The 225305-nt window shown below is 41.0% G+C and overlaps 5 protein-coding genes and 2 long non-coding RNA genes across 16 annotated transcripts in view; 5 read left to right on the top strand and 2 right to left on the bottom strand.

The window, feature by feature from the left end:
- Window positions 1–56: 56 nt before the first annotated feature.
- Window positions 57–11824, top strand: LOC116653753. The gene is made up of 2 exons (XR_004308151.1): window positions 57–2390; window positions 3434–11824. It is a non-coding gene; the product is annotated as an uncharacterized LOC116653753 (long non-coding RNA).
- A 3245-nt stretch (window positions 11825–15069) lies between these two features.
- On the top strand, window positions 15070–54972 carry EPS15 (epidermal growth factor receptor pathway substrate 15). 6 transcript variants are annotated; one of them, XM_015870459.2, is made up of 26 exons: window positions 15070–15208; window positions 20155–20196; window positions 21244–21333; window positions 21680–21727; window positions 22697–22792; window positions 23183–23248; window positions 23787–23912; window positions 24359–24418; window positions 24700–24900; window positions 26094–26239; window positions 27133–27292; window positions 30431–30516; window positions 35360–35432; window positions 39561–39722; window positions 40348–40545; window positions 40857–41054; window positions 41587–41664; window positions 41918–42008; window positions 43270–43305; window positions 44188–44324; window positions 45692–45761; window positions 46918–46994; window positions 47396–47558; window positions 50211–50311; window positions 50876–50926; window positions 52188–54972. In XM_015870459.2, the coding sequence occupies exons 1-26, from the start codon at window positions 15182–15184 to the stop codon at window positions 52332–52334; spliced, it is 2730 nt and encodes a 909-aa protein (XP_015725945.1). In that variant the 5' UTR covers window positions 15070–15181; the 3' UTR covers window positions 52335–54972. The 6 variants fall into 6 exon arrangements, with proteins under 6 accessions (XP_015725945.1, XP_015725943.1, XP_032302046.1 ...); XM_015870457.2 differs by having other exon boundaries at window positions 15071–15208; window positions 50133–50311; XM_032446155.1 differs by having other exon boundaries at window positions 15071–15208; window positions 50133–50311; window positions 50893–50926; window positions 52188–52306.
- Window positions 54973–55726: 754 nt separating this feature from the next.
- TTC39A (tetratricopeptide repeat domain 39A) lies at window positions 55727–93307 on the top strand. Of its 3 annotated transcripts, none has more exons than XM_015870462.2 (18): window positions 55727–55917; window positions 64326–64430; window positions 69712–69843; window positions 70412–70488; window positions 71014–71081; window positions 72698–72762; window positions 74616–74715; window positions 75376–75441; window positions 79256–79364; window positions 80010–80077; window positions 80208–80267; window positions 81006–81167; window positions 82660–82751; window positions 83693–83813; window positions 85371–85482; window positions 87250–87364; window positions 88045–88161; window positions 91406–93307. In XM_015870462.2, the coding sequence occupies exons 1-18, from the start codon at window positions 55877–55879 to the stop codon at window positions 91524–91526; spliced, it is 1731 nt and encodes a 576-aa protein (XP_015725948.1). In that variant the 5' UTR covers window positions 55727–55876; the 3' UTR covers window positions 91527–93307. The 3 variants fall into 3 exon arrangements, with proteins under 3 accessions (XP_015725948.1, XP_015725950.1, XP_015725949.1); XM_015870464.2 differs by lacking the exon at window positions 55727–55917 and adding an exon at window positions 61345–61465 and having other exon boundaries at window positions 91406–91735; XM_015870463.2 differs by lacking the exon at window positions 55727–55917 and adding an exon at window positions 62129–62342 and having other exon boundaries at window positions 91406–91735.
- Window positions 93308–98628: 5321 nt separating this feature from the next.
- On the bottom strand, window positions 98629–123829 carry RNF11 (ring finger protein 11). The gene is made up of 3 exons (XM_015870470.2): window positions 123241–123829; window positions 101193–101362; window positions 98629–100672 (listed from the first exon to the last, which is right to left on the bottom strand). The coding sequence occupies exons 1-3, from the start codon at window positions 123361–123363 to the stop codon at window positions 100501–100503; spliced, it is 465 nt and encodes a 154-aa protein (XP_015725956.1). The 5' UTR covers window positions 123364–123829; the 3' UTR covers window positions 98629–100500.
- Window positions 114532–116403, top strand: LOC107317591. The gene is made up of 2 exons (XR_001556940.2): window positions 114532–114607; window positions 114693–116403. It is a non-coding gene; the product is annotated as an uncharacterized LOC107317591 (long non-coding RNA).
- Window positions 123830–151512: 27683 nt separating the features above from the next.
- On the bottom strand, window positions 151513–157362 carry CDKN2C (cyclin dependent kinase inhibitor 2C). Its single transcript, XM_015870469.2, has 3 exons — window positions 157245–157362; window positions 156740–156880; window positions 151513–153347 (listed from the first exon to the last, which is right to left on the bottom strand). Exons 2-3 carry the CDS (start codon window positions 156866–156868, stop codon window positions 152973–152975), a joined length of 504 nt encoding a protein of 167 aa, XP_015725955.1. The 5' UTR covers window positions 156869–156880; window positions 157245–157362; the 3' UTR covers window positions 151513–152972.
- A 1283-nt stretch (window positions 157363–158645) lies between these two features.
- Window positions 158646–225305, top strand: part of FAF1 (Fas associated factor 1) — a 129810-nt gene continuing 63150 nt past the window's right edge. Inside the window, exons 1-8 of one of the 3 annotated variants that reach the window (XM_015870465.2) lie at window positions 158646–159761; window positions 174225–174293; window positions 184231–184277; window positions 185179–185378; window positions 186975–187066; window positions 187403–187491; window positions 194671–194776; window positions 222977–223063. In XM_015870465.2, the coding sequence (XP_015725951.1) occupies window positions 159567–159761; window positions 174225–174293; window positions 184231–184277; window positions 185179–185378; window positions 186975–187066; window positions 187403–187491; window positions 194671–194776; window positions 222977–223063 (885 nt within the window). In that variant the 5' untranslated portion in view covers window positions 158646–159566. Of the gene's footprint in view, window positions 159762–160580; window positions 160970–168310; window positions 168373–174224; window positions 174294–184230; window positions 184278–185178; window positions 185379–186974; window positions 187067–187402; window positions 187492–194670; window positions 194777–222976; window positions 223064–225305 lie in introns of those variants that run through there. The other 2 variants (XM_015870466.2, XM_015870467.2) reach the window with 2 other exon arrangements.

The raw sequence follows: 225305 nt of genomic DNA, 5'->3' as shown, positions 1-225305 counted from the left end.
CTAACAAAAAATGAAGGAGAAAAAAGGTGATCTGAGAACGAATGGCATTTTAATAACATAATAACGCTAAACAACAACAAGAGAGTTTCAACAAAGAGAATACCAAGTCCCCAATCTCACCGATGGAGCTGTGGAAGGCAGGAAGCTCTGACTACGTCGTCTCTTCGCAGGGAGCCAGGCCAGCAACCCCGTCCCCTTCCTCACTTCCCTTCTGGTGCCCCTACCCACATGCCCATTTGAGGCAGTCCACAGAAAAAAAACTTGTCCCCTTTACTCCCATTATTAGCATGGTGTTCTGATGTGGAATACCAACACCAACCAAATTGCAAAACCATAACAGTCATTTTGCTGTGGTGTCCCAGCTGCAATATTTAGCCCATAAACCAGTCTCTGGAGTTCTCAGGCTGTCCCAGCAGGAATGAAGGTCAAAACCTCAGCTATGCCTGATCCTCTCTGTGTTTTCCGGGACTTTTCAACTTCCACTCTACTTTTTTTATTTCTTCTTTTTCCTTTTCCTTTGCCCAAGCTTGTCAAATAAATTGCATCTGTTTTTTTGGCCATTACAGTTTATGGTTTCTAGGAAAGAGAAAGACTCTGTCCGTTTACAATAAATACCAGAGAACCAGGAATATATTAAAGGAAAGACTGATGCTATGAGGGGGGAAAATACTTTTCTATTCTACATTTGCACCAAATTATAGCTGAACTATCTTTGAAGAACCTCAGGGATGAAGTTGTGCGGCTTGTGGTTTTTCTTGAGGGTGTCTGGAGTGTGACGAGCATCAGTGAAAGCAGCAGTGGCTTCTCCCAGCAGCTGCAATTGCTTGGGGTTCTGTAGGACATAAGGAAGCCATTTGAGGACAGAACAAATGACATTTTGTTTCCTTTCCCGCTCCAGGAGTGGGCTGATAGTTTCATTTTGTTTCTTACCCTATGGGGTCTTTGCCTCAACTGCTGATAAACGTAGTCATTGTTATTAAGACTGATGGTGTAATCTTAGCCTGGTGGTGGATGATTCTTTTTCTACCTGCTGGTAGCAAATAATGTCATCTATTTTTGCCTTCAGGAAAAAGAAAAAAAACCCTCCGTTTGATTTATGTGCTACAAATGCACTAATAAATTACAATTAAGTGGTAGAAGAGGCCTTCTGTGTCATCTTTGGTTTCCTGCTGCTGTTCTGTAAAGATATTTTCTGGTCCCTCTGTGCATATGCCAGCTACACTGAGAATAGAATCAATGGCAGCACCTGAACATCGTTTGTTTTATTTCTTCAGAATTATGTTTGTTTCAGAGGATCGGGGAGAGGAAGATAAATAGAGAAGAATCACCTTTACCCCACAAGCAGTCATTTTGATAAAGGTATAATTAAATTAAGTGTGCCAGAAAGGATCATCATAAATAGATTCTCTCAATAGATTTATTATGCTGTCAGTGTTGGTAATACAAGTGTTTATTAAAAAACGATCATTTAAAACGTCAAGAAAACAGTAGCTGGTTCTCTATCTTTCTGAGGTAAACAGATAATTCTATCCTGGGCCTTTATTGCCAATATTTCTATATGTTCCCAGCTAATAAAAACCATTAATAATAACGTTTCCCAATCTTGTCTATTTTCATCTTATTTTTTTCTCTCATCTAAATGATTTGTCATAAATTCCTCTAGGTCATGGATGAAGAACATTGCTTAGGGCTAAGCAGACCTTTCAGTCTCTTCTTAGTGACTGCAAATTACAGCAAGTTGAATGGAATTGAGTCCTGGGCCTGAAGATCCCTGTTCTGTTTCTACTTAAAGCTTGTCCAGATGCTCTTCCTTCTGTTGCACATTTGCAGCTGCACTGGGATTATTTCAGTGTTGGAGCTGTTTCCAGAGAACACGTGGAATGTGTTCAGCCAGAATATTGTACCACTTAAGAAAGGGATGAAGATTCTCTCTTGTATTTAAAGCAAAGATAGAGATGGATCTGAAACTTAAGATTTATTTTGTGTTTAGTAGTGCTATATTTGTGGGGAATTTTCCAGCAAAAAGGCAGCTACCTCACCTATCTGGCTCCTAAAGGACAGGGGAACGTTTGTTGGATGTTGCAACATGTATTAAGAGATGGGGTGTGATGATATTCAGTTGGGCAATTTGTGTGACTCACTTGATGACCAAATTCCATTACAAGGCCTGTAGAGAAGCCCATATAAAGTGTATTATGAATTCAAGCAACTTAATAACATAACTTTCGTTTTGTTGTGGACTCGTAACACTAGATTACAGTTTGGCAGGACAGTTTGCCACAGCGTTATCTTGGAGCTGCAGGAGGTATAAACTGATATTTTGGGGCTCAACATCTCTTCAAGAAGACATCTCTGAACTTGTGAAGAGGCTTCGCCCTTGCATTTACCACGTGGGTACCTTCTGCACTCCTTTTATACACAGGAAGGCAAGGAATTCCCCCTTATGTCTGTGTTTCCCCTGAGGTCTCTCAGCAGTTAGAGATGGAGGTATTAACAGCAACACAAATGTAATATGGAAAGCACTTTCCAACAGTCTGTAACTTAAATATACTATAAATTCATTCCGAAAGAATGAGGAAATTTGCCTTAACTTTATTCTGAAGAAAAATGAGCTATTTCTCATCTGCAGGAAGACTGAGCTCTTAAAATCTAGAAATCAACTGAGCAATTAGAAAAATACTGGAATTCTGCAGGCAGAATGATTCACTGTGATCTTCGTTTTACTTTGTCATAAATCCTACAACAAAACATAATTTAGTCTTGAGAGCAGCAGGCCCAATGTCTTTGCTGAGTCCTGGAGTTCAGAGTGCACAGCATGCTGAATCACATTTTATGCTCCTAATGCACTGCTCAGACGGGTAACGTCTCAGCATTTGATTTAAGCATCTTATCATCTTGTGAGCAGAATTTATTTAAAATTTAATGCAGCAGTCCATGCTATTTTCTCAACTGCAAATAAGTGATCTCTACTTTGGTCTCCACAGAGACTTAGAGAAGATATAGAGGAATGCTGCACAACTGGAATGTTTACTTCCCTGCAGCTTCAGTATGCGGCCCACTGGCACAAAAAGGCAAATAAGCATAATCTCCTTTCCCAAAGCTTTCCCAGCATCACCTCTTTTCATAGTGTCTGGCCTATCAATATGTTTCAGATAAGCTCATTTGCTTCTGTAGTCAACATGCTTTGCAAGTGTGCAATAGATGTATTGTTTGCTCACAGAATTTTGGCTGTGTATAGAGGGGTTTGATGAGTAGCAAATTTGACAAGGAAGAGGTAAGAATTGATTTAATATCCTAAACAATATCATTCCTAGTCATGAGTATTATATATTTTGTTTATATTCAAGAAGGAGTGTTTTTTTTAATAATTGATAGATACTGTGACATCGGTGTTTTTAAAACTAGCATACATACATATTTTGCTATTTTGCAGCTGTCAGGAGACTACTTCAGCACTGTGCCAACGAGCAGATCCATGAGCATAATGCAGCCACTTCTGATCCCCAAACTAAGTGAGACTTCGGTTCACAGCACCACCTCCTGCAGCTTCACAGGATTGGTATCAGCAGGGAGAAAAAACAGCCTCAAAGATCAGCGGAAAGCTCTAGCCCACCCTGGCCAGGTTTCCAGCCCTGGTGGTATGAAGGTAATAGCTTGGAATGTGCTTTACACATTCATCAGATGTCTAGACGAGAAACCTCTCACACCAATTAAACACTCTGGCTCAGGTAATTTCTGATCTGCAAGTTACTGGAGGTTTGGAAAGTACACCAGATCAGTCTCACTGCACACTTACCTGCTCTTACCATCTTCCATAGCTATTAACCATCTTACTTTCACAGTTAGTTAAGAGACTTTCTAAGTACCTTTTTTGTTGTTTTGTACCTTAAAAGAGTGGGATTTTTATGGGGATCCTTAATGAGATTATAGTGTGATTTTACGTTTTAATGGTAGAACCTTATTTTGCTCATTTTTTATCATTTGATGTTTCACAGATTGTCACCAAAGATGAAAAAAGCCCAGATGTTCTGGACTGAAACAAAAGGAGTCTCACTCAGCTCATAGGCAGCAGCACAGGCAGGGAGGATGTAGCAGCTGTTATTCAGTTTGTAAGCCAGAATTTTCAAAAAATCCAGGCCTAGGTACACTTATTTCCAAGTTTCAAATGTTCGAACGCTTCCAGGCGTCCCAAGAAACCCATCTGAGCTGTGATTGCTGCATAACTTCTAAGCAAATTCTACAATAACATAATATTCAAATCTGTAAATGCTATTAGAGTTAACTGAATCATCTGGGTGATTGTCAGAAAAGAAGGAAGAGCATCAGTTGCTTTCTGTTGCCCAAGAGAGTTCATTTTTGAGAACAGACTTGAGGACAGTATACTAACAAACAAATGCAACTATAAAATAGTGTGCAGTGAGTCTTTGATTTACATAGCAGAAGTTGGAAGTACTTAATCATTTCATGATGTCGTATGGTATAAAATATCCCATTGGCCACCTTAAGTCAGCTGTCCTAACTGTCCCCTCCCAGCTCCTTGTGCCCTTTGCTGTGAATAGCCTTGGCTCTGCACAATGCTGCTTAGCTGCAACTATAAACGTTGGTGTGCCATCAACATTTTCTTTCTACTAGAAGCAGAGCTGAGCATCATAACAGACCCTCTGAAGAAAACAATACCATCCCAGCTGGAACTAAGATATGAAAAACTGAGAACATGACTTCAGTTGGATGTTTCCAGCTCAAGCTGTAGAGGCCAAAATTTGTTCATACTTGTGCTTTCCATTGGTCTTGATGTGGTTGCATGTACATAATGAACAGCAAAATGTAGCCCGCTGACTTAACTTTGGCCATTTACATGCTTTAATCTTTATGCTCTAGTATTCATATTGCTTAAGAAAAGAGGAGGATCTAAGTGTTTTGTTAGTATTAAACTGGCTTATGCTGACTAGTTCTAATTACATTATTTCTAGTTGCCAAGTAGAGAAAAGATTCAGATCTTCTGAATACCACAAAATCAGTAGCTATTAAGCTGTTTTATCAGTCATACAGATTTTGGTTTGCATGTCTGACAGTTTTTCTGTCATTTCTGTCCGCAGTAGCAATACACAAGCATTCTGTATAATGAACCCTCAAACTAATTACTTTTCAGAAATGTTTGATTTTTTTCATGCATAGAAAGACCTGTGGTATGCAGAATACCATTCTTTGTGGGTTTTGACTATACTGTGCCAGGATTCCCGGTGTTAAGAAATACAATTAGACAAAGTCTGCATGGATGGACAGATTACAGACAGATATATGTGTGTAGATAGATGTGCGTGTCCTCAGAAAGAAATCCCAGATGGAAAAAAATTGGCATATCTGAGCAAATCAAGATGTATGGTAGCTTTAAATCAACTTTGCTTTATAGTGGAGATATTGCCTAAGACTTTAAGAGTGCCTGCAGTAACAGTGCAAGCTGAGAACCAAGTGTTTGGCAGGGGTTCCAGAGTAGGAACTATGACAAGCTGAGGAGAACTTTCTGAAAGCTGATTCCATATTAGATTGTTTAAATGCAAAATCTGTAGATTTCATACTCTAGGTACTTTAACTTATTTGTTTGTGCTTAAGTCTTGCCAACCAAAGCATAATCTGAAAGAGAATTTTGGTTTCTGAATTCTCATTATATTTTCAAGCTTTTCTTGGCAACCTTGGAGGCCAGGAGGGTCCAACGTCTGCTTTTTTATTTACTTTTTCTAATTAAGGCTCAGATAACACACTCAAACTCTTAACTCTAGAGGCTGGAGCTTTATTAAAACAAACAAAGAAAGCAAAATTGGAAAACAGTGAATTTTTGTAGCTGTTAAGATAAACTTGTTTTCTCAAGCATGCCAAATTTGAAAAGAATAAGTAGAAAGGTAGAAAATGAGTAAAGAGCATCTTCCAAGAAGGTTGGCCCTATTTGTCTAAAAGTGGGACAAGGAAAACTTTTATCTCACTTAACTTTTACTTTTGGGTGGCATTTGAACAGGGTTTGTGTGTTTGGCAGCTCATCTGTTGAGCCATCTGTTTCGTATTATGCATGTTCAGAAGGCACTTTGCATCCAGGGATACAGTTCCCCAGAACACAGGAGATGTGAGTTGGATTTGCAGTCTAGCTCTCTGTAAACATGGATATGCAATCATATATGCAAATAAATTCTGTTCATTTTGGAGAAATCGAAGCATTCACACAGATGGAGAAACCTGATAAAGGATTTAAGTGGAGAGCCTGTGCCTGTGCTCAAGCAGTGCAGAATGAGAGGAAACCACCTAGCATCCCCAGGTAGGAAGTTTCTCTTCTACATTGAAAACTTCTTGATAGACTAAGAGCTGACATAGTAACCAGTTTTACAGCCCATTTAAACGGTGTCTTAAGGTGATTATAGGGTAGAGATTTGGTTCACTACATTCATGAATCGTCCCAGCACAGTACTAGGCATGAATTGGACGGTCAATCAGAAAGTTATAACCAACTCTTTGAGAGCCTGCGTGCAAGTACATCTTGGCCAGGAAGGAGGATCTGATCCATAAATGGTACATTATTTAATGGTACATTAGGTAAATTTTATATTATTTATGGCATACTAGTGGCACTTAACTTTCTCATATGCTAGCTGTTTTGAACATACTTCCTTTATTCAGAATATACTGCTCGTGCCACCCCTCCCTATTCCTTCCTTTCTCCAGAATGCTGACTCATTTCCTTTTACTCTTTCAGCCAGCTTGCAGTTTTAGCCATTTCCTTGTCCATGTAGCAGTGAAACACAATACTTCCCCACCAGCAGCACTGGGCAACTCTGATGCATCAACAGCAATATTGACCATGGTCTTTTCACAGAGTACACTAAAAGTATGGACTTGAGCAACATGCAGGAGAAGAAAATTTTGCTCATGTGGTGCAATGGTGGGAGTAGTGGTAAATCTAGAACAAGCCAGCAGACTTAAGGGAAAAGCTTCATTTCCTCATAATTATCTTCCTAGAGTATTTTGTTTCCTTTCTATCGATCTTCATATTAGCCAAAGGCACAGAATGTTTGCATTGTCAGCAAAGCCTGAGTCTTCTGGTGATGAGGATCACACTTAGGTGATATTGTTCACAATCAATTGGCCACATGGTGGATCTATTGCATTGTTTGGGCAGATCTTTCGCAATGTGATGTGCATAAAGATCTCATTATGACATCAAATTCAGTGAGGTGCTAGGAAGTATTTATTTCTGCTATAAGTAGCATATGTTATTATTGCATGTGCACAATTTACACATCTACAGATTTAGTGGTTTTACTTTGTTGTGATATATTTCATCTGTTCATCTTATCATAGATCTTGATAGTTCATTGCTTACTCAAGCTGTATTACTGTTTAAGTTGGTCTCCAGAACAGTACAGGAATCGATGAACATTATTTCAGCAATGTTACAAAATGGTGATACCTAAACCAAATGAGTTCAATTAAAATTTTGCCAGCTAGGATCTTGTTAGTAGAATAAATGCTTTTCTTATATGAACAACTTGTCAAATTACTGCAAAGCTATGAGAGTAGGGGACAAAATTGTAGGCATTTAGAAATGTCAGATATATAATAATGATAAGGAAGAGAGAAACAAAATGAGACATTCTCTGCTGTTTTTAGAACCTGCCAAGAGTGCGGCTGCAATATTTTGGGAAGAGGAATCTTTTAGACTAAAGCCATCTGGCTGGCTTTCATCTGTGCCAGTTGTTATACTGGCCAAGTGCCCTGTCCTGCCTCCAAAACGTTTCTTGAAGAAGAAATTTGATTAAGAAACACAGTAACTCCCTGTTACCTGACTGGAAATGTATCAGTTAAGTGACTTGGAAACCCAAGCAAGCAATCCAAGCTTTGGTGTGCCTGTCAGAGCCCTTGTTCAAAAGCTTCATCTATGTTCTGAAGCACTTTTTGGATACTCTTCCCTTGTCAAGCCTCACTTGGAAGCAAGAAAGGCTGGCTGTACAATCTGCTCCAATTTGCTGTCCAATGCGCATGACAAATACAGTTTAAAACAAAATAGGTCATTTGTCTCATTCTTTTAATTACCAACTACTTCTGAGATACTGTGCGCACTGATTTTGTTTCCTGTTCCTTACTTTTCCAAAAGCCAGCCATCTATCACACCAAGGCTTTTCAAGGCCTATGTCTGTGTGACAGGACTGGCAACTCAGTTCACCTGTTGATGTCACAATCCCACACTGGAGATATCTGTATGCTTTTAATTTGTGATTGTAGCAATTCAATATGCTGTAAAATGGATTTGAAATTATCAGAATTAGATACTGTATTGGCTTTTCTTAATGAGTAGGATATGAATATTTTGTGATGCCATCCAAGCCTTTGATGAGCTTTTTAAATTTAAGGTTAACAGTCATCTTGTGTACCTAAGAATCACAACTACAAAAACAAGGGGACTTGAAAAGCAAGAATTAGCATCAGACACTTGTAAATACAGCGATGTAGATTTTCTTGACTTTGATTTCTTGATCTCTGCCAGGCGCTGGTATTGTTTGCATTTTGGGGCCAATGTTTGTGTCACCTGGCTCATAGATCTGTTTTGTAGACCTGCGTAGGAGACTCACAGCTCATTTCTAGCCTTGGATTTACTCCTCGTTTAAGAGAATTGGAGATAAATGCAGCAACTCATATATTCATTTCACAGTTAATTAAATAGGTCTACTGTTGATTTCCAAGCATTTTTTCTTCCGCCCACCTGCATGCATATAACTGACCATCATCTAGAACTATCAGAAGAAAAGAAGACAGAAGCTCATTCAATCATTTTACACAAATACTTCTGTAAGTAAATTCCCTGGGGTAAACTTGATTTGAACAGGAACTAATTATATCTCTTCAGTAAACAGGAAGAGACTGACAATCAAGGATGTTTCAGCTCTGGAACTGGAATGCCTTTGAATCCTGGAGATTTTTTTTAGGAAGAGCACATCCCCTTTTCCTGCAAAGCTTATGTAGTTATTTGGTCTTATCTAGTTTACAAGGCTTCATCCTCTGTTTGATCCCGAGGACCTTCTTATTTTCTTCTCTTACACCTCCGCATTCTTTGTGTAGTTTTCCTACCTCGTATCTGTTTGTTCTGTGAGCAATCTGGGGGTTTTTCCTTTTAAAGGAGGACCAATCTGTCATATTTATACAAATTAAACTGATTTAGGAATCTGAAAATCTGGTTTGAGACTTTAACATCATCAATAATTTTATAGATAGATCTGTTATACAAATGTATATATAAACACTGATATGTTCTTTAATTACTTATTAGCTTTTGTGCATCTCATTTAAATAAATATTGCCAGTAACAGAAGGATTTCACTCAGATTGTCTTTCAAATTCTGGAAAGCTTTTAAAAGGACAGAATATTTTTAAATGCAATTTTATTTGTAAACCAAGCATCTTTCATCAAAAAGCTGTTGTGAGACCTCTGAAATCCACAACGTAGTTTTCTCAATCATGGTAATTACTGCACTGGAAATATTTTCCACAGCTGCTTTAAGTGCTACTAAAGCTCAGTTAGAAACAGTTTTTAATGGGTGATTTCCAAACCTTTATAATTACTTCTATTGCAATGCAAGAGGTGAATCTGCTTCAATTTTCTTACTACAAACAACATAAAAGAAGCGTAAGGTCACAGTTATGCAAGTCTGTGTCAGCTGGTGGAGTTCAAACTTCACTCGTTCTCTTACATCTGATCCCTCACATGCGCACCTTAAATAGTTCCACTAAGGCTGAATCATTGCTGCATTAGTTTTGCAACTCAATCTCAAAGCAAAACAGAAAACAAATGAGTCATTAAAGGAATAATTTGGTCATCTCTAATGGCATTTTGTATTTCAATTGCATGTTTGTGCAACCTGACAAGAACAAATACTAAATTTAGAGCTTCTCACTGCACCCATACTTTGCATGAAAGAGGTAATACTCAGACTTTGATAATTATTGTATGTTTAAAATATTTTTCACTGAAGAGCATATTTTAGGTGCTATCTCATCAGCTGTGTTGCAGTGCTAGGGTTCACAACACCAGACTGATTTAGAAGAATGGAAAAGGAAAGGTGATGTGTTTTAATTACATGTCAGTAGTTCAAGAAAACAAGAGAGGTTTTAAGGCAGCATTCCTCACTCTTACATGGTGACACCAGCGGGATTATTTGTTTTGTACTTAGAGGAACACTTTGTCTGCCAGTGTTGTGCAATTTTTGGCCAAGGAGCAGAACATATTTCTCTCCCTGCTACAGTGCATTAAATCAAAAATAATCCCACAAGGTGGGGGTTTCTCATTTATAGACATACAGCAGGAGTGATTCTGAGCAGGGGGAGAGCAGCAAGAAGAAATTCCTACTGAATCACACCAAATTCCTTCCGTCTGCAGAAGGGACTGCATTATACTGTCTGATAGCCTTCACAAAGTGCAGCCTGCAGTCTCTCTTACAGCATATATGCCTGGTACCAATGGAGGCAAGTAACGCTTTGCTTTTTTTGTTCACTATTGTCAATAATTTATGATCTCCTCCATAGTAACAAAGGCATTGAAACACATTTTAATTAGCACAGTTTCAAATGTAGCTTAATCATGGTTAGCTAACGCATTTAAATCAGCCTTGTCTGCTGAGGGCAAAATCATTAAAACCTTTTCAAATGCCATTGATTTTCCATTGTTGTTATGGCTTTTGACCCATCTTCTCACCATCCCTTTGGCAGTCATGGTACCATAGCCCACCTGACAGCTGTTCTGTCACCAGTGGTCTCATCATTGTAGTTCATGTACATGGGAGAGGTTATTGATGAAACCAAGTGGAACATGACTAAAATGTCGGAAAGATTGTTACTAATGTAAAATTAAATACGTGTCTGTTGTGTTGAGTAAGGATGAATTTAAATGTGTGTTTTGTTTTTTTAGTGTTTGAATCAGTGCTTAGCTTGAAGAGTTGCAGGTAATAGGAGAGTGATTTGGGAAAGTTAATTTTGTTTTTGTCTTATGGCCAATATTATTGCATCATTGCCATTTTACTTCCATTATTTCCAAACCACGTTGATATTCTCTTAGGGTTCTAATTAAGAATAGAAGAAAATGAAGGAAAACTGAGATGAAACTAAGAATTTGGAAAAAGAAACAGAAATAATGAAAAAAGAGAAGGTCAGGATATACAGTAATACCCTCAAAATGGCATAATGCCATAAATAGTCATGAGTTTGTCTTAGATAAACAATTCCAGGAGAAGAAAAACAATTTTAGGGTTCAACAATGCATTCGCTTACCTAATTGCTTAATGTATCCCATAATTCTGAAACAAACTGAGAATCTTTCTGATGGGCAGAGTGGATTTGTTTTGTGTTAGGGATATGCTGGGAGTTCAGTGTGTAGATGTTTAAAATATATTCATTTTAAAACACAGCAGACCTGTAATTGTATTGGAAAGGCAAATATTGCATTCCCTGGACTTAAAGTATAGGCAACACGCCTCAGGAAAAACAGAACAAAGGATAAGCTTTTTTGCTTGCTGCTTTGTAAGGATATTAGTTTTCAATCTTCACTATTGTTGAATATACGACACACATTACAATATTGATGCGTTTAATTTATAATGAAGACTGTTGCCATTGCATCAGTGGTAATGCTTGTTCTATTTCTGTCCAATAATATATTAAGCTTTACAAGGAATGGCTGCATCTTCAACTGTTAAACCTGTGGCCTTAATTAATTAATTAATGCCTTTGAAGATTTTTCTGGTTTCCAAGCATGATCTTGAGCTAAAAATTAAATGCCTTGTGAAAAATGTTATTCTGCTGTGTCATCCATCCACTGTATTACAGATCAAGTTCATATTTTTAAGAAATAACTACATTTTATCTAATTCTTTTGCAGCTTGAGGTGCTGCCCCATGATATTGGCCTATACAAATTAGAGAAAATATGCTCACAGCCTTAAAAATGTCTAGTCTCTTAATAAGAATTCTAAATATCACAATTCAGAAATGGTTTTGCTTTTTGGGTTTCTAAGTATTTGCAATACAAATGGCATTGTTTCCCCCAAACAGAGGTAAAACCAATTATTCCATCCTGCACTCTATTTTTATGTGACAGAAGACTGCCAGAACAGAAAACTGTGTGCTCAGATGAGTAAATATGTAAAGATACCTAAACGTCCTCATTTGTGCTCCTTTAATACTGATTCCATTCTGTATAAATTTGATCCTCCCACAGCCTCTTGTAAAGTGTTTTCAATGCATTTTTAACTTGGAAAGCCTGCAAACCACTGTGAGGAGTCAAGAGCACAGCACAAGAGGAGTAAGCAGATGAGTCATTAGAATGCAGCTTTCAGAATGTAAGTTTGCTGGTAACTAGGCATCTCTGTAGAAGATACGCTGTAGCGCTCAGGCATTACAGGCTTTATGCAATAAATTAACAGATAGCCATGGAAAATCTTATGGAGAAGGTCAAGCTAGATTATTTTAATGGTCTCTTGTGGCCTTAAAACATAATGGCCTATCAAGACTCCTACATCCACAAAACTGCAGCTGCGTTTAACATCAGAAGCACGTAGAGCATATCCTGGGGTGTGTTACTGTTTAGAGACACACCTGCATTTGGGATCTCCTAAAACAACTTGTGTCACGGGTCCTGGAAAGTACCCTGACACTTCTGATACCATCAGTCCAAAAAGTCACCAGAGTTTTGTGCTGATCTCACTTCTCAGGAGGGACCTGTCAGTACCAGAAGTGTGGTAAAATGCTGCTGTGTGTCAGGAGCCCAGCTGCTGCTTGACTTTCTGAACGAAGCCTAGGACAGTCTGTGCTTACCTGTGAGCAATTCTCTTTTATTTCCACTCTTTTATCAGAGAATTGCATTTTGCTTTCCCTCAGGATGCTGTGTGTTTGTGCATACACTTCTTTTTGTTCTCTGAAAATCCGAGGGGTTTTATCTCACAATTACAGTCCTCCATTTGGTGTCTATAGTATCAGAGCTCCTATACTGCCTTGTGCTGAAATGCCAGAAAGCTGGCTAAGTCATTTCATGTTGAGGTGTGCAGGAGGCAGGAGTGAGTCAGCGCTCCTGTCAGCATCCGGAGCATTCATGGGCTGTAATAATGCTTTTCCTAGAACAAGCAGAACAGGTCACACAGAATACCTACATGTTGTTTGGGAAGAAAAATAGTGGGCTTCCTGTGTGCAGAGCCATAAACAACGCTATAATAAAGGAAGGCATGGACACTTAGATGTTATTTCCAGGGAGAGCAATGGATCTCATTAAAATGTTATTAGCCTTACTAAAGGTACTTGATGACTATGAGAAATATATGAAACATAGTGGTTGTGAGTGTCTGATTCTCACTTGTGTGAGGTCTTTCTAAACTGTACAGTTGTAGCACAGCTTCAAACTCAAGTTGGCTGTACAGAACAAGTCCTACTATGCACTTGCACAGTGTCTTAAAGGGGTTTTGCACTGGCAGCATATTAGTACTGTTCTCCTTGTACTCCTGAGATTTCGAGCCTGGCTTAGCAGCAGATCGCTGTTTCCTCCCAGGGGCTGTCATGTCTGGACTCACAGAAATCTGCAGCACAAATTCATTGGCAGCGAGCTGATGAGTGCTGCTGTCATTATGATGGAGATGTCAGAGGCCACCAGGCAGCTGTTGTAACTCAGGTAGCCAGGCTCCAGGATAGAACTTCTTTACAGGAGGCCCAGAACACTCAACACCACGACTGCCCCAATCCAGCATTGACTGATCGGAGCTCATTATTGTTCTACTTTGCAGAGCCCACATAATTATCTTGAGTGATTCTTGCACTGTGACTCCAGGCTGAGTGGTCAGGCTTGGTGACCACATGTATTGAAAGAGGAGCTGGGCTTTAGAGGACCAGAACCACATCCCCAGAGCTACCCATTAGCTTCCATCTTCCTACCTCAAGCCTCTGGCAGTTTATGGGGATCCAGCACTCTCATTCTCTTCTGCACCCCATGACAAGCTCCGATCCTGCTGTCCCATGGAGACACAGCTGTGGTTTCACATTCTTCTGGTTCCAGGTACTAATTATTGTGGGATAGCATTCCAATTTTAATCACAGATGATAAAATCAACCTACAAAGATAAAAGCCCGAGCTGTTTTCTAGGGATTTTACTCCAGAGGAAATGAACACGAGGTAGAGGTGTGACAAACAGTGAATGGCGTGAATACATTACACTACTTGCCTTTAATATTCTCTTCTATATCACCTTTTTTTCTTGCTGAAGGGATGATTAAAAAAGAGGTCAGCAAAGCAGAGCTTCTGGAAAGCCTTTATTAGAGAAGAGGTGAGGAGGGATCCCACGTGTCCCATGGCAGATGTAGATAGCAGCTAACAAGGACTGAGGAATGACAGGCTGCAGAGGTGGGTGTGAGCATTAGCATGAGCATGAAACTGAGCTGGAAAAGGGTTTCAGTGGTAGGAATGAAGAGCAAAGGCAGACACAATGCAACTGCAAAGCCCTTCCAATAGATAAGATTCCTGATAACGTCCTCTGCTCTGCATGGTAGACTTGTACCTGGTCCATCTTTGGATCGAGTACAAAACTAAGAATGCTTTTCCTCGCCCTCAGTTCCTGATGTATGACTGTGGTAGTTTAAAGCAGTCAGGGGAGCAGCCAGAATAGCTGCTGAGCGGGAGGGAACAGGTACAGGGGCAGCTCCTGTGCAAGGCCAGGCCTATGGCTGGGACTGACCCTGCCGGACCCAGGCCGTTTCCCCTCGGTCCCTTTCCCAGCTGTCACAGCCCAAGTCGCAGAGTTGCCGCAGTTCTGGTCTTTGGACATCCCAGCTGGGCGATGGTCGAGCCAGGGGTTTCAGAAAGCGTGAAGCTTTAGGGCCAGAGGGGGCGGTACGGGAAGGAGCGGGAGCCGGACACGAGACCCGATCCGTACCAGCTCATCGCTCCGGCTCCGGGTTTTTGCTGCAGCCGCCCCCTGCGCTCCGGCTCCAGCCGCGCTCCGTGCCCCGGGTTTGCCGTATCTGCGGGCGGAGGCTCCGGCTCCGGGCCGGCGGGCGGGGATCCGGTGCCGGGTTTTGGCCGGTCCCGTCCGGGGAAGTTGCCGAAGTTGGGCAGCAGTGCTGGGTCGCGGCGCGTCCTTCCTGCGGCCCGGCCGGTGCATGATGGAAGCAGCATGGCCGCCCACCTCTCCCTGACACAGGTACTTCCCGCCGCGGGGAAGGGCCGCCCTGGTGTCTCGGGATGGGGCTGGCCGCCTCTCGGGACGGAGCGGCGGGGCCCGGGGCGGCCCGGGGCTGGAGGCGAGCGGGGCGGCCCCCGGGGAGCGGTTCGGCGCCGCCTCATCCCGCGGCTTTGTGCGAGCCCCGCTGTCAGCGGGCGGCCGCGGTGCGGGGCGAGGCCGGGCCGTGCGGGATCCTCCAGCCGGACGGGCGATGCCGGCCCCGCAACGCGGCCCCGCGTGGCTGCAGGTGCCTCTGCCCGCGGCCTGCGCTCGGCACACGCTGCCCCTCGGCCGGGGAGCGGCCCGCAGAGAGAGAGCGAGCGAGAGAGAGCGAGCTGCGGCTGTCAGCGCGCCCGGGCTTTTGTCTGGGGGAAAGTGCGGCTGGTTTCAACAGAACGAACGGAGAGCAGACCCCAAACCCGCCCTGCGGATGGCGGAGCCGTGGGGCACGGCGCTGCTCGGGGCGCTGGGCCGGGTCCGGTGTCAGCGGTGGGGCACCAGGAGGGGCTGCGCCTGGTTCTGATGTGCCGGAGGTGCTTTAACAACGGAGCTGCTGGTGTGGAAGGCGGTACCTCGTTTCCGGCTACCTGTGTGCCATGGGGACACCGCTTTGGCATGCAGGCTCTCGTTCCTTAGAGGTTCGATAGGTAATAACATGCTAACGGGGCTGGTTCGTGCAGCAGGGACAGGGGCGCTTTCATTCCGACCTGGCAGGCCTGTATCGGTTGCTGCGGTGCTTCAATCCCACCATCCATTGTCACGTTTATTTGATCAAAAAACAAAGCTACTAAATAAGTGTGAGTCATGAAGCACGCGTGAGGCAATTACCAAGTGCTGAGCAGGGCTGCTCAGTTTGCAGTTATTCCCCATGGAGCTGGATTTTGAGGAAATCATCCATCATTTCAAGTTTGAAACATCCCCTTGCTGCAGAGGGGAAAAAGTTTGCACAGAGCAGTAACTGATTCCGTGGGCTGTTGAATGGGCACGGGCTGTTATGTGGGGAGGAGTGTCTGCTCTGGTGCCTTCTGCAGTAAAACATGATTGCTTACGGGCTGTGTAAGCCTGTCATTGTAGAATTTATTGACTTTTTGGGTCACGTGGAAGAAGAACTAAATAGAAATGTGTTAATGTTGACAGAGGCAGAAAAAATTGCCTCTGTCCTTAAAACCATTGTGACTGCAACTGGCATCAGTGGTTAAATTGAGGAAGTGTTTTCTGTTGTTGTTGTTCATTGATGTGAGGAGGGTGGGTTGGGTAGGAATCGTTTCAGAAACTAAAGCAAACCTGAAGGTAATTTCTGAAATTTCCAATCTAGTGTTGTGAACGTGTTTAGATGTAGTATGAGGAAGTGAAAATGAGCACGGGTTGGGTGGGAGGGTATAGTTACCACCTGCAGTGAGATCAATTACTTACACCAGCAGGAGAAGTATGTAGGCTGATCTGTTGCTGCTGCAGGCTTCATGCAGAGAATCAGAAGCAGTCGTGCTTGACCTGCAGTTGAGCTCACGGTTGCCTCAGGTTTTCTTTTCCCCTTTCCACGTGCGTTTGACTCATTTAACATCGGTAGGAAGTTGGGGGTTTCCAAAATCAGAGTGGGGTATTTTCAGATGGCTTTGCATCCGTGGTGTCTGAGAAGGCCAACGTCCTTTATTTGAATATTAAGGCTCTACTTATTAACATGGAACTCTGATAACTAAAAACATTTCAAACCTGTGTGGATGTAATGAAGTTAATGATGCTGAGTATACTTAAAGAGAATTGCAAAGTGAACATGGTTATCTCTTCCTCTTACCCCCCAGTTCTGGTAATAATCTGAGGTGTCTTTAATGTGGAAACAGGATAGCAGTACCAGTGAGGAGGAAGCGTTGGTATCTAGAAGTGTCATCTGTTGGAGAACTCAAGCTATAGCCAAGGAGAAGAGTTTTATTTCTGACCTTCCAACTGTGGCTACTTATCTTGTTTAATTTAGAGAGGGAACGGCAAATAGAAAAAGCACAAACTGCATATCAGGAGTGTGGGAGATATGGATGTTGAATGTTGAAGGCTGTTGGATGTAATATTTCTGACATTCAGGAAGCTCTGCTGCTTTGGAGGATTAAAGCTGAGGTTCTGTATGACAAACCATGCGCAATTGGAAGTGTGGAGAAATCATGACTAGAAGATGGCTGAGGTTTCCTGGAGTGATTTGAGAATACAATTGAATAGTATTTAATTACGCAGTGACAGATGTCTGTGCGGAAGGAAGATGGCAGAGGTTCTGTGCCTGCTTCAGCTGCTTAATGGGATCGAAAGTTCTGAGTCTTTAAGCGCGTGGCTGTAGGTGCATATAATTCATAGCAGGTATTTTCTTCATTTCACCTGTGTTGTTGTTAGACAGGGTGAACCTTTTAATCTGAAAGGAGCTTTCATTCAGTAACTCCTTTTCACATCAGAAATGTGAGAGATTCCAGAACACAGGTGGGTGTTCTAGAATCTCTCTGAATCTAGAGGGTGAGTTTATCATTGTTTGGAAGGGGCATCACAATAAGCACAGCTCGCCATAACTGCTTTTAGGCTGTGTGGTTGTGCTGTTGTTTGCTTGTAACTCTGTCAGTACTGTGCCCAAACTATGCACTGCTGTAGGGATTCCAGGTGTTGCAGTTGTCCCTTGGTGTTGCATTTGTCTTTTATGGACTAATTTCATGCTCTTTTCAACCTTTAGGAGCCTGCTGTTTCTAATAGTGGAAGAAGAACTGCTTGTACTTTATTCTTCCTTCCCTTTTTAACTTCTCCGAAATGGGGAGCTGAGATTCTTGCTGTGTCTGAAAGCTTCTTTTCTATCCTGAGTCATCTTGAGACCCAGCAAAGAGCAAGAGGATGGCTGTGTGAGGAATATTTACTACCAGATGGTGTCATTTGACATGGAAACTGTTAAAACAAATCCTAAGGCTTGGCTTTATTTTGGTTTTCAGTTGAGATAAACAGCTCACCTTCTATCTTAGCTCCTATCTCATTTGGTTTGGAGGGATGCTTTGTTTTGGGGTGTTTTTTTTCCTCTTCAGATAGCCCCCCCCAACCAGAGCTTTTTCACTTCTGTGAGCAAAGGAAGGTTGCAAATGTTAGACCTAAGTAGAAATGTGACAGAGGGGTGGAAACATGGGTATAAAGGCTTGAGTGCCACTCGAAAATGAGAAGGGCTGGTGAAGGCAACCACCTCTTATTTCCTGGGTTAGTATTCTGAAGTTCAAAGGTTTTGTAACAAAGGTGATAATTACTAGGGCAGACGTTACTCTTGTGAAGTGATAAACTTTTAAATACAAACGTAATAACATGTTTTTTATTTTTGCATGCGTTGGAATCTGACCTTTTCTCCCTCCCTCCTTTTTGCATCGTGAACAAGTTGAGGTTATGCTCTGCAGTTGCACGTTACAAATCCCATTACAAGGGTGCTCAGAGGTAGATTCTTCACCAGCACCTTTAGAACCAGAGCAGTGTTGTTCTTCTTGCAGATAAAGAACATTCCTGACAATATTAAGACCTTTTAATGTGGGGTGTACTTTGCAGAAGTCGGTTACTAGTAAAAATAGTCAGGATTTTTGTTTATTACTGTTACTCTGTTTGGTGTCACTGGAAATTCCAGTTGTTGCAGTGATACTGATGTTAAAACGAACATTGGAAACACTACTGAAACAAATAAGAATGACTGGCTTGTGTTCCAAGTGCTGAATGAAAAGATTGTTTTGCACTCAGTGTTTTCCTTGCAGGACTCCAATGTGATATTTCCTGTCCAGGAGTGACAATGATCGGTTTGGCTGTAATAATGAAACATTTGGCTGAACAAAGAGTGAGATTGGGCAAGAGGGATGATGTGGGCTTTTACTTCTAGAGCACCCTCTGCCCAACTTTGTTCCAGTATTTTGCTCCTAGCTTTAATGGGATTTTGTCAATACCGACACATTATGATAAATTAATGAACTTAGTAAAATATTTGAGTGTTTGGGGAACAGCCCCTTTAAAACACTATTAAAATTGTGGGTGAACTGAGAAGTGCAGCAGTTGACAGTTAATTAAGAAAGTATAGTATGCTTTCTATACTATATATATATTTCTATATACTATATATATACTATATACTATATACTATATATATATTTCTATACCAGGGGCCTGCTGGAAGGTGTTGTATTGGTGCTATGATAGTCAGGTCTGGCAAAATATGAGTGTATTTTGTCAGGCAGTTCTAAGGGATATGTAAGTGCCTGCTTTGGTAATGGCTGAAACAAGAAGATTCCACATACCAAAGCAAAGTCAGAGTGCAAGAATTGTAGGTTTAGATGCTGTTTAATCCTTGCTCGCTTGAGTTTAGGTGAGCTGTAAATGTATGGTAGGTGGTAGTGAAAGTAAGGCAGAAGTGATCTTTGGTAATGGTACAAGTTTAAATATCTCTTCCCCCTTTTTTTTTTAACTAATCATTGCTGTGGATTCAGTTATGAATCCACAAACTTACTTGGCTATCTGAAAATTTTGCAGACTAGTTGCTTAAGGCACTGAATTCTAAATGATGATTTAACGGATAGTGAAACCCAGCTATCCTGCTTTGTATTCATTAGTAAGCACCTACTAGACTGTATCATTGCAGGCTTCTTGGCTTGTATTGGATCTTGCATAAGAATTTGTTTCGTGCTGCCTAGCCTGGTGACCTGTCTGATGGTAACCTGATAGTGATTAGTGGCAGCGACTCCAAAACAAGCAGCGAGTATACAAAACAAGCACAAGCTATGGTATAACTGTCCTTATCATTTTGCAAAATTGCATAACGCTTTATGAAGACCAGCAAAAAGTGTTTCCTGGCTCTGATTATCCAGGGAGAAGGGAGTTGAAATGCAGATTTTATGATTAATTGAATATCTTTTCTCCCCCCCCCTCCCTTTTTTTTTCCTTTATAGCTATCAAGTGCAAATCCTGTGTATGAGAAGTTCTATCGACAGGTACGTATGTCCTTGTTAAGAAAAGAAGCTTTCTTTAATGTAGAAGAATATTCTTTTGCTGTAGACTTCAGCATGGCCAGCAGTGTGTAAGTGTTTGAAGTTCGAGAAAAACACTGCTTACTTACAATATATTTCTGTAGTAACTAAAACTTGTCTGAGCTATATCAGTGCAAAATAAGGTGTAAGATGATTTACGTATGGTGGTTTGGTAGCAAATTCAACAAAACATACATCAGTTTACAATAATAAGACTGTGAGCAGTTGGACTGGAGTAACCCCCTGCCAAATACTGTTCTCATGTGGTTTGTTTTCCATTTACAAGTGAAACTGACTGTTGTGTTTGCAGACTAGTTAGGTTTATGTAAGACTTGCATCTCTCTTGATGTCTTAAGGTTCTTTTCAGTGCTGTTGTGAGCTTTGGGTGAAAGGCAACCTAGTGACAAAAGTATATGTGAAGTTCTTGCAGCTTCACTCAATAGACATAAATCTTTTGACTTTGGAATTTTATTTATTACTCATCTTTTATATTTAGACCAATAAGAAAAGAAAACAAACCTTTTTCTTTTTTTAATACCTCAAAAAGTTGAGCACTCACTTCTTAAGAAGGACTTTTCTCCACAAAAGGGGCATTTCAGTTTTGAAATTGCTGAACAAAAAGATGTCAGCTTTCAAAACAGCAGTGTTAGAAAGACATTTCCCTTTGTCTTATTGTATTAGTAGAGCATGTCTTGTTTCATTCATAGAAGCACTTAAGAGCTTTCTGTACCACTGAAGAATAAATTCATCACCTGAAATAGCACTGATGCTCAGTACTCCTCCAGTTCTATCATAAACTTAGTCATTCAGTTTAGGCAGTATGGACTGTGAAATTAAAAATAAACACAGCTGATACTGTGTTACTCTGCCTTTGCTGAAAGAGATTCTGAAAAAGTGGCTATGTTAACCTGACTATTCTTTGCTAGCTTTGTGAGAGCTTCTATAATGAGACTGCATCAATTCAAAAGCTGGTTGGTGATGTGAGTTGGCTTTTTTTTTTTCTACCTCCAGGTTGATTCTGCTAATACTGGAAGAGTGTTAGCTTCTGATGCAGCTGTCTTCTTGAAGAAATCTGGATTGACAGACTTGGTGCTTGGAAAGGTATTTAATGACAAGTATTTAATTATCCTGTCTCTTGCTTCAGTTAGTGTCCTCTGTAAATTAAAGTACTTGGATAGGTATGGCAGGATACATGATCTTCCTTCATGTGTTTTCAGTACTGCTATTTAATGGTTTCAAACTTCAGTACCTGTGCTTATTCCACAGTCTATGTTGCTCATGATGGTATTAAAACAGCATTTAAATTTGTCACCACAAATAATTGCTGTAGCAAAAGTTAAGAACTGAACTTCCATCCAAGAATTAAATTGTTCTTAATGTAAGTGAGAACTTGCCAGCTTCCTTTTAGTGTTTTGTAATACCTTTGACTATTGTTTTTATGTTTTAGATTTGGGACTTAGCTGATACTGATAGCAAAGGAATCTTGAACAAACAGGTATGGTTGTTTGATGAATGAGGTTACTCTAACTGCTAGCAAACCTTGCAATAAGATAAGCATGAATGTTTCTGGTTCAGAAAGGCAGTTCTTCTCATAGGATTTATTTTTCTGGTATGTACTCCCTGTTTCAGTGTAAGCTACAATAAATGAAGTACCCTTCAGCTACCTCATCTGTTTCTCTTCAAGTCATAATATGAGCTGCTGTGTATGTGTGCAATACAACAGAGGAATAATTTAAGGTCTAATATACTGTATTTACTATTATGGTAATTTTTCCTCTTAATCTTGAGGTGAAAAATGCAGAAATCAAAGTTCTATAAAATCTTCAAAATCCACATTTATCTAATTTTGTTGGATTTCATGTGTGTGCGTTGTGTTTGGACTTGTTCTTTTTAAGCTGCAGCTGTGAGCAGTATGTCAGTCAGACATACTGCTTGCTGACAAGCTCTGATGTGATATTGCTATTAGATGGTTTGAAGTGTAGTTAGTTAAATAATGGCCTGCAGAGAGTTGGTTGCTTTCTTTCACAGTAGGAAAAGCTGCTTGTAGCATCTATGAAACAAATCTTTCACCAGCCTTCCAATTTAGTTCATCCCTTTCATATGCTGTACGTTTCTTCCCTCCTTCGCTGTCAGCTGCCACCTTTGGGGTTAACTCAGTTCCTTCAAGATAAACAGCTGTATGTGCTGCTTCAGATTCTTACTTCTCTGTCATAGAAGAACTGAGTGCAGAGAGCTGATTGTACTAGCAAGGAAGCTACTAACTGCGTGGAGGCAGTAATTACAAGTTTTACCTCATTGCAAGAATTCACTGGTTTTTTTACTGCTGCTTTCTGTCATTTTGCAATTCATACCCTTCCAAGCTGTTTGTGACCTTTGTATGTATAACAGTACTAGAAAACCTCTTAATCTTTGCTCTTGCATATTTTCATGTAATAAAACTGTTACCATTTTATTTTTCCTGTAGGAGTTTTTTGTAGCTTTACGACTTGTAGCATGTGCACAGAATGGATTGGAGGTTTCCCTGAGTAGCCTCAATTTGCCCGTTCCTCCACCAAGATTTGTAAGATTTTATTCTCAATATACATATTAATAAGAAGCTTTGTAGCTAATAATTAGGAGGGCTTGTTATAAATATCTGATGTTTCTGAAAAAGATGCTGCAGGGGAGGGGAAAACAAGAGAACATGGAGCTAGAATAAGGTGCTGCATGTTTTAGTGGGGTTATAAAAGTAAAATTGTGTGAAATTGGAACGTTTATGGCACTCGTTCTACTAGTGCTGTCCTTAATAGAAGGAAGGTTTTAAATTTCTTACTGTAAATCTTTATTTCCCTAACTATAATATGCATGACTCAAATGCCTTGAGAAGCAATGATTTCACAAATAAAGGGGTAGTTTTGAAATGTCAGAACTCTTTATTTTTTTAAGTGAGTTTTTTCTCTTTTTTCATTAGACTGATACTAGTAGTCCTTTGCTGCTCAGTGGAACAGCATCGAGTGATATACCATGGGCTGTTAAGGTAAGCGAAGTACCATGCTACTACCTAGAACAGTAATTTGGTCTGTAAGGAAACACAAATCTGAGAAAGATATGATGCTGGTAGCTATAGTTTATTAAATATGATAAATGGACATTCCTGTTAAATCTGTAATTGTAGATCTAATTTGTGTGGGTCTGGAGGAGGAGTGAAACCGCTTGGGAAATCTTGGGAAGAAGCTTGATTTATTGAGAATGGTCACTTGAAGGCATGAAAACAAATGAGGACTAAATCTCAATGGATTTTGTACAAGTCTCTGACTTTAAAAAGAAAAGAAAAAAAAAAAGGATGGGGGTTGCGGGGGGGGGGAAATGTAATTTCTGTGTATCAGGAAGTTCCTGATATGATATGATATGATATGATATGATATGATATGATATGATATACGTTCCATATACGCCTTTTTCACTGTAGCTTTGACAAATTAATTTGACAAAAATACGTCTGTATTTTTGTAAGTGCTTTGTAGACTGCAAGTGTGACTGCTTCCATAAGTCATATTTTTCTTCTGTTTCCGCAGTTGGAAGACAAAGCCAAGTATGATGCTATTTTTGACAGCCTAAATCCTGTTAATGGACTGTTGTCGGGAGATAAAGTGAAACCTGTACTCCTGAACTCAAAATTGCCAGTGGATATCTTAGGACGAGTAAGAATAGCTTTTTATCATTACTTATCAGTTAATTGTTAATTCACAGATAATAACTGTGCTACATTCATAATCTTTTCCTCAAATCCTGTGTTTATAGTAATAAGCCTAATTACTAAATATTGTCCTATGGAGTTGACCACACATAGAACTGTTACACTGTAAATTTTTTCTGTGATATTTCAATGGATTTCCTCTCATTATAAAGCATACACAAAACTGATAGATTAACACTTTGTTTAGGACAAGGTTCCATTAACATTCCAATTTCAGACTCTTCTTTTGCATGGCCTGTATGAATGTATATCACTTACTGAAAACTGCTGTTAGATTATTAGGACTTTAGATACAGTGGAAGGAGACTGTTCTCACATTTGTTTTTTAATGACGTAAAAAGGAAAACATTACAGTTTAGGCGAATATCCCTATGTTCTTTTTATTGGTAGGTGTGGGAATTGAGTGATATCGACCGAGATGGAATGTTGGATCGCGATGAATTTGCAGTGGTAAGTATCCTATATACCTCAGAATTTTGAAAATTGAATGACAGAGGCTTAAAATGGATGAATTTTGTTAGTTTGTGACCATGCAGTTTCATTTATTGCCTTTATTCAAAGAATTTAATCAAATTAATATCAATTTATTGAATGTATCATTACACAACAGTAACTTTCCCTCTGGGCTAAATGAAATATTGTGAAAAGATGCTACAAAGTTGCTTGTTAACTAATTCTTTCTCTTCCTCCTCTCCTCATTCACGTGTTTGTTTCTTTGTGTATGTGTTCAGGCCATGTTCTTGGTGTACTGCGCGTTGGAGAAGGAACCAGTGCCAATGTCCTTGCCTGCAGCTTTGGTGCCACTATCCAAGAGAAAACCTATTAGTGTTCCAGGAGCAATGCCGTTAATTCCTTCTTCAGCATCTTGCAAAGATTCTCATCAGTCCCTGCCACCTGTAGGCATTTTAGCTGCCAAAACTCCATTAACACAGGTATAATTCTGAAGGAAATTAGGGTCAAAAGATTTGTTCTTAATGTTTTACTTTGGGGTCTGCCTATGTGAAAAGTCTTGATAAATGTTTTTTATTTCCTTCTCCTTGGCCTATCGATAATAAAGTTGAGGAGGGTGATGGGAAGACCAGATTAAGAGAAAGTATAATACGTAATTTCTTCAGATGTCTTCAAATATGAACAGTTGGATAAAAGTGTATTATTTAGTGAAGATTTTGAAGGTATTTTACAAATAAATTGTTTCAAAACATCTAGCTCAACCCAAAGATCAGAACACTTAGAAAACAGTTTAATCCAAGTATGTGCAGGCAGAATGTTTGTTCTGACTGAATACTGGTTTGAACATGGGCAGTTTTTAAAACAAATTGTGATAGGATTGTGTATGTACTTACATGTTGTCCAAGACTTTTAATCTGGCAGTTTACTTGACTGACTTAAGCCTGGGTAGTGTGTGTATTACAAAGCAGTGTATTCTGGATGAGTGTCTTGGTGTATATTTTTTTTTTAATACAGTACCATTTGAGATTTGTATGTGTTAAATGTCCTTGTACTTTTAAATTAATATCCACAAGCATGCATATATGCAGAAGCTGAATCAATTTTCACTCACCCTCCCCCCACCTTTTTATAGTAAATAGTGTAGTATTTGGAGAAAATGTTGAAGTAAGAAATGTGGCTGTAACTCCTATCTTTACCCTGGTAAGAACTTAAGACCTACAATTTAGAATGTCCCAGCTGTTATCTCTGAGCTTGACCCAGCTAAGGGTCTCCAGCTGTGTAAGGAGGAGTGAAGTTGATGTAGCTGGACTGAGTACAGTGGTGAGTGGAAAACCCCGTGCTAGGAGGAGATCTGGGCCCCAAGGGATACATCTATTGCATAGGCAAAGAGAGTATCAGAGCAGTAGTAGAGCAGTATCAGCCGACTGTTGTCCTTCATTGATACCAATGTTTTTACTTTTGGAGTGTCTTACAGATGCCTATACATGTCTATGTACTTTTATCTATGATAAAAGTGATTCATAAATGAGGCACCCGTATCACTTTCAAAATCTGTGCTGTAGTCCTTCAAATATGTAACTCTGAAAGTATATAACAGTCTGAAAACAGAACTGTCTTTATCTTGGCATTGTGGATTTTGTTTTTCTCTCTACCGCTCCCTCTCCCTTCTCTTCAGTGGGTTGTATCGCCTGCAGACAAAATTAAGTATGATGAGATCTTTGTGAAAACTGACAAGGACATGGATGGATTTGTGTCAGGTGTGGAAGCCAGAGAACTATTCCTGAAGACGGGACTGCCTTCTGCTCTGCTTGCACATATCTGGTAGGGATTATTTTTCCACGACAGCTGTTTAGGCGATGGCATGGTTCTTGCTTTTTCCTTACTCTTTTAGTGAAAAGTGCTAGGTCGACATTTATGGAAAATGAGGGCTATTTTCATATACAATAGCAAGGCCTCTGTATTAGCAGCAGTAATTTAATTTGCTTCTACTTTTGGATAGAAATAAAGGGTAAATTGGTTGATGCCATGAGCTGTTTCCTAGCTAAAGGAGGTAAAGAGCCTGAAGAGATAGCTACAAACCAATACTGCATTTAGCTAAATGCCTGTATATAAAGCACCATAATGTTGCTGTGTATTTGAAAACTGATAATGTCCATTTGAGAATTATCTGTATTAAATTGTTAGCATTCAAGACTCAGGGCCCATCTAATTCTGTGAATCATTTGTCTTTCATTATAACCTGTATATTATAGCCTGTAGTGACACCTACTGTGTGGTGGTATTGTTTCCAAATTTTTCTCCATTGTAAGCTATTGCGTGGTACTCTGATAGAAAAGAAACATTGTCTTTTTCAAAGTATGGTTAGTATAATATAGGAAATCTAGGAAAATGGTATAAACTGGTGTTGCTTATGGGGAGTTCTTCAGTTTAGCAAGTAAATTCAGCTACAGATATTTAGACATTGCAATTTGTAGGCCTAGTTCAGCCTTTTACCAGATTAATAATTACTCTAACAGAGCAGTGAAACTGTACAAAAAGAGGAAGTGGTTGGGTATGTTTCTGTATTTATTACCATGGTTTATTTGTGCATTACATTATTTTTAATAGAGCAGATATGCAATAGCTGTTTTCACAATTCTAACTGAAAGTACAACACGAAGAGTTAAGTTTGTGGAAATGAAGATTTTGTTTATTTCATGTGCATCTCTGTTCAGGGCACTCTGTGATACAAAGGACTGTGGGAAGCTTTCCAAGGAACAGTTTGCTTTGGCTTTCTACTTAATTAATCAGAAATTAACAAAGGGCATTGATCCACCTCAAGCTCTGACTCCAGAGATGATTCCACCTTCAGACAGGAGTGTCACATTACAGAAGGTAAGGATGGCTTTGCATGCTTGGTATACATTTCAAAGGCTGCACAGGAGGCCCATCAAGTACTGGCAAACATTAAGTTTGTTATAATATCAGGAAGAAAACAAGTATTAATTACAAATAAGTGACAAAGCACTGCTCCGTTTGTGTTTTGAATTGAAGCCGTCATTTATTGCGCTTGCCAACCAAGCAGAGAGATCTTATGTTGAGAAAGCACTATTTTCTATTTTAGAAGAATAATCTTTTTTCTGTCCTCGGAAATCTTAGTTTGCGTCAGAAGTAACATGCACAAGTTCTATGTTTTTGTCCTAATGTGCCTTTCAATTATCTTTTGCATTTCTTTTTTTCAGTAGCTCTCAAAATAATATGAACTAAATAAAGTTTATGTTTTTGAAGTTCAAGAAGTAAATGTCCACCATTTTATTCTTCACAGATAGTTTGAATGTCTCGATAGTGTCTTAATTGCCATCTGCCTTAATCGAGCAGTAGACCATACCTTAACAGTTCAAGTTACGTTTATCCGGATGGCGGGAGTCATGGCAAATTCTTACTTGGTTTACGCCTCATAGAGTTTTATGTTGGTTACCTTTTCTTGGTTGTGCAAAGCATTGTCCTGCCTCTGCACTTTCTTGAACAGAATGAAAAATCAGCAACTGAAAAACTAGAAACTCAGAATTTGGCCCTGCTTTTGAGTTTCTGTAGCTGGAATCTTATTTCTTTTTTATGTTCTATTTTAAAAAAGAGTAACTGCTTTATTTGCAACTCTACTAATATTTTTGTATGTTTGCTTTCCTTTCTATGTCTCTTTTCTAGTTTGGACTGTTTTTTCCATTCTGCACCACTCTGCTTTTCATCCTTATTATTCTGTCAGTTTGTTAACTCTGCTTTCTCAAGGTTAGAGAATCTTTGCTTTTCTAATATTTACTGTCTGTTGGTTTGATAATGAGCGTCCTTCTAAGACTCTTAAATAACCACTGAAATAGTGCAGCACTTTTCTGAAGCATCACAACTTGTTGCAGTCTCACATTATTACTGGTTTTCAGTGTTCTTCATCTGGAAGAATCTCAAGGTGCTTTGCAAATCTGAACTAACACAGTGTACATAATCTGCTTTTGTGCAGAAAATGATTTCTGGGTAGACCACTGTGGCTGTTATGTTTTGGCTACATGTACTGCTCAAGTTTACAAAAGAAAGTGCTTTGCATTATCCTGTTGGAATTGTTGAGGGAAGTGATGACAGTTGTAGCCCAATATTACAGATGACAGTTTCCATTAGGACTGATACCCATTTTATTACTGATTAAGTTTCAGAGAATGTAGTGGTCAGAAAACACTTCAGATGAAATCAACATTGTTTATGGCTATTCTGTGTACATTGCCTTCACAGAACTCTTACAGACATCAGTTGAATTTTGCAGTGATTTTGCATTGCTAACATAAAAGATCACAATAAGAATATTATGGAAGAGGGTAAGAGATATCTTCTAGTTAGCTGTATAAATCCTTACCCAGAATTCATTTTACTAGATCAGCTAAAGGTGTAGCTCATTTTGAGATTTTCCAAAGGAGATGCCACCTTCTTAGTGGGTATGGAAGAAATTTATTGCTCAAGAACTGAACAAAAGGATAAGTAAGAGCGGTGGGCAGAAATAGGCCTTTTTCAGGATTTCTTGAAGTGTTGTGGCTTAATTAATAGAAATAGGTAGGCTTCCTCTTCTAGTTTACCAGTATAGGGGTAGTAGCAGAAATATCAGTAACCATAGTGGTAATCCATTGTATTTTTGAAGTATAGAAAGTTAACTTGCAGCCCTTCTTGGTAGATATTCAGAATTCACATGCATGTATATTGCTGTTTCCTAATGTTTGGTGTACTTGTGGAGTTTCATTACTGCTCAAATTTGATGCTAGAATACTACTGGAAAACAGAGTCCAGAAAGAATTCATACTTGTGGCTGGTACCACCATATTTTCCTTCCTCCTTCCTAGGAGAAGGAAGAATTTTCTTGTTAGAACACTGTGGGCAACTCAGCAAAACTTCAGTGTAATTCTTGAGAATATAATTGAACTTGTTAACTATTTGGCCAGTCTGAGAAAGTGTACACTAACCCAGTTAAGAATAACTGTATGGTTTTCTTATTATCAATTTGTGTCATCTGCTCCAATAAAAATAAGTATGAATAATCTGTGATTGTGCTGAATAACATTCTCTGCCACTGTGTGCTCAGATTTACTGGTTATGTCTTTGGTTGACTAAGATTTCTTACTTTTTTCCCCAGGATACACAATAAGTAGTTAGTAACATCTTGATGTGTCTTCAGAGAAAGATAAATCTTTCTCTGTGGAATTTAAAGACTTGAATTTGTGTTATTTTTGAGATATCACCAGCTGGATGTTTACTTTTACCCTCTGAACTTCTGGTTTTGTCCCTTCATTCAAAGCTTGAAGGAATATATGTGTTGTAGAATGTAGTTACCATGTCTATGGCTTCCTAAATCTGTGTGTGTTTTGTTCAGGCATAATAGAACAATTACAGTATTGGTTAATTTGTGTCTTTAAAACTTGTTCCCTAGTCATTTATGTAAATTCATAAACATATGCATAATTTGTGTTATAATAGTTGTCTCATTACGAAGTTGTTAAGGAAATAAGAACTCATGGGCATAAATTATCTGTAATTACATATTATCGGAGTTTCAGTACTCTGGGATTTGTGCTAACATAGCTGGATACATTCTAAAGCATTGCAAATAAAGTGTTTTTACTTTGCATCAGGAGGATCAACAAGGTGAAGGAATACATATATCAGTAGTAAATAAACCAAACCAGTTTCAAATAAGAGATAGGAAACCAGCTAAACATTAACCATAAAATAAATTCAATTTTAGAACTGGACTTGTTTGGTATGATTAGGTGTGCTTATGTGGAAGACATGCCTTCAAGAATTTACAGGAGACTAACTTGTTCCCTATTACTGGATTCATAGGGCATACAGTATGTTCTGTCAATGTAGCAGCTGGACTTTTCTTTACAATGAAGGATTTGAAAAGTAATGTTCCAAACAGTTGTTACATTTGTGTTTCACTTGTAAAGTGAAGGTAGATGTCAGACTGCGTAAACCAACTTGTTTTTTTTTTTCTTTCAGAGTGCTCCAGGACTGAATTCCGTAGCAGATTTTTCTGCAATTAAAGAGCTTGATACATTGAACAATGAAATAGTAGACCTGCAGAGGTAGGTAAAGGAGGAATGTTTGATTGTTTTACTTACTCTTTGATTTTTTTTTCCTTAAAAATAAACCAAAAAAACAGTGCATAATTGAAAATCAGAAGGTGATATAGTCTGCTACCAATGGTAAGCAAATTGATTCTTATGGTGGTTAACTCTTCTATTCTTCGTTGACTCAAATGACTGCATTTAGTAACAGCAAGACTGGAGATTTTGTCTGTGATCACTTCTGGGCATGTTTCAGAGAGCTGCATCTGCTGGCATCCTAGGATCTATATATTCTCTTTTGTTCATCTTTGCTGTCAGATAAGGATACAGGAGATCTTTAGGATGTGGGAGCCAGGACACAAATTAGTATTAGATGCTGTTGATTTGTAGAGTGAATCCTAGGGGCTTTTTCCTAGTGGAGGCTGGGAACTGAGACAAGAATGCTCAAGAAATCCTTCTTGAGGGATGAGGGTCAGAAGGTGGCAGTTTACATAAGCACTTACTTAAATCAGCTAGAATTTTGATGGTGGTAAAGATAGACATGCCTGCCTTCTGTTCGGTGAAGTTCACTTTTGCACTGTAAAAACGGTTGAAATTGGAGGTAGACAGATGCTTGGTTTCCCAAAATTATTTCGAAGCTATTTAAGATGATCTTAATTCACTGAGAAAATCAAGTTCATATATACTGTAAAATCTTTGTCCTACTCTCAAGACATAACAGATATTCTTCTTCAGTGATTTTTGATGCTAATGTAAATGTGCTGTTAAGTTCATTCTGTCAAAAACAGTCAGTTAAGGTGCCTTGTCATGATGACAAAGTGTGTCTTATTCATGTCACTTGTAGGAACGATTTAATTTGGCAGTGCGTCAAAGCACAGCCCATTTCCTAAATAGATGAATCTTTTTGAACTTGAACTGCTTGTTACTTCCTCTGCCTCCTCACTTGTTCCTGCCCTGATTTCCTCTGTACTTTCTTGACTTGTATTAATACCAGTTTTGGACTTAGGCATTTATTACCCTAAAATTTGATTTACAACTATGTGCATTTACAACTATGTCATTTGGGTAGTGGAAATGTTGCTCTCCTGTAGCTCACCTAAAGTACAGGTGGCAGTAGGAGGCAACAGATCAGTCTTTGTGGTAAGTTCAGGGAGTTTTTCGTCTCTTGGGAACTCTGCATTTCAGGTATAACTGGTTAAGTGTACTTTCAGTCTTAATAGTTACCATATTAAAAAGTCATCCAAACATTTTTGTTCATTATTTAAGGTAAATTCCCCTCTGGTAGGGCCCAATGACTTGTCTGGGAGTAATATGGAATCTACATCATTTTGAGCCTGACAGCAGTACTGCTTTTTTTAAGAAAACCTGTAAATTCTGTTTTCGTTGTGTTATATTTTTGGAAAGTTATTTTTGCATCTTTTTTCATCAGCCTAGTGGGAGGTTAAACCAGATGTTCTTAATACTCTCTTCTTGAGCCATAGAGTCTTTGTCTTGACCCAGCAAACCCTGCTTTCTTTTTGTGCATTAAAACTAGCTGCAGCCCACAAATGAGTGGGATTTTTTCAGATTTTATCAGTATGAGATTGCTTTGTAAGTGTGAATAGTTGAGCTTAACTTGGTATCTATCATCAGAGATGCCATTCTTTGTGAATGTTGGACAGCAGCAGCTACATTTTCCTAAGCAGAAGTCAGGCAAGGAGGACTGTAGAATGGGTAAGTCAGTCTCTCAACTCTAAGGAAATAGCAAAATGACCTTAGAAAAAAACAGAGCAACCTTTCCTTGCTGTGTACTTGCATCAAGTCTTTATTTAAAAGTTCAGTAATGTAGAACTTGTTAGATAATCTACAGCAAGAACTGTAAGCCAGCTGCTTTCTTCTGATCTCTGGTTTGGAAGTAGCTGAGTTGTTACAGCTTAACAGTAGGGGACTGAAGGGGAAGAGAAACTGAGCAAACCCTAGATGTTTTTTTCTAGCAGTGCCAAAATTAAGCACTGCTACACTAGGAATTCCCACAATTGCACATGTATGTGGAAATAAGAAATGTTTGGCAACTGAGTTTAAATGATTCTGCCTAGTATATGAGCAGACGTCGATCACTTCTTGTGGAAGAAAACTGATCTATTTATTAATTTTCATTTTTAACTAGTGTTGTTCTAACTGTTAGCAATTGAGAAGTGAGGCCAGGATTGTTTCATAGATGGCTTAAATGGCTCTACTGACATGGACCTACTCAGCTGTCAGCTATTGCAGATGTTCCCACTGTGCTGGTTCCCATTCTTAAATAATACTCCATTCACAAATTGCAAAGCGGATGGATTTACTGATGTGATTTGTTTTGTGTATCATGTGCAGTATGTGCATTGGGTTGTTCTTTTGTTGTTTTGTTTTTTTCAATGATTACTTTTTATTTATTTAACAAAAAAGCCTCCTGACCTGGCTGCTATTAAGTTACCTAGGGAAACTGCATTGCTTACCTAATGGAGGGTGAGTTGGTTACAAATGTTATTGTCAAGGCCACGGGTGTTTTTGTGTTTCCAGACATTGTACAATGGGACTGTATGATCCAAGAGATTTGTCATATCCACTAATACAGTTTGGTTATGCTCCTGGTATACAGGGGCATACCAGGCAGTCTGTAAAAGAAATGGAGGCATTCAGAAGATTTAGTAAATTAAGTAGGTCTGTGTTATCTTCATTTGAAACAAAGACGCTTTACGCAGGGTGGGGAGCAGGAAGGTTAGATGCATTGTTCAGCCTATATCCACTTAGCTTATTTTCCTTTGTCTCAGACTAATGCCTAAGCTTTTCTTGTTCTGCCTGACAATAATTCTTTCACTTGATTTTTTTTTTTTTCTTTCCATTTATTCTTTCTGTTGTGATCTGACCAGTGTATGCTGCCTGTGGGTGGGTATTGTGGCCTATTGCTTGCTTAGTATAGTCCAGATTGCAAGATTTTGGTACCTGACCTCTATTGAAATAAAAGAGAAGTGAGTTTCTTTCCTGATGATCTCTCCAGGCCTATCAGTAACAGGAATTTGGGGAAGCTATATATTAAGGCATACATACCTGCTTGCATTTTATTTCCTGCTTAGTTTTCATACTCAAGCTGGAAGAATAACAAAGCAGCTATTTGTTGATCTAGTCAATTATTCGTTCTTTTATCTTCAGTTAGGAATAATGTGCCTGAGTGCCTGTGTTTGATAACTGTCTGAGAGCTTGATGGCATTTTTGAACTTGCCTTCTCTTTAGATCTGTGGAAGTGCTTTGAGATTGAGACCATTTATTTATAGAAAGTTACAAAAGGCGAAAGTCAACAAGGCTCGTTTCAACTCTGTGTTGTGATGCCTTAAATATCTGAATTCATCTATGCAACAAATCCTGGTTTATTGAGCTAAAGGAATGCACTAGGTTTGAAGGAAACCGTACATCTGTGTAGAATTTTCATGATCGATTTTTTTTTTTTTTCTGATAAATGAGGACTGGGAAATGTTGTGAAACGTGAGGATTTACACCTAAGAAAATAACCGGGCTCATTCTTCAGGGTCCTTCTTTCCACATCTTTCTGCTTTCCTCCATGTAAACCTCTCCTTAAAGCATGGTCAGCAAGTTAATTGGATGCTGAGATAAACGATAATTGAACATGATATACAGTGATAATTTTTCTGAGTGAATGTTTGCAAGATGTGATATCTGATTATATTTTTTTCATTTTCCATTATATATGCTTTAGCATGAACAAGCATTGCTTGGCCTGAATAAAGACAACTTTCTCAGAGGAGATGCTCCTTTTTACTTTGGAGATGGAAGTGCTTTATTTCTTATTAGAGAAGAGTAAACAAGAAGATTAATAGTTTTGGATTGATTGCCCATTCTGCTGTTATTAAAGCATGAAGTTAGCTTAATTTTAATATGTACCAGTAATATCATTTGATAGCTTTTCCCTAAGGTAATTCATTTAGAAATGTCAGAATTTGAACAATGATAATACACCCATCTTCAATTTACATAGTCATTTTAATAGCAGAGTTGTTATAAACTTAAATATTCATATACGAAAGCCATTGTTAAAATTGCAAAGCCTACCCTACTGCTTTTCCGCATCTGGTAAAGGAGAAAAGATAGCATACACTGTGTGGGGATAGATTCTTTTTTATATGAACATTTCTGGGTTGTGTGGCTTTTTCCTTTCTTAAAGTTATTGTTATCTCTGGCTGCCAAGAATTTTCTGATGGTAATTCCCCTGTCATTGGTAGTCACTTTTAGACTAGCACAAATGTCTTTAGGGACAGACTTGATATGACACAGCAAATAACTATATATGGAGTCTGTTAAGCATATACTGATTGCAGCAGGCTAACTTTTCTTCTTGTGACTAATCTTACCAACAAATATATCTAAAATATGATAGTTGAGGTTAGTAATCTGCTAGGTTGGCCTCAAGAAAATGCTTTTAGCTGCTGTTAGCATAGGAATTACAGTATTTGCAGGGGTTAACAGATGGAATCTGATGCAATCCCTCCCACTTTTCCCAGCAGTTTTCATTAGACAAGCGCTCCATAGCAACAGTGAGATCACTGAAGACAGTATTTCATTGATTTTTCCCTCCCGCCCCCTTCCATTTTTAAGCCATTCTTATCACTAAAGTGCAGTTGGGTGAAAGGCATCTTATTTTTTTTTAATGCAGAAGGCTTATGTGGGCTTCTGTCTTGTAAATTATTTGGAGAGCAGAAATCCCTTAGATCTTTTGTGTTTAATGTTTCACTATGTATTTAAAGAGAGATACGGGGTTAGGAGGCTGGATAACTGTACCCGCTGTAGCTGATGTTCTTAAGTATTCTTGCATTGTTTGCTGGTCTTCTAGGGAAAAGAATAATGTAGAGCAAGACCTGAAGGAGAAAGAAGATACCATCAAACAGAGGACGAGTGAGGTTCAGGTAAATAAGACACAGAATTATTGCTCAGATATCTGATACTGCACCATGTGATGCTTTAATGGCAATGAGATTACTGCATCTTTAGATCACATCGCTTACTGAGTGGTGGCTAAGAAAAAGAATGTACATTGAAATATATTTGGTATACAAATGTGGATTAGTAGGGTTCTTTATATAAATGTGTGAGCTCCTAGGATATGTAATCTGCATGGAATTTTAAATAAAAAATATTCAAAATAATAATTTTCTTTTAAGCAGGGCTGTCTGATATCTACTAAAAACTGAATAAGACACTTTTGTGCCACAAATTAGTAAACTTAATGAGGCTGAATTAGAAGGACTTTCATATGAGGCTGCTTCTTAAAAGTCTCAGTAATTAACCAGCTTGAGAAGAATATTGCCTAAAATAAGTGAATTCTGAAGTAATATATGTGATTTTTATTTAAATTAAAATGATTTGAATAAAATATTTGAATTTTGCAAATGCTTTATGAATTAAAAATTACATAGTCAGCATCAGTGTTTAGGGTGTTAACAATTTAAGCCCTGAATTAAATACTGCAGAGCATATTTAAGTTAAATTGTAAGGTGCAGAAGCAGCTGGGATTGCAACATTAAGGAAAAAAAGCTTCAGTGTTATATCTGATCATTTACGTTTGTTTCTGAATTTATTTCAGGAATCTTCATTAGTTCAAATTCCCTCTATTTGATTAAGAGTAAATGGTATAAATCTCTGCATTTTACTGTTTTGGGGGTTGGAAGGTTCATAAAGAAAAGCCAGCGTTACAACCATTGTGACTCTTGTGCTCAGCTATTTAATATCCTTAAAGCCTAGATGATAATTAATAGTCTGACCTTTCTGAAGATAATCAGATGCTGGCCTGTTGGTCACAATGGCAGCCAGATTGACCATTCCTGCAGTTCTGTCTGTGCATGCAGTCGTCATTCTCCCCTTCACCATGAAGGACCTTTTCACACTTAAAAATGCTGATAAATTTTGTTATTTGGGCACACATGGTGATTTTGTTAGTTTGTTCTGAAACTCGTGTGTTCATATAAGATTGAGTTTCTGCTGCCTTTGTACATGAGGTGTCTAAAGGTAAATAAAACACCTGCCACTAGCATTGTGAGGCATAAAATGTTACAGTGTTAGTGAGTTCTTATGTCTATTTTGTATTCTTTGATAGTCAGCAGCATCACAGAATCAATGAAATCATTGTATCCGGAGCAGTTGTGTTCAAAACAACTGTCTTAGATCTTTAACCTCTTAGTGATCACATAAGCTATTTGTATCCTGCTAAATATAATGAGTTCTCTGTCTGTGAAGCAGTCTATTGCTGACATGTCAGAAAAATGGGAACCCATCAGGATCAGATGGGGTATGACTCCAGCATTCGTTTGAGCTCATGGCTCTCTGTCTCTGGTCTCCTTGTTCCTTAATGTTGGAGGACCCACATGTTACATGAAACTTTCTAGAACTTCACAGAATAGCAGTGGCAGATAAAGAATATCTTTACATCCTGTTGTTTGGTTATTGTTTTTTTCTGATGTTCTTATGGTAATATTTCTAAAGATGGTTTGCACAAACTGTGTTGTAACCTGCCACTTTTGACCAAGCTAATGTGGTGGCATCACATGGAGGGGTTCATGATACCAGGATTATATCCACTGACATAAATTATAATCTCACAAAGGCTTGTGAACAGTTCTACATGGGGGAAGAGATAGAAAATTGTTTTCCCCTGTGAAATAATGTATGTGCTGTACAAATAGAGTCTAAGGGGAAGAGATGGAAAAAGAGTTGTAGGGAAAACATAACAAACTGATATTTTCTAATGCTTATTAAAGTGTTATCAGCACTGATTAAAGGCTGTTTTTTTCATAAGAGATAATGAGTAGAATAGCAAAGATTGAGAAACTGAGGCATTTTTTAATTTATTCTGTGATGGAGTTTTCATTTTCTTATAAATAACAGAGATAAGAAACTCAGATACAAGATGTTCTTGTCAGAAGATAATTCAGTTTTACAGAGTTGATGTATCACTAAAACACTAATTTTTGACCACACAAGTATCATTTCAAAGCATCCCCTTGTGCTGTCACCAAGCTGCTCATCAAGACCCAAGTGCTGGTTGGAGCACAGAGTGCCTCAGCCAGTAGGCAGTGCCTCAAGTTATGGGGTTATTTCCACATTCCCAAGGCTCAAATCCTCCATCACGCACTTTACATGTGTATGTGTATGGATTCTTAGTGTGTCTGCAGAGACTCTGAAATAAATGGTGATTGTTCTGGCTTTCCCAACTATGATTGGGAAAGAATACCTAGAATAAAATTCCCTAGAGTTCTACTGACATGAAGTCAATAGGTCTGTTTCCAGTTTTAAGTGGAATATTGAAGGTTTTTTTTGAACAAACCTGTGGAACTCCTGGAAAAAAAAAAAAAAAAAAAAAGCACAATTTATGTTTGTATCTATGGAGGTAAGGAAATCTATTTTGGAGATATCAGGTATAGTCAGGTCTCCTCAGTGCTTCTCTATGGCTGTGGCTAGTGCAGACATTGGGAGTCAACAGAAACAGTAGCAAGACTGGAAGTCATTTATATTTAGCTTGTTTCTGTGTGTGACTGAAAGGAGCTGTTATTTCCATCCCTCAGCCTGGTTGTTATGTTGAGAGTCAGATGGTATTTGTATTCAAAGTCATGAAAAAACAGAATGGATCAGGATGCTTTCCCAGTTGTCCAAGTCACTTGATGCTGTCAGAGCTTTTTGCATATACTGATTTATTTTCCATAAATCAGAAGCAATCAACAATTCATCTAGTCTGGCTGCTGTAGGTTAGGCATAAAATTTAAGCTCTTAATCCTGAAGTAGTTGAATGGATTTTGATTTTTTCTTTGAATAAAATAATTGGGTTTTTTATTAGGTGGTCTTCTGATTGTCCTGAGGTTCCCCATTTTGCTGAGCATCTGACTGCTGCGCCATATACATTTGTTTCCATCTCTTTTTGTCCTGATTAACTGGAGGTGTTAACAGATATGGATTTACCGTCTCCCCTTGTTTAAAAAAAGATAGTAATTTAAAGAAATCACCTAAAAATGACAACAGACTCTTGCCTTAGAACAGTACAGAAATACATGATCTTATCAGAATTTAATGTCAGCTTTTTTTCTGACTGTCCTAAATTTTCTTTAATCTCTCTTTCTTTATTTATTTTTGAATATGATTCTTCATTCAATTGCTTTCTTTTTTTTTTTTTTTTTTTTTTTTTTAGAAAGACTGCAGTCTTCTCTCATCAAATGCTTCTGTAATAATCCTTTTTTGATCCCTCTGTATTACTTCTTCTTGACTTTGACAGTTTTTGCTAGATTCTTGTCTTGGATGTTGTTTTTTTTCCCAGTGTTATCTCTGCAGTTTGAAGTACAACCATTATTGTTGCTCAGAAATGAACTAATGAACTAATTACCATATGATGCTACTTTCTGTATCTTATATTTTATTCACAGCTGTTCCCTAGAACAAAACATGCCATGTTTTCATATATGGAACATACATTTCTTACCAGGACTGTTACTTGGAAACAAAAAAGAGTTGGGGTGATTTCAGCAAAAATTGGAGGCAGGGGAAATCATTTGGATTAATAAGGCACTGATTTTTTTCTTCACCTTGCTACTAAAATGAGTTTGTATTGTTGGTGTGTGTTTCTGAGGGGAAAGGAACATAATAAAGAATTCAGTTACTGAGGAGCTCAATAAAACTTATTGCTAAAATATAGAAGAGAGAATGTAGCAGCCTAAACAAAGGATGACTTCTGGATTCAGAAATGAAGCTTGCCTCCCACTGATTATGTAGTTGTAATCTCTGATTAGTGGTATGATCTTCAGTGTTTCAATGAAATTTTAATGTATTGGGTTGTTTTTGTGGTTTTTTTTTTTTTTTAATGAAAGAAAAAGCAAATAACTATTTTTCTCTTAGAATTAAAGCTTGTGTGATGCACGTGAAATATTAGCCTTTGAAAGGTAACACGTTGATACTCTGAAATCTGACTGATCATCACCACAATTTATACTATGAAAGTTAATGATCAGAGGAGGAGCAGTGAACAAAGGCAAAGCTAATCTGTTCTATCACAGGATCTACAAGATGAAGTAAAACGGGAGAGCAGTAATCTGCAAAAGCTGCAAGCTCAGAAACAGGAAGCACAGGAAATACTCAATGATCTTGATGAGCAGAAGGCCAAGTTGGAAGAGCAACTCAATGATATCAGGCAGAAATGTGCAGAGGAGGCCCACTTGGTAAGGTCTAGTTAGTGGCTTCAGCCCTTAAGGAGAACTGCTGCATTTTGAATATTGCATGCTTGCAGTGTGTTGTGGTGGTTGGGAAAGGAGAAAAATCTTTCAAGATTAAACAGGCTGAGTTTCAGGATTTTGTGACCAGCAGAGACATCAGTTATTTCACTGACTTCTTTATGTCTCAGTGCGCCAACAACTGCAATAAGATATGTTTGCACACATGTAAGGTTGTGTACAAACAAATGACATAAATGTGTAACACAATGTATATGTAACTAGAAACACTAATTACCAGGACTGATTTCTTGGGATTTAAAAAAAAAAAAATTCTAACATAAAATTTCAGAGTTGGTTTTGTTGTGGTTTTTATATATATATATATATCTTTACTATTAGTAATATTTGTATTGGTCAGGAAAACAGCTTAATCTCATTGGGACAAATAGCAAATTAATCTTCTGGTAGAGTATGGTCTGAAATCTCTGCTATAGCTGGTCATAAATCTGGTCATAAATCCTAGCCTTTGCTGGATATATTTGGAGGTGTGGGATATTTTTGGTGTGGTGATGTTGGTTGTTGTTGTTGTTGTTTTCCTAATTTGGCTTTGGAATCCTTGTTTATGCTTTAGATTGCCATGCTGAAAGCTGAAATAACAAGCCAGGAGACAAAGATATCAGCATATGAAGATGAACTGACCAAAGCTCAAGAGGAGCTGAGTCGTCTGCAGCAAGAAACTGCAGAGCTTGAGCATTGCATAGAGTCTGGGAAAGCACAGCTGGGACCTCTTCAGCAACATCTGCAAGATTCACAACAGGAAATCAATTCGGTAAGGCACTGTGAAAAGGGAGGGGGAAAAAAAAAAGGAAAAATAATAATTTAAAATACAAAAAACAGGAAAAAAATGCCAGTGATCACCAGCAGTATGGCCAGCTTCCTTGGCACAGCAGATTCTCAGGTCTACCATATCTCTTCTAGATTAGTTTTGTAGTTCTCTATGAAATTCTATAGTTATATTGTACTTGATTTTGCATGAGAATTACAGCTATATACCTTCCATCTCACATTTAAGAAGGTTAAGTTGTATTCTAGTTTCCATGTACTACTGCGCTGATACACATGCATTATTTCCATTTACAGGTGCAGACAAAACTTCTTGAGCTGAAAGAACTGGAAAGTAACCAATTTAGTTGGCACTCTCAGCCACAGAATGTACTTGTTAATGGAACTGCGGATCATTCTAGTCTCAGCAACAGCAGCAGCGAAACTGCTAACCTTAATGAGAATGCTGAAAGGGAAAGCATAGCTGAAGATGAACAAATAAACAACGTATCCCCAGTGAGTAAAGTGTTTTGCCTGTGTAATTGTGATGCAATGCAGCTGTGAAGTTGGAATAAATTAAGAATGTATTAAGATTGATTGTATTTTGTTTTTAAGCATTTGCAAAGTGAGCTTTCAGGATGTTATTCTGAGGGAGTATTCCAGAGATCTGGAAGTTGATAAGAAAGAAACAGAAAAAGAGGCAACAGAATTCTTTTTGTGCATTTGTTTCCAAAGCTAAATGTCATAAATTGAAGAGCAAAATTAATGTTAAATATGAGCAGCTGTTTCCAATTGGTGCAGCAGAAATAGAATGAAGAATAGTACAGAAATCTGAATGCTGTCTTGCTATTTAAATGTCTATTTTCTTTGTCTCAATTTATCAAACACTTCAGTGTTTTCTAAGTATGAACCTCTTGAGGTATCCTTTAGTATATCCTTACAACAGTTTGGTACTTAAAATGGAGTAAGCAGTGTAGTGCTCTATAAAATGGAGTAAGCAGTGTAGTGTTCTGTTTACTTACATTGAATTGCTTTTATCCTTACGTAGCCAAGAAATAGTCCTGAAACAACAACTGCTGCTGCAGAAGAAGACAAAGAGACTCCAGCTGGAACTGTTACAAGAAAAGTGAGTTTGTTCAAATTTAAGGGAGGAAGAAATGAATGTAAAAACAAAAAAACCCACAAAATAACTAGGGCATGATGCCACAAATGCATTCATCTTATATAGCAGGTTGATTTTTACTGGGGAATGCTGTGGCTCTCTGTTGAGTCTTGATGAATTCAAACTCATTTCAGCTTTAAGAAGTTAATAAATGATAAGAGAATGAGATAAATGTCTCAGACTTCACACCTTTCTTTGCTTCTTTTGGGTTCTTCAGGAGGATCCATTTGATGCTGAATCTCACCCATTGCCTGATATAGTTTCTGAAGCAAGCTTAGAGTTCTTCCAGTCCGACCCTTTTGTTGGCAGTAAGTACACTCTTCTCTCCAAAAATGTGACAGATTAAACTTCTAGTCTTTATGAAATAAATGTGAAAGTACTTGAGTGACAAGAGCCAACAGCAGTACAGAAATATAAATGAGAGTTCTACGGTGTATCTCTTTGCTTTACCTGTGTGGTTTTTTTTCTCTGAGTGCCTCTTTTATTTTTTTCCCCTCTGGAGGTCTCATTTTGGTATTAAAGGTGTGGGCATACTTGTGATACATGTGGTGTCAGTGATCTAATTTGCAGCACAGAGTCACAAACAGGTCATCTGAGGGTTCAGTGAACTGTGGTGTGGGGAGAGTGTGGGTGGCTGAGAGTGAATGGCTGTGGCCTACTTATGGCAAGTTAGGCACTCAAAAAAAGATAATGTGGAACTGTACCATCTGTTCATCTGTGGAAGTGCTATGCTTTATTTTAAGAACTTGCCGCTCAAGAATTCTGTTGCTCCAGTTTTTTTTCTTATAACATTGGAAGGAGTGATCTGTCTGCATAGAGACACTTGGAATATGGGAAGAGTTAATTTGGATTAACTGTTGAAGCAGATGTATGCAGCTAAATAAGCTAAATTTATTTTGCATCACTTGGCTTCTAAAAGATTGCCAATGAAGATTTAGGCTCTAGTTCACCTTTTTCAATTAAAAAGTTGTTCTAAAACTTCAAAGATTTTATTGTGGTTTTTTTTTTTTTTGTTCATATTGAAGTAGTCCTGCTTATGGGACATAACAGCCTTCCTTTCAGAGGAGAAAGATATGTCAGTTAATCAGTCTTCTGGATTTTGTGTGCTCAGTTTGTTTAGAGGTAGATATCTAGAGCTGTAAGACCTTATATATGTGAACTGAGGGAATATACTGATGCATATATATATACTTGCATCCAGTATAGAAATGAACACTTGACGGCTACTATCCACAGTGTCTCTGAGAATTAACAAAAGTGGCACTAAGTTTCCATCAGTAGTTAGCCTGTGTTACTGTGGTGTAAATACTGCACAATGTGGGTCTTCACTGAGAACAGCCAACAGAGATGCCTTTTTCAGATGACTGTTATTGTGCGCTTCGTGCTGCTAATAAATTATGTGATGAATATTTGCTTTGTTATCAGCTCTTGTTCCACTAAAAATAATAAAACAGTTCCTCTGAGTGAGGGCAATTCTAGCTCTAGAAACTTGTTTCTGTGGAAAAGACTTCAACTCAGTACACAAGCTTTATGCTTTAAAATCCACAAGTCACTTTTTCCTTTCAACAGGTGATCCCTTCAAAGATGACCCTTTTGGGAAAATTGGTGAGCAACTTTGTAACTTCTAATGCTTCTTTTCTTGTTCTTTTTCTTTTTTTTTTTCTTTTTTGTAAATGATTCCTAGTAGAACAGTACTTTGGAGGAAAAGTGTCACCGCTTACAGTGTGAAAAAGGTGGTAGTGATTTGAAAAGTCACTGTAGGATGGATATATAGCAGTAGCAGCTGCCCACTTGTGTTAAACCTTTTCAGAGAAGCCTGTTCCCTAGGAACTTCTCTCTTGCTTTTGAAAGTATTCTTAGTGAGGATTTAAATATATGGAGGTGGTAAATGGAAGGCCTCAAATTCAAAGAATGTTTTGTTTGCAGAGGAATAGGACTGTTCTCTTAAAGACTCTTAATTCAGCAACTTTCTGTAGCACAAATATTGAAGAAGATGGGAAGATCTGTTGAGACTGTTTCTTTAAGCAATGTTGTTGCATTACTTGCTCAGTTTTACCAGTGGCAAAAAGGAAATGGGGAGTGGGAAGGCTACGGCAAAACAGCATGGTGCACCCTGTGTCAAATAAGGAAACATCAGTTATGTTGAGGGAGTGAAGGAGAAGAAAATATGAAAGTTCTGAAAATGATTAGTTTATATAAAAATGTTTCTTTGTAAGGGAGCTGAGTTAGAGAAGCTATATATTTACATGGTTCTGCTCCACTATTGGCACAGTATAGTTTTTGTTGTGTGCAGAAAATGTCAGTTTGTCTGATGTTTGAACCATAGAATTCAGATTATTCACAGATCAAGGATTTTTGAAGCATCAAATCTGTCTTTAAATGTGTCACTTTCTCACAGAATGAAAGAAGCAATGTAACATTTCATTTTTAAGATGCAAAGTTAAATAAAGCAAGTAGAATTGTTAATGAGATGTTTCCTTTTTTTAGATCCCTTTGGTGGTGATCCCTTCAAAGGCTCAGATCCTTTTGCAGCTGACTGTTTTTTCAAACAGTCCTCCACTGATCCTTTTGTGACTGCAGGCACTGATCCATTTAGTGCAGCAAGCAACAGTAATAATACCACAGTAAGCTGATCTCTTACTACTATATAGAATGTGGACAAAATTAACCACCTGGTGCATTTGGACCTACCTTAAAATGCTGATACTCAGAAATCATGTAGATAAAACGTATTTCTCACTACATGTCTCTCTCTTGTTTCTTTCTGTTGCTTTTTAGAAGTAGCCATGCATAAAATAGATATAAAAACATTTTTTAAAGTATTTCAGTGTGCAGTTCCACAGATTGGAATGTTTTGGGGCTAATGAGTTAAGCTCTACTAATAGCTGTTAGAACTTAATCTTTGCTTTCTTAATCTCACCAGGTTCTATTGAGGCACTTCACTTTTTTGCCTCCAAAACTTATAGGATCAATAAGTATGTTTTATCTTACTTAAAATCTGATACAATAGCAAGTTTTTTCTAAAAAAACAAGCTGTTTTACAGATATGTTGCTTGGTTTTCATTGTCTTTTTTAATGAGTCACTGAAAGCCAGTCATAATGTGGAGACCATTACTAAATGGCATATTCTTTCAAAGATACCTAGGCCTAACTTCTAGCTGTTAGTATTGAACTGAATTGTTACTGATCAGTCACCAGGCTACAATAAGGTAGAGCTGGACATAAAGCCTTCTTTGATGTAGAATGTAACCATAATGAAAATAAGGTAATATTGAGGGCTGATAGACACTTATTCTAAGAAGCTGATATTGTCTTAAGTTTGTCGTTGTCTTTTTGCCATATCCTCTCTTCAGTGGTGCTAATCGTACCTCAGTTCTAGTTTTGTGTGTGTATAAAATCTGATTGAAAATACAAGTGGACTATTAATGCACATAGGAAGCAAGTTGAGTGGCTGTGGAGTGTGCCAGAGGTGGACCTGCAAAAATGAGATAGTGAGGAATTACTCCACCTAACAGGGGTGTTCTTTATCTTCTGCATGATATGTGTGTTCTGCAGATGTTGAGGTCGTATTACCAAACCTCGAGCCTTAAAAATTGGTTTTCTGCCATCTTCAGTACTTACCCTGTACACCATCCTTCATCAAATCACAATATTCTAATACTTCTAACTCCTAGACTAACAGTAAGAAAAGTATGGGGGCATGGGATGGACAGTCTCTAGCAGTTGATCCTTGTGAGATCTGCATTTTTAAAGTTATGCATTCATCATAAATGCTTTACTGCACCTTTGTTACTGATGTCATGTAGCATTATCTTTATAAATAATGTCATGCTTCTGTTTATTTTGATGCCTGGCATAAAGATGCTAGACCAACATTATCTTAAACTTTCTAAGCTTAATTTGTAGTGATTGATTGTGATTGTATTCTTAGAACAGGAACTTCATCAAGCTGAAAAACAAATTTCCCTCTAAAGTAATTCTTTTATTTTAGACAGAGATGCCAAAGAAAAATGATCCTTTTGCTCCTGGTGGAACAACTGTTAGTACATCAGATGATCAAGGTAAAAGGAGATTGTGCACTTGAAACTTGCTTTTACTTCCTTTTCCTTGTTGCTGTTTTTTTGTTGTTGCTGTTAGTCTTCACTGAATTTGCAATGGGAGCATTTTAAGGACTTGTCCCAATTCACATTTGACATAAGGAACAAGATTGTAGGGAGGGTTTTTATCTCAAATAAACAAAGAAGTCATTATCATTAGCATGTATCACCAAAGACTGACTTTTGCAAAAACCTCAAATTGGTGAAATATCCCAGTCCCACTGTTTGGGCCAGATTAGTGGTTTCTGCTACTTCCCATTAGGGTTGCTTTTAAGAGACGTCGTGTTGCTGGCAAAGTAAAATACCGAGGTAGTTACGTACTATATAAGAGTATCTAAAATAGAATAACTATTTGATCAAGGTTTCTATTTGTATTGCTATGTCCCTCTCTTATCTGAGAGTAAAGATGTTTTTGGGAGGAGTCTGATCCGCTCTATGGCCAAGTTGCACCAGGAAATGCTTGAATCCAAGACATAAATCTTTGTGATTTTGTATTGTAAGCAAGTTTAATTGTAGTAAGAAAAAAAAAATAAAAATGAACAAACAAACAAACAAAAAAACCAAACAAAACAACCCAGTGTCTCTGGAGACAGAGAAGTGATTATTGGTAAACATAGTATCCTTCTTATTTTACAACAGAACAGCAGTTGTTACCACGCCTTGCAGCGTACCAGAGTTGAAGAACACTGTTGTATTGCATGTTGAGTTCATGCAAGGTTTGAAGATATTTTATTCCAGATGTGGGCTTACAGTTGGAAGTGAGCTCAGTTGTATTCATAGTCATCACTTATCTGTGGCTGTACACATACAAAAAAATACCTGTCTCTTTGTACACAGATACAGCAACAAAACCTGTTCAGGAAAATAATTATTGGTAATCAGTTTTTAATAGGTTTTTGTAAAAACTACTTAAAAAGCAAGAGTGTCCACATAATTAAGTATTTCACGTAGAAGTACTGTATGCTTCAATATATGTATGAAGCATATATATATATCTATATATACATATATACGCATATGTATGTATGTATATATACACAATATATGCTGCTTTTTTTTGTTGTGGGATCTTTCAGTGTTTCATCTTTCATTTCTGTTTGCTTGATTTTTGTGTATTTAGCTACAGACCCCTTTGCCTCTCTGTTTGGAAATGAATCCTTTGGAAGTGGCTTTGCTGACTTCAGCACACTGTCAAAGGTAATATGAAATTACTATCACTCCTAGGAAATGCATGGAACTCTGCAGTGACGTACAGTATTCTTATTTCTTATTTTTTTCATTGTTAGCTTTGCTAATAATAAAAATTTACAATGGCTAACTTTCTTGACAAAGAGGTTTTTTTACAGTAAATTGTCCTGTAATTCCACTGTGAGGAACATAAAGTAAGCTTTGTATTTTCTCTGTATTTCAAATGGCTTTGAATATGTATAGCTGTACTCAGCTACTCAGTGCTACACACACTGTTCCTGATTTTTCTGTTATTTTCATCAATGTTTGCTTTTATTCTTCCTGAATGATGTGTTTTAAAACAAACTTTCATTTCTAAAGATAGTGGGATTGCACTGAAAGTGCGTGTGTTGCTGTTTTCTTTCTCGAAGGCCAACAATGAGGATCCCTTCAGCTCTTCCACATCAGGCTCTGTCAAAAACGTGGTCATAACTAAAAACTCATTTGAAGAACCACCAGCCAAAAACGAGGACATCCCTCCTGCATTGCCCCCTAAAACTGGAACTCCCACAAGGCCTTGTCCACCACCCCCTGGTAAGAGCTGATGTGAGATGCTGATTAGCTGCTTTAACATTGGTGGTAGGGCAATAATTTCAAGGGAATGGTGAAGTATACTGAACTAACAGTGAATGAGTGAGAAGATGTAAAACAAGTCTGTTCCTGACCTTTGTTTTTTTCCCTCTTCAGAGTTAAATCTTGCTTGACATTTGCAGCAGCATAGCTGGGGTTTTTTTTTTGAGTTTTTGGTTTCTTTTTTTAGGGAGAGGGGGAAAGGATTTTAAAAAATAGGACAAAAATAGAGTTAATATGGGTATCTGCAAGAACACAATTGACTACAAATTAAACAGTTGCTATTGTAATAGGCTGTGAGTACTGTTTGAAGTGAGAAGCCATTGTGTTCTACACATTGCAAAACTTCCAGTTTTAGCACAGTCTTTAAATAAATATTAAAACAATTCCGTGTGTATGTGGCTGGAGTAAAATAAATTGAACTAGAGTTCACGTGACTGCCTCAGATGTTCAGATCATATTTTTCCAGGTTGCCTTGCCAGAGGTCTGTAGTTGTGTACCTAGCCAATGCAATAGCAATAAGCCCAGATTTCCTGTGCTGTTCCCTGTTCAGTGATAGCTGAATCCTCTGGTTTGCTCCATGATACACACCAAACTTCTACAGAAGATACTATGATTGTTATCAAAATTAACAAAACCTTCTGGTTGCATTAAGTCCACGTTACAACAAAGTCTGTACTTTCAATCTTTTTTTCTTAGATTAGAAAATACATTACATTACCAGTATTCATTTAACTTTCCATCCTTTGTTTCATTCTCTTTAAAAACTTTGCTGCATCATTTTCACTGTTACACTTTATGATTGAATCTCACAGTGTTGTGGAAAACTATATATGAGACTTGAGTAAGTATTCATCTCCTTCCCTCAAAAGAGGGCAACACAAAATGTAACACTAAAAGTTTAAACTCAAGACCTTAATTCTAATGCTGAAGTGAGATGTTTCATGCCTTGCAAGTAGCATGTTCCATTGTAAATAACATCAGAGCAGTTGACTTGACAAGTAGTGTTAATTTGAATGTTTGGTAGCGTTTCCTTCTATGGAGGCCCTTAAAGGAGTGTGCGTGGGATTTTTGGACTTCAGTGTTTAGGAGTGGCTACAAGGTGGTTTATCGATTCACTTTTAGAATGCAAGCACCTAGTGGCAGAAAACCAGTACTGCTATTACTAGATGGCTAGAAAAAAAGTACCCCATTCCTGTGGATATTGTGATAACCATTCCCAATAAACTCTTTTCCCATCATGAATCAAAATTGAGTTATTTAAGTGTATTCATTCTTAATGACTCTCTTGGTCTCATTCAAAACAAAGGAATGCTTTTTTTGAGGAAGTGCCTGCCCTTTTAAACCTGCCTGATAATGGAAAGTGTGTGGAAGGGCTGCTTGCTTGCTACTGACATCCACTGCCTTTCCAGACACTGATGAGTGTTTTCATGATTTTGGGGTGGGTTTGGCAATATATACTTCATGTTCTTAAAATTGTTAATCCTTCCTCTGTAAAGGGATTCTTTTCCTTGATGTCATTTGAAGCTGCTTCTCCCACAGTATTCAAGAAAATAAAAACCATGCCTTGTTTGCCAGTGATAGAACATGATCAGTGAGGGACGACTATCATGGGAAGGTTATCTGAGAATTGTCTAAATAAATCATGTATTCCCCAGGGGAGCATTCCTAGAAGCCTCTAAGTCATTTCGTGAATTAGAATCTCTTTTGCTCTGTGAAAAACAGAAGCATGCAGTCACTATAATGGGCAATCCACTTGCTGAATTTGCTAGGTGAATTCAAGAAACTGCAATGAAACCTTTACTATAAATAATAACATGTGGAGAGAATGGTGGGATGAAATTTAGCTCGACTGTTCTTGGAAGGATTTGGGTTCATGCAGGTGTTGAAAGCTGATTGGGGTTAAGATGAAAAAAAGAACAGGTGGGGGCTCAAGTCTGCTTCTGCTGCATCTACAGCTACTTAGGCAAGGATTAAGAAAGAAGTTAAGCCTGTTGTGGGTTAATTAATTAATATATAGCTTAATTGTCTTCATTTTTCAGTGAAATGGTGTGTGTTAGCATAGTGAGAGAATGCTTTTCCTTGCTATTTCTGAAGACTTATATTTCTGTTCTCTAAAATCAAATTCTGTTACTTTGATCCAGACAAATAACAATTCCAGTAAGGCTTTTTTTTTTTTTTTTAATCATGGATAATTGATAAGCAGAAGAAATTACTGTGTTGATAGAATAGGGACTAAAGACTTAGGAATTGTCTTCCCAAAATACTGCTACATCAGAACATAATTATGCTCTTGAATCATTAGCATACATGTGTTCCTTTTCATCTGATTCCACTTTAAGAAATATTGGGCCATGCCCTCATTTTTTAGACTGGCAACCCTTCCTCTGAAGTCACTGTAACTCCACTAATTTATCAGGAGAGGTTGCATTCCAAATAGCTTTTGAATTTGTTTTTGTTTTTTTTTTTTATTAATGCTATTATTGGCATGTTGTGACCTGCTATCTTAAATTCATTTTAAATTCATTTTAATCTAAGGGAAAAGACCTATCAATCAAATAGACTCTTCAGATTCCTTTAAACCGAGCGATCCATTTCAGCCTTTTCCCACCCCAGAAATTCCCAAAGAACAAGAAGCAGATCTATTCTGTGATCCATTTGCTCCCACCAGCATCAGTAAAGAGGCTGACCCCAACAATTTTGCAAACTTCAGTACTGTGAGTAAACACTTTTTACATTTGTTTCAGTATACTGACAGCTTTGAATCATTCACACTGACATCTTCAGTCTAATTGACAATATTAACATATATCCCTTCTGTACATGGGATACTGCTTCCAGTTAAAACGATAGTTATATTTCATTTATAGCTGAGGCTGCCCTAAGAATAAAACAATGCAATAAATGATAAAGTTAATGTTTGTGTTGCATTGCTTTTGTGAGTTTGTAATACTTTTTTTCATGGAGGCCTCCTAACTTTTAGAAATGGGACATTTTAAATATCCGTTCTAGGTATTATTCATTTTATTAAAGCACACAGCATATATATAGGTATAAAAGCACACTGATATTTACCTAATTAAAAGTACAGCAAAACACATGATTTTAATCTTCCTGTCACTGAACTGTTTAGCCATAATATTGAAATATATGACTGAAATAGTGATAAACAGCTTCATAGTAGTGTATGTTAATGAAATGTAATGTGGTGAGTTTTGAATGGCTAGTAAATTCTAGATTTATGTATGATGCAGTGAAAAGTAGTGTCTCTTTGTAACCAGAATCCATTTCATAGAAGTCGTGGTGTCCAAGCAGTAGAAGCAAATCTAAAGGTTTGTGCATGCCTATATATATATATAATTTTTATTTTATTTTATTTTTGACCTTTTGCAAAGAGTAGTTTTGTAAGGCATCAAATCACTCTCCAGCTTGATACCTGTGAAATGCAATTTGCATTAACAGTAACATGATCGTGCTGCTTTTTTTTGGGGGGGTGGAGAGTGATAAACCATTTGCTTGATTGAAGCAAATGGAGAGTTGACAGGTTTTCAGAACTGACTTGCACTGGTTGTTGTGTCTTTATAGCATGACAATAATATTACTGATTGCTTTTACTGGTTAGATGGTCTGAGAAGGTAGTTTGGAGGATACGATGTGAAATGTGGAGTGGGAAGCAAAAGTTAATTATTTTTATAAAGGAGAAATCATTCTTTTCCAGCTGCTACTAATGAAAATATTATAAGTGAACTATGAAGAAAACACAAGATTTTCTGCTCTTAAATACTAGCTCAAAGCAGGAACTAACTGGAGTACATTGTGATAACCCTTTAAGACCTAACACTGAGATGTTCCTGAACATGTGGGCTTCACCTGCCTCTTAGCTTTTCTGCATGCTGATTAGAAACCAATTTTGGTACTATCTTTTGTATTGAAAATATTACCATGTTTTCTGACTTACAGTATCAGAGCAGTTCAGTTCATATTCTGTTCATGTCGAATTACACAGAAAGAATCTGTTCTTTTTCTTCTCCACTTATCACACTTACCTTGCTCTGTATTATCACTAGCCTTCTAACTGTACTGTTACCTTAATATTCTACTGCTTTTTACCTGTTTTCATCTGCGCAATTAAAGTCATTCTACAGCTGATTTTCATAGTCACTGTCATCTGGAAAAGGCATCTCCAACGCAAGTACAATTAATTAGGATGTCCTGTCATGCTGAGTGTGGGTGTATTTGCAGTGCGTTCTCACAGTTCACTCAAAATTTTTATAGACTGGTTTGTTACTCAAAATTGTTTGCTTTTAAAGGATAGCATTTGCTGCTCCTGAAACTTTTTATCTAAACCTAATTGAATTTTGACACATAGTGTATGAACTGAAAAACAGAGCGATAGGATGGCTTCAGTGCAGTTCTTAATAGTTAAACCTTAGTTTAAGCTAATAGTAATAGTTTGCTGGCAATAGAAAGCCAGTAATATTCAAAAGCTGTAGTGTGTCAAATGTTTTACAGAACTGAAACTCACTTAAACCAAGAATGGGATTAGTTATTGTTGCATTATTAATCTGGTTATTTTGTCTTTTAAAAATGCAGTATTCTACTGAGGAAGACATGATTGAATGGGCTAAGAGAGAAAGTGAGAGAGAAGAGAAAGAAAGATTGGCAAGACTAAAACAGCAAGAGCAAGAAGACTTGGAACTGGCTATTGCACTCAGTAAATCAGAAATATCAGAAGCATGAAGTTTAGAATAAGATGTTGTCATATGTCACCTGTTTTGTCCCTTTTCCTGAATACCTAACCTATTTAAATGTTAATCAGAAGATTACATATATACAGGAAAAATAAGAAAGGTTTTAAGCTATTGAAAGTGGTGTGTTCCTGCTAAATTCAATCCTTTTGGTTAATTTTATTGTTTGAATAACTTAATTCTAGCATTCAGTTTCTCTCCAGTTTTCAGGAAAATAAGGACCTTTTCCCAGATGTAAGCAAATCTATGGAAAATACAGAAAATGAGACGTTAGTTTGACTGTAATCTGTCAGCAGTTGGTAATTGAGCATAAAGTGAACATAGCAATTATTCTGCCGTGGCTGATTGTCTCCCATCAAGCAGTCAGTCATTTGAAACCCCTTATCCTTCTAGAAAGATTTTAGTAATGCCAGAGTTGTGGAGTGCTTTATTTTATATGTATACATTTATTTTTTTTCTCTTCATTGAAGATTCTGTTTGGACTTGAAATAACAATCTTCATGGAGTCTAAATCTAAGAGAGTGTGTCTTACAGAAACCTTTAATGCCTTTCCTGCATGGTCATAGGTTTTAAGACCAGTTACTTTGTTTTATAAAGCAATTAAATGGAAGATACGTGTGCATTTGCTGTTGGCCAAGATGACTGTCAAATAACAAGGCCCTGCTGCTGTTCGAGCCAGTTTTGCCTGTGAAATATGCAGATAAGTAATTGGCAAGATTACTTGCCCATTAGCTGGCAAGGTAGTAAGTTGAAAACAAAATGAGTTTGAGAATAGAAAGAAAACACGTCTGATTTTTTTTTTATTTTTATTTTTTAAAGGTTGCTTTTTTCCTGTATGTGTAATTTATTTGAATGCCAACAGATAGTTGCACCTTAAACTGAATTTCTTTATGGTCACTGAGTGGGACTGATATGATTTTAAATCAAATAACTTAATGAAAGTAACTTATTTGTTCACTTTGAAAGAACTCCATTCTGCAGAATCGGTTTAATTAAACTAATTCCAAGGATAATCTTTTGCCCTATCTAAGAAAAATAGATGGCAGCAGTGTAAGCATCAAGAGATTCTTATTTCTTTCTTGCACTTTTAACTTGTGGTGTTTCTGTTGAGGAAATGGAAAAGTTTCAACGCACAGCGCTGGGAGGAGGAGTCGAACTCAGCCATGCTTCAATACACTCAGCCTCTTCCTATTAGCTGCCAATGCTGCTGTTGAAACACTTTGAGAGTTTTCAGTTTTTCAGGAAAATGAGTAACCAGACTGGGATGTTTTTTTTCTTTTGCACTGGGAAATGAGCATTGAAACACCTGCTCGGGAAAGATCACTTCAATTTTTGCAAGGATTACATAGTTAAAACTTATCTATACATCTTTGTAATGAGTGTACACTAATCTTGCAAATCATACTTAACTGGATTACATAGTTTCTTATCTTTTGTTTAAAAAAAAAGTATACTCAGTGGACCAACACGATATTATTATGTATATATTATATATATATTCTTGCTTTCCTTTATGGAATTTAAAAGTTTTGAGTCATTTGATGTTACATTTCATGTTACTGACTCTGACTATAGTACTTTTACTCAGACTACCAACAAACCACTGCTGTGAGCTGAATGGCATTACTTACCACGTTTTAACCTTTTTTTAAAGAAACTCGTCCAGGTGGGATTAGCCTCTATTTATAGACTTCCCTTTTGTTTAAAAATTCTAACAGCAGCCTGTAATTATGAGGAAATAAAATTTAAGTACATAAGCGTGAGCTGTTTGCCTGTTTTTTTTCAGAAGGGAGCTGTGAAGTAACATGCAAATGTAATGTGAATGTCAGAAGGTGGCTCTGTACTCTGATGGGAGGTGGTTAATGGTCTAAGAAACAAGCTGCTTGGCTGTTGGGGTTTGTTGAGTGCGTATTAATCCCATTTGGCACTTGCTTTGTTAGGAGTCGTGGCAGTTTTGATGAGAACTCCTGCTATATCTGCCTCAGGATTTTCGCCTGCACATGGTTTGTAGTGCTCAAATGTTACGTCCTTAATGTTCCTTTGTGAAGGTACGTCGTGTGCTCTCAACATAAAGCACCATATTTATTTTTCTGGCTATCATTTTAGTGATCTATCAGTTGGATTAGGCAATGTGATATTTTCATTCATTTCATCAGATTCCTACACATCCTTGAGGTCATTTGCAACCATCTATGGGCTGTTTATTTCTTTTCAAGTCCTCTACCAAGTTTTCCTCTTGGATGTACTTTTGCTTCCAACTGTGCTGCTTTCAGCCTTGTCTTCCCTCCACATTTTGAGCTGTTCATATGATTCTGTCACAAGATTGAAAGTAGTTGCTGTTCAGCTCGAATTATTTGATATTTTTTTCTATCTTTGTGTAATTTACTGTTTATGAGGTTCTGTAAAAGTTCGTTGAATTCCCAGCAAACCATTGCACTTCTTATTTAAGAGTTTATCTGATGTTTAGCAGACAGATTGGCCACTTGACAGCTACATTTGCAATGCAAGGTAACTTGATAAGAAAATTGTATGGGTAGCACCTACTGGGGATTAATGTTAAAGATCAGTTATCACTGCCAAGTACTGACAACGAATAAAATGGCAATAAAGGTGCTTAATAAAGGACCTGACTTACTGAGTTGACGTAAGTTGTCTAGGAATCTGTTCATTTAAGCCTGGAGATATGATGTGACAAAGAATGGAAACCCTTCTGCTCAGTGCTTAAAATCTGTCATGTCCAGCATAGTATTGGACTTGTTCCTTTGGTTATACACATTTCTTTGCCATCCTTTGCACCTCGGGAACCACATTCAGCCAATGAAAGCCCTTTAACCTTACACATCCACTGCTCTCTAATGCGCCCATTGTTTCATTATGTCAACCCCGTCCTGTTTGTCCTGCCACTCCCTGCTCTGTGTGTGTGTGTGTGTTCACCTTTCCCTTTTTACCCTGCTCATTTCCTCCCACAAACTTTTATCCCTATCAACCCGAATGTTCACATTCTAATACACGCAATAGACGATCACATTGTTTTCAGCATGTGTAGCTAAAGATTGTCTCAGCCTTATTTATTTTCTCATTATGCTTCTGTAAATGAAGCTGTCCTTGCTCTGTTCGTGCTGGCATGAGCTGCGTGCACAGCTGGGTGGCAGGAGGGCTCCAGCTGCACTGGAAATCGGACTGACCGATTTCGATGAGAATCTGGGCTTGGGGCCGAGCCCTGCATGGGACACGGGACAAGAGCCGGATCCCCCCAACCTGCGGCATCGCTCTGCCTGCCTTGCTCTGCCCTGCCCCGTCCTCCTACCGCCCGGGGCGGAGCGGGCGCTGCCGCAGCCGCTCACCTGTGTGTGTGGGCGGCCCATCTCGGGCCCAGCCCTGCCCGAACATGCGCCGAGGCTCCCGGCTGCTGCCGGTTCACACCATGCCAGGTGGCTGCGGCGGCCGCGAGCGACGGGGAGCAGCAGCAACAACAGCAGCAGCAGCACCGCCCGCATCGTTTCCGCAGCCGCTGGATCCCGACGTGCCGCCCCTATGGAGCCCCCCGCGGGCAGCGACAGGAGCGGGCAGACCAGGTGCGGGCGGGGGGCGCGGGGACGGCTCATGTCGGGCCGGGTGGGTGAGAGCCTCCCCGTCTCAGCCGGGGGTCGCAGGGCCGGGCGAGCAGCCCCTTCCCAAGCACGCGGCACCACCTCGTTCAGGAGCTTTTTTGTCCTCCATTCTCTCGCGTGGGAGCTCTGAGCAGATGCCGTACCTGTGCTGCTGTACCTGTGCTGCATCCTGCACGACCTGCGGGTGCCTCTGTCTTCACCGTCACGTTTCGGAGGGGCCTTCACCCCCCTCCCCCGGCCGTTCCACGTGTGCCGGCACTGCCCGCACAGCGCACAAACTTCTGCGGCCCTCGGGGGGGGTCGGTGCTCGGGTTGCGTGCTGCCCTGAGGGAGACGCCGCGTTTTACTTGTGTGTGTGTGTGCGCTGCTCCACAGCGACTGCTGGAACGGTCTGCTTTTTTATCCGGTAAAAATAGCCACGTTGCAGTTCTGTGAGGGGTCAGCAGCTGTTCTGTGCTGGTAGGATCGTGGAGTCGTGGAATGGGCTGGGTGTGAAAGGCCCACAGTGATCATCGAGTTTCAGCCTCCTCCTATGTGCAGGGTCACCAACCAGCAGCCCAGGCTGCCCAGAGCCACATCCAGCCTGGCCTTGGGGTCTGCAGGGATGGGGGGCATCCACAGCCCCCTTGGGTATCCTGTTCCAGTGCATCACCACCCTCTGTGCGAACAAGAGTTTGCAAATGCATCTGCGTGGTGTGTCGGAGAGTCCTGAACGTTCGCAGTGTCCCAGAGCAGTTTGTTGGATGCTGTTACAGGGGGGTGTCCCACAGACGGGGCTGGAAACTGCGCTGAGGCCTCGTTGCCTTTATGCAGCTCCATCTGCTGGAACCAATGGCCGCGTACCAGCACCTTGAGAAATAAAGATAGTTCGGCTGCTGTGCTCCATAGTGCTGGAGTTGAGACGTGTTACAGATCAGGGTTTTTTTGCTAAATAACGGAGAAACTATTCGTGTTCGCATATCATGCCTCATGTTTTTACTTAAAGCCTTTTATACTGTACACCTTTACACTGAATGATTTAGGAAATGTTTCCATAGGGCTGAACTCCTGGTTCCTGAGGTTTTGGAGATGCTTTGTGAACAGACTGAAGTGATTAGGTTGTGGTTGGAGCACGGGATGATCCAATGGGCTGCTCGGCACTGAGAACAAACAGGTTTTTGAGCGAGGAGTGATGGAAAATGGCCTCATTCTGCAGGTGGTTTTTCTGTGTGTGTAGGAGCTTTTTCTCTTTGATGCTAAAATTTCAGTTGTCTTTGGTGGGAGAAGAGTAATGAGAAGTTGTCTGAGTGAGAGGATGGTCATTCAGATATACCACATTCAAGTCTCAAACGTGAGTCAGGGTCCTTCCCGAGGCATTCAGAACAGCTTTATCAGAGCCAAGAAGCCTTGCTGCTAATACCTGCACTGCTCTCCAGCTTTGATTCAATTTGCAGGTTGAACAGAATTATTAAAGGGTTGTACTGAAGTGCCGTGCTTCAATTTTTATTTAATTGGAGAGAATGTGGCATTGTTACTGGCCACGGTACCGTGAAGTACGCTGTGCAGATAACAAATACTAACTCCATTTAGTGGAAGCTCTCAGGGAAAAATACTCTGATATTTCCTTTAAAGCAATAATTAAAGGCATGCCAACAGCCTCCCAAAGTATTTTGTCACCCCTGTTTGTATGTTTGAGAGCCTCAAGTGCTGCTCAGCTTTAATCTGGACAGGATTAGACCTATACAGATTGTGTATAACTGTCAGAAGTGCAGGTCAGCCAGACAAAGCAAAACTGAGACTGGGAGGATTTGGGGGAGAAGAGCAGATGGATGTTGTGAAGTTGTCTGAAGAACTTAAGACCCTTCCAAAAACAAAAAACAAAAAAGCATGGCATGATTCACATCTGTGCTTCAAAGTGATGGACTGTAGAGCATTTGAATCAATGAAGAGGAGCTGTTAAGCGTTAATATGGGGTGATTTCTGATGCAAACTTAATCTGTTTGCAGTGTTGCTGCGTTCTGTACTGGGTTGAGGATGTGCAGTTTGTCAGACTATGTACGTATGCAAGTTTATTTTATAAGCTGTCACAGCAGCAAACCAGCCGCTGCTCACGGAAAGGGAGCTGCAGAAAGGACACACGTAGACTTTTTATTTGTCTGAACAAATCTACCTAAGTGAATTTATTGCGCTGTTTGCCTGTTCAAATACAGGATGAGAGCTGTCAGCGTAATGCAACGCAGATCCTGCTCACTGCAAGTCAAACAGTGGTGGGACCAAGGGCAGAGCAGGAGACTGCCGACTTGCTGGACTTTGCTCCTCTCCCGGACTGCTTGGCCACATCCCTTTGTTCCGTGAGCTGTCACTGAAACCTTAGAGCCCAAAGCAGAGTATGTTTGCAACAGAAGCCTGTGACACTGCTGAGACAACGGCAGCTGGCTGCTCCCAGAGCTGAGATGGCCTCAGGAATAAAGGGGGTCTGTAAGGAGGAGGGGAGAGACTCTTCAGCGAGGTCTGTTGTGATAGGACAAGGGGAAATAGTTTCAAAGTAAAAGAGATTTAGGCAGGTTTGAAGGAATGTAGTTTTTACAGTAGGGGTGAAGACACACTGGGACGGGTTGCCCGGAGAGCTGTTGGGTGCCCCATCCCTGCAGACACCCGAGGTCAGGCTGGACGGGGCTCTGGACCCCACTGTAGCAGTGGGTGTCCCTCTTCGTTGTGAGGGGTGGATTAGATGGCGTTTAAGAGTCCTTTCCAACTCAAAACCAGTCTACAATAAGCTGTGTCACCATCCCTGAGTGGTTTTAAGTACTGACAAAGGTCTGCAAGTTTCAGAACCGTGTTGATTTTGTGTTTCTCTACAAAACATTCGGGCCATATTCAGACCTTTCTGATTGCTTTGCTGGTGGTAGAAATAATGGCATTTCTGCAGCACTTTGGAGGTGTTAGGCACAAGCCAGAATTGTGCTCGAGAGCAGAGAACGCTGCTGTGTTACTGCTTTGGCACATCAACCAGGAAGGGATACAGGAGAATTAATTTTCTTACATAAACTTATTTGCTTTTGACTTTTGGAAAAGTTTCTGTATTGTCTGAAAAGTGAATGGCAACGAATTATTAACCAGACTTGCATTCTGGTTCTTACAAGATTGTTTCTGATCTGACAAGTTTTGGGTCTGCTGGCAAAACTAAAAAGGGATTCTTCCCAAGTGATGTGTTTGTTTTCTTTGCATGAAGGGATGTTTTTCAGTCTTGAGATCAGAACATTTGTCACACTGCCTGGCTCTAAGTGGTCATATCTTTGTGTTTAGAAAGGAACGAGTAAACTCCTAATGGCCAAAGGCAGTAACCACGGTGTGTCCTCTCCTAACCGTGCTGTGTCTGTCCAGCATCACAAGAACACGAGGCAGTATGGTATTAATAACTTCTGTAGTCAGTGGGGATCTGTTTAAGAGCATGCAGTGGGATGGACGTCCTGCTTACCAGTAAGCCAGGTCACGTTTGTACGTTGGAGGTGCTTGAAATCAGGTAGGTTCTATTAAGAACCAAGTCTGTGACTCTAGAGAGATGCTGTGGGTGCTCCTCAGGTCTGTGTGTGGTTAAAGCTTTAGCACAGATACAGACAGAACCAGCTCAGTGTCTGCAGGGAGAGCGAGCTGCATGGCTTCCTTACTGCTTCCTCGTTGGAAGAAAAGCAGCTCTGGGCATTTGACTGATCTCTCTTCCGTTCCATTTCACGCTGCATAAAGGGATTGTTCAATAATTCATTATTTTTTATGGTTTTCTTTTGACTACCCCGTTAGAAGGAGCGCTGGCTGAATGTAAAGGCAGCGCTAATGGTCATCTTTGTGTTTGTAGTGAGGTCTTCAGCATCACAGTGGTGCAGGTGGGCTGACAAATACTTTTGCTAATGACACAAGTACCTTGAAATAGAGAAGCGTGTTGGTGCAACCCTGTCCTTTCTGCCAGTACAAGGAGAGTTTGTGCTGCCTTAAAATAGCTAATGATCGCCATTGTCTTGTAAAAAATGAGACTGTTGGAGAGAAATCCCTTGTTACAAAGGGGCTAATGGAAGCCAAAATACCATATTGTCCAAGCTGTTAAATATAGAATGAAATTGAGAGCAAATACTTCACAAGTACTTAACAGGAACCTTCTGAGCTGGGTTTATAGCCCTGCAGATGCGCTCTTTTTCCTTTCCAAGCAGAAGCTCAGCCTCTGTTGTGCTCTGAGGTGCGTTCTGGTAGCAGCAGCCCATACAGGCAGGGCTACGGCCAGAACCCAGGCTGCTGTTCACTACGGTGGCTTCTCTGATGTTCCCCTGTAAGATGAAAGCATTGTCGGTCATTACTGAGCAGGATTGCACTGGTGTTATGAAAGCCCCTGAGACAGAAGGTCCTTGGCATGATTACAGTAATTTAAGGTATCCTTTTTTTGGAACGTTCTCATAAATACTGAGTTCAAAGCAGTCGGTGGTTCAGCACTGTGCAGAACACAAGACTCGAGATTCTTTTTATTAAAGAAATCTGTAAAATCAATAAGCTCATGTGCTCTGCACTCATAGCGAAACATCAGCATCGCACAGACAGTGAAATCGAACCCGTGCAGAAATATGTTAAGCTCTGTCTTCAGAAATAAATGAGTAGAAGCCCCCTTCCCCCTTTTGCCTATGAACACTTTTATGATCCTTGTGCTTTTGAACAGCCTGAACTTTTCATTAGCATTCAGGAATTTAATTTTGCTTAGCGTGCTTCTGTATTCTGTTCTGTATCGCTGTTAGCGTGAGGAGGATCTGATGCTTAAGCAAAAAAAGCATTTCCTGGGATGCTCTGAGTCAGCATCCTTCTGATGGGACGCAGTGGGGTCAAGGAGCTCAGGTCTCACATTAAGCCACGGGATGTGCTGGCCTTTGTGAAACACCCCTGCAGTGCTGTGGTCCTTAGGGATGGTTAATAAGAGAAGCACGTGATTGTCCTCGCAGCCAAAAAATATCAAGAAATAGAAAAGGAGCTTCTAAAACCGAAGGGAAGAGAACCCAAACTTGGAAATATTCCTCATCTTAGTTTTGTTTTCTTTAGTTGAAAGAAAACGTGGGGGAGGAGGAGGGGGTTGTCTGAGATGTAATTGTTAGCAGACAAGCGGTGCTCAAAGGAAAGCTGCCAGCTCAAGTCTTGGAGCACTTGGCAGGAGCAGCACAGCCTTCAATGCACACAGCTTTGGAGGCCAATTTTGGAGATACTGGTTAGACGTAGGGTAAACTGGGGAAATGATGAGCAGTCTTTCCAGAGTAGCTCATTATCAAGGCACAGAAGCACCTGGGTTAATTGTAAGTTGTAATTAGTAATTACTTCCAACTGGGGGGAAAAAAGGATAACATCTTATCTCAGGCTGCAGCCCAGGTACACACTGCTGTTAGGAACTTGTAATGCAGTCATTACAGGGGCAGCCTGTGGCTCTGTTAGGGTAATTTTTATAGCAAACTCAGCACAGGCTTTTTCCTGTACAGGACATCATAAAAACAGCAGGAGATGTCATCAGGTATGTTAATGTTTTCCGAGTACCTTCCTGAAATGATGCTTTTTAGTTTGTCGTTTTTGGGTCCTCTTCTGATGTCTTTGTTGTTGGTACTGCTTTGTGCAAGCAACCAACAGGACCATGCACGGGAGAAAACTTCTACCATTAAATGGTGTGCGCTTAGCAAAAATTAGTTCTTAATTGATCAGCTTCTGCAGTGCAGCTGCCTGGGCTCTTGGTGATCACAGCTGCTTCCCTTAGTTACAGGAGTAGTGGTGCTGATATACCAGCAAAGCAGTTTGGGAGCATGCACTGTTTTATTGTGGATGTAGCCAGATGAGCTCACCCCACTCATTCAGTTGTTAGTGCCTAACTATTATCTTTTGCATGATGTTAAAGAGGTTTGTACAAAGGCCATAACGTCTCCCAACCTCTCAGGGCCCTGGGGACCACACCACAGCTGGGTGCTGGGTTCAGGCCTGGGCTGCATGGTCACTAGATGGGACAAATCACTCTCACCTGTCTGCTCTCACTCTGACAGCACTTAGTGCCTCAGTTCTCTACATTTCAGCTGGCCTCGTTTGACTCCCCATTCCGGTTTGTAGGCTTCTGCTGCGCTGCTGTGTGTTTGGGTCTGTAATTAGCTGCGGATTTGACTTCTACCTTGGCGCTGAATGAAGTAGCTGGTGCAGTACTAACCGTAGGCAGGTCTGTAGCTACTGTGCCAGCACCTCCCAGGTCGGTAGTAGCAGCACGCTGTGGCTGCTCACCGTGACGTGCTGTGCCTGCAGCAGCGATGCTCGCACTGTCCCTGGCTGTGCTGGGGCTGCAGGCAGCGCCTGGGCTCGCTGCACTGGGCACATATGGCCATGTCGGGACACACCACAGCGCTGGCAGAAAGGTAAGGGGCAGGGCATGGTGTTTTCCATGTGGATTAGAGGCAGTTCTGATCTTACAGCCGAGAGCAGGAGGGAATCTGCAGCCTGCTGAAGCATGACTAATCACTTTGATACAACGCTCAGCATTTCTAGTTTCAGGTCTGTCTTTTTGTCCTGTTGTTTGCAGCAATGAGTGATCGTTTGTAGCATCTATGTAAGGTGTGTGCCTTAGTTCAGGTCATAAGCCCTTTACTTGTGAGCTACATGAAATCTGGTTTCTTTGGAGCATTAGGGAAGCGTGCAGCTGATGTTGCTGCTGCTGCTGAGGGTGGCACTGTGTTAATAATTCTTATTCCTGAGAAGGTACCAACTAATTAATGTATCTTATTTGTGCCTTGAACTTAAATGTATTTTTAAAAATATATTTATTATCTTTCTGTTTTAAAAGGAGCATTTTGGAAAGGTTTATTTGTATTGAATGTGTTTTGATTTATAATTGTCCTGCGTGGAGATAAACAGAACAAAACAAAACCAGATCAAATGTTACCAAATATTTCATAGCAGAAGAAAGTGTGTTTTATGTACTGCTAAATGTTTGTTTCAGGGTTTAAGAAAGCACATAAGAACCATAATACATGCAGGCAACAAAGTTACTGTAAGTCGGGCTCAGAACAGACTTGGGAAGCCAGGCTGGCATGATAAGGCACATTGCACAAGGAAGTGCTGGGTTAATCCATGTCTGCAGACCACTCAGAGAGTCTCCTGGATGCCGGATTTGCAGCGCATCTCAAGTGTGATGACAGCAGCATCGTGTGATGTCTATTGAAACCTACAATCCTGGTTTTCATATGTATAGTAATGGTCGTTCTTTGCAGTCGTTATTAAGGTCAAAAGCAGAACGCAGCTGCACTGGTTACTGCTGATACTATCTGTCTGCTCTGTGCTCCCCTATCTTTTGTCCTGAAGATGATACCAGGATTTTACTGCCTTTTTCTCCTTTGGGCAGGCTGTGTTTTGCTGTTGTTTAAGGCAGTAAGTTTCCCAGTAACAAGGCAGTTTGCATCTTAGAGCTGTTGGGGTCAGAAACCCACTGAGGATTTTTTTTTGTATTTTCTTGGCAATTTTTGGACCAAACTTGCATGTGACACATTAATGCTGTGTAGCTCTTTGATCATTAGATGCAGATGTTTCAACTGTCCTGACACTGACCAGGTTACTTTAACTTTGTTAGTACAAGGCCTAATTTGTTTCTCCTGCGGGTTTGTGGCCAGCAGTTCCGATGGGGAGGAACTTGGGCCCAAATGTTTTCAGCTGGTCTGTGATATCCCTTTGCCAGTAACCCACAGACCAGCTGAGAGCCCTTGTTGGAAGGTCAGGCTGACATCAGAGTGCCGTGAAGGAGAAAAGTACAGTCAGACTACAAAGATAATCTTCTGACTGGGAGATGCAGCAGGAGACTTGTGTTGGAATGCAGCATTGCTTCTGAGGGACAGTGATGTTCCCAGGAGCATGCACACTGTGAGGCTTTAACCAGCTTGTGTGTCTGTAGTAGTCTCCTGGTCAGGAACCAAGCTGAGTGTGAGCTAAACCACAGCAACTGCAGCAGCTGACGGAACAATCTGGTGTAGTTTGGAATCATCTGACCCTTAAGCAAGTGGCAATCATAAAGTAATGAACCTGCAGCCTTTTTGAGGCTCATGCCCCGTGTTCCTGCTGAACCAGCTCATCAAAATGCCCTGCTCCCACCTGGTACTGCTGCCTGCACAGGTTCCTATTAGCAGCACATGTTCCTTTTTTATCATCAGGAGCCAGAAAACCTGAACTGCTTTCCAGGTGTCCCAGAGCAGGAGCTCAGATAAGAGACACATGAAAAAAGGGCACTCATATTTTGCAAGCATTAGGAGTGGACTGGGAGTAAGTCTAGCACTGGGAAGTTGAAATGTACAAGTATTGTACTTCTAGAAGGAGAACAGATGTGCTGAGTGTATTTTCTCTTCTTCTGGCAGGTCACCAGCATCAGACCTCAACGTGGCATTGCATGAGTGCATGGCAGCTCTGGATTTATTTCTTAGCAACAAGTTCTCAGATGCTTTGGCTTCTTTACAAGCAAAGTAAGTTGGCTACTTTTAAGTTTTCATTTGTTTATTTTCTGCTTCACCGTCTCTTATAAGAATTAACTAGACAGCTAGTTCTCTTAACAATCATTGATAAGACTGGGTGGTTTTGGTTCAGGAAGGGAAGGTAAATAATATATTAAGTTTTGGGGAAGCCAGAATAAGTGCTTTATGCTTGGTTGAGTAAATAACACAATGATCAAAGGTAACTACAGAAAGTTCTGAATTGCTGTCCAAAGAAGTGACCCTTGTTGCTGTAGCACAGGGTATGAGATTTTTGTTTCCTGAAAATAAAATCTATCTAATGATGCTTTTTTTTTTTTTCCTTCCTCCTTTCCCATATTTTCTGGCATATAACAAGCATTGGTAGTCTTACATCAGCAACTGATAATGAATTGTCAAGCTTAGGGTATGTTACTTAAGGTATCAATTCATACATATATATATATATAGAAAGAGTTTGCTTTGTGGCATGGTTATTACTGTTATTTTCTTTAATACTTCCTCACTTGCAGGAACTTTCTCATGGTTTATTTTACACTCAGTGTTGTGCTCATGTGCCCTGATTGCATTGCTGCCCACCTGCAGTCAGTGAGGTCCAGAACTTCTAAAAACTGTTTTATCTTGCCACTTTCTCTGATTTCTTTTTCATACCGTCCTGAAGTTTCCTGTGCTCTTGGCTTGTTAAATCTATGGTTAATTCATGTTTGGTTTTTTTTTCCCTCAGCTTGCTCCATTTATTTTCGAGCCATCAGCAAATTACGTTGTGCCTTTTTTCAGATCACTGGAATATCAAGTGAAATTTGTTGACAATGGAGGTTTTCTCCTTTGCCACCTCAGTTTGCCATTTCCTTTATCCTTAACTGCATGACTTCAGAGGTGTTGGGAGATATCAGTGATCTGATGACTCATGTAACCAGAGCTCTGGGTGTTCACATGCAGAACTCAGTGAAATGACATGCAAACACTTTTCAGTAAACATTATGGCTTTCAGTGTGTACATTTGCTCAGACCTGTATGAGGCCTCAGATATCCTCAGCAGCAGCAGAAGTAGCAGGTTGCATCAGCTTCCTTTCTACCCATTTATCCTTTTACTTACCTAAATCATCCATAAGTATAGCATCAGTGTTCTGCACCTCCTTCACTTCCCCCAAGTCCTCCGCAGGTTGTGGCTGCTCAGGCAGGAGCCACTTAAGGGCAGAAGTGTGTGCTTGAAATCCATCAGGGATTAGTGAATGCTGGAGATCTGCTTTGCTTTGTTGAGGTGGTCACCTCAGTTTTTTGATAGCAGAATTTATGGCTTACCCAGTTAAGTACACTCTGAAAGACATTTGTGATAAATTGTAGGCTCGAGTGTGTTGCTAGAGTTGGTTTTATTCGCAGCAATGTTGTGTTGTGCTTATGTATCATCAGAAGATGTCATTAAAATTGTAAGAAGAATGGCTGTTATCATTAAACTCTGGTAGTAAAGCTCCTGTGCCCATCTGGAAATGCTTATTCAGTTTCTAGCATAAGACAGGGAGATACTTAATTGAAAGGAGGTTTCAATACACTGCAAAACCTGGTGAGGCTGCATTGTTTTTTGAGAATCCATTTTCTTGTATTGCATGCTGTTTCTATCCAGCTTTTGTTGGGCCCTGTAGGATACATTTTGTGAGCTGCTATTCTGTTTCTGTACCTGAGTGTATTGCTTTATTGCAAAACAGTTTTGAAACTGATTTTTCACATTAGCCTGTTATGAGGAAGCCTTACTCCTGTTGTCCTTTGGCAGCAAGGGAAGTACAGACCTACACTATCTGCAAGTGTGATGCAGAAGCAAGATGCTAAATTTCCCCACAGATGATACCCGTCAAAATACCCATCTCTTCAGGGAACGAAGAGAGGGCACATGTGGTAATGCTGACTGTTTTCTTTGGGAGTCATCAGTTCCTCACTGCTGCCTTTTAGTATGCTGAGATTCAGAATTGATTTTCACAGTCCATAAACATTCTATCTCTGTTTAAAGAAATACTGCTCAGTTTCTACGTGCTTGTAAAGAATATCTCACCCCCAATTTTGCAGCTTTACTGGTTGTGTTGTAGGATGTACTCTGCTCTATGTTACGTTATTGTATATTCACTAAATTACTCAGATTTGGCTTCCACGGTGAGTGTATTTCCAACTGATTTGTACCACGTGTAACTGGGAGCAGATTTTGGCAACGTATGAGAGTTAAAATCAGAAGATCTCTCCTAGCAGCTTAAGAAGAAATAGCTAAGGATATTGTCTGGACTTGTTGAGATAAAGCTCTTTTTATCTGTTAGGAAAATAATATCCTCCATAAAGATGAGATTTTGTTTCATAAAAATTATAATCTGGTGTTCTTGCTTCATAGCACAGAACATTTTGTTTCCTGAAACAGTTTTAGCAAAGAAGTTGTAGAGTCAGTTTTCTTTCTTAACGTGGTTATTGTACAGTGGTAGGCTCCAGTTCTCTTTTAACTTATGCTCTGAGTTTGATTAGTTTGATCTCTTATATGGAACATGTGTACTAAGTCTAAAGCAAAGGAATCCTTTCTGTCCCCATGTGTCCCCATCCTACTGAGGCAGCTGGTGTTTGAACCCTGATCCCTCATTCCTGGATATGCCTTGATGAACAGACTCCTCCTCAGTCCTTGCTGTTGGATTTGTTTCACTTGATATGAGCATTTTGATGCTAAATTAGCACACAAAATTGACCCTGGGCTTTCTATAAGCTTGTGATGCATGTCCTACTATTGAGCTACAGTTAAAGAATCCCCAAAAAGATATCTGTGTTTCTCACACAGGAGATTGGCCTTGAGTCAATTCTGAGGTTAAAACACACCAGGCCTTTAGGTTTTCACACTTCATCTGGAGAGGAGAGTTATCAGTGTCTTCCTGTAGGTGCTTGTTTCAAGTGGGAACAGATGCAGGTCTTGAAGAAGGGCAGCGCTACAGAGACGATAGTGGTTGTACTGCAGTTGGAGAGCAGATGTGTGGCATAACTCCATAAATGCCTAAAGATATAATCCTCTTATTCAGCCATGTGATACCAACTATTTGGGTGCGTGATTAATCAGAGTGTTAGTTTATGTCATAAAGGCTACTTAACTCTAGCGGTATCCTGAGGAAGAGTCAAAATGTCCTGCTGAGGAATTGAAAGCAAAAGAAAAAACCAACCCCAAACTGTTACATCCAACAAATTGCTGGAGAGGGAAATCCCTCTTTATCTTTGTGTATGTGAAAAATATGAATTTTCAGAGCAGCGGATTTAATGCTTACCTGCTTTGGTTCTGACAGCAAGTTTCTGAACTTTTGGAAGAGGTCTATTTTAGTGCTTTCCTTCTGCTTTGAATTTGAAAGAGTTTTATTTTAATAAATCTGAGGTGAATTGTGTTTATCTGTGTCAGCTGAGGTTGATGAGAAGTCAAATGAATAGGAACACTTCATATGTTGGCATGTTATAATTTGTTCTTTTCTAGTTACGTTGTCAGCCTACTGAAATAATCTCAGTCTTGGAGACTGAGACAGAGTTGTCCTGACTCCATGGGATTTTAAACCAATTTCTTTATTATTGGTCTGTTCTCCTTTTTCACTCTGGAGATGAGATGGATGGATGTCTGTGTAGTTTGGAGGCTCACAGTGCTTACAGCTGTAGGTCATTTCCCAAAATGGCTTTTCTGCTGGATTGGCTTAGAGGTTGATTGGAGCAACTTGTTAGGTAACCTGTGGATTTAACATGTGCAACTGTGATTTAAGGACAGTCAGTAATTGCTGATTTTCACATGGTTTAAAGATGTGCGCTGCAAATCTCTTCAGTTCAGCCAGCATGTGCCACATGTCTTGGCAAAAAGGAGCCCTCTGGCACTGTGATGGAGGCTGGCAAGGGAGATACCAGGTGTGTGTAATGCTGTGTGTGCCAGCACTAGGTATAATTGTAATCCCTAAATCTGAAAACATATATATACAAGGTGAGTCTGGATCATATAATTGCTGGGATTTCCCTTCATTCATTTTATTGCATGTTGTCACTGAGAAGGTTTCTTTTTGGCTCTGTAAAACAGCCAAACCTCAGGAACTCCTGAGGACATTTTAGGGTGTTTCACTCCAGTCAGCAAAGGAATCAGTGTGTAATGGTGTATGAATGGTTAGAAAGCTTAAAGGGGTTCAGATCACCACAGTGAGGTACTATGGATCACTGATGAGTGCAGGGTTGTCTTAAATTACCCTTAAGATTATATTTCAGTGCAACCCAGATATGTAAACCCAGAGGAGAATGCAAGTGAATTGAGATCTTGTGAAAGCTTGGCAATAGTGATCTATCTGATCTGTTCTAAAAGTATGAACAATTGAAATAACAAATGTAGCTCTTAGGCAGTGTTTATCTGATTTGTGGAATTGATTGTGAGTGAATTAGAAAGGTCCACAGAAAGTGTCTATAGAAGGAATTCATCTGAGCTTTCCCTTCAACCTGTTTCCAAAGTTGTCTTTGTTGGACATGAAGGCCTGAAGATACTTAGATTTGTTAGCAGATGTTTGTAACATGGATATGAAGTAAATGCTGTGTGTGCAAGTGTATAAACCCTGCCTGCCTGAGAAATGGTGCTAGCAATGTCTGCAGATTAGGATTACTTGTATTCCTTGCGTTCTTGCCATATCTTTTGGTTTTCTGTAAAAAAAGATACCATCTGAAGCCCCTCAGAATAGTATCTAAATTGAGCAATTTGGGGTGGAAAGTTGACAGAAGAGGAGGAAAAAGCCATCATGCTTGGTTTAGACTGGAATACAGCTAGTACGAAAATCTGCTTGAAGATGCTGCTGCTTTGGTCAAGGTTATAGTGTTGTGTTACTTGTCTCCTTCAGTCTGTCCTAACTGTCCCAAAATTGAACAATGTCTGGATTTCAGTCATGTATTGTTGAGTACCTTTAGGTAATTTATTAAAGAGAAAAAGAAAAATGATTTTTTTTTTCCCTGAATGGTTAGCCATGTGGTTAATTCCTGTACTTCATATACATTAAGTACCTATCCTTGGCTTGGAATTGGAACATCTCAGCACAGTTATTGACACTGGATCTGTAGACATAATTTCCTTTACAAACCAGAATCTGTTTGCATTTCTTAGTTACATTAACTATTTGCCTGTCTTTTGTGCTTGGTTTCTAATTCATTTAGACCTAGTTCCTATCAGACTAATGTGTTTCTGGAGTTGGATTTGTATTTGTTTTTTAAAGTAATAAAAGCAAAGCAACTCTGCTTTGAGTCTTGTGTTTTCTTGCAGAACTAAAGACAGCATGTATCATGCACTGACTTATGCCACCATACTGGAAATGCAAGCTATGATGACATTTGATCCTCAGGACATAATGAATGCAGGAAACACCATGAAAGAAGCTCAAGCCACCTGTCAAAAGTAAGTGTGGGGCAGTTCAGTTACTAAAGCTGGAAGCTGACATAAAGAGGCCATCTAGTCCAACCTCCTGCTCAATGCTCCTCAATTATGAGGTCAGATCACACACCTTGGTGTTTTCAGAAGTCTCTTCCTGGAAACTTCTGTTTACCACAATATCTGATTTTTCTTTATTCTAAGTTGTATTTTGTCCTACCCATTATGCTGATTCTGCAGTGTCTGGAGGCTATTTACCATTTATAGGTGCTACAGAATCCTTCCATTTGGTGATGATTTTGCTGCAACCAGCTGTTTTGAAACAGTGTGCACACGCACACAAAATGGTTCAAAAAGCTGCCTGATCATTTCCACCGTCAAAATAGGATTCTGTGCACAAAGGATAAAAGGCGGATCTCAGGAGGGTCATACTGACAAGATTTTACATGGAATATTCTCATGTTTGTGTATGTAGTGAGACGACAGTGGATTGATGAACAGCAGAGGTATTTTATAGACTGTAAAGATAGCCAGAAGAAAGATACAGTTCTCATGTTCCTTCATGTTCAGAATGACTGAACTGACTTTTCTGCAGATTTAGGAAGAAATCTACAGTAGCTGATTCCATCAACAACCTTGTGCATAGACAAAGCCTTGAAAACTTTACTGAAGGTAACGCTGCCTCTAATTTGCCTTTTTGTTTGGGTTTTTTCTTTGGAATTAGAATTGTTGGCAGTCTGCAAGAAGGCATTAGGTGAAAGACTCACTGATAGATCTGATGATTTATCAGTGATTTCTGGATTGGTTTTTTGGCAATTGCTGTGTCGCCATGTCCAAAGTTAATGGTTGTTCTATGTTGGCTACTGACTCGGTACTTCCAGAAATTACAATGTAAGGAAGTAACAAGAAGTTAATGTGGAAATGCCAGAAAGGTTCCAGATTCAAGAATTTCTGTAAATAATCTGGGAAATTTCTGCAGAATTTCTCTGTGTACCGTGACTGCTTATCGTTACTGCTTGGGGTTGCTTTGGTAGTTTAGAGCTGAAACAGCGCAGCCAATTCTGAAATTACTTTTCTCAGTTTGAGATTTGCGTGTTTATTCCTTTATTAAAGGTCGAAGTTTTGTTTAATTATTTTTTTATCTGATTGATTTGTTTGTTGGTTTGGTTTTTTTTTCTCCATCCCTTGTGACATTAGAGGAAATCCATGCAGAAATTTGCTATGCTGAATGTTTACTTCAAAGAGCAGCACTCACATTCCTTCAGGTATGGTTTCTTGCATGGCTTGTTGCAAATATAATACCATACATGTTCTCTTTGTTAAAACTGATGAAGTATAGATGGCTGTTGTTTGACCTAGTGGTGTAAAACTCTTTCGTCTGGATGATTTTGTCTGTTTATTTTCATACCCCTTCTTGGCATGAGTAACCTCTAGCACTGGGCCGGTTCAAGTGATGTCTGAAGCTATGGCTGCAATCGTTTTTAGAACTTCCCCATTATAACTGTAAGAGGGACAGGATGGACTATTCTTGTGTTGGTTATCTCTGGTGTTGGTGTCTTGTGTATACAACTGAGAATATACGGTTTGATGTGCCCAAGTCCTCTCTAATTAGTAATTCAGCTTGTTCTGCAGAACAAAGCAAAACAGAATCATGTCTTTGTGTGATTATTTTGATTGCATATTATTGGGATTCAGGTCTCTGGGAATATATAATCAGGAATTACGTGTTTGCTTACAGTGCTTATCTTCTCATCTGTCACTCTTGACAACTTTATTAAGGACAGCTGTCAAAGGCAGATCAGCTGCAGACTGCAGAAATAAGCCCCTACCCTTCAGTTCAGGACGTTAGGCTTCTGACACTAATTTGTCATTCAGTTTCTTCTAGAGTTTGCTTCTGGGAAGTTTGATCAGATCGAGTTATTTTCCTGACTGGCAGAAGGATGGAAAGCTCTTTGGGCCAGGCTCTGTCTCTTTGTTTACATCCTGATGAGCATGACTGGGGCCCATTTTCTTGTCAATAACAGTAAAGCGTTCATCTAATCTATGCTCTTTTCTCCACAATGTGTTGTACAGGCTCTCAAAATACCATCCACCAGAAAAAAGTCATCTGCTAAAACACATGTAGCCTTCTTGTCCCAAAGTAATAGCAGATATCAAAACAAAGCAGAATAACAGATTAGATGTGATTAATGGAGCAAGAAACTAACACCAGAAATTTCTGAGACTAAAGACTTCTCTCTTTGGGATACAGCTGTTGACTAATAGTTCCCCAGATACTTTCCTGTAACTTCTCAGTTCATTATAGCAAGTAAAGTACCATGCTACCATACAAGTATGGGGCTTGTAGATACTTGATTCAGACCAGAAAGAGCATATCCTGCATAACTTTACTTACCCTGCTTCCTTTTTTAGGATATGAAACTATATTCTGTAGACTTGAGGACAGGCAGTTATTTGTGTCTGGTGCTGAGCCAGGAAACATTCAAATCTTAATCAGGCTGAAGGACAAATGAGAAAACTATCTTTTTTGAAGCAGTTACAAGTGCATGTACTGTGGAGGCCATTCGTTAGCTTAGCTCCCTGTGTTCAGTATGGGAATTCTAATGGTCCACAGGTCATGGGGGCATCAAAGTCAAGCATGTATATATGTATATTTATATATATATATATGTGTATATATAGTGCGTGTACATATATATGTATAAAGAGAGTAGAAGTATTTAAATGTAGAAAGGAAGCCGTAAGTCTATGTATTGTTTCTTAGAGAATTACACTGTGTGTGATGATGGTTATGTTCTGGGCATGTGTTCATCTCCAGATGATAAAAGCTGTTTATAATGCTTATAAATTTGTATTGCTTGTGTGTCTTCCTTTATAACAGGATGAGAATATGGTTAGCTTCATAAAAGGAGGCATCAAAGTCAGAAACAGTTACCAAACATACAGGTATGTTAGAGTGATGATAAAATTAAGTGTACTCTTCAAGTATTAAGTGAAATTCTCCATTCACAAATGAATTAGTGGTTTGTTTGTTCCAGCCTTTATTATGGGCCTTGCTTCTAGAACCTTTCTTAGCCCACTTGGATTCCTTCTTTGTAAAATGAAAGACACTAAAGTTATGGTTGATTTGTTTACAGATTTGCACTAGGTAGGCAGGGAATAGGGAGGGGGAAAAAAAGGTAGTGAACTCTTTCCCTGTTAACTCCCTGGTTTGCCTACTTCAGATGAGACTGCATGAAACAGCTTATGAAATAGCATTTCTTTATTGTTCTAGATGCAGCTTTTTTTTGGAACCTTGAAAACCAGTAGGTGATGTGTGAATAATTCGATTAAAAAGGCATGAAACAAAAAAATTAAGAGAAAATAAACTGAAGAGCTTGCAATGGAAAATGTAACTGACTTCAAAAAAAGGTCAAACAAATTTACAGGAAATAGGCTTATCGGGGCTAATTAGAATAGAACAGATGCAGGCTCTCCACGTCACAAAGTCACTGAACAGGCAATTCCTAGAGGATGCTTTCCCAAGCATATGTCACTGTCTGTGTGAAATATTGGGTTAGCTGGACCTTTAATCTGGTTAAGTAAGGCAGTTGTTGTACTCTAAAGAGAAGGTGCATGCTATTAAAAATGATAAGCAGGGTTGCTTATCTGAACTTGCAATATGTCCATTACTTGGTGTCTAGAAGCTAAAAACATCTGTGTATTTATGTTCGGGCAGTAATGGAGGGCTGTTTTCAACATGTTCAAAGTGTTCTGAAGTGCAGTAGTAAATTCTGAAAAGACTCATTAAAATGTATATGGTGGGAAGCATGCTCAGCTCTGCCTCAATAAATTAAGAACAGTTCTAGTGTATGTAAAAGCAGAGTGCTATAAATCCAATAGGACTTAGGTGGTCTCCTTCAAAAGAATGATAAAAGCAACTTGCATATTACTAGAACATATTTTAACAGGGCAAGTTTTTATGTGAGATTGGCAGTTATGGTTTTTGTACCTTTGATGTGGCAAGAAATAATTACTTCGAGCCCTGCTGACGGTGTGGTGTGGAAGGTTACAGAGAAAATGATGAAATGGGACTTTTATTTGCATTGATTGATATTTATCACAACGTAATTGGTGGTATAAGAAACCGACTTTCTTTTCCCTGCTGTCAGCAGAACAGCAGCAGAACTCCCAGCAGAGATGTTAAGGGGAAATGTTGCAGAGAATCAGTTTTTAAAACTCTCTTTCAGGGCTGAAAATTTACCATATGCTATAAAAAGGATGGAGTGAAATAATTTAGAAAGAAGCATTTTGCTGTAAGTGCATAAAATGTTTGCCTGTGTACCGAACACATAATAACATCCAGTCCAGGTTCTCCAGAAGGATGCTGAAAGGGAGAAAGGTGACAGCATCCATTTGTGCAGTCTGGAGGTGACCAATCCATTGTAAATGCTGCAATTGCAACAAAAAGTCGTATATCCATTAGCAACAGTCAGCAGATAAAAACTGGGCAGCCTGAACAGAAATTAAAGCAGTTTTTTTCCCCTGAGCAATAAACAAAATGAACTAAAACAGCATTGTGATAAACGCATGGCTGTGGAAAGCTTGGGGACAAAACAGCTTCAGATCTGGTAGGATTATGCAGGGAAATAAAGGGATACTACAGAAGTGAGGTCTGTGACCATTAGAAAAAACAAGTAGTGATTTCTGATAACCCATCCATTTAAAAATAAATTATAATTGTCTTTTCCTGTATTGAACAAAATGTTCTTTGATTGAACAAGCACAGAATGAGAACACAATTTTTTTTGCCTTCTCAGGGAGCTGGACAGTCTCATACAGTCTCCACATTATGTCAAAGGAGAGAACCATCTTCATTTTGAGGGAGGTGTAAAGCTTGGAGTCGGAGCCTTTAATTTGGTACGTACCAGCAGTTCTTCTCTCGAGCTGAAAATGTTGATAACTTAGATGCCTGAACAGTTCTGTGGACATCAGTGTTGCTGATCATGTAGTTAGAGGCTGCTGTTTCATGCCACTGTTTGCATCCTGCTCTGAAAACAAGGGGTCGGATGGTGATGGTTTGTGTGGCAGCACACAGCAGGATGCTGCTTGGTAGATCAGAGACACTGACCCAGAGGTGCAGAAGGGTGCAGTGGTTGTTGAGATGATGGACTGCAGAAAGTGCCTGGTGCTTCCCTCAGCTCGCCTTAAGCTGTGTGAGAGTCTGGCACCGGCCCCACTGATGGATTTAGCGCACACAGAACAAACATGTTCTGTGCAGCACACACCCAGTATTTCTGAAACTTCCCAGAAGTGCTGCAGATACTGAATGTACGTGCTGTGTAAACATCTTTCTGTCAGGGAATCCTGGAGACGCAGCAGTCCTGAGTTAAATGGATATTTCTGTATAAATTGTATACAAAAAACAGACAGTATATAAATTTACCCAGGAAATCCTCAGATATATAAAGATGGTTTTAGTAGTTTGTATTGACTATTTATTATGTTTGGGAAAGTGGCATGAGGCAATCTTTAGCTGAGACACAGAAATCTGCTACTGTTGCTTTTCTTTTCCCATAGACATTATCCATGTTTCCTGCACGAATTCTGAGGTTACTGGAGTTTGTTGGATTTTCTGGAAACAAGGTAAAGGTGCAGTAAGTGCTGTTGGTGTATTTCCCTCACTAAGTATAAAGTGTCAGAAGTTTCTCTCCTTTCTCACATTAGTTGTAACTGAAACGCACTGATAGCTGTCACAACACATTGCCGGCACTGGGAGAGTAACTATTGCAGCTCCTGCATGCATCCAGTTGGAAAAGAAATATATCCATTTCATTTCTGATTCTTTTTTTTTTTTTCTCCATGTCTTTAATGATCTCCATGGCGCCTACATTCTCTTTGCCTAAAGAGCAGTAAGTGCTTTTTTGCTCAGAGTAACCGGTCTGACCTGTGTTGCTTGTGCATACAGATTGTGGCCAGTTTGGCAATGAAGCACCACTAAACTTGTGTGAACTGCAGTAACTCTACATAGGGCAAATGGACAGAAAGTGATACACTCTCTGTATTGGCTTTGTCAGATGCATTGTTTCAAAACAGGATACTGAATTATACTATATTAAGGAAACATTAAGGTTCACTTAGCCTAAACTGCTAGTTAAATGTATTTCATAAATGTCAGATGTGAAGTGTTTGATATCCCTCAAACACAGCAAAAGCAGCATAAACAAATAAAAACTAAACTATTTCATAATGTAACTTTCTATTTACCAAACAAACCTAATGGAGAAAAAGGGTTTCTTAATCAGAGCTGTATCCTTAGGTGACAAGTGGGTGAGTGCCATTGATATTTGATTAGTATATAGGAAGGATCATAGATTTGGAAATAAAGCATCACATTTAAAAACAAGGAACATTTGGCAGAGTATTAATTTGAATTTGGAAATTTCAGGTAGCATATCAGGAGCTGTTTCACAGGCAGTAAAGGCAGAAATCCTATACTTTCACCTATCTGTTATGAAAACAGAGTGTCTAAAGCAAAATATTATCTTAGGAAATATAAAGGTAATTCATGTACCATCAGAATTCTGCAAATGAAATCTCATGGAATCACCATTGGCTTGGGCTTGGAGAGACCCATCTAGATTTGTTGAACACTCGTCCTATTACTGCAGATGGAAATTTTCCCTTTAATTGAATTTCTGTTCCATTCTTTTGGCCCTGGGGTTTGTTGTATGGCTGTGAGTGGGCTGCAGTTTGTGTTGATGAATCAGATTCTGTTCCAGTTTTTTAATATCTGTCTGAAGCATGACCTATATTACCATAAATTTAAGCAAAAGAACTGGTATCTGTACAGTACACAAAAAACCACCCTATTATTTTAAGTATATTCTTTTAATTTATGCTTTTGGTGTGAATCGTATGTTTATTAAAAGTGGATGTAAAACTGCATTAAGGTATCTCCCACAGTACTGATCTGCCTTAGAGCTAGCAGACTTTCCTTCTCTCCGACATGTCGTGGCTGTTAGTCATGGAGGACATGCCCAAAGCTGGATTAATTCCTCAGCCAGCTGTGGGTGCTGCAGACATCAATTTAACTGTAGTCTGGAGTCCCAGAGCAGTAGGTAGGATATGATTGAAAGTTATACTTTTATAAATTTGCCTGAGGCTGCCCTTGTTCCCTTCCACTCAAAGAAGTGCCAGTTGTGCCATTCTCAGTTTGAGCTCCTTTCCCCTTGTATCATTAGTCAAACTGAGAGCTTATTTGTGTTTAGTGGCATGGCCCTACATTTAGGTATTGACGTTCAAGGGACAGGAATGCAGTTTTACCTGATTTCATAAGGAATTCTGTGTTGAGGTATAGACATAGTGCATTGGCAGGTGCGCTGTACTGAGCAGGATGGCCTTCTCCACACACCCAGGTAGTCGGTGAGGAATGTATCCTATCCAGACTTCTCTTGTTTAATGATGACTAACTTCTGGTGAGTGGTCACAAGACTCCTCTGGCTAATATATGCTGTCATTCTTAGTTTATGGAATGCTGCAGATATTGTGCTGCTAAGCTGTAGGAAAATTTGACATGAGTCAGCCATATGTTGTGTGCAGCTCATCAGAGGGTCAGCTGGCAGCATGAATTCAAGGAAAGGCAGGGAAATTTTCAGATAGAAACAATTTCTTTCAAATTCTACGTTCTGATGTGGGAGGACACTTTTTCCCGAGGCAACTGAACTGATGAATTTTTGATGTCTCAGTTTATAATAAAATGAATTCCAGTTTCCCACTAAGCATCTTTTTGATTTACATTTCAGTCTCCTGCAGGTTTGAGACTAAAGTTATTTATTGGGATGCATTCAGGTGCCCAGTCTACCAGCTTAATTAGTTCTTCATAAAAGCTATTAGTAGTATCCATCCTTGCTACACCTTCAATAATGTGATCAGGTCATTGGATGTGAACAGTGACCTTGTTTTGCTTTCTTCATGTCGGTCTGTAATTAAACAAGAATGATAAAATGCAAGAGCTTTCATGTCAGGAAATTAGATGTATTTTAGTCACAGCTGATACAGATATGAATCAGTCCATGTGTTCTCTAATAATGCTTTTGAGCTTTGTTCTGTTCATCCCACATTCACTGTGGGAATACCCACTGCTCACCTGGGGACTCCTGTTTGAGATAACGTTGGGTATCTTGGATCAAATCAATGGGATATCACTTTTCCTTCTAATGTAGTGGCAATTAAGAGCATGGAATGTTCTGAGTAACTTGCAAAGGAAGACGAAGGAAGAAAAGTGTGTTGCTTTCCTGCTCTGTATTAGACCTTATGCTCTGCAGGGTAATCTCCATCTTGCGTTGATGTTATTTGAGTATTTTAGAGGAATTACTGCCACATGTTCATGTTGGCTTGACGCCTCTTTGATATTGTAGCAGTCTGTCCTGTAATAGACTGTTTGGAAGCACATCCTGGTCTTTTGGCATTGCTCCCGTCACCGGTGTCATAGGTGTGGGTTATTTACAGGTGTTAAAGGGTACTTCCTTAAAATTACATATAATGCTTAGTGGCTGGCACCAGTGAGTGTAATTTGTTTAGACAGTAACTCTTTAGGCTCAAGTAGCAGACTGGGCATGGAGATCCCCAGCTGATCCCTGCTGAGGATAGTGTGGGTGTCATAACATTGCCCAACTCATGACACCTCTTAGTTTTGCTGACTAATCTCCATTGCCCCCTTCTGGAGAAGGAGATGTGTTTAGCGAGGTGATTCAGAGAGCATGACAGGCTTCTGCACTGAGTTGTTGCTCAGAGGAGTGTGTCCATCTCTGCCAGCTGCAGAGGGAGCTGGGGCAGCCTGGCTGGCTGGGCACAGTGGCTAAATCATGCTTCTCAGTGATAGCAGTCGTCATCCCACTTTTGTTGTCCCACCATAACAAAAGCAGTTTGCAAGGATTTGGGAAGGAGGAGCAGCTCTGTGGAAGCCTTCTCAGTAATAAGCATTGCAATATTGTAAGAACTACTTCTTGATTTGGATGGAGCTTGAAACTTCTTCGCTCACTTGGGATATGAATACAGCTTTACACTTGATGGCCTTAGTTCTTCCCAAAGGGAACTGAAGCATTCTTCTTTATGTTATATTTTCCCACCCATGATAGCAGTCCAGCAGCCCTGCTTCATTTGTTAATGTGCTTACTGACATCTTTCAGCTCTGTAATCCTTTGCCCTGCTAGTTGCAGGGTTTTTACTTTCCCTGATGTCTTTCCCAGAGATTAAGCATTGACTCCTTGAAAAGCTGCTAGGTAACTTCATATGCGTGTTTATGTCTCTGATTGCTATGTAAGGAGTTTGCATCAGTGTATTTTGGGACTATGGTGAGTGAGCAGTCTACAAATGACAGCACAGAAGTTAACAAACTGGCAATAAGTGCCTTTGGTTCTTCTCCAATTCTTTGTCTTCCTCACCTCTGTCTGCACAGGAGCGTGGTCTGCTGCAGCTTCAAGAAGGAGCATCCTCATACAGCTTTAGGTCGGTGCTGTGTACCATGCTGTTGCTTTGCTATCATACTTTCATGACCTTTGTGTTAGGTAAGATTGCTTATCATAACTCTTGGATTTGATGAATTCATGTGGGAGGTGGGGGAAAAAGATTATTTCTTCACCTCTGTGTTGGTGAAATGTTTGTTCATAATCAGATTAAATGTACATCATTTGTGGCTGGCTTTACAATTGTGATTGTACCTGAAGGGAGTATCTTAATCTTCAAGATGGAAGTTTGTGTAATGCATAAGATGGGAGAAAATGGGGGATAACAAAAGAAGTCGTGAGAGCTAAATCTGTCTTGTGTGGAAGCTTGAAATTTGGGAGGTTGAAATCATAACTATAAATGAGATTACCTTCCTGAATACTTTGATCATATTTAGAAGTCATCTTTGTCTTTCTGGGAGATGGTGGCTTCTAACTGAGAGCAGACTTCCCAGTTAGCTACTATTAGAAGTTTTTCAAAGTGTATAGGTCTACACACACTTTCAGTTCATTAAGCACAGTGTTGTTTGGATCTTCCTGCTTGCTGGCTTAGTGAAACACCAACCTGTATTTACGCCTGATTTATGAGATAAAGGAACTTCTGTATTGGCCAAATGAAGATGGCTATCAGTACCTTACCTTCCTGTTTTGTCTTGGGTTTTTTTACTTACTATTTTTTTTTATCACTTGCATTTTTATGCACTCTAGGGACAGGAAAAGGAAATGTTGAGGAGGCAGAAAGGCTACTTAAACCTTACTTGGCTCGCTATCCAAAGGTAAACTGAATCATAATTCAGAATAGTATGATTGCTTGATGTTTCCCTGCCAAATAGCTAAGATATAGACTATATAGTCAGCTTGAAAAGTGTTAAAGAATACTTGTATTTTTATTATTATTTATTACAGGGAGCCATATTCCTGTTTTTTGCAGGCAGGATAGAAACGCTGAAGGGTAATATTGATGCGGTAAGTAATCCATTTGCTCTTGAGAAAATAAGCCTCAAAAGCTTCAGAAAAACTTCTCCCGGAACCATGTTTCCTGTTTGTGTAATGCTTCCTGTGGCTTTGGCCTGTATGAATTTATAGTTCATGATTTACAAAGAGGAATTTTGAAAACTCTTTTGATCAGCTTGTTGGATCTGCTCTTGTCACTGCCCTTGATTTGTGGTGATAACCTCATCCACCAGTATCAAAGGCACAGTTTTTTCATTGTCTTTCGTATACTGAAGCAAGCTGTACCTTTAATAACATCCGCTGATAATCTTCTGCCTTTGTTCTGAATGAAGTCAGTCATACAAGGCTTGCAACAGTTAAAGTGCTGGAGAATTCATGTCTAAAATACTGCAAGACTTGAGTATCAGCAGCTCTTTAGCTCCTTGAAGCCTTTGGAGCTATGACAGTAAATGTCAGCTGCACGTCTGTCCTCTGATTTTAGTTTCCCAAGGGACTAACATTCATTTTACCTGAATGTAGGACTGAATACATAGGCCAGGAATGGGAAGCTCTGTGGCAGGGTTGAACTTCCTAACCTCAGGGTAACTGGAGTCAAGGATCTCTTACATGAAGTCACCAGATATGACAGGGAATGCTGGGTTGTTTTTAATTAGAAAGTTGCAGGAGTAACTATGAAAGCAGATCATGGAGACTCTGGGTCTATTGCATTTACATGGGATTAAGGCAGTATCTGGAAATCTCTCTGTGCAGGCAGTTAATAGGTATGAAGAATGCTGTGAGGCTCAGCAGTACTGGAAGCAGTTTCATCACATGTGTTACTGGGAGCTGATGTGGTGCTTCACCTACAAGCGCCAGTGGAAGATGGCCTTCTTTTATGCAGATCTGCTGAGCAAAGAAAACACCTGGTCAAAGGTAAGTTAAGCAGAGCAGGGACAAAGCATTGAGTGGCATGTGTAAGGCCCTGTAGTATCCATTAACTCTTAATCAGAGCTGGCCTTTTGTAGCTTTGAGCTGGCTGAAAACTACAAAACAAATTCTGAGCTGTTTTGGCTTATAAAACAACATAAAGTGTGAACATTCAAACCAGAACAGATTACGGGCAAACAAAAATCTTTTGGGCCCCATTTGTAGATGAAGAATAACCTGCTAAAGATGTTCTGCTGTGTATTGACTGGTCATTTTATCAGCACACAGCAGGTAGTGGCAAGCTGCCATTTCTTTCATTATATTAAGGACATAAGCTCTGTTGGTGATGAGTGAGGCTAACTGTGATGGTGCCTCTCTGATAATAAGTGTAATCAGAAGATGTGCTGTGCTGTGTGCACATAGAAAGAAGTTCTCAGGTCCAGAAGCTTGTCCTCAACTTAATGTTGTCAACTTAACGAAGCTAATAGCTTGTCCTCAACCTTCACCTGAGTCCCAGGGAAGTTTTAAGTCTGTTAAGTGGGTGCTGAGGTTAACAGGTGTTAACTGCTTTGTTGCATTGTGAGCACACTGTGTGTGTATAAGGAAGGCATATCACTTTGTTTTTCCCCCTACTACACATTGTATGGATTCACCAAATACAGTCACATGTGAGCTGAGGTCTGAACATCCATTTGAGAGCAGCTCACACAGTGCTCCCAATTGGGTAAAATCTGCAGCAAGGACTCCTTGTGCCCTTGGGAATTCCAGCAATGCTTTGAGCCGGATTCTGGTCTGAATAGCTCCCACAGGACTGTCCTTTAGAAGAGAAGCAGCACTTCGCCAGGAGCTCAGATATCCTGTATGATTGATATTAATGTGTGTCCTTTTAAACTGTGTGTAGATTTTAGTAGTATATTGCAGTGGCCTTAGGGCAGCAGTGAAAGTGCTTCCTATTAATAGGAATTTTTCTTGATAGCAAAATATTAAATACATGAACTGAGTGAATGGTGGTCACGCAAATGGACACTTAGATCCTGATGTAAATAAATAGTCCAAGTTTAAAATGCTTTTCCTGAAAAACTCCTGGAACTTCTGGTTAATTTAATCTCCTTAAAGCAATACTCAAAACTCACAAGGATTATTCTGTGCCACTCCGTATGTTGTAACACACTGTGTGCTGCTTTGCTTTCTTTGGTTGCTCAGAAATCCCTGTGAAATCAGTGCATTTCCTAACCTGAAATAATGGAATAACTTAAATACTGTGCTTGTACATGTGTTCATGGAATGTGAACATAAGCTGATGAGAAGAAAACAAAGACATGCATAATTAATAACAAAAAATTCCTTTCTAAAATACTTATCTCCTGCTTACAATTTGTAAGGTTACCTCTTTATGAGCCAAAGCAGCACCTCTTTGTTGCTGTTCTGTCCTTTGTATCAATAGTGGTGATGCTGTAGATTCATCTTTCTGTACAGATATCCTTGATTGCATTTGCAGGCTACCTATATTTACATGAAGGCTGCTTATCTCAGCATGTTCGGGCCGGATGACTGCAGTCCTTTTGGAGACAACGAAGTTGAATTATTTAGGTAAAATTTGCTAACTACTAATTAAAAGAATTTTGTATCAAATCAGTGTTTGGGGAAGAGAAGAAAAATTATTCATAATATGGTTTGGAAGATCTGCATAATGAACGTTGGAAATGGTAGGAAATTGCAGAATGAAACTTTACCTTTAGACTAAAGGAGACCTTGAATGGAGACAGCAGATTTCTGCTGGCCTGACAGTGCTTTAGAAACAGGATGTTAGTTTTATCAGCCATACAGTGGCTTCATGTTCTTTTTAGTTGATTCTTTAATCAGAGTGGCATGTAAGATCAGAAAGTCTTCAGTGGAATATGCTACAAGATGGATGCCTTCTGTAGCAGTTAATGGAGACAATTTGATTTGGGGATTTTGAGTCTGAGAGAAATATGAAATAGTTATATGTGCAAGTCGGTACTTTCATTATTGACACAGGAACCTAATTTAGTTGTAATGAGGAAGCACAAAAAAGGCTGAACTGTTGCTGGGCCAAACAAAAGTAGCTACTTTGTTTTTTAGAGACTTATTTCTGTTAAGTTGTTCCATATTGTAAATAGTCATTACAAGCAGACTTCATTGGTTTTCATTGGGATCCATTGCAGAGGGAGTCAGTTTGGTCTTTGGGAAAGTAAGAGCCAACTTGCCTCTTTCTCACTCTGTGAAATGGTCCCTTTGTAAGTTAGGCCTATCATCATCTACTTCTTTTGGATGGGGAAGGGTCCTTTCTGCCTCTTGGTTAAAATGGAAGCACTAAGAGAGATATGCATGCCCTGCATAAACAGCTTTTGTGAATACGTGTTGCTCTGCTTCCCCAGAGATAACAGTAGCTCAGTATGTAACATCTTTTGTAAGTTCTTTGACTTCATTCATTTATTTTTCAATTTGAATGTCGTTATCCCAGATGTTCCTGAAGGAAAAATCCCTTACGTTTCCTTCTAAACTTTCAGGATTGTTCCCAGCTTGAAGCTGAAAATCGCGGGGAAGTCACTGCCTACAGAGAAGTTTGCCATTCGGAAAGCTAGGCGGTATCTTTCTTCAAACCCCATTCCTTTACCTGTTCCACCTTTGGTAAGCTAGAAACCTTTCTTTTCCCCCCCCCCCCCCGCCCCATCCTTCCCCCTCCATGTTAGGCTTTTTTTTTTTTTTTAATGGAAGGAAAACCAGGGTAATTGGAATAGTATCTTTCCATGTTTCTAAGGTAAAACCTCTGCAGGAGACTGGAATGTTCCCAAAACAAAGCCAAATGAATGCAAGGAATGCTGTAAAACTGGGGCAGGCACCAGCCACAAGGAACTGAGCCAGTTGTTTGTGACACGTAAATGTGTTGCATGTGTAACTCATTATTCCAGCTATAGACTAGCATGCTCCTAACAGCTTTCTTTTAATTACCTTCTGAGGAACTTTGCCCTGGGTTTCTTGTGTCACGTGTCATTTACTGACACTATTAAAAGAAGACTTTTAAGTGAGGAAAAAATCAAGAAAACAGTGCAAGAACTGGGCACTCCATGTAAGAATCTACTTAATGTTACCCCTGAGTGTTTGCAGTGTGGTGCCTCCAGGCACATTGGTGATGGGATGAAGGTCTATATCCACTCCAGAGAGCTGTTCTGCACCGATAGTTGTTTACAGTGGTTGTTTGTTGGGTTTGTTGCCCAGTACCCCTTGGCCAGGTAGGATCAGCTGTGTAGGGATCAACCCATTGCCTTGTTCACACAGCACATAAGAAATCTGTCTGTAAATACCAACTAAAAGAACATAAAACACGAAAAGATCAAAAAAGACTTGCCAAGTGCTGAGGAGTTGCCATTTGCAGTGCACTGTGCTGTTTTATTTGAGAAACAGATGAATAATTAGTAAATACTCTTTAAGAGAATGCCTGAGCAAGGAGAGACTCTTGGAGACATCAGTGAGTAATCATTTCTCAGCCCACCAGCTGGGTATGTGATACTGTGCTTCCTGAAGAAATGCAGTCTCCTGCAGATAAAGCACAGCATAGTGTGGGTGTTCACTAGAGGCCACTTTCTACCAAGTCACAGGACTGAAATGAGAGGAAAGAAGTAGGTGACATTGATTTGTCTTTCAGGTTTCGGGGATTGTGAAGAACTGTATGCACCTGGGGTTTGTCTGAGCTGCTCTAATGGGATTCTAGCAAAACAGGTTTATGTACCAAAGGCTTTCCTTGGGCGTCCTTGTGGGAACACAGCAGTCTTTGTTTCTGCTGCAGTTGCATATCTGAGGCAGCAGATGTCACAGCTGAACAGTTAAAAGTACTCTGGGGATGTGGAATAGGGTGCAGAATCCCATTTCTAGAATTTTTCTTTACGTTTTCTTAAGGGAGAAAGATCTTCACCTCAGATATTTAGCCTAGAATAACTATAGTTTGAGTAGTTCTGCAGTATTCCTTGGTATTGAGTACAATCATTGTCTCTTTAGCTCTTTTCCAGGGCTGGCCTGCTCTGGAAACCAGTAGAACTTTTCATTTGCAATGATTGTATGTTTTGACAAACTGAGATTGTGGTTATGGAATCTCTAACTTTTTCATCATACAGAGATAACAGAAGTAATTGATAGTTATATTTATCCAGTGATGTCATTAACAATGCCATCTTCTCTCCCTGATCCCAGGAGATGATGTATATCTGGAATGGCTATGCTGTAATTGGGCAGTGTCCCAATTTAACGGAAGGCATGTTAGAGACTTTAATCGAAGCAGAAGAAGCATTGGCAAGAAGTTCAGGTAATCAGTGATGGGGTTTAATCAGGTACTTTACACAGCAGTAGCTGACATTATTATCCGTGAACAAGGAGAGATGCTTGTTAGTAAAGTTAATTTGATCATATGATTCTCATAGATTATGAAGCCATAACTGTTAATGCAGACAGTAATGATTTACCTCTTTTGTCATAGCAGTAACTTACAATACTAGCAAGCTATTTTTCATCCACAGAAGTATATTAGGAAAAACTTGTGACATATATTGAAGGACTGTTTATTTTGCTAGATCAAAATCAGCGTATGAATTGACTTGATTACTTAGATCATTAAGGTTTATTATTCTTAGATACCGTATTTCAGTTTTGAAGGATAAATAGAAAGAGATGAATGTCTGTCTTTAGAGTGCTGACAGCCTACAACATGACCTTGGAGGGCTGAATGTTATTTGTGTGTCAGAAGCTGGGACATCAGGGATGGGCTTTCTTTGTACAGTGAAGGAACATAAGAAAGGAGATAATACTGAACTGGAACAGGCTCTGTTACCACTCTTGTCACTCTGTTAATTACCTATTTATTTCTTGCCAGTATTTCCCAACACCTATAGAATTGCAGCCATAGCTTTTCTCATAGTTTCCCCTTACCTAAATATTTGATCTTGTGTATTCCCTGTAAAAGGATTGAGCCCACCTTTACAAAGGAATATGGGTTAAGTCACTGCATTGCAGTCTTTTCTAGGACCTTGGTGCATTGTTACACAAGTATTCTGTATTACAGAGTTGAAAGAGCTGCTTGACAGAATGGCTAAAGCTGTCTCCTTTTTAATAATTTGAGGACAGACAGAGAAATATTTCCAATGAAGAGGGCATCTGTTAATAAGTAGTTTGTCTGTTTCACCTCATCACACGTTTTGCTACATTATTTAAAACACGTGAATTATTTCTCTATTTCTTTTTCCCTAGCTGGGTAAATAATGAATATAGCCAACTTTACAGGGGTTTGTGGAGGCTGATTGACATCTGTAAAATGCTGTAAGGACGTATAATTGAAATGGGCGATATGTTGTAAACACATCAACAATTTAAAGTGTTACTTGTTGCAAATAATGATTTGCTGTTTCCAGGCCTGGTACTTCCCATGAGCTTTCCTGATGGTGTTTGAGGCTAAAACTATATTCTTTTAAAATATTTTCTTTCTTATTTCTGGATTCCTAATTCAAGAATCTACCACTGTATAAAATCTTCAACCTGAGAACATGCTCGTGACAGTATTACATGGATAAGATGTAGAAATAATTCTGTTAGTGGAAATTCAGATCTATGTATCCAAATATTATACACAGTTGAGCCTAGAATCAGTCCCTGAATGTGTTGTATGATGAGTAAGGGAGATACATCCATGTGAACATAGAAATCACTAAGGTTGGTGTAGTCATAAAGGGAGGAGCAGTTCCATGCAGAATGTGTCAGCATTTTGTCAACTGGAGTTACAGAGGAAGAACAGGATAAAGGATCACTGTACACAATAGAAACAGGGTGGAATTCAGCAGAAGGTGCAGTGTTATACATGCCACTTAAATTTCTTGTTAGCTGAATTATTTATTTCATTATATAAGGTTGTCTGTGATAGCAGGAAACTACCCTGAATGAACTTACTGGGTCAGTTGTTCCTTCTGTCCTGTGCTCCAGTAAATAGATTTATACTTACCTGTGTAAAAGTTTCCCTGTACACAGGAAGGTCTGTACTGCTCTAAAAAGGTTTCTAAAATATGCCATTTATTTCATCTTTCAGCTACGGAATTGCTAGCAGATGACCAGTGTGTGATAAAACTGTTAAAGGGTTTATGCCTCAAGCATTTGGGCAAGATCTCAGAGGCAGAAGGCCATTTTAATTACATCTACTTAAAGTAAGTTGTCATACCTGGCATACAGGCCAACTCTTGAATGTCTTAGTACCTGTTCATTTCAAGTAAGAATAAGTGTGACCTTGGTGTGAATAGAGAAGATTACTGAATCTTTAGTATTTATTTTACTTGTTTCAATATCCAGGGGATCTCAGTTTTAATTGCGAGTGTTGTTAGCCACATAAGGAGGAAGAATTACCATTATGCACTTTATAGTGATATTTTCTCCTCTTTGGGAACTATACACACGTACAGTTTTTGTGATACCATTGTTTTTTCCTCCCTTTCCTCTTAGCAATCACAAAGAAGTTATGCCTAAACCAAATATAGTTTCCAGAATTGATTGACAGCAAGATTGTATTTGGAACTCCTGTATATTGTGAATGGGATCTCCCTTAGTACACACAGTGCTTATAATATTATCAGCTTTTTAACAATTTCCCCTATAATAAATGCCAGTAATTTTTAATCCCAAGGAATAACATGTGTGATGGCTATGGTAAAGTTCAACATTTAATAACCTAGAAGGTAACATTGGAAAAAGAACACAACAAATGTTGTAATAAAGATTGATTGCAGCTCATGATCTTAGCTAATCTCCTATTTATTTTCACTTGGAGCTATTAAATGAAGGGAGCAATAAATCATTTCAAGATCTTGAGGCTATTTCTTTTCCTATGCAGTGAGAAGAAGATAAAATACGACCATTATTTAATTCCAAATGCCTTGCTGGAGCTTGCATTGCTGTATCTGGACCAGGACAGAAGAGAAGAAGCAATAAAACTACTAGAAAGAGCAAAGTAAGCAAGTTAAAAGCCTGTTCTGGTGGACCAGTATGGTATGTTACTGATGAGTAGGAAGCAGAAATGTTAATACTGTAGAAACTTGTTTATTCAGCTAAAGCACACGTGTCCTTGGCTTGGTTGGGTCCTTCTCAGGTGGTAGATAGTCTGATAGTTACCCATCCATTCTGATAAGAGCAAAAGTAATTTTAAGGATGTTAATATGAATGTAAAAGGCTTCCGTATGAAATAATCCATGAGTAACAAAGTGTAATTTTCTTTGTACTATAATATTTACCTATTTAGAAAAGATGTATTAATTGAAATCCCAGCTCTATGTTAGGACTGAAAAAATATTACTCAGATTGCTGGCCAGCAGAGCTGAGTTTTTTCCTTGATGAAATACATTTAGGGCCGTGTTCCAATTTGCATTTAGTATCTTTGCATTTTCATCTGCATCTGAGGCAGCCGAAACACCTGCCATTGCCATATTTGTTGTGATTGATTTTTCTATTCAAAGCAGGTTTATCAGGAATTGTTGGACTTAATCTTGTACATTCTTGGTTATAAACCTAGCAAATCTAGTTTTGCCTCTGTCCCAGTCTTCAGTGCTTTGCTGAGCCAAGATTTCTATCTGGGGAAAAGAAAGAAAAAGAAAGGAGGGGGGGAAAAAAAAAGGCATTTCAAAACAAACAAGCCAGGTCTCCTTCAGGCATCCTGCAGCAGGGCAGTTCACCTCTCTGCCTGGATGCTGTGAACGAGTCCAGATGTCTGCACGTTTCCAAGCACAGTCACGCCAGCCACTCTGTAGGTGTGCAGCTGCAAAGCTGATCTCTGGCTGCATCTTCCAAAGAAGCTGAAGGGAGGTTTTGTGTTGATCCCTTGTCCAAGTCAGTCTGCTAAGAATGGTCAATTAGCCTGCTGAAGGCAATGCCAAAAGCCTGTCAACACAAAAAGTATAATATTGCAATCCTTAATCCCTTGTGCTTGTGAGCCTGCTTCTCTGTAGACTCATGAAAGATAGCAAGGGTAGCAGAAATTCTACTTGCAAAACGCAATGGAAATTGTTTTGGTCAGTTTCATGTTCCTCAAAACACACCTTGCCTCAAGCTATATTTGAATACAGATTATTCAAATCTTAAAAAGAGGTCCAGAAATAATGTTACAGAGCTTCTCATTGCTGCTGTCAGTTCCCACTCAGCCTTTTCCCCATTCACCTGGCAGCTTGTGTGGCTCAGGTCACGGTCTCCTCCAGGGAAGATGTTTGGCTTACAAGAGGGCTCAGCAGATTGCAGCTTTTAAAGATCTCTGTATGAAAAGCTGATTCTCAGGTTTGTTACACTCAATGAAATCACAGAAAAAGAAAGGTCTTAGAATCTCTGAGTCATTGAGGTTGGAAAAGACCTCCAAGATCACTAAGCCCAGCCTACCCCACCATGCCCCTCAGTGCCACATCCCTTCAGTTTTCCAGCACCCCTGGGGACAGTGACCCCGGGCAGCTGCTAAGCTGCCGCCTGTAGCTGTTACATCCTCTACCAGAACATACACAAATGTTTTATGAGCCTTCAGCTAAAAATGCTGAATGTCTTTCCAGCCACTAGAGGGAGAATGTGTTGTCCATGGCGGCTTTTGGAATTGCAAAACTGCATTCGCTGTTGGCAGGAGTGGAAATGAGTGCTCTGCTGGTGCATGACGCTTGATTTGCTTGACCTAAATCTACGTACTGCTGCTGGCTTAAATGTTTCAACTCTAGGAGAAAGAGTGAAATGAGATGATAAGCAGTTTTGGCTTGATCACGCATGGAAATGTTTATATTTGTATTACCACAAGCTACACAACAATATCAGCCTGCTGATGAGAAATACAAGAGGCTTCTTTAATATCTACATGACTAGTTAATTTTGGGTAGGAACTCCAGAGTGTTTTAGATCAGCGTACAGCACAACCCGTTCATTTCCTCTTCTCAGTCAGCCCCTTGAGTGCTGCATACATAAAATTATAAGTGGGGATGGGACAGGCAAGGAGGGCCTTGTATTTGCTGAGAGGCTGCTGTAGTGGCAGATGCTTGTCTCCACGCTTCATTTGAATTATGAATTTTGAGCTGAAGTGTTTTTAAGGTTGTACAGGCTGTTTAATACGTGATGTAATGTTTCTGTGAAGATGACAAATATCTGCTAAAAGAAAATTGCCCAGCTAATTTTCTTATCCTCCTCGGTGTTCGGATTCTGTATCCATCCTGCAAGAGCTGAAATGCTAATTCCTAGTAAGTGGAATCTGCATTTTCTATGTATTTCCATGAAAATACAGATTCTTCTAATGTGCCCATGGCTCTTCAGGATGCAACTTAGCTACAGGAGACAACAGGCAGGCAGCACTGCTGAACTGGCTGCTGGATGTTTGTGGTGGGAAGTCCTACCAGTCTTCCTCTGGGCTGGCAGACTGCTCCTTGAAAGCAGATACGGACTCTCGTGTGTACCCACTTCCCAAGCTTCTAGGGTATGAGAGCACTTGGCTTTGTTTCCTACACACTCGGTCCTCATCTGTGATAACCGCAAGATGGTGATGGGGCACTTCCTTCAGGAGGATTCAGGAAAGCTGCTCTTTTCCTTTTTTCCTCTACTCCCGTGAAATATGTCTGCTGAACTAAGATGAGGACAGGTGGACCTTGGACTCAGGAGTGCTTTGTAGGTAGCACAGGGAAAGGAGTGAGTACTATCTCAGAGTAGGCTTGAGGTCTTCTCCTGAGCAGCGTGTCTGAGAGTAACTTCAAGGCTGAGCATGAACCCATCTCTGTTCCTCTGGAATACTTTTTTTCCCTGCATGTTAATTCCAATCTGTTTTATTTTATTGTGATTTGACAAGTAAGTTGCAGACAACTTTAAAAACAAAAAAAATCTGTTCAAAGTTGTCAGCTGTACTTTGAGAGGAGAAAAAAAAAAACAACCCAATTTCTGAATATAAACAAAGCAGATGTTATGGATATTTAATATTTTTAAATATTGTATTGAGTAGAACAAATCCAGTTCTTATTAAGCTGTATTTTCTGGTAATTGCCAGACAGTAGAACTACGAATAAAGAACAAAGAGCTGCATTGTCTGGCTAGGAGCACATGCCATGTATTTTACAGTAGGCAACAAAAGAGCTTATGTAGGAAGGCATTCTGCTGTCTACAGTTGTTTTGCTTAGAGCAGTAATATAAAGATAACTTGAAAACGTTTAAAAACACATATATTCATCAGAGTTGATCTGCTTTTGTTTTAGACAAAACTACAAGAATTACTCCATGGAAACAAGAACACATTTCAGGATTCAGGCTGCCCTGCATCAAGCCAAATCCGCCCCAGAAAATGGAACACACTCCGGAGCCTCGGCGGTGTCGTAACTTTCCCTGCTTTGATGTCCTGTTTGTGGCAGACTTTGGTGCAGACAATTACTGACACTTCAGAATTATTTTTCCTTCTCTTTCAAGTCAGTGAGAAATCAAGTCATTCTAAATTTTAGAGATGATACATAAAACATTAATGTAAAACACAGCAAAAAACTCTCCAACCAACCGTAATGCATAAAACATTTGTGTTTTTTTTTCCTACAGTCGCTTTTCAAACACTTACATTTGTGTAGCTCTCCTCTCAATCGTGTGCCTTTTCTTGCTTGTGTTCGCAACATCTGCTGAGCAAGATGCCACATCGAGTGCAACAACTGGAAAAGCAAACAAAAACCCTAAACCTTTTGGGGTTCACAGAATGAATCAGTTCGCTTTAAGCTCTCATCTGGATTCATTCTGCTAGCAGTTGAGAACGAAGCGTTGCTTTTTTTTTTCCCCAAAAAATGTGCTTACTTGAAATGGTGTGAGAATGGCGCATAAGAAGCACAGCAGGGAGGAGCTCTGAATTCTGGGCATTTTCAGTTGTGCATAGAATAGCTTTTCTGTAGCTTTTTTAGAGGTTACTTTTTTGCTGCTATTAGAAACTTGCTGGTGGAGAAAATCCATACAAGTTCCTTGATTTTCTTCAGTCTTCTTGTCAAGTCTGCTGCTTGTCGTGGCTGAATGATTTATGGGGGACTAGGGGCGGAGAAAAAGATGGTGGCAGGATAAAGCTGCATCACTGCTTTGAGAAGTTGAAAGAATGGGAGGACTTCAGGAAACAGTTCTGTCATCAGTTTAATGTCATTTAAAGTTTTTACTGTATTTAAAGCACAAGTCCTTGAAGGTCGCTTAAGAAACAGCAGCATTCCACTGGATGCAGAGCAGTGCTCAGGCACTGTGACAGTCACTTCCTCCTTACACTGGTTGTTGATGGGTTTGTCTGCTTGATGTCCATGTTTAAGAAATGCATGGCAGTGTTTCCTGTGGTATGGAGTTGAGTTGGAACAGGCTCTTGTGGCACAGTGCTCTGCCCCTTATGAAAGAGAGCAGTTTTGCTTTTTCTTGATGTTTTTGGAGAATCATGAGGAGAAGGGGGTGTGCTGCGAACACAGCGAAGGGCTAAAGCTCCATGTCCAATGCTGTCTGCCCTGCTATTATTGCTGCTTTTCTGCAGACCTGGTGCAGTTAGAGGTAAAGCATTTTCACTGTACTTGCTGTTCTCCAGGCCAGCTGCGTGCTTGTACACCTGTGTTTTTTTGAGGGCACACTTCTACCTCCCTTTTGAGAGAGATTCTTCCCAGTAACCCATTCCAATGTGTGGAGATGGGAGGTTTTGTGATGGCCCTTTTTCTCCAATGGAGATGCTTGTCAGGAAGATTCACATAGAAGTACCTCACAGTTGAATATTCTTGCTAAAGTGATTGTTCCTAGCAAAAGAGAAGACTGACAGTTTATAGCTCTGCTTTTACCTCTCCTAAGGAAATGTCATTGTTTTATAATGCAAATTAATATGCAGGGAGACAGAACCACCTGTTCCTCAGCACTGAGAACTTGCATTGTATTAAAAATAGTCACCCTTTATAAAAGTCATCTCCAGTTAAAATTATAGATGAAAAATTCTTTTTTTTTTTTAAAGTGATTTTCTCATATAAATTCAGTTCAGGTAAATCTCTCAATTCAGATACAACTCAGTATGAACGGTTAACGCTATTTACATATTGCACATCAAAACTTAAGTGTAAAAACTCGGTCATTCTTTGTATAGAATAAAAAAGGTTCTTGTTCTATTTCATGCACATAATGCCTCTTCTTCCAGTTGCTAAAGGGTGAATGGGTGATCAGGTATCTTACAGCTTAATTTTTAGATGAGTTTCATTTTGAATTGCCCACTGTCTGTGGTTAGTGGTCAAAAACCCAGCAATGTGAGTGTTGGCTGCAGCCTAATGTGTTGATGTCTGGAACCTCCCATTGTTATCTGGGATTGCTTGTCAGGCTGGAGAACCTTCCCATTGCTTCTGAAGCTGCTGTATTCTTATGAAGGAGCTCTCCAGGACTGTATGGTGATGCTTTATCTGTCTGGAGCACCAAGTGTGGTGGATTAGGGACAGCACAGTTGGTGTGAGAAGTTCTCAAACAGCATGAAGCTGCTTTCACCTGCAAGAAAATAGTGGATATTGCAGTGGAATCGCAAGTCAAGGATTTTCAGCGTGGCCCAAGGCTTGGGAAAAACGTGAAGTACTCCTTTCAGATGGATGGAGAGAAGGCGTCATTTGCAGAAGCAGTTCAGTGTTCAAATACAGCATAGTATGAGAAGCACTCAGAAATGCTCCGTGTGATAAGCTTCAGCCAAGTGCTGGGATGAGTCCTCAACAAAGCCAGAGAGGTCAACCAAATAGAAACTAACTCACACAGCAGAAAGCAGAGGCTCAATAGTACTAAGCCAGCAGCAGAGGAGCATGCTTGGATTTGTTACTGATGCACAGTTCTGCTATGATCTGTGATTAATGCATTCTGTCAGGGATTATTAAAGACTGCCTCGCTCTAGCAGTGCCTTTCTTTACACAGCATTTGAAACTTTGCTTTTTATAAAACGTAGGATCGTATCAAACATCTCCTCCCATTTCACACTGATTTTTGGCATTGTATTCTGCATTAAGCTCAGTATTTTAATATTTCTAGTTGATGTATGGCCTGGATCCAGGATAGCTTGAAGATGATGGGGTAAGAGCTTGCCTACCTCTGGCCCAACAGAAGCAGCTGCAGTAAGAATAACGCTCCTTTGTGAAACCGTGCTTCCCCAGGGGCAGCTCAGAAAGCAGAGGGCAATCCCAAGAGCTTAAACACAGCACTCTGGGCCTCCTGCTCCACCTGCGAGATGCATCGCTTTGCTCCTCTAGCTAAAAAGCACAGCAGCAGAGCGTGTGTGTGTGTATGAAATGGTAAAACAATGTGTTCAATGCAGTTCCCCCTCTGGGAGGAAGAGGAGCAGATAAAGAGGTGAGTCACGCTGTTTACTGCTCTACAGGAAAATGGTTAAATGGTTGGAAACGTCACTGATGAACAAGATTGGAAAACCTGGACAGGCTGGAAATGAACTCACTTCTTTTCTCATTATGTTCTGCAAACACCCTTCTGTGATAGATAACATGCAGGTTATGTATTGGCAAGTTCTGTAATTGAATGATTTGTCATCATAAAGCACTTTAAAAGATGCTGGCCAGGTTTGTTCAGGTACTTCCAAAGAAAAAAGAAAGAAAAGAGAAGGATGAATACTTTAATAAAGTCCAGTCTCTGCCTCAGAGATTTATGAAAAGCAGCAGAGCTAACAAATATCTGCCTTGCTCTGTGGTAAAAATCTGCACAGCGTTTGCTCCAAACTCAACAACATTTTTGTAGGGCTGGGCTTTGTTCCATTACTTTCTGCAGTTTTTTTTTTTCATCTCTGGACCCACTTTCTTTTGTTGCTGGCTGAACACAAGCAACACGTTTGCTTAGAATTATGCATTGTGCTGAATTCCTTTTGCTTTAGCTCTCCTTGACTACTCCACAGAAAGAGTACAAAGTGCTCACAAACACCCTGTGCGCTGCTGTGGGGTTCCTCAATTAAAGAAGAAAGAAAGAAGCAAACATCTCATTGGTAGTCGAGTACTGGAAGAACGTTTTCAGGTCTGTGGCTGGAAAGTAATGTCTGTTTTTCACATTCACATTCTGTGCTTGTAAGAGAGCCAGTGGCAGTTACAGATTATTGCTTTAAATAAGGCAGCTAGGCCCTGTTTTTTTGACTGCTGTTGAAATAACTGAGGTTATTATAGAAATGCTGTTTTGAGTATCATTGCTACAGGCTGGTTTTAATGCCTGTGTGGTGCTGCCTCGACTTGGTGCAGCTTTGCTGCTGGAGCTGAGGGCAGTGCTCAGGGCTGGGACCTGTGAAAGGCAGCAGAGCTGTGGCTGTTTGGGGTCCAGCTGTGCTGTTCTGTGTGTGCATTCCATGGACTCTGCTTTTGCAGAGGACTGGCACAGGAGTTATCAAAATGCTTCTGTGCTCCTGGTAATGATGTGTGTTGGTGACAGAGTGTGGAATGTGTGCGGAGCTCCAGCACCTGTGTGTGTGTGAGAGCAGCACTCTGTGCTCTGTTCTGGTGCCTGGTAATCAGGAATCTGAGTTTGCTGCTGGCCCTTAGATGGATGGTCACAGAGCTCAGGCCTCCTTGGATGCTGGTTGTGGCGTTGAGGTTGCGTTCATCCTGGATGAACAGGGAAATAATGTCTGTCTGTGGGCCAAAATCTGCTTTTCTTATTGCAAACCCTTTGTGATAGAAGATCTCTGATCCTAGTGTTATCTCCAGCCAAAACGTTCAGAAGTGGATAAGGTGGTTACCAGGAGAAAAGATATGCAGAATTAACTGTGATGCGTAGGAAGAACTTTGGTCTGGATATTCTGTACAGCAGCTGAGCTGGAGGTTCTGCTGGGTTGGGTGGCTCAGGTCTGAGCCTTTGAGCTGCAGTATTGTGCAGTGCTCACCTCTCACCCAGCACTGCGTAGGGCATGCAGATATAAGGCACCAGGGTGGTGTTGGATGCTGGGCTGTGGAGCTGGAGCCATGCTTGGTGGTGACAGAGCCATGCTGAGCTTAAGACCACTTAAGTGATGGTGTGAGGTGCCTCTGCTGTATGTGAGCGACAGGAATATGTATTACAACATATATTAGCGTATTACATGTGTAAGTTGCAGAAGAATTTGTGTAACCAAAGCTTTTTAAAAACTTATCAGAGCTATTTGAGCTATGAACGTCAACACTGACAAAAGTTAAATAACCGTGTGAGATGCAGAAAGCAAAACCCTGGACACCATTTGAGGTGATGGCTTTGGAAAATAGAGAGGTGAGGAGCCTTCCTGCTGGCTGTGGGAGTGTGTGACGTACAGCCTTCTGCAGGGAGACATCCCAGAACACAGAGGCAGTGGGGAGGCAGCAGAGCACCTCATAGTAAGCAGCTTTGTGCTGGAGAATGAGGGAAGAGCAGAGCCCTGTGGCAGAGGGTGGGCAGGCTGGCAGCAGGAGTAGGGCCTGCCCTGTCCACTAAGTGCTTTATTGGAATACTTTCATTTGTAATCAAAACAAGGTTTTGGTGCTGCAAAGAGGAGTTTATGAAGTTCTTCTTTTTTTTCCAAGCTGACGATGGAGGATTGGGGGATTTCGGTTGGTTGTAGCACAGTTGATCCCCTTTTGCTGGTTAAAACACCCACCTTTGTGCTGCTGGAAACACAAGTAGGTGTTTTCACTGTTCTCATGTATACAGATTCCTTCCTGCAGCTTTACATGGCTGTAAGTGGATGCACAGAGCAGACACTGCAACAGGCAGACTGACAGCATGCAAACATGGTCATTTCTTCCATATAAATATGCTTTTGCAGATTTTATTTGGAAATTTCTTTTAGCAAGAGGTAGAAACTTTGTTTCATGTAAGAATTTCAAAGTCAAAGAACAGATTTAAACCTGCAGAGGACAGTTAGGCATAAATAATGCTCTCCTAAGTTACACTGTATGTAGCAGAAGTTAATCCTTGAAGCTGTTTTTTATTCCAGGTGCTACGTGCTCTGTGGGACAGGCTCTATTGATGCATTTATAGGTTAAACCAGTAGTTGTGTTTTCAACAAAAATGTGGTGTTTGTGGCATGCTGTGTTTCCAGCAGCCACTTTGCACGTCCTTTGTAACCCAGGATTGCACCCCGGCAATGTTTGGTTTCAGCCATCTCAGTTTTGTTTCACTGACTCCGCAGTGTTTTCTTTTTACCACTGTTGCACAAGGACAGGAAATGGCGACTTCTTGAAGCTGTGACAACTCAAGTCCAGGTATTTCACAATCCCTCTGCCTGGGCGCATGCCCTCGTAGTGCTGCAGAGGGGGTTGTCAGCTTCCCAAGCATGCAGTTACCTTCAGCCCTGGGGAGCTGAGAGCTACAGCTCCAAAACCCCTCTGTGGTTAAAATCTTCTTCCACCTCCAGCTCTTCTTGAAGAAGTTCTCTGGGTTTATGTATATTTCTGTTTGCCTCTCAAATTTACATCGTGAACTGGCATAACAGAGTAAGGATGATCGTCTTTAGACATAAAATGATTAAAATAATAATTCCTGAAGCATGCAAGTATTTTAAGTGTAAAGGTCTTTATCAAACTAAGCACCTGCTCCTTGCCATTGCATTTCTTTTTGCCTCAGCAGGAACCTTGGCTTTCTTTTGTTGTATGAGACAAAATCCCTTCCCCTCCATAAGCTGCAGACGCACCTCATGCCTTCCCTGCTGGAAACAGCAGTGCCCTCATGCCCACCTGCTCCAGCACTGCGGCTGCTCTGTCTGTAAATGGGGCAACACACTGCTGTGGTGTTTGGTGCTGATGGGGTACGTGGATGATCCACCTCAGCACATCCCTGTGCTGTACGAACTGTGAGGAAGGAGTTCAGGGGATACCCTGAGACAGGAGGCAAACTCTGCCCTCACCTCCCAGGTGGTGGAACTGAGGCACCTTTCTAGTCTCAGAGCTGTAGCTGGGGTTCAGTGTGTGTCTCATTTCAGATTGAATTTGGATGAACTGCTTTGAATTTGAAATCAGCCAGAACAGCACTGCACCCTGAGAACTAGAAAAAGCCATTGGATTTATTTATTTACACATTTTTAAACTAAAATTTGAATTTATTTTATTTGGAACGTTGTTGTTTCAGCCCCTTCCAGACCTTTCTGTTATTCACCAAGTACTGTGCTGTAATTGCTGGATTAGTACTTCTTTTCCCATAGACCAGTAAGTACAGCAGTGAAGCTCACCTACATAAAAGTGCCTAGAAACACATTCAGTACCATTCACTCCATGTTTCCTTCAAGTCTTCCTTTAACCAAGGCTTGTAATAAATAAAGACTAATACCAACAGGATGGTGATGCTTTTTAAAATTGTTCATTTGCCATTTTTAACAAGATAAAATAACTAATACTTGATGTGGACATTGTTTTATGTAAAAAAAAAAAAAGAGAGAGAGGAGAAAAAAAAAGGGAAGTAACACCCCCTCCCAATGAAGAACAAACCCCCCTCCCCCAACCAGACAAAGGAGGACACAAAGGAACACACATGGAATGATGAAAAGGAACAATTATTTTGCACTGAAAAATATTGCACAACTTCAGGTCTGTCCGCCCCGATTTTGCTCCATGTAAGCATGTATGTATGAATTAAGCACAAAATTGTGTCCGGGTAAATCTGTAGAATTTGAGTGAATGTAGGACTGTAGACTGCTTTGTTTCCAACTGCGGCTTGGAGTTCCTCAATAAGGGAGCAGGTTGCTATCAGCTATAGGAGTAATAAATAAATCAACGTGTTGGTTCTGCCTTTTGCTCACCAACCCTTCACAAAGTATCCGTGCCATGCACAGTTGTAGCTGGTTGATACACAAGGTCAAAAGTACTTGGGGTCTTCAAACACAACTCGATAGAACAAGTACTCAAACAGCACGTGAAAAACAAACAAGAACGTTCCCTGATTCGCTGTGGTTATGTGAGATTTGCATCTCATTCTGCAAGACCAAGACTTCAAAATGGATCAGCGCTGCACTGAATGTATACAAGTCACTGCAGGGCACGTTAAGAAAGAAAAAGGAAAAAAACCCACCCTAAATGGATAAAAGTTCTTTACAGCTACAATCTTGCAACCACCTCTTAATAAGCACATAATTTTGCTGCAGAAATGAGCTAATGTTGTCACTGTGACTCCAGCAGTTCTATTTTCCCCCTCCATTGCTGCTGTGACGATCTGCATTCATTTAGATGCTGCATTTATGCGCAGAACAAAATACTTTTTCTTTGCTTGGTAAGATTTCTTATCTGCATGGTGGACTGATGTGTCAGCCAGCAGGGCTTAACAGATACATGTAATACAGGAGACTGAGATACAGTATGTTTATTCTTAACTTCTGAAACCTAAGAACTACAAGAACAAGAGATGCAGTATCCGTCTGCTGCAATTCAAGGCAACCATTTTTTAGGGAGAAAAAAGATAAAATAAGTAATTGCTGCTAACGCTATTTTAGTTCCAATTTCTTTGTTTCCAATTATGGCAGCTTCACTGCTTATTTACTGTCCATCTTGGCCCACTTTTACCTTGGTCAAGTTCAGGTAGACATCCACATGTAAAGATTTGTTTAGTGCAAACTGAAGTGAGTTCTAACAGCCATGGTATCATACTCTCAGTTGCAGGACCCATTCCGTATCTTTATATCCACCATCACTTGCAGAAAAGGGATAATGCATCTCAGTTTGCTTACAAGCTAGGAGATCACTTTGAAGTCTGCATATTCCTAACTGCAAACAAAATATAGCACTTGTAACAGGTTATAAATAAACTGGTTTTCAAGCATAGAGCCAGCCCAACAATAACATTACACTATTAAAAAGACCTAAGGCAATGAATTCCATCTCCAGTGGAGGGAAAAAGAAAAAAGAAAGGAAGAAAAAAAAAGAACTGTGCAAACAAGCTTAAAACTATTTCTTTGTGCCAGTGTTATAAAATGTAGATTTTAATAAAGCCTTGACCCAAATGCCAGGACTTGTGAAAAGAATCAGGAAAAAAAAAAGTTACTTTATTTAGGAAAAAAAAAATACTCTTATCTTACTGCTAATAAAATTGGATACACGCAGTTTAAACATTTACAGTTGCTGTAACACTTTACAATTCCTATATACGGGTGTAAGAACAAACATTAAAGACAACGCTGGGTCAAGGCTTTACATTAAAAATAACAACCTACTTTTTCTATAGTCTCTAAAATACTATGCTTTTTTTTTTTTTTCCCAATATTTGCAGCCATTCAGGAGTATTTTTTATTCATTAGGAAATGTATGTTTTGTGCATGACCTTAATTCCTAATTTCTGGCTCTTTGGGCTGAATGACAAAAGGATCAAACCCATTGACGTGGATGGTCTCCTTGAAGGTTCACGGAGAAACCCTGGCTCAGTTAGTCTCGTATGATGAAAGCAGTGCTGCATCCACTGGCTCCATGCAGGATGGACAGGTAAAGGATCTCATCAACCAGTCATCTATACAGTCCAGGTGGTAGATGTGCATGCATGGCAGAAATCGGATAGGGTCCCCATACACAAAGTCCATCATACAAATAACGCACCTGGGGAAACAAGACATAGTTACAGTGATGGCAGCACACTGGAAATGAAAAGCAATGTATCTGTCAGATATGACTATCATGCAAACTGCTGTTATTACTGACAGATATGGCAAGATTTCTTTGTTACATCAGTGCTGGCTCCACCCAGCACTGGATTTCTTGGTGTTTTCTTCATACTGGGAGCCCCTGACCACAGCATTAGCAGGAAGCCTGCAGCCAGGGATGGGACAGCACAGCAGCCTGCACAGAACTGGAAACAGGAGATGGGAGCCATGAAGATGAAGAAGCAGAAGCATGGAATTATTTTCCCATAAAGGGAGGAAGAAAAGGGCATAAATTACACACATGAGGGAAAATAGCAGAAAAGTGAAGAAGGATAAAACAAAGAGGCTTCTGCATGGAAGAAAGCTGCATCAAATTACACTCCCTGAAAGTAAGGCAAAAACAGAAAGACCAGATGAGGTTTCCCATGAGAACAGCACAGACCAGTGGACGTGCACAGCAGCTCTGTGGAACTTACTCTCTGATCTTCTTCTCAGAGCCGTCTCTTCCAGGATCGTAGACTCCCTTCGGTAGGTGCTGGATAAGGCCTATCCTTTGCGCTATTCGGATCTGCTCTTCCTCTGTCAGCTGCGTTGCCAGCCGGGTCTGGCTAGGGGTTGGGTGATACACAGGAACGGGGACTTGCTCCTAAAATTAAAATATTTCTATTAAAAAATTAAACCAAGGCTTTCCTAGTATTTCCTAGGACCGCGCAGGCAATGTATTTAACTTTTCTTCTCTCAGTCCTACAAATATTTTGATGATTTCCCACTCCTCATTTGCAAATTCGTGGCTAAAATTACATACAGGATGGGTTTGTGAGTGACACCTCAGCCACGCTTTGGGCTAGCACTGCTGGTGTTCAGTAAGTGTGGTTAATTTCCTTAGGGCTCAGGCTCTATTTCACAAAGTCACAGTTCCCTTCTAGCACAGCTGCCTTTTAACGGTTCCCATGACCTGACAGATTTCTCTGTGCACTGCTGGGACAGGGACAGCCAGCAGCTGGGGGTGACCTGTCATACAGCAGCACCCATGGCGTGGCTCTGACCTGCGTGCTGGGGAGATAAAGCATCGCTCCCCTCCCTAACGCCGCACCTCTCAGCCAGGGCAGGGCCCTGTTCTGATCTGGTGTTGCAAGCACCACAAGCTGCCCCTGCCTTTGTAGTTTCATGGCGTTGCTGTACTTCTGTGGATTATACCAGTAGGAGATGGCATCAGTGCTCCTTTATTTCTCATAGGAAAGGAGTGTGCTGCTTGCCTGAGCCAGGGAAGGGTGCAGGTGTTTAATACAGCAATACAGCTCATTTGGTAAAGCCCTGACAGCAAGGGGTTACAGAAACATAAAGAAATGCAGGAACTGGAGGAAGAAAAATGATCGAGGAACTCAAAATGCCTGAAAGTAGCAGGACGTGGGACTGCCAGCGGACGGCTCCACCGCAGAACAGCAAACTGAGCACAGCAACACAGCTGAGCACAGCATCACTGCGTAAGAAACTGCAGTTAAATGAGATCCTGCTGCAAGCCAAACCCCTGGCATTTCAGACAGCTCTTGGGACGATCCCTCAGTCACAAGCCCCGAGCTGACAGCTTTTCAGGTGGGTTTGGGACAGTAAGCACAACTGTGAGCACTGAAGGTCAAACAAGGCCAAAACCCCTCCCTTTTCCCAGCTGCATACCAGCACCTGCTCCTACCAACCCCTAGAGGCCATTCCCCTGAGAACTCCCTGTTATTTTAGGGCCAGCGGTGCACTCCATCCCCTCCACATACCACAGCACACTGCCATCCCAGCATGGCAGCTCCCCCCCCCCATGTCAGGTCCTGCTTGTAATAGAGCCGCTGCCCCGTGCCTTGTCCCCCATTAGAGGAGGGGACACAGGACACTGTGCTGGACCACATTGGATGTTGCAGTGGCTGAGAATGGTGCTGCCTCTCTGCATGGGAACATGAAAAACCAGGGGGTGATGTCTGCCAGGCTGCTGTGACAACACATAAATCGCGTTACTGTAAATAAAAACGAGTGGCTGTTCCATCCCTGATCCCTGACACACTGTCTGATGGCACTTTAATCTCTCCTCCAATTGCTATTAAAAGCCTGCCCTGCCCGAGCCAGAGCCCGCTGCGTGGAACCAGGCCAGTGAAATGGAAGAACATGGGCACACACATTGCAGGGCTCAGACCATGGGGAGCACCCGCAGTGACCATCCCAAAGCTGCCCACTCCCCATTGGAGGCACAGAAGCCCCCATGGGCTCATGGCCCCTCTGCATGTCTCTCTGTGTCCATCAGCCCAGGCACCGCAAGGCCCTGCACCCTGCAGGGTGGTTTTGGGGCTCTGAGGCTTCGCTCCAACAGCACTTGTAGCTACAACCCCATGGCACAAACATACATTAAAAAAAATCAGGTGACCCATGTAATTATTACTGTCCTGATGAGTGCAGATTTATTGCTCTTCTGGCTCACTTTTATCTACCATGGAAAATGTTTCTGCAGCCAGAATTACAAAATACTGAGCTTTCAGCCAATGTCTGTGTTCTTTATCGTTGGATATAGACGCCAGGCGTTTCAAACTAAGATGAAACTTCACGCTAACTATTCTTCCATACAAATTTTTACATATGTATGTATATATACATATATCTATATGGCCAAACCAAACAATCAAACTGCCATAAAAGTGTCAGCCAGCAAAATAAAAGCCGCTCACTGGCACTCATCAGTTATCCCTGCCCCCAGTGGCACACAGGAGCAGTGTGTGCCCCATCACAGCACAGGGGCAGCACGGCTCTCCCTGGCTCCTCTCACATCCCTCTCTCCTCTCCCTGGCCCTGTGGGAGCAGCACCAATTCAGACTCCAGCTGGACAGCGGGGTCTGTGTCTACATGTCAATCCTCAATTCTCCACTGAGGGAGCGAGGAGAGCAATCACACAGGGCACCCAGAGGTCGGCATTTTTTATTTCTAGTGAAAATAAATGCTTTCACACCTTGCTGGAAGCCCAGACACAGTTTCTGCACATGGATTCCCAGGCACACTTGGGGTTCTGCCTAGAAAAAGGTTTTGTTAAGCACCGTTTTTTGTTGGAGGTTTTCTCATCAATGCAGCTCACCCTGGTTACTTACGTTGCTGTAAAACTGCTGCTATTTGTTTTACTGCATTTCCATCTTGTTCCTGCAAGTGTAATGAATTTGTAATTCTGTGAAAGCAGGTCAGTGGTAGATCAGAAACTCTTAATCCCTGGATAAAGATTATTTTAAGATCCCTGCACGCCGCATATCAGCATTGCGTTATCGGGGCTTTTGTTTGTTTGTTGCTTTTAATAATTGCACCAGCATGCACGGATTATCCCTTCGGGGAGGTCAGAGGTGAGACGAACAGTTCTGACATCCCACAGCTCCAGAACTCAGCCCTCACTGCTGCCTTCAGCCCCCACCTCCCACCGCTGACCTCCATGCCGGGGTTCTGGTTCTACATCTTTTCCCCACTGCTCTCAGTGCACATCACCCTGCAGTACAGATTTGCACCTGATTTGCAGTACTGATCATCATCACAGCACCGGCGCTTCTGAGCATTCAGCCCAACAGAGGAGACAAACTTCCCTCTAGCTGTGTTTATCCCAAGTTGTCTTGTTTTGGTTTTTACAGTCTTCAAATAGCAGCAGGCGCAGCACTTACACTCCTTGTGGGGGCTGCCTGCTCAGTTAATACAAATAAACTGTTCAAACCAAACAGCCCAGTCATTCCCACAGCTCCCTTCTGCAGCCCCTCCAATGCAGCCACGTCTGTCCTGCGCTGCACCGTCTGGGGGCTGTAAGGGTGCTTCACATCGACCTGCACTGATGCTGCCCTCATAGCACTGACATCACATGCAGCTTTAGCCTTCCAGCTTCCCACCCCCAAGGAATCCTGACACGGACAACTTCAGCTCACAGCTGTGAAGTCGAGAGGTGAGAAATAAAGATCTCGCTTTTTCTGCTTCTTGCAAAATCCCCGCTGAACTGCATGAAACGTTCTCCTCTCACTACTTTATTACTCACAAGGAACTAACTGGGATAATGGTCCAGAGGCCTTTTCTGGAAATGCCATTCTGACCGGGATGAAAAGACTCGAGCTCCATCCCTATGTTAATACCCATTCTGAAATAATATCCTCCCCCAAGACATATTACTGTAAAACCACTTGCCATTATAATGTGCATTATACTGCAACTAAAGCTTACTTTAATAATCCTTAGAATATTATGAGCAGGCTGCCAAATATAAAAACCTTTTTCTGCCGTACAGGAGAGAACAGTTCATTTATAAAGCTGAATACCAGTTGCCATAAAACATCGCGTAATGAAATCGTTACCCAACCTTTTATATTCCTGCTTCCAGGTAGCCAGGCAGTATAAATAACTGCAATAGCTGAGCACTTACGCTAAGGAGTTCTTTTTAAAGAAAAATTCCCTCGTCTCACCTCTCCCATTTGGAAGAGGCAGCGGGGACTGACAGCTGGGCTGAGCACACCCACATACACTGAGTGCCATCAAGACTGGGTTTGCCCAGCAGAACCACTGTTGAATTGGATACACGCTGCCTTCCCAGACACAGAAGAGCTGCTCAAGGGACCTGGTTTCACACTTCTTACATGTGCTATCATGTAGAAGCCCATAGGCTGCCCACTGCCCAGCCCTGCTGATGGCACCTGCTGCACCATGGAGGCAGCTGGCCGGAGATCTCATTGCCCACCAAAGCATCTGAAACACCAAAGATTATCTAGAAATAATGGTAGGAGAAAAGTAGTAATTAAAAAGCAGTAATTAATCCCTGGAAGCATAATCTCCTGACACAACCAGATAATTCTTACATTGCCAGACTGCAGAGCAGGCTCCTCTGGCTCCAGGGCCACATCCCTGGGTGCATTCCCACTAAGCAGGTCCTTGGTCACCAGCTCCCTGCTGGATTTAGCTGCCCCTGTTCCTCCCTCAAATTTCCTCCCCCATGGAATTTCAGGGGGTGAATTTCTACACGTTCCTGAGAGTTCAGAGCACAAAACCCCCCACCTCCAGCCAGAGCCCCCCGACAGCTGCACTTGGGACACCAGCACACAGCTCCTAAGGGGATCACAGAGCCCTCACCCCACAGCTCCCAGCGTGTTTATTTTAATAGGTTATTTTTATACGTGGAGGGAAAACATCCACAAACAGTTAGCAGAGATCCACGCATTTCTGTCAAGCTGTGGCAGCGAGAAGAACAAGGAAGAAAAGCTGCCCCTGACATTACTTAGGGACATGCAGAGTGCTGCACCCCGAGGATGACGAAGCAGAGCAGCCGGCTGGGGATGCAGCAGCCCCTGCTGCAGCTGGTGCCAGCAGAAGCACATGTACACAGATCATCCTCACCCATATGCAAACAGCAACATCTGCACTGCTGGCACAGATCCTCTCCTCCTCGCACCAAGTGGTTATCTCTGCAGAAAGCCCCTCTCTTACAGCAGCACGGCTGTGTATACACAGCACTTTGAGCGAGATGGCTGCTGGGAGAACGAGGAGCAGATTTCACAACAAATAAAAGCCTGACGTTTTGGGAAGAAAAAATAAAACCGAGAAACTTGGTCCTAAAGAGCAGCGGGAGAGGCTGAAGACAAAGGTCACAGTGAGGCTGCCTCTGCCTGAAGGGTCCAAAGCAAACCTGCTGCATCCCACTCACTCACTGCCAGTGAGCAGGAGGCGAAAATAAAGGTTAGCCAAAAAAATGGTAAACAACAAATCCAGTGAAGGGTTTCTTTGAAGGCCGCATTCAAGCACGAGATGGGGGAAAACACTACAGAGCTGCGAGGGAGGGGCTGACAGAACACGAACCCACAGGAATCCTTCGCACTTCCTGCAGACGCCTATTTACGTTCTGGAAAGGGTAAGGCATCAATCATTGCAATTGTTTCTAGCGTAAACCAAAGGGATCAAGGCTGAAAGCAGCAGGGCTGATCTCTGCATGCTCTCCTGATGCCAGGCTGGGGTGCTGCACAGCACAGAGGTTCTGTCCCAACACACCTGTCAGCCTGCAGACACCGTGTCTCACTGTGTCTCACTGCCCGCAGCACTCAAAGGCTCTGACAAAAGCCCCAAGCTCACACACCTGGTTCTGTCAGGCCAATCTCCAGCAGCCCCCGCTCACCTCCCAGGAGCACCCAGGTGACCCAAGGTGATCTAACAGGGTGCTGCCTCTGAAATACAGGTCCTGTCACCTCCTTTACAGCGGCTCCCATCGTCAGCTGTATGTGCACACTGTTCTGACCGACCTCTCCAAAAGCAAACACTTATCACTGACTGTGCAGACACTGCCGTGCCTGGAAAAGCCAGGAACCAGCATTCCCCACTCAGGGCCTTCAGACCATCCCGAAATATTGACCCTGAACACTTAAGAAATAGCAAGAGTGCTAAAATGTATCTTTTGGCAATTAGTTACCTCGGCTTGAAGGAGATTCTAAGAACAACTCAGGCATTCTCGGTACTTCAGGAACAAGGCAGCAAAGTCACAGAAGTCAGCTCTAATTAGCTAAGAGGAACAGCAGCGGAAAAGGGCCAAAATAGCAAACGTGAAAATACGCGTGCACCAAAGCCATGAGCAATCCATCAGGGGAGGACAGCTGAAGTATAAATATGCACAGGCTGAGCTTCCACGTGTAAATCTGAGATGTGGCTATGTATATTTCAGCATGCAGTACAAGAGCTGGTCTGGTCTATTAACAACACAGCAACAGAGCAGGAAAATATCATTCATTCTTAAGCAGAAGTGGGAATGGACTTCAGAAGTATATATAGTGGGCACAACATCAAAGGATCGGTGACATCAAGTGAAGGGTGATCTCATCTGTAAGATCAGAGCATGTGTTATCTGGGCATTATCTTCCAATGATATGGCAAGCACGTTCCCAAGGCAAACAGGGCCACCCAGAACACAGCTTAACGGCCATATCAGCCAGCAAGGCAGCCCATGACAGCAAGGTTTGTTCCAAACCTCAGGAACCTGCTTTACACTTCACGTGACCATAACCTTGTACTCAACATGAAATATTTTAATTACATTTTTAACAAAATCATTGTCAATTATGAGTCCTCACTCAAGCAGGAAGCTGCCACACCTTGGCTGTTCGACAGCACACTCAGATCTGCAGCCATTTTACTGCCTTAATTGCATCTGCATTTCTGATGAAGTGTTACAAGCACAAAGTGTCTCAGTCTAACACGAAGTGCATGTCCCTGAGATCAACGCACACAACTCAAAACCTGAGCCCAGGCCACAAATAGTGATCTGCAGAGGACCCAGCAGCCTTCCGAGGCCAATAATAGCACACAGTCATGCTAGGTTTGGCAACAGCTTAACCACAGGGCTTTTCCTGCACGTTTCTCCATCAGCTTGGTACAAAGCCACAGATATGTGAAGGACACACACCACACCCACCATACACAGTGCAGCAGGAGCCTCCCTGAACAGCTGTCCCATGTGTCAGCATAGTGCACCAGCCGGGAGATGTGTCCCCATCATTGCCCTGCCACCTCCCTTCTGCCCGGCCCCAGGCAGCCAGCAGGGCACGTCTGCTGCTCCTCCAGCACTCTGAGCTGCAGAGCAATGGGGTTTGGATCAGGCAGCACTGCCAGCACCGCTGCTGCATACCAAGGATTTTCGTCAGCGATGCCCACGCGCAGCCCGGAACGTCACAGCGTGAGGATGCTGTCACCTCTCCTGAGTGCACTGCCATGTCACACTTCTGTGAGGATGAACACACACAAATCTGGCTATTCATTTAGCGCCATTTGATAACAACATTAATTATTTCAGCTATGAGTTAATAAGCAGCAGGAGTAAATGGCCAGAGGCATGGCTTCCGGCTATCAGCTCATCTCTGCCGTCATTTATTAATCTGAGGGGAATGTCTCAGGCATCAATGATTATTGCTACATCTGTTGTTTCTTTGCTTGGGTTGTTTTAAAGTAGCACACTATCTAAAGGCAAGGAATGACTGGACAAAAAAACTAAGCCATGCTAAAGCTTTATGAAGCTGCTCCCCTTCCCAATGCAGTATTAGCAGCCAACACAAGGGCAATGTTTCTATTTTCTTCCAGCTCAGTCTTGTCCTCGCAAGCAGTGACTCCGCATTTTTAGCTCGCAGGGCACAAATCCAAGAGTGATCTCATCCAACTGTCAAACCATTCCTAACAGAAAAAACGCCTGTGCCAAGAACAGGTAGAAAAATCATAAATAGCTCTCTCAGGACTCGGTTATACAAGCAAAGTACTTCCAGAACGTATTTTTCCTACTTATTTTCAAGCTTGCAATGCACAGAGGCAGTCAATGAACACGGGGGCCATCCCCAGCTTGTCATCAGGAAACACACCTTAGAGTTGCATACGAAATGCCTTCAGTCACTGGAGCAGCCAGGCTGCACAGCGGATGTTCCACTGCACAAACGAATAAGCTACTATGTCCTTCAGCAGCCAACCTCTTCTCTAAGCAACATTTTGAGTCTGTTATTTCTTTGCATGCTTTTCTTTGGATCTTGCCCGTGTTTGTTTGACACAAAAACACCACCAGCAAAGACTGGAGGCCATGGTGTCTTGTTGTCAGACATGAGAACATAAGGCTGCCTTTACTCAGCCCACTGCCCCACTTACACACCAACACTCCTTCAAGTATTATGTCGATGTAAAGAGACGCTTCTGCTTATCTTATTCTCCTGTCCAAATGTTTGGGATGGAATAACCATGCCCTGCTACAACCCACTGGATCACTAAGAGCAATGTTACCAGACACAAACAAGATCCAGCCATGTTGAAATACCTACATGAAGTAACACTGTGCTACAGATGGAAAGCTTGCAGACAGTAAGTCCAGAGGTGCTCCATTTGTTATGTCAAAAACAAACAAACAACACAGCCACAGACAAACAGCTATCCAGAGAGCCCCAGGAGATCTCTAGGTCTAATTTATGGCATTTAGCCTAGCATAGCACCTTGTTACTCAGGAGTCATTACAGTGTGGCTACAGGTAAGTGCAATAGCTAGAGAGCCTTAAAGAGAAGGGGAAGAAAAACAGGTGGGAAACTTCTTCCTGGGGTTCCAACTGTAGGAGCAGAGACACTGTTCACTCAGTTCCTATGGAAATATTTTAGTTATCCTTTCTTTAAATCTTATTTGCTAGGCTGCACTCTGTCAGCAATGCTTTCGCGAAGCATTTGCAACCACAAATCCCTTTTCAGCATTACCAGTGAACTTGGGAGACCATGGCTGACTTAATTTCAAGCTGTTCCAACAAATCCCAGCAAAGCAGGAACTTTAGCAGAGGGCTGTGTCTGAGCACCCCTCCGTCTCACTGGGCTGGGTGCACTGACACCAAGGAGAGAGAAAGCTGTGGCTGTATTTGCCTTGTTGTGCATTTAAATACAGTAACAAAAAGATACCTACCAATTTCAGCAGCAACTTTGTTCTCAGCTTACTGGATGGATTCCAAAAGGGCACCTATCCTGAACACATCCCTTTGAGAGGACAGTTGCATCACAAAGTAACCTAGGTGGACTGCTTCCCAGAGGACACTGCAGATTTCCCAGGTCAGCCCTCAGCTAATAGGCAAGGTAATAAAGTCAGTCTAAATTCTTGTCTTCACCTGGGATACCTCCGTTCCTACAGGCAAACCTCCACTGCAGTAAAGAAATAAATAGAAGCCACTGCAGCAAATGGCTTCTGTTCTTCCACTTGTTTTGCATCAGACAGCAGAAGAAAAAACAAAATGGTCACCTGGGAGGGAGGCAGAAAAGGGCTTGGCATGGCTGTACCTGTGTGCTCTGGTAGGAATGAGCCTGATGGCTTCAAATAAGATCTGCTGAAAGCCATACAGGAATTTCCTATGGGGCACTTTCAGACTGGCATATTGGCTTGAACAAACTTTCATTGCTCAGGTGAAGCTTTGCACAGAAATTAGCCTTGAAACACCATACAGGCCTGGTCCTGGCTTTTGTCTGTAGGGGTTCACACAATGCTGTGCTCCTGGTCAGGTCCAGAACAGTATAACCCAGTTTACCCAAATGAGAGAAAGTAACAGCTATGAAAATGAGCAGAGGTGGATTGCCTTGTGGATCCCTGAGCTGCACGTTCTGCAAGTTTAACCTGAATGATTCTATTGCTTCCACTATCAGTCAAAATTCACTGCAAGACGCTGAGCAATCCAGGCAATGATTCCTCCATCACTTAAACCATGCCTGGCTTTTATCCTTATTTTAAGTTTCAGTGACTATGGATCAGATAAGATTCTGTTTTTCAGGAAAACTAAGTTTCTTGAATTTTATACCCACTGACAAGCAGAATAAAAATAGAAGCATTAGCCTAGAAAAACAAAGGCTGAAAGGTATTTAAGACTGATCTCTGAATAAATCAGGAGGGTAAACACTGGGAAAGGAAAAACAAGATCTGTTGGGTACAAGAATAACAAGTGTAAGTTGGCCATAAATATCTGAATGTGAAACAGCTTCTTGAGCTTTAGTTGCCTGCTGATCAAGAGACTCTTTGCACGAGAGGTACGGGCAGAACTTGATCAGCTCCTTGTAAAAACTGCTTAGAATAACATGTATAACATAACTTACCTATAGCACATATAACATACATGTTGCAGATAACCTCACTGATCACACACACAGCTTACTAATATGCAAATTCTAATACAGTAACAAATCAGTCTGCTATCCAAGTTAATGTAAGCTACGATGTAGTTAGTAACTAGCAACCAAATTAGTCTGTTTCACAGTCAGTGCTACCTTCAGTTCACCACCATGCTCAGACAATTTCTCACTGCATCCAGCCCAGCTACAAAGCTCTATATGGCTTACACAGATTGGGTAGGCTCATGTTCAGCACACAGCTGGAGTTTAACAGCACACAAGCCCTTCTTCCTCCCCTTCTCCCAAGGGACCTAAAAGAGCAACAGACCTGGTGTCACCCCTACTGACTTCCTGATAGCCCAATGGTGGAAACCACCTGCAGCAGAAGCACAGTTTTTTGCTCAGACCCTGCAGCACACTTTGCAGGCAGAGGCAGGAGAAAGGTGGGGCTGAGAACAGACCTGAAGGAAGCCCTTCCTGCTGGCAGTACACTCACTGAAGTCCTACCACACGTGGCAACCTCCAGCTTTACAGACCTGCTTTGCTGCTTGCGTTGTACCAGGCAGCTGCCTGGGGAGAACTTGGCCCATGAATCAAGTGAACAAATACAGGGTTACTACACTCCACACTGACACGCAGGCACCTTGCTGCCGCAATACAGTAAGCATTCTGCTTCTAGGATTTAAATATATATATATATATAACTATCTTACTTCAGTTTGCTGCATTACTGAAGTCTTTCTAAAAGAGAGACTGGTCTAATGTAAATAGCTGCATTTCAGCTGAACAAAATGTATTACTGTACTCAAACTGAAAACTGGCCAGCATATTTTGTGAAATAAAGCAAGCAAAGCAGCAAGTGGGCTCCTTTGGAAGACGACTCCTACAGCTCTGCAGAGAGGTGAATGCAGCTGGGGAAGGCTGGCTGTGGCTCAGGGGCTTTTCCTGCAGGTCAGGCCAAAAATTGCTCATGGCCTGACTTAGTTCTAGGATCCAACAAACTTGAGGTGGCTACTTCAGCTTCTGACTTGGTATAATTATATTACTTCTTAATTCTAAATGTTTTAGATAACAGCGAGCTTGTTGCATTAGAAGCCACTTACCCCGGCAGTCCTCACATATGCACACACAAAGGTAATCAAACTCTTAGCAGTACAGACAAAGCTTGCCAAGTTACATTCAGACTTTGGAAACAATCCACACAGTAATAACTGGAGGGCTTGTGTGAGGAAGGAGGCACCGCAGCACCCCGCAATGCACATGAATGATGTTACTGTAATCATTTGTGTCCCACGGGAGAGCAGCTCGCTGCACAGCATGGGCAGGCTGTGAAAGTCTTCACTGATTCCTTTACTTAAAACATACCCATAACTGCTGGGTAACATTAACAAAGTTGCTAACAGAAAAAAAAAAAAAAGAAAAAAGAAAAAAGCATCTAAACGTTAGCAGTTGTGGGAGACTAATATTTTTTATTAAGTGGGTTGGGTTTTTTGTTTTGTTTTTAAACAGGAAAGTCGCAATTAAGTAAAACAGAAGCAAGGCTTTGCCTATATTGGACAATAGTCCTGAAGTAGCTTAACTCCTTCAGCTGTAATCACTGCCCCTCTACCATGAGAAAGGACAAACTGAGGCTGCACTTCACATTCAGACCATTCCCCAGTGCACCCACTTCCCAAACCAGCAGCAGGCCTTCACCCTGTGCATGCTCTGGGATGCAGTTCAGTCCAAGCACGTTCTTAATTGCACTAAGGAGAAGCCAAAAATGCTGTAACAATTTGTGGAAACAGCACACATCTAATAGCTGGCACCTCCAGACCTTTCCAGAGATGTCAGAAAAAAAATTGAATATATGGATTGCAGAGAGTGCAGATAAATCCAATCTCCTACAGGAAGTCAGTTCGGTTCACTAAGCTGACAGGAAGAAAATAAGAGAGAACCCGTTTTGGATGCTTTAATGGTGTGAGTTGACACATGGAGGGATCAGAGAAGCACCAAAGCCACCACAGAGAGGATGGAGCACATGGCTGTAAATGGAAAATGGGGGAAAAGCAAAAGCAGCCATTCTGGCAGCAGCAAATAGCAAGGTCAGGATTCTTTGTGTTGGAATCATGGCAGAACATGAAGAAGCTCACAAGGCATTGTGTATTTTATCTTGGTTTCAACCTGTGGTATCCTGAGTACAGAGACAGCCCCCAAGTCTCTTCCTCAGCCTCAGCTGCATTCACTCTCCGGTACAGCCTATCAAAGACATTATTTTTAAGAGGTGGAACAGAATCCTGTATTAAATCAAGTTAAATGAACACAGATTCTCATTTCCCCCACATGCCTGAGGTGTAGCACACTAACATAGGGGCACGGATGGTTTCAATTGGCATCGGTCCCTGGCATTGCTCAGGCCCCAGGACAGGAGCATTAGGTTTCATCAGACAGCAGCACTTTCCCAAGAGCCACAGAAGTACCTCCCCCTCCTTAGAAACAATGCTGAAGTCCAAACAGCTCATTACTGACACACTGAATCAGACTAACTCCTCTATACTAAGAGAATGTCTTATCCTGACAAAAGGATGGATGAATTCCCTTCTGCCTGCAGTTCTCTGGCTGCCTGACTAGTTATTCTGAGATGGAAGCATTTGTCTGATCCCTCAACACCAACAACCTGTTTGGTAGCATCTGTTACATGGCTGTTACTACTGCTTTCCCAGTTTTCGCTCCTTTATGTAAAACTACTGCAGCTGCAGCCCAAGTGCTTAGAGGAATCTCCAAGAAGAAGGGTAGTGGAGAAGCAGGCACCAAGCCTGACACCACGATCTGAGTCCACCTCAGAGCTCCTGCCAGCATGCACACTTGATCCAACCCACTCTTTAATGAAGAGTTAATTAGTCATTATTCATCCACAGCACACTAAGATGACACAGAGCTGAAAGAGACAGCAAACTCCTGATACTACAGCTGGCAGTCTGAAAGCCATGCCTAGGTTCACTACAGCACAGTCTGAATACCAGTGCATCTGTAAGGGAAACTGTTAATCACAGCCTGAACCTCTGATTAACCATCTGAGGCAAGTGACGGGTCAGCTGTGGGAGCACAGGTGAAGGCAATCCAGCTTTGCTCCTGGAACGGGTGGAGCTTGATTCACCTCTCCTAGACCCCATTTAAGGGCTGACCACCACTAAAGCAGCATCTCTTTCTGAAGATGGCTCCTTTGTGGAGTTCTTGTGGCAAGCCTGGACATCAGTGAGCACCCATCTTGACTGAAGGCCTCAGAGTTGGTGAGTCTTTTCCTTATATACCCTCTGTTTCCAACTATATTTGTATTATTCCAACTGTACAGCATCCTTAAGCTGTATTTCACAGACCAAAAAGAAAGGAAGGATAACATGTCCCAGCTTCCTGCCTCAGCACAGAACTACAGCTCTGTTCTCCCCAGTTCACCAGCCCCAAGTAGGTGACAACTTCAGCCACACCAAGAGCCTTCAGGAGAAGCTACAAGAAGGGTGAGCTGAGCTCCCCCCAAGAAGCACCAAGCTGGGGTCATCTTGCTCCTTTTAGAAGGGAGGAATAACAAGTTACTCTGCGAACAAGAGGAAAGATTACAGTTTACAGAGGAAAGCGAAGATCACTTGGAGCATGAAATTGTATTTGTGTGCAAGTGGATATGACTTTTTTTTTCTTTTCTAGAAGATCCTACAGAATGGTTTTGCAGAATAAAACTAATTATACATTTACTACAGTGCCAACTCCGCCTCCTGGAAATCAATAAAGCCGCTACATACAAAAGGAATGGGGACTCTTCAGCAAACATTTTCTGTAGGTTAGCTGCACAGTAAAGCAAGCAAACACAACCTGAATGCTTACAAATTCCAGACAGTTTGTCTAAACGCAGACATAATGAAAACATCTCTTTCTGCACCTCGGTTTCGGTCCATGCAGATGACTGGCTGGGAGGATTCTATAAATAGCAGAGCTCCACATGAGTTACCATATGAAGCTGTTCCAAGGGATTCATTCTCACAGTACTACCTGCAGTCAGGGTGGGGCTGCAGGCCCTGGGTGTAAGAGGTAAAAGGCCATTAACCTAAAAAAGAATGCATAGTTAATTGAGATTAAGTATTTTTGCTTCAAGTTTCCTCCCACGGACAAGGTACTTCCAAGAATGTCACCCTCAACAAGACAATCCACAGCCACCGTAAGGTCCTAAAATAAAGATACTATCACAGAGCTTCACAAAGCAGATGCTGAAAGCAATGACTTAGCTATATCTCATAAGCTAAACTGAAGATAGATGGATGCAACTGCAATACGAATGATAATACCTAAACAGAAAACAACCAAGAGAAATTCCAGAACATCAGAAACTGGCAACAGAGATTAAGGAAGTACTATTAACAAGCAAAAAAAAAATGAAGTCTACAAGTGCTAAGACATTAATTTTTGTCTCAACTAAATTTGAATTTACAGCATTTGTTTGCCAGCCTGAGCCTTTCATGGAGTTCCCACTGAATACAGCAGTTAACTGCTTTCTGTTAGGCAACGTTACAGACCAAACCAGTTTAGCAGTTTGGAAGGTCTGTAGTGGAGCAATTCTTACAGCTGTTTCTTCAAAACCTTGGAGCAATCACTGCTCTCTGAAATTCAAATAGAAGGAATTTATTCAGGCAAGATAAATATTGGTCTTCACCAATACTGCGATGTTATACCATGTCTGAATTACAATTTCACCAACCGCGTTCATAAGGCGCTGCGATTAATGTTCAGCACAGAGCAAACTCTGTATCTGGGTTTAATTACAATGATGAATAAGCCAGACACAGGCTTCGTCCCAGAGCAGTCATGCATTATACTGTCCCGTAGATACTGAAATAATGGAATCTGATGCACTTTGATCTCTTAGATACGTCTCCCGCAGCTGTAAAAGAGGGCGAGAGCAGCCAGCCTCATCCAATTCTGCAACATGCGCACGCTGACTCAGAAGAGATTTGTCTCCCAAACTACTTATGGGAATAAATAAAGCCAGATAAATATTGCTCTGTTTCCTTAGGGCTAAAGTCTGTATACAAATCATCGGGAGTCACGTAAAGCGATAGTGGTAAGGGCCGTAGGGAAGCTGTGTACTCGGACAGTAGCTCAGTAGGTGCTGGATGGATTTTCTATGCAGATATATCTGAGTTCCAACCTAGCTGGCCATTTCTTTTTAAATTAGTTTTGCTATGACAAAAATTAGAACATGTGAAACTGGAAATACCTGACAAAAATCAGCAGTTTAACCAAGACTGTGTGGCAGTGATTCCCTGCCTTTGTCCAAAACTGTGCCAAATATTTGAGGTTTGGTGTTTGGAGCTTTTTTTTTTTTTGCTAACACTGGATGTCTGTGCAGTTTCGTTACATTTTATTAGTCATAAAACAGGCATTTCCTTGATGCTCCTAGGACTTGTCTTTGCAGTCCAAGTTCTAATGGCACACGGGCTCAGCGTGGAAAACTCAGCCAGCTGAGATTCATCTTTACGGACGAGGCCTTCTCTGGTTATTTGGCCTTTGAGTTCAAGGAACGAAGTACAGTGACTGCTGCTGAGCTGTGCCTCCAGACACACCCGCTGCTCCAGGTGAGGTTAAAGTAAGAAGGTCACAGAGTCCGCTCCAGTGTCCAAAGAAATACGATCCTGGGAAACAAGACTCAGTATGACAAGGATAACAGCCCACGCATTCATCGCTGCACGCTGGGACTACGGGAACTCATTTCCCTGAGTCACGGTTTCTCCCATTCCTCCCCCAGTTCCAGCCCTCCTCGAGGCAGCACAGGTCTACATCACCTCAAGACTGAGCCAGTGGCTGAACACGGGTAGGATGAGAACACTCAAACAAAATCAAACCAGCCTTCGGTATGGTTTCATGCATGTGTGCACGTGTGCGAGGCAGGGAGCGTGCGCGAGCTTCCTGATGGCTCAGCAGTTCACTGCAATAAACCAGCTGGTTGTGATTTGGCTGACGCAACTGTGGTTGAAAGGAAAGCTCTTTCATCTTCTCCTCCAGTTGCTGCATGCATCTGCTATTTGTCCATGCCGCTGCTCAGGGACCACGGCCACCAGCATTCTAACTTTCTTTTTCGTTGTTGAGAAACTGTGTGACCGACAGAGACTCCTACAGAGGGCTGGTAAATAAAACAACCGCTCTCCATAACTCTGCGGCCTCGTGGGAATTGTTTCATTAGCTCATAGGAAAGTCACAGTTGGTTTGCTTTAGTCCATTCCACAAACCATTATCTCTTCAGAACACAAAACTCACTTATTTTCTGTGGTTCTGAAACCCAGCACCAGATGTACGGCCAGCAACATCTGCAGATTGCATTGAGGAATCATGGCACGTCCAGGAAATGCAGGAGCTTCCATGACATGAGGTGGTCCTGGGTCTGGGGAGGGCCGGATGGCTTGTTAAGCTTGGCTTGCCTTGAAGAACACTAGAGCTCCCCGGATAATGAAGATTCATTATCCTGATTAGGCAAGATTTCTTATTACCATCTCCACTGCCTCTTCATTTCTTCTAATTGAGCATCTGGAAGCATCTGCTCTGCCAAACAATCCTAAATTATCAGATTCCACAACAGATTTCAAGAGATATCTCTTGTCTTAAACTGATCTTCTGATAAAGCTCCCTCTCCACAGCAGATAATTTGCTGTAAATTCCTGCAGAGGTTCATTTTGTAACGGCAGAATACCATTTTATTAAAATCAAATTATTGCAGAACACTTTGCAAACGTGAATTAATTTACTAAGCATGTCTGCACTAAAGATAAGCTTTATTACTCCTCATTTTACAGACGAGGAAACTAAAGCACAGAGCAGTTAAGCAATTTGCCAAAAGTTACAAGCCAAACATCAGACTGAACAAACTAAGAACGACCACAGCTTATGCAAGGCCTGCTGAAGTGACTTATGCTTTTATTATCCCAAGTCTCCGTTTCAGCCAGCAAGAATCTACACCCAACCTCCAGCAGTGCCCACCATGGAGCTGTATGGGAACTAGCTCTGCTGGGCCGGGTTGCTGCTGCAGGCATCCAGGAGGCTGGCAGAACCATACAGCAGATAGCATCTTCCAAGAACACACATCTACCTGCATATCTCACTGCTGAGATTTCCACGGTGTCTCGGTAATTTTTTTCCATGCAGTCTAAGCCTCAACTGGAGCTTGTTTTGCCTTTTATAGTCAAAGAACAGCCAGCTTTTTCCCCTAAAGAGGTTCTACTCAAACTCAGCCACAACCTGCTCATTTTGTAATTTTTTTGGTCTCTTAGGAACAGCTTCATTAGCTCAGAGAAGAGTCACGGCTGACTTGCGTTAGTCCATTCCACAGACCATTAACTCCTCAAAATATAAATAGGTTTCTGTGCATGTCTGTGAGGAGGCAACACTGAGGCCAAGCACAAAGGCTGGAAGACACAAGTCTGTCACAAGCAAGCAGCGTTATTTTTATCTTCTTGACCTAACATTCCGCAACCAGTTCAACTAGAAACGTTGAAAGGGTCGATGGCGGTGTTCATTAAACCAAGCTTCTTTCCTTTATTGAAGAGAATAACAGTGTCACAGCAGACAGCAACAGACCTTGCATAAAATCTCGATGCAACTTAGCCGTTTCTTGGAGAAATGCATGCAGTGGATCAACCTGCATTCTGCCAGATGAGCTTATGAACACCCTCTCTTCTTTTCAAAACCCCTATTGCAAAACCTCCTGGTCAAAATAGAGACGGATCTTCACCCATTGCTGACTCAACAGCAGCAGTCAAGAAACTGACTCCAATGTTCATCACAGAAAGAGCACAGCAGAACTCAAATATGGCCATACAAATCCCATCTCCTCTAACCATGCTGATTTCATTCACAGCCAATTGGAGTTTAAAACCTATTTTGAGCTGGCAAGGAATTCCAATATTCAGCCAAAATTCATTAAGAACAATTTATAACAGGGTATCTTCAATATCATGCCCCAAACTTTGCACACACTTCTGTAAACAGGTGCAAATGCTGTATCGGAACACATTTGGATTGCAACATATAACTATATCAATTACCACTCCTCTGAGAGGACAGCATCGGAACACCTGTGTATTAGTAACGTCAAAACGTAAGTCATGATGAGACAACCATAAAAGCTTTGTGGTCTGTTGAGCAAAATGTACCCAGCACATGCATCCACGGTGGCAAGTCTCACGTGAATGCAGCAGACTATATCAAGGGCAGCCTCTGACTGTTCAAACAGAGGACTTTCTCACACAAGGAACACTGCACTGAGGCTACAGGACCTGCAGGGCACTGCACAGAGACCTGGGCACAGACGGAAGGAAGCCCAGCAGCACAGATGGATCAGGACAAGAGCACAGCAAGCACCAACGATGCTCACTGAACAGAGCAGGCCCAAGGAGGCCACTGCTGCAACCTCAATTTAAAAGAAGCCATGAGATATCTCAAATTGCATTTTCAAAACCTGCTGTTGCCGACAGCTTTCAGAAGTTTATGGGCACACCATGCTGGTTTAAGCTCACATCTGTGATCTCTTGCCTCATTTTGTGCCTGCTACCTAATCATGCGACTACCCAGGTCGGAAGTTTTTAAACGATACATTCAAATTATAAAAGTAAAATAAAAAAAAAAAAAAAAGATCCAGAGAAATATTTTATCAGGGCCCCAAAGACAAACAGGGCGGTACAGAGCACCAGAGCTGGCTTTGGGTCTTCCCAGATAAAGGAACAACGTATTTCACCAGCCTGTCCTCCATGTCAACATTTCAAACGTGCTCCTCTGAGCACAGGGTCAATGCTGGGAATGGGCACTTCTCATAGTCGTAGCTTAATCGTTCAGCAAGCACTGTATGTCTTTAAAAAGATCTCAGTGTGTAGTGTTCATAGCACTACCTTTGCGAAACTCAGGAAGAAGAGATGTATTCCATACTCCACCAAATAGAGCTCCAAAGTTTGGTAAACTCAGAAATTATTTTCTGTTAAGGAACTACTGAAGAAGAGAAATACGAGACAAGGGCTGAGAGGGACGGCACATCTGTTCTGCAAAATAACATCACTGCAAAGAACTACTAGAGGCAAGAGAAACTGGGTAAAAACGGAGTTCTGTGGACAAAGCAGCAGAAGGCATATTGCCAACAGATGGCAAAGGAGTCAAATGTGGAACAGAAGAACGAGCCTGAAAGCACACTCAAATTTGAGGACTTGATGGGGGAAAAAAATAAACACAAACTAACCCTTTCCTAAGCAGATTCACTAGTTAGAAATGGAGTTGCATGTGCTCAGCACTTGGAAAAACAGTTGTAATTTCAGGAGTCTAAAATGGAGGCAGCCAAAATCAGCATGCCTATGAAAATGCTGGTCAACTGTAACTTCCTTCCCCACACACAAATACACGTTCTTCTCTGCGTGTTTTAATTATTTCCCATGTTAGCCCTTAAGCTTGATGCACTGGAAAACGGCTGCTGTTTTAATGGACCACTTCTTCATGAGTTCAGATAGCTGTTAAGGGGATGCACTCCCTTGGAAGCCTTTCTCATGTAGCTTACAGCACATGACAAGTGACAGGTATATACAGAGCCTCTGAAGGGCAGGGATATTCCTCATTATTCCATGTGTCTGTACTGACAATCCAATTTTCAGTTCAACTTTTAGAAGCAGGAATTTTATACAGCAGATTCAGTAGCACTCAGTGATGAAAAGGAGTTTGGCATGCAACAGTGAAGAGATTATTAGGTGCCTATTTTGCAGTTAGAAGTGAACACCTTAAAAAATTATTGCTTAACTCGATTCCCATATGGACACCCACAAAACAAGCGTGCCAAGACACAGAAAATGTTTTGAGTATCAAGATAGCACAGACTTTAGCTCAAAGAGACACACAAGTCCTGTCTACAACGCTGCACCTACCCCAGCAAGCTTCCTTCGCTCTGCTTGTTAGCACACCTTGAGAGAGCGGCTCAGGAAGTTTGCACATCGTTGCTGCAAACCCAAAGGAAGCAAACCCAAATGCAGCCATTTTATGGCTGAGGCTCCAGCAGCTCAGTTTTAAGTTGTTAATCGTCCACAGCTCCTCGTGCGCAGCAGTAGGTGCCACAAACAAGTTTTTAAACTCTTGGCCTTATTTTAAATTCCAGATCATAGCTCAGATTCAGTGTTAGAAATGGGCATGTGGGATTCTTGTCCTTATAGGTGATACTTTCTACAATGTTTGAATGAGAATTAAAGTGTGTAAGAGAACATGCAGACCTGCGGAGGAAGGCAGGCAAGGAAGAGGATAAGATCACAACATCCTGCTGCCACTACAGCAATAATGGAGCTCCAGGAGTTCCCCAGGTTCAGCGCTCGGCTTGCACACCTTTTCACCCCAAAACAATTTGAAGTTACAACCCCCCTCAACCTCAAAGCGTGTGGAATACTGCAAAGTATGAAGGTGAAGGTCTTTTGTCATCACAAAGCACTGTGTTTCTTTATTTGTGGAGCGAGTATCTTTGAATGTTGACTATGCAACACAAGATGCCCCTTACAGTGAGTGTTTGAGATCTGCTGGGATCAGCGCGTGGGGTTTGGGGGAGTTTTGCTATGAATGCACACAGTAACAAATGTCTGCGAGTTTGCTTATTTTACTGTCTGCTGTGCTCTGAAGTCGACAGGAGAAGGCCTGCACAGTGCAATTTCTCAACTCCTGCAAGAGCCGACAGGTTTTTTTCCAAGGGACAATTTTCATTGCGTTCCCAAACAGGAGGGACAAGCAGGATTGGCTCAGAACATCGCCTGTCAAAAAAACCTGACACCACACATCTTTATTTAATGGACTTGTGCAGACTTTACTAAAAAGTCAGGGAAAAAAACCCAACCCATCTTAGGGAATTTGTTCTGTCATGAAGCAGTCACATAAAGCGAGCAGCTCTGCAGGGCCCAGTGGTCCCAGCATGGTTCCACCAAGGGTTGCTGTGCCCATGGAGCAACCCAGGGACCTCCTGTCACAGCCGGTGTTCGTCGAGTATCACAGGTTAATATCTGCCCTGCTAAATACTTCCTGCAGCCTTGTTAATAATACGTTAAGGTCTGCAACTCCTGCGTGACTCCCCACCCTAAGGAGCGCAGGACTCATCTGTACCTGTCACTGTTACAGATCCCTTCAGACAGGGCTCGTGTCCTGCTCAGAGCCACGTACAATCCTTCCTTAGGAGATGGAGATGAAGCAGGGGATAAATGCAGCCCTGGGTCCTTTTGGTGGCCATCACAGCACAGAGCTGTGCCGGGACCCCACAGCTGTGAGGACGTGACGGAGCACCCGGCGTTCTTCCCCAGCTCGTCATCAGCCGTCAATGTACACATCCTCTCCAGGCAGGAGAGCGAACGGCCCTTCCTGGAACCGCACGGAGCTGAAAGAAACGGGCTCACCCCGCAGCACGAAGTTACTCCGGTTCAGCTGCTGCCGAAGCGCCGCAGACAAAGCCGGGCAGCGCCGAGCGCGCGGCCTCCGGTGCGGGGAGCACCGAGAGCGGCACAGACAGTGATGTCACCGCGCGACGACAACAAAGGAAGCGGCACGGCTGGAAACTCGACGCCTTCCCCTCCTGCTTTCAGCCCAAATCCAGACACGATCGAGGCGGCTCCGACCCCTGGGCGGGCCCCGACCCCCCTCCGCCGTCTCCGGCTTCGTGTCCCGAACGGTCCGTGCGGCCCCGCGACAGCTCGGCGACCCCCCGGGGAACAAAGCGGCGCTCCTCACTTCACGGCCGGGACCCGCCGTTCGGTGCCCGCGGGGACGGACGCTGTGCAGCGCCCCGGGGGGTCCTCGGGGCTTCAACCCGCCCCCCCGTCCCGTGCCCCTCTCCGTCCGTCCCCGTCCCCACCGGCTCCGCCGCGCCGCTCCCCGCCCCCTCCCGTACCTGATATGGCGGCGGCGGCTCCTGATCCGGCTCAGCCCCGTCCCCGTAGCTGGCCCGGTCCGACTGGGACTCGTGGAGCAGCGAGATGTCATCTGATGTGGGGGACTTGAGGCAGTTCCCCATTTTCCTTCCCCCCGGGGAGCAGGGGCGTCCCCTCCGCTTTCTCCCCCTCCTTACGACGGACGGCTCCGCACCCTCAGCCGCCCCGCAGCGCGCAGCCCGCAGCCGCCCCGCCGGGGAGGCTCATGCCAGCCCGGCCCTAAGCGGCTTAGCGGCAGCACGGCCGCCCCGCAGCGCCGGCCGCACTTGGCCCCGAGCCGTGGGGCCGCAGGGCTCGGCTCCCGCCCGGGAGCGCTGGGGCAGCGGGGCTCAGGTGGGGTCCGCCCGCCCCCCGCCCCGCGGCAGCCCGGTGCCGTTCCGCTTCCTGGTCACCAGCTTTCTGCGCACTGGGCTTTGTCGCACAGGCCGCCCCGGCTCCTCCTCTCACTCCGCCCCGCCGGGATCGCGCACGTAGGGCCCGGCGGCACCGCGCTCGGCGGCCGGGGAGCTGTGCCCGCCCCGGCGCAATGAGGCCAGGCCGGCCGCCTCCGGCCCCACAGCGAGCGGCGCTTCGCTCCGCCCCGCAGCTGTCGGTGTGCGGGACGGACCCGGCGTCTGAGCTCGGGGCGGAGCTGTGCCGGAGGCCGAAGTTCCTGCCCCGCGCTGGGCCCCGGCAGCCGCTAAGGGCAGAGGGCCGGGCCGTGCTGCTCTTTGTGTGCGGAGGCGGCCTTGGAGGTGATGAGAGCTACAGCAATACGTGATTGATGTAACGGTGTGTGCAGCCTCTCAATTGAGAAGATAAACTTTTAAAGTGAAATACAGTTGTATGCACAGTGCGAAGTCGGCACCCTTCTAACATAACCACACCAACGCAGCATGAAGGAAACATGTTTCTTAAGGCACATTTAAGGGTTTCCTCCAGCTCAGATCCTCATAGTGCCTTCTTGCCCATCAGGTTCAGGCCACTGAATATTGATCTGAAGCAAATTCAACACAGGTGACAGCAACTAGAAATTAGGTCCTGAAGCAATAAAGCATGGCCGGCTTTAATCAAGGGTGTCTCAGCTGATCTGTGTCAGGCTCCCATCTGAGTTCTTTAAGCCAGCTGCTGGTACTTGGCTCTTCCATCTCTGTTCAGACCTTTGAGAGGCCCTTTAGTGCTTGGAAGGTGGGGAGCTGTGCTGCTGCTTGTTATCCACGTGAGTTCCTCCTTGAGGATTTCCTTTTATTATTGTTTGAGAGTTTTGTTTTGCTGCTGGTTATTGGGTGACTTAAGCACTTTCAGTATGAAATCTATAGCAACAGAGAAGATATTGTTGGCGTTTACAGGGCTTGGAAAAGGTTTTCCTAAGAAGCTAGAAGTAGTGCCTGAGTTGTGAGTGTTGCTTGTGATGGAAACACTTTGTAATAGTGTGCTGTAACTCACAATGAATACTGTACAGGGTGTGAATGTTTATCGCAGGAATATGTTGACTCGGTTAATAGGAGAATTAAGAAGGTAAGCAGTGGTTGGAGAGGAGTCACTGCCTCTCTTAAGAGTAGCTTCAAGGTGAGAGCAATGTCAGAGCTGCTTCTGCAGGATCCTGTGGTGGGTTAAGGCGCAGCTAGAGGACGTTCAGCTGTGCAGTGGTGGCATCACTGACAAGATAACAGGTAATGAGAAGAATATCTTTATTCTACCACCATTTCTCATTTTATCATAAAATCATTCAGACTGGAAAAGACCCCTTCCACAAGTCCAACCCCAACCCGTTCCCCCCATGCCCACTGACTATGTCCATCAGTCCCACAGCATCATGGTTCTCCAAGCATGGTGATTCCACCACCTTCCTGGGCAGCCTGTGTTAATGTGTCACCACTGTTTCTGAAAAGAAATTGTTCCTAATATCCAACCTGAACCTTCCTTAGTACTGTTTAAGGTTATTTCTCTTTCTCTGTAGAGCTTCAGTGTGTGTAGTTGCTGTAGCTCCATGTAGGCCAAGTAGCTTTGAATGAGGAAGAGCAATTAGCAGTCATTACCAAGCTCTTCGAAGTAGGGGTGGGTTAAGCCCCTTGTTTTTCCATGCCATTTATTGCTGCTATGTTGGGTTGGTGGTTAACAGTGGCTGGGCACCATCAGGTCACAAATTGAAAAGTGGTCTTGAAGATGGAGAGTGGAAATGAATTCTGTTCACAAATGCAGAAACGTGGGTTTTTTTGTATCCCTGTACCTGCTGTGAGAACACTAGTTTTCTACCACTTTTATTTTCCTTTTGTAGCTTGGGGATAAGAAAGCAGTCAAAAAGCTTTTCAAAGTAGAAGTTGCTTGTCCTTAGTGTTCAATGCCTGTTTGGTGAGAGCCTTTCTTTGGAGACCCTATGACCTGTTTCCACTGTTTTTGAGTATTAACCTGTAAAAAGAAAGTGGAACAGATCTGTCAACCTTCACAGTATTGGCTTTCTATAGGTGCTATTTTTAAGTTCGTGGGTTGCTTAGAAGGATCCACTTTTGTGGCAATAGACTGACAAGTGACCTTTGTACATACAGAAGGGTAGAGGTGACCATGGACCAAAGCAACACGTTTCTGAGCTGTTTGTTCTGCACAGACTTGGAAGCTTCCATGTAGATTTTTACATGGCCCTTTTTTTCTGAGAAGATCTGCAGGTACCTTTGCCCTGTTCCAGCAGAACTGTGGGGGAGTCTTAAAACGATCACACAGATGAAATTGAATGTTTTCTTTTGGAGAGTTTTGATATTAAAGGAGACATATTATGTAACACTGTGTTTTAAGGCTCATACCTTAATCTCTGGCGAGCTCCTATCTTACCAAAAATTCCCTGACGTGCTTCTGCAGTTAAAAATCTGAAAGCACCAAAGATTTGAAGAGATTTTGTTCTTAATTTCTCTGCAGAGCTGACATCATAAGTTGCCTAATTTTGAGGTAAATGACCTTCTGGTTAATTTTACATGACACGTTGTTGTGTTACTGCTGGAAAACATTTTATATGTTTAGTGCGTCATGCTCCCTGAAAGTTTCTGAAAGACCTTTTGTATCAGCAAGGAATATGGTCTTTCCTTCCTTTTCTTCCATCAGCCTTATCTTCCCAGCATTTATAATCTCATATTATGTCTTATCTTTATACTGGATAAGATTGTTTTATCAGTTCGTCTATAGAAGCCAGTTAACTTTGGGTGAATGGAGTGGCATGGAAAGTTTCGAAGATAGCACTGTTTGCTCAGGTAATGGTGGTGAATAGACATGTTATTTTAGAACGTTTTCCTGGGAGAGGAAGGGAAAGAAAGTATACGTTTGAAGCAGTAAATGACATTCTGCTGTTATTCATGTGAATCTGGTTGTAGGAATGGTCTAATTAATGAATGAATTTGCTTGGGTTTAAAGAACATAGCGTCTTCTGAAATGCATGATTGTTTTCAGTTCTGTTGATATTTTAGCTGAACCACAGCCATCTCTCTGTGTATACTGTAGTTGTTTACTGTTTTCCAAGGAAGACCAAATGCCGCATAATAAAGTAATTAAAATACTAATATTTTCTCCTTTCATTTTGTGATGTGGTACTTTGCTTGTTTCTTAAGACAACCTTCTACTTTAAATATCCTGGTATTGCAAATATCACTTAGATTAATTTATCCTAAAGATAAAGCTTGACAGGGATGTATGTTCCATCACTGAAATAAGTTGCCTTCTGTAGTAACTCCCCAAATTCAAAACATTTTATCACCAAAGAGTGCCACACATACTCCATACTGGAGTGCTCATGCTGTATTTCACAAAGGAGAAAAAAGACCAAAGCAAAGGAAAAAACATCACACAAAAGCAACTGAAGCAATCATGATACAGAGGTAAGCTCTTCTAACAAACCTCCTGTCACCCAGCTTCATGTAAATTTTGTGTGGGAGTCAATCTTTTTTCCTTAGTGTAATACACAGGCTCAACTGCAAGAGTGATCAGAGACCGAGTAAACGTGATCTGAGAGGAGAGACTGAAAGAATTGGGGTTGTTTAGTCTAAAGGAGAGGAATGTGTTGGGAAAGATGATAATGATCTTCAAAAATATAAAAGGTTTCTGTGGAGAGAAGGAATAATTTGTTCTTCCTGTTCAGCAGATCTAGGGCAAGAGGTAATGGACTCAAAGGCAGTTTAGCACTGGAAATTATTACGCGGTACTCTCACTTACTGAAGGTTTTGGAAAAGCAGGTTAGGCCAAATGTCCCAGGATTGTCTGCAGGTGAGGCAGATGATACGCAGATAACCTCAAGAGGTTTCAGGCTGTTTTGTATTGTTTAATTTCCTTCAGATAATGTATCACAGATGTACTACTGCTATAATGTTTTAACTCTCACTTTGCTTTATGTCTTCAGAAAATTCCAGTAAGAAAGTGTGGTGATAGATGGGGGGGGAGAGAATGGGTCACGAAGTTCCCAATAGCAAAGTATTAATGAACCACAGCCTCTGCAGGGTGACTGCTTTGCTTGAATGGGAGTGCGACTTGCAGTACTTCTGCATGACTGGCCTTGGGTGGCTTCAGTAGTGAGCTGCCATTAGTATCAGAAAGTCTGTTTTGAATTACCTTTTAAGCTTCAATTTAATCAAAGGGGTGGCCTTTCTTTACTTTTTGCTGTAAGGACCCCCTGGATTTTCAAGCAGCAAGCTCTGTGCAGAGCTCACCAGTGGCCATTGAGTGCCATGGGTCTGCTCAGCCCTGTCTGCATGCTGCAGTTCATGCAAAAATCTCTAGAAAAACAACCACATCATACAGGAAACAGGAATGATCATAATGGAAGTCTTCCTGATTTCTCTTTTCCTATGTAAAGGCAGTAAGAAAGGATAGCTGTATGGTCCTGTTTAATTTTGGTTGGGTGGAGATTCCTTTAGGATGTGAAACACTCGGTTGTTTAAGCTGGCTTATCTGAGGCCTACGTTTTAGCTGAGCTAATCATGTTGATTAAACACTTCACACAAACCAAAACAAGGCACCCAAAGGTACTGTAAGTCTAGTTTTGGTTTGTAACAGCAACAGTTTTCCCTCTCCCAGTTACGTTTACAGAAATTATGGGCTCTGTGGAGTGAGTTACCCTAACCTCTGCTGGAAGGTGCCATCCTCACAGTACCATCCTCTAAAAGTGGCACTGCAAACCTCTTTGGAAGGTCATATATATATTAGGCTACATACTGACTTTGTTCTGTTGTCCCAGAACAACAGACACTTTGTTTGGTGTTTCAGACTACACACTTTTGTGGAAAAGCTTGTGAAGAATCTCAGTTGGATGCAGGGTGTTTGTTGTGGTGCATAATGCAGGGGTTCAGGTCAAGGTGAAACCACTCTCTGCTGTTTTGATGCATTGAGGAAATGCTTTTACCCATGAGATGTGAAGTGGGATTCCTATTGTGAGTACTGTTACTGTGCCACGATTTATAATCATGGAGTAGTAGTGTTCTGTTGACTATGGTGCCATCCATAGCTTTTGCATTAGAATCTTAAATATGGATGCAGGGATCGCTGTTGTAGAAGCCCCATCTTGTGGACAACCAATCAATGACTACCTCAGCACTACTAAGATTCAAAAGACTGAAAAGTTGAGGCTGATTTGGAAGAGTTTGCAATAGACTGATGGACAGTATGCAAACATTCAAGTGCAGAAACTGGCATATGCGGCTGTTTCCACAGGTAAGTAATAGTGAATTGCAGAGGGAAGGCAAATAGAGATAGAGGCAAGAATTTGTTGCCAGAATTCTGTTTTAAGACTGAATTTGCTAAAGTACTATTGAGCCTGAATCTTGCACTGAATTCCCAGAATGGTTTCCTGTATTAACCTGTATAACGTACATTAGTCTCTGGGTAAAAAGGGTGAGCAGCTCGGAGTCAGTGAGCCAGTATGCATGGTAGAAAGAGTATTGGGAAGGTGAGGAAAAGTGTGAAAGTAATCCCATCATACGAGCTATCTTCAAATGCAAGTGTGACTAGTAGAATATACTACATATAAATGTGCATAGTATGTTCAGTTACACCGAATTCTTAAATATTTAAGTGTACAATTAGGGTGCGTTTTGAATAAATTATGTGCCTGTGTGATGATTTTTGTTACTCTGAAGACTATAATAAAATAGCCAGAAGGTATAGCGACATCTAGGGAAAGTTTAGCAGAAGTGCCTCCTTGCTGCAATCTCTTGCTCCATTTCTGCTTATAAGGTTGGCATTTGACAGATGCAGGGTATTAAAAACAGAAGATTAATTGCTGAAATTTGCAGAGTTCTGCGCATTCCTTCTTGCACTATTAGGTTCTATCAAGAAAATATGAGATGATCATCTGAAGTGTAAGTCTGGAGAAATAGACACACACATCTTCTGTCGGTGTATATAGAATTGACTTGAAAGGAAATTAAGAGGTGTGACTGGAAATTATTACTTTATGGAATGGTTATCATGGTTCATAAATGAACGCACATGTAGTTCATGTTAAAGAAATAGGATTAAACTTTATTTTACTGCACACATTTTTGTGAATCCTGAATTTGGGTGCCTCCAGCCTTTCTAATAGATTTAATCTTTCTATATACTAAGGTTTTATTGATCTCAAACTGTTGAAAGATGTGACGTTGTTGATATTCCTAGTGATTTAACATAAAGGTTTCAATGGTGTTAGGGAAATCTACATCATTTGAAAGCAAAGCTTGGTGTGTTACCTTGCTATGCAAATACATTCAGTTGAACTCAGAGCCTGGTATGTAATTTTAGCATTTTCAACAGTGTTGGTTTTTGCAGCTGGGTGGTGTGTGATTTGTTTCAAGCATTAAATTGCCTCTTTTGTTTGATTTTTGTTTGTTTGCTATCTCTCATTCCTTTCTTTTTTTTACCAAGTTATCAATTTTTTGACAATAGTTATATTTAACATATTTGGCTGCGTATTAAATGACTGATCTCTTCTTAAAACTCTAGAAAGGAAGCTCAGCTTGTCAGTCACAACTCCAGAAAGAGCTTCTGATTTAACAGGAGTGCAGGTCATGTGTTTGGATGAAGTAATGTGCTCAAATTGTATCTCTTAATAGGCGATAAGTTAAAATACCATCTCATTTGCCAGGCTTCAGTTATAGGGTAGGTAGGTGTTATACGCCTTCTATTTCTTTTTCATCATGCTGAGAGGCAGAAATGGAGAGGGAAGGGAGACTCACACCTAGACAGGGTGAGAAGTCTGCCACGTAGCCTTCACAGTGCTAGAGATCAGCAGTATGAGATGCCTTAGTAATGTTTAAATACGTACTGAAACCACAGATGCTTTCACTGACAAATCTGCATTGAAATATGTCCATCGTTTTGGAAAAGATAACAGGTATACTGTTCATATTACACACTCACCTTGGATGTTGCTTAAGAGAGGCATCATTCAGAGCTAATGTTCTCTGCAGAGTTCAAGGGGGCAGAGGGAAGGGATTGTTGCATGGCTTGGTGCTGCAGTGTTGGATGTTGAAAGCACTGGCACTGATTAACCAGAATATAAGAAGGGATTTTCACTGAGCTTCAAAAGCAAAATGTTTCAGAGGAGCTGAATATTATGTATAAGCAAAGAAAAATGATTATGTCAACAGAACCACAAAGAAGTGGGTGCATAACTCCACTGCACTTTGGTTTTCTCTCTTTTCCTAAGCAAGGAAAGAATGAAGCTAGGAGACCTGCATCCCCAAATCTGACCGTGTATGGAAGACAGTTGATTTATCTTCTTTAAAAGACAAGCACCTGTTTACAAACTCAGCAGAACAAATCCTTCATACTGAAGCATTTTTGACAGTGTTTTGGTTTTGCAATTAACTTCTGCAAGGATGTGGTGCTGTAGGAACAATTTAAGAGCGATCTTGATGGTATTTTAATATTTTACCAGAAGAGTGATATGAAGTTAGTTGCTTATATTTGTGTGTCTGATGTCGGCCTGTTACACAACCACACCTGTGCGGTCTCTGGTGGGGTCCTCTTCCCCTTAGATTTTGTGCCTGTGTGTGCAGGTCAGGGCAGTAAGCAGAGGGAAAGGCCCCTGCCTTCTCCAAAGGCATCTTGAAACTCTTCTGACTCCCATCCAAAAGGTGTTGTAATTCCACAGTTCCTGATGGTAAGACATGTTTTCTGCTATTAATTGGGAACGATTCTAAATGATATCAGCTATTAATCACTATCACAGCTTCTAATTCTGGTTTTCTGTTTCAAATCTTCCCCGGTTCAATCGGAAGCAAAAGTTAATGCCCGCTGGCTGATCTCCAGCGTGTGTCTGCACAGAACAACTGTTGCCTTTAGCTGGTGGAGAGATCAAGGCTTGAACTGACAAAAGACATCTGTATCTCGGAAAACAAATTAATGTTTATGTTTTAATTTATAAGTTCCTGGCTCTTTTATAGTTCCTGTTTTTCAAGTAATATCTCTTTGGATCCCTGGCTGATGGAGAGTCAAAATGGAAAGGACCCATGAGAGAATTATCACAATATAACATCTGGTCTGCATTGGAAAAAGCTGAGAAAGATATTCAACATATTTGAGTCTAAGCGGCAGTTATGAGGCTATTTAAAGTCAGTCTGTGAAATATTGTGCAGGTTGTGGCCACCTGGGCCAATCTCATCTTGTTTTGGGAAGAGCTACTCTGCTTCCTGGCATCTGAATTTTAATCTTGCTTCAGCATAGGTATGGAAGAGCTGGGAGTAGTATGAGCGGTGTTTGTTTTTCATAATGTCAGTCTGATTCCCAGCATTGACCTGGTTATATTGTGACTTTTACCATTCTCTGTTTCCTTTTGGGCACGTGAGCTGAAGAGTCAAAAGGCTTTCCCAAGTCTTTCAGCATAACTTCATAGGTGTTTTTACCAGCAAAAAGGGATGTGGAGGATTCTGATTCTCTATGTTTTACAAAGAATGTTTTGTGTCCTGTTTTGAGCTTAATTCCAGAAGGTAAAAGGGCGTTAACTGCATATTAGCTGATGAATAAGTGTCTCACTTGAGCAAAGAGTTTTGCTGTACCAAATAATTTCTGTTCTTCAGTAACAGGCTGTGAGAAATGCAGGGAAATCACGGCCCAGGCTGGGCTGTAAGAGCACCAGTGAAATGCAGAGAGAACAAATTCCTTCCAGCACATGGAAATTTAGTCCCTTAAGTCGTCAAGGCTCATGCAGAACAGAAACAATTTGACATGTATAACGAGAAACACTGAAAATTGTTGGCCAAACAAAGACGTATACTGCAGATGGAAAAGCTGATGAAAATTGTTTATAGTTGAGGAACTTCATGTAGATTTTTCAAGAAGAAGGTTGCGCTTTTTCTTGCCAAGACAAACAAATCTGATAGAACATCTCATTGCTCCAGGCTGCCTGAGGACCTGCTGGAAGTCTATGGGCTTTCACTACAGAAAAACTGTGTGTTGTCAATACCTCAGTGTATTGTCCACAGTTGCACTGTGGCAGCTGCAGAGGAAGTACAAGGTTCTAGGGAATACGTTGAGGGAGAACTGGATTTTTGGCTCCTGTACTGGTATGGAGTGCTTTTGGAAACAGTGGAAGGTTGTGAGCTGAATGTTATTGCTACAGAAGGTTATCTGTGAGTTAAACGTAACGGTAATTAATCTGCTGTCTTCAGTTCTCAGTATTAGCAACGTGATGAGATGAGGAACTTTTGCCATGAAGGTGCCTGCATTCCTGCAAAGATACTCAGTATTACAGATATACCTTTGGAAATACACTGCTGTGCAGCTGTTTTCACAAGGCAATGTGTAGTTGTCCCTAACAACTCTTTTTAATGGGCAACTTATTTAAAAAGACCTCTTGAGCATAAAGGCAGCCCCTGGTGTGGACATAAAAGGTGTATTAGCAGAATAATACAGTTTTTACTTCCATGGTTTATAACAGGTTCTGGAATTATAAGACTTGAAATTCTTTTACAGATATAGAAATATGTACAGAAAAAGGGCCAGTAGCATTCTGGACTGTGTTAGGAAAAGCATTACCAGCGGGGCAGGGGTGGAGATTATTTACCCAGTACTACCAAGACCTCAGCAGGAGTACAGCATCCAGTTCTGGGCTCTCCACAAGAAGGACATGGACGTTCTGGGCTGGGTATGGGGAAGGACTGTGAAGGTGATTCAGGACCCGGAGCGTCTGTCATGTGGTTGGCCAAAGGGCTGGTGGAGTTGGGGATATTCCAGCCTGCTCTGGGTGACTCTGCTTTGAGAAGAAAGGTTGGACCAGATGGTCTTCAGAGGTGCTCTCAGCCTTGGTGATTATGTGATCATGTGAAGAGTTTGCTGATGCCAGAACTTGGCTGAGTAGGGATTCTAAATACAACAAAAGCTGTATCCCCCAAAATGCTTCTTAGTATCTGGCACTCAGAAAAGGCATGATGGCAGCTGGTAAGTGCTCTGAAAGTCTCATCAGAATGGTAATTGATTTAAAAATGGAAGTGATGTTAGGTCTTACCGTCCATGAACACCCATAATGATCTCCTACTTCAGCCAGACTGTTGGTAACAGCATTTCCATATCCAAGCTCCTATTTTATTCTTGCTCTGGAAAATCTTACTATGAGCTCTACTCTAGAAACATATGCTTTATAATACAGACCTCATTTGATGGTTTATTACAAGTTTTCTTTCCTTGCTGGTCCTAACAAACCCCAATGTATTTTGACACATTGCATATTCTGTGGCATTTTATATAAGTAGCTTGCAACTATTTTGTTAGCACCATCAGCACAAGAACAAAGCTGAAATTCAGAAATCGCTTGTGTTTTTATGAGGCAAAGGAACTGATGTAGAAGGGTACTTCTTTAGATCAGCTGAACAGGGATGTGAATGCTTACCTGTGTTTTTTCTATCATGAAGATGCTGAGAACTAATTTGCACTGTTGAGAATTACCAGATCCTCCTCCTTTGGAAATATTTTTGCCCTTCATATTCCCTCTAAGAAAGAGAGAAGGCACTGTGGAAAACAAGAAATTGACAAATAATTAGGAAATAAATTATAAAGGATTTGAAATTCTTTTTGCACTTCAGGAAATGACATGGTAGTCAATAACTTGCTTCTTAGTTACCAGTAGATACAGTCAATTTGGCTTTTGTAGAGCGGTGCATAAATGTGTTCTGGTCGTTATCAGAAGTGCTGTTCATACATCAAATTTTTCGATGGATAAACACAAAAGTTGAAGTCTTTAGACTTTGTGTATTGAAAACACAAAAATTAAGTCCTTAGGTTTACATAGCATCTATAGGTCAAATGCTAGTAGTCAAAGTTCCCAGCTGCTGTTACCAATTTTCCTTGTCTTGCTGCTTTCACAGCATATTTCCTCTGACTGTAATCATGTGTATGGGATGGGGTTATTTGATGGACAGAATATTATCTGAAATTGGCACCTCTGGCAGCAGCTCCTTCTTCTACTGTTTTGCTTTTATAAACGTGTAGCCTGTTCCATCTATCCAAGCCTGGTATAGCTCCAAGTCACCCATTTCTCAATAATACAAGAAATTAAATGCTGGATTTAATAAATGTGGAGGCTCATGAAGCCTTTGTTAGCTGAACAAATACTGAGCATCTTAACAATATTAGAGTGTCTTTTAATATAGTGTGCTGTGGTGTTCTGTAGATCAAATACATCCTGAGCTTGGTCCAGGGGTGGCTGTTGGTTTCTGGGGACTTTCTGACTGTCAGTGATGCTGTAGAAATTCATTTTGCAGTTGATGTGCTGATCTGGCAAGAAATCAGTTTGTGCAGAAACCCACAGAAAATAATGTTAATGCAGTGCCACAGTAACTGGGTGACTTTCAGGAAGAAGATGATTAAGGCTTTCAAGGGAATTCCAACTCTCTGGAGAAAATACCATTGTGGACATACAGGGTTATTTTTAACTTTACAGCTCTTTAGTTTCTTTACTCAAGGGAAACCAAGGAATTGAATGTGATAGACACAAAATAACATTTTCACCTGCTCCAGAAGGTGAGAAATAAATTGATGGATTGAGTTCATTGTAACACTGGACTTGCAGTAAATATAAATTGGGATATTTTCAGCCAGCAGGTTCTTCAGAGGCTGTGTCAATGCCTTAACTGTCCTGATCCCTCTACTTCCGAATGTATGCAGGAGTAGGTGGCAGTAGTGCTTATTTATCTCCTTTACCAAGGGTACACAGCCATAAGAGTAGAAAACAATGACCACTCTGGCTGGGGGTCTGTTCTAGATTTGCTGTGCTGGGTTTCTCCCCCATATGGCTTGGTTTGGTTTTCTCTAATGCTGGATCTTTTTTGGGTGAGTGACCTGAGATGTCAGGCAAGTAACCACAAAGAAGCTTGTAAACTACGTGTATTTATTCAGTTAATTCAGCTCTGTTTCAAGAGGGAACAAAAAATAGTTTTGAAAGCCTCCACTCGTCTGATGCACAGGAGAAAAGAGCCAAGAAGACAACTGTGTACATTCAGGCCTGTGTTTATTATAAGTTTTATGTCACATATTGATTCTTAGGAATCAAATTTGTACATTAGTTTGCTTTAGCAGACCTTCTTTATTTTTTCCCCCTCCTTCCCCCAAAAATTAACTGCTTTGGTTTAGTCGCTGTTGTTGACATTCGGCAGCCTCTCATTTCATGTAGCAGTGTCCACAAGGTGGTGCCACTGCTAAAAAATTAGCGATAAATAAAATAAATAGAAGCTGATAATTCTACCCGAGCGTCACTAGAGAGTGAGTAAGCATTCAGCAAACATAGCGTCATCTTGATTTCTAATAATACAATAAATTTGTAAGATTTTTACAATAATTGTTCATGCATGAGCATGGACAAAATTGAGGAGGGTTGAGTAGATGAGTTAATGAAGAATGAGGATGATGCATGTAAATTCAGACCAGCAGAGCTGTGTGTCCTACCAGTGCCAGTGGGGTGCCCCACAGAGGAGGTTGTATTGCTTCCAGTATGGGTGTAGGCCTTGTCTGTGCGGCAGCCACATCAGATGCTGCCTGGGGGTCTCTGAGGGTCCCTACTGCCTCATCACTTATTTCCTCAATATTTCATGGCTTTGGAGGACTTGATACTATGTGATAATTAAAAACCCCTTTCAAATAAGCCCTGCATTGATTGTCATATACTCATCTCATTTCAGTATGGTAGTCTTGGACCAGAAAGAGATAAATAGTTGGTTTTAGTACCGTATATTTTCTTTTGAGTGCCATATTATTAATTTAAAATAAAATTCTGGAGTTTTATAAGACTTGGTGGAAATTATGTCTGCTCAGGAATACGGCCTGTCACTGTTTTAAAGCAGAATGAGAACTAGAGGCTTTGTGAGCTTAACTTTAAAAAGACAGCAAATGATACAACTGCCTTTTGGTAATGGACCGCGATTTAGAATTATATTTTAAAATGGTTTTGAGCATCTTAAAATGTCTGTATTGAGTTTAACACCTGGAAAACCTGCTGAACAAACAGGTCGTTTAATGAACAGATTTAATTTCCAAGGCAGCCCTGCAGCAGTGCTGTGCTGCCAGTGTATTCCTCTAAAGCTGCAGTTGGTGTATGGCAGCAACATGTGTTGCAGTTAAAATTACTTATTCCTGTTTCAGTTTACAATTTGCTTTTTCTCTGGCTTCAAAAACAATTACTTTGGGGTGTGTGTTTTCAGGTGTTTACTTGTACATACATACACAGAGAGGAAATCATGCTCCATTCTAAAGGAAATAGAGCATCTAGGATTATATATTTAGATCTTTGCTGTATGGGGAGGGAAGGAAAACAAATAATTATATGTTATTTTGGTAACTTAACAAATGAAAATCGTGAGCATTCATGCTCGTGTTTTGCTTGCAGTGATTTTGTGTTCTTATTAGAAATCCCATTTGTATTTTTTAAAACACCAAAACCATTTTTCCCTTTCAGTCAGGATTTTCCTGGTTTCCCATTTAGGCAAACACAAATAAATCACGGTTTATCTTTATACCCCTCAATCTGTGTCCGTATCTACATTTAGATCTCATTGCGTGTTTGTAGGAGGCTGCTTCCAGAACACGAACCCAGGAGTCTCTCTGAGCTCAGAAATCATCCTCCAGATGCACAGTGCTCACCGGAAGCAATTCAGAATGGCAGTGGTATCCTGCAGGATGTGTGCAGCTCATTCGGCTGCGTGTTGATTTGCACAGTGCTATATTATAGATTATACATGCTGGTAATTGTGGTATTATTACTGCTGGGCTGGATCTAAGCACAGGAAATGCATATAAGCACTTCTGAAGTGATAATATCCACTCCTGTTTAAAATGTAATATTTTATCCCTGATGAAAAATGCATACGGGGTGCAGCATTTGCACCAGAAATGAGATGTTTTACTTATTAGTACTTAGCAACACCTCTAGGAAAAAGCTGATCAATTGTGGAGGACTGTAGTCAGTATTTACAAACAAATGCAGATGAACTTTAGTGTCTTTAGAAATGTCTTTGTAAGTGTGGTCTTGATCCCAGACGAAGGAGACACTACATTTCCACCTGAAAGCATGAGAGATCACTATAGTGTATAGTATAGATCTCACTGTCCTCAAAACCACAGCGCTAGGTTTCTATAGAGAAGAATGAGTAATAACTATTCCAGCTATGCAGGAGACTTTGAAAGGCAAATAATTTCATCTCGCTGATAAAGCAGACAATATTTGTACATGCTACAAGAAAATGATCACCCTTAAAACCTCATCCATTTCTCCATATCTGTAAGACACCCACCCCATACCCGTTTACCTGCAGTCCCTCTGTGCCTGCTTATTGAACAGCAGAGTCCAGGAGCAGGCCTGCTCTCCATCCCACATCCCCAACCTCCTGCTGTGGTTCAGAACCAGGTTGGCTCCAGCCTTGGCTTGGAGGGAGGCACCCGCTGCTATTCCTGCTTGGCAAGTGGTGCTTGGGGTGAATCAAACCCTTCCCATAACACCTCTCACATTTCCCTACAGCAGCACAGGCTTCACACCTGTGTGTCTACCTGGGGAAAGGACTTGGGGGTGGTTCTGCCTATAACGTGGAGGTTTAGTATTTATTTACTTGTTAGCATTAAGGGTATGTTTGTCTTGTGAATTTATAAATAATACAGGTCAGGTTTATTTCTATTCTCGAACTAACAGTGAACAGAACTTCAGTTCTGTTAAATCTCATACTTGGAAAATTTTGAACTAATAAGGTGGGTGTTGCTTCTAAATACATATTAATATGCCTTTGCTTCTTGGAATTTTCATTATACTGTTATCTTGGAAGAGTCATCTGTTTATGTAAACTCTGGCTTACCAGACAATTTGAAGATACGTTTCATTTTAACTACAGTCTTCAGTATCTTCCCGAATTGGAATCTCTCCTCCTAATTTAAGCCTGCAATATCCTGTTTAAGAAAGGAGCAGCTTCAACAGTACTTGGAGTACTTACTGCTCTGCAAGTTTGTTAAGTTTGTTGCTGGGATCAGAGCTTTAAAAGCAAAGGTCAGATAAAGATCCCTTCTTGGAACACAGTCGGAAATGAGCTGTAATGTTTATTTTCTCTTCATAAATCTACTTATTAAATAGTTAAGTGAATGATAACTTTAGACTAATTACATGTATTTGTGTGCATCGTGGGGTGATAAATGTATGTATTCTGTTGAGCTGCAGACTTAACATGGCAGCAATGTGTGAACCTTTCCACACCACATGCATATTTTGCTTTTCATTAGGCAGCAAGAGATGTTGCATGAACAATTTCACAACTTAAAAAGGGGGTTGTAATGTCTCTCTCTCTGTTTCACATGGGAAATACATTTCCTCACTCTTACATCTGATACTAAAACCATTGTGCCCTTCTTGATTCATCACTATAGAGGATCAGTTGCCATGTCAAACTCCATATACAATCAGTAATCAGTTGGGGATATCCAGAGGAAATTCTGTTTCATTGTATCACAATTGGACAAGTAAATCTCCTGCTGTAATCAGCATCAGAAGGCAGTAATCCCTAAGGCCTGGCATCTTCTTCACAGGTTATGTACATTTGCTAACAGTTGTTTTAGGTGACGCAATGAAATGGGCAGCATAAATTCAGACAGCTTTGCATAGTGCTCTGTCAGAGCGCCAGAACAAACCTGTAGGGATTTTCCTAAGGCATAATTTCAAGTAATTGCCAGGTTGCAGAATTCCACTTATTCCACACCGGGACTCATCTTAGTCCCAAACACTGTCAACTCACTAGAATCAGTGCAAACAAAATGGCCTTTATTCCTCCAGATTGAGCCCTCTTATCTCCGGGTCTGCTCTATCAGGACACATAGGCCGCAGCCAGCCTGGCTCCTGCCTTTGGTTGTATGGCCAAAAGCCAAACTGAATCAGCACACCAATTTTTCCACAAAATAAAAATGGTTTTTAGCAAATGCATGGAAAAATAATAATAATAATAATAAATTAAAGCTCCTCCAAATTGTTAAATTATTCCTGGTTTTAAAAAGGGATGATATTGAGCAGATATTCAGGGAAGCAACAAAGCCCACAGGACTGAGAAACCTGAATTGGTTGGTTGTTTTTTCCCAAGTTCTCCTGGTTTGTAAATAACCTCAATCTGTCACTTCTCTGTGCTTTGGTTCACCCATCTTTATAAGGAGGATAATAATCCTCTGTGATGATTGTAGGTTGCTGGGGATAGGCATTTATTTTATCACCCCAAGCAGAGGCCTTTGGGGTTAAAGATGGGCAGGATTTGATCAATGCTCTGTGTGGTCCTGAAAGGATGGGAAATAGAGAAGAAACTTTGGTTGTCAGACTCCTTGCTTTCTACTGTCTCTCGTACCATGTTTTCATGTTAAAGGTCTGTCTTGTATTTCAGGCTCTTACAAATATCTCTAGGACATTTTGTATCGTTCAGTTGCTGTGTTAACACAGTTCCTACGAACGTTACTGGGAATAGAGCTTGCCAAGCAGCTTTCAAGATTGTACAATCAATAATTTAATGTAGGTAAAGCATTTCTGAAAATGAAAAAAAGGTTTTCTAATATAATACTTAATTGAGTAAAACTAGTATCGTTTAGCTTATCAGATACTTCAATTGGGCTTTCAGCTTGTTTAAAATATTCTGGTTTAAACTCAAAAAACACATTTTGTTTTGACCATATATTGATTTTTGCTCGCCTTGTATTAATATCCAGCTACAGGCTCTGTGTACAAAAAGAACAGTCTACATGCAGAACTGTTGAATGCTTTGACCTCAAGGGCATAGAAACTGTTGACTCATTGTTTTTACTGCATATAATATTAGTTCTTTGTCACATCCAGGGAATGACATCATCTTCTTCATTGTTAGCAGCAGGTTTGAATAACAGAAAAAGTGCAGCGTTCGTTGTCTGCTGTATTTGTCCTTAACAAATGAATGGATATCTGCACCCAACATTCACATTTCTGTGCGAATTCGTATCTCTTTTAGCAGGATCCCTGCACAGAGCTCTCCTACTCACGTGCACACCCCCGTGCAGGCCAGGCAAGCTGGCAGCGTGAAGCCGTGGAGGCGGTGTCACCAGTGGTGACATTGGCTGCTGGATGGGACGAGGGCAGCCAGGAGAGGAAGAAACCGCACACAGAGTGCAACCAAAGCTTTCTTTGGGGTCAGTTTAAGTAAGAGCAATCCCTGAACTTCTGAGAATCAGATTTCTCCGGAATCTAAAATTATAAAAGGTAATTCTCTGAAAATAAGTCATCTCTAGGACGTGCTAACAAAATGGGGACTGATTGTCTTCACAATGCACCAGGAGCAGAGTGTTTTCTGTTCCAGACTTATAATCACGTCAGTTAGTCCTCTGTGTCTTATTCTCAGAGTGAAATTCCTCATTAGAAATATTTGCTTATGCCTGCCCCGTTTCATGGAAGAATGGTGCATCGTTACAGATTGCAATCAGGCTACTGGCAGAGTTCTTTGAGTAATTAACCTCCTTCTTCTCCAGTATCCTGCTGAATTCCTTTATGGTGAGGAAAATTCTAAGTGTTGCTTCCTGGACAATAAATATTCCCAATGAAACAGAGTTTACTCTGGGAGAGATTTCAGGAGTGACTGATAACATGCCAAATCCTAATCTCTCTCCATTTTCCATTGCCCTTAACTCCTTAGTCCAGACAAAATGTGATGTATTTCATTACAAAAATTATACCTGTGTGGTCCTGGAAAGATTTTATGCTGGGTTGATGTTTCTGTGATGACAGCCTGAGTCAAACCGGACTTTGAAAAGCTGAAATACAGCTGTGAGAGAATGACTGGAGGCTGGTAGAATTGGAGGCAAAGGGTTAAGCATCCTGGATTGCCTAATGGACTCAGGCAAGGGGTATGTGCATGGTAATGCAACCAGAATGGCAGAGGTAACAAAAAAAAAGAAGGAAAAAAAGGCAAAAGTTAAATTCAGACCCACTGACTTGGAAGTAGTGGGGATTTAATGCATTGGCATTTTTGCAGCAGTCTGTGCTGTCACTGAGTTAGTGATATCTGTCTTGCAAGCAGGTGGTTCAGATTTAGGCAGGTGCATCAATCCCAATTCCTACCCCAAATTTCAGCTCTATCTGTTAGGAAAAGTACCAAATCTCGAATTTTCTTTATTTGTGCTTCTGTAGCATCGAGTCCATCTTTTCTCAGTCTTCTATTCCAGCCCACGTTTCCTCTGCAGCATTTTCAAAAGGTAAAAGTGCCAGTCAATATCCCTCACTGCTTTAAAATTACTGACTGCTTCTATAGAACTTAGTGTCTTTTTTTTTTTTTAATAACTTCTCTAAGTTAAACAGGTTGTGGCCAAATGAAATGCTTGGGAAATAGACCATATGATTCCTTTGCAATAGTAAGTTGTGTCAGCATCATTTTTCTTCCCCTCGAGGGGAATTCTGGCTCAAACAAAGGAAAAGGTTAATGTAATAAAGATAATCTGAAGACATCCTGTTATTGGTCCTGAACTGGGATGGTATCATCTGTTTTCATGTGCAGGATCAGCAGTGTAAACTCTGAATTTCTTCCTACCATAAAATCATCGTCCTGAGTGCTACAGAATCATCTCTGCACCTCAGAGAAGCTGAGGAGAATGTGGTGTGGAAGAGCTTTTGTTTGAGACTTGTAAGTTTTAACAATTCTGCCCAATTTATGGGGCATATACTAATAGGATTTTTTTAATCATTATTATTTAGATAAGTCAAGATGAAGAGAAAACAGGTGTGTGAACAAAAGGGAAACTGCAAGCAAAATCACAGTGAATTTTGGGGGGGGGAAAAATAGTAATTAATTTTCTCTGAATTTGTGACTAAGATTTCCCATGTTTGTGTAGGGACAGGAGAGCCCTGAGGTTTTAAATCCAGCCAAAATGCAAGCTTTCAACTACAAATCTATTGGGAACCTTGACCTCAAATATCAAATTCAATGACAGCAAATATCATATGAAAAGTCAAGTGCATATATGCAGTACAACTCAAATATAGCCACAATAATTCACTGGAGCACAGCTTGCAGAAAACCTGTGTGAAAGAGGAGTTTGCAGTTCTCTGTTGCCCTAAAATGGCTTTTCCTCAAAATGGATGAAAGCTGATTCAATGCAGTTTTGTTTGCATGAAAATTACTGTAAGATATGAAAGGAAAGATAGAATGTTATTTGCTTCAGTTCATGTACAACACACAAGCAGAACGATGAGAGTCTGCCTGTAGTTGGGAGCATTACTGAGTACTATGCATGAGCTGCGTTCCTCCCCATGTAAACAACTGCAGCTCTGCATGTGCACCAGTGTAGAAAAACAAGTGCTGGTTTATGCACAGCTCACTTTCTGACTCTGAGATCCCCAGAAATACATTTGTATAACACCACCGAGAAGCAAACAAACTCGCTGGTCATTTAAGCATTAGTTATCTTTTTTTCTTTCATTTTTGTGGCCTTGATCACTTTTAAAAAAAGATGATATCAGTCGTTTTTAAAAGCAGAACTTTTGTCTCAGCTCTAATGCTCACTTCCTTACTTATTTTGCGATGTAGGTTTTCTACATGGATTCAGCTTTCCCTGTTCTATTTTCTTTCAGGCTCCATTTCAGATGCTTCTAAATATTTTATCTAACAGGACAGTTTCTCTACAAGGGAACAACTTGTTCTCCTGCTTTTCTTATCTGCCTCTTTCTGAATTGCTTTGAGTATGATACAGGGTTTTTTTGCACATTGGTATGGATGTTTAAATTCGGTCATTTTGCAGGATGGTAATGAGAGAAAACAAATCCAGTCTTTTATCTGATTGTGCCTAGAGTAGCTCACAGGCTTTCCTGTGCTCTCACACAGAAGAAGAACAGAGTGAAACAATAATGCTCCTGCATTTTTAGCATAGAAAATATGTTAAAGATATCACAGGAAAGCCAGACTGAATCGAGAGTGAAGTTCTACACATTTCTAAAGCAAGTGTTGTCCTGCTGTGGTCATGTCTGATCACTCAGGATCTCCTAGTATTTAATATGTCACATGAAAGAGGGAAAGCTTATTTGTAGGAGGTAAAATATGGGCAGGTTTCACCCACCGTAATGCTTCCTGTCACTCACCATGTCACTCATTTCTCTGATGAACACCATCCCTGACTGTGCTGCTGGGCACACCCTGATACGTGGCAATTCCTGACACTGTGGTGTAGGTACTGAGCAGGGCAGCAGAAGTGTGTAAATTTGCTTACAGATTAATATTGTTAGTGATAAGTTCCATGTAGCCACAGAAGTCTAAAGGCTGTGATGGATAAATAGATAAATTTGGGGGCAGGCAGGAAGGTAATGTTGTCCTCTTTGTGTGACACCATTGCTATAGGCAGAGAATCCTGCAGGTTGGCTCTGGTCATTGTATAATGCAAGGAAACAGTGAGACTGTGAAAATCCCAAAGGTGGACTTCAATTCTTACTATTTCCTTTGCTATCTTCTCTCATTGTCCTATAGAGGTGCAAGAGCTGGAGTTCTAAGAGAGCTTTGAGGAAAAGCCTGGGGAAGATGTGCTTCAAAATCATTCACTGTTTGATTTTCCCCATATAGGAGCAGCTACATGGAACTCCTCTGACTCCTCTCAGTGCTCCACAGACACCTCCTATTTGTTAAAGGCACCTAATAACAAAATGGAGCATTGAGAAGAGTGCAGAACAGGCACCACTCTCATTATTTATGTCACGTACCCAAATTGATTTCTCTCTTTTGGTGCCACCAATGCAAAATTACTGCGTTGTCAGAAATAAATCAAGCCTAACATGTGGGGAAAAAAAACAGGATTCCATCATATGTTTCATATTGTGCCATTATGAAAATGGTATATTAAATTCAAATACTTCAATTGTACCATTAGATGGTGTCATTATGTGGCTTGCTAATTGATAGGTTTTTCAAATGAACGTTGTAATTTTAGACTTCTTAGCAGTATCCACATGAAGAACATCCAAACTTGAGAGAAGTAGACTGGGTGTTATGAAGGAAAACCATTTTCTGAGAGTATTTCCTAATGCATGTCAGTGAAAAGCCATTACATAACCACTGTGAGCATTCCAGTACTTGGTGCAGTCTATTTTTAATACCTGGTATGAGGGAACTTCCTGCTACTTTTTCCCTTTGAAGGCTGCTTTGTGCCTCATTGCATCGTGCTGTCAGGCCAACTTCTCTGCTATCCTTAAACCTTGATAAACTGTATCAAATAGAAGATGCTGGGGGTAAAATGCTGTTATGAATAAGACAGGTTATAGAAATGCTGTGGCAGTTCCAGAAGTGAGCAGTGCAGGCTGAGGCTTTAGCATGAAAGCTTAAAAGGGGGAAAAAAACATCAGAACTAGTTGAACACCTGCACTTCTAGGAAAGGCAAACACGAGTGTGTGCCAAGCAGCAACACCCAGCATGAAAATTCAACTTTGAGGGGGTGGGGGGCATGAAGCCAGGTTAACTCTCAGTGTGTGTGTGTATATATATATATATATATGTATATATACTGTTAGAGCAGTTTCAATTTTGTCCTGTACAGTTCTATCACATTTTGACCATAATTAATATAATACAGTCATTTTGCATAATGTAACCTCACTCCTTCAGGCAGCTCAGCACTATTCCAGGTATTTTAACAGCACAGAAAGTTCAGAGCCGGGTCCAATTTTGCTGTTAAAATCACAGACAAAGCCTGAACTGGCCAGAGGGGACCACCGTTTCATCTGGGCTGACTTCCTGCAAAACAAAGGCCACAGGACTTCCTGAACGAGCTTCTTTTCGAGCTAGAAGATATCTTTTAGGCAAATGTGCTGTCAAGTGGCAGGCGATCCATTTGCTGTGCTGACAGAACTAAAGAGCATTCATCTTACAGGTTAAAAGCAAAAACCACAGTGATTTACCTTGCCAATTGACAGGAAGCTCACTGTACATTAGGGAGCACTGCTGTGACTCTGCTTCTCTCCCACTTCATAGTAAAAGTAAATAAATTGAAAAGCAGCAGTTCTGAATGCCAGTTAGCACTCAGTGTTGGTCACTGTGCTGCTTTTGTCCATCTCATGGTGACTCATGAGTGGGGTGGCTGACAACCCCAGATGAACTGCTTGGGCTTCTGCTGCTGGTTGAACCAACTCCTTACCCCCCTTCTCTCTGCTCTCCCCATCAGGTTTCATCCCTACAGATTTTGTTCATATATTTCAACATGTGAAATCTGGCTGACTTATGCTCAACTCCAACTTGCTATTGGAACAGCTCACCTAAAAATCTCCCCCATCCAGGCTGGAGCCCCAGTTCTGTTCTGCTTTGTGCCCTGAGCTCCACCACAGCATCATGTTTTCCACTCACTGGTAATGGTTGGGCTGCAATGTTCCAAGCTGGATACCTGCTCTGGGATTAATTTTTGGCACTTCCTGGCTAAACCACAGCGGTCATCCTCAAGCACAGAGTTAACCAAATATTTTGCTCACTTTAAGGAGTAATGATGATAATAATAATAATAAAGTTGCTCCCTTCAGCAGCTGTTGGTATCCCCATTTCTCTACAGAAGGAATATGAAAGGCAACACTGAGAGCGGCCAAGCTCAGCACTGCACCTTCTGAGCAGCAGCTCGAAGTTTGGCAGCACAACTGATGTGGTTTCACAGAAGTGCATCCAAATGTAACAGAGTTCTGAGATGCTGTAAGATCTCAGCTGGAACGTGGCTGGGGACAAAGGGCAGCTGTGGTCCCTAAAGAGTGGCCTGCGTGCTCCCAGGAAGGGGACCAAGAGCTGCCACCCCAATCCTGGGCAGCCTGGGCTGGAGTCAGGTGGGGGAGTGTAGTGAGTCCTTGTGAGTGGAGCAACGTGGGGATAGAGTGAGACAGATGGAAAAGGATGGGAGGGGTGGAGGAGGATAATGAGGGTAAGGTGCCAGGGGAAATAATTAAAGAGGGAGAGCTGGAGTGAGTTATGGATGAAAGGTTTGCACCAGGGGGTGAAAATAAAGTGCAGGAAGGCAGGGCAGGGGATGAGGAAGGGACCCCCTCAGCATTGTGCAGGGAGATGAAGCATGGGCCAGGCTGGGGGGTAAGTGTGGAGGGGGGGGAGCTGAGTGTGCCCCAGCCCTGGGCTGAGTGTCTGAGCTGGATGTCTGTGCAAGTTGGGATTCACCTTTTGTGATATAAGAATGAGAATCTAAGAAAATAAGAATAGAGTAATGGTGACTTCTATTGCAGTACGTTATTTTGTTGTTAAAAAGCTGCTTTGTTCGATATTCTGGAGCACCGGAGCCATAGTTCAGGTGACTGCATGTCACTGTTTACTTATCAGACTTCCTGTGCCTTTCTTAACAAACATTCGAATAGCAGAAATGCAGCGCGCTTCTTTTGTAAGCGCAGTAAAAACCGATTTCAACAAACTACGTTTGAAAACGCTTCGAGTGACGGGGAATGGGGCCGACAACGATTACTTTCCCAGGGTTCGTTCGCAGCATCACTGCAGGAATTGGGCTCCAACACGGGGGGGGGGGGGGGGGAGTGCAGGGCTGGGCGGGGGGGGTAAGGGGGGGACAGCGGCGGACTGGGGCTGCTGCCGGAGCCGCGGGCACCTGCTGCTTTCCCTTGGTAAAATAGGGGGGAATAGCTGCTGTTAGTGCCGGTCGGGCTCATGGGTTGGGATTTCTTTAGCAGAAGTGATGGCTCTGCCCCCAGCCAGCGCGGGGGGGAGGATGAGGGGGTAGAGAGGGGGGGGGAGCTGCTGCAGCCCCTTTCTTCTGGAAGGCTCTGCTGCAGAGAATGAAAGCGGCATCGCTGTCAGATGGAGTTATTGGTGCGCATCAGGTGATGGGAGAAATTACTCATAAAGAGCGAAAGGTCCGTCGTGCGTTTATTGTGATACAGTCGGGAGCTGCGAGCGTTGATTCGCTGTGCATTTGTCAGCGTGTAATACTGAGAGCTGAAAACCGCAGAGGACACTGCCAATGACCCAGCTCCGGGGCTCCTATTGCCTGAGAACTCCGAAAAACCCTCATCCTGGGGGCTGGGGAGGGCTGGGGGCTGCTCTATGTGCCAGCACTTCGAGACGCAGCTCTTTGCTTCAACCCTGACCTCCGTCCCAGCTAAAAGCTCTCTCGATCCTTTCTTAATTTGTAATAGATACTTGTGTACATTACAAAACCAGCTCACAATTTGGCAAATTAAGCTGCCTGTGGTTGGCTCCGGGACTGCAGAGATATTGCAGCGCTGCAGCATTGCATAACGGCTCCGCAGCATCTGCCCTACTCCGCGAGCAGCGGCAGCCCTTATCTCGGGTGGGCATCGCATCCACCCCAGTCCTCAAGAAGAAAAAGAATTAGTATCAAATACACGCGGGGCATGTTCTGCCTTGTGGCTGCAATGTTTTTTCAATTAACTCCTCTGAATATACCACAATGAAAAGTGTCAGCTTTTTGCCTCAGAGGCCTATAATTAGGTTAAATGAATACAGTTAATTATCTGCCGCCTTCTTTACACGAAACAATATGTTTCTATAAATTAAAAGGTTCATAGGGGAAGGAGATAGGCTTTGCTATAAGGGTGTGTTGCTGTACGGGGGGTATCTGGTGCATCAGATCTTTGTCTGAAGCTCTTATTGCAAAGCAGTGAAAGCAAAATCCATCCGGGCAATCTACACCACGTCCATCGCAGTAATTAGAACACACATGGGTGACGTTATTAACAGTGACAGCGTCCATCAAACAAACCCGCTTTCCTATTTGACAGCTGTTCTCTATCAAACTCCCTTCGACAGCCCGAGCATTGAGGTACCTGCGGCCGCACCGGGACGGGGATCCCGCCGGGCACAGCGCTGCTCCCGGCCAATGTAGCCCCGAATGTGGGTCCGCCGCTGCCCCCAGTGCGGGCCCAGCGCCCAGAACCGGCTGCATCGGGCTGTGCCGGCGCCCGGCCCGCAGCCGGACGAGAGAGCGCAGCCGGGGGCACGGCGGGGCGTCAATCCATGTCCCCGTTCCCACCGCAATGGGTGTTAATATCTTACGGCCTACGTGGCATCCTCGCTCACCAACAAGTTGCTGTTAAATTTAGCGAGAGCGTTTCTCGCAGCCGGGAGAGCGCTCTGAGCTGCGCTGCATTAAGGTGCGTTTTACCCTGGGAAAAAAACTCCGACCGCTCGGTTTTCTCACGCACCCCGCGCTGTGCGCTCCGTGTCCGTCCCTTTGAGCCTCCGCAGCTCAGCGCTGCGTGGCCGTGGGACGGCGGCTGCGGGATCGGACAGAGCCCCGAGCGGGGGCAAGGAGCGCTGCGGGGACTGCGCCGCCGGGAGCCGCGTCTCGGCCGTCACCTCCGGGCGGCTGCGGCGTCAGACCGTGCCATGTCACGGAGAGTCAGTCTATTGGCAGTGCTCATAAATAACCGCTGCTCCCCTGCGCACCTCCACAACAGCCAGAACGATGGTGCGGAGACAGCGCGGCGCGGGGGACTCGCAGCTCGGGGCTCAGCCGGTGCCTGTCGGAGGTTGGTGCCGCCCCACGGGGCTCGGTTCCCCCGCCCGGCGCTGCGCTGCGCTCCGCACTGACAACAGCCGCAGCCGTCGTTGCTCCCGCAGGTGCCGCGCGGTGCCCGCTGTCCCAGCAGCGCTGTTCCCTGTCGGGATGGGCGCAGCCGCTCGCGGTCACGGCTCCTCTGGGCACCCAGCGCTGCTGCCGGCTGTTCCCATCTTTTTGCCCAACTATCGCTGATATTATGCCCAGAGGTGACGCGACCGCACAGAGCAATGAAAGCAGAGCGGAGCGCTCCGCGCTGGGAGCTCCCCGCAGCCCGGAGCGGTGCGGTGCGGGGATGGCAGCGGCAGCAGCGGCACTGCGCAGCCGGGGGCGATTTCTTCGCCTTTGAGACAGAGGAATGAGCGGCTCGGGGGGTCCCTAAGAGCCGGGGGAGGCGCGCTGTACTCACCGCCCTGCGCTTCTTCGGCTCCGGGAGAAGGATGAGGGGGAAGGGGGCAAAAAATAAGAGAGGATAAAAAAAAAAGCAAAAGAGAAAGAAAAGGGAAAAGTAACCGTGCGGTTGGGCTGCGGCCGGGCCGGGCCGGGCCCCTCACGGCGGGGGGCAGGAGGGAAGCGGCGCTGGAACCCGCGGAGGAAACTCGAGAAATAAAATCAGACTGTTAGTTAAGGCGCGTAAATTTAAAAATATTTGGACAGGAAGAGAAAGGGGAAAGGAACCGTAGAGCCGAGCTAACGGTTTCGGAGCCGGGCGCTGCCCCCCTCCCCCCCCCCTCCCACCTCCTCCCCAGCCCGGCGGCCTCTGGGCCGGCCCCGCTCCGCCGCTCTCCCCGGGGGACGCTCCGCCGCCACCGACATTTTGAGCTCGGGCTGCGGCTCCCGGCGCTGCGCGGGGCCTCGGGCTGCGCTGCTCGGGGCGGCCCGGAAGCATCGCGCTGCCCGCGGCTGCCCGCTCCCTGCCCTCATGGCTTTGCTTTTGCTTTTATTTCTTTTTTTTCCCCTTTCTTTCTAATTTCTTTTTATTTATTTATTTTTTCCCCGTTTTCTTTCCCCCTCCCCGCGCAGTGCCGCCGTCCCCCGCAATAAATGCAGTTTTCCTCCCGTGGCTGTTTTGGGTTTGCTTTTTTTTGCTCTTCGTGCAATCACACTCCGCTGGGAAATGGGCAATAAAGCGGGACCGCTCCGGGCCCCATCGAACCGTGGGGTGCCCGTCTGGCAGAAGCCCCCCTCTTTCTTTTAGAGGCTCCGAAGTGGCGCTTTGCAGCTCTTTTAACCCTTTATTCACAAGAACACTGCAACGGCGCTTCCCACGAATGTAATTCCTTAGCCCAGCACGGAACGACTCACCCATCCCTCCTCTCACCGCACAGAAACGCGCACAAAGCCTCGTGGAACGCCGCCCCTCCGTTGCCCCCATGTGCAGTGCTGGGGCTCACCCCCACACCCCTCTCCGTGCCCCGGCCCCAGGGACTGTTCCCCCACCGGGATCTGCTCCTTTTCAGCTGTATTTCAGCTTTCCCTCTCTGTGTAATTTAGTAGCAAAGGTCAGTGAGGCAGCTCAGCCCCTCACCCCGAAATAGGGGAGAGGGCTCCGTGCCCGGGGCAGCGTTTTGTTCCCCATCGCTCCGCACCGCACTCGCTGCGGTTGTGATGTACGCGGCCCCGGCTGCTCCTGCCCGAGAGATGTTCTTTGCTCGTGGTCTCTGTCTCAATAAAAGCTTTCCAATAAATATTTCGTTCCATCTGTCTGTTTGCATCCGCTGCTGAACGTTCCTGTTGACGTTGTCACCAACAGGATTTGTAAAATGGGACATTCTGCTGCTGTCAGAGCGCGAGGACGGGGTCGCAAAGACACTTCTTGAACCGCGTCCGAGCTCAGAACCCTTTGGGGCAGAAGGATCCCACTGGGGAGCACCGCAGCACATAGGGAAGCCCCCACTCCGGTTCCCCGGAGAGTTTCCAGCATCCATTCCCCTCCCGATGCCAAGGGCGGGGGAAGAGGCGTCAGTGTACCAAGTGTACCAAGTGTACCAAGTGTACCAAGTGTACCAAGTGAACCAAGTGTAGCACACCGCTGCCGAGAAATAGGCTTTGCGGGAGGGAGAGCCGCACCGCGATGCGGGAGCATCCCGAGGGACCGGGAGGGCGGGGCGGGGGGTGCGGGCAGAGCGAGGACGGAGCGCAGCTGGGACGGGGTGGGGGGCTTTGGGCTGCACAGGTCGGGGAGAGCGGAGGAGGTGAGCGCGGCCCCGGGGGGCTGCCACCCCCCGCGGGTGGGAAGGGGTCCGCAGCCCCTCGGGAATAGATGTGCCACAGAACAGCGCGAGGCGTTGCGGTGCACAGAGGTTTTTAATCAGAGAACGCAGAACACAGTGGTTGTGAGAGTACAGCGACGGGACGGACAGGTCCAGGCAGTTATTGATACTGGAAAACAGTGGTAGTTCATTTTGCGGGACCGTGTACATAAATTTTGGGGTTGGTTTGTTTGTTTGTTTTAAAGAAAGAAAACGTAAAGCAATGTACAGCCCTTGTCTTTTAGGTGCTATTTTGCAGCCAGTCTTTCCTTTCACATTGATGTGTGCCTTCCCATCCTGTGCCATCGACAGTCCGACCCCGCAGCGCAGAGCACGCCGAGGTTCCCGTCCGCCGCCCCTCCCGCTGCTCCCCGCCTTAACGGGGGGTTCGGCCGTGGGACCCTGACGGCTGTTCTGCAAGGGAAACAGTTCAGGGATTCCATTGCTCGTTAGGTGCAGGCATTGAGATCACCTCACCAGTACCTCAAGTGTCGCTTCCTAAATTCCACTGCATCCAAATATACCTGTAAGATACAGCCGTCATCATCCTGTGGGGTTTGGCTTTTCCTTTTTTTTTTCTTCCCCAAACAAAACAAAGCGGGCGGTACGAAGCGATCATTTCTAAAGAGCATCGCAACAGCGCTCAGCTCAGGCAGGGACAGGAGGAGCTGGAGGATTTCAGCCCCCCATTTCTGTGCTCCTACCTCTGCCCGGGGTTATGTGCTCTTTGGAAACTGGAGAATAATGCACTTTTCTGCTCCGAGTGCCCAGCTGAGCGCCTCAAAACCTCTGGCCAAAAAAAGAAAAAAAAAAAAGAAAAGCCACTTCTGTTGTTTCTGGTAACTACACTCAAAGGCAGCTCGGTGAAAGTTTAAATACACAAAGGGGAAAAGTGTCATCTACATTTAGAAAGCGAGCGACCTACTCTTAAGAGCTCCTGTTAGTGTCAGACTGAGGTTGATGCCCGAAGCGGTTCTCCCGGGCCCGGTGCCCCCCCGGCCGGGCCGCTCCCGGTCCCCACCCGACCCCAACACGCGTCAGGCTGAGCCGGGGGTGTGGGGGAGGGGGGGGGGGGGGGGGAAGAATCCCCGCGGGCTGTTTCCTTCCCCCGGCGCGGAAAGGGGTCATTAAGCGGTGGATCCTCAACGTTTAGGTTAATGGCTGAGTAACGAACGGGGATACACTGCAGAGCGTGGTGCTGGAAGCCCGGTGTGAGCTGCGGCGTGGGCACGGCGGAGTGAGGAGTGATGTGAGCGGCGGCGGTAACAACGTGCCGCCACCGTGCATTGAAATAATGTTCCTTAGCTAAAACCCCACTTCTACAACTTCTTGAACTCACACTATCCACTATTCCAAAAATATAACAACAACAAAAAAAAAGAAAAAAATATATATAGAAGTAGGGTTGAACCAAACGTTATTAAAAAGGGGGAGAAAAAAAAAAGAAAATCATCAAAGATCGAGGCTGGGAGCCGCAGTGTCCGAGGAGGCCCGGTTCAGTCGGTGTCGGCCGCGGGCGGGGGGCCGCCCTCCATCAGCCGCACCACGGCGCTGCGCCGGTACAGCCGGGCCACGTCCAGCGCCGTGTCCCCGCGGCGGTTCTGGTGCATGACGCGGCTCGGGGTGCGCCGCAGCAGGAACTCCACCACCCGCACGTGGCCCTCCTGGGCCGCCAGGTGTAACGGCAGGTTGCCTTCCGCGTCCTCGATGTTCACGTCGGCGTGGAACTCCAGCAGGGTCTGCAAAGTGTCCAGGAAACCCGCTCTGGCTACGTCGTGAATGACGGCGAAGCCGGTACTGTCCTTCAGGTTGGGGTTCGCTCCGCTCATCAGCAGCCTGCGGGCGATCTCGGGGTTGCCGAGCTTCATCACCTGCGGGACGGAGTGAGACGTCAGCGCCCGCGGAGCCCCAGCCCTCAGCCCACAGCTCCGAGCCCCGCTGCGCCCGACGGTACGTCTAATTCCAAGCTTTCCTCACTGACCTCGGCGGCATTAGGGGAGGTTTGGTGGTGCTGTTAGGGGAGGTTTGGTGGCTCGGTGCTGACAGCTTTGGCTCAGAGATTAACGCCTGCAGCCGGAGCGACCTTCTCCCCTACAAGTGATCTCGGCTCCTCTGCAGCACCGCTCGGTGCCGGCTGCGGGTCTCCGAGGAACAGAGACTGTGCCTCAGCGATAGAAAATGCGCGATGTGCTTCGATAAGCCCTCAGGTGTTTGCATTGTCTGCGCATTATCATAAAGCAAATATTTGTGCCGTGCCATAGTTCTGGCTGCTAAGAAAAATAAATGCTCCAAGAAACTGTTCTCCCCGGTGCTGGAGTCTCAGTGTCACCTGACAAGAAGTGAAAAGGAGCGGTGCGAAGTGCCGCACATTTTCTTCCCAAACCAACCAATGATTCAGTGGTTCTGGATTCTATGATCCGATCAGGATTCTGTCATTTTAATATAAACAAACCACGGCCACGCTCTGCTGTTACACACATCCCTATTTCAGAACCAGCCGTTGGGTCAGGAAGAAATACATAAAGAAATAATTCAATCGAATGCCTCATTACATTCTCTCGGTTGCATCATAAAATCATTCGAAATTAGAACACATTTTTTTTCCCCCTATTTGGGACGTAACGGCCTGCACCGATTCCCATCAAATTCCTCTATCTTTTATTCCTTCTTGTTTTGTTTTCTCAGAGCCTGAGCCGGGCACCCAGCGCAGCACTGCTCTGTCTGTGCCATCAGCCGCACTGCGAGTGGCAGAGCCGAGTAAAAACCCCTCCTGGATTTCCTTAAACTGATCTGAAAACCTCGCGAATAATAATAATAAAAAAGAATCAGCAACAAAAATGTATGTTACAGTTAGATGAGAAATAACTGAGCAGAACTTACACAAAGCATTTGCCTCAAAAGTCTCTTAGTGTAAAATAATAATAATAATAATAATAATTAGGCTTTTTAAGATTATTAAAAATAATAATAAAGTTCTTCTAATGATTCTTCTAATTAATAAATCTCACTTCTTCCCCGGTGCTGTGAGGGCAGAGTGGGTGCAGGGAGCAGAGGCTCGGGGAAGCACAGCTCTGAGCACACTGCTCTTTCACTTCTGAGCAGGAGTGGGAGGGAAAATAGGAGCAGTGCGAGCCCTCCTTTGTGTTGGGAAAATTATTGGGATGTGTTAGGGAGTATTTTTGGAGGGCTCGGGGTGCATTTTTGGTGGATTTATAAAGTGTATTTGGTCGAAGTGGGAGTTAATAGGCTCGAGGAAGGCAGGCTCGGGGAGTGAGGCTGCATTGCCACATGCGGGGGGGGGAGAAAATGCTCACAGAGGGGATGGAGCCGGGGGGGGGGATGCACAGCTCCTTTCTGCCCGGCTCCTCTAAGGAGCGGCAACGGCCCGTAGCCGTGGCAGGGAGGATCGGGGCAGGACGGGCAGTGAGGCCTGCAGAGAGCACCTCGTCTGAAACTAAAAGCAGAGAGGAAGAGAAGCCGAGCAGCTGCTGAATTAAACAAAAATTCAGTGGCATATATATATATCCACAAATACAAATATGTAGGCAGCCTCTCCCTTTTTACTGAGAGGTTATGGAGAAAATATTGAGAAATTATTGAGGGATTATTTAAAGACTGTCTACATTTGGGAGGCTGTATTGACAGAGCTGTTCGAGGGCAGCCAGGCACCCGCAGCCCATTTCGGGTTGTACAGTACAGAATGTGGCTCCCCGAACCCTCCTGCCCTGCCCCGGGCCGTGCCCCTCTGCTCCATGAGAACCGACGGTCACAGCTCAGAGCGGGGCCGGGGAGCGGCCGCTGTGCCCCTGTGCGAAGCGGCCCCAAGGAGGGCACGGGCAGCTCTCAGTAAATACATCTCCGCTCTGCAAATCGCTTTGCAGCCCTCGTCCCGAGGATGAAGCCCCGAGCTGCAAGTTTCTTTCTCCCTGGCAGCCTTATTGCTCTAAGTGTCCGATTTCCATCCTTTCGATCTCTTAAAAGTTGCCCCGAGTGCCCTCACGGTCACCCGGCACCCGATTGGGGTGAGAACAGCCTCCAAAAAAAAAAAATCCTATATCCCTCGGGCCCCGGTGATGTGCCCCCCCAGGGCCAGCCCTGCTTTACAGCGAGAGGTGCTCGATTTCGAAATGCAACACATTCGATGTCAAGTCAGGGAAGGGGTGGGGGGGGGGGAAGAAAGAAAGAAAGAAAGATTAAAAAAAAAAAAAAAGAAGAAAAAAAAGCTGTAAATATCTCGAGTTCATCCGCAAGAATTCTGCTTTTTACAGAGTACATTTCAGAAATGATTCTCGTGGTTTCGGGGAGGGGGGGAGAAGAGTTAACAAACGATTTTTCTAACGTGTGAAATTAATAAGCCCCGGAGCTCTGCTTCCACGTCCCTCTGTTTCACCTTCGGCACTAATAACCACACACTTTCTCCTCATCTACAGACCGTTCCTCTCGCTATCCCGTACGGATTCGACCCTTTTCGCTATCATTATCTGATATTAGAAAAAGCAAAATCTTTCGTCAGCCGCAACAGTTCGCAGTTGGATGAGCTCCAAATGCTGCCTGCGCGGCTCCACGCTGAAAAAAAGAGGACACGGCACCCCACGGACGGTCAGAAATGAAAGAGCCGAACCCCCGCCCCGCCACCGAGCCGAGAAAGGGCAATTTTCATCCCTAACGATGAATGGAGAGGCGGTGGCGGGGCTCGGGGTGCCGCTCCGCGGCTCTGAGAGCGCATCGAAGGTGCTCGGTGCCGTGCAGCCTCCGAACGAGAAAGGTCATTCGGCACAAACAGCGCATAAAGGAAAAGTACCATCGCGGCAGAGCCCAGCACCCGGACAAGGCACATTTTAAGAGGGAAAGTTGGGGGGGGAAGGAGGGGGGGATGGGGGAAAAGAACCGAGAACTGCAGCTCCAAACCGTAGCACATCGGTGTTTACAGACCTGCCCTGAGCCCTGCTCACCTACGGTGATTTCTTTTCGTCTCCTCTACTTCATTCTCTGCCTCCTCCCCTCCGAGTTCCCAAATCGCACCCAACTCTCTGCCCGTCCGCCACCGAGGGTGACCCCCGGCTGAACCGCTGCTTCTGAGCACTTTTATTTCAAGTACGTCATTTTAGGGAGCTGGAGCCACTAAAGTTATAAAATATGGCATCCAACTCGTTGAAAAAGCCCTCGCATTTCTCCAGCAGCCTGCTCAAAGCGTTGTCTTTTTGGCAACCCGGGTCACGTAGGTAGCAGTGATGAAATATTTTCTCCCTCTCTGGATACCAACCTGCAGCGCAGTCCTCCCAAATCCATTTTGTGCATTGACGTTTACATTCTTTTGCAACAAATTAGTGAGTTGCACTAGGTCCCCCTTGGCAGCCGCGGACGCCAGCTCGTTCCCAGAAGGCTCGGCCATTCTTTAGGGTGACTGACGATCAGAAAAAGATGAGATTTTTTTTTTTTTTAACCAGGCATGGCATCGGAGACTGACAGAAGGATTGGGATGGTTAATCTTCTGGAGTAGACCTTGTAGTAAATACTCGTAAAAAAACTCCTTGCCAAGAGCCCGCCCCTAACTCACACGTGATTATTCAGCAAAACTGCAGCTCCGCTTGAAAGAAGATTTCTTTGCTTCCACATAGAGAGGAACTCATATTAAAGCCTTTGGCCGGTTGCGAGGGGAAATACATTAAGAGCTATGCGATATATGATATATGTTACACGTAACATATATACACGCACGTATACCGGAGACTCACTCAGACCTGAGATCCTGGAAGAGGACAACCCACCCTGCTCACAGTCGGCATCTGAGCCTCAGCAGCCGCAGCTCCGAGGCAAAGTCTTCACTATCGGGGTCCGCCCGCCGCATGCCCCGCTCCGGGGCCGGGCAGAAGGCGCGGAGCGAGACGCTCCCGGATCTCGCCGCCTCCCTCGTCGCTCTCTGTGCCGGCGGCGGCCTCACTCCCGCGGCCTCTCCGCGGCTCCGCGATCCGGGCCGGCGGGAGCCGCCCTGGGCGGCGGCGGCCGGGGTGCATCCAGCGGGGCTGCGGGGCGGCGGGCGGCGGCCCGGCGGGGCGGGCTCATGCCGTGTCCGCGGGGAGCCGAGGTCCCCGCCGCTCTCGGTCGCCTCCGCCGCCGCCTCCTCTGCGGGTCGCCGTCCGGGCCGGGGGACGGAGGGACGGAGGAACGGCGGGTGCAGCGGGCGGTGCGTGGTGCCGCCGCCGATGACAGCCGCGCTGCGCCGCTCCGTCCGCTCCGCTGCTCGCTGCACTTGCCGCTCCGCTGATCGCTGCCTCCTCCCGCGGCTCCGCGCTCTCCCTTTTTTAAGCGCAAACAATCGCTACTTCTGTTTCCTACGGACACGAAGCCGGTTTCTCTCTCTCTCTCTCTCCTCTCTCTCTTCCAACCCCCCCCCCGCTCCTTTTTTTTTTTTTTTTTTTTTTTTAACCTCATCAGCTTTTTTTGAAAAGAAAAAAAATTTGAGCGCTTTTTGAGTTGAAACACCCGCCCACATTTTAACGGCAGAGATTTAAGGAGGCGCGGCGGAGTTGCGGCTCTGCCGGGCAGGAAGGCCTGCAGCGCCCGCCCCGCCCCTACGGCCCCGCAGCGGCCATGAGCGGGGCCGGGAGGGAGAGAGGGAGGGGAAAGGGAAAAGGAGGGGGGGGGAAAGGTGTTTTTTCGGCTGGTTTTGCTCCGTAGCCGCCGTGCCCCGCGGCTGAGGGCACCTGCCCCGGGAAGCGGCCCCGGGGCCGGGGAGGAGCTGTCCCGGAGCTGCGGGAGGCGATGATCCGAGGCGGCTTTTGGACTTTCCGCCGTTCGCGATGGATTCGAAAGTGCCATTTTGAGGGGAACGGGCACCCAGAAGACGCGAGGGGTTGTTCCATCTTCCCGCACAAGGGCCGCGGAGCAGCGGGAGGCGTGGAGATGGCAGCGCCCTTCTGACAGCGGCACTCCGTTGCCTTGCGCCGCTCTCGTTGCTTTATGTTCCAGGAAGCCTCAGGGGGGCTGAATCGCACCCAAAAGAGCCCCGAGGGAGGTAAGGAACAACGTGGCTGCCCGGGGTCTGTCAGCACCCCGCCCGGCTCTGCTCACGGCGGAGGCGTTGGCACCGGGAACTGCTCGGAGACGTTCGGCACCGGGAGCTGCGGGAGCTGCGGGAGCACGGCGGGGGGCAGTCCGCACCACGGCCCGGGACGCACAGCAACTCCACAACGAGCCGCAGCCGGCACCGCGGGGACGGCAGGGCACACAGCGATCGCTGCCTCTCCGTTACAGCCCGGTTTTCCTGCTGAGATCCCCCCAACAGCCCCTCGTTCGTGAGTATAGAAAGAACGGCAGGGAGGTGAGCACGATTGAAGCAGGAAAACGCAGTGCTGTCCCCAGCCACGAAGCGAGGGGAAAGAGCATATTGAAGGGCCTTAGTATGACAGCTCTCTGTCAGAAGCAATAATGCAGGCAGTATTGGTATCAGAAGTCTAATTTCCCCCAGAGATAACTCTAGATACATGTATATATATCTTTGACACTCGTGTATTCAAGTCCAGTCGTTTTTCTGCATGAAAATAATACTCAGCACTTGGAATTTGGTGTCAGGCGGCTTCAATAAGACCAATTTGGTGACAATTCGGTGCCCCAGATCTCCGGATTTGGCGGTGTGTCCTGTGCAGATGCACCGCACGACCCGACTCGGGGCCTTGCGGCAGAACCCCACTGTGTAACAGCTACAAAGCGAGCCCCTGTCTGCTGTTAACCACGGCACATAACAAAAGTAATGCAGTGAATACGATGGGATGCTGCAGGCCTATCTATCTTCCCAGATAGAAGTGTCCTCATCACGATCATCTCCTTTCGGCACCGTAAAATAGCAGGAATTGCCCCGATCGACAGCGAAACCCCGTCCAGGAGGGCAGGGGCAGAGAGCTGCGCTGTGAATCTCTCCTGAGCTTCCCGAGGGCACGTCGGGTCGCTCACCCCTCCTTCACATCCTGGATCAAATCCCTCCCCGTCTTGATCCGGCGAAGATATCATTATTTATAATAATCCTGTGATAGACGTGAACACGGCGTAACTTTATCTTGACAGCACACCTAGAACACGAATCGGTGCCAGGAATGAACTGGCTCCGGTCCAGTTTCCAAACCTTTGCCTTTCAGAGCTCGTTACGGTTACTCTCTAGTAATGCGGGGGTGGATTTGTTTGTAGCTCAGCCCGGGCTGCCACGGGCACGGCACCATCCCATCGCTCCGTCCCGCTGTGAGCTGGGACGTCAACCCCTCGGGAAGCCTCGCCACCTTAAACTAAAGCAGGTAAAACACATCATCCAGCTCTTCTGCCCCTCTGCCTTCCTATCCCGAGTGCTGCTTTAGTACGGCTTGAGCCCACCTCGATGCTCCGCATGGTTCTGCGGTCACCGAGGGGCACCGGCCGTGTCTGCTCACACAGCCAGGCTGCACACACAGCCCTGCTGTGCCCTCTGCTCTGCCCTCCGGGGGGGTCCCCTCGTTCTCCCCCTTTCAGACGGATCCCGCCGGGTCCCACGGCCGCTCTCCTTCCCCCGGGGGCTGGCCGTGCTATTTGCCATCGTGGAGAGTCTGAACTCTTGTTTTTACTCGCCGACGCGAATAGAACAGAACAATAAAGGATTCTGTTTCCTAAAGCTGGGGATGGAGCTCGGTGCGAGATGACGAGACGGAGCTCCGCGGGCTGTCAGTGCCTGCAGGGCGCTCAGCCCGTGATCCGAGGGGCGATCGATCGTGTGTGACACGGGCTGTGAGGGCGGCCGGGAGAACCGGGATTCGGCCGCGCTCCGCCTGGCACAGCGCTGGGGTGAGGTCGTGCCGTTGGATCCCCGCTGTTATTTCTCACAAGGCACTGCCGGCGTTAGGCCGCTCCCCGGGCCGCCCATCGCTCCTATGCAGGCCTCGGGGCGGCCCTAAGGACACGGCTGCCCCCTGTAGCCCCGCAGCGAGGCGGGGCGCCCCTCAGAGCGGGCCCATGCGCGGGGCGGGGCGGACTCGCTCTGTCTCTGAGGCGCTGGGCGGGAAGGCGGCGCGGGCTCGGTGCGCGCTCCCGTCCTTCATCGGGAGCGCGCGGCCGGAAAGGAGCCGCCTCCTCCGCTCCGAGAGCGCTTGACAGGAGCCGGTCACGTGGCGGCCGCAAAGCGCCTCTTTGCGACCTCGATGACAGGCAAAATGTGCGACAGGCGCCGGGCGGGCGGGGACGGGGCGACGCTGCCTCCTCCTCCTCCTTCTCCTTCTCCTCTTCCCCGGGCCGGCCGCTGAGCTGAGGCAGCGCTGCTCGGCTCCGGCTCCCGGCCCTCCTCCTCCTCTTCCTCCTCCTCCTCCTCCTTCCGACCCTCCTTCTCCTCTCGGTCCGGGCCCGGCCCGCCGTCTCCATGAGCCCGTAGTTCCCTCCGGCACAGCTCGCGCTACGCGGGGCAAAGCGGAGCCGGGGGCCGCCGCGGGCCGCCATGGCGTCCAACATGGACAGAGAGATGATCCTGGCCGACTTCCAGGTAAGCGGCGGCTCTCGGGGCCGGGGGCTCGCTGTGCTTTGTCTGTCTGCCCGTTGCCGGGGTTCTATGGGAGGATCTGGAGCCGCTCTCCGCCGCAGCCGCTCCTTGGTTCTTTTCTTTTTCCCGTCACAACACGTGCCTTCTGCTCTCGGGTTGTGCCGACGCCACGTTCCCCCTTGAACTCAGGGAGCGTGGCACCGTGCCCCGACAGCTCCCTGCTCCGCTTCCCCGGCCCGCTCGGGGCGGTTCGGGCTGAGGCCGTGCCCAGCGATGGGTGCCGGCCCGGCTGTGCCCTCCTCGCGTGTTGTAATGTCGGTAGGACTCTCTCCTCCCGCACAACAACGTGTCTGTGCAGAATGAATGTGCCCTCGCAGCTTGTTGCCTCCCCTCCTGCCAGCAGAAAGAGGTAACGTTTAATTTTGAGCTCTTCAATGTTTTTGCTGGAATAAAGTCCTCCTCTACGTGCGGTGGTCAGCATTTATTGCGAGGCCTGGTCAGTCCCTCCTGTGTACTGCTTCCTCATGCTGCTTGTTTACCTTGTTTCTACTTCCAAGAACAAGTACACAAACAGGTGGGCGATGCTGATTTTGTAATGGAGGGGAGAGCCCGCAGAGAGCAGCTGGTAGGGATATCACATCATGTTTGAATGTCTCCTTAATATTTGCTTTTTGATTAACCTTCTTTTTTAAGCTTTGTCCATTTGCAGTGCCTGATTTTGCCTGGATATACTCTTGGATTGAGTTGTAAACCAGCTCTGTGTATGTACCGTGCCTTAAAAGAGCCTCTCTCTCAGCTGCCAGCTGTATTCCATTAAAAAAAAAAAGGAAGGGAAAAACTCCTCCCTTCCCTCCGTGCGTGTTTAACAAGAATGTTTCCTTGGAATTGAAGGTGGTGTGACCATATTGTACATTACATAATTCCTCTTTTGCAAAAGTTATCTGATATCTTCTTGATGTAACAAGCAGAGTTCCCAGCTGATAACAAAGAAACGTTTTCACTTGTACATGAATATGTTGCACCTGTCTTTATTTGAATGGCTTTATAATTATTTAGTTTGTGGCACTTGGGGTTACTTTTGTGTATGTAAGGAGCAATGTCTCAATTTTAAGGATGGGATTTCATAGCTTTTTTAGTACCAATACATTACACAGAAGGAGACTAGGGCTCTGATTCTGCATTGGTACCAATGGAGACAGGCCCATGGAGTCCCCCATGTTACTAGCTAAAAAAGCTTTATGTCCTGAGTGCAAGACAATGATTCAGGTAGTCACAGGTAAATCTAATAAGATAGGACTCTTTTTTTCTCTGTCTATTTTCCATACCTTTGGTGGCAATGCTATTTTCACTTCTTCAGTAGTTTTCTGCTTGGGTTTTGAAACCAGCTACTAAAGGTATAAGAGCAACTGCACTGTTTGTTTCTGCAAAGACAAGTAAGTATTGTTGCAAACTTGTGGAGCAGCAGGAATTGGTTGTACAGAATGAGGGTGATGTAGTTTGCACCCAGGAAATACTTCACTGCTTAATAATGCTTCCTTAAATGAATAGAATAAGGAAGCTTCCTTTTTATGTACTTGTTTATTTTTGCTGTCAACTTTATTTTTTTGTTATGCTTTTTTAAAATTAGTAATTCTCAAACTTCCATCTGATTCTGCAATGCTGAACTGTCCATTGTTGGACAGTGCTGATCATTTTTAGGCCTTATATCTTTTCGCTGTCAAACATGGTGGAGGATTTTGAGTATTTTGAGTACACAATGGGATTTACAACTCATTCACTAAGTCTTTAAAATGGAAACTAAAGTGTTATGTAAAGAGCAATTCTTCATGATTGTTATTTATTTCTCTGTATTTTGGCATTAATAAATGTGTTTATCAGAGTCATCTTGATGTTTCTATATTTGTGTGGGATATCTTGTTGAAGAATGATGTACGTGATGGGCATTTTAAAAGCAATTCTTTATAGTCGAGCTATTTTTTTGCTGAGTGAAACTGGGAGGGAAACTTTATCAACACTTTACACTCAGCTTTCCCAAGTTTCTTTTAAGAAGAATAGAGCATTGGTCTTGGAACTCTTACGACTTGAAGGGTTTTCCATCCCCCCTCCTTATTTATTTATTCATTTATTTTTAGGTAAGTCATAATCATGCTAATGTTTGATGCTTTTGGCAGCATTCATGGGCTTATTTTGTATCTTTCAGAATCATTAGCAATTTTTGCCATTAGTTTAAACTACAGTAGGATGTTATATTGCATTTGTTTCTTTTTTCTATTCTACCTGGGGTTTTTATATATAAGTACGTGCATTGGGTAACTTTATAAAAGATTAATTGCAAGATAAAGCTAAGTGACCCACTGGGTATATCTCTTAACACATCTCAAAGCAATTGAAGGCTATTCTGTGTGATTTGTATTTGTTTTCCCTCCTTCTGCTGTTTTTTAACAAGGTGACTTTATGCTACCTGTGGAGTACTATGTGTGTGCAGGTAGGTTGTATAAGCAACCCGTCTGACCTTTCCCTGTTAGATCCTCACTTAGGAAAGCTTATACCGAAGCCTGGTTTTGTGCACAATCAGTCCATTTTCAGTGGAAGGATATGAAGTTTGTGTTAAACCCACAGACAAATTTTAGCTCTCTTCCTAAATGCAGTTCAGAATTTCTCCACAAAGCGTCATTGGCATATAGAAAAAAATCCACAGGAGAAAAAATAACCAAACCCATTGAGTTCTTTGAAAAGGTAAATGCATGTGAATTGGTAAGAGTGATGCAGCAGCATAGGGTCAGATTCTAGTACAAATAAGGCAATATAATTTCTACTAGTTTTTGTTACCGTGTTCTATTTGTTGTGTTTAACCAGGGACAATCCCCAGGTAGTCACTTGATTATAGTCACTCAACTCATATTAATGACCTCAGCAGGTAGGAGTTTGAAGAGAGTTGTATTCGCAGTGTATTTGTTCACTTTTCACTGTAAAGAACAAATAAATAGCAACTCATATATAAAACATACTGATTTTTCTTCTGAGCTTCCCCTTTGCATCAGTCTTTTTCTCGAGAAAGAGATTTGTGGGAGGAGCAAAGAGGGGTTGGGGAGGAAGAATATAATTGCCTGAAAGGTTGAGAAAGCATGTTAGATAATCCATGTTTTAAGTTATAAAATAGATCATTACATTGGTACCTCAGCCTAGGAGTCTTTACTTTGAAGTGTTAACCATAATCCAAGTGACTCTTCATTCTGGAATGGTAAAACTAGAGAAACTACAGAGTCGCCTTCAGTTGGAAGTCAACACTGCTGCTAATTATCTGTCATGATTTGCTTTCAAAGATACTGGGGTTTTTTGGTGATTGTGGGAAACATCCGTTTGCTTCAGCCCTGTTTAAGCTTATCTCTGTTATGCACATAGTTTTCACTTTCTGACAGTCAATATGCAGAATTTGTGTGTATTTTTCTTTGCTACTGGAGTTTGCTTTCTTCTGTGTGTATTGTTGTGTTGGCTTAGGTCAGCTTTTGTCACCTTTTAGTTAAAGCCTGTCTGAAAAGTTGATGGGTGGAAAAGGTAGGCAGATACAGGAACAGCTTCAAGTTAGTGCATGTGGTTCTTGCTCTGCATTTATTCAGGGGGCTGGAAAGAGTGTCCCATCCATTGTTTGCAAGGGGAGTTTATCCACCTGGGAGGTTTGAGCCCGTAGCAAAGTTGATGATCATATAATTGATTGCTAAAAGAAAAGGTGCTGGTGTTTGGTCATGAAGACATTGGATCAGAAAGGACTGTTGCTGATTCCCGTGAAGACTTTCTGTGGCATGTTTGGCAATTCACTTAGAACATGGCCCTCAGTAAAGGACAGATGCTGAAGAGTCATCCAGTCAAAGATTAAATCTTTGGAAATTGTTCTTAAACTTATTCTTAAAGTTCTCAGAGGTCTATGTTTTCATTGAGAGGGCTACCACGGCACCTGAGTGTCTGTGTTCAGATCTGTCTGAGTTTAAAAAAAATCAACCCTCACAATCTTGCTTACACCAAAGCCAACAGGATTCATTCCTTTGTGTGACATCTGAAGGGCTTTAGCAGCAGGCACACTCAGAGCTGAACTGAGCTCTGCAGCTCCCCGCAGCTGGAAGGAAATGCAGCCCTGTGTAGGTTAGAAATCAAGGTTTGGGAGAGGCAGGTTTGTTTCCTCTTTCCCTCTGACTGAGTGTCTTCAGCTAACAGTGGCTTTGTCATGTCTTGTAATTTGGTGCATTACACAGTCAGTAGCAGCACTGGAACTGGTAGTTGGACCTCTTGGTTTGCAATGCATTTGGCTTTGTTTGCTGTAAGTGGCCTTAGGGGTTGAGACGTGATGGAAGTATGCTGCATGCATAGTGTATTGTAGTTTGGTTAATCTGGTTGTCACTGTCTGCTGCCAAGTCTGTTGCTCATATTTAGTTGTTCTGAACGTATTTCTGAAGAGCTAATAGTTTAATTTCTTTAGATACTCCTAGATTCAATTGTGACACCAAAGCTCATACGCAGCAGAACAAAGCTGGTTTGACTTTGTCATCTCCCATGGCCTTTAACCAGGAGATGAAGTAGATTGCGGAGTTGCAAAATGAGAAATTTTAGTAAGAATGATGTCCATTTTATAACATGGCAACTTTAGTATTTTCACTGATAGCTCTTCATGGAGAAGCCTGTTGTGCTCTTACATAAGGACAGGTATTTAATTAGAAATACAGTCTGACATTTATGGAGAGGGAAGAGGATACTACGATTTGTGTATGTCACAGCCTAGCTATAAGAACCTGAATAATTTACTGCTGGAGCACCAAATCATTTTTAGAAAGAGGTTTATGCAGTTCTTTTCATTCGGTTACCTTGGAAAGAGTCTTCACATCACAGTAATCTCATCACTTTTTCCATTGGCCTGTACGTATTGGTATTTGTGTTCTTAGGTCACTAAACTGATTGAGAGGCGGTAGCTGTGGGATCCTTTTTCAAATACCATAACAACTGGTAGTAGCCATGATCTGAAAGTTATTGTATCTATTCACAGAGGCTGGGAATGTGTTTTCATTCTAAGAAAAGAGGATATTTATTTGGCAAATAAACAGTGTGTGACTTATATTTCTTGGTGCACAAGTATCAGTTACAGTAAACAAATTTACTGAGTTGATACTTTTGAGTAGAAGGAGGTGCAGAAAAGAAGAGGATGAAGATGTGAGTTACTACAATTCCTGGGAATTTCCCATCCTAAAAGTATCACAGTGCAGAAGTTCTCAGATGTTCCCCAACTCTATTTGGGCAGTTGTCATAATTCACTTAGCACTGCATGCCTTGTTTCAGATTGCATAGCAATTTTTTTGGATAGAGTTTGTATTTTTGTAGTGAGTAGATATGATTGTGCATTACAGTCAGTAGCAGCACTGCTGGAACTGGTACTTGGGCCTCTTGGTTTGCAATGCAATTGCTTTTGTTTGCTGTAAGTGGCCTTAGGGATAAGAGATGGGATGAAAGCATATTGCATGCTTAGTGTATTTTGGTGGGGCAGCCACTTAGCAGTTAAAAGGAAGGACTCACCTATAAGAACTAGAAGAAGCCTAGGTAAACACCTAGCCTTTGACTTGTCCCTCATCATTTGGATGAAAGGAAATTACATGCTTAGTGGCTTGATTGATACCTGCTAATTAAGCTCATTTTTTTAGAATTTACTAGATAATATGCAGTTGTTAAAAACAAGTTGAAGAGGAAACCAAGGTCCTAATGTATGGATTAGATGTTATTTGGTCTTTCAAAGCAGTCCTGTGGTGATCCTCTGAGTTTAACTGGCTGAGCAGGTCTTTGTTCTGTGGAAGTAGTTACGCTTTCTGAAGTTCTTAAGACTTTTTGAAACCAGAGCAGAACAGATTAATTCTTCAGAGCTATTTTACATAGGTTTCATGTTCTACCTATTGCAGGAAACAATTTGTAGAGACAGGAGTTCTGGATCTGAGTCATCTCTATTATTTTTTTTTTTTTAAAGGTCAGGTTATTTGTGTGAGCAAATACCAAAGGTGCTGTATCAGCTCAGACTGAAGACCCAGCTGAATGTCTCATCTGCAAACAAGTGGCTGGTGGCAAATCCTTAGGAAAGAGCAGTAAGAAATAGTAGTTGAGTGGATTTTCCTGTTCATGAAAGTCAGCATTTTGAGAGTGTAATCATAAAGTTTTTTAGGAGAAATGTGGAAATAGTGTCAATTTGATACAGCTTTGAGTTCTTTGGAGACCTCTGAGTAGTTTTGTGGTATGTAGGTTTACTTTATAGAAGTTGTGTTCAGTTTTACTCAGTGTGCACTAACATACATACAACATGCTCACCCTATTCTGCATGTTTCACTGGATTTTCTACTATCTCTCGTGATACAGAGGTCAAAGTTGCCCAAACAGGAGAAATCTTAAACCTCTCTGGTTTCTCTCCAAAGTTCCCTTAATATTTTGGAGACTGTGGTCTGATCCTGTCATCTGTCACATACAACAACATGTATTGGGATGTGGTGGGAAGGTTCAACTTCTATTGAAGGTTCAACTTCTATCAAGCAATCCCACCAATGTCTGCTTCTGACACCATGGACCGATGCAATAAAACAAGAAGCATTAGTTTTGGAGCAGCACTTGTGTACTCTGAGAGCAACCCTGATTCAGGAAATTTTGGTGTTTTTATTTTCACTGAGATGTTTCTGCAGATTAAGGAACCACACGAAAAAATTGTGATAATCTGAATTAAAGCATTTTGTAGTTGGATAGCAGTTATAGTGAGAAAAGGACATCTCCAGCTTTCAGAAAAGGTAGATGGGGTTAGTAGTCCAGACTTCTAATTAATGGTTGCTTGTTTTTGGTTTGGCATGGTTTTTAATTCAGCTTGGGCACTGCACTTTGTATGTAGTGCAGGGAAGATGTGGCTAAAATGTTCAAGTGTTAGAATGTGGATTGTGAAACTGGGGTTTGTGTCTTGGCTCAGCTGATGAACTTCCTTGTGTTGTGCCTCCATGGCTTTCTAGAAGCAGAATTTGCTACAGATTCTGCTGGAATCCATTTGAATATGGTTAATGTGGTTCCAAGCTAGCTGGTTCTGCTCAGAAGTGGTTGGGGCTTCACACCACTAGCTCAGACTTTGTACCCTGCTTGCTTTGTTCAGGAGGCCTGCAGTCATCTCAGCCTGGGCAAAGTTCACTTTTGTTTGCCTGGTAACTAATAGGTAGAAAGTCTTGTGTGACCTTCAGAAATACCACTTTTGTTACCCTCTGTTCCTTCAGTAGAAGGGAGACAATGTTTTCTCACTTTACATAACGTGGTGCTCAAGCATTATGAACGGTTGGGGCAGGAATTGAAAGCATTGGGCAAAACTGGAGCATGGCGCATGCGCCCAGACCTTTTCTAGACTTCTGATGCTGGTGAGTGTATTGGCTTCTTTTGTTAAGAGAACAGCTGGTAAATCTGCTTCATTTTTACCTGATGGTCTTCTGAGTTAAGTAGAAACAGAGAAGCTTTCTTACCTCTACATTTAGATGCTTGCAGTAGATCCTTTCAGTTTGTGGATGTTTTTTAAAACGTTCCTCTAGACTAGAAAGAAGTAAAAGTTAATTTAATAACCACAGGTGACTCATAGTAAGAACAGTCTCACTGCATCAGTACGGTTGGGTTGTTGCAGGGTTGAAGTGATACTCAGGGACTGGTGTCTTGTCGTATCACTAGAGAACAACAAGAGGGAATGGCCTCCAGTTGTGCCAGGGGGCATTCAGTTTGGATATTAGGAAAAATTTATTCTCTGAAAGGGTGGTCAGGTGTTGGAACTGTCTGCCCAGGGGGTGGTTGAGTCACAGTCTGTGGAGGTGTTCAGGAAACATCTGGATGTTGTACTGAGGGCCATGGTTTAGTGAGGAAATATTGATGATAGCTGGATGGTTGGAGTGGATGATCACAGAGGTCTTTTCCTGCCTTGGTGCTTCTGTGATTCCGTGTTGCAGTTTGTGTGGGTCTGGGAAGCTGGTGGGGCTCTGGGTAAGAGATGCCCAGGTACTTAAAAATCCCAGTTGTGAGGGTCTGTATGTGGAACGTAGGAATGCTTAGAAAGGGAATTAAGGATTCTTCCAGTAGAAGTAGTTGCTATATGGTGGGACAGGACCCCAAGGGGAGTAATTCTTCCCCTCTGCTCAGTACTGGGGAGAACACTGTTATGTGGCAGCACTCAGTTTGACACGTCCCCTGTCATGACCAGAGAGCCACCTGGGTGGAGAGAAGGCTGGAGCTTGTTTTGTAAAAGGCAAGAAGGAGCTGGTTGTGCATGGGACAAAATAGCTGAGGGGGATCTAGCTGCTCTTCCATCTCTACAGCAGGCAATAGACAGTATAGAATCCAGTATCTGTTGGAGTGACAGAGTGAAAGGATGAGAGACAGGGGTTAGAGGTTGCATCAGGGGATGTTATAGCTAAATGTAAGGGAAAAAATCCTTCAAATGATGGTAGTCAAGCACTGGAGCAAGCTGTCCAGGCTGGCTGTAGACTCTGTCTTCAGAGATGTATTAAACCTGACAGGAAGCTCAAGTGTGTCTGTGAATTGACCTGTCTGGTTATGATTGAAGGAGTCAGTAAAGCAGCAAGCTGAATTTTGGTTTTATTGGAGGGTAAAGTACATGAGGAGACAGAAAAGAAGGATATTGCTGTTATTTCTGACGCTATTAAGAACAGCTCTGAGGTTTTCTTGGCTGCCACCCTTGAGAATTCTGCCATTCTTTCTAGCAGATCTGTGGCCTGCGCCTGAAGAGAGTTTTTCTTATTCCTAGTCTCTTATCTTGTAAAGAGTAAGTTACTGAAGGGACAGTGAATTGATCTTAACAGTATTTGTTCTTTGCCAGTGGTTTTGATTTCCCTTTAGAAGCTCATATGTCTTCATAAAATAGAAAGAGCTCCAGCTGTACTGCTGAATCCAATAATAATAATAAAAAAAATTGTTGGATACTTTTAAAAGTAATAATTTCCTAGGGTGCTATCTGTGCAGCTATCAGTTAGGCCGCCTTCCTGGTGTTCTGTAGTTCTCAAAGGATTAAATCCTCTCATATGATATCACCTGTTGATAGTTGTGGTGTCTTAATGGAGTTATTTTCCCAGGTATTGCAGTTTTGGGCACATATTAAGAAAATGGGCCGAGCTATAGCTGCAATGAAATACTGATGGCTGAAAGCTGTTTTTCCCCCTTTTCATCCAGCACAGGATGAGTCTGCATCAGTTGTTTCAGTATCTGAGGAGTAGGCATTGGACTGAATGACGGTAGCTTAGTCTTACTCTGAGACAGATGGATGTGATGTTAGTGAGAGAAAAAAAATCTGTAGCTGACAACTGGTGTGAGTCTGTCCTGCTGATCCATCGTTTGAGTTAACTGTTCTGAGTGCTCGGAGCTAGGGCTCCAATGTAATTCTTTTTGCTGTATGGACCTGCATTTGTGTCTGCCCTGGGTTACTGCAGGAAGCTCAGCTGAAGATGCTGACTGCAGAGTCCATGTGGAGGCCTGTCAGGCACACTGTGAGCTTTTTATTTTCTTCCCAAGTGACTTTTACAGGAGAGAGAGCTGTTCATGATGTAGTTCTCTGCCATCTGCCTGTCTGATTTTAATGGGCCTGAACCCCCTGTGTGAAGTGTTTGAGAGAATTGCCTAGATTGGGTTAGTGCAGAAGTAGCCCCTGCGTGGGGAGAACATAGTGACTGTTGCTAGTCCAAGGAAGTAAAGAGTTGTTCAACAGATCATTGAGAGTGGCAGACATCAGAGTCATTCTGATTACTGGCTGTTAGGCTGATCCTTGGTTTTCTGGGTACTTCTGTTGTGTTGTTTCTTGATGAGAAGGAGGAGAGGCCACAGGTGAGTAGGGATAGTAAGTTCTGCCTTGCTGCCAAATACCATTTGCTCCCAGCTTCTGTGCAGCAACTGCCACCAGCTCTCTATCAGGGCTGCAGTAGCCTAACTCTGTATTTGAGCCAGCAACAGCTGTTTGCTGCTCTCCCAGCTTCTGCAGAAGTAACAGCCCTGCTCTCTGTGTTGGGAGCAACAGTTGTCTCTTCCAGCTTTGCTGTGTAACAACTGCCTGGATCTCTGTAGCAGGTGCAGGAGGAGCATTTTCAGCAGCAGCTGCCGCCAGATGGGGAAGTCAGCTGCTTTCCTGTGATGTGGAGGTAGGCTAAAGCCTTGACTGGTGAGATGGGGGGGGTCACAGAGGTTCTCAAAATCCAGATGCAGCTGTTAGGGCTGCCAAGGTCAGACCACCCTGCAAGGAATTAGAAGTGTGAGTCTACTGCCATGTATTATTGCTTTCTGTAAGCACCGCCTGGGTTTGTCTTGGATGCCTGGAACTGTCTTCCCTTCAGTTGAATTATCTCCTCAGTGATTATTTTTCCCCATTTAACAGTGATTCAGGTTACTTTCCCAGTTAAAGAAAGATAGGCCTCCTGATGGATAGCTCTGAAACTTTGCATGGGTAAGCTCTCCATCAGTAACTAAGGTGATGGTTAAGCTGTAAAGCTATGTGAAAAATGTTTGGAGGAGAGCTGTGGAACTTGGAACTTTACTGTATGCAAATCTAAATCTGGCTGATAGAAACACCTGGTCTGGAACTGCAAGGTGCTGAGAGAGTTATTTAACATTCAGTAGTTTTTATCTTCAGAATCTGTTCTTGTGCGTTCAGTAAAATACAGCAGTTTATTCATTTTCACATTCATTTTCCTCTTGTGTGGTCTGAAAAACCCAGGAGAAGACTGTTTGGTCTCTGCAAAAATGCTATAGCTGCTATGAAGGGTAAAAATGCTGTTCTAGATTTAGAGGAAATCCAGAGAAGAGAAGGCACTCTTCCTAATGTTTTCTTTCCCTTTGTCCTTTGGTTAAATTCTTGGATTTCTTTTTGATGTATAAATGTTTGCGAACCAGTAGATGTGGAAGGTTTTACCTTTTCTCTGGTTATTTAAGTTCTAGATTTTACTTGGAGGATGTGCTTGTTGTTGCTTAGTACTTTTATTTATTTTATTTAGTACTTTGCTGGTAGGAATTTTCTTCTGAGATGTTTAATGCCTTCTATTAAGCAGGTCTCTCACAAAAATAAATCTGAATAAAAATCAGTTAATCTCTAAATTAAAGTGAAAAAATTCTCATCGTACTTCTAGCTGCTTAATAATAAAGGTATGCTTTTGCTTTTCAGAGTTTGTATACTTTGCAGTGGCTTGAATTTTTTTCCTTTTTCTGTTAGAATTCAACTTTTTTCCCCCCCCATTCAATTTAGTTTGATTTTTATTTTTGCTTGGGTAGAAAGAGAGGCATAAAAATAAATAAAAGCCATGCTTTATGTGTTGTAAAGAAGTTAGCCCTGTCATTCTTAGTCTGGCTTCCTAAAGAAGTAATGCATATGAATGAGGTCATGGTGCCCAGGTGTCCTCACAAATAACTTCTGAACCCAAGTACTCGTACCAATTAAATTCTTCCAGATTTCATCAAAATCCAACAAGGTAACATGGAAATAAGTCAATAAAATAAATAAATAAAAGACTTCATAAATATTCTAGTCATTGGGAAAGCTTAAATCAGCCCTTGTAATGAATGAGAGACAAACCCATAAGGAACCAGACTTTATTAACTTTGTGGCTCACAGAACCTGTTGCTTCCCTGTGTGCATCTTCCAGAGGAAAACAAAAGCTGGTGTCAGCCAGGCTGTGCTGGGACTCATCCTGCCTTCCAGAAGCCCTTGATGTCAGGGCTGTCAGTGAGGCCTTGTCTTGGGTGCTTCATCTTAGGGAAAATCATCTGGTTTGAACCTCAGTGATTTTCTTGACTTTATAATGCAGGAAACAAACTCTTTTTTCTTTTTTTTTCTTTTTTTTTATTTTTTAAATTTTCTTAATGAATTTTAGACCAGTGATGGAGTGTGACTTGAGACAGCTTGTAGTGTCTGCATCGATTCTCCTTCCACATTAAAATGTTTATCTGAAATCCTACTCTGCTTCTACTGTGGCATTAAAGCATGCGAAGGAAGTTTATAAAACATCATCTTTGTGGTTTACGTTAATCAGTGGCCTTCCTACAGCAATCCATTGTTGTGATTCCAGAATGTTTGTTTTCCCTTTTATTAGCACCTAACAAAACTAACAAAAGTAATCAATCTGAAAAGTGAAATCTCAACGTTGTTTTGTAAATTGTCCAGACTTTAAGTGTGTTTCACTTGGTTATCAATGGAACCTCAGACCGTCACTTTGGTGGAAGTTTGTCAGAGTACATTGCAGCAGAACACTGCAGCAGAGCTGTCAGCATCACTTTCAGAATGGCCTCATGGCTTTAAGTACTTGCTCTTGTGCTCCATTCTCTGCCATTTCTCTCTTTTAATGCTTAAAGGAAAGCAATAAGTCTTTGGAATCTTTGCTTCTGCTATTGATTCTGTTCTATTACTGTTAAACTATATATTTAAAAAACCCCTATTTTATATGATATATTGAAAGAAATTTATATAAAAGTTTTATATACCTGCATGATAGAACAGAAGGAACACGGTTGTGGCTGAGATCTTGTAAAAGATGAGCGGGACGTCCTCTTGCATTTGGAGCTGAGTTCAATTTACAGTACCATTTTGATGGGTTTTAGCACTATTTTAGTTGCTGTTGTATTAGATGACTCAAACTACATAAAACCAGAGTATAGTGATGGAACAACATTCATCCATTTTATCTGAAAGTAAATGTTTCATTATACAGACTTCATTTTAAATAGTTTCACAAGGTTCCTCATCTGTATGACACTGAGCAAAAAGACTCACTTGCCTCCTTTTCCTCCACTTAGAAGTGCTGTGTAACACCCACAGCGCGTAGGGCTAAAACACATTGGTGGTGGAGGCAGTAGAGTTGGTTTTGGTTTGAGACAAAGACACTCCAACCACCCCAGACTTACCATTTTAAATATTTTTGTGGTCCCTTTTAAGGGAGCACGAATGTTTCAGAACTGCCAACACAGAATTCTCAAAGCACCTTTATGAGACAGCACTGTTGTCCTAATTTTGCAAATAACTACCTTTGTCTTGCTTCCTTAAGTGGCTTGTTCAAGGTTACACAGGAGTCCTCTGGTGGAGGAGGGAATTATACTCTAATCTGTGGTGTTTAAAGCTCTCCTAGCAGAAATCAAAACCCTATTTGTTTCTTGTCATTCTACTGAAATTAATTCTAAGTATTAATGCTCGCTTTGATCAATGCTTTTAATTCATTTTACTGCTTCTTTTTCTTTCTAGGCTTGTACTGGTATAGAAAATATCGATGAAGCTATAACTTTGCTTGAACAAAATAACTGGGATTTAGTGGTAAGTATTCTAATATTCAGATGAACAGTGGTGTGACATCCTGCTGGGACAGCTATTGTCTTTGTTTCAAAGTTGTATGGCTGACAAGTTACGTGCTAGGAAGGCTTTATTCATAGCTCTTGCTTGTATCATGACGTTGCAAAATAAAGACTTGATATAGTTTGTCCAATGCTAAATTTAAACTATGAAACCAGAAAGCATTTGCAAAAGTATAAATTAAAATTTTAGTCATTAATGTTTTTAAACAGGAAAGCATAACTGTGTGTTGGCAGAATGGTACAATTTAAAACACCCTTAGTCACAGTAGTTTGTTGTGACACAGTGTGGGCTGGGCTGTTTTGCAACTTAAAGTATTTGTTATATGAAGGCAAGGAGTGGTGTTACACATTCTTTCTGGGTTGTAATATGATGCATTCAAGTTGGATATGATTTTGGGGTGGCTTGTAGATTGCAAGGTTGTATGCATTACAATAAATAATAGCAGGTAATGCTGAATGAGAGAATTGTGATGGAAAAAAGTGTTAAGAACAATAAAGAGGAGTTGTTTTATTATTTATTTACTTTCTTTTGAGGCTCCAGAATGAGTGAAAAGGGAGTGAAGTATTTACAACTATGATAATACCTTTATGTTCTTCATCTTATTAGTGATGATTAAATGATCTAGAAGTGAGATGGAATAGGAAAAGAAGTAATGTCCCAAAAATACATGCTTAAAAAACACATAGAAAGCATGAAAGGAAAAAAGGTTTAGGATGGAAGAGGTACTTCAGTGTCTACAAAGGGGAATGGTAAGTGGTGGAAGAAAAAAAATGAATTGGAGTGGGTAGGAGTGACAAAAGTACCCTAAGCTCCTGTCATTAATAGGACATTGGCTCTCTCTTACTAAGAGCAGACTGGTTGTAGGAAAGGGAGTGGATGCTAAATTATGCAGAAGAGTGAAGAAAGGAGTTTCTATGTTGAGAGAATTAAACATCTTGTTGTTAGGCAGGGGATTTCAGCATTTCAAAAGTCAGAACAGCACATGAAAAAAGTTCCCAACTGAAGAGCAACCCGGGGACTCCTTATTTTAAAAAGATTTGAATGAAATTGTAAAATAATAATTCTTTATCTGCTTACTGCGTAGGTATTATAGGTAAAAATGACAATATAAATGTATCTTAAACGTTGTATGAAGGGAATAAAAGTGAGTATGTAGAAGAAGTATGTAAAAGTCCCAAGTATGTCTTTTTTGAATTGTTTCTGATATATATTCAAGGTAAATGACCTATTAATACAGAAATTTCCAGTTTGCTTCTTTAACATACATGATATGGACTTTCTTGTATACGAAGTTATTACATACGTGGTAACTCTGCTGTCCTGATATCCTGTACATAAAATCTAGACAGAAGAGATTTTTTTTTTGTATGAAAACAGGATTCACTGTTAGATTTTTCTCTACTTTTGTTCAATATGAGCATTTCTGTTGTTACTCCTTCCGTTGTTTTTATTTCATTTTTCTTCCCAATAGATATGGCAACGTGGGTACTGCTTAGTGTAACACTTTAAGAGGAAAGTCAGTTTAATCGAAATTAAGGTGGAGTTATCCCATGTTCACTGTATTCATCATGTGTATAATAATATATTAGGGAAAAATCTCATAAAAATCTGTTTTCTATTCAAAATAAACTCTGAAAAGGCCTCTGTGCCTTCCTGCTGTGCTTAGCTCTGTTATTCTGTGTTTGAAGCACGGTATAATTTCATTGAAACCAGCAGGTTAGTGCACCTGGCAACGTGATGACTTGCAGTTCCTTTCTTACAAAGCTTCCAAGAATCAGCTGACAAAAAACCATTTCTGTATCTTGGAACAAGGAAATTGTATGTTTTGAACATCTGTTTTTAAAAAAGCTTCAACTCTCAACTGTAGGGTTTTCTGTTTTTGTTTTAATGCATAACTTATACAGAAGATGATTTGGTTTGGCTTAGTTTTTTAATAGAAATATGCATTTTGTTTAGACTTTATTCTTGTGTTTTCTTCTCTGTGATGTCCTTTGGAAAGAAAGAAGTAAAAAAAAGCAAGAAAAACTGAGCAAAATGAGAGAGGGCTCTAACATTTTTCTTCTCTGTTTCTGTTGGAAATGCCATTTAAGATGGGATTCCTGGTCAGAAGGTGGTCCACTGCCTCTTGACAGTTACAGTGCATTTTTTTATGTCTTTTGCTACTTTCTAAGCATTAACTTAGTTCTTTTTTTATAATGTGTAGTAAATTTCAGTGCAAGCTGGTAAGGACGAAAACACTGGAGATGACTTTTGTCTTTTTTATTCTTCCAACTGATTTGCCCTGCAGAAACATTGATGTATCTCTCTGTATTTTCCAAGTGACATTTCTATATCCCTGAGCAAACTCATATGAATGCTATGTATCTTATGGAAGTTCTGTGCAGCTAAGCATTGGCAAAGATGACCGGCTATTCTTAAAGCAATGGGTTAATAAATCCATTGTTATTATTTGCTTTTGAATGCCCTAATCTCATGTAAAGCAGGCGTTTCTTCCCTTTCTGTATATTTTCTACATTGAAGACTGTGGAATGCAGACCTATAGTAGTTGTAAGAGTGGTATGACTTTCCATATAGTGTTGTGCACTTCTATCTATTAAGGAAAAGTAGACACACAGGAAAAATATACAAAGAACTCCAGCAACTAATAGTTAGGGAGACAATTAAGATTCTTAGTTTGTGGAATGCAGAATTAGAGTGTTTCTTTGTACCTCAGTAACGTGTGGAAGATCACCTCTGTCGTGGTAGCCCAGTTTCTTTGGTATTGTCAATCAATACTCTTTACTTGCTGTTAAAGTGTAATATTTCCTCAGTATGTGTGAAGAGATCTATACCTTCCATCCCTTCGGTATTTTAGCAAATGTGATGGTTAACTGGCAAATTGTCAGCTTCCTATGCACTAAAGGGATTATGCTAATCTAAAATAATTTGATTTGTTTCATTACTATTGATTTAATTTTTCTAATAGGAAATGCCTGCTTTATTCTCTGGAGCATAACAAAGGAATTGCATTGCTGTATTTTGACTGCTTTGGCTGCATCGAACAAGTTTAATTTAAACTTAAGTTTTAATATCTGGCCAGAAATGCAGCTGAGCAGATTTTTGTTTAGGTGAAACGTTCACATCAACATTGTCAAGTCATGTAGGCAACGTGTCTTCTTTCTGAATAGATAGAATGTAGTTACTGAATAAATGAGCTCCTTGAACTTTGTCTCGCATAGTGAAAGCAAAGGGACTAGAAAACTTCGATTTCATTTCATGAAGAAAAAGCTCTGTTTCTCGTAAGAGATAATTTTTAGTGCTCTGAGAACAACAAAAAATCAGGACCTGGGTTAACAGTAGTGCCTGAGTATTACTTTAGCTGTGTGCATGCATTACCCACCTGCCTTACATTTCACAAATGCTTATTTTCAAAGGATTCTACCTCTGGATTGGCAGTCTGCATGTGGATTGCTTAGCGTTAATTTGTCCTTAAACATTGCAATTTAAGAGCAAATTTTAGAGTATATTAATAGTTAAGTGGCTGGTAATTGGTGTTTTAAGATATCTGAAAGTAGTTTGCAGTGTATTACTCTATAACTAGTTGAACTGAAAATTGCATACATCTTCTAAATGTGTGTTTGACAAGCAATTAGTCTGTCATGAAATCATGCTGGGAATGTATGAGTAGGAGTAAAATGAAGTAATTTATTTAATTTGAGAACCAGCATCTGCAGATTCTGTGACTGTTTTGCAAGCGAACCTTAATGTGAAAGACTTGGACCATGGTAAGCTGGGAGTCATCCGGACCCACCAGGCTTTCAGAGCGGGGTATTTTGAAAAACAATATAAATATTTTACTATTGAGTATCTTAATTGTGTTCTGTCCTAGTTTTATTTCAGTAAACTATCTGATCCTCAAAGACCTGGTTGGTGCAGTGCCAGAACCACAGCCTTGTCTGAAACGTGGGCTGAAACACTGTAGTCAAGTTGTATGCTGCATACTTGAGCTCTGCATTTTCTGGCTTCCAAAATAAGCTAAAAGTTGTATAAATATTCTTTATTATTGATTAGTGATTAAGCAGTCTGTTGACTACAGTGAGAGTAACTTGGATTCTATCAGGACGTTTCGTGTTATGCCTTTTTCAGTAAAAGCGACCTTATTCTACATACAGTGCTTCCAGGATTTTTAAAAGTCATGTTGTGTCATGAGATTTTATCTACATTCTACCTTTGTAATACTCACTGGGAACTGGCATGCCACAACAATGAGCAGTTTTAAAGTTGCACAAAAAGTGTATTATCTTGGGGTAGCCATCCCCAACCTTTCCCTGTTAGTGTTGCTGTTCAAATTTACATAAAACACTTTGGAGAGGGATAGAAGTATGGGAGCTCAGAATACAGATTTTTTTTCTCTGTTTTATCGGTTTCTCTTGTTGTCTAGTTTAGTGTTTTAAGGAGTAACAAAATATGCTTTGATATCAAGCATAAGCTTTTGTTTCTGTCATGTTAGGAGATGAAGCAGTGTTAGTGTAAAAATGTGTGACGTTAATCAGTAGAGCCAAAGTATGTGTATATGTGTCAGAAATCAGCAGATATATCATAACCCTCTCTTTTCCCATGCATATATATGATTTTTAATTGGATAATTGTGGAGTAGGTTCCTTTCCTTTTTTCTTCTGTTGACAATAGTGTTTTGATACTGATCAATAACCTTCTTTATGTGCTCATGTTTTTTATTTTCATTACACCATAAAAATGCATCCATTTGTGAATCTGAGATTGAGCTTTATTTGTGGAGTTATGCAGTAACAATATGCAATTAAAGGACCGTGTAGATGTGGGTTTTTTTTTTCCCCAGGATTATGGGAGTGTATCTAACTGTTGAAAGGCTTCCTACTGCATTTCAGTATGTTGTATGAGCTACAGGAACAAGTTTGTTGAAGCCACCAAAGAAGTGGGGAAAAGTGGGAAACCACATCTTGAGCGCTAATTGCAAACTATTTCAACGCTCGCTCTCTTGCTGATGATGTGAATCATCTGTACGAATATATTCATGTGGCATTTTTGATGAAATGCTAATTTTTTGCTTTATTAGTAATTCTATTGTTTCACAGCTTTTCATGAAGTATATTTGTTATAAAGAAAGCGAGCTGAAATAAAGCAGAATGCATAGAAAGACTTTTCATTGTAGTTCAATTACAGCTTTTGGTTAAATCTTAACCACGATGGGGACAAATGCTGGCATTTGGTAAGAACTGTGGGTGTAACTTAACGTCTAGCGCTTGGAAATACTTTGAGACTGGTGAAGCTGGGGAAATGCCAGCAAGTATAATGCAAACTGCAGGAAAAGGCTCACTCTTTTCTCTGCTTTGTACAGCCTGGTGATGGTAACAAAGGTAGAGGTTGCTCCTGTTAATTTACTGCTGGGGCATAGTAAGTAACCATTAAGAAGATTTAAATATTAGTGCATTCATATAAAAATCCAAACCGAATAATAATTTTTGTAACTTGAGCCCAAAACAGACATTACTCATTGAAATAGTAGTTTTAAAGTATTTGTGTAGGAAGGTGATAGCGAATCTTGCCTGTAAATGTGTCTGGTCTAAAATGACTTATGTTTGTGCAGAACATTTTACAGTATTTCACATTTAGGCTGATACAGATTTAACAGGCAAGATTAGGCAGTTGTGTAAAGCTGGGCAGAAGCCATGTTTGTTTGCTTGGGAATCTCATGATACACTCCCAGTGTCTGAGTGCAAAAAGAAGTGATTCTATTACTGCTGATTTCAGTAAGCCTTCGTTTTATTAATCCAATTTGTGTGAGTTATTTGACAAGTATTTGCTGTATGTTTTTGTCAGTGTTAGTGAGTAAAACGCTTCCGGTTTGTTCCCAATTTTTCCACTTTATATGGTTATAATCAGATCACAGCAGAAGTTTCTAGGTACATGTAATTTTAATATAGAGTTGGCTAAACTGGTAGTTTTAGGGGGTCAGAACAAATATTTTGACATAACACCATGTTAAATATACAATAGGTAGAAAAAGCAAGGTGAGCAGGATAGCCACAGAATGCACAACTTTGTTCTTGTATTCTTCCAGGCATTTTAAAACAAATGTAGAGTATGGCATGTAACATTTGGGAAAGAATATTGCTTTTTGAGAGCTGTAATAAATGGTTTCTTTTATCAAAGATAGCTCTAGCTGAAGTTCATAGAGAGTTAAAGATATGGATCATGAGGGCATAATGTTTCTTAGTATGGAGTAAAGCAAAAAAAAATGTAATTATGAGAAATTCTTTCACGTCAAGCTGACAGAATACCAGAGAATTAGAAGAAAATGCCCTAAGCAACATGCTTTCTTCTGCTCAGAGATGTTTTCTGATATCCAGTTTCAGAAAGCTGATTGTGAGTCATACTTCTCAAGATTCATTTCATTCAAGGAAAATGCTTGGGTTGTTTCCCGAAGAGAATCCATAACTCTTGCATTTCAGGCTGGATCCCACCTGCTCTTGGTTTTCATTGAGGTAAAAGTCTGAATGTGGAAAGTTTTTAAAGGATCTGCGTGGTAGGGTCTGTATCTGGCAGCCAAAACAGTTGTGTGGAATGGAGACTAGAATGAAGTGACAAGAGGTGGCTGAGGAAGCTCTTCTCCCATCTCAGCTGTTGGGAGAGTCTTTGGCTGTGCTCATTTGGGCCTGATTTTAGCACTGAAGGTAATTTATCTAAGTATCACTTGTAAATTGTGGAGTAAAATGAAGAGGAAGGAATTCCCAGTCTGGTTTGTGCACGCAGTCAGTTGATGTATGTAAACCTCTGCTTCTAAATAATATAATTATCAAATCTGGTCTATTTTCAATACTAGGGATAACCACTGAGTATTTTAAGCTCAGGAGATAAGTTTGTACTATCTTAAATGACGCATCTTTTCATCATTTCCTCCCTCCAGGATGAGAGACACCATGAGATGTACTTAATTATTTTTTAATGGTCAGTACCATAAGTCTGTGTTTTGAGAGAAGTCATCAATATTATTATTTCATCAGGTTAATAAAAAAGGCTGGTCTTGTTTTTTTCCCCCTCTAAAACTGTTTTGTACCAGTGGAAGATAGATTAGTCAGTTCTGAATACATGTGACTATTTCAGTGAATATTCCCCTGAGGAAAGGCTTTACATTTAAGAGTCTGCTTCACAACGTTCTTCAAGCACTTAAACAATTCTAGTCTGTTGAGTACTACTGAGTTCCTGGGTTGCCCAAACTTTTAATGGCTTTAATAACCTCTTATTAATCCTATTGCTCCACTGGATTTAATGTATTTTGATACTGTAATTTGGAAACTTGCTGTTGTGAAGCTAGTGCCAGAAAAAAGTATTGTTACTTTGACCTTTGTAATTGGCACTCGTCAGTCCAGTATTGTCATATTCTTGTCTTTCCATTCTCTGAATGAACAAGATTCTTAGTCATAGTTCTCAGTATGACTTAACGCTGTTAGATGAAGGAGACTCAGTGTTGTAATATTGGAACTTCTGGATGTCTGTCTAGTCAAAATTGAGACAGTTTAAATCAGGTTATGCTGGACTTAGTGAATTCTTAAGTAATTTCAGTTCTTGGATTTATGAAAGTCTCTAAGCAAAATATATAAATAAAGAATAACTGAATTTGGCTCAAAATTTCCTAAATAATTTGTGAAGTAAGCACGTACTGCTGCTTCCCCGGTAACATCCTGAAGCTGAAGAAATGTTCTGAGCCAGACATGCATCTTTATCTAATAACCCATGAGCAGATTTACTGCACCTGTTATATATTTCACTTGAAGCAGTTTTAATATCTTTAACTACTGCGTATTAGTCACACGTGCTGGTTTTGATGCTTAGATGATCCCTGCTTGGAAAGACAAAAGAAATACTTTTGAATGGTAGTTTCATTGCACAGAGCTGATCCTCTCCCATAGGGGACTGATGCTGTGGAAGAAGAGTCTGGAACAGCCTTAATGTGTTTGCTTATTAATTAGTTCTTAGTAGCAACATTGCTGCTATCCTAAAGTGGGTGGTTGTTCCCATTTCTTTGTAGTGTCCACCTATAGATGTCTCGTAAGAACATTAACGTTTATGCAGTATCTACATCTGCACTGCCACCATTTGTCATCTACATATACTTAGTTTTTCATTTTTCTTAATAAGCAGTGCACAGACTGTTTTTAAGGTGTTTGGTTAATAGAGGTCTTTCCATCAAAAACATACGTAGTGCTGCTGCTGTTTTTTCTTAGTGTTGTGCTCCTTCGATGTTATCAAGTTTACAGAACTGGGGGCTTTAAAACTGAATAACACATTTGTTCAAGAAAATTGCTTGGAGCCTCTATCGTATTTAGCCCCTCAGATTAGGCTTAGAAAAAAATGAGCTGATTTAATCCTCCAAGATTGAGACATGAGCTTTGACAGAAGAAGTGTGCAGGTGCCCTGCTGTGCTGTATTTCTTCATTGCTGAAGCAGTTTCTTTTTCTCCAGGTTGTTACTGATCCTGTGGTGCAAGAACCTCTGTTTGGTTTTCATATCCCACAGATGCAAAATAAAGGATGTTTTTATCTCTTGACTGACTTGTGTATCTTGCTGAAGAGTATTGGGGCTGATACAGAAAAGCCTGAACAAACCAGAACCTCCCACTTTTTCCTGGAGGTTTATTAGATGAACATGATCAAGAGCTGTGTATAACTGCAAAAACCACACTGATGATAAACGAGACACATTAAAAAGAATCTTCTGGTTTTTACCATGCATGATGGATAAACTAATTTAAAACGTGTTCTGGTAGGAAGCTGTTTTCACTGTAATTTGATACAGCCTTGTGGGTAGTTGCTGTAGCTTATAGATACCTCCAATTCTTCTTTGTGTCTTTTTCTGCTGTCTTTGTGTAATGTTTTGCACATCTTGTTACGGTATCAAAGTTACTTTGAGTTCAGTAGTAATACTTTGACTTCAGTTGTTAACCATTGTTTATTAACTGTTAACAGAAACTGTAAAAATTGATGCTTATGTATTCAGAGAAGAAACATAAAATTTTTAAATCTTGGTTTATTCTACCTATATGTTTATTGGATGCTTCTTGTTTAAGCCACATCTGTAAATACTGATTTGTAAAAATGGTGGTTGTATGATTAGATTGTGGTTGGACTCAGTGATCTTTAAAGTCTTTTCCAACCTGAGTGATTCTTTGTTTCTATGATTTGACAACAGTCCATAGTCACAGTGTTTGACTTAATCCTCATGTAGTACCAAGGAGTCTGAGCTTCTAAATTTCAGATTTATCTTCATCAAGGACCAGTCACTCCTCAGGTAAACAGGCTAGCAGATCAGGTGTATCTGACACATGAGAATGGATGTTAGTCATATTAGAAGTCCTGGTAGTTTGATTATTGGGGGTATTTCAGTGGTTCTGTGGCACATGGTTGTGCTTTGGAGGTTGGACTTATCTAGAAGATGCCAGGCTTGCAGCGCTGCTATACAGCCTAGGGTAGGCCTGATGCTTCTGGGAGACATGAGCTTCTCTGTGTACGTGCTGTCTGGCTGCCTTGTCTGCAGACAGCTCAGTGAGTCTGAAAACTGTCGTCTTAGTGTGTGCATGTACAAAGTGTTAGATTTACTGAGCATGGGCTGTTTATTCCTTTGCACTACACCTGGGAAATCTATTGCACCGATACAGGAGCTTGAGTATCAGTTCACGTTCACTTTCACTTAAATATGTTTTTCATTTTAAGAAGGTACTTTAGTGACAGTGTTGTTTACCAAGGGTATTTACTGAATGGAGAACGTTTTGTGGCATATTTTAAAGCAAACCAATCACTTTTAAAAGCAAAATATAGGGGCCTGTCCTGATTGATTTTTTTTCTTCTGCATACTTGATTGAAAGCTTATTTTCTCTTTTCAGGCAGCTATAAATGGTGTAATACCACAAGAAAATGGCATTCTGCAAAGGTAAGTACAGAGGGATGGAGTATACATACATGCTGTGTAGTAGTTACATTTTTGTTTCTGAATCCCAAGGTGATGAGATAATTCTCCTTTTAAAGCAGTTTTTTGAGCCTCAAATTCAATTCCTGACAAAGCTGATTTCACAATTAATTTTTCCCATACTGGTAAAGAACAAGCTCAACTGTCTATTTGAATTACTTTTTATTTTATATTCATTGTTAGGTCATTAACTGCTGGTAGAAATTATGCTGGGTAAAAATAAGCTTCTCCCTTCTAAAACTAGCTTTACTGATTTCAAATTAAAATTTGGCTCATGCGTTGATGCCTGGATACCTTGAAGTCACTGGAGCATGATCTCCAAAGTACTGATGAGGCAACTGAAAACAACAGAACAGGAGTTGAGCTACTGCCTCTCTCAAGAGTCAAGCAAGTCTCTTCTGTTTCAAGTACTATTTCTACTTATGTTAATAATTCCTGACCTCAAAACATTTAAATTCAAAACACTGGAGCATCCATAACCATTTTGTCAGGGCGAAGGATCTGGGCAGTAGTTATACCAGACTTTGGTAACAGCTCGGTTTGATGTCTGCTTAACAGCTTTCTTCATTAGTAAATAATTCAGTTGTAGAAATGGTGGGACAGCAAAATGTGTCTCAAGTCTCTTTTCTTTCAGTGGAAAAAGTTTAAAATTAGGCCTGGTAGACATAGAAGCCTATTTTCCAGTGGCTTTCAGATGAGGTTAATTTACTGACTTGGATACTTCTTATTGGCTTTTCATGTTTCCTTAGAGATTGCAAGTCAGATATGTAAAATACTTTTTGTGATGAAATGAGATATACTTTTACTTTATTAATCTTTATTTAAACATTATATGTTCATCCTTTCTTATCTGTGTCTCCTTCAGTGAGTACGGTGGAGAGACTTTACAAGGACCAGCATATGGCCCCACAAGTCATTCTACAGCTGCTTCTTCATCTTCTTCAGCATTTCGCCATGTAGTGCCATCTAGACAAATAGTGGAAAGACAACCTCGAATGCTTGACTTCAGGGTTGAGTACAGAGACAGAAATGTGGATGTAGTACTTGAGGACAGCTCTACAGTTGGTAAGAATGTGTAAACATGACGTAACTGTTGTAGTAAAATTGTTAAAATAGAACTAAAAAGGCCCGATTGCCAATATCTAAATCATATGGAAAAAGAAGAAAACCCCTCAAAAAAGGTCCCCCCCAAATGTACTCTTCATAGCTCCTAACCATTTTCAAACCTCTGCAGCTCAAAAAAAGCAAAATTTCACTAATCATTATAAGGGTTAGTGATCTATCAAATATTTATTTTGACATCTAGTTGTCTTGTGGACTTAATTCATAAACAAAATGGAGATTACTGATTAAGTTGAGGCAAGAAAGCGTAATTTGCAGTAGGATTAGTGTAGATGCAGCCAACAAATAAGTGGATCATCTTAGCATTTCCTTTTTGAATCTCTATAGCATCATCCCTTTCTATGTAAGATTAGTGGTACAATTCAGAGAATTCTTCTATGTGTGAAAAGCATTGTAGCATCCTTCTTTTTTATTTGTCTCTTTTTTTGGGGAAATTAAGAGTTTTGTTATCAGGGTTGTTTGTTTTTATTCTAAATATGAAACATTTTGTACAAATATTTTAGAAATATGCTGTTCTTACCATTGCAAGCATATTCTTTTTTGTATTTCCCAAATGACTTAATTTACTCTTCCTAAGGAAAAACAGTATTATTGTTTTTTTTAAGACAATATACAGATCAAGATAAATAAATACGTCAGGAAATAGTTGATTAAAAATTTGTTGAGTTGTCACTTTGTCTGTGATGAAGCTTTGGAGCTGAAACTTTGGATCCTTGTTTTTCTTGTTGGCGTTTGATTTGGTATTTTTATGGTGCCACCTAGTGGTGCTTAGTCGAATTCCTGATTAGCGTTACTTTGCACGGCATGGTGCTGCAATGAGTTACATCCAAAGTAGATGTAAAAGTGACCAAATCAGAGTTTTTCAGCTACTGTAGTAGGTGTAGTAGGTGATAGGTTTTTCTTAACTTCTTTCAGCCTTGTGTTTAAAATCTTGAGAGAAGTGTGAAAGGTAAATAATAGAATTTCAACCATAGACATCAAGAAAGCAGCTTTTGGCTCATTGGGGGATCTGCTTGACAGAATCCCAGGAGAGACTGCCCTGGAGGCCAAAGAGACATAAGAAGGATGGTTGATGGTTCTTCAGAGCACAGGAACAGTTCAAAGCCAGGATGGAGAAACAGAATGTGCAAAAACACTGAGAAATCTGTCTGACCGGTCAAATATACAAACACTTTAGTTCCTTAGATCTAGATTATTGGTTGTGGAGCTGGGTATCAGTAATGCAGATGCATCTTATTTCTGTCGAAGTGCGTTGTTCCAGATAGCATGCACCTGCAGATTTATGGATCTAGACAGCAAACATTGTGTGGAGCTACTCAAATATATGTCCAAATTGCTGTATCCTCATGTGATTGTGTGAATCACATTCTTATTCTATGTGATTTTTACCTTCATTTATTCTTTACTGTTTGAAATATGTGTTACAATGGTAACTACTCTAAAACTGGTGTTCACTGTACATTTTCCTTGCTTCTGGAATTAAAAATGTGTATATTTTATACATGGATTTCTTGACATTTTCTTCATTTTTGTCTTCAGGAGATATCAAACATATTCTAGAAAATGAACTTCAGATTCCTGCATCTAAAATGCTGTTAAAGGGGTGGAAGACTGGAGATGTAGATGATAGTGTAAGTTTTCAGTCAACTTAATTTGCAGTTTCAAAGTGAGGGTCTGAGGGTGGGGATGACAGTGCAAGGATTCTGAGTTTCTGAGTGTTGTATGTTTCAGGTGAAAGCTCTACAAGGAACTCTTTAACTAAAGCATTATAAAAATGGCAGTGTATTTTGCAGTGTTTTTCTATACAACACAGCACACCTACAGAGATGTTAATTTAATAACAGTGAATACATCTTAATTTGGTGATGTTGTGAAGAAGCTTTTATAATTAAAAGGAGTAAAGTAAACTAATATGACAAAATCAGCTATTGTTTTAAATTTACATATATATTTTTTTCTTCCTTCAGACTGTTTTAAAAACTCTACACTTGCCAAAAAATAATAGTCTTTATGTTCTTACACCTGACCTGCCTCCTCCTTCTTCAAGTCATTCTGGGTAAGTCTTTTATCCATAGATTCTACTTGTATCGATTCTTTCTGTGTGTTTTCTATGAAGCAGCTTGCAGGAATTTACAATCAGTAAATGTTTCACTGCTCTAAGATGCAAGTGTAAAGATTGACTACCTCTGCACCTCACTGTGGAAAGAAGGTTGTTAAATAAAGTTTTAAGGAAGCTGTAGTGAAGTACATGAGCTACATGAGATTTTGCATCTTCAGGTTTTTGACTTGATTTTTTTAAAAACCTTGTCCCCAGGGAAATGAAAGCTGGTCTTTTGTAATTTATCACGTTACATTGATTCATTTAACATAAACATGTACAAATTGATACCAGCAGACCAGGGTTTTCTTTCTGAAGTGTGTGTTACCTTATTTTGTCATAACTTCTTGGACTTACAAGGTGTACACAGTTAGATTAATTAATTTCCTCTAAGCAGGATATCTTCTATTACCAATTTCAATACTCAAAAATATTCACTAATCAGTGAATATTGCAAAGGTTTGAAAATTAAATAGTTTTCATGGCATGTGGATTCCTCGTTGTTGTAAAGTAATTTGTAGCTACTTTGCTGTTTTGTCTTATTTCCTACCCTGTCTATGTGATTCTTGAAGGTGGAATGGTGTGTGTTCTTACCAGGAAAAATGAATTTTATTCCGAAACCACTAGAGGGTGCACTGTAATTGAGTGTGAAAGGAGTAGCTCTGATTCTGAATTGTCAAGCAAGCAGGAAAGATTGCAGTTTGAAATGATCAAATTGCATAATTAGTGTGCTAGATTGCCTTCAGATTGCCTGAAGAGGGGATTCTGCTGCTGTAGTTAGATAGCAGAATGTTCTACAAACATGATGAAGGAAAGCTTTTGACAATCAATAGAAAAAGATATAATACTTAGGCCCATAACCCTGTATGCTATGGAGGAAATAAGAAAACAGTGTATACTATAAAGAAAAGTAATAAATAGAAATAAAGTACAAACATTAAGAGAGGAAATAATGGTAATGGAACAGAAAGAGCAGGTTAGTACTGAGCCGTGATGTGAATTCTAGGTGCTGAAATGAGTTGTAGTTGTGAGTGAGAATGATTAGATGTTGTGCTTAACGAGCTTTTTGAAGAATAGTGCCAATACTGTGGAAAAACCATGTTGATACTAACAAAATCTTCTACATGGAAACCTGGTATATTTTAATTTCAATGTCTGATTTTTGTAAGTAAATGCTGATGATTTTAATAGAAATAAACTATTTAACAGCACTAAAATGTTTAAATGGAGTTCTTGGGCTTTTTTTTTGTTGAACAGTTTAGAATAACTTCCTACTAATATCACAGTGGGTGTTACCTTTACAGTTTATACTTGTTTCTTAGAGGAGATGAGTTCTGCCTATTTTTAAGATAAATTTGGTACCTTTGGGGATAGCAAATGATGATTAATTAGTGGCTACTTAAAGATAATTTGAAGGCTGGATCATCCCTTGGAGTCATAAATCCTAGATGAAAGGGGAGGCTTGCCTCCAATTAAAGCATCAATGCAGATCAAAAAACATCTAATTGAAGCAATGTACCAAACCCAGTTACACTGTTTACTGCCTACTGTTAGGTCAGTTATTATGCAGATTAGCTTGATAGCCTCAATTTTTAAAAGCATGATGTTCTCATCTCTTATTAATGGATGTTAAGGAACTTTGCCTCTTACTTTTCGTGTTCATCTGTCATTTTCTTTCAATGCCTTTTATTTTGAATTATAGAAAAATAGCCATTATTTCAGTATCTCCAGAAAGTGATATATGAGAAACCTGAGATTTTAGTATGTGATGCTTTATATATATACCTTTTTGAAAGAAGTAGTCTGGTCTCAGCTCTATAAACTTCAGTTTGTTTCTGTTCATGATGCTCTGTGAGAATAAAGTTCGAGACATTTCTTTCCAGTGTGTTGGCATGTAGGCATTGAAGTTTGTGACAGACTGAATGGCCTTAACCCAGAACTGACTTAAACTGGCATCTACGTAGAATGGCAAAGTGATCCTGCAGTTTAAACAAGCAAAAATCTCATGGGGCATCTTCATTCATCAGTGGCATATCTAAAGCTCTCATAGATAATAGAAACCCCGTGAATGACTACTGTGTGTTAGTAAGTTGAGGTGTGAAGATGAAATGTCAGCACATGTAAGGTTGGCAAAGCCATACCCGCCCATGTACAACATCTAGAACAAGACAGTGTATTCTGTTAACTGTGGATGTAGTGAAGCATGATTTCTAGCAATTCCTACTTCATCCCAGCAGCTTCAGTAATTCATCTCCCTCTCTCTTCATCTTCCTTTGATCTTGCTTACTTTTACTGGCAGTACGTCAGTGCCTTCCATGCATTCAGTAGCCCACGTTGTTTTTCATCTGCTTAGACTGCCAGCCTGCTCTGCTTCTGTTCTCCATGTAGTTCTGTAATCAGGTAATAATGAATGACGAGTGAATGTGTATAAATTTGCTGGATAGAACAAGTGAGAAAAACATTATCTGCTTTGGAAATCCATTTTAAAATAGAAAGGTAGCAAAGAAAGTCCATCATTCAGTTGTCCAAGAGAGCGGTCCCTTGCACTAACTGTTGGATTAGATTCTTCAGTTCCTTACAGTGGCTCTTCTTACCTTTGTTGCTGTAGGTGATTCTAGAAAGCTGGCTCTGTTCAGTTCAGGAGAAAGGTTTGGAAAAATGCAATGGAGTGTATCTATAAGTGCTAGGTACTATTTCTTATATACCTGATGTATCGCTGGAAAGTTGAAGGCAGTTAAAGCTGCTTGACCAAATGCACTCTAGGTCAGGTTCATCGTTGGACTTGCCAATCTTGAAGATAGTTTCCAACTTAGACTGTTCTATGATTCTGTATCTTGGAGGTGATTACTGTGCTGTATTTTTTTTTGCTAAGTGATTGTAATTTATTTTAGCAATGTAATTGTTTGGACAGGAATAAAAATTATACGGTCGTTGGAAGTAGTGGGTATGTATTTTGCTGAGTACGTGTTTTTTGGATTGATACAGAGCAGTGATTATGACACGGTGTCTTAGTGTATGTTATCAACTGTAGCAGAGTGTTAATTAAGAATGATGTAACCTGCAACTCCAATTATTAGTATTGTCTGTTTAGCTGGACAGGAGCAGCACCTTGCTTTAGTTACTTTGAAAGCATCAATAAGGATGGTAAGATTAATGTTTTATTTTCACATCTGCTCATGAGACAGTTTAAAAATCCTGAAGTTTAAAATGCAATAGAATGTAAACAAAGGGACTTCTGCTCATTTACATGTCAGCCAGATTTGCTGATTGCTGTTTGAACCTAATCTACCATCTCCTGCTGCATTAGCTACAACAAACATTACATTTACATACTGATTTCTTATTTTGTTTTAATGTAAATAATCTGTAATTACAGTAAATTTGGACTTCTGTTGACATGAGCCTGTATAAATCCGTAAGTTTAAAATGGAAATGTTAATTACCTTGTGTCAAGCCTATTTATACAAAATTCGGAGGTTTTGGAAACTCTCGTGGCTGAGGAAGTTACTGCCTATTAGGACATTCTGAATGCATTTCATTTAAAAAACAAAAACAAAACTGAACCGAAATGAAAAGGAATATTTGCTGATCACTGATTAAGGATGTACTTTCGGTTTCTAAGTTAAAAACTTTACTAAAATTTTCAAGAAAAATGCAATTTAGCAAAGTATTAAATCAGAAATGAAGGCATTAAATCTGCCATTTCTCAATGGATACAGCAGCTCATTTTGTATATTAAGCATTTCAGCACAATAAGATGAAGAAGCTTAAAATATAAACTCCACTACTTATGGAATCTTTCTTCAGCATTGCATAGACTGCACAGTTGCTGTCCCCCCTAAGTCTGGCATTATTTGCAGTTATGCATTTTTAGGCTAAATATTATTTCTTTTCATGTAGTAGACTCACTGTTGATAAATTCTGCTATATTAGAATTTGGATGGAGAGCCCACAGATAAACTCATTCCTGGCTCTTAATCCTGTTATTTGAATGAAAGATTTTCTCGTAACTTCATTTGCTTGAAATTTCAGCTTTAAAGAGGAACACTTTTTGTTTGCGTATTATGCAATTTCAACCCCAACTGAATCTTGGTCTGTCACTGAGGTTCCTGCTCATTATGATAAAGCTGATAACAAGTGCTATAAGGGCAATCCATATGTCATCCTAAGATGATCCAGGTTTGTCTCGCTAGATCTGATCAGGACAAGGACTATTTTCTTTTGCCTGTTCTCAGACTTGTTTTGTTTTCCAGATGTAGGCAGAGTTGCTATAATGGATAGTTGGTGCCTAAAAATACAGTCAAATTCCCTTCCCTCCTGTGCTGTCATGAATGTGTAATCATTCAGCTGTGGGGGGAAAAAAAGTAACATTAACCTATCAGCCAATGCTTTTGAAAGCTAGAGTTTGCAGCAGGGGGAAGCACTGCTGATAAAAGTGGCCCACTTGAATTCTGCTTCCAGAATTTTATTTCCTTTCACCACTAATTGATCCTGAGATTAATTAAATTCTGTTAGTGTTGGTGGCAAAAAAACAACAACAAAAAAAAAAAGTCTTGCCTTCAAAGGGAACCAGAGTTCGACACCGATTCTCTTCTTCATCCTCTCATCCTCATCTCTTCCTTTTCTTTTTCTCTTTTAATTCAGATGTTTCATTTGGAAGATGGTGTTCAACTAGTTACATTTGAAGGAAACCAAAACTGCTGCATATGTGGATGCAGTAATTTTAGAAAATTACATAGTGTTCACAGGCTGTTATGTCCATATCTTAAATTAAAGAAAAAAGCATCAACTGTCAGTAGTAGTGTCCTGCTTAGATAACTTTATACTGTAATTTGAGCATGGCTTGAGGAAATGAATTTAGGAGGGATCTATGTGGCTGGTTCTCTGGCGTCATGTTCAAATCAACCCCATCCTACAGAGGAGTGTGTGCACCTATTGCCCAACAGGTGCGCTGACAACTCCTCCTCTCCTTGACTTTCTAAGGTATATGTTCCATGGCTTAGGGCTTCCAGGCCATGTAAAGTTTTGATACGGGAGCTCAAAGGATTGGGTTAGTTGAGCAGTGCATTTCTGTACAGCATTACCTGGCACATTTTCTTTGTTACCTTATTTTTTTGTTAAAAAGAAGTGAATAGTTGGCCATGTATTTGAATTGCAAACACTTCTTCATATAACTTCTATTTAGTTAACTTTTTTCTTTAAGCTACCCTAATTTTCAGCTCGCTCTTTGTATTTGGCTGTGAGTAAATACAGGAAATTTACTTGTTAACAACATTTGCTTCTCATGTTTAGAAATCCAAAATGTAGAGATATCAAAATATATAGTTACTTTGAAGCTTTTAATTTTGAGTCAAACATAGCTCTAGGAGAGCCTTTGTGACGATAGAATCCATATGCTGTAGTTAATAACATTTTTAGAACAGTTATGTATATCAGTTATCTCCAGTACTTGCTTAAAAACAAAGAAAAAAAGTCAGAATCTGGAAAAGCACAGCAGGATACTGTAGTTGCTACTGAACATTTGCCAAAAGAAAATATGGTTACAGCAGTGCTAAACTCATTAAGAATCCAATTAGAATTACCCATGAAAATAAGCATGCAACTTCTCAGAGTCTCCTTTGCAGGACTTTTAGGTATTTTTGTATGTTTCCAACCTGTTCTTATGAGTCTTTTTGACAAGTGGAGCTGACTGCACATTCAGCAGAGTTCACTTAATTAAGCTACATGCACAGGGTCTGTTGTACGTTAGAACATACCTAGCATAAACAATGAGTTAAATGAGTTTTCTGTATTACAAAAGCACATCGAAGACAAGAGAACTTGCACTTTATGATTTTGTTTTGTAGTATGTGATTGTTATGTATAAGATGTCACAGAATCCAAATTATGTTGCTGAATGAAGATATTTTTGTAAGGTAATTTTTCTCGAGATGCTAAAGCAAATAATGCATCTCTTGCTAAAGCATCCATCGAGTATTGCATGGGCTCCTTACCATCTGAGCAGCCAAACTGCAGCTCAGTAATTACAGTAGAAGGAAAAACTAACAAATCAAGACACACATAATCTAGCAGTCGTTTTTTGTCTTCTTGTATCTTAAGATACAGCTGTGCTCATCTGCATAATGAATTTGTCCTTTATTACTTAGAGAAATGGCATATTGAACTGTGATGGATCCGAGAAGATCTGAAGGAAAAAAAAAAAGTTTTGCATTCTTGTAAGAGTGTTATAAGGAAACATAAAGTAGATAAACTCAAATTTCAGATGTCACTGAATGGGTCGAGTCTGCATAAATATTGATTAGAAGTGTAGCATGCAGTTATAGTGCAGTTTCGTAGCCTGTATAAGTTTTTGTATGCAGCTATAATTGCTTTCTCAATGATAGATGTCCTTTGACAGAAGATACTGACATAATTTTGTACCTAATTAAACAGGATGCGTTTCTAACATCTAGGTGTTTTGTTACTGGGAAAATCACAATAAACAAGTTCGTGACATGAAGTTGACCTGTTTAATCTGTATCTTAAGATTTTCTTTTAATTCATATCATTAAAGATATTTGAATGTACGGTTCAAACAATTTGAGCTGAACTAACTTTTCTAAGTGCTCAGTAACCCCAAGAGAAATTCTGCTGTGGTTAGTTTTCCAGTTCTTATTAGCTAGGTTTATGTGCTTTGAAACTAAATGGAAGAATTTCCATTTGATTTATGCTTCAGGTAACCCCAGAGAATTGAGAGCATGCTTTGCCTTGTTCTACTTACCATTGGTTTTTAATGTGCATCATAGCTTGATATTTTGACTGGTCATCAATATGCTTACAAGCCTGGTATTAATGACATAATGAGTGCTAAATGTACCTGATGTTTGTGAAGATGATGTGACTTCCAATTTTGAGAATACTTAACATTAGAAGAGCTTTAAGGGCTGCAGTCAGCTTATTAAGGAAGGAGATCAGGAATGGCCTTTGGTCATTCTCAGCATGCCTCCTTGCATTTAAGAGTGAAAAGAGCGATGATAATGTTGTGCCTGGACTTGTCCGTGTAGAGTTTAGGGTACCCTGGGGTTTTTGCATCTAACTGTAAAACAAGCTATAACACGCTTATCCCTGATTTTCTTGTTTTTCTTTCAACCATTTCAGAGCCCTGCAGGAGTCATTAAATCAAAACTTCATGCTGATCATCACCCATCGAGAAGTCCAGCGGGAGTACAACCTCAACTTCTCAGGAAGCAGTACCATTCAGGAGGTGAGTGCTGTTTCACAGCTGAAGAATAAATGTAGCTCATTATAACTAATGCCAGCTCTGTTAAAGACAGTTTCACATGGTCTTATTGGAAACTCCTTTGTTTTATTAGTCTTCTTTTTAGTTTAATCAACTCTCTCATCAAGATTACTGTAATTTGATTAAAGAACAAGAAGTTTTCTGTTATCTTATACAGGAAAGATGCTACTTTTTACATTATAATAAAAAAATATGCATGCAGCATTTACTGAGTTATTCCATAGTGATGAGAAAAGACACATTTTATTTTCAAGCCCTTTGAATCTCTTGCTATCTACTTTTCTCCATGTTGGCTCCATCTTCATTTTGTGCCTGTAATGAATGCTGGTTGTTATCATAGTGCTCCAGTTCTTACTGGCTTGGTAGTCTTATGGTTTCTTTGTATAGTAGATGTCACTGCTATTCTGTAGAATGGCCAGCAAGGGGTGATATTGTAGAGAACTTCATCAAAATTAAAACCCTTAGGAGCAAATATCTCTATATGAATCTGGACCTTCTGAATTCAGAACTAGGAGTCACTGCGTAATTTTAAAAATTCCTTTCTAAGCAAAAAGGTTCTTTTTCCAATGCTTCGTGGTGTATCTAACACCACATGTTTGGGATGTTATTTCCATATAACCCGCTAACTTCTGGAAATAACACAAACAGTATAGAAATGGGAATCTTAAGAATTCGTATTATGAAATGTTAAGATTAAATGTTTGCTTTTATCATGAAATGTGCACTTGCTATTGATCTGACACTTCCCTCAATCTTCTAGAGTTAAACACGTTTTATGGAAGTGTTTCATTTGATAGGGTGACAGAACTATTTCAAGTCCAACAATAGTAGCTATAAGAGCATTATTCCATGCAGCAGTGAGAAGTAATTATCAACTGTTTCCATTCTGAATCTTGTTGTTCTTAAGGTATAAATTTCAATTTTCCTCTGCTTGAAAGCCTGTTCCCTGTTTTAGTTTTGTAAACCTTGCATGCTGAGTGCTGTTATTGTTTTTGAAATACAAGCACACAAATCTAGTTGTAGCAGTTTGGTTTTTTTGGAGGAGTTGAGCACTACTCTTTAAAATGAGAATCAGTTATTTTAATCATTTATTCCCATAAACCTTCGAATTACTTACAGTTTTAAATAATGAGATCCTGAAGGAAAAACATCACACTTATGTATTACCTGTTTATTTGTTTATTTTTATCTATACTTTATCAATTACTGTTTTACTGGTATGTTTCACCAGACTTAAAGGACCCAAAAAGCTGTGATGATGCATGGGAATTTAGGCTTTACATGCTGTTTACAGTCAACATGTTATCAAATGGTGTCAGCTTGATTTATAAGTGTGCTATAATTTTCTCCCCCGAGGAAGCCTAAAAACCCACATACACCTACAACCTCATACCCGTATTAGTAAGAGCATCAAACCTTAATTTGCCTTGTTTTTCTGTGTCTAAGTGCTACATGCATTACAGTGTATAAAATTACGAAGCTAATTTCAAAGGCGAAATGAAACAAGAATGCTGGACCTTTTTGTGCTATTGGTGGTGAACAGGTGAATGTATCTGTCTGTGCAAAGTCTTGTTGAAATCCCTGGGGACTTGGCTGAGACAAAATAATTGGTGAACATTTGTCTAATTATTGAAAACAAGCACTATTTTACATGTTAACTCCCTAATGACCTTGTAATTTTTTCTTTTCCTTTTAGCATAGATCGTAGATTTCAATGAATGACTGATGAATTCAGTTACTTTATGTGATTTGGAGGAATTGGTGGTATCTTTCCTTCTTTTCTCTTACACATTTCTATCCTTTTAAGAGACTGTTAGATTTTCCTTTACTGTCTTGTTCTCCGTTTAACAAATTAATAGTTTGCTTTCCTTCTGATGCGATTTTGTAATCATGGGAAGCTTCATAGAAGTTGCAGCTGCCAACCACAAGAGGGCAGGAAGGACTATTCAATTATTACCTGAGAATACCGTTCAGTGTTTTCAAATTAGCTTCTGGTATATTAACAAAAAGGAGTATAATGGCCAAGTTATTGTTTGATTTACAGATAATTGGCATATTGCAGGGAGGAGACTTAATTTCACCCTTTTAAATTAAACAGGGAGATTTGAAAAGACATAAAATATTCATTAATGTTCAGTGATTATAAAGCAGTGGCATATATTTATTCTACCTTTATTACTGTTTCGATGGGAAAATACTGCAAATATTTCAGAAATCGAGTTGGCCATACTGACAAGTTGAAATGTTTAAGCAGTGTTAATGCAATCTTCTCACACCGTGCACCCTATGCAGAAAGATTCAAAATGACTGCATCAATTATTAAGAGAAATACTTGAAATTCTAAAAATGTTCTACTGTTTGCCACAGTTGGGTGCAACTGTCTCTGCAGGGCAATTTGTTTGGTTTGTTGTTATCTACCCCATAAAATTTGGAGTGCTAATAGTATTTTTTTTTTTCCAGCCATTTCCAATAAAAAAAAAAACAGCCCAAACCTACCACCCTTTGAAAACTATCAGAGTTTATTACGAAGAATTAAGTGCAAAATCCATTGAGCTGTCAGCTCTGGTTTATTAAAACACTGTTGCTTCAGTTCTGTGTGTTCATTACATCGAATATAATAATAAGTGATATTTGGATGATTTGATGTTTCTAAAAAAAATATATCAAACCAAAAAGCAACTTGCTATTTAATGGGGAAACAAACCAATTAAAAATTCTTTAACTGAGAGAAGCCTTAAGCTCAGGCCTGCTTGCACAGTATCTCTTGTATTAAATCAGTAGCTGGATTTTTGGATGGTTCTTATTCTTTTTTTCTTTTCCTATGTGTTTTATCGGCATCTTCAGCTCTTCACATATTAAGATGTAATTTCTCAGGTTTTAGAAATAGAAATCTCTATCGGTTATGTTGATGCGGACTCATCAGCCTGTAGGGAATCATCGGAACTCAAATAAAAAAATGAAATTATCAAATTCTCTGTGTTTTTCTGTTCATTATTTTTCCAAGAGTTGGGCAGGGCAGTTGTTAACTCGGAAACTTAATGATAACATGTCGGCCTAAATTGCAAATTAATCTGTGTCGCAGCTTTCTGACATCTGTTTGTTCTTGTAAAATTGCAGTATTAAATTAATTCTGGGCAGATACTGTTCTGGGAAATATCATGATTACTTTTTTTCCATGCTCTGCATTTTAAAGTGGAAATTAGTGGGGTTTGTGCCAGTTTGAGGACTGTAAATTAATATATTTCCAGTGTATTGTATGGTTAAATAAGGGCAGTTATAACAAATTGAACTGCTAATACTTGTAAGATTACAATGAGCTTTCCATCTGAGTACTAGCTCTTTATTTTGCTAAAATAATTTGTAGATATTATCCCTGCTGGAGAATGAGGATTTTTTGATTTTGATTTGATAAGCCGTGTGCTAAATATTATAACACATTGCCACATGCAGCATAAAAGGTTTCCTGTCTGTTGTTATGAAATTAGCTATGAAATTAAGATTTCTACTATTTTACTATTTTTGCAAGTTTTAGTTATATTATTTGATAGAGGAGAAGGGCTCTCCTTTGCATAGAAGATATCTAAGTGTTTAATGGAAAACAAGTCTGTGTTCTCATGGAGTGTACACAAACTAATTTGCAGCAAACTCTTTGTCACAAAATCGAACTTCACGCTTCGTGTTGGTTAAGTCAGTGACACAGGGAAAAGTCTCAAAAAATCTTAACAAACTGGGTACATCCGTCATAAAGAAAGAGTTGGTGTTTGTCTGTTTTACTGCTGGTAGAGACTTTGAAGCTTTTTTTGTTATTACTGTGTGCAGGATTACAGAAGTATCCAGTGTACGCAGCCCGTGGCTGCTAAAGGGTGGACAAGTTAAATATGCAGAACGTTGAACCTCTTGTAGATCAGTGAATTTTTTGTTGAAGAGTCCAGTTGAGAATAGTAGGTGCAGCATGTACCAGGCACTGTAATTCCTAGTAAAACATAAAATTCTGTGCAAACAATGCAAAGATGGGTCCCTAAAATGCAGGCTGCCTTTGCATAGCTGCATCTGCTATTTATTCCATTCCTATAGCCAATAAAGTAATCAGAGGCTAGCATCGAAGCATCCCTGTCACCTGTGATAGGTAATATATTTGTTCTTTGTTCCCTATAGATTTACTGGCTAATGTGGAATACAAAAAGCAATGTATCCAATAGCACTGCAGGCAGGAGGAGGAACTGTGTGTACATAGAACTGCTTGGGATAAGATAAGCTTGAAATTCAGTGCTGCCAGACCCTAATGAGAGTTTGTATTGATTTTTATTTTATTTTTTTAAACTATTTTAGAGAATGACGAATGCGAAACAAGATATGAAAACGCTGTGAACAGGCGGAAACCTTATTTAAAAGGTTTAAATAATTGTAATATGTAAATATAGCTAAGCAGATGAATTACTTTCAATACAGAAAAAGATTCCCATTGAGAGCTTTGTACCTTTTTCAGATGAGATTTTTGATATTTGTACAAAATATTTTCAAACCCATTGTTGAGTGAGATCACCTATAGAAAAGGTCAGACACTGACATGGCGCACAACACGTATGTGAAGATTGTGTTCTTTATAACTAATTGCAGTAGAATACATTTGCCAAAGATGCTGATATCAGCCATCTCCAAATATTGTACATACATGAGAAGCTGTCATATTTTTGAGCTTTTAAATTGTTTTAAAGTAGTTTCACTATTCTTAGGCAAATAAAAAGCAGTAGTTTGCAGATCTGTTTTGTATGCAAAGGTGCACAAACGTTCTGTGCTGTTCTCTTTCTGTCACAGAAACCAGCAGAATGTGTTGTGGCCATACATCCTCGAGTTCCTTAAATTATTTTTATGAAATTTGCATTTTTAAAAATATCTTTTCCCCCCATTTAAAGAAATTTAGTAGGTAAAAATTATATTGAATTTATTCTAAGTAATGAGAACAGTAAATGGAATTTGAACATGTATCGCTGCAGCATCGCTGTTCTGCAGTGTGAAGGGAGTGCTGTCTGGTTAACTAGGTCTGGACTTCTTAAACCAGCACAGAAAAAGTCCATTTGTGTACAGGTAAAACAACGTCATGATTTTTGGGGGGGGAGGGAGAGAGAGGGCTTTCCTTGGAAAGAAGAACAGAACGTTGCTAAACTGAACTCTGTAGACTGAGGCGAACCTGTGATAAACTTTCTATAAGTTGTCATGTTATCAATTATCTGAAAAAGAAGTTTCTTGGGAAATAAGGGGAATCCATCTGTTTGGTACCTCTTTGAAAGTGATAACTTTATTAGGCATTTAAAATACCTTAATGTCTGCCTTAGAGATCTGTTTCTAAGAGAATGCGTTGATGAAGGCATACAACCATTTCTCTTTTCATGCAAGAGAAAATGCGATTGGAGGTAATGGAAGGGCTCTCTTTTACTTCTCTTTTAATTATGAAGCGTTCTATATTCCTGGCAGAACATGTTTCATAACCTGTAATTTGGTTTTGGTGGGTTTGGATGTGCATATCATTAAAGAAACGATCTTCAGTTATCAAAAACTGGTAAACATGGACATTTTTATATGCAAGAAAAGGCAGAGAGTAAATAATTGCACTGGTGACCAATACTGTAATAATCCTGTTTTACAATATGCACTTGACAGGTTGTAATAGTGCTAATTGAAGAGACTAATTCACACTTGCTTCATTCTATTCAAAGGCAAAATCAGCAGCTTGTTTTGCTTTTGACCAGATGGTCCTGATGAACACCTACTGTGCACTTTAAGTGCTTTACTAGAATTACAAAGGCTGGGGGCTGCGTCCGACTCAAAATGATTTGAGAAGAGAAAAAAACCTCACTGCTCAATGGATTTGGTGCAACTAAATTAATTCTAGTGGACCCATTACACATTGAGCCCCCTTTTCAAAGTGCTGAGCCTCCTCGTTTGTTCTGTAGCAATGAGAAAGTGAAAGGCAGATTACTGCAAACAGAAATAAAAAAAAAAAAGTGCTGTGAAAAGGAGAAAAGAGGCCTTGAAGCCTTTTCATATCATTTGGGTTTTTCAAGTGCGTTATTTTTGGGGAGGGTGGATGTATGAAAAGCCAATTGGAGTGTTTTTTGTTTTAAAGTGCGCTATTTAAGTACTATGAATATAAAAGCAAGAGCAACAGTTGACTGAGTTTACTGTGGTAAAGCTTTGTGTCCAAGGATGAATCAAATTCATTATAGTCAATGCTTTGTATTTTCATATGAATGTAGGGTTAGTTTCACAAGACTGTGTCTGTTTAGGATAATTATAATTTAATATTTTCCTTTCATAAAGTTATCACTGTAAATATCTAAAATTTACTGAAGGCAAGTTTTTTTCCTTGCATAAATTTAGAAGCACTCAGAGTTTAAAACTCCAGCGGAAGCTGTTTAATTTCCAAAGGCAGGAGAGGCTTGTTCCAGTGGCGCTGAAGCACAGATTATTATAACTAATTAGAAGTCACACATCTGTTAGCTTTCCATTTGTCAGTGCTCGTAGTTTTGTGTGCATGTTTATATCTCTCGTCTTTCTGTCTTTATTTCGTTCCCCATCTCTGTTAGACTCCTTCCATAAACGTAGCTGGATTTGAGAGAAACTCTCAAAGAATGAGGATCAATTTATTTGAATTTGAAAGTAATGAGGAGTCATTGTTATAATTTTGATTATAGGTCCTGTGCTATAAATGCTCAGTCATGTGAGTTGTCCTTATTTTAGAAGTAATCACGTTGAATTGAATGGCTTTGCTCGTGTAATTTAAGGATGCTGAGGATTTTGGGGATCAAGACCTAATTTAAAACCCTGAATTTTTAAAAAACTGCAATTAAAACCATCACTGGCTATTCTGATTCTGAATATTTGCTGCTTTACTTTCAGTGGTGGGGAATTTTTATGCATGGCTTCTATCATAATGATAGCTATTAAAAAGGTGTTAGCATGAAATGACAAGAGAACCTAAGCAGCTTTATGAACATATTAAACAGCCACGTTCCTAGTTCTGCACTGGTTACAGTGTATGGCAGTATGCTGTGGCTAAATGCTATCTCTATAAATGCCGTTTAGTTGAATCAAAGGTGAAAAATCAGTTAATGTTTTTCATGATAGGAAATAGTTTACACCTTGTAAATCACTGTACCGCACCACGAATCAACCTTTCTATCCTATCTTAGCTGTGGAACGAACACTCCTATTATTGCATGATATACACCTATATTAAAATAACAACAACAACAAAAACATTGAATTACGGATTTGTTTTCAATCAGTGAAATTTGTATTTGAGCGAATTATAGTAGGCTCAGTGTTTTGTCATGTTTTCTCATCAAACAACGCAATTATAAATAGTGAGGTGCTAATGAACTGTTGTTCTGGAAAAGTTTTTTTTCCTCTTTTTTTTTTTTTTTTTCCCCTAACTTGAGCAAGAAAGGAAACATTTCTCAATTTTAGAGTGCTCGCATGGTGCAAAGGTATTCGAAATTATTGTACTTATGTAAATTGTGTTGGTGCTATCACTTCTAAATACACAACAGAGGCTGATCTGAAAACCTCCCCTGTTCGTATGGAGTGCAACTGGAGTCTCAGTCTCAGTGTTGTAAATTGCTCATTTAATTGGGAACTGATTTAGTTAATTCAGTCATACGTGTATTCATACATGTTTATCAGTAAGATGATCTTTAAAACTAAATTTATGTTATCATAGGGCATTCTTATAAAAGAGAGATAAACTTTAATGGAGAATTGAGGTGATGAGAATGTTTTACGTAGCGGTTGTGAAGCTGATCTTAGCATCTTAACAATGGTAAAATGATTGTACTGCACTATGCTGCTCTGTAATTGTTACGCATAGAAAATAGTTGCTATTTCAAGTGTGAATTATTATTTTATTTCTCTGTCTGGTCCATAATGTCATTGTGAAACAGTGTGATGTTTCTTCAGTAAACCCGTTGCCTAAGGTTTTTTAGTTATATTTCTATGCTTCTGTAAAACATGAACTTAAAAAGTTAGTCATTTTGTATTTGCACTGGGAATCGTGAGCATAAATTGAAGAGCCTTGCACTCATTTAAAGGATAAAATGGCCTCATAATCACCCTCAATAAATTCGTGTTACTGTTCTTAAAAAGGGTTATAGAAGCGCTCAGCAAACATTTGCAATAAGTGGCAAAATTTATGCCTTGCTTTGTGATAGTTGCGTGACCAGACAGTGGGGTATAGGATTGTTTTAAGGTTTTTACAGCTGCAGGCAAAAAGCATCTGTTCCTAGAAAAGCCTTCATTGTTTAATTTTGACACTGACTTTTCCATGCTGCTTGTACCAGTCCCTGGATTAGGTGCCACTAACATAAAATTTGAGTTGCTCCCAAATACAGCTGTCACTCTACATAGCCTTGTAGCTTAGGGAAAGTAGACATAATCAAAACAAGCATTTTTTTGTGCAAGGTCATCTCAGTGGACTGAAAAAGCTCCGGGCAGGAGTTTTGACATTATTCTGTCTTTTGAGTAGCTGGCCATTAGCTTTTGTGTTTATTTATTCCTTCTTCCAGTGGTCGCTAACGTGTTTTGATGCCTCAGAAAAAATGAAAGAAGGATTTTTTTTAAACTTCTCTCCTTTTTCTTTTGCATACACTTTATACTATATTTTTCCCTAAGCAGCTACTGCAGTATTGCATAAATGCTGTGTTACCTCCGTATCTCTACAGTGAAATGGAATGATTTACAAAAATGGGGGAAAACTGACATTTTTGAAAAAGGTTCATTTCCTTCAAAGTTTCCAGTGAATTAAAAAATGAAAGAGCACTTCATTTTATGTATCCCAGAGTTGTGTTAATTTCTACCCAGCTGGTCTAAAATGATTGATACAAAGCCAAATTTGTGACTGCCTGCATTACAAAGTCTGTAATTTGCTAATGAATTATGATAATAATCTTTCATCATACATGAAAGATTTAGACAAACAATTTACTAACTATATAGTTTGATCACAATTTTTGGGTTTGTACCAAATCTTGAATCTACTTTATTTTCCTCAGCCTAGATTAGCAAACCAAAGTGAACTTCTTACAACCTTGTTTTGAAAGCAGTAGTGCAGGAAGATAAGTAGAAATGACAGTGGACAGCTTAAGAGGTAGTTATAAGCACCATGATTAATGTATGTACAAATGAAACCAGCCAGTTTTCAACTAGAGAAGCCTCACAGTGTGTACGGTGCGAGAAATTGCTTGGGACTGCTTCTTGGGACGTAGAAGTAAATTCAGTCAAGTAGAAATGTTTCCCAGGTGTGGTGGTGGTGAACTATCTAAAGTGTAGCTAAATGCATATGAAAAGCTCCAGAAATGGAGTAGCTGTCACAAGACTGGGTCAACCTGAGTGAGGATGGTGGCTCCCGATGTGCCAGAGCAGCAGAACTGCTGGCTTGTCTTGCTCACCAAGGGCACTGGTGGAGACTGCTGACACTGGGATGTGAGCACACTGTAAGCAGGTCCTTTCTTATATGAAATCAACTTATTTTTGGTCATCTCACAGAGTAAACCCTGTGCTTTCTGATCAAATGTTACTTCCCAGTTCTGCAGAACTTCTGCATTGGATGTTCTGATTTTCCAACAGTGAGCAACATAGGAAAAAGGCCCTAACGCTTTTGGTCCACTGCCCTGAGTTCTCTTCCATTTTGCAAATAAACTCTTATTTTCTCTGCTCCTCATGAGCTCAGTGGATTTCAGAAGACAATGTTTCCACTTGATCTTCGCAGCTGATACCAACTGCAGAACAGATCTGTAAGGACTTAATCTGTTTGAATTTCTTCTGTTTAGAAGAGGAGGAGATCATCAGATGATGCTGAATTTCTTGGGTTACCTATAGAAAATAACAAATATTCTAGCAGGCAGCGTAAAATATTCCTCATGTTGGTTCTTTGCACAGCTGCTCTGCCATGGGTTGCAGCACATAAGTGTAGGCTAAAAGTTAGTGTTTTGCAGGAAGATTTAAGAAGTGATGTAAAAATATCTCCTATGGCACTTTAGGCTTAACCAGTTTACCACTCTTGGTTCATTACAATGCAAACTCTCACATTACCCTGATGTAAGAAAATGCTCCAGTGAATTTCCATGTTTTTCACTGGCCTTATGAGACACAAGTTTGGAATATTAACCTGGACATGTCTGACTTGACAGTTTACCTTCTGCTCCAAGGAGAGAAGTTCCACTGAATGTTCTGTTTCACTGTTCCATTGCTGCTGTTAGTGGAGGGTGTCAGAGCTTCTATATTACTGTTTGTCTTAGTCCCTGCCCAGGCTGTCTTGTGGTCGCAGTTCTCAGCTGTGTGCACAGGGGATGTTCTCAGCTGCAGTCTGGCCTTTTCTCTGCCAGCTCAGTGTCACTGCACAGAATAAAAAAGAGCCAAGACCTTTTAAGTAGAGTGGGTGAAAGAGGCTGTTAGTTAAAGCTGAAATTGTCAACACGAAACACTTCCCAGATTAATTTAAGTACTTCTTCTGCTCCTACTTTTGAATTATTCAGGAATAAGTGATTCTTGCCTTAGAAGAGAAAGTTGTTTGGGTAAGCGCAAGCGAGGAGTTTGTACAAGATATAGAGGGGAGATGCTGAACTTGAAATTACAGCTACAGATCTGTTTTCAGTCTCTAATTAATAGAAGTGTAGTAAGATGTGTACAGTTAAACTCTGTGATACTGGATGGTTGGATTATTTGCCATTATAGAAATATGTGCAACTTTCTAGGAAGGGATTTTATCGCTACCTGGCAGACACGTTGTAGAAATAAACCTTCACATTTTTTCCCTCTGTTCCAAGGTAATGTATACATGAGTGATGTCTCAAAAAGATCCATCGTTGCACTAAGTTTTCTTAATTCCAAAAGTGTGATCCCTAAATAGAAAAATTTGTTTTGCTTGTATGCTACTCTAGGCCAGGAAAGCAATATTTCTTATCAGAAGCTTTTTCATCATTTAAGTTGTATAAAATGAAGTGCATAAGGTGCAGATTTTGATGAAAGTTCTATTTCAATTAGGAATTTAAATTAATACATTAAGTACATTATTGGCATTGCTTCATTACCTCTTTTTTTTTTTCCAAATCAACCTGAAATGGTGGAACAATAAAACTTATCTTGGACAAATAAATGCAGACTGTTTGAAATAGGTTATAATTTTAGCATGCAGTCTAAAATAAGCATCCATACTCTCAAGACAGTTATCAGAAGAGAATTTTCTTAGAATGCAGGGCAAATAGACTGTAATTCAGAAATTAAGTTCTTGTTGTCTTCATGTTTACTTTCTGCAATGCAAAATGCTAAGCGTATTCTAGTGTGCTGAGGGCCTAAATGGCTGTGATTAATGTAGTAAGGAATCTTTCAGATTGCACCTAGTGAAATGCAAGTTAACGATGGTAAGAGGGAGTCGTTAGGATTAGCACCATAAATGGAAGAGTGGGTGCATGGGGAAGGTGCGTGTGAGGCATATGTTACAATTCCAGTAGAGGAAAGTGTTGGAACTATGCAGGAACTGGTTTGCTGTTGTGTTTCTCGCTTTCAGGGTGTGCCTTGGCAGCGAGATCAGAGCAACATCCAACCATACATCATTTTCTGCTCAGCTTTCAGAAGAAGAAACTAAACACGTGGTCTCATGTTGCACCAGAATGGGTTCATATTGGGTGTTAGATTTCTTTATGTGGGGTGGTCATATATTGGGACAGACTGCCCAGGGAAGTAATGGTGTCCTGCTCCATTGGAGTTAGTTGGGAGATGTGTGGATGTGTCACGAAGAAATGAGATTTACTTGGTTGAGTTGGTGGTTGGACTTGGTGACCTTGAAAGTCTTTTCCAGCCTACTCAATGATTCTGTATTGAATTAAACCTCGCAAACTGTTCCTTTCTAGAGGGAATTACTGAGTACAGTGCTTACATGTTAGACTTTTAAACAGGAACTGAATTTTCACAGGTTATTACATCTATATCAAATGGATCTTTAATTAAATTAGTTGTTCTTGATATTAAGATAGATAGGTCAATAAAATGACTCTTGCCTTGGATTTGGAGAAGATATTTTTATGCTTTGGTGTCTTTGTATTCTTTGTACACTGAATCTGCATAACTGTGAGGATTCTTTTTCAGAGGAGGAGCTGCTAGTGTGGATCTGTATAGCAGTTGTCTTATTAACATCTTCACTGTATAATAAAAAAGAATAGTTGACTATGTAAATGAGCGGCTCGTGATGCTATAACTTGTCAAATAACTGTTGGTGCAGTATAGCTGAGCAAACTGTTTCAGTGTGTGCATATACAGTAGGTATTTCTCTCCAAATTAATATTTGCATTTGAAATATGTGCGAAGTGCAAATACATGAAGAGTATATAACAATTAATAATATTTTGTTTGATGTTTACTTATGATGTGCTCTGCATTTTAATTCTTAATGTTATCTGCTTCTTTAATCGTCTTGAATTAGTGTTCCAAATGTATTGATTCAAAAGAATTCATTACTTTGCTCTTATGTAGCTATTAAGTTTTGATAGACGTTGTATCCTTGAGGCAGGTTGGATTTGGTCTATAGTTAGCTGGCAATTTTGAGGCTGCTATTTAGTTCTTCAGACTTCCAGGCCATCGTAAAACTTAATATATGATAAATCATAGAAGAACATCTGTATTTCTAAAACAAAGAAAAGTCAGTTTTGCACTGCTTTCTTGGATTGCTTGACAGTTTAAATGTTGTGTTACCTTAGAAATGACTAGAAAGTTCTGTGATTATATCCACCGTAACTCAAAACTTGTTTTTAAGTTTCTGTAAACATACTGTCTGTGTTCATTTTAACTCCTGTTTTAATGCTGATTTGCTGGGCATCTCTTTTAGATCTTTGTCTAGTTTAGTGATAAATGTCACTGTTATTTAATAAAGGTGGAAACCTTCTTGCATGGGTACATTGCTCCCTTAGAATTGTCAGTGTTCTCTCTCTGGGATTTCTCTGTTGCCTTCCTCATAGGGGTGATCCCAGAGCTTGAGAGTGGGAGTGGATGGGCTGTTCTCAGCAGCTGTTTGCTCTTAGACTTCTGTTTTGGATCCTAGCTGGGTGTCAGCATCAGTTTAAAGCTGTGTTTAACTCCCTGTCATCCTGCTCCCCTCCGCCTCCCTGTGCGGTGCTTTGAAGGCAGCCCTGGGGTCAGCGGCTGCTTGGCTGCTTTGGGAGCTGAGCCTCTGCTGGAGGGGGATCCTGGGAAGCATCGCACAACCAGGAACCTGGCAGACCTGTCAATGGCTTTTTTCCCCCCCATGAGTGTGAACTGTGGTGGCAATAGTTGTTTCTTTAAGATGAACATCTTGGTATTACGTATTTACTTTCCAGCAGGTATCTTCAATGTCAGGCTGGCTCAGCAGACAAGTCAAAACAGGAATATTTTTTTCTAACTGCTGTAGGAGCGAGTCTCAGTCTGGAATCTCAGAAAATCACAGCGTTCGTTCTGGTTAGCAGCTAATAGGAAACAATAAAGATTTAGGGTTCAGAATTTAATTGGCACTGATGTCGATGCAGGAAGCACAACAGCATACAGTTTATTCTTGTGAAGCTTTTATTGATTCTATTTTAAAAGGAAGGCTCTGATGAAAGCAGTAAGAGGCGTTTAATTTGCAAGTATTTCTACACAGTTTTTTTTTCTGAAATGCAAATGCTTTTCTGTCCCTCTCTGTTACTGCATCTTAAACTTTAAGATCTTCTGATTCAGAGGCAGTTACTGAAAAACAAAAGCATAATATTATCATTTTTGCTGTTCAGCTGGGTGAGGCTGACTACTTTCTTGCTTTACACCTTGACTTTGCATCTTTCTCAAGTATGATGTGCTTTTAAAAGTATTTTAGTGTATCCTCAAGATCTTCAACCCAGATTTCAATCTTGAGAGTGACCGGATCTTGAAAAAGTGCTGATGTGAACTGAAGCTTCCCCTGTTTTTGGACTCTGAATGAGTCTCACGGGTTCATGCAAATCATGATTAATTTTGAGGCCTCAGGTTATCCATAAGAGGTGCGTGTATTCAGTAGCTGATAATCTCTAATTTCAAAACAGATGTGTTTCTTGTTTCTTTTTTTTTTTCTTTTCTGGAAGAAGTGATCTATTTACTCTCCATTCTGACCCATCCATTTTCTCCCTTACATCGGTGACAGATTATACACATTTCTTCTGGTCAGGATTTACAATTTCGCCTGTCTCTGTGACACCATTACCACAGCACCATTTAGCTTTTTGTTGGCTTTCTGCCATCCCTGCAACCTTTTTTCTGCTGCTTTTTTCCTGCTGCTTTTCAGGAATTTGTTTTCACAAGACATCTGCAGACAAGCCTTTTCTGGATCTTGTAATCCTGCGTGCTTTAATAAAGGCCTCTTGTTTCAGGGGAGGAGGATTTTACAGAAACTATTCCAAATATCTGAAATGACTACTGGATGAAGATGCTTGCCTTTAAAACAGGGCATCTTGAATGCCTTTGTTCTCACATTCATGTGGAGAGTTTGGATGTTGTTGGCCAGGTTTCTCTGCTCAAGGCGGTCAGCCTGTGTTTCTTCACCTGACAGATTTCTCTTTTTACACTGCAGCTCATCTCTTGCCCAAGAACTGCTTTTGTTCTGGGGGTATAAGGACTGCTATTCGTTCAGGTGCTACTGAGAGGGATAAAAACACCAAATACACTGACCGACTGGGAGATGTAGGCTGTGATTACTCAAGGCTGATCTTTTAGTTTCAGAAATCTGTTCCAGCTCTTTTCTCTTTTTAACCTGTCAGACACACGCTTGATCCCTTGACCGTATTTCTGATCAACTTTCTCCTAAGTGTTCTTATATAGATTATGAAAGATGATTTCGCTGTCCCAACTCTAACAATTTTAGACCCAAGGCTCAATTCACTGGTCAGTGACTGCTAGCATTTCCCATTTTTCTGCCAGGTTTCTGGCTTGTTCCTGCTGGACTATAACTGATTTCTTGATCTCACTGCCATGTACCTCATGATGTACATGGATGCTTCCAGCATTGGAGACTTCCTGTTTGTCTCAAGTAATGGATGTTTATTGTAATTGGTAGGAATAGTCTCATGGACTCTCATGGAAGCTTATTCCAAAGGGATATTGGATTATTTCCTAAACCTTAGAGTGCAGAGCTCTCAGCTATCTCAGCTACTAAGTATGTCGTTGTCATTTCAGCTCATTACCCATTAGGAGAGGCGAGGAAGATTACTGCTCAAAGATAAATAACTGTCCTTTCTGCTAAAAAAAAAAGTATTTTGAAGTATGTTAAAAATAAAGATTGGGTATAACTTTCTTGTTATAAGGCAATGGTAAGGAAGATTATACAGGAGCAATTCATTACTCTTTGCCTTTCAAGCACTTGAAAGCAAAACAGAGCTGAAAATATTTCTTTGGGAGATACTGAAATACCTCATTAGATCTTTCTTTTTATTGGCTATTGAAGTGATAATTCTGTAACAGGAAAGAAAGCAAGGGTAAATTCTGCTTTGATTTATAAAAATGTGTTAATTTGAGCTGAATGGATTTTTTCTGATGTTAATATTTGTCATCTGTGACTATCATTTTGTAATACATAGTTTCTAGTTTTAGTTTAGAGGAAAGGTAATTCTGATGGGGACTTTGTTAGATCTCTGCAGCATGGCAGGCATTTTTGGTGAAAAAAGTATCTGCGTTTCTAATAACCTGTAATTTAAGAAATTTTGCTCATTAAGTGGAATAGTCTTCACTGTTTGCTGGACAGTTCTGTGGATGCGTGTAGAGCTAAGTTTGAAGAATGAGAAGAGAATAATGTATGTTTGTAACCTTCTTTATTTCAGTGCAATGGCAGGTTTGTACAGAAGAATAGTGAAAGTGGCCAGGAAAGCTTCAGTTTAGGTTTTTCCTACGTGGGCCTTATTTTCAGTTGTTCCACAAATGCCAAGCTTGGTAAATACTGAAAACTACAGAGGAGGTAACTCCCCATTGTGTGTTGATCAAACACTAATGAATTTGCACTTTATTCAGAAATTATTAAGCCCTGCTTTCATGAGCTGGATTTTGACATTCCAGCAGCGTGTGGTTTCTGTGTTACTCAACCTAGACTAGTCCCTAGGAATGCTACCATTGCATCTGTATAGGACTGAGTTGTGGTGTCATCTGAATAGTACAGACCTCAGAATACAGGTAGGTGATCTTAGCATTGTTTTGTTTTAGATTTCTGCCAGTTGTTGCTGTCTCACGCAGGTACTGAAAGATTTCTGCGTTATCTTCCTTGTCAAAACATTCCCACTAATAGAAGTGTCATTTAAATAACCTGAAAGTTAGCAGGGGATGAGAATGGATGGCAGTGTACACCTTCTTAAGAAACTGAATAGATATTCTGAACTTTTCTCTTGAATATTCACAACTAAAAGTTGAATCTGGTGAAAGAACTTGTAAAACTTACCCCATTATGAAAAATATTCTTTTCATGAAGTCTTTTCTGTGGCTTTGTCATCTTGTCTGTCATAAATGCAGCCCAAGCATGTACGTGAAGCAGATTTTGGCTGGAATGTGCCGTTATGTCTTGGCTGAAAAGGATAGATTTAGCAAAGCACATCTTCTGTTCTTCATAAAATGGATGCTGCTTATAGAGAAAGCGTTCTCATTGGAAAGGGATCCAGCTTATCTGTCTCTGGATTGTGTTATCTGCTGGTTTTATACAACTTGTGTCATTGGCTTTGTTTCTCCTTTTCTGCGGAAGTATTTCCTTCACCTTCCTGAGTTCAATTCAGTCTTCAGGTTTTTCCAGTGTTGCTCTCAGCTTACTCTGCTTAACAGTGTCCCAATACCTTTGTTACCTGACATTGTCACTTAGAGAGTAAGAGTTGTAAGTAACTCTTTTAAGCATGGTTTCAACAGCTTGAATCTTATTCACTCTTTATATTTTTCTACACTACTAATGTGTGCAACTCCTGTACACATACCACTAGTTCAAGTGATTAATCTAAAGAAATAAGAGCCAGAGAAGGGTCTTTGCTTACATAGCACCTCTTCTTTTCAACTCTATTCTGTTTTTTGAGGGAATATGCTTAAACATATTTTTGTTTGTTTCATTCATAATATTTTTATCACAAAAGGAAAAAAAAAACAACTATGGCTTCTTTCAGGAGAGGTAAAAATCTACATTCAGATTGTACCTTTGCCCAATTCATTTTGTTAACAGAATCTCATCTTTGTTTCACCCTTACTGTCTTTAACTTTTTAGAATTCTGGTGAAGCTCAATTTTCACCTTATCATGGAAGAGGAAGACAAGAGTGTAGTTGAGAAATATGTACAGATGTTAATGATAATGATTCTTGTCCCTTTTTCTCAAAACTCTTTAATGTTTTCACCTGTGCTGCCACTGCTATTGAAGTGCAGTCTGTGTCAATAAAAAGAAACGAGAGAGGCAGAGGTCTGTATGTATATTTTTATATAGTTTTAGTTCCTTTGTTTAAAAAGAAAAAAAAAAAAGCATATCTATTATCTCATCATTTTTTATCTTCTTGTTTTATTGATTTGTGTTTATTAAAAACCTCCTTCGTGTTGACTTTGAACACAAATGAAGGTCTGGCTTTTCTAAGATGTTACAACAAACTTCTGACAGCTTTAAAATGGTTTCCAGTGCAATTCTGTTTCTGACACAGGTACAAGGAAACACTCCTTAAAAGAAGTAAATTATTGTTATTCTATAACATGTCGTGGGGAATATATAATTTTTTGTATGTTTTAAATGAAAGACTTGTTAAGTAAATCAGGGTTGGGTGCTTTTCTTTTTTTTTTTTTTTTGTGTGTGCGTGGAAGATTCCATAGTTAAAGATGTTAACCAGCAATTTCTTGCTTCTATAGCACAACATAGTTCAGAGCTGAGATTAGAGAAACCCTGTAGAGTGGCTAATACTTGAGGGCATCCCCAGCTAGAAAAGTATGTGAATTTAGGCATGGGAGGAAGGAAGGATCTGCTTTAAATTTAGTGTAGGGTCACTGAATCTTAATGATAGATTAAACAAGGGAGGTGGAATAATGAATAGGGGTATGCAATGTGTAGCACTAATACCAGAAGTCCATGGTTTTCACTGGTTATTTAATGTCTTTTCCCATATGTTTCTGAATAGAGCAGGTTATGGTAGGGATGAGCTAAGGAATAGCTTTGTTAGTGAATTGCTAAATAGGCTGAATTCTCCTTTAAAAATTGTGTATGTATGTAGGTGAGGTGCTTTATGTGCATGTATCTTAAACCTAGCGATGTTAGTAACTACCTTTGTAACTTGTGTGTATAGTGAATTTCTTAAAAACACACTCTGCAGATTGTCTGCGTAGTTTTATTTTCCAGTGTGAAGCTAACAGTCACTACTTGCTTAATGCAGAGGTGAATTTCAGATTCTTTGTAGATACTGTTGATATGAAGAAAAGCTCAATGAGAGGTGATGATTTGGTAGATGTGAAAATGAGATGGAGGAAATACCAAGCAATTTTTTTTTAATAAGAAGCTGCCTAACAGCTCAGCAAACCTTGTTTTATAATTAGTTGAACGTGATCTTAAACTAATAGCAATATAATATCTATGGAAACTCAACCACATTTAAGGAAAATCATTAGATTTTTATACTTACGGTGACTGAGAAAGATCCATGGTACACTTTAGTGTTGAGTTCATACTGAGTTCTCACAACTAAGTACCTCTAGTCTAGGTGAACCTATCAGATCAATTGTTGAGTTATTAGTGGGTTTTTGTATAACTCATGTTCCCTTTTATGTAGTGAAAGATACCAGCAGGTCTCAGAGAAAACGTGCCCTGCATATCATTTCTCCTTTGGGTTACAAATGGATTTGTAAGCTGACTGGAGGGAGCAGTATAAGTCAAACCAGTAGCTTTGTCCTGTCATTCTATCTGTACAGTATTGGTAACATTAGTATAATGTGTGAGACTACTCAGATCTGTACCAAAGGACTGCAGAGAGAGCCTGCCCATCTCTATTAAGCAGCAGGCTGGTTGTGATGTTTAAATGCATAAGTAGGGGGAAGAAAGAGGTAAAGAACTGAAGTCAGGGAAGTATTGGAGGATTTCTCTGCATCATAGTACTATGCAACTCTACAGCAGTGGTGCTTGTGCTTCACGAGATTTATAGATTTTATACTGTCTAGTAATAGTAAAATATACTCTCAAAAGAGTATTTGTCAATTGTCTAGAAATAAGACAAAAGATACTGGACAAAATATTGACTTTTATTATCTGCTTCATAAGCTAAAGCTGTTCAGCTTACCACTTAAAATAATGATCATCGTGGAAGCACATTTCAATAGGAGTGGAAGAAGACAGCTTTAGTTAACTAAACACGTTAAGAAGCATAAGTCTAGGTATCATAAGCTGAGAATTTTGGAGGGAAGTCTAGGACTGAGCCTTACAGAATTGAAGTTAAAAGAAATTTTTAAGAGGGAAAGTTGGTTTTTTTTCAATATAAATGATCAGTGTTATTCATGCAATTAAATGCATTAAAACCTGAGCATCTAACTTCCATTCTCCTTTAAAATGGCCATTTATTTTACCATTTATTGATATGACTGATTACTTTTGAAACCCATGAAAATGCACAAACAGGGAAGTGATGAAAGAGCAAGATATGTATTTATCGTGCCTTAGCTGTCACAAGCCAGTTTCTTTTGAAATGAAGGTGAGGATGTTTGTCATCAAATAAATTCATCTAAATTCATCTTTTGTTCAGAACATGACAGCCGTGAAAACATAACAGATCTACTCTCCACTGCAAGAATCACATCCACTCTCTCTCACTTCTAGTGATAATTCATGCCCTACAGATAATCTTTAAGGTCCTCATGAATGGGAACCTGACTATATAAAATATCTGTTTACTATGTTAGACATCAGTAAGACGATTATTTCCTTATGGAAAAAAATGGAAACAACGCAGCCAGAATAAGACGTGAAGGAAAGTATAGCACAGACTTTTCCTCAAGAGTTCACACAATAATTCCTGACAAAGGAAGTGAAAGAGATTGAAAGACAGGAGCTGCAAAATAATGCTTGTTTGCACAGTAGTCTGAATATATGCACATATGATGTGGACAAGCTGGGATCAAACCGATGTAATGTGCAGATTTTTTCTTACTTCCTAACCTTTGTATTTTACCATTATCTGGTAGTGGCTGTGGCTTTTGGCCCTGGTACTTCTCAGAGATGTTGGGATTCAGAGAAAGTATATTTATTAGTTTAAATATTGTTTTCATGCAAGTTTTAAGTAGCTTGAGTTACAGATTTTACTCTTGGCCATGTCCTGAGCTTCACGAGCAGTAAGTGTCAAGGCATATTTTTCTCAGTTACTGATTTAATCACTGAGGTAATCTATTAGGATTACAGATTATCTTCTAGGTATGCGATCCATGTATGCAGTTATTTGTCCCTTGTCTCCCCATGATTTCTTTCGTCAGGTTAGCCCAGGTGCAAACTGTTAACCTAGTGCAATCTGTTGTATTTAGTGGACCAGCTGTTTCAACTAGTGGCTTTCTTTTGACTTTATTTTAACCTCCAAATACACAGAACTGGTCTTAAATAATTATGTTTTTCTAGTTTGAAGCGGTCTTTTAGTCAGCTTTTCACTGCTCCTTCCTAATGATATCCTCATTCAGTTGGTTTGTTTTTATTTGACATATGGTACAACAAGGCCTTCCAAAAGATAACCCATGTAACGTTCCTACCATGCTTCATAAAGCAATCTGAAATCTACTGAAAAGTGGTAATTAACAGTGATGTTTTTTACAGCAAAACAAATGCCTATCCTGGCAAGTGTGAGGTTTGTGTAAGTATGGACCTCCACAGTTTGTCTCGCTGTTTTTAAAGGTATCTTAAATGTTCATTTTGAGTAGGAATAAAGTACCTGATATTTGGCAATTTATCAACATTTTAGGGCATTAAAGCAGATGGAATTGGGATTGTAGCATTAACAATTTGTTTTGGAAACTTTCCTGTGGCAAATGAATACTCTTCCTTAATGGAACAGTATTAAAAATTGTATTTGCTCTTTATTTTATTCTTTATTTCAGGTGCATTCTCAAAGAGTAGTTGCCTCTTGTAGTGATCTGATAAAAGATAATTTATTATCACTTGCCTGTTGTCTTTTATTGTGTGCACAAAGGTCAGTTAGAAGTATCCACTGGGCAGTACTGTTTCATTCATACTACTAAGTATTTTTTCTCAAATGACCTTTTCTGCTGAGTGGAGGAACAAACTGGGACTTCAGAATGTGTCTCTGCCTTGTCAGTGCACTCTATTTAAACAAACAAAAACAAAGCAAGCCCAAAACTTCAGGTATTGTCACCAGTTTCATATTGTTAGCAGAAGTCTTTAAGGCATTTTCCAATCAATTCATAAAATTGTTTTGTCAGTAAGTCTTTGTTGTTTGCTCGCTTTTAACCCTAATCACATCTTCCTTTCAATCTCTAATAGTCACAGCTAGCTCATAGTCTTAATTCTTTCATACCCTTTTTCCACCTCATGCATGTGCTGCTAAAAGGATTTGTTGTTCTTGTTGCTTTTTTAATACTCATGTATTTTGCCTCCATTTCTCAAGAATGTGTTTTTCCTTCTTCTGTAGAAATTTGTTTCTTCTTTTAACCTTCTATTTAAAAAAAAAATACAAAGGGTCATGTGTTTTTAAGTTCAGAGGGGATTATCACAATTAGGTCTCCTAGGCACTACAAGTAATGAATAATAATAATTACGTAGGCTGAAGCTTTGTGTAGTGCAGGCCAGATCAGTAACTTCTGCATCAAGTTCAGAGGATTGTAACTTGCATTTACCTGTGATGCCCTTGTTATACTTGTACCTTGATACTTGTGATGCCTTGACATCTAGTTTTAGGTATTTAAGGACAGATGTCAGCAAAGAGGCATTTTACCTCACAGAATGAAAACGTGCATGTATTCTGGCAGAAGGCTGTGGAATTGAGAAATAAAACAACATTTTTAATAGAGTCAAGTGCCTGTATATGGAATTTGAGATTCTCTTCATGTAGATAAGTAGTTGTGACTGCAGTATACTACCACAGATCTCACTGTGCATGATTTGATCGTTCTCTTCTTTAAAATTTAGCAAGCTTTTTCTTTTTTTTAATAACATCTCTAAAATTGTTTTACCATATCATACATACCATACATATTTGATGTTGAGTGGAAATTTAATGTCTAATATTCACCCTCAGTAGATATTACAGGGAAGAGATGAAATGAGAGCAAGATATAGCTCAAGATAGCAACATCTGCTATTTGCTGCGGCTGAGGAAGAGGGCAGAACCAAAGTAGTGCCGAAAAGTAGTATCTGAGCTTGAGGAGCTCAGATTGAGTGGTGGAGAATACCTTAAGCATAAAGAAATATATATAAATAAGTGTTGTGGTTCACAAATACATCTCAGTGATGATCTAAAGGAAGCAGGTAATCTCCCTCTGACAGTGTCTGCCAGCTGTAGATAGACTGTCACCAAGTAGCATAGAAAGAGAAACAAACAAACAAACAACTGTTTATTTTGGACATTAGGACATGTAAAATATTCCTGACAATCAGTGGTAAAATTTATCTACGTCAATCACTTTTCTAGGTACTGAAATTAAAGATCTAGAAAAATTAAAAAAAGAAAACACATTCAGTGGTTTTTGCTTAGTGTCTAATGTGACTTAATTGTCTTTGTTTGAACTCTTATCAGCAAAATGTCATAAGCATCACATGCTTTTTTTTCCAGGCCTAAGTTAATTTGAAGGGTTATGTAATGAATTCAGCAAACCTTCTAATGAAGATGTTGACACAATATTTGCTGAGTACTACAGTACAGCACAACCCATTTTCAGCAGTAGTTTAAACTGGATTTATGTTGTTATGAATGCTGTTCAGTAAACTCTGGCGTGAAATTTGGCTTTCCTGTACATAAACGTGTTTAATTATAGGAAGGTGGTACACGAAAAGCTAGCAGAAAATTTTCTAGTGATTTTGTTACAACTTGCTGATGAGTTCTGCTTTGTATATGACTCCTGTTAATCAATTAGATAATCCTGATCATCAATTAGAGAGTGTGTTGCAGTATAACTCAGAAGCGCTGAATCAGGCCTGGCTGACAGGCTTGGGCTGAAGGGGACATCTACATTTGGTATCGATTTAAAAATATTTACATTAGAAATAGATATGTTTTTCCTTTACAACAGAGTGAACTGAGCAAATGCGCAAATGCAAATAGTTGTTTCAGTACAGTGAATCTTCCCTGGAGAGTGTCAGTGCTGTGCAATTCTTGAGAAGCAGACACCATGTTAAAAATAGCCTGCATGGGACATCTTAATTCCCTCATTGTGGGCATTGCATGATTTAAACCTCACTCATCTGTTAGAGACCAGTTATTATTGATATTTCCAATCGACTGCTGGCTGTTTTTTTTTTTTTTCCTGATGAGATGTAGACTTTTCTTTGCTTTGAGAAGTCTAAAAAGTACTTTTTTCTCTCCTAACTTCTTCTGTTTCTGTCCCACTTCTTGACCACTCCCAGACAGTAGCTTGTGGCAGAGAAATTCATCTCTATTCTTACATCTTTGTATATCTGATATTTTTTTGGCAGTCCATAGCTAATGGAAATGACCATTTTATCTGACCCATCTGCTCAGAGCTATTGGTAACATCACCATCCTTTCAGATTCACTGCTTTATCCCCTTTGGCACTTCTGTATGTGTCGGCATTTCCCATGAGCTGCTGCCCGCTGTCTGTTAGTGGAACTTCTGTCTCTTCTTCGTCTTTCCTCTGCAGTTTTGATGATTATCACTTCAGCTGTATTTGCTTCCTTTCTTTCTGTCTTTCTTCAGCGAAGAGCTTTTACTTACTCTGTATTTCTGCCTGGTACTGCCCTGTCCGTATCTTTATTGTGCCTTGAAAATTGTGCTTGCTTGTCTTGACTAATTCTCAATTACAATGTCAAAGTCAAGATTCTGGCTTTGCCATCAGTGCCCCATGCAACCTTGCTCTGTCTGCGTCTGATCTCATTTCTCTGTGTCCCCCAACTCACATTCCAAATTCCTCACAGTCCTCTGACTTTATTGCTCCTTTTGTCTGCCTTTCATGCACTCATTTTTGCACTGTCTTTCATGCTGCCTATGTGCCTGGAACAGTCTTTAGCATCTCAGCCAATTTACAGCTTTGCATAAATTATATTTAATAATAAGACTAACAAAAGTTCATTATCTACATTATTTCAATTAACTTTGTACCTGCATGAGCAGAAAACAGCCTGAGGGAAACTACTGTTGAACTTTGTTGTGATTCTTTGTTGTGATTTGTTTTGCTTCAGAGATACAGATTCAGGCACGACGCTTCTTTGATTCAGCATAATATTTTAATTACAATAAAATTTGGTAGATGTTGGATTTCTTGGCAGTAAATTTCAGATTTCTCCAGCTCAGAATTATGATCATCATCTCATTACTTGGTATGGAATTCTTGCGCTGTGATTACATTTTACTGCATTTTATCCTTACTAATATGGATGTGGAAGGGCTTTGAATGTTGCAGTATTTTCATCTCTGCAAGGCTATCTCCTGTGATTAACTCCAATTTAAAGCAACATTCTCACCTACAAAAACAGTGAAAGATAAGAAAGTAAGACTGCCTGTATCTGGGACTTTTTGTCTGCTTTGATATGCAGGGTTTTAGAACGGTTTTCAATGTGCTAACTTTGTTCCAGCACCAGAGAAAATGAGTGAAGGCAAAATTTCATGTGCTTCTCCAGCGTTTGGTTCAGCTGCAATGCAAGGGCATTCTGCAGCAATTACACATTTCTAAGTTAAAATGCATGCAGATTTATTTATTTATTGTTTAAACGGTTGTATTGATACTGTTCACAGCTGAATGGAGGAGCCAAGTAAATGTGCCTCTAATTTGTTTCTCAATGATTTGGTATATTCCAGAGATTATAATCTGAAGGGTGGCTGCCATAGCGATATGCCAGTCTCCATGGTGTCTCCACGTTATGTAAAGAAATTCTGGGCTACACAAAGACAATGCTGCCAATTAGTATTTCTAGCTGATCAAAGGTGGGGGACCAAAAAGTTTGCCAATAAATGTAGCTCAGTGGAAAGCACGTGAAGTTAGTTAGCTTTACACAGTTATACAGATTTCAGTCCTTGTGTCAGCATCATGAGAACTTTAAACACGAATTTAACAGATGCTAAATGCAAACTGATAGTTTTTCTGCTGTGTGAACAGCATTGCCGTAGGTTTTTGTTTTGCTGATTTGCTGGAAAAGTGATTTATGGTTCTGCTTAGAATGAATCATGAGAGCATTTTCCTCCTTACATAATATTTAAACTGAAACAATTAATGAAGGAAGTTTCTGTAATTAATCAGTAAGTATTCCTAGTCTCTAAATGTTTTCCACTCTGCTTTCTTGATACTGTTTTAATTATCTAATAAACCTAAAATGAAATCATTATTTTAACAAAAACTTATTTTATCTTGAATAATTGCTGGTGGCTTGTTGTTTGAAAGAGGGCTTCTTTGGCATGAATTCAGAATCCAGTTGCGATCTTAACTCGAGTGGTTTGTTTAACCAAACATTACTCTGATGAGTTTTACATGGTCCCCTACCCGGCCAGGCCTGCCTAGAACAACTCGTTTATTCTGCGACGAGTTGCTCAACAGATGTCATTCTGGTAGAATAATGCAGCAGAATAGTTGTGCGTTGGCTAAAATTACTTCAACTTTGATCACTTTTGTTCAGCACATCAGTCTGGCATTGTGCTTTATACCAACATAACACTTTACCCCAAGCATGCCTTTCAAGCTTAGAATAGCAGAGGAATGTTATTGAATTCAGTGCAGTTACAGATGAGTTAATGAAAGAAGGGAAATAGTGTTTTTTTCATAATGCCTTTCTGTTGTGATTTGGAATTAAAATGGAATTTGAAGAATGTGACTTCTGAGTTATTTATTTTTACTTCTGAAGGCTTTTTGAAAGCAATATAATGCAGTTCTCTTGATCCTATTTCTGTAAATAAATTTCACTTGTTATTTTGAAAGAGCTCTTCTTAGAATTTAATAATGGGAAAATAATAAGACTTTTCTTGATGTGTAATTGGGGAGCATTTATCTCCGTGGCAGTTTATCCACGTAGTACTGAAAAAGAATAAAAAAAAGCAAGAACCATTTTCTGCTGATCACAGCTCAGTACTGTTACATTTTGATGGGATGTCATGGGGTTGGTAGTAGTAGTGACATCTCTTTACCTTAATACCACTGCAGAACAAATGCCGTACAGCCGACTGGCTTCTTGTTGAGAGGCAGTGAAGAAAGGCTGTTTGTTTTGAATAGTAGGAATGAGATCATATACCAAGAGTATTGTCTTTCATAGTTCCATTTTTTGCAAGTGCACATGTGCATGCATACACTTATATACACATATATACCACATACATGCATGGTCAAAATTGATTTGAATAAATGTTTTAAATAATTAAGCTATATTTGTATTTTTTTAAAGCGCGATGTGCTTATTTGAGATTGCACTAATAAAAAATACTCTATAATTACTAATGAATATTTCAATGTTCTCCATCTAAAACAAAATAATGTTCTTATTTTAGGTTTTTATTTAAAATAGAGTTCTAATTTTTTTTCAGTAATTATATGGAGGACCTGAGAATTGGCAATTTGGTGCCTGGCTAAGAGTAGTGCTGTACTCTAAGTTTTCCTTCTGTTTATGCCTTGAACTTTCTCTTTGTTGGTAAACTTGTGCAGCAGGGCCATGAAGAGCCTGTTGAAGAATATTGTCCAAGTCAACATCTGTGACAGCAAATGTATGCTCCCTCTTAGCTTATTTACAGTGATTAGAACAGTTATATTACAGCTTAATGTCTGCACATGTGTCTTCCATCCATTTGTTATCGTGCTTGAACTCTGTGCCAAAAAGAAGAGTGCATGTGGCATTTTCTTCTAAAGATAAAGCAGAGAAAAAGAGAGATGTTACTATTTCATTATGTACGTGTATTTTTAGAAGAATCTTCTGCCAGATGTTGCACATAAATTCTGTATTAAAAAATAAATGCCTATTTAAAGTGAACTTAAAGATGGCATATGGTTTTATTTCTGTATTGTGCTTCAAACTTAATGGCAAGTGACTGATGCAGTAGCTAGGTGCAAAATATGTAAGATAGCTACATAGAGGATGGCCTTATTTTATTGCATCATCTATTTAAGAACAGTGAGTTAGGGTCACACTTATTTCATTATGTGAATGAGGAACTTGAATGCGTGTATCATGGTAGTGTTTTTCATTGTCAAGTGGGGAACAGAACACAACTTCTGACTTCCTGAGTGATTCTGTCCAGTGAAAAATTACAGAAAATGTTAGTAATGTTTATCAAACCTCACATTTTGAAATTGTTTATTGGCCTATTAAAGCCGTGGTTGAGGTCTTTACTTGGAAATGTAAACAGATCTGTAATGATAGATGAGGGCCATGTATTCGTATGTAGCAGCTGTATGATAAACTCTCTCCTTCCTGATAAGCATTGGGTGATGTCATTATTTGTAGCACGTTATACTTTAATAGCTTGATAAAAAGTATTTGTGGAAAAATGAGTTTACATGCTCTTTGTTAATAAGTATTTCAAATGTGTTGCCATTCTTGAAATGTGATTGTTAATTTGTGTTTTCACTTCTAATACCATCACTTTTACTTTTAGATCCCATTTAAGAAATTTATGCAAGAAGAGTTGTATTTCTTTTTGTACGAATTGAGGTGTGAATACAAAAATTTCAGGAGAAAACAGAATGCACTATTGAACTTTAACTGCTGCTTCTATTGCCTTCTCTGTCCCTTAAGTTTGTTCATTACATGGTAGCACTTCTACTGTGAAGAATTTGTATTACAAATTGTTTAGCAGGTTTATCTTGCTTCATTAATAACGTATTCTGAGTGATGTATTACAGATGTTTTTTTCTTTAACATGACTTGTTCAGATGCTTTCAGTAGCTTTGTACTTGAGCTCTATTTACAAAAGGTAATTGCGAAGAACTCAAAGCTTGGAATTATGAAAATGATGCAGCTTGGTTGTATGCTTTTGATTGAGCAAGTTCTGATTTTCTCTCCCAGGTGAAACGGAATGTGTATGACCTAACCAGTATCCCTGTCCGTCACCAGCAGTGGGAGGGTTGGCCTCCTTCTGCCACAGACGACTCTGTAAGTAGCTTTGGTTCTCATTTTGTTTCTCCCTACAAACAGCCATTTTTTCTCATCAAAATCCCATTGTTTCTATTGACCCATATGCAGTAATATGTTATTTATTATACATACTTCAGAGTTTTATCATGGAAAGATTCCCTTTTCCAGTAATACAGTATCTGTATGTTTTGCTCTGTTTTGTCCATTAATTTACGAGTTCTTGCACCTAGCATTCAGCAGGTAGGTTGAAGTCAGTGAAGACTGTCTACTTTGGCTGTTGCAGAACCAGGAAGGATCTGTGTTTCTCAAGATTGCATTTTGAAATAGCAGATATTTTGTATGCAAAGATATTTCTATTTTCAAACATATGTTGCAGGTGCTGGTATCGCTGTTATCTAGAAATGGAGGGTAGTATTAGCTAAGATCAGTTTGTATGCTCACTATATGCAACAGAATGAGCTAGCAGGGAGCTGTCTTTTAGTTTATGAAACTATGGGACTTCAGTACAGAATTATTAGATTCCCTTCATTATGTGGTTGCCCCTACACTGGTATTTTATATCACGTCATTCATTTTTTGTTCATGTTTTTTCCTGGTAGTATATTCCTAATGTCACTTAGTGAAGCTCACCCTAATCTTAAAACAAAAACACCTTAAGCACTGAAATAATCACCTAGCAGTGCTCTGTGTAAGTTTCAAGATGGCCTGAGGAAAAAATATAGAAATAAGTATTTTCTTTCTTTTAATAGATTATATTTATCCTCAGTGCAATACGTTCTGCCTTCTTGTCCCTGTCTACTCCTCTACGTGTAATGGAAGGTTTGCTGTTTGTGATTGCTGCTTTTTTTTTTTTGCATTTGGTCAGGGATTCATGCAAATAATAATTGGGAAAAAAAAGTCTGAATTTTAATATAATTGGAAAAAGCCTGTGGCAGTGTTTGCAGAAACAGTAGTTAAGTTTCTGAGAAGTGAGTTAATCTCTATCCGCGTATTCAAGGGCATATATGAGAGGATAGATATAAGATCTGAAATAACAGCGTGGTGTCATGTGGTAATTACAGTCTTTGAAATTTGGATCCATTTTAACATTTTATTAGTTTACATTAGCCCAGAAAAGAATTGGAAACTCAACCCTTCTAATCCGTTTTCCCACAGCGGCAAGGGGAAAAAAAAATACAGGAGAGCCTTTCTTTGGAGTAGCATAGCTCACATATGCAAAACTCATGAATCTGTTTTAAGTCTGTTTTTACAAGTGACATTGTTGCAGGTGAATTTTTCCCCTTTTCATCTTTAATGAAATTGGTGAATGTTGAGTCATCTGCTCCAAAGCAGGAGAGTCCTCAAAGCTCTCTGCTCGAGTCTGCTGCAGCTGAGACTCGTCAGCTGTGTAAACAGATTGGAATGTGTTACCAACAAAAATATAATTAATTTCTGTCTAAAATTAGAGACCACGGCTTACTATTTATAAAGATTTAATGCTCACAATGACTATCTGAACGCTTTTCCTTTGCAAACTAGAAATAGTAATAATTACTTTATTAATAAGTAATGATCTCTGTATTTCAGTGGCAGATATTTTTTTTAAACACTTTTTCCATCGTTTTTTGTTTGCCGTGTTGTGTAGTACACAGTCGCAATTAAAGAGTTAAAGACTTGATTAAAATACTTTTTCATTTACTTTTGATGCCGCCTAAGAAATACTTTGTAATACCACAGGAGGTTTTTCAGTGCAGTTCTCGTTAACCTTTGGCTTAGCAAACAGGACAACTAAATAGACTTCACATAATTGGATTCCTGTATCATCTCGAGTCTCTCATGAACCTGACAGACTACAGTCTTCTGACATTACCAGGAAATTTACTGGAGTCAATAGTCATTTAAGACATTGTTGCTTCGTCTCCCCTTAGAGTTAAGACATGTTGTATTACCTAATGAAATATGGGATACTGTATGAATTGTCAATAACTCTTTCCAATCATTTTTGCACACGCTCACCCGGGGAATACGTACCAAAATGTCCACAAGTAGGAGAGTGTTTTCATGCTGTGATACTTTAATTGTGAGAAATAAGGAGTACGTAGTCCATGGAAATCTCATTTTGCCGTTCAGCAAGGACACATTTTTAGCTTTCACAGTGCCTGAATAACTTTTAACACCATGAATTATATCTGTTCTGCTCATTAAAGTTCAAACAATGTAAATGTATGAGGTTTAAATAATTCTTCTTGTTTTAAAACAAGTTTACTTAAGTAAAACTTTA

The sequence above is a fragment of the Coturnix japonica genome, chromosome 8, assembly GCF_001577835.2.
Source record: "Coturnix japonica isolate 7356 chromosome 8, Coturnix japonica 2.1, whole genome shotgun sequence".
Lineage (NCBI taxonomy): Eukaryota > Metazoa > Chordata > Aves > Galliformes > Phasianidae > Coturnix > Coturnix japonica.
This window is presented reverse-complemented; position numbering and strand designations above follow the sequence as displayed.

Excerpts from the sequence above, each read along its gene's own strand:
- RNF11 (XM_015870470.2), bottom strand. The coding sequence starts at position 123,363 with ATGGGGAACTGCCTCAAGTCCCCCACATCAGATGACATCTCGCTGCTC. Across the intron at positions 101,363-123,240 it reads AGCCGCCGCCGCCATATCAG|GAGCAAGTCCCCGTTCCTGT; the intron begins GTACGGGAGGGG and ends TTTTAATTTTAG. Across the intron at positions 100,673-101,192 it reads TCTGAGAAGAAGATCAGAGA|GTGCGTTATTTGTATGATGG; the intron begins GTAAGTTCCACA and ends TTGTTTCCCCAG.
- EPS15 (XM_015870457.2), top strand. The coding sequence starts at position 15,182 with ATGGCCGCCCACCTCTCCCTGACACAG. Across the intron at positions 26,240-27,132 it reads GCTCTGCTTGCACATATCTG|GGCACTCTGTGATACAAAGG; the intron begins GTAGGGATTATT and ends ATCTCTGTTCAG. Across the intron at positions 50,312-50,875 it reads ATTTTGCAAACTTCAGTACT|AATCCATTTCATAGAAGTCG; the intron begins GTGAGTAAACAC and ends CTTTGTAACCAG.
- TTC39A (XM_015870462.2), top strand. The coding sequence starts at position 55,877 with ATGGAGCCCCCCGCGGGCAGCGACAGGAGCGGGCAGACCAG. Across the intron at positions 69,844-70,411 it reads GCTCAAGCCACCTGTCAAAA|ATTTAGGAAGAAATCTACAG; the intron begins GTAAGTGTGGGG and ends ACTTTTCTGCAG. Across the intron at positions 79,365-80,009 it reads TTTCATGACCTTTGTGTTAG|GGACAGGAAAAGGAAATGTT; the intron begins GTAAGATTGCTT and ends TATGCACTCTAG.
- CDKN2C (XM_015870469.2), bottom strand. The coding sequence starts at position 156,868 with ATGGCCGAGCCTTCTGGGAACGAGCTGGCGTCCGCGGCTGCCAAGGGG. Across the intron at positions 153,348-156,739 it reads TTGGGAGGACTGCGCTGCAG|GTGATGAAGCTCGGCAACCC; the intron begins GTTGGTATCCAG and ends TCCGTCCCGCAG.